Source organism: Salminus brasiliensis, chromosome 17 (genome assembly GCF_030463535.1).
Source record: "Salminus brasiliensis chromosome 17, fSalBra1.hap2, whole genome shotgun sequence".
In the NCBI taxonomy this organism is placed as follows: domain Eukaryota; kingdom Metazoa; phylum Chordata; class Actinopteri; order Characiformes; family Bryconidae; genus Salminus; species Salminus brasiliensis.
This window is the reverse complement of record NC_132894.1, coordinates 13,767,751-14,056,108: the sequence shown is the minus strand read 5'-3', so window position 1 is coordinate 14,056,108 and position 288,358 is coordinate 13,767,751. Positions and strand designations below refer to the sequence as shown.

The following is a 288,358-nucleotide window of genomic DNA, read 5'->3' as shown; positions in this document are numbered from 1 at the left end:
CTCCCAGATATGTTCTAAATTCTAATGGAAACCTATTGGAGAGTGTTATAGTAGCAAACTTCATATTAGTAATACAATGTAGTGTACTAAATAAAGTCAATTGAATAGGCACAAGGATTGATGTTTTCAGTGCCAAAAAAGTGAAATGTCAGCTGAATGCCTACATACATTTCCCTTATCGAAAGGGGGAAACGAATGCAAAAAGTCTGGCAGAGAACTGAAGATGTCTAAAGTTTTGGGAAAACATGCCCAAGCAAGATGCAGATCTGGTGATGTTCATAAGTTACAAACAGCTGCCTTCCAATGTCAAGGACTGTAATCAAGTACTAAACAATACAATCCAATTGAATTATGGTCTTCAGAAGTGGACACTATGAGGTCTCTTTGGTTTACCCAATACAGACATAAATGTTATCTAATTAAAGTGGGATGACATTTTAAAGTTAACAACAGCACTATGTGCTTACAAGAACATCTCTTCATCGGTATCACCTATAATCTGTTTTAAATGGCTTTTTCAAGCAATGCCATAAAGAGCCAGGTTTGTAAAAGAGACGTGTGAGTGTGAAGAACCTGTAACGGACGTAAAGGATCTTTACCAAGACTCTATTACAAACATCTCTTTTACAAACATGATCTTTCATGGAACCAAAAGAAGCTATTTTATGGCATCACTTAAATAACTATATATAACTAAATAATAATTTGAAGCACCTATATTTTTAAGGGTGTAAAGGACAAAGTGAGAAAAGTGGTTTGTGGCAGAAATTTGGTAACAGCTTGTTGATCCTTTGAAAGGGTCGTTTGTACATGGTATTAAGAAAAATAAATATGACAAGCTGAAATAACGTGAACATTAGATATTTACAAGTACAAGTAATGAAGATAACATTCCTGCAGTAATAGTTGGAATTTACATAGTAGAAAAAGAGTAAACAGTAAATGTCTAATTTTTGTGTTTTGCATGTAGTTGTCATGCATGTTACTAAAGTAGCTATGTTGCTCTACTAATAAGGTAGTTAGCACTCTCATAGAACCTGTTAAGAACTGTTTTGCAACATGAAAGAATGTTTAAACATTACATTTTGATTGATTTATTGATTTTTTTAGTTGTTTTATTGAAAAGATATATTAAAGCCTAACACTGGAAATTTGAAAGTTATAAACCTGAAGAAAAACATCCACAATTGCAATTTCATAATTTGCTGAAGGAACAATTTTTCTTACTTACTGTATTACAGAAGGTCAGGTGTATGTTTTGTTTCATTAGGTGGTTTGGACAAAAGAGGGCAGCATTGCTCACGCTTGTCTTTTATTCTCCACTGTGCAAACTTGGAGAGTACATTTTGACTTGTGTTGCAATAGTTTTATGTCAACAGCAGGGGGCAACATCACCTCGAGATTTAAATTGATACTGTGTTTTGTGTGTGTGTGTGTGTGTTTTTTTCTATTACTGACTGACTTCTCTTTGATGTTGAGCCTAAACCTACAGTATAGCCTGAAGATGAGTACATTAGAATTGAAAACAATATAGCAAAATTGTCATAGTCCCCACAGAGCAAGTGTTCTCATTATATAAAAAAATAGCTTCAGTGCAAAAGAAAGATAAAAATGAGAAAGCAGGGTAAATGGAAAAGAAATGATGTGGGGAAAAAGGGCTCTTTGTGAAATTATATGAGGAAGAAAAAAAAGATCTTTAGGAGTGTCTCATTTTGGGCTGTAATTTTTGAAAGTGATGAGACCATATTGAGACACTGCTTCAATATTGAGTCTTAAAACCCTAATTTTGGGGACATTCAATGGCAATTATTAAAGAAGGCTATATATGACAGCAATCTGAATGTCAGACATGATGGATGGGCTAATTTCAGCGTGACTTGGAGTGTGATAAACTGATGATTAAAATTTCACGAGCGTAAAAGAGGCATTCCGATACATCTATAAAAGGCCAACGTTAGCCACTTTACTCTCAGTTCAGGTCATTTGGGATGACTTTGCCTGGAGAGTGGCAATATATGGAAATGTTGAGCAGTCCAAGCTGAATTGGCAGATTTCTTTTGCTTTTCTAACTTTTTTGGAAGTTTTTTTTTTTTTGTTTGTTTCCTAATTAGTTTTTTTATTCCGCTTTCTTTAGGATGCCCTAATAGGAGCATTATTCAAACACATGATAGGGATATAAAGGCACAACACTATCAGTATACGGGCCATTGCATTAATCTACCTTTTATCTGACACAGCAGAAATTGGGGAGAATAGATTGTCCCTCTAATTCTAATTAATCCAACAGGGAACATTTGGGTGCACCAATTATCACGCCTAATTTATCCCTGCTAGAAGAAATCTATTTATTGAAATGTGAAAATGTTTTCTCTCTGTCTTGTTCCTCATTTCTCTTCCTCACTGATGAAAAAAAAAAGTTCTGTTCAAAGAATCCCAGTCCTACCAGCTGTGCAGAAAAGGCCCGAAGTTTGCTGCCAACTCGTTGTAGTGAAAACGATCAGAAAGAATGAGCACAAATCCAGTTCTTTTTCTCATTTCAGTTAACCTGGAATGATCAGGAATATCTGACACGCAGGACGTGTTATTTTGATTCGGAGAATACTTCAGATCTCACCAGTTCAGAAGATCAGCTTTAGATGAGGTTCTGAGAGAAGGGAGAGAGAGAGAGAGGCGTCAGAAGGACAAGCTATGTGTTCTGCGCCGTTCTACTTGATCAAAAACCTAGATTGCTGACAAAGAACACAACACAGCAGTTCTTTTCTCAGATGAGAGAGCTGAGATGCTCAGGATGGACTGACGACAAAAGAACAAACCCTTCATTCCGGTATTTTGTCAGTGTTTGTAGTTTGAGTGGCCATCAACCTTGCTTCATTTAGCAGATCCACCCATTCTTAAACTATGGGAACTGCAGGAGGGCATGAGATGAGATGAGAAAGAAAAACAAAATAAATATTTAAATGATTATATTAGACTTTTTCTGTGACTGAGTATTTTTTTCTCAACACATACATTATCAGTTTATGCATTTGTCTAATTTATCAGTATATATTTCATTTAAACTATTTCACCCAACCTTCTTACAATAGCTCAGCCCTGATTAATTGAATTAAACAAATGCACTGCTTTATGTTATTGAGGTCCTTGTTAATGGCAGAGGCACAAAAACAGCATTCATTTACAGCATTTGGCTGCTGCACTCATCCAGAGCGACCTACATTTGAGGCATGTTGCACAGATAGTCGAATTTAGCAGTAGCCACTTGGTCCTGTATCCTGTTAAAACCTGATTTTTCAGTGCTGTGCAAATTATTTTGATATACAATGGACAAAGGTGAAAACAATTTTTATAGTTGGTGCCCCAAGAAAACAGTAGTAAGCATTTACTGATCAGACCAGCAAACTGGTCGTGAGCAAAATGAATGTGAGCAAACACTCTCTCAAACAGAATCCACACATAACCATGTGAGTCATCATGCTTTGTTTGTTATGTAGCCGTAGAAAACATAGAACTGCTCAGTCCTGCATATTTTTCACCATGGCTAACCAACAAGATTTCATAAAATTCACACATGCAATGTAAAGTGAAATCCAAGAAATTTGTAACATTTGAAAAAAAGATATTTCATACATATTTTATAAAATAGAAAACAGTGTCACTACAGCTAACTTCATTACATTTACATTTACTGCATTTAGCAGACACTCTTACCCAGAGCAACTTCGCTATTTACTCAAGAATAACCTTAGCTAGTCTGAGTACAATAAAAATTCAAAGCTACCTCTAAGCTTAGACACTACTAAACACAAGTGAATAAGGAGTCAATAAGGAGACATTTCTGCTACTTTTCTCCATTATGGAGCTTCTAAGTGGAACTAATGGATGGTAACTCCGGCTAAAATTTCACATTCTACTATTTTTACGTTTATGGTTAGGGTAATAGTAAGGATAAGGTTAAACTTAGGTTTAGATGTAGTAGGTTTAGGTAGAGGTGTAGGTTAAGGTAATAAAATTACACTGGTTAGGTTAGGTTTAGGTGTAGTAGGTTACGTTTAGGTAGAGATGAAGGTTCAGGTAATAAAATTACACTGGTTAGGTTAGGTTTAGGTGTAGTAGGTTACGTTTAGGTAGAGGTGAAGGTTCAGGTAATGAAATTACACTGGTTGGGGTAAAGGTTAGGTTAGGTTGAGGTGTAATAGGTTACGTTTAGGTAGGGGTGTAGGGTCAGGTAATATAATTACACTGGTTAGGCTAAGGGTTAGGTTAGGTTTAGGTGTAGTAGGTGCTGTTCAAATAATTTGATTTTTGTTTGTCTGGGTTGCATATGCATGGGGGTTGAACATTGTATACTGTATACATACTGACACGGTCTTTTAACTGCCTATGTACAATTTTCTCTTGAGCCCAGGCTGGCCTAACAGAGCTATGTTTGTGGCAGATTCCTCAGTGACGGAAAGTAAAATAACAGTGTGTGATAGAGGGAGTTCTTACCTACAGATTGGAATAAACAGTTAACATTGTGAGGGGAGGGACACAGATATTTCAGTTGCAGCACATTTACTAATGGTTTTGAATTAGATCAACCCAAAACTGCATTGAGTTTAATCAAACACTCTGTAATCTTTGAGCTCTGTGTCTTTAAGATCAGGCCTGAAAACTACTTCCCTAATAATCTGGTGGTTTTCTTTCTGTCACACATGCAGTGTACTTATACTTAATTCCTTACTATAATAATATTTTTTACACTTTTCCCTGTACACAGAACATAAAAAACACATATTTAATTCAAACATGTTAATAATAGAAGTGACAGTGTATATTCGTTTGACAGATTTCCTGGTCTTTTCTAGGTACAGGAAAATGCATCTAAATTCTTTGTCAACAATTCCTTTACTTCATTTAAAAGCATCCATTTAAAAACTCGTTTCATTGAAATTCATATGAACATATAAAGAATAAATCTGAGATGTTATGGGTCACTGCTTTGACCAAGATTGACAGCAGAGTTTACTCCCAAGAGCTGTCCATCACCCTCCATTATACTGGACTCCAAATCCAATTTTCAGTTCACCTTCACATTTTATGTACTTCATGCATTTACCTCTCCCCTTGAGATATACAGGCTGTAACAGAACGATCAACTATGTGTGTGTGTGTGGTGGGTTTGTGGATGCTTTAAAACTTTCCAATATGTAACCAATGCCGACGACTAATACAGAGAAATTCCCAGACTTGGAGAAGTGAGATTCTTCATAGAAAACCAGAATTGACAGAAGCCAATATGCCTTACCCACAGCTCTTACTGAACCACCCTGAACCCTGTACATGAGTCAATAAATCTCTTTGTTCTATTACTCATAGGTACACTCCTTTATTTCCTACTAACAACTAAACTACAATTCATCATCTCGTGAACAGCTTTACTTAACTTTGTCTTTTAGGCATTGGATGTGTACAAACCGATTACAGCAATGTTTGCGCTTGTTCTGCGCCCACAGTTAAGTTTTACGACAGGCCCGAAGTCCAACTTGCCATTGTCATTCCACTCCTACACTCTGGCCAGTTCTCGCTTTCATTTCGCTCTCTCGCCACATAAATGCTTTGTCTCTTTTCTTTATGGAATATTGAGGAAGATGGAGGTTGGAGGCTAGACTTACAAGCAATTTTGTTGTAAACTGAGGGATTGCTTACTGAGTCTGCTTGTGAAAGGTGAGGTATTTCTTTCTTCATTACCATATTTTTCATTGAATGGATTTGGAAGGAGATTTGGTCAACAGATTCAATGTCAATGCTCTGAACAACGAGTTAAATGCATACGTTTTGTATGCGTTCTCATCTAATACATTTTCAGTTTATGTATTTGTCTTATTTAGCAGTGTATTTCTCATTTTAAACAATCACACACAAAATTGGCACAATAGCTGGGCTCGAAATGGATAAAATAAAGGCACTGCTCCGTAATATTGTGGCCCTACCTCTGGCTAATGGTAGAGGCACAAAACAGGCATTCATGCATAACCTAATTTATAACAAACCATATCCATGGACATCAAAACAAAAGCACAGCAAGCATTTTCTCCCTAACAAATATAACCATTATATTTTCTCCTTTTCAGGCTAACTAGAGGAGGGATTTTGTTTTGGTTTTGCTATAGACAGGAAGGACTACGTGCAGACAATCATGGCAAAAGGTACCAAACATTAAATAATAATAATAATGTGTGAAAAAAAGTGAAAAAAGGTGGAAGGAAGCAGCAGAAATGAACATGGGTAAAATGGACAAAAGACATGTTTTGAAGAAAAGCATTCTAATTATTAATCTCAAACAACCATTACAGCAAAATAACAACCAAATGCTTTTGCTCTTTAACTCCCTCACTCAGTATGCACCTTACGGCACACTTGGATTGACCTCAGCCAATTACAGCCATTATGCTCATTACATATCTCCATTGTATTTGTATTAGATGAGGACTTTGCTCTGCAGGAGATTTTGAGGAAGAACAGAATATTGCACCACTGCTTGTATGTAGTTCTAGGTACACAGGAAAAGCTCAATCTAGCTTCTACCAATAAATAGATGTCATTAACTACACAGGGTCTTATGAAGGGCGACATTATGTCTTGACTCTTGAGCTAGAGTGTCTCCTTACACAGTAGGCACAATAGTCTAATCAGCTGTTATGTTTACACTGCTGCAGGTTCTCCAACTCCCTGTCAAAGTTCCCATTCTCTTCTGTTAACAGATCTGTACTCTGAAAATATTTATGCCTATGCCTTATCCAAAACTCTTACCAAAGTCCACCCTCCTCTGACTGTGGGTCTCTACTCATCATGCCACAGCAAGATCAAAATGATCCTCAAGAACATTAAAGGTATGTGCACTTATGTTGGGATGCAATTATTCATTATTATATAGGTCAAGCTGTTCCAGCTCAAGAACACACTCTTGAAAATGGGGTTCTTTTTTAAAGATAGTGGTTATATAGAGAGCCATAACAACTCAAAAAGCCATTTGAGGGACCTATCCTGGAAAACTGACCTTTTAAAAATTGGTTCTATGTTGCAGAAAAAAAGGATTTGTAATAATACAAGTCAAATGACCCAATTTCTCATGTTATTCATCCTGTGTAGATGCCTCTTAGTGTACAACACAGTTTTTTATGTTAATTCTATCATCAAAGTCACCATGTTCTGGTTGTCTTATGACACTTTACGACCAGAGCACATTGACCAGACCAACACGAACAAATACAAATGTTGGGTTGGTGTGCCACAGCTGTTTGTGTTTGGTTGAATTTGACATGTTGACTTTTCCACATGCACCTGTGCAACCACTAAAACTCAGCTCACACTTTCCTGGCTGATTCCACTGTTTAGCTCGTTTCTTGCTAAGCTATCGATAAGAACATCATTTTGGACAAAGAGGACTTACTTATTGCCAAAAAACTTAAAGTACACTTCACACGCTTCCTTGGGAAGAGGCTGTCCTATTATTGGTGTTTTGCCATCTTATTTGAGGTGTAGCTAACCTTTTTAAAAAGCTGATGGTGTTGCTCTGGTTGAAACTGTGTGAGGAAGATAAAACCAGTTCTGTCTTCACTTTCGAGTTTTTCTTTAGTGATTGGGAACATTTTTAATAGCTGGGGGAGCTCTTATAACTGCGCTCTGAGACTAAATAGGATGCAAACATCAGCCAAACCTGAGGTGACTATCAGGAAAAGTACAGAGATGTGAATCTGGATGGGTCTAAAATTATCAGATGATCGCTGCGTTCAATGAAAAACTGTAGGTAATTTAGTAATTTAGTAATTTCAAGGCAGGAGTTAACTCACAGAAGAGCTCTCAAGAAAAAGAAAATAACCACAGGACCCCATGTAAATTTAATCCTGTCTGAATAGGGCTTAAAAAATCTTCACAATCCCCCATTTTTCTTATAAAGAAGATGTGCTGTTTTGACTGGTGGTCTTTGACCGGCATACCACGGACAGTTATTTTTCAGAACAGCCTAAAACAACTGCCAACATTGTCTCAGAATGTTGGGTCAGTTTGCTCTGGCCTTTAGAATAGAGCATCATAACAATTCGCTTGGAAAGCCCTAATTAAGACTTATCAAATCCGTAGTTGGTTTAACTGGTGACTAATTCTTTAATTAGTTAATTAAGCCCTATATCTAAGCACTATACATGTAAATCTTTAGCACAACTTTATATAGCATAGCTTTGCATAATTGTATGTCCATTATTATGTACTTACATGTCATCTTTCTTTTCCAGATCACATGAACGATGAGGCAAAAAGAAGAGAGAAGCATGAACAAAAATCAAAGCCTCGACCACTGAAGGTATCTATTGGAAACCTGCTGTCACTAATCACTCGTCTACTGTTCTATCGACCTGTATGGACGAAAAAGAACCAAAACAGAGAATGCGTCCGCTACATCTTTGTGAAGTTCAGCGCTTGGCATTTTGCAGGTAGTGACATGCTCTGGGCAGGCCTGGCGATGCACTTGTGGCAGACTCTTCAAGACAACTTTGGCAAGCTTCAGTTTGGCCTCTACAGAGTAGCTCAATATGATGAGGAAAAAGACAGTAAGAAAAAGAAGATAGAAGACGGTACCCAAAACTGGAGGTCTAAGAAGATATTGTGCATCCCGTTATGGGCCCTTGTCTTGATGATACTGATTGTGTCACTTTTCATTCTGATCCCAATTGTTATTCTTGGCTTCACTAAACAAAAACAAGCAGGCGAAGGACAGAAGGACTCAGGGTATGGAGTGCTTGAAGGTTTTGCTATTGCAGCCCTTGGAGTCCCAGCAGCTGGAGCTGTGAGATTCACTTTCATGTTGGGCAAGAACCTCATCTTTAACCAGGACCTCAACATCAGGAGACGTTTGGACAACAAGAAGATCAGTGAACAGTTAGGCTTAATGCATGAGGTTCGAAAGGAGATAAGGCTGCTCTCCTGCTTTATTCACTTCATGGAGATCTTTGAGAGACGGAAGATAAAAGTGGTGCTGGAGATCACTGCTTTGGACCGCTGCACACCAGAAAAAATTGTCGGAGTCTTGAATGCCATTAACATACTTCTATCTGATGAAGAAAGTCCTTTCATATCTCTAATTGCAGTTGACCCAGAGGTACTTGCTCAACAAGTAGACCAGGCGAAGGGCTGCTTCACTAAAAAGGACAGAGCTTATGGCTTCTTGGACCGAATTATTACACTGCCCTTCACCATTCCACCTTTGTGTGTTGTGTCAAAGTGCAAAGTCTTCCGAAAAATTGTTTGCGGTCAGTCTGAAATCGCAGTTGACTCACAGGATCATGAGGTTGAGCGATTTTGTGAATCCGAGACCTCGCTTTCTATAGAAGACAATTCTTCAGTGAACACCAGTCTCATTAAAGGTCAAGCCACTGCGTTGATTACAAAGCACAATAAGATAGAAACACATCAAAATGACATACGTCATGAGACTGAAGTAGAAAAGCTAATCCAGTCTGCTTTTGAGAGCATCTTCTTGTGTAACCAAAGTAGGCTTTTCTATTACATCTCAGAAAACACTGTGTCCATGAGAAGAGTGATCAACTCCATCAGGGTGACCATTGTGGTCATGGAAGCTTTTAAGATTGAGGTTCCTTCTCCTGAAAAAGTCGCTGCATGGGTTGTGCTGGTGGACCGCTGGCCTTGTAGACTGAGCTGGATATTTCAGTGTGTGGAAGATGAAGAGCAGATCCTGCAGACTGAAGAAAACAAGACTGAAACGTCAGCTGTCCTTGATAAAAACAAGTCCCTTTGGAATGTGTTCAGTGAGCATAGGGTGGAGCTCCATGTGATTGGGGATGAGGTGGAGAAATACCTGGAAAGAGACAATGATCCTGAGCTCTTTGAGATGTTTCTCAAAAAGGACTTCAAATTCACAGTTGGGGAGATGGCTAAATTTAAGCCATATACCTTTAACCTGGATTATTCCATAAAGAATGAGATGGCCAGGATCAGAGGAAGCAAGAGAGTGAAAGGAACAGGGAGTTTTTTCAACACCTTGTCCCCCAAGACTGTGATTAACATGACTGTAGAAGATGTTTGCAGTGAGGTGAGTAAAATGTCTGACATTTCTGATGCACAACATCCAATCTATCACTCAATCTATCAAAAATGGTGATATAATTGTAAATCTGAGGTAACTTGTATTTATCTCCACAGTTATCCAGAATGAAGCTTCCTGAGAAGTACACAGAGCTAGTAATGGAAAACCATATTAATGGCCAAACCTTGCTCCTTAGTGACCCAGCTGATCTAAGACAGGTCATGCAGATGACCATTGGTGAATGGACAGCTTTTAGAATTCGCTTCCTTGGGGACATGTCATCTGGTCGTATGAACCAAACTAAATTGCTACCAGTACTCTCAAAACCTAATTTAATCATTTGCCCCTCTGGTCTGTAAAATATAACCCTAACCCCCTCCATTATATTGTTTGTTTGTGTGTATTTGTGTGTTAAACCTTAAAGGCCCTGGGTGCCTGAATCTAAGTTTTGTTCCTAATTACATTATTCTCCCAAAGTCCAAGTTCTCTCCTTCCAATGTGTAATGGGCAGTTCCAAAAGTTGGTCAGGTTTACGTCAGCATACTCCTGACCAATCACGAGGTTAACATGGCTCTGCCCATTCTTAACTTGGAGAGCTAAAGCTAAGGCTAAACATGGTGAGCTTAAGCTTGAGGTGTGACTAGGGGAGCAGATGCCCCATGCCCCTTTGTCCCTCATGTCTGGTACCTCTGAAGCCTCTCTGCTTCACCACAGAATGTATATACTATACATCTTTAGTACACTTCTTTCAGTGATAGGCAGCAGCACTCCTCTCAGAGCCATACATGCAAGAAAATTATCTTATAATTTAAGGCCGACTAGTTAGACTATTCCCAGAATGAGAGATCTTTGATTTGTAATTTCTTTCCAGACTATAAATATGCGACTTTTCCAGACTATAAATTGCTCAAGTTTGAGAGTTGACTACATTGGCAGAATGATGGCTTTGATCTCTGGACTTTGCTTTGAATACTTTGAATAGCAGTTCTGAAGTTGAAATAGGCGATGAGTGCCTTTACTGCACAGGGTGTACAAGGAATTAACACTGGAGAAAATAAAATGATGTAAAAACGCTGAATGATGTGCCTTAGGAGTTGTACTTGTAGCTTTAGTGGCATTTGTTTAACAATTAGCATTTTCAAAACCAGTAAACCTTTGTGTTCATCTTGTGTTCACAGTCCAGACGGCTTTACTGAACATGCTGCCCTCATGCAAGGAAGATAGAGACAAATTAAATATTGATTATTCATGACACTTCTTATTCCCATGCCTCCATTTAGCATTATTTGCACGAAATGCGAACTTTTCACCCCTTATTTTTCAGTATAATTAGAAATCACATTAAATGTAACTTCGATTTATGTTTCTGAAGATAGAACATTAGTGAGGGGATAGAAATGAATTGGAAAGAAGCTCAATGCTGGAGTGGATCACGCTAAAAGTAATTATACTTTGGTACCATGCTTGGACTTGTGGTGTCCATCAGTGAAGTTTTTTTGTTCTTACCCAGGCAAGGGAAATAAATCTATGGCACATCTATGGGAATTTGACTAACTTGGACAAATGCCATGAATTATACACCACAATATACACCAGTTTACATTATACAGCATGTTAAATATTACATTTGTTAACATGTGTGAAAATGTAGTATGATCTGATGGTGACTTGGTGCACCAGTAATGCATATTTTGGAGATACTAATAGCCTACAGGTTGAGGGGTCAGAAGCTTCAGGTTCAGTCATACTGTATATATCCTGTTGCAACTGCCTAGAACATAAAAGTCCTAAAGATTGACCCTCTATTTAAATAATACATATTGTTGCCCCTCCCTGAAGCTGTAAACCAACTGTAAAGCTGTGTACTGAGACACAATACTTAGGAAAGACCTTAGGGAAGAACTTGAGGAGTCACTTGGAGTTGAGCTGCCTGCAGAATAGACTGTGAATTAAGAGCTTCTGCACAGACAAATTAAACCTTTGTTAAAAAATGTTTAAATGGCAATACTACTAGAACTAGTTTTGGCTCCAGATGTCCAGATGTTTTAATTGAGAAAGAACCCATATTTTCTTGCCCTCATGTTTTCCTTTCCTGGTCTGTGTCTCCGCTTTGCCCTGCCATGTGCACATTAGCACATGGCTCTGCTTATGTTTGTTCCTCGGCCGGTTCTCAATCTGCGTTCTTGTCTGTACTTGTGTTCCTGTGGACTTATGAAATGCCATCAGTTGCTGCCCAAGTACTGTTCCATTCAAAAGTTCACATCCAGCCAAGTACAGTCCAAATGCCCGGATGTGTTCTTGTTCCGCTCGTGTTATCGAGGATGTATCAGGACGTGACTTATGTGCACTTGGCACAGCCAAATTTCCCAGAATGCATTGCACACCACGCTGCTGTTCCAATTGCAAAATTACCATACAGCGTCCTCCCATCCTCCGGAGTTTGTACTCACGAGTCGAACTTGCCCAGTCAGTTGTATTGAGAATCCCCCCCTTATCTCCGCCTGAGCCCCGCTATGTCGTTAGTGTTCCCACCTGTGCTTCCTTTGTAGCCCGGCCCTCTTGTTAGTCTCAGGTGTTCCTTGTTGGTCTGTATATATGTAGTGCCTTTGTTTCAGTGTTCCGTGTCTGGTCTTGGGCATGTATGTTTCATGGCAGTTCACTGCTGTTAGCTTGGTCTGTGTTATCCTGCCTTATCCTGTCTCTACTTTAGAGACAGGATACTCTACTCTACTCTGCCTCTGCCTCCAAGCTCCTCAACCGTGACATTAAGTAGTTGACCTGTACTATTTTATTTATTTATTTGTGTATTTTTACACATGTGGCTCAGTAAAAATAATAATGCAACTCTAAGCATTATAAAATAAACTTGAACAATTTTTTCTTACTTATTTTCTATGTTGTAATTCCACAGTTCCAAACCCTGCCTTAGCTGCAGCTTTAACCCATAGTGCCAGTGTATAATTTACCACCCCCACTAGGATCATTACTGAAGTGTGGCTGAGGGGCAAATAGGACAGTAAGTAATTTACCAAACATGGAAAACAAATCGGTGGTGTTTCAGGCTGCAGTCATTACTTACCTCTACCAAAGAGAACCTGGCCTGGAGATGGCATCGTTCATCAGGACCATCATGTTGGACCATCAATCAGATGTGTTCTTGCAGAGGAAAAAGAAATGTGCGCTGACATGGGGCGTATAGGTTGTGGCACATGCCAAAGTTTTAGATTAATAATCCATAAAGTTTAAAAGGACAAAGTTACTTGCTGCATCCATATTCTATATGATAAACCAGGAGGAGGACAGAGTACTGTATCATTCAGTATACAGATTGAGCTATTTAAAGCATCACTTTTAGCAGGTGAACTGAGTTGACTTGCAACATTTATAGATTGTCTTGATTTTATAAGGTTTGTTTTGAGTTCATACTGAGGTTCTCAAAGCAAATATTCAATTTAACAAAACTTGGAATTAGAGGCTCTGTATACGATTTCAATCCAATATCCAATACACTTTTTTCTCAAAACCAGCAAATGTTTCTTCTTAGTTTGCTAGCTCTCCAGCCTGTTTGCGCACTGGGAAAAAGTCCATTATTCAGACTTAACCCTGGTTCTGTTAGACAGATTCTCAATATGAATATAGATCCCATCTGAACACAGATGGAATTTGGTCTCCACCTTTAACCCATCAGCGCAGTAAACACACAGTGATCAAACACACATGGCGACAGGGAGCACACATGCCCGGAGCGGTGGGCAGCCATTGCTGCAGCGCCCAGGGAGCAGTAAGGGTGAAGGGAATGCTCAGGGGCCCAACAGCGACAGCTTGCCAAGCCTGGGTATTGAACCCACAGACCTGTAATCAATAGTCCAGTACTCTACCCACTGAACCACCACTGCCCTTACTTAGTACTTAGGAGTACAGACTTAGCAAGTTCGACTAGCGAGTACAAACTCTCAAGGACAGGAGAGCACTGTACAGACATGGTGAGAAATGCATTCTGGGATACCAAGTCCACGCAAGTAACCTGCTGATGCATCCTTGATAAGATCCAGGCATTTGGACAAGTACTTGACTAGTACTTACAATGCTTGACCTGTGGCTGATGAAGTTTCACAGGTGTACAAAAACAGTACTGGCAAGAACGTAGATTGAGGATCAGCCCTAAATGGAAAGCAAACAAAGTGGCTCAGGCCGAGATTCATTTAGCACTTTGCTAGCTATGTGTTGAACTACACACATTGTCATAGAGAGATGGCTGAGAAACAGCGAAAAGGAAAAGCTCTGACGAACAAATGCTGGGTGCAATGGTGAAGACGTGTAAACACTGGTGAAGTGTTTAGACGGTGGGGAGAAAGGCATAATAAGGGTTGAGGTTCTTGCTCTACTCCTGCTGGATAGGTGGGTAACATTGACTTATTTTTGCTGTTTGTCCCTTTTGCATATGTTTGGGACAGATAATCACAACTAGTTAGCTTAGCAACAGCTATTGTAGCAACAGTTTGCTAACCCACAACCAAGCTAATGCAAACTTAGTTAAGGCTAATTGCTTGCCATGACATTGTTCTCTCTAGTGTAAAATCATGATTTTTGGTCATATGGCATTTGCAAAGGGTTTTATGGCCACAAAGATCTGGGGGGCGGAGCTTCTGAAGGGGCCCTGTAGGGAAAGGTGAGTTCAAATATCAACAGTCGTTCTCCAGAAACGTTTGCAGTGTCTTCAAGGCTAGAATGAGGCCAGAATTTATAATAATTTATATTATTTACAGCTGAACAGCTGCTTGTATGCATTCCTCAACCGTGCACCACACTTTCAGTTTCTATTATTATTAGAGACTTTTTTTCAAACTTGTCTGCTTTCTATTATTAATATACATGTTTTTAAAACCCGGGAAATGTTCACAATCTGTACTTCGACACCTGTCTCAGCACTTTTATGCTGGGCTGGATGACAGTCCAGGTGCAGGTGTTTTTTTTTTTTTTTTTTTTTCACTGAGGCTTGCTACCTGTGTGCTGATAGAGTAGAGCTTCTGAGACAGAAGGCAAAATATATGCTGTGCTGAGCCTGAAACCTTTCCAGGATTGATATACAATGTTTAAAATTCTTTAAGAAATGTTTTTATCCATGCTTCATTCTCTTAAAAAACGTGTTTTTCCATGGATACTGTTGCTAGGTTGGACAAGTTTTACAGGAATACTTTAGGGGGGTGTTATAATGTCTTATCTGCTAATGTGCCATTATTTGATCATTAAATGCTTTTGCTAGATTATTAAGCAACAACTAGGGTGAATTAAACACCCACCATTCACCCTACTATAGTGAAGACCAAGACCAGTAGCCAAGAATAATACAAAAAAAGACATTGTAGCTCAGGTAATGAGCGGATATGGATTACCCATAATATACAGCAGAAATGAATAAAATAATAAATATATAAATTTAGCCCAAAAACTGTCAATTGACCCTCCCTTCTACTCAATATTAAAGCTACTGAAAAGAAAATGGGTTCATTGATTGACGTGTTTTTCTCTAATATGCGTGAGGAGGGGTTAGGGTCACACACATTCATATATTTGTTCTATATTTGTTTAATGCTTCAATATTGAAATCTTAGAACATAAATTAGGTTTAACCTTGTTTTAAAAGAAGTCATTTCTTTCTGATGCTCCGAAGAAAATATTGAGTGAGTTTACAGAGGAACCTTTTACTTTGAGCAGCTTATTGTTGCTGTTTTGATGACTGTATTTTACATTGTGTATGAGACAGAATGCAATGGCTGACAGAGAAGCTCAGGAATGTCCATTCATCAGCTGCAGCCGCTTCTGCCTGTTCACTATCCTTAAATGTTTTTTCTAAGATAAGATAAAGGTACGTTGTACTTTGTTCGTCCATTCACTGGTACCTGCTGACAAAACAGAAACACTTTGACCAGTCATATTACATTTTTTAATGAATATGTCCAGCATTTATTCTGCAAATATGTTTCATAAGAAAAAAAATATCCACTTTAAGCTATTACACAAACATTTATGCAAGGCTTGGCAAGTCTTGCTGCTTCATTCAATGTTTTATGTTTAAAATGCCAAACTACATGTAAAAATATTACAGCGATTAAAGCGAAACTTGGAACGATGACTGCATTGCATGCAGTGCTTCATCATGTACTCAAGATCACATTAACGCCTTACACCACCGGTGGGCCAAAAGTGTTATTACAAGCTTTTATTACTAAATTTGCACATAAATCCCTTTAATTACTGAGTAATATGCCCTAGTGTGTAATAAGTGTTAAGGGCTTAATATGGTGGGAAATTCATGGTTGTTTTCAGCCTGCCTCGTTTTAAAAAACTGCAGCAACACAGCCCAGTGTAGCAGTACAGATGTAAAGAATGGGAAACTATTTTTACTTTGGCATATTTAAATAACAAGAGTTCAGTATATCCATGGTTCTCTCATAACTGAAAAGAAAATATAAATAAAAATCATGGGAAAAGTAAACAAAAAACAGGGCTGTAAAAAATCCGATTCCAAAGCCCCAAAACTGTGATGTAACATTCTACACCCCCAAAAATTATCTACACCCAGCCCACTAGTAAAAGGCTTTGAGCAAATAAAGCTTAGACGTGGTCAAACACAACAACCAATCGGGAGAACATGGTGTTGTTGGTGCTGTTGGGACTGGAGAGAATGCATATCATCACTGTCATGCAAAAACCTTGTATCTTCTAAACAGCAACTTTACAACTCAATTCAGATGAGAGCATTTCTATTGGTCCATTAATCATGTTTTTTAGTTTTTTGCCAAACTGCCAGATTCACATCATGACAAAACGTAAAAATGGAGACAGTGATAATATCACCTTTCAGACTCGGCTGGTAACCAGAAAACAGGTCGCTATGTGAACCAGACCTCATGCCAGTGTCCACACCTTTTCCAGTTTCACAAGAGTTGCTATGAAAGAAAGCATTACATGAACCATTGATAGGTCAATTGTCAAGTCAAGTGAGTAAAGTCATTTACCCAAACAATGCGTGTGAATGAGAACACAATTTTCAGGAATCATGAAATGGAAAAGGTGAAATGATGAACAGGGCTGTATGCAAAGATCAGCTCGATCGCGGCTTCTCTTGTCCTCAAGCACAATCAAGGCAGGCTAATCGACATGAGGGTGGGAACACACATGCCGGACTGAAACTTGACTCCTTTGAAACTGTGAACATCAAAGTGGGGGTTGTATGAAATCAATATCATGCAGACATATTAGGAGAACAAAATGGGGTAGAGGAAGAGAGATATTCTTCCCTTTCTCATGCACGATCAATGCAGGAAAAGGCCTGGATTTGAGAAGTAAAACTTCCTAGGCTTTTTTTTTCTATATAATTTTTTTGCAGTGAAATTAGAGAAAGTAGATAATAGAGAAAATGCAGCAAATTCTACTGATATTGCGTGAATTAATAATTAAAACATTTGCAATTCAATAAAAGAACATAAACACTGGCAGTGTCACAAAATCTACAAGAAATATATGCAAAGTTAAAATTGCTCTTCCGGACAGATAGTCTATATATGGGCACTGAGCTGAAAAAACAGACTGTTCAGAACTTTTTGTGAAATCGTTTTTGAGAAATCCACCTATTTTTTCAACAGCAGTTCAGTGCCACCTATTTACTTTTCATTGTTTATTTTATGTCTATTATGTCTAGTTTATTATGTGTTTTAGCCCAGACTTCTTTTTGAATAAGGCAAGTACAAGGCAGCCAATCAGAACAGAAAACATTTACATATATCAGCCTTAAAGACACAGTAACAAAAACAAATGTCATTCTGAATAATGACTGTTTTAGTATATAAAAGTAATCATAAACTGAATAATAAATAAAGAGAGGGCGATCAGATTATTTTGCCAATCCGAGTCTCTTTTTGTTTAGTATCGGCTGATATCGATCTTTATGTTTGTATAAATACTACAGCCCACAGTTTAGATAAGATGTGCTGCTGATAAACACTGAAGTAAAATCACTTTATTTTTAGGATCAGTTTCTATAAAGAGACATTCTGGACTGATTTCTTTAGTTTAGTACAGACTTTTCTTAAAATGACTGTGTGTTTAATCCAGTCTCCTCCCCAACCATTGAGCTCCCAGTTCCTTTAAAACACAGCAGTCAAGTGACTTTGTCAGTGTTTGTGTGTGTCTGTTGAGAAAATGGAGAAAATGTTTGTTAATAGCGCCTTGAGGACACCAGATGGTGCTCTGAACACTGTGGTTAAAACAAGGACTTACTGATAACTGATTTGCAAATAACATAGCCAGTACCCGATCCAAATTAAATATGCCTGGCTCAGCCCCAATCGTAATCATATCCGGTCATCCCTATTGAAATACATATTATAAATTAAACAATACATATTTTCTGTTGTTGGTATTTTGGAGGGATAGCACAATTTCTGTTTTGGAATCAAGCAGAATCTTGGGTGGGTGTAAAGAACTGTTATATTTAAAGAATGTTCAAAAAATCTCTGAAAAGGGTTCTATGTAGTGCTACGAGGGCTTCTATGACTATGAATGATAGTGTAACCAATTTCTGTGCTTTATAAAACAATTTTGTATATAGAAGCATGTACACAAATCTACCAGTCAAAATAATCCTCAGAAGGATCGTTTAAGCATTGATTCTTTGAGCTTTCATGGTCCAGAATAGAACCACTGGCTTTACTGGCTTTTTAGATACAGGTTTAGAATTCAATCAATTTGGACAATAGGTTTTCAAGTAAAGGTTGAATTTGAATACTATACATCCACACTATTAAGAACGCCTATCTTTCACCAGTGTTTTCTCAATAATTAGTTATTTTCAATTCCGAAGAAGTTAGAAGTTAGAACTCCCCTTGCCACACAATACTACCAGTGCTGGGAGGGAGATGGCCAGCATGTGCTTCCTTCAAGGCACATGAAGCGAGTCACCACCATCTTTTCTAACAGCCACTAAAACTGCTTTACTGGACAGCTGAACACACTTGGAGGAGAACACTAACTACCACGTTATGACAGCTAAGGGATGGGGAAGGGAGCGTCATTCTACCTACCCAGAGAAAGAGAGAGAGAGAGAGAGAGAGAGAGAGAGAGGCCAGTTGTGCTCTCTGGGCCTCCTGGCCACGGTTGGCTATGGCAGCACCTAGGATCAGACTTGCAGTCTCTCAATGACATGACCAATGCTTACAAGGTTGCGTTTTTTTTATGATTTATTTTTATGATAGAACATAAAGTAGATAATGTGTCCCCAAAATGACAACTTTACAGGGGTACTTAATTTTTTTATTATAAGCTAATGTGATGAGTTATGTGTTATCACTTGTTTTAAAAGTGAGCTAACATTAAATTATATTATAAAATAAACATCAAAAATGGAAATATGGGGAGATTGTGTTTTAAACAGCTACAGCATCTGTCATTTTTGAGGAGCAATGGACAATTGTGAATAAGAGAATGCCCATAAGAAGCTTCTCAATCCACTATGCGGTGTGAAGCAAGATTTATATTCTGCAAAGGTGTAAATCAGGGACATAAAACAACTGTGTTGAAAAAATAACCCTCACAGCCGCGTGTTGATTGCATTATTCAGCGCTTTATGGTTCTCTGCGTAGTAAGGGCCCCATTTTCACCAGGTTGTATATTTTAGAGTTGGACACAGATAGAAGGCCGCACTTAAAGAGAATGGGTTTCCCCCCGCACCGTCTGATTTGATGGCACGCTTCCTCCCATCCTTTCCTGCTCATAAAGTGGATCCTGATTCCGTGTAAACCGCAGCGTGAAACCCCCACCCATAAATAAGTGGAACTGCTTTTGATAGCGGATGTCGAAATGCGGTTCATGAATTATATGGTCAGAGGAGAAGGAGCTCAATTTTGTACGGGCTCTGATTACATCACGTCTCCGAGGACCCCTATCTTCCTCCTGCTGTGAGGGCGGAGAGCTGTGGGTGAAAATAATGAGGAAGGCTTTCCTTGGCATTTGCAATTCCTCTTTTTTTTGTGGCAAGGTCGCCCAGTCCCTTTAGCTGAGCTAACAGAAACATAGCTCTAAACGCAAACAGAGCTAAACTAAAGGATGGATATTAATTTCCACAAGGAGGCCTGGAGAAGATGCAAGGACTGCACGGTGGTGATGCAGCAGTGGCGACGATCCAAACGAGCTGGGTAACACTAAAACGAATGTGTTTCCGAGGCTGGAAATCCCTGAATGAAATTCATAGCTCGCACGCCGACTATGGATTTACAGCCTAATTTGCACTCACGTAAAGGAGGGAGATCAATTTACTTCTTGACTCAGAGTTGCAATTAAACATTCACAGCAGTATTGACTCGAGCATGGATGTTCACAGTTAGTAGGTCTCTCATGGCTGACATAAATTCAATGCGAGTAATGATATCTATTTTCTGTTCTAGCTTTGTTTGTTTGCAATTACAAAAAGTGATAAGACTTACAACATGCGGTTACTCCGAGCTGGCGATCTAAGGCCACTGCTGTGTGCTCATGAGCTTAAAGTTTGCTTTTATTCATTTCAGGTTTGAGCACCGAATATGCATTCCGCTAATAGCACAATACAAGTGCTAAGATCTCTAATTGTAGCTTCCCCCAGTACCACAGTATGATTTCCACAATCATAAACACCCTCTTGGAATGCCTCCACAGCTAAGTCTGCAGTGGAGAATGAACGCCTACAGCACTGGATTAATGCAGTGTGGTATTCCAGCTGGACCCAAATGAAGAATGATGAAATTAAATCAACAGTGGAGACTTTGCTGATGGCTTGAAAGTATTACAGATGTATTTTATTGAGATGCTTAAATGATTGAGTTTTTGCTTTATCTTGTTGTTGCTTCTTCTTCTGACCCTCCTTTTTCTTCTTCATTCTCCTCCTCCTCTTCCTTTATATTTTTCTGCTTCCTCGTCTTCTTCTTCTCCTTCTTCTCTTTCTTGTTTCTCGTTTCTCTTCTACTTCATCCTCTCTTCCTCCTTATTACTTTCTTCTTCTTCCTCCTCCTTATTCCTATTTAATCTTTTCATCCCCCTTCTTTATCTTCTTCCTGTCCCATTGTTCTTCCCCCCACCTGTCTCATTATTTTTCTTCGGTTTCTTCTTCCCTTTCTCCATTTCTTTCTACTTCTCTTTCTCCTCTTTTGTTTTACTTCTCCTCCTACTCCTTTTTCATTTTCTCCTCTTCATCATGTTTCTTCTTCTTCTTCTTCTTCTTTTTCTTTTTCTTTGTCTCCTTACTTTTGTTCTTCTTCTTCTTCTTCTTCTTCTTCTTTGTCTCCTTTATTATCTTCTTCTTCTTCTTCTTCTTCTTTTCCTTTGTCTCCTTACTTTTCTTCTTCATCTTCTGCTTCTTCTTCTTCTTCTTCTTCTTCTTCTTTAATTACTCATCCTCCTTATTCATATCATCTTCCTTCTCCTCCTCCTTTATCTACTTCCCCTCCCATTCTTCATTTTTTCCTCTTCCTTTGTCTCCTTATACTCTACTTTTTCATCCTTTTCTCCAATTCTTTCTCCTCCTCTTCCTCCCTTGCCTCCTCATTCTTCATCATTACCTTCTTCTTCTCCACTTCTTTCTTCCCTTCATTCTTGCATCCCCCTCCCCCTCATCCTTCTTTTTCTTCATGTTCTTCTTCTACTTCTTCTGTATCCTGTATCAGCCCATGGCTGTCAGATTACATACATGCTTTACTTCACTCCATCCCATATTAACAGCAGATTGCTGTAGACTTTCATAGGACTTAAGTTATGCAAGTTACCCCCTGCTGTCACTTTAGATCTAATGGTGGATCACAAATGATGTCTTCTTTTGCTACTGTTATAATTGATTAAGTATGGTTGAGGCTCCATTGTTGAACACATGGATTACTAACGTATTAATTACAGCTTGACAGATCAGGGTTACTTTGAGCAAGTAAAAAAAAAGACATCAGAGCATGAAAAACAATGCCATTTCAGATGTTTCAGACACTGCTGAAACAAATGTTCAAATGTGCACTCACAACACAGCTTGTCTAATCACCATATAAAAGCGCTGCCAACAGAGTGGGATGCTCTGGAGAAGCTATCCACGAGCTTCCCAGATGCCATGCATCAGCTACAGGGGTTAAACCCCAACCTGCACTGAGCTGTGGAGTGGTGGAACTGTGTTCTCTGGAGAAATGGAGAAGCATCCAATACCTTCACAGCAAATCTGTCAGTATTACAAAAAAATAAATAAATAAATAAAAATAATCACAATTACAGCATTAATTTAACACTAACAGTGTTGATTGAACACTGGCAAATTTGTTGCAATAGGGTCAGAGTCAGGGTGCTGTTCATAAGCCAAAACTGTTAATTCAACACCAGTACCTGACCTTACTAAATGATCCAGTGATTGAATGCAGTCAGGTCCTTACAGCAAGGTTACTGCAATAAATGTATAAACCTTGTAATAAAACCCCATAAATAAATAAATACATACATACATACATACATACCCTTAAAGTAAATAAATAAAGTAGCACCGACAGTGACACTCAGCAAACGCTAAGTCAGAAAGCTGTTGATTCTTGTTCTACAACAGAAAATGGTGAAAAGAAAGGCCTTCCCACTTTATTTGCCTAAAAATTAAATTAAGAAATGCAAATTTAACACAGTTGTAGCACATTCTCAAAGAGCCACTGAAGCGTCCCTAATGGAGTTTTTCCAGAAAGTAATGGGAGCACACTATTGTTGAGATCAAAAGACCTATTATAAAAGGTGCAAACTATGAAACTGGAACAGATCAATTCACATAGATGGGTTTTCAAGTACCACACATTAGAAATTGATGCCAGTAACATACTAAGTGGGGTGGTGGTTACTGCTCTCCTAATGCCACCGTAGGGCTCATGATACATTTTCACAAGCATGCGAGCAAGTTTATTTCTCATTATGTCTGACAAACAATATTTCTCATCTTAGTGCAGAATTTCTGCACTTTTCCTGCACTCTGGTCCATTTTCACCCTTGGTGCAATTCGTTTGGGCAGGTGTAAACACAGTAACCATTCTAATACGTGAACCAAAACAAATGCACCGAGACCCTTAAGAGGAAGTGGTCTCTGGAGCGGTTTGTTTGTGGTGAGAATGTGATCTGACCTCTATCTGACCCAACAATCAGGTATCCTCTGCAACATTGAGCTAAACATTCTGCAGGTGTAGTTTAACCTTATGTTGTGCCCAGATAATTATCACAGCTGCAATTAAATGCCATCTTCAACACTGATCCATGTTAAATTGCACAGCAATATGCACTAGTCCATAACACAGGACCTTCTTCCTGTATTTTCTTTCTTGCTCCCATCCCAGACAGGTCTGATGTGATGCATTTTGGTGCACTTAGATTGTTCCCTGTGTTCACAAAATCATTAACTGATTCAGATCAGAGCAAATGGACTGCAGGGGTAAAAACACCCTAAAAATAAACTGTATTTACTGCAATATACTTTCAGAGAAAGTCTTTAAACTTCACAGTGGTGTGCTTGTGACATGAGTGTGTAGCATTTGTTAAAGTAACACATAAAATGTGTCAAAAAGCTGTTTAAGCTGTGGCGTTGGTGTTAGATTTTGGTGTTTGATGCTAAGAGTAACAATAAAGCTTCTGTGTTTAGTTTAGTTCAGTGTGTAACCCCTTAAAAAGTGTTATTACATACTTCTATTACCAAAGAATAGCCCCTCCAGTTTGTACTGAAGTCCCTGTTGTTACTGAGTAATACACCTTAGTGTGTAATAAGCCCTGGAGTGTTAAGGGGCTAAATCTAAATATCAAGATAAGTCTATGTCTAAGTGTACGTCTATGATTCTTGAAACTAAAGCTTTATAGTCATTAGTGTCCTGTATATTCAGTAGAAATCTGTGCACATGAACTGATGGTGGGGGCAGTGGTGGCTCAGCGGTTAGAGCGCCGGGATATTGATAACAGGGTTGTGGGTTCGATTCCCGGGCTCGGCAAGCTGCCACTGTTGGGCCCTTGAGCAAGGCCCTTTACCCTCTCTGCTCCCCGGGCGCTGGAGTTGGCTGCCCACCGCTCTGGGTGTGTGTGTGTACTCACTGCCCCTAACACATGTGTGTGTGTGTGAGTGTGTGTTCACTACCAGATGGGTTAAATGCGGAGAACACATTTCGCTGTACAGTGTACACTGTACAGTGACAAATACGTGCACCTTTACCTGAATTCCAACTGGCTCTTTATTTGGCATATAATGCACTATTTGGGTTTGAACAGCACGTAGCATAGCATAACTTAGTTTTTAGCACTGTAATAAGAACATAGTAAGTATGTTTTGTAATTATTCCTAAATGTAACAGAATAGTGTTTCTGTTCATTCAGTGTTCAGCTAGCTAAAGAGATAGTAACCGGTTGCCTGTAGCCTAAAATTTGTTGTTTCACTGGCTTCCATGCATCCCATTTTTTTTTTTTTTTTGCGTAGATTCCCACAGTTGTGCTCACACTCTATGTACCAAACTCTCATTATTTAACTAGGTTTGAGAAAAGTAAAAAAAAAAATCACTCTGTGTAAGGAGGTTTCAATGCCTTAGTAACTCATATGACTATAGAACTGAGGATCGGGGCCAATTAAATGTGTTTTATTGGATCAGGCATCAGTCATTTTAACCCCAATCTGGTTCTGATCTTGTGTTTTTACCACTGTTCCCTCTGGCATCCCCTTAGGTGTCATTAACTGACATTATTCACACCCTGCAGCTATGAGGTGAGTTTCTAGAAAACAATAAAGCAGTTCAGGTGTCTGTAGCGTGGAATTGTTTTACAGTAGAACATGAAAACCTAAAAAAAAAATTTTAATGTCTGAGGTTTTTAGTGCTTTGATTGTGTTTGCATTTGACAAGTGTGTAAAATTTGAGCGTGAGGCTGCTGTTTGACTGTTTTCTCCTTTTTTTGGGGGGGGGAATGCACAAATACCACTTTCACTCTTCAGTTATGGCTGGTTACAAACAAACCTAGAAAGAAAATGCTCCATTTTACCAGTGAAAGCACCACATGCCTTTTCTTTCAGCATGCTTTAAACCAGCACTGAAGAGTGCATTCAAATCAGGGGTAAAGCAGGCTAATGCACACTTTATAGAATCAGAATCCCTATAGCACATTTTAAGCAAGAGTGTGTAAACATAGTAAATATAAAATTATGTCACTACAGCATTTTAAAGTACATTTTAAAGTACACATATAAGCAGTATTCATAAACTGTGCATAGTTGCTCACAGTAGTAAATACACAATATCTATATATATTAAAAAATACATAATACAGAATATATCGCTGCTGTCCAGTGAAAAACATGCATCTCCATTTTTGTCTGTTTTAGTTTTTTCTTGGTTTGTACCCTGTAGCTGCCTTTGTACACTGTGCAAATAATTCTGGATGAACAACCAATAGAAACGCTCAAAATGACTTAGAATACACTCTAATTTTACACTGACCTCCATTTTTGCCTTTCCTGTAAAGTCACCATTTTGGAGATACATGTTTTTCACTGGACAGTGATGGTATACACATTAACTTACACTAGACAAAGACTAAACATACATTACTGCACTGCTTAAAATGTACATATATATGTATTGTAATTGTAATATGTATGTATTATATGTTTAATATATAATTTGTGAAATATAGACATGTTGACATTAATATTTACATATAGGCACTGAATAATATGTGAATTAAAGGTAGTGTTCAGTTTGTGCTGGTATTGTTCTTCCTCTTTTTCAGCTTCAGCCTTTTCACAGGTGGTTTGAGATTTGCACCCAGGATTTGCTAGTATTTTGTAGATTCCATTCTTTCCTGCACCCATGACAATTTACTGGCAGCAACGCAACACAACCACAAAACATTGTGAATTGACCCCCATGCTTTACTAAATGTTATTTGTACCCTTGCTAATTTTGGCCCAAGGTATGATATATTTTGACTTTATCATCCACATCACTTATTTCCTAAACTCATCTGGCTTCTCAAGTTGTTCTGTAGCATTCTTCCAATGTTCAATTTTGTGAAAAAGTCATAGGTAAGCCCAGATAGCAATCCATCATTGAATAGATGTTAAAACAATATTAATCTGCCAGCATTAACTTTGCACCCTGAATGAATACTAAAACAACACTGAAATTTTAACAAAACATCAACAGAAAACCCACACTACTCCAAAAAGCAGAATATGGAAAATAATAGTGAACAGAGACTTTGTCAAATGTAGCAGTTTTATTTTTTAGAAGTTTGTAAAATATGTAAAATTCAGCACAGTAAAATAGAAATACATTTGCTTAAATATATTGTTACTGTCTAGTGAAAAACGTGAAAATTGTGACTTTACAGGATAAGGTTAACATGTTCTTAAATTTGAATGGAAATTAAAGTAAAACATTCAACGTTTATTCAAGTCATTTAAACCATTTGTACAGGTCCAGGAGCTAAGGAGATAATATGATCAGAATTACAATCACATGCTAAACTTCATAAAATATCCATGTTATATTTTACCCTGCATGAGGTTGTTCCCCACTCTTCCCTATATTAATGGTAATGTTCCAAATCCAAATCTGACGACCTGCTCCACCTAAGCAATTTACCTAGCTAGTTAAATTCTTCTCATGATAATTAAAATTGCACTATCCACACTAACATTAACTAGCTCCCCATGCTAATGACTGAGAAGAAACTAGGTTATATACTGCTTTTGTCTGACATTATGAAACCAGTTAAAGTAATGCATTTCCATCAACAGCTAAAAACACAGCTAATGTTAGCTAGTTAGCTAGCTAAAATCTTTAGTCACAACCAGCCATTTTGCCACAACATAATTTTCAGGTTATTTAGTGCTTTTAAATTATCATCATTACAGTTTGAATAATATTAGCATTACTCATTAAAATATTTTGATATTAATATTTTCTCCTTACCTCAGGATCTGTTGGAATCACAAAAGTGAGCTCACATCCTCTGTCACATGATCACCTGGTCAACTATAACTCAAAGTATATTTAATGTCATTTCTGCCAACGCTAAGAACCGTCAACTTTCAGCGATACTTTACTATTAATCAGTGTAGCACAGTTATCAAAAATTTAACCTCAACTAAAACTTTTTCAAAAATCAGTGATGAATCAACATCACTTTTTAACCCTTTGGTTTCCTTCTTATGGCTCTTTCATGAATGTGCAAGCAATGCTGCACAGTGAAATAGTGCACCACTCTTTTGACTGAGCTAAACTTTCTTGCAGATTCTTGGCAGCCATAAGGATATTTTGATTTGCCAGCCTTTCCAGCATATGAGAAGGTTTCTTCAAAAAGTTCTCCAGTTCTCATGTTGATCTCCATAGTTCCCCTGAATTTCCATTTACCACAGAAGTCCCACCATTTACCATAACAGTCCACACTCCACATAACAGTCCACAAAAAATCACAACGTGAAAATGCTTGGTCATCTTCTTATAGCCTTCCACTGCCCTGTGTTCATGAATTACTTTTCATTTCAAATCTTCAGACAACACCTAAATTATATTGCTGTCTTAGCCATAAAAAAACAAATTATAATCAGCCAATAAAACCAGAAAATGACTTCAGTGGATATTGAGAAACTATGTGCAGGGAAACTACAGCACAGACAATGCAATCAGTCTATTCAGATGCACTGTATATTACGCTTTGAAGAGGGGAGAACAGATGAAATCCTACTTAGGCTTCTTGTGATGAGAAGTGTTGACTGATGTGTGCAAGAGGGAGAGAGCTATGCTAAAGATACACAGCTCATCACCTTGCCAAAGCCAGCAGCCACTCTTGATTTGCACTGGCACTTTACAGAGACAGTTGCTCACTTGCATTGTAAAAGTTACAATCTTTAAAAGCTTTTGCATTTTTCGAATGCCCATAAAACGTTTTTGTTTGTAGGACTGTTCATTTAAATGGTCTGGACTACTGAAATCACATTGTCAGCATAAAACAAGCCAAGTGAGGAAAGTGAACAAGCTCTCCATTCAGGTAAAAGCAAAACCCAATGCACAGGAGAATGTTTATCATCACAAAAATCCAATCCTATTTTCTGTCCTGGCTGACTAAAGTTCAGGGGTGTCAAATGAGTGCACTTTATAAAATAGCAGTCAAAGTAAGGTCAAATCAGTGGGCAAAGTAATGGACAAAAGGCATTACCAGTGAAATAGGATCATTCATTTAGAATTTAAAAGTTCACTTATTCTGACTTATTACATTTACACTGCCAGACAAAAGGTTCTGTGCAGGTCAATTTTTGTTCAATAAGGTACAATCAAAGTCAATCAATATAAAAAGAAACCTTAGGGTCCTATTCTGTACCTTAACAGTCCACCTCATTCACTGTCCAAAAAGTTCTTAAAACAACAGGATCTTATACAATTCATACATATATGACTAAAGTGGCTTAAGGCTTAAACTGGGCATCATATTAAAATAATAAAGATGTCTCTTCTTGAATGGTAAAATGCATGGAGACATATACAAGCAGTCAATAATCAGACCCTTCTGCTTTACAGTTGCCAGCCAGAGCGGCACAGTATGTGGTACATGTGGTAAAGCGAAAATTAAAGCACCTTAGCAGGCTGAACCTCCAAAAGTTTCTCAAGGATCATATACTTTTAACAGTGTATGTGGGTTTTTTAATCAGTGTCCTTGAGTGTCTTAGAAGTACAGTTAGAAAAATAAGTATTTGAACACCCTGTGACTTTGCAAGTTCTAAAATTAGAAGCACCTGTTTGAGGTCGTTAGCTGCATACAGACACCTGCCCCCCCCACACAATCAGTAAGACTCCAACTACTAACATGGCAAAGAGCTGTCCAAAGACACCAGAGACAAAATTGTAGACCTCCACAAGGCTGGAAAGGGCTACAGGGCAATTGCCAAGCAGCTTGGTGAAAAAAGATCAACTGTTGGCGCAATTATTAGAAAATGGAAGAAGCTAAACATGACTGTCAATCTCCCTCGGACTGGGGCTCCATGCAAGATCTCACCTCGTGGCGTATCAATGATCCTAAGAAAGGTGAGGAATCAGCCAAGAACTACACGGGAGGAGCTGGTCAATGACCTGAAGAGAGCTGGCACCACTGTTTCCAAGGTTACTGTGGGTAATACACTAAGACTTCATAGTTTAAAGTCATGCATGGCACGGAAGGTTCCCCTGCTTAAATCAGCACACATCCAGGCCCATCTTAAGTTTGCCCATGACCATTTGGATGATCCAGAGGAGTCATGGGAGAAAGTTCTGTGGTCAGATGAGACCAAAATATAACTTTTTGGTCTTAATTCCACTCGCCGTGTTTGGAGTACAAAGAATGATGAGTACCATCTCAAAAACACCATCCCTACTGTGAAGCATGGGGAAGCATCATGCTTTGGGGGTGTTTTTCTGCACATTGGACAGGACAACTGCACTGTATTAAGGAGAGGATGACCGGGGCCATGTATTGTGAGATTTTGGGGAACAACCTCCTTCCCTCAGTTAGAGCACTGAAGATGGGTCGTGGCTGGGTCTTTCAACATGACAATGACCCAAAGCACACAGCCAGGATAACCATGGAGTGGCTCCATAAGAAGCATATCAAGGTTCTGGAGTGGCCTAGCCAGTCATCAGACCTAAACCCTATAGAAAATCTTTGGAGGCAGCTCAAACTCTGTGTTTCTCAGCAACAGCCCAGAAACCTGGCTGATCTGGAGAAGATCTGATTAAATGATTTAATAAATGATTAAATGGCTTTGATATTAAGCCAGTATGCATGGTATGTACCTATTGTCACATGTTATAGTATGTGTGGGCTCTGTATGCTTATTAATTTCAACAGGTTAACACAGTATTCATGGATAAACATCATAAATTCAGCTAAAAACTATGTCACAAAAACAGCCGAAATGCATCTCCTAAGTCAATTAAACAGAAATAAAAAAATAAGATTGATTATATAGATGATCCAACTCCTACAACTGTATTCAAATATGCAATACTCACAATAACCTGCATAGACTGTCACAAGGTCATTCAGTGTCAGGAATTGCAAACATTCAACATTATATCATTTACAGTGTGGTAATAGGGAATATTCAGACAAGCAGATGAATTAGAATACCATGACACTCACCCCTACCCAGTGTTGAGCCCTCTACCTCTAGTCTAGTCTAGTCCTGTGCAGTCCAAATCAGGTAGCATCGTAGAACGTATCTTTACACATATGTGAAACCACCTATAGTTTTTTTTTATTGTTATTGTTTTTTTCTGAGAGTGTACAACAATATTTGGGGGTCATATTTGCAATTTGTCCCCAGTTATTTCAGATGCTAATGGCAATAAGAACCTAAAAGTTCTTTAATGAGACTCAATTAAACCGTGTAAACAGAATGGCTCATCTCAGACGATGACCTGCATTAGCATGTGCCATTAGCCTCATATCATCATCATATCGTCATTAGCACTGTTAGCTTCAGGTTATGGCTGAATCATCATTTTCTCGTTAATCGACAGTGCCCTCAAATTCAGCACTTAAAGTACAAATTAAAAGTAGAACGTAAACAGGTAAGTTAAGGACAAACATGCTTGGCAGGTGTAGATCTCATTTTAATGGAACACACAAATTGGGCAAATTTAAAGCAGCATTATGCAAGAATGGGTTCTTTTTGCTCCTGGGCTCCCCCTACAGGTAGAAAGTGTAATTTACTTCAACAATGCTGTTGTTAAATACAAACCACATATGTTTAAAGTTGTCCCCCTGACTGAGAATTCCAGAACCGGCATTGAAGCATGTCGAGTAACGCAGATAAGTGTAATTACAGGATTTTACATACATTTTATTGTCAACCGCCATAGGTCTTGTGCAGCTCCACTGGGTTTTAAACCCAGAACAGCAATGACAGAAATGCCATAAGTCAATCAAGCATGAAAATGATTTATTTTAAAGAGCTTTATTTTTTAACGTACAATTTTAGCAATGTTGCTTTAAAACTGAGAATGATAAGGTGAAGTCTTATGATTTAGAGAAAACTGCTTTGTGAGGAACTATATGGTTCCGTATTTTCCAGAGCAACACAGCAGATTCTGAATATGCATTTAGTTTTAGGAATTGCAGTATATTGTTTATATTGTATTCTCTTTTCTTTTGCTTAGGTGGGACGTGGACACACTTTCCTGTGTGTTGTTGGTGTTTTGCTCAAGGAGAGAGCAAACTGCTACCTTATGAAGTCAGCAACCTGCTTACTGTAGTTTGGTTGCATTTCTAAGGCAGGATTCAGCTGATGTACAGTCCTCCTGCACATTCCTTTTGTGTTTTGTCTTTATTTTTGCATTTTGGCCCTGAAGATTCAAAAGAAAACAATAATTCTACTACTACACAATGCCTCAGCATGGATTTTTGGGATAGATCTAGGTGGATTTGTTTTTTCAGATGACCCAAGCACCTCTGTACCTCACTGTCTGTCTATGTTCCAACATGTGATCTGAACTCTGCAGATTCTGGGCTTTTGCAAATCTGAATTACACACAAAGTGGAGAGGCCTCTCTCTACTTCTAACCTGTGGAGCCATGTTTAAGTCTATTCTGTTCCATTAGGCAGACAAGTTGGGCCAATCTTAAGAAACACATATTTAGCAAAAATATTATGAACTTGACAAACTTCTATTTAAGAAATTGTCTATTTTGTCCAGAGTTCATTTGCTCAGAAAAGACTATAATCAGGAAGTAGTAATTATATGTGTTTGACTATGTCTTTAATTGTTGCCAAAGAAATGTGCAGTTATCATCCAATACCTGCACTAATAAGTGCTTTGATAATTAAATTGAATGACAGACAATTGATTTAGGTTATCACAAGAGAAGGAATCACCTGTTAATATGTTAAATAAATACATTGTAATTGCAATTATTATTGCAATTATTATTCAACTATAATTAACATGTTTATATAGTAAAATTGAGATATATATTTTGTTTGGTGTTATTTTGCCTTTTGTAACATTATAATCACTTCACTTCGAATTATACTAATACAGGCATGTACAGTACAGTCCGGTGCAGAATAGGTGGGACATGATACAATAGAAAAGGACAATAGACAAAACATGAGACAGAGTGCACAGACAATAAGTACAAAGACAATAAATACAATAAATACAAATATGTGCATGTGCAAATGTGTGTATGAGGCTGGGTGATTAAGATCCAAACTAAATTACTACACTGACAGTAAAAGTTTATAAATATGTATGTGCATGTAAATGAAGCGTAAATTAGGAAGTACAGGAGTGTATGCTGAAGTAAACCATATGCAGCATGTGTTCATACTGTGATGATGGCTCCTTTTGAACTTGGACTGTGTTATTTGAGGTTGAGCTGGGACAGGTCACCTGTTTTTGTCATGAAAGGTTATAAAAATCGCAAGAGGCATCAAGAGGTGAAAAGAGCAAGATTATCTCCTCTTGTGGTGTAATGAGAAGGTAATAAAGATGTAAAATACAGAGATATATAAAGAAAAATAAAGAATTAATTAATTCAAGTATTAATAACACAATTAGCATCTGGTACTCACTTTATAGTATTCTGTGCTCACCACGTAGTATCTGGTATTTATCACTTTTTTACCTAAAAGATAATACACTACGTCCCTTCAGGGGCTTCGTACAATTCAGTTGACTCAGTTTTTTTTATATAAACAGCATTATAAAAACACTAAGACTAATATCTGAGACTATGACTAAGTTGGCAGTGCTGAATATTAAACATGTGTTCAAATGTGAGCATTTAAAAGGTCGCTGTCCAGTGAAAAATATGCATGTCCAAAATGTTGACTTTACAGGAGAAGGAAATAACGCCCTTAACTTTGAATGGATGTTAATGTAAAATACTAGTTTACTCCAAGTAATTAAGAGCATTTCTATTGGCCCATTCATCCAGAATGATTTACACAGCGTACAGAGCTGCTACAAGACAGCAGTGGCGGTGGTGGCTCAGCAGTTAGAGTGCTGGGATATCAATAACAGGGTTGTGGGTTCGATTCCTGGGCTCGGCAAGCTGCCACTGTAGGGGCCTTGAGCAAGGCTCTTTACTGTGTGTGTGATTTATATTAATTTATGAATACATTTTTAGAACATTTAGGATGTTTTATTCTGCCCCTTCTGTCACAGTATGCACCATTCTGGCCTTAGGTTGCCAGCTATTCAAACCAGGATCAACATATTGTAAGGTATCAAATATTTTGGTACTGTGGTTCATTTGGAAAGTACTTCAGAAACAAGCCACCTCCCGAATTCATAATTTCCATCCATGACTGCATTTTCAAGCTACCTTAATTTGGCAGGAAAATCAAATCTGACAACCCCACAGGGAAAAGAACCAGCAAGTGAAACATATGATGAAGAAACCCTTTCTGTTTTACAACTGTATAACAGTTTAATCGCCACAGTATTCAAAATGCCAGTGTTGCCTCCCCTATGCCCCCGTAGTTGGAGCCTGTGGCTATTAGTGGGCGTATGGCTATTTTATCACTTGTTTGTAAGTCATTTTGAGCTTCTAACTGTAAGAAAAGTGTTAAGTTATTATTATTATTATTCATATTAAGTACAAATAAGTATAAACAGTGGTACTTACTGTACATAAAACAGTGAAGTGTTTGTGTGTCACCACTCTCTCTGCAAGAGGTTTTCTTTTGTCAGGGTTATGTAAAATGCTACAGTAACTACTTTATCCTGAAATGTCATAATTAGCATTTTAATGCTCTCCATACCTCATTTTTCACAGAGGACGCCTTCCTTGCTGCACAAACTTCACCTCATAAAACGTGACCATTACACTGCAGGTCCAGGCCGCTTCCGTAAATCATTAACCGTGTGAGCTTCTTTCTTAAAGATGTGTGAGCCTTTCACAAGCACTCCTGTGTTGCTTAATTATTCATATCTCCCTGGTAAATTATGGATTTTTATTTAAAGCGACTCAATTAAACCGTGTAAACAGAATGGCCCATCTCAGACGATGACCTGCATTAGCATGTGCAGTGAACGGCCGTCAAATCGCCAGACATTAGCGCCGTTAGCTTCAGGTTATGGCTATCACCATTCTCTCGTTAATCGTCAGTGCCCTCGGATTCAGCTACACAATAGACTGAGTCGGAGCAGTTTTGTTTGGACATTTTGTAGAAAACAAAAGTGATCAGGCCCTGACTCAGTTCCAGGATGAGCAGCCTGTACTGTGCAGACATTTGTGCACATTGCAAGAAAATTAAGCCTTGAGCCAGCAGGAATTATGCCATTAAGATTTAAGTAGTACAGTGCTGGAGCCTCACAAATTGAATATTTGACTTGTATTAAGGTCAATCAGTTTTATGACATTATTTAATTAAATTGTCTACACTGCCTTAGCCGGTATTTGAAGTTGTTGTGACAGAAAAAGGATTTTTTTCTGATTGTATTAGTCCATCCTTTTTTATTTAGAAATGAATTCAGTGTAAATTAGGGCTGTGGCAAACAACTGTTTTAATTGTTAAATATTCCATTGATTATTGAAATAAATAATAGATTTTTTGGATAACTAACAATAAGAGAGTAAACTGAACCTTCCTGCTAATATAAACAATCAAAAAAGTAATCAGTTACAAAAGTAATCAAGTTTCCATTTTTCGCTTTCCACAATTCGCTTGTGTCATAACCAGCAAGCTAATTGGCTCTTTTAGTTTTCTTTTAGTTGGGACTTTATCTGTAAACAGACATCACAATGAATGTTATAAGAACTCCCATTCGTATTTCAGCCAGTGACCATCCCCTCATTTATAATGCTTCTGGGTAGACTTACTTGAAGATGTCTCCTTTTACACTCAGCCTGTGTCCATATGAGACTCCTACACCTCACACTAATATAACTCTGCTCTCCACTCACTAGGGTGATGGTGCTGCAGATGCATGGCTGTGTTGCCTTCATAAAGTAATAGCGCTAGTAAAACTGTATACCACACGGTTATGTTTTAAGTTTGGTTCACATGTGTCCTGAACTGGTTCTAGTTAGCATGAGAATCACGCATGATGATGTCACCAACTAATCGACTAATCAAGTTGCCAACTAATTTGGGCTCTGAATTTTGAGTCAATTAGTTGTTGCATATCTTCTAAAGCACATCTATACATCTATAGCAACATTTAGGTTGTACTAAGAATCTCAGTGACTGACAAAATAAAAATGTAAATTACAAATTTAATCTCTGAACTAATCTCTGAAAATATATATAAAAAAAATGCATGATGTTATTAGCTATGATTGAAGCCTTTGGTAATATACCGTCATATGGTACCTTCTAAGGATGGATAATGCATCTACTATTTCATGCCCATTTCCAACTAAATCTGATTATTTTTACATTTACTGTCAACTTTTCAGCAGTACAAATACACTGTTCTTGTTGCAACATTTCTGAAACTAAAACCAGCCATGACTTGCATGTCTCAGTCATGCATGATCATGTGTATAATGAGAGGATACTCTACTCATTTACATTTGTTCTCCCATTTTTCAAGCTCTATCAGGTGTTTTAAAATATGAATTTGTTTTTGAATTTGATGACATTTTTTTTTCTCCAGCCTCACTTGCTAATTAGGATCTTGTTATAGACACAGTTATTTTAACCTCTGTATTTCACATCTTGTCTCTTAATGTAGCTTATCTTTCTTCTACACCTCCACATTAATAACATTGGCCTTTACCTGCCAAAAAAGAGTGGGTATATGTGGCTACAGTGATTAAGCTGCCTCAATATGGAGTCTTATCCCAAAAAACTTGGCAACAGAATACAAAAGGGAAGCTATTAACATAATTATTTGCAAGATTTTCTTCCTATAATAGATCAGTAAAGAAATAGCAAAGCTACACACATCATTCAAATTACATACAGTATATTAAAAATACTAATCATGAATGGGATGAATATGCACTGAATTGTATATGGCATCTTGAATCATTTCCTAAGGAATCACAACCGAATAGAATCATTGCAAGGTGCGAGAGAGAGGTTAACACCCCACAGCACAGTCTGTCCATTCGGGGAGAGAAATGGTCTCTCAGAGATAGAGAGACAGACATTAGCATTTCAAAACCGAATGCAAGGTCCAATGGACAGCTCCTAATTGGCAGTCCTAGGTGACACAGGTGTCTTAACGACTGCTGATTAGAGTGTGCTAGGCAGTAATGGAGCTCAGTGGCCAGGCTCCTAATTGATCATTTCAATCCTGCAAGCACTGGCCCCTGTAGTGGTCCCATGATGCTAGCCAGAGAGTGTAAGGCGATCTCGAGCAGCGCAGTCATTAAGAGCACTGATGATCCTGCTCTGGCTGAAGAGCAGGCTGGTTTCTAATGGTGCCCATTATTGCCATAGAGATGGCGAGTGGGCGCCTGGGCAAAAAGGTTGTTGTGACATCAGTAGTGATGCTCCTTTTACTTAATGAATGCTCTCATGGGGAAACAAAACTAGCTATTAAGTGGAGGTGATAATACAAGCAACAGGAAATTACACATGCCCCCCCCCCCCCACACACACATGCTCTGTCTAAACTGTTTAGAAGTAAGCATTTAAATATACCAGTTATTTAGCTGTGTATGTGCATCAAGACTTGCCTATGTGACCAAATATGATTGAAAACATAGAAAATATTATCAAATCAACAAATCAAATCAGCTTCTAACTCGAACATTTACCATCTGAGTAATTCTGGTGGTACCATGTGGTTTGTGAATCGCTAATGGTGCATGCAAATGAGAGAATAGTGCAATGTGCCTTAGCCTAAAGATTAAAGAAGTGGGCTTTAGGGCCAGAAGGTTGCTTGTTTGATCCCCATTGACTGGCAAGAAGTGAGGGTGAGGCAGTGATTGAATAGTGCTGTCTCTTCCAGTAACATCCATGGCTGAGGTGCTTTTGAGATGGCCGCCACTCTGTCCCAAACATAACTAGTGTGTGGGTTCATGACGGTTATGGTTGCTACAGATGAGTTAAACGTTGAGGTTAAAATCTGTTATAGTGCTGTGCTAATTGTTCAAAATTGTACATGGCCAGGCCATGTACATTTATGGCATTTAGCAGACACTCTTATCCAGAGCGACATACAAGGTTATTCATATCACAGAGGTGGGCCAATGTAGTGTTAGGAGTCTGGCCCAAGGACTCTTATTGGTGTAGCGCAGCATAGTTACCCAGACCGGGAATCAAACCCCAGTCTCCCACACGGTGTGGTAGTGGTGTTATCTGTTGCACCACACCAATCCATGTGTTTCTGTGGGGGGTTGTTTGGTAATTTGGTAATAACTCTCTACATTATTGGTTTGCCTTACATGTTTGTGAAGTATTTGAGTTCTGAGTTGTGGTCCTGTTTGTTTGGATGTACTATGTATTGACCCCTACCTGCCTTGGAAAATGATGTTGCCTTAAAAAAAACTCTAGTAAGTGATTTCAGTATGTGCTGACAAGTTTCTCTCTCATGCAATCTGCACCCATTTTTCTCGTACAAAAGCTACCAGCTCATGATTTGATGGTTTCCGCGCTTGAACTGCTTTTCTTAAATCCCACAAAAGATTTTTTTAAGGGTTTTAATTCTGGAGACTGGGTGGAGTGGAGACAGCCGCTCCAGAACATTCCAGGTCTGATTTCTTATTTAAGCTTTGGGTGGCTTGGAAGTAAAGCTTGTTTTGCTGAAGAGTTCAATTATCCCCAAAGTTCAAGTTCCCCAGAGAAGGCCTAACATTGTTCCACAAAATAGTTCGTTTTTTCTGTGAGTGTGTGTTGCCACACATATGGTCAAGACTGCCAGCTCAAAGACATCCCCACATCATCACTGACTCATCTCCATGCTTGACTGTGGGGACAGTTGTTTTCGTCACTCCTTCAAACTGTATCCCAGAATGCTGTAGGCCGATCCAAATTCCTTCTGGCACTCTTCTTGTGCTTCTTGGCCAGGAGTGGTTACTGAGGTTATTGAATTAAACCCAATTATTTCACTCTGCACATGTAGCCTGCCTCACAGTGCCCTTTGTTATACCACTACCAATTAAGTGGTTTGCCTCATGATTACTGGTACAATCAAAAATACTCCAAACATTAGCTTACAAACAGTATTTTGAACCAGTAACTGAATGATCGTCTGTCTTTTGCAAAACATTCATCAGCTCGTGCCGCTCTTCTGGTTCCCTCTTGTCCCTTGGAGGCTATGTCTTTCCAGGAGCTGAAGGAAAATAGCAAGATAATGGCTTTCATGGTGTGAAATCAGGAGGGGGTGGACTGCAGGAAAAGCAACAAACACATCAAGCAAACATACAAGGGAAAAACAGCACCTTGAGGGTGAGTGTGCTTCAAACTCAGTAGCCTGACTGATGCTTCAGAACAGTCCCTCTGGTCCCAAAGCTCATCAGAAGACGGGTTAGGTCGGAGTTTTTCTTAGCCGCCTCAAAGCTGCTTCACTTGTGAGAGACTTCCCTCTTTTAGAGGACCGCTACCATTTAAACTGGTCTCAAAAAAAGCAGCCGCTCATTAAGAGCCACAAGCCTACATTAAGAGCCCACAATCTAATGTCAGCTAGTAGAACAGTTTTTGCCTACTTTACTTATATTTTTAGAATTGCTCAAAGTCATCCTTGTGAGGCTTTTCATTTATATTATCCTTAATAACCTTTAAGTTATTTATTTGATAATACATTTGATATTTCTGTATTTAAAAGAGAATTTCTGACATCAAAGAGCACAGCATTTTCTTCCTAGCCCATTACATACTGTTGTTGTTCTGACACCAAGAGCAATATATTCTACACTGCGAAATGGGCTCAGTGGCTGCAAAGTGGCGGCTCAGTGGCTAGAGAGCTGGGTTACTGATCACAGGGTTGTGGGTTTGATACCTGTGTCTACTATGCTGCCAGTGTTTGACCCTTGAGCAAGTCTCTTAACCCTCTCTGCTCCAGGGGAGCAGTAGCATGGCTGACCATGTACTCTGGCCTCAGTGTTCTAAGGTGAAATATGAAAAAAGAAGAACTCCTTTCCACTGTAAAAGTACGCATGACAGTGAAATGATGCTACATTTAATTAGAAGTGTCAACTCTGTTAAGAAGAAATTCCACCAGTTTAAAAAAAATTCAATATCTGAGATGTAAAGTCATTCAGAGACAGTTGATGAGAAGTGGTGTGTACAGATATAAGGTACCTCAGGCAGTGTATTCATACATATTTCAATGAATAACTTACTAGGCCTATGAGGTAGCTTTTAGATGACTGGTTCCTATCACCACAGCATCTCACATGTATATAAGAGTGTGTTATCTTGTCTTAGCAAAGAACTGTGTTTCATTATTTTGTCTATTCCATTGTATTATTAATAGAAATGTAATTAAAAAGGAACGGAAATGATAAACACATCATTGACAAGATTAAGAAGGCATAATAAACATGTTATGGGCATTACAATCTGAGTGCATTGTACACTCTCACAAAAAGGGCTATATATAGTACTATAAGATAAGGGTTCTTTGGATTGTAATAGTAGTTGGAGCTACACAGATATATACAGAACCATTATACAATATCTGACAAGTTTTCCCCAATCTGAAAAATGATTTAGCCCTTTAACACTCCAAGGCTTATTACATACTGAGGTGTAGTATTCAGTAGCTACAGGTACTTCTCTACAAACTGGTGGGGATATTGACTGGCTTTTTAGAGGTTTAACAAAGCAAAGTACAATTAATAATAAGAAATAAGCATCAAAATAATAATAATAATTTAATTGTCCAGATTATGCATTATACATAGAAACATTGCTTTTAGTAAGAAATCTTTGATGAGCCCTCTCTTTAATAATTGACTGTCAGGTAGCATTCACTGTAAAAGTGGTTCGTCCATTCAACTTAAAACTACTTAGATAGCAAGCAACTGAACAGGGTTTATTCTACTCAAATAAATACTTATAATACATAAAGACCATTTTTAAGAAGAATTTTAAGAACTAGACCACAGACCCTGCCCCGACTCTGTTTTTTATTTTTATTTTTTTAAGTTATGCAATTGTACCTGATGATATTGATATTGTTGCACTATTTACATTGCTTTATATGCACAGTATTATTTTTTTCTGACTGTGTAGTAGACTAGGTGGGCAGGGTTGGGCTGATCAGGTGTGCCTGGTTAGCTCTATTGCCCAAATTGCCCAAATCCTGTTTCGTCCGCAAAACCAGATACCCTGTAGACTATTATTTAAAAAAAAAATACAAGACAATTTAATAAAAAAATGTTCAGACATCAGACATGACAATGTTCAGTATTTTGTTCCTCATGTTGAGTAGAGGATTTTTGTTAATGGGGCCATTAGTCAATAGGCCATGGAACTGGATAGGATAAGTCTTTCTATCTTTATGTAGTAAGGGTGGTGAAGCTGGACGGTGTTGGAAGAGCAGGTGGAAAATAAGACAAGCATACACACTGTGAGTGAAAGTGCTGTATTTTCTGCTGCATTTCTTCTCGCTCTAGAAGACCTCACAGGTTCCTGGCACACTGTGGTTGCACATCACATGGGGCAACGTGACTGAGGGAGTGAGGCAAGGATGAAGCTGACCTTACAAGTTAGATAAGTGAGAGAGAGAGAGGGAGCGAGGGAAAGAAAGAAAAGAGGAGAAGAGAGAAATAAATGAGTGAAGGCCCTGGAGGTTCGGCTGCCAGTGTGATGGGAGACATTCTGCCTGCAGTGAGGATGATCTGTGGGCAGGTTGGCTGCGGGCGAGACAGCTCTGCCAGGTTACTTAGCAGCATTCCTTCTCACGCACACACACACACACACACACACACACACACACACACACAAACACTCACACAGAATTTTTTTCCCCTCTCTCTCCCATTTTTTTCCCTTAAACTCCCTTGAGCAAGTCAGTCATCCATATCAGTGCACAGAGAGAGTGAACGAGGTAGAGAGAGAGAGAGAGAGAGAGAGAGAGAGAGAGAGAGAGAGAGAGAGAGATTGGCTGCTACAGGCTTTGCATGTTTTGGGCCACACAAACACAACCTCCCACTGGGCACAAGATGTCACTAGAAAAGTCATTGACATCTGGTCACAACGTGAATCAGAGGAGACGCTGATCAATATTCAACCGTCCACAAAGACGATGACAACTGTGAAGTGAAAGAACAGTAGGCCGAGCATCCCTCATATTTCATCATTTTTAAAGTGTGAGTTGTTAATATAAAAAATCAGTTCTTAGAATGCATAGGATATACTTCTGTTTGTTGTGTGGAAAAAAAAATATTCTCAGAATGAATCTACCTTTACTATTACCCATTATCTAGACAGTCATTTCCTCTATTACACACATGTTTTATTACCATCTCATAGTAAATGTTAATAATTTAATCTGTCTCCTCCCCTGAGAAAATTACAAGCTGAACTACCTAGCATTTCAGCCCTTATCAGATTCACATCTCCATACATTTATCAAGCATTGAGGGATATTTGACCTATAGGGTTGTGGATCTGATAGCAAAACTTGGCAAGCTGCTACTGTAGGGCCCTTGAGCAAGACCCTTAACCCTCTCTGTTCCCTGGGTGCCGCAGTGATGGCTGCACACCGCTCCGGGCTTGTGTACTCACTGTCACTCACTGTACTCACTATTGTGTGTGTTTGCTCACTAGTGTGTATGTGTGTGTTCAGTGCATAGAGGTAGAGGCCAAATTCCATCTGTGTCCAACACTAACGGTGAATAAGGTTGACGTTGTCTTTCCTACTTACCTTCATGCACCCTTAAGCCAGGCATACACTTTGAATATTTCGTTCTTTGGTAATAACTCACACTGCACGTCTGAAACGTTCACCATGTACAGAAAAAGCCTCAGATTTAAATGCTTACACTGTACAAAAGTAGTCGGCCAGACCGACATCCTGTGATGTGGGTGCTTATACTCCAGCTCATAGGCTCTGTCATAGAGTTCTGTCTACATAGAAGCGCTCAATTCAGCAGAATAGAGTGCCCTGTAGATCAGGAACGGACATAGCTGTGCTACTTTGTGCCATGTAGTGCACTGAAATTCTAGTAAAAGGAGAAAAAGTACATGGACCCGCAGGTGACTGAGAGGGCATGGACAATACGGTTTGTCCATTTTGCTGAAAGAATTGCCTTGACTGCACATGGCGTAGGGGTGTTCAAAACACTTTCAGCTGTCTCTGTGTATTCTGTGACTTACAGACAGATTTTGTCAGTTGGCTAATAAAATTTCAGTATCTATATGTATGTAACTGTCCATAACCAATGTAATCTACAAAGTACAGCTTAGAAATTGGCTTGTAAGACTCATACTCAAACTGGGAAGTAAGTGACCAAAGTTTTTGGATTTTAGTTTGTCTGACTGCTCACTCAGGGTTCGTTTGGGCAGTCATTTGGGCATTGCTTCCCCTCTCATACTGCGTGCCAAACGCCAGCCGATTGAGCTGAATTCCAGTGACTTATGAAGCTATGACCAAATTAGGCTTAAAAATGGGCCAAACTTGCACATGTATACCTGCTTTTAAAGGGTTCCAAAGGTTTATGATTTCAGCTAGCATTGTACTAAGAAAAATACTGTAAGTATAATTGGATGCTCATAGCAACTGTACATGAGCCTAAGGTCACTATGCTCCATGCAAAGTCTTTGCTAGAGGGATATAAAAACCCTGAGCACTGGGCTGTTTTCTCTGGACTGAAGCTGAAGCTGCATCCAATAATATTAAGATGAACCTGAGTCTAGTTTATGATATAGAGCTAATCATCCAACAGCAGTAACTGACTTCAGCAACACTCTTGTGGCTGAATGCAACTGAATACTTACAGCAATAATTCAGCATCTAGTGTTATGACTGTTTCCAGATTTTCTCCAGTGTTCAGTTAGCTGACCATGTGTTAACTATATTTGCATTAATATTTTGTTTGAAACAATACTTTACTGTTGATCTTCAGCACATGTCTTGAATCTGAAATGGAAGGCAAATCAAATAATACAGCTATGAGGTGTAAGGTATAGGTATTTAGGGGCTCGTCCGGGATCTGTGCCCTGTTTTGGTTTGGCATTTTTTAGGAGGTAAAGATGAAGCTAGGAAACTGTTTCTGAGCAAGCTTTATAGTGTCAAAGCTGTTTGATTTAGATAGGAGGATGAGCTGCTAAATAGCTGCTCACTTCAGTGTTGCTTGTTTCAGGCAGTTACAGAACTAAAAGTGGCTCTTCTATGACCATTTTCAAAAAACTCTTTGAAGCAGCATTAGCAGCAGATTGTATGTAAAATGGAGTTGGAGATCAAAAGAGTGATTTGACTATGCAAGTTGGAATTAAGGGTGAAGACGTTCACCCTGCCTCCAGCGACCATCAGTCACTATTCTTGTTGTCTTTTCTATGGCCCTCTGTTCCACCTGTTTCTTTGTCTGACCCTCTTTCTGTTTTTAAACCACTTTTGATATTAAATATGTAATACTGAAGTGTCTGCTCTGGAAACTGAAATGAACATCACACTGGCATGTGTCAAGCCAGTTTGTGAAACTCAGTAGAGATTCTTTAGACTGTTTTTGTATACACTTGCACTTTAGTGTTGGTGTAGCTGGATTTTTTTATAGGGTCAGTTTTGAGGAAGAAGTGATTTGGTCAGTTGAGGTGAGATTTTTAGTATAGTCTTTTATATGGAAAGACCTGATTTGGCCAGTTCTGATATTTTCTGTAGCATCTCCCATATAAAGAGATTTGATCTGATCATTTCTGAAACTGAATATTTTGTGTGGAACAGACCTGATATGGTCAGTCCTGACATTGTCTGTAGGGTATTTGGGGTAAAACAGACCCGATTTGGTCAGTCCTGACATTGTCTGTAGGGTATTTTGGGTGAAACAGACCCGATTTGGTCAGTCCTGACATTGTCTGGTGGGTCTATCATGTGGAAAATCATTTTTTGTGAAATATAATTTGTTTACCCAAAAATGTGCCTCCAGAAGATTTTTTCAATTGAGCTGAAATAGTCAACAATTTTGTTAGAGAGAAATGATCATTAATGATGTCAGTTGGAGCTCAGTAGTGCAGTACTGGCTTCCTGGAGATGCTGTAAATAGGCATGTGGGCCATCAATAAGCCCTATTTCATATGTAAAAGGAATTAAATTGGGTGCAGTTTGCTCTATTGTCTAAAGAGATTCTTCTGGATTTTCTTCAAAATTTCTTGTTGGACTAATAAATATACCTCCCCTCCAATGACACTTGTGAAACACTGCGTTTCCAGAATTCCGTTGCTGAGTAGGTCATAAATTATCTCACCTCCAGCAGAGAGATCACCTCCCTCCAACATGGCATCCATGCTGATCCATTAATCAAAGCTGTGAAACGCCTTTGAATAATTTAAGCACGAAGAGCCCATCTTTTCTCCGTTTTATTAATTAAATTGGGGGAGTAATGGTGGGGTTCATTTGCTTCCTCTTTGACCTAACACTGTTAAAGCAGAAGATTGATGGCTCAATTTGCAGTGAGATAGCGAGACGAGGTCATTGCATTTCATTTGGGTTTTAAATCACAATCCTTTTTTTTTTTTGTGGCGCATATTTGAAATCTATTCTAATCGGCCTTGGCTCTCTTGCTAAAATAATTAGAAATAAATAAATAAATAAACAGTGCAGAGCACACCTACCGTGTGGTGCTTATTAATATTAGGCCTAAACAGTCCTTTCTAGATAAGTATAAAGCCCCCCAACACCGGACTGGGGAGCAGCAGAACTGCATTATCTGGAGTCATGGAGCATCATTTAATTTCTCTGAGATGAGAACTAATGCAGATCCAGAGTTAATTAACCAACATCAGTACCGGACCTTACCTATTCTTCTTTAGCTGAATGCAGTCTAATCCTCCAATATCTAATGTAAAGATGTAAGTGCTAAAAGAGTGGGTGCCTACACACTTTTGGACAGATTGTTAAAACAAAAGGAAATAGGGAAGTAGATGGATAAATAACTGTTACAAAAGTAAGAAAGAAAATAAATTTAGTCAGTGGTAATTGTGGGTGAAGGTCGTTGCTTTCTTAAAGAAACCCCATGCATTCACAGGTCGACAAATGTCAGCGATATGAAACTGTATTATAATCAATGCAATTGATGGTGTAAACTCCCTAAAGCTATGGCTATACTGCTCATTCCAGAATACTGTGGAGAGATACAAAAGCAAGGAATATAAAAGGCTGTCAACCTTATTTTGTACATGAATCTACTGGAGATGTACTTGCTGCATATGTCCCTACCCTATAGGCATAAACGGAGGCATTCAGTTGTTCTTCAGTAATCTAGTAGCCTAATCAGTCAAAAACTGCAGGGGCAGTGCAGGCACTCAGCAGCATGAAAATGATGGAAAGTTTTGCAATTACGCAAATTGGGGAAAATCTGCAATTACCCGCATCTGTATGATGTGTTTTTGCTGCTGCACAGTGACAGGTATGCTTGTCAGAACAGCCGGTGAGAAATCAGTATTATTTTAAAAGTCAATGTGGAAACCTGGTTCTCTGGTCTGCACTCCAGTAAAAGCCTCCAGTAACACTCAAAGCACATGTAATGTGGCAAGTATGTGAACAGGTAGCTGGTTGTCAGCAACAGCAAGTATATCTCCAGCAAGTATATTTTGTCTTCATATTTTTAACCCCCAAGCCTAAACATGGTACAAGGAACAGCCTCTATTTAAAAAAATGGTTCCACATTTAATGGTTAAGGTACTAATTAACCAATTAAGGGTGAACAGAACCTTTAAATATGATGATGGAAAATTAGACGCCTCAGCCTGGTGAGGAAAGAAAACGTAAACAAGGTAACAAAAGGAGAAAGGTAACATCCAGCTGCTCCAGAATAAAAGCTTTACTTTAAATATGTTTGACTGGTTGATTATGGTTCATTGGTTCACTCCAGCTGCTGGTGTTGAGAGTGGTGCATCACTACGCAGCAGCTGAAGCAGTGCCAAAGATCCTTATCCATTAGCAGCCTGCTATCTCTGAACATTTTGAAAATGTAATGGCACTGCTGAGTAATCTAAAATGTAATTCAAATAATAATGTACATTAATTTAGGGAGGTCGAAGAACATTTACTAGGTACTAAAACCACCTTAAAACTGGTCTAGTGAGGCCTGATTGTAATCAAGCTACTGCCTTTATTATAAGCTCAGATGTGGATCCAGTTCTATCTGTCTCCTTCCCTATTAAACACCGTCGATCCTGGTCTAGTCTTTCACAGTAAGCCATTGCTTAGCCACATTTTTGCTGCAGCAGTGCTGATGAGTTGGAGAGTTCATAGAGGACTTGCTAAGAAAGAGACAGGAAGAGATACTGAATATATTTGCACGTATGCGTGTGTTCGGTTTGTTTATATGTATGAGGAAGCAAAGGAGGCTTTGTGTAACAAGGCATGGAATAAGCAGAGGCAACAGGCGGACACAAAAACAAATGTGAACGGTTCTGACCCAAACAATGTGGCTCATGCATAGCATTGGTGGAATGACTTACAGTAAGACAATAGCACTGCTGTTGGCATTACACAAGAGACACACTGCCTATACCATCATTTCTGCTTACAGAAAAATGACAATTAAAGCAGCATTATGCGAGAATTGGCATTGTTTTGCTCCTGGGCAGCCCCTACTGTCAAGACACAGAATTTACACTTTGAGGAATTTACACTTTCCGTATGCATTTTATAAGCTGCTACTGAAAAAAAGCATGAGGACTGACGTGGTAGAGTAATACAATATTACAGGCTCTGCCCTGTCTGCCCAGAGTAGCAGTGATACACGTGCTATTATCCTTATAACACATCACAAACAATAAAATTAACATCACAAACAATAAAACCACTCTGCATCACCATTGAACAGCTGATGAGTCAATGGTAGGCTTGCAGTGTGCTTGCATGGTTACAGTTCAGTGGAACATAAACATGATTCTGAAGCTGCATTTGAGTTAAAAATATTACATAATGCTGCTTTAAACGAAATAGTTGGGTGCACGTACAACTTTCCACTTACCCTAGATGTCCTTCATCTGTTTGATGTTCCAATTTTGCTTCTTTAATTTAGTGCTGGAGTAACAAGGTTAACACTACTAACTGACACTGAACACCAGAAGACAGTAGTCACCCAAATCATTATTTTTTTTTTTTTAAATGAACCACTGGAACTACTCGCTTGAATACATAGCATTTAGCTCAATATTAGGAATGGTCACCCCAACATGTCATGCAAAATTCTGCTGTATTATCAAGATTTGTTCATTTGTATAGTTCACAATAAGACATACTGTGCCCTAAACCACTCAAGTGGCAAGTCTGTTTGCAGTTTGAACGGATTGAGAGAAGTTTTAGGCATTTAGGCATTTACACAAACAGGTGGGTTATTATCGACTTCCATTATAAGTTATAAGTCATCCATGGGACTTCACCATCTGTAAATCTTGTTACTTTTTGCCTTTAGTGTCCACCCAGCTGTACACATCATTCAGCCAGAGCCCTTCAGGGTCCAGGCCAGAATACTGAAATGTGGAAATGAACTCTGACTCATTGCAACCGTCCAAAGCATTATTCTTGATCAATGCCTGTAGCAGTTACCATTTCACTCACATACACACATTTACTCATGAGGTAGCCATGAGGGCATGGGCATCAGAGGAAGAAGCTGATCTCTTTCTCTTTAACATACACCGAAAAGGACAAAGGCTAGCATCAAAGCAGTGTCTCCGGACAGAGATAAAAACTGTGACTGGGAGCAAGAAAAGAGGTCTTGCTCTGTGACGGCCTTGAGCTAGACCTAGAAGATACAGAAAAGATAATTTTATTCCATTCTAGTCACAGAAAATAAAACCTCAGATACACTGACACATCTTTACATGTATCATAAGCAACATGAACGATCCACCTTTTCTCTGTGGTTGGCATAGCAACAACCAAGCTGATGGTTGGGTTCCAGCAACCGTAACTTTTAACAAACATCAAAGGGGCTTGTTTATCCTCTGCTTTGAGCTGCATCTCCAAAAACTGGTCTACAGATATTTGAGCAGTTTTAGCACTCAAACAATGGAGTGAAGCTCTCAGGTCCATTGGCGCATCCAAAATGGAAAGTGACCTGCCTAGTGTTATCCTCTTCTTTATCACCTTGCTTGACTACATTGTCATTTGTGAAATGAATGGTGTAAATAAAATACATTTTATGTCACCCTTTGTTGTGTTAAGATTGTATTGATGACACTGTTTTTCTTATTTTATTATTTCACTTTAACCTCTTAAACAGCTTAGGGTCCGCCAGCAGGCCGAAAGCGCTATTACAAGCTTCCATTACCAAAGAATAGCCCCACCAGTTTGTGCAGAAGTCCTTGTAGTTGAATTATATGCCTTAGTGCCTTAGTGTATAATATGCCTTAGTGTGTAATACGCCTTTCTACATTAAGGTTAAAAAGACACACAATGTATTATATGTTTTGCACTGGTTTACATAGTACATTTAACAGGTCATATGTGCAGAAATGCATTTTAAAGTAACCCTCCCAACACGGGAACTTACCTAATTTACACAATGCTGCAAACTCTTACAAATAAAGCTATAAACAAGAGCTCTTTGGACCAGTCCTGTAAAAGAACTGACCACCCAAAGTCCTAACCCTAACCTAAAACCCTAAACCCTAACCCTAACAATAGTGGCATCAAACAAAGCCCCTCTTCCTTATGCTTGTCATCAACTACGTAATAAGCATTTTTCAAAGGTGCTGAGAAGGTGGGAGATCAGCAGATATTGAGGCCCTAACCCAAACCCTAAACCCTAAACTCTAACCCTACTGGCATCAAACAAAGCTGCATCATGAGATCTGCTTTGCATAGCAACCCAAGGTCATGTATTTTCCCGGTGTGTAGACATGTATGCTGACCTGTGTTAGTAATGCACATCCTGGTAATGAATGTCTCTGACTGCAAAAGCAACAAAAGTAACAGCCCTCTATTGCTCATAAAGCATTTGCATTTGAATGAGGAGACAATAGTGTTTGACGTTCACGGTATAACACTTCAATGTACAGAACTCTCCTCATTCATCTAGGCCAAATAAATACAGTTTTCCATTCAATGGCACCTTTAAGAGTGTATACCATCGAAAAAGTAGAAACAACACAATATAACCTCACTAGCATGTTCTTGCTTTGCGCATATTTTTGCATTCATTATGCTTTGTGTCAAATTCGCTGCGTAGGATGTCTTACTTTAAGTCATCGAAGCCGCTCACCTTCAGAAGGACCCAATTAAGGTGCACTGAAGCACTTTCCCATGGCCAGATGAAGGGAAGCGTGTTGGATTGAAACATGCCTAACGCTCGCTTAATCTTCTCTCCTTTTGAAGTCGGACTTGCTTCACAGGCCCAGGCTGATGCTGTGGACTGTGCACCAAGGTTAAATGCAGCACAGGGATGATAAATACCAGGAAATGGGCCGTGACTGCCTTTAGTCATTGCCGAAGCAATGCATGCTGCCTTGGTAACAACAGCTCAGAGGGAGTAGTATAGCGAAGCAGCGAACGTGACTGTGATAATGTGTGTTCAGGTGTGTAGTCCACTCCAGACTGAAGATACCCTTCATACCCTACATTCAATCTAAAGCTAATCACAAGATAAACATTTCAGAGTACTGTGGGAAGATGCCCTCCTAATCCTTAAGTGCCCATACAAGACCCTGACAAATGACCTTGTATCTCAATTTTTTTGCATTTTCACTTTTTCACATCATTTGTATCTGGTAGTTGTTCTTTACATTGTGTCAATATTTTGTGATGAATGAACCAATAGAAATGATCCAAAACTATGTGAAATTAAATATTTTTAAATTGACTTCTACTGAAAGTTTGGACGTATTTCTCTTTCTCCTGTAAAGTTGTCATTTGTAAATTTTGGACATGTTTTTGCATGACAATGCCAATATTTTCACATATTTGACAAAGATATTTGAAGGTCTAGAAGGCTTAGATGCTTACAATTCTTAAAAAAAAAACACTTCTGTAAAGGAGATGTGCAAGTGTACAGATGTTTTTTACACCTTTAAAGAACCCAACATAACAGGAAGAGTCTACAGCAGATATTCTACCCTTAGAACTGTACATCCAAGCCAAGCACCATTTACATTCTTGTACAACAACCATTGGGTCTTTGCTTTTTCATGGGTTCAGAAGTTCACCTTCCATAAAGCCAATATTTGTGGAAATGTGCTGATTAAAGCAGGGAAGACCTACAAGAGAGGGCATGATTAAAAGCAGGATGGGAAAAAACATGAGGGTGGGATGATAAAGTTGTCAGACACACTTGCCCCAATCTCGCAATGCCCATGGCTGATGGGCTGTCCATCATACCTCTTCGTGCATTGCTGCTCAGTTAGATAAGTGGTAATGGTTGACAGGCATGTCGTTGCTTCGGGGCAGTCTTGCAGACTCTATTAAACATGCACAGGTTTTTGCTATCAGACATACCTTATTCTCAACTTCAAGAGCTGACTGGAGGTATGTGAATAGCAGATACCTGCTCTGGTTGTTTTGTTTTGGGGGAGCTGGTCCTAATCCCCCTCTGCACCTTTGACATCCCCTTGATAAAGCTCAGAAATTATGAAGGAGCGGTCAGAACTACAATTCAGCTTTATATTTCAATAAAACAAAGATTTTTTTATGTGGATATACAGAGGGGAAAAAAGCAGTGTCACAGCTGAGGTCAAATAGCGTAAAGCCTTATGATTTTTAAAGAAAATAAACTATGTCATGATCTGTAAGAATGCACTGCAAGACCACTCTTAACATACCCTTGTTTCAGAACAGTTAGTGTAATATTGGATATGCATCTCCAGAGGAAGATGCCCCAATTACAAGATTACAAGGTTGTTATGTAATTAAAAACAAAATTGGCTGCATTTGAATGTTTTAGCTTATATAACTTATTCCAATTAATATTAATAAGATAATTAATTTTTAGATATTTCAGTCACTGCCAATGTGTGTTCAGATGTGTACTGCACTCCAGACTAAAGATACCCTTCATTCCCTACATGCAACCTAAAGCCAATCACAAGAGAAACGGTAGTAGTGCGGGACAATGCCCTCCTAATATTTAAGTGCCCATTCAAGACCCAGGCATATGGCCTTGTATCTCAAATTTTAACATTTGTAATATTGGACATGCAAAATTGGCTACATTTTTCCAGTCACTGCCAGAGATTACAACATTTTCTAATTTAAACAATGACTGTAGTGCATAGTGATTTGTCATTTTATACAGATACATTACACTTTCACCTTGCCAAACCTAGCTTGTGCACCCCCAAGATATTGAAAATTCAATTCAGCTGCACTAATTCTAGATTAGTTTCCAAATGTTGAGGCCCCCAGACCCTGCCTTCTGCTCACTAGGTCCATCCTCAAGTCCGTAACATCCATTTTCAAATCAAAGGTGCTGAGAGGGTAAGAGGCCAGCAGATGTAGAGGGTGGATATTCTCCTTAATATTATATTTTTCTTTCATAGCTCATTAAAAAATCTGGTGAAATACTATGTTTCAGAAGTGCAGATTCTAAACTTTAAGATGATGTCAGATTTGCAACTATGCATAGGAGGATATATATTATGATAAAAAAGTATATAGTATAATGCAATGTAGTATATAATAGTACATAATATAGTATAATGTAAATTAAACACAAAAACAAACAGTCAATTCCAAAGCTTCTAAATGACAAATTATTATTATTAATGACATTATTATTATGTAAACCTGACTAACTACACCAATGGACACTGGAAAGAGGGTTAATTTTGCAACTGTCAGACAGTCTTATGGATTTCATCACTCAAAATGGTCAAGAAACAATGACCATCACAAACTTGTTGTTGTGGGTGTTATGCTAATCCAAGTTAATCCTAACTACAGTTCAGTTCTTATTAAACTGATAGAACTTGATGCATGGAAGTGTATACGCACAGGAACAGGGATATATATATATATATATATATATATATATATATATATATATATATATATATATATGGTTAAAACCTAAAGCATGTGTAATAGAGTGAGGAAAGTGCTACAATCTGCAGAACTGTAGTACTCCTGGGCCGCAGTTGGGAAACACTGACACACTGGATAAGCATCCGATCATAGCAACACCTCAGCTAGAGATAGAAAGGCTTTGTGGAGAAGTGTGAATTTGGCATAAAAGATAACTGCCTTGTAAACATCCACAGATTAAACATCTCTGTAAGAAGCATTGCTGCAGCAGAGACACCACTACCGTAAACGATGATCCAAACTCCTGGTCACAAACTGTTTACTCCTTCACAGTCAGGAAGGACTTATAATAGCATATTTATTTTAACAACCCAATTTTACGTTTTTAACAAACATCTTGTACACATTACTAACAGTCTGGATGCTCAAGCCATCCTGACGCTTATGGGCTGATAAATCAAAAGACTTCTGATCGCAGTCCAGATTCTTCAGAGAACATTTGCTTGTTCCATTACAAAATTAAGTCCAATCTTGTGCATCGTTGTTTATAGTAAACCACAAGAGTAATCTAAAAAGTTTGTCCACTGCCTCTGCCCATTTGTATCTCCACCACTTTTCTGTCCCCATATTGCCTTATCCCTTTCTCTCTTTCCATTAGCTCTTCTCTGTTCTTTATTTTCTGGTGTCAGTCCTCTTCTTCTTCTCTCTCTCCTCACCTCCTTCCCTTCCCTTCCTTTCCCTCTCTTCCTCTGAGCCGCTCTCCTTGTCTCTTATGACTTATCGATTACCCTTTGTGGTTTTGTCTGAAGTCTTTTAAGGTCCTCGCTCTGTCTGTCAGTCATGGCTGCTGAGGGATTGTTGTGGAGGCCGCTGGACTGCAGGCCTAATTGAAAGTGAGCCGGGCAAGACAGATGGCCCCGTTGGTGACTTCACTTCGCAGGAGGGGCCGAGGCAGGTCGTCCACAACTCAGCCGCACTGGCCAGCTACACTGACTGGCTGGGCTTTAGCTATTAGGCGTGTTCCCAAATACAACTACATCATTCAGAGAGATACAAAAAAGAACTTTGATCCAAATACTAGTTCGCTTTAAGACAATGAATGGTCAGTGGCTCGCCGGCAGGCCGACACTTTAATTACACACTTCCATTACCAACAAATAGCCCCATCGGTTTGCACTGAGTAACATTCCTTAGTGGAGTATTAAGTGGTTACATATGTAGGGTAGTTTACACTAACACTATTCATTGTAAGGCTTTTTAGGGAACTGAAAGGTGCAGCTCATTGAAAGAAGTGAAATGTTATTAAATGTTGCTAAACTTTTCATTGGAATCACATTTGTGTATGTCTCTAGAAAAAGAGAAACATATTTATTATGGTTTATACAACAGTTAGTTCTGGCCATGCAAGCTGAGTGGTTGAGAAGTGTCCTAACCGTGCTATTGTTTTACCATAGCGGCACGTTTTCACTCCACTGAACGCCACTACAAAAATGACCAACAAGAATGAGCCAAAATAAAAGTTTAATTTGTTGGTCTACTTGAAAAGCTAGAGAAGGAACTGCAGGTTGTGCAGTAAGTTTGTTGCTGTGATGTAGCAACTAGCAGGTGGAAGGAAATCCTAAAATTAAAACATATGAAATGATTAATTAATTTATTTGATACTTTATTTATATTCCGAACTGTTGTATAAAAACAACAGAGCACTCAAGGTTAAAATAACAGCACACCTGTGCTTCATTAGCGCCATGCTGCTATTTCATGATAACACACTACCTCTCGTTTGCGTTAATGAATTTAATAAAAGGTCGTTGTTTTGCTTTGCCAAAGGTTTTTCATCATCAAATTCACATTTTACATCAAATGAATCAAATAAACCTGTTGATACACAATGCCTTATACAGCTGACTGAGTAAAATGTAATTATTTAACTATGCTATCACTATGTATTGAGAAAAAACAATGAATCTGGTAAGTTCTGGTAGCCCCCCTTGGGGCCACAATGCAACAGATCTGAGCATTCAAGGCATGGACACCACCATCTCTGAAGGTGTTCTATAGCACCAAGACGTTAGCAGCAGATCCTTTATCTTCATGAATGGCATCAATGAGCTTTAGAATGTTTATGGAACCAAAAGTGGTTCTTCTATGGCATCATTGAAAGATCCATTTGTAGCACCTTTATTTTTAAGAGTGTACAAAACTGGTGTAAACACAATTTATGGGTCAAATGCATGGGGAATGTGCCTAATGGAAGAACACACAATACATATGCTAAATCATAAAAAAAACAAAAAAACATGTCTATATGGGCTTTGAGTGGTTCAGCTATACTATAGCCCATAGGTTGCAAGTTCAAATCCCAGGCCATGCTGCTTTGCCATCAGCAGCCTGAGTCAGAGAGAGCACAATTGGCTATACTCTCTATGGTGGGTAGATGGCCCTTTCCTCTCATAACTCTTAAGTGGCAGGCATAGACATCTGTTAGCTGGTGCGATGGAGCTGAGAGGCTAGCTAGGGTGCGTGTCAGCTTCTTTGCAAAAAGAAGCAGTGGCTGGCTTTGCATGTATTGAAGGAGGTCCTTACCTTCCTAGTGTCAGGAGCATTGCTAGTGCCAGGGGGAGTTATAAGTCGGTGGGTTATTCAGCAGTGCCAAATTAGGGGAAAAAAGACTCATGATTTTTGATTAATATTTGAAGCAAATACATTAACCTGTAAGCATGTGGCCACTGAGATGATATTGGTGAAAGTCTATGCGTCAGTGTTTGTTAGCAACATTAGCCTAGCATCTTCCATTATAAGCTAAAGTAGTCTTAGCTGATCGACTGTAGTCCTTTATGTGCAATGTGTTGGATTTTAAGCCTTATTATAGAAGAAGGCCCAGATGAAATATGGAATATTCTACTATAGAAATTATCTTATCTCATTCAGTTCACCTAGACACGATTAAGTCCTGTTTGAAATCAGAGTGAGACTTAAGCAATTTCCTCCTGTTTCTGAAATTCAGCTCCTGAGAAATGACACTCAGGTTTTCTCGCTTTGATCAAAAGAACTTAACTCTTTTTGTTCAGGCTGATCTTACCTCAGTCTTCGCTGACTAATATTCACATCAAAAAAGTGTTAGTTCTTTTAGAGCACTCTTCAACAACTCAAAAGTCTTTCTGCTGCCTATCAGTGCAGCAGGAGAGCTCATGCTTTGCTCATTTGTCTCCAGAACTCCCGTCAGTTAAGTGCTTGCCCTGATCTGCTCTTTTCTTCCAAGCGGATTTAAGAGAACAAATTCAGAATTAAGTAATACAATGCTTTCATTAATACAGTGTTGAAAATGGCTTTATTTTTCTTTGACAAAGACAAGAAAAGAAATTTTGGGGATTCTGAAATGTAAAAGAACCAATTCTGGTTCAAGTCACACTCACTTTCCAGATGATATCCAACTAGAAACACAAATCAGTCTGTCTGCTGAAGAAATTTGAACAGTCTATTAGCCGTCGTTAACACTAGCACGTGTCAACAGCTGCATTAGGATACCATGGAGCCACCTGACAGAAATCCAGTCAAAGCCGTTAAGCACAAGAGCCGAACACGGCTTGCTTCTAATTCTCCTAATGGAGCTTGATGGAAAACCATTTCTTGCTCACAACCCCAAAAAGACAGTCGAAGATTGTTGAGAAGCGACCGCATTAGCAGTGGAAAAGCTAGTGGCCAATTAGCTTAGCAATTAACACTTGGCAGGCTGGTGATGAAGCCTCGTTTTAGATAGCGGTAAACAAGAGCTTCCCTCAGCTAGCAATTAGACACGTCTTTTGTCTTGGCTCTTTACTTCCTCTGCCGTTTTGCACATCTTATGGTTGCAACCGGTGTCGTCTACGAGCGTTAACTGAAGACATCATTATGGCAGTGCAATCTAGGATGCACAAGAGTGTATTAAAAGAGGATGTTGTACAGCCTTCATGTGCCTTCAGAGTACTGTTGGCCGTGCTCCTCTGAGGTGCATGCTGTCTTGTTCGTAAACACGAGCAGAGGCCAGACCGCTTCCCCACTCGAGTGGAATTAATTTCTGAGAGCAGAACGTTGTCGCACTCTTTCCCCTCATCTGCTTCTCGCATTCGCATCTGAACCCTCTGACAGCCCCGATTCAAGAGTATGTAGACTTCTTTAGTTTATCTATGCATTTGAGCATGAAGATGTTTCTCAAAAATTTGATCGGCATTCGATAAATGAGTGTTTTTACATGCTCATCATAGGCGCCAGAGAATTTATTGAGTATTTTTAAGTAATTCTTTGATGTTTTTAAGTATATGACTTTGGTTGGGGGCGAAAATGCTCAGATGTTGTTTAACAAGCTTCGTAACAACCCTGTTATTTTGCCTCAGAATGAAACATGCTGACTGTACTGCATTTAATAGCATAGTCTTACCACTGTAACAAAAACACTGTAATTATTCCAGAGTCTTACCAGATACTGTTGCCGCCCTGTCGTCCTCTAAATGTTGATTTGCTAAAGTGATTAGCCGGCCAGCGTTTAGCCATGTTCCTACTTTCTTACCTTCTCAAGACGTACCGGTAAAAATAAGCCACTAGTTTTCCTTCTGATGTCTGTTTAGATCCAGTTTGGTGGTCAGTTAAGGTAGTCCAGTAGGTAAAATGATGACCGTAAAGCGGCTCGGCTAACCCGTTTGTCCCTTCTGGCCTTTGCATTTGAGCCCCCCGACTGCAGACATTGGCACAGGAAATGCCACAGTAGTGAGGCCTTGTTCGTATTGCAACCTGTAGTTCCATAATTAGCAAAGTCTGGTGGGGATGTGCTACTCTCCAGCATCACCAACACCTTATTTTTCTGTTGTGTTTTACCATTTCACAAGATTTGACTAGGGCTTTCGATAGTGGGCTGGGTGTATGTTAATTTGGGGGTCTTCGGAATTGGCCTGTTTTTCAGCCCTGGTGTGGTTATGCCAGATTTCTGTAGGAGAAGGGCAAAACAGTACTTGAGGTCCACGGTGTGTCAGTTCCTTGGAAAAATTATTATTATTTAACTATTCTAAGGACAATAGTTTGACATTCAAGGCACCCTTTAAATATGTAGTCCATACAAGGTGTTAAGGAATAATCGGCATGCAATGGTTACTATGATCTCCTTCATGTTGCAACAGATACTGGTAACTCTCACAGTGGTAGAAGGTTTTGTCTGTGTGAGTGTAGGCCATTTAGGTTTACACTTATTGATGTTGCCCAAACAGACCAAACAGATACTTACAGCCTTCACTTTTGAAATGCGAACAATTAAAAAAACAAATCAACAGTGCTACTATAACAAACCTAAGAATTATTCTAAACCATTAATTCTCAAACCACACACACACACAGCAATTGTTGAGCAGCTGAAAATGCATTCTGAAACACTGGACAACTCCCATTCCCTAAATTTAAATCGAAGTTACACTGAAGATGCTTATGTGTTAAGTGGTTCCACATTAACAAAATGTGTTAGATCAATAGTTTACTTCTGTTGGTGAGAAGTGTGTTGCTGTTACACCCTTTATTCACAAGTAGTGTTTTGGCATGTTTAAATGCAGTGTAATGCATCTTTTTTAGTGTACATTATGTCAAGGTACTATTTTGAAATGCTGTGCTATGCTAATTAGGCAGGTTGGATGGATACAAGACAGGTTGGATGGATCAGATTTGCCTCTTTACTAACATTAGTTTGACTCAGTGCAGTAGAATGTGAAAATGTCTCAACACCAAAGATTGTAGATCTGTCATGACACATATTGGTCTACATTTAGGCCTTAATATTTAGACATTATACAAGAATTGCCATTTCTTACTCCTGGTCTCCTTCTACGGTTGGGAAGTGCAACTTACGCTTTGAAATGCATCTAAAGAACATGTACTTTGGACAAGCTAAAAGAAACTGAACCAGCACTGAAACCAAAGGAAGCATGAGGGCTGAGGCGCTAGGATAATATTTCACAAGATTTTACATAAATAGTCAAGTCAGGTTGCAAGTTCTTCAAGGGGTGGAACTTTACATCTGATGTAATGTGTGTGTTGTCTGCCTATGTGTGGACAATTAGTTTGATGTGCTGCTGCCTCACTTGGCCAGAACACTCTTGTAAATCTCAGTGAGATTTTCCCGGTTAAATAGAAGGTAATAAAACTAAGAAACAGTAAAGTGTTAAAATGCCACTGATATATTGATGGACATAATTTCTCCTGACAATGTGTGAAATGGCACATGACATCTGTCATGACATGTTTATGGCATAGGTACTGTATGTTTCTGTTATGTAGCAGGGTTTATATATATATATATATATATATATATATATATATATATATATATATATATAGCTGGGACACATGGGAATCTAGTCTCATCCAGTTGTCTCATAAACATTGCTCAATCAATGGCAATGGTTCTGCCCTGTTCAGTTTTATTTTTCATTTTCTCCCATATTTACCTAATCTGAAGCCTGAGCTTATCCCCTTAAACAGCCTATGGCCTGCCAGGCTGAAAGTTATTTTTACAAGCTTCTATTACAAAAGAATAGTCCCACCCATTTGTACAAAAGCCCCTGTGGTTAGTGAATAATATGCCTTAGAGTGCAATAAGCCTTGCTGCATTAAATGGTTCACTGCCAAAAGCCATACAACTACATTGGTAATTCCATATGAAGTAACGTCTATTATCACCATATGAATATATCACTGTACATAGTTGATTAACACGCTGTAGGTGCTATGCATTTATACAATTTATAAAGTTTTACTATGTCATGTGACTCCCAATTCTGAACTCCCACTCTGATCCTTGTTTATTTACATAGAAAACAATTATGTACATATAGAAATACACAATATTATACATGCATATAAAATAACCATTTGAATTGAATAACACACTCTGACAGATTCATTAGATTGAATGGGATTTATTGCCGTTGTAGCAACCTAGCAATAGTTGCGACAAGAGAAAGCATCTGAGGGCGGAGCATGGACAGGTCAAGCCCACAGGAGAAACAGAAAGAGAGAGAGAGACAAACAGATCAACATACAGTCCAGTATACCCTTCACAGGCCATCACTGCAGATATTGAAATGGAGCTGACGCAGTCCTGGGCCTGAGACCGTATGCAGTGTTTCTCTGAGAGGGAAGGGGGGTCATTTTACCCGAGCCCCTGAGGTGTCTCCCATCCATATTCATCCGTCTCCATTCTGTCATGTTCTGGCTGTGCGGTGACAACTGATGCAGAGCCCTCTAAACACTAAACATGTCCTAGGGTGTGCTGATACAACACAAATGTGCTTTGCCCTCAGGTCCGCCACTTTGTCAAAAGTGACACGCGCCAACATTAAGTAGCCGAGGCGACAGCAGAAAGGCTTATGTTGCCTGCTATTACCATAGATCTCTTTACAGGCATGACATGCAGCTGCAGTGCGCAAAGATGCTTTAGCCCGCGGGTGTACAGATTGAAGATCGCAAGACAGTATTTCTCCATTATATCTGTCCTGTAATTAGGCCCTGTTGTTTGCTTTAACACTGTTGATTAGGAAATGTTGGGGCTGTTGTGAACTCATAGTGAACACAGTAGCACCAGTTCCTTTAGTTGACTCATAGATAGAAAGATACCATTCCCACAGAACTACAGACTTGTTTTTTTGGTACAATTATTGATACCTTTTTAAGAAATTATTTTAATAATGCAATGCTTTTTTTTGGCAAGTAACAGATAAATCTCAAGTTCAACCAGTTTAAATAGAGAAAAGTAGACTCTGTGTAACGGGTGTCAAAACAGCAAAGAATTGTCTGGGAATTGTGGAAAAGCATGAAGTATCTCAAGGCTACAACTCCATCTTCAGAGATCTTACTGTTCCAGTGTCCACTGTGTGCAATTTCGTTAAGAAGTTTACAGCCCATGATATTGTAACTAACTTCCCCGGATGTGGATGGAAGGGAACAATTTATGGAAGATTGTAAAGAAGGATTGTTCACATGGTGGCTAAAGAACCTCTATCAACTTCCAAACAAATTCAAATTGGCCTGCAGACACAAGGAACATCAGTGTCAGATCACACTATTCAATGCCATCTGAGTAAAATGAGCCACTGTAGTAAAAGACCCAGGAGGACCCCACTGTTGACACATAGACATAAAAAGCCAGAACTTAACCAAGGAAGCCTTTGGGCAGTTGAAACCCAAAAAGACAAAGCACTTGGAGAATTCTGAAATGGGCAGCAGTAAGTCCAGATCTGAATCCTATAGAACACCATGGAGAGATCTCAAGACAGCAGTTGGCAGAAGTCACCCTTCAAATATGACTTTACCTACCTTGTACCTACACCCTTAGATCTTTTATCAGAGACACCTACAATGTAGGTGCACTCTGTTGCCACTGATTAAAGCCAGAAGCCCATCATCCACCCTGTCTATAAATGAAAACGGCTCACCCTAGGACAACCTCTGACCAGATGTTATTTGGCTGTCAGACCATTATCAGGAGAGCAATGAGTCCAAAATGGTAGTGGCTTAGTGTGTGTGGCACTGGTGTGTTTCAGACACAGTGTTAGTGTTAGGCACAGTAGTGGGAATTTTCTCACTGCTGGGCTAAGAATAGTCTGCCAACTAAAATTCTCCAGCCAACAGTGGTCATGTGGTCAGAATATGATCACCAACATGTTGCTAGATAATGACTAAAGCAAACTGTGTGTAGAAGAAGATGAGCTACAGCCTCTTACTGTACATTAACCCGGTTTCTGTCGGGCAGATTTCTACTCCTGGTGAATTATCTGTGCTCTGCTTCCACCAGAAAAATATGTACTGATATCTAACTCAAAACTACTTTAGTAAGTTACCAGAAACTACTTTAGTAAGTTTAGGAAGATTTGAGTAGTTCATTTGTTCACAACAGGTCAATTAAACACACAAAAAATTTGCAATTATTTGATTATTTAATACTTTAAAGGGTTGAGAATGTGTATCAATAACCTACAGTAGATGCTACTTATACATTAACTAGTGAGTGTCCACTGTGTATAACATTTCAAAACATCTATGGCCTTCCGGCAGGCCAAAAGAGTTATTACAACTCCAATTACCAAGGAATAGCCCCACCAGTTTGTACAGAAGTACCTGTAGTTTCTGAGTAATATACTTTGTGTGTAATGAGCCTTTCTGCATTAAGGGGTTAAACTCCTACAGTAATGCTTCTGAGCCTGATGCATTCATACCAGTCTATGATCCTGTTTACACCTGGTCACTTCATGTGACTAGTATCTGTATTGTATCCTGAATAGATTTTAGCCACATGCAATTTACTTGGTAGTCAAAAGCGTCTGAAATCCGATTGCTGTGTTGGACGGAATATGCAAATTCTCTTTATTGTGAGCAAGTATTTCTGGTCAGATCTGGTAAGATCTGATACTCAAGATGCACAAAGTGGCCAGGTGTTAATGGGGTCATTGTTGACTCTTCGGCCTCATCCACATGTAACTGGATAAAAGAAAATGTAGGTTTTCATTAGCATTTAGGTCTTCTAGCAACACAAACATGTTCTTTTAGGTCACAGAAAACACAGTAAAAAGAGTTTTTGAATATGCTGTCCAGGGTGGAGAGTTCTGAGAATTTTGAGGACATGTTTGGTTCGTATTGAGGGAGGGGTTGTGACAGACAGGAGCTCGAAAAAAATATTAATTGAATATTTTAGCAGAATCTTTTCATGTGGCCCCAAATTCTTGGCAGTGCCTCAGTGCTGATTAACAACTGGGTTTACTCTTTCATTACACTGTAACAGAACATCCTGCTCTTATATTTTAATAAATACTCCACTTCGCAGCCTGATCAGAAGTGTGTGGGTGATTCAGAGACAGCATCGTAGATTTCATTTTACTGGTACACATCAGGTTAGAATGGACAGAAAAGGCTTTGTTTATAAAAATATCCGGATACATGTGGAATGGGTCTTAATCAACAACTATGAAAATCGAAATACTTGATGAATACTTGGTGGCTCTTCATCTCTGTGAACTCCTCTGGCAGTGTTTTTCATAACAGTTGGCTTGAGGGACATTCTGACAGAGCTGTGTCTTATGCAGATAAGACTTCGAGTTTTAGTGGCATCGGTTTGTTTAATCACCAGGCTTTAGGTCATGTTGATGCCGCTTACCAGGTGATCTATACAAGAGCTCTGCTCAGTTGTTTTCGATATGTGTCCTGATCTCCCCCTACAGTCTGGAAGTGTAATTTACACTCTGAGCCACCATTCAAAAAGACAACTTGCATTAAACTTTTATTTCTGGACAAGCGGAGCAATACAGAACCATCATCGGAAGTGAAAGAAGCATGTGGACTGAAGTGGTAGTGTGCCGTGCCTGCTTCTTCAAACTTATTTAGTTTACAGTTTCTATGCCGGGATGGCAACAATACAGATACTAAGTCAGGGGAGCATTAAATATTTTAAATGAATTCATTAATTCATTAAAAAAATGAAAATAATGTTGCTTTAAAGATTAGGATAGCAATAAGTGGAATTGTGACACAACTGAATTATAGGAGAAGGACCATGCCCTAAACTCCTCCTCCAGTCCCTCAAGCCCCTTATATAACCCCAATTCTCAGTTCAGTCTTGAACAAACGTCACATGCACCTCCACTCCATCTTCTCCCTTTCTTCCATCACTCACCACACCAATGGGCTCCTTTCACAGACCACAGGAAAGTCCACCCTCTTGTTCCATCATAGAGTGGGGTCCGCACTAGCAAAAAAGGGATTAGAAATGTTTCAAGGAACAAAAGACTAAAATAAGCAACACTGTTCACATAACTTATGGTAACAAACCAGTCAATTTCTTTAGTTCTGTTAGTTTTGACAAGAGTGAACAACTTGCTATCCTAAAAATGTGGGTCTCAGTTTGCCATCAGGTGAAATTGTGGGTCTTGGTCCGTCTCCAACTATTTCAGATGCACTGATTTTTTGTGATTTATTATAAGAATTCCACATTAAAGCATGCTTCTCTCATCTGATAGCCTTTTTATTTACCTAATAAACTCAGTATACCCACTTCCAATTCATAAATCCAACACACAGACACAAGACACATACACACACACGCACACACACTGAGAGTTATAGAAAGAGAGAGAAATGGCCTTCCAGTCGCTGCATGTGTAAGCTAAAGAGAAAGGTCTGAATGTGTGTGAGCAGAGGTGGGAGAGTGTAATTGAATTCTGTGTGCAGGCCCTGCCATCTTATTACCTGTGGTTGCTCTGCGTCCCCAGACACTAAAACCACAGTCTGGCTGCTACCACCAGGCAAAACCAAGCCACCAAGCATGTCTCCTCAGACTGAATTATCGAACATTGGATGCTTCTGTTACATATTTTCAAGCCCTGGAGTCTGTCTGGCAATATTTTGCTAATACACCTTTGTTCTGTGATTTGTCTTTGCATAGAAGGATTCGTTTTAATTTGCCTTGGTTTGATGTTATGTATAATGACATTTGAGGCCTGGGACTGGTGCACTGCGAGCCCAGTAAGTGTGCTTTGCATTGTACAAATGAAAGGTTAGTTAGTAGAAATGCATTAGGGGAATTGACTAAGTGCTTAAAACGATTATGGAATATGCATAAAACATTTGTTTTGCAACCTCATTTGATTGGATTTGAAAATTCAATGTGCCGTTTTGTCAACAAAAAAAAATCAATGAGGACTTGTTTTGAAAATGTAATGGAAAATGCTGCAAGTGTTCAACACTGCTATCTCTGTTGTCCTATTTAGTCGACACACTATGGCACTTTTAACATAGTTGAATGTTAGCAGGGGAGAAATCAATGTCCATTACAATTTGCATGGATTGCATATTCAATCAACAGGAAATAACAGCCATTTCATTTTTATGGTCTCTAATCCAATATAGCCTCAAGCGTTGGTCAACATGTGAAGGTCACGTGTGCTAAAACCCAATAGGAATTTCGCACATGCACATTCACCACATTCAGTTTTTTTTTTTTTTTTTCTTCCTAATTGTCGATAGCCAATTTCCTAAACTCTCTCCCCCTATCACATGGAATGCTCCCAATTTGGATGGGACTAAAATCACTGAGAAACTCTGGTAATAATTACATTACCCCACCTGCCTATGTAATAATGTCCCAATAGGGGTTAAGTCTGCTTTAACTGTCATATTTTGTTTGCTGGCTTTTGAGGACTGTGTTTGTGCTTCAAGACTTATGGATTTTCTGCATTTGCACCCAGCCTCTGATTCGTGACAAAGCTCACTGGGCGTTTCATGGCATGTATGAAAACGCGCATCCTGGAAAAATACAGTTTAAGGCTGCAGGTACGAATTACTAAAGGGGCTAAAGTGAAGTAGCAAAAGTGTTACCAAGCTACAAAAAAAAAAGACAGATGGCCCGTCTGTTTACTGCTCTGTCGCTGTCAAACAATAAAGCATTTAATGATTCTTATATGTCTTTAAAATGGTCCCAGTGCGTGGTGAAGTATCCACTGCTTGTGTTACTAAGCACCATTTTTACCATGCATCCGCAGCTCTTCTGAATAAGTCATAGCTGGGATATGAATAAATGAACGGCCCTGTCAGCTCCGGATCAGTCATCTGGGACAGAATCCATTCCTCCTAAAAGCTTCAGTCAAATGATTGCGGATTATTTTATTTGATTAAGGTTTCCTCCTGCCACTGTGGAGCACCTAACAGTGGGAGACCCCAGCAAGCAGTCCCCTACTGCTCTGTGTCCTGCTGGTACAGATGTATTGTGGGTCGGGCTCGGGCCCTTGCTCTGGAGACATGAAATATGCATCTGGAAAAGGGAACAGAAATGCAAGGGTGGGAGAGCGATAAGGAAAGATAGGAGGTTTGCTTCTCAAACACATGGGAACTTGGTCTAATTGGCCTGACGTTGATGAGAAAAGGTCTATACACTTCACAGACATACTGTAACTGTCTCAAAAGAAATGTGAGCCAACTGTACTGTCATACATTTTTGGCTCTTTAACCTCAAACACAGCCCGAGCTTAATAATTCAGCACAGTACAATAAAGTGTTTTTTTTTTTTGTTTGTTTGTTTGAATTACTGAATGATTCAAAGTTCCATGAACCATCCTTTGCAAGCAGATTTTTCACTCAATCTCACTGGGTTATGTAGGGTTTCTCACCTGAGCCTGACTGCGACCTCTCAGGATCAAGTATGCATCGCCGGAGAGCTGCTGTTTAACACTGTAATTAAAGATATTGCCAGCACTTTCCATGCTGCTTGACTGGCAGTCTAAATAAATGATGGTTGCATTTGATGAGCATATTCTGCTTTATCCTTCTCTAACGACTCTTGGTCTAGACCATAATTTCCATTATGCTGCTTTTTACACTCCAGACAGTCTTAATCAGTGTACTTCTTAGACCTGAATAAAAGTGTTTTTGGTACAATAATGATTTAAGGGCCATTTGGTTTAATGCTTTAATGTGCATGAATGTAACAATGGCCATTGTGATGTCATTATTGCATTCAACATGTAATTATAAGCATTGTGATGTCATTGTTGCATATGCAATGTATTCATGAGCAGTATGATGTCATTATTGCATTGGAAATGTAATTATGAGCATTGTGATTACTACATAATTAGTGTAATAATGGGCATTGTCATGGCATTAATACATCATTTATTTGAATTCATCATAATGAACCACAATCATGATGAAGGAAAATGATGAAGTTAATGTTAGGCCATTTCTACTGACTCATTCTTCATGAAATTATGTTACACAGTTTAAAGGACATCTAGCATTTTCAAATGGTGCAAAAAAGAGAATTGCATAAACACCTTTGCAAATGTCTGCTGCACCTAAGCAATTGAGATAGACGAATGCTCTTCTTACAATTTCACTTTTAAAAATGAAGGTGATTTAAATGGTTCTTGGAGCAATGCTATAAAAGAACCACTTTAGTTCTATAAAGAAATGTGAAGAACTATGTAGAGATGTATGAGGGTGAAAAACCTTAACCTTGGTAAGTATTAAGTAGGCTCCTCACATGCCATGCATGGAGTTGTCCAAATTCACCAGCAGCGCGCCTGCTTTAATAAAAACATGGATTTTAAAGGGTTAAATCTGAGCTGAACAAATTCATACAGTGACAAATACCATACAGCAGCCAAACTTCTAACTCTGTTCTTCTGACTAAAATATTTATAACTGTACTGAAAACACCACTACATGAGTACTGAATATTGCATTTGTGCCCATCAAAACCTTGCCATTTCTTTTCTTTCTTTATGAACTGCTCAGTTTCACTTATTTAGATCCAGATTTGGTTTAGTATTTTTTTAATTTTCTTGTGTTTCTACTTCTGTTAAGTATCATGACTGCGTACCTTTAGTCACCAGTGTGCAGACATGCATAGAGACAGCTGTCACGTTTCACACAGTCCTCTCCCTCTCGGGTGGAAGGCGGCTCCTTATTGATCTGATGGCAAACTCTTCACGCTGAAGGGCCATTAGGTCCTCGAGCTGTTTCCTCCCTCACTCTCTCTCCTCCTTACTTACAGCTCAACTCTGGGTAAGCGATCTGTGCTCTGAGTGACACTCTTACACTGTTATGACTGGACCTGTCACTCACCCAGCTGTTCTCTGTCCACAGCTCTGCTGATGGGAGGTCCTGAACTACTCATGTTACCAAGGACACACGCAAACAGAAACACCAGCAGAGCTGAAAATATCACAGTGTGCTGTGAGACTGTATAAGCAGAGAACCATTCGTTCTTAAAAATATAGGTACTGAAAAGATTCTTTGGAGGGATTAAATATAAAAAAACACCTCTGGTTCCTCCAAGCATCTTTCAGTATGTCTGAAAGTTTGGTAGTTTAATCCTTTGGGTTTTTGTAACATTTACACATATTCACCTAGTCTGACTACAGCAGTTTAGCCCCACCCCTTCATAGCTACAGTTACATGAAGCGCTTCTGCCCAATGCATAACATAATTCAGATACCTTCAGGGAATGTTCACACCAACCATCAGAATTGGGGAAAATGTGATCTCAGTGATTTTTTTGAGAGTGGCTTGATTTTTGGTGCCAGACAGGCTGGTGTGAATATTTCTAGAACTGCTGATCTTCTGAGATTATCAGCACAACAGTCTCTATAGTTCCCTCAGAGTGGTGCAATAAAGAAAGCTCACCCATTAAGCGGCAGTTCTGCAGAAATGCCTTGTTGATGAGAGAGGCCATTGGAGAATGACCAGACTGGTTCGAGCTGACAGAAGAACTATAGTAACTTGGAAAGTCACTTTGTGCAATTATGGTGAGCAGAAAAGCATCTCAGAAAGCACAACACGTCTGACCTTGAGGCAGATGGGCAACAACAGCATGAGATCACAATGGGTCCCACTTCTGTCAGCCAAGAACAGAAAGCTGAAGCTGCAGTGGGCAGAATTTGCCACCAATGAAGGATGCAGCCATGAACCCAACCTGCTTTGTATTAACAGTCCAGACTCGTTGAGGTGATATAGTAGTGTGGAGAAAACTTAGGTACACCTTGGGCCTGTTAATAACAATCATCGTTTCATTGCCATAAACTGTTTTTGCTGACCATGTGCATCCCTTCATGACTACAATTTACCTTTTTCTTCTAAAGACAACTTCCAGCATGGAAATGCAAAACTCATAAACACAACAATGAGTTTATTGTTCTTCAAAGGTCTTTCCAGACCAGATCAGACATCTTTAGGAGGAGGTAGCACTGGATAAAATCACACCTGAAACATCTGCAGGTATTGCATTATGTAGCCATGGTCAACACGGACCAGAATTTCAAACGAATGTTCCTACTATCTTGTGGTTTGAGAGAAATAGGAGGCCTTCTCCAGTATTAGTGTAGTCTTCCTGATGTAGAGCTTGGTGAGTGTGTTTCTTACTATTTCACTGGAAATAACTGGAAAGTCTCAATCTTTAGTAATGCTTGTGTGAGCAGTTCCCACACCAATCACAAACTACAGATTGCTGCACCTTCAGAGCTTAAACAAAACTATGCCTTTGTTCATTCATTTCTAACTAAACATGCCACCATGAAATTTAATGAGTCCTAAAATAAGACCCTCTGTAAGGCATCGCAACACAAAAGCTGGATAATATTTTAAGTGAGCAAAAAACACCTGCGTTATGTGGAGCATGTTTTACTCATTTCTTCACACCTTTGTATTGTTGTGCTTATTTTTTCTGCATTTCAGGCTGGATAGTGTCATGGATAGAGAGATGTCAATCAAGTCTGCTCATTAGAATATTAGGATCATGGCAGGTCCTAGATCTGATGAAGTCTTTCAGAGAAATGGAGAACATGGGCCCCTTAAAAACTTTGAAGTATAAGTAGGCAGTTGCTGGCAAAATATAAAGTAAAATCTTCTTTAATGTTTATTTTTAAGCACCTGTAACCTGTGAAACATGCTCAAAGGCATAATTAAAAACTGCAAAATTTCACACAGTGTCACAGAAACACACAGGGAGACACAGGAACAGTGATTCCCTTCCTAAGTATTTTCTTACAAGTAAAATAAATAAATCACCTTTTCAGTACAATAAATGTAGTTTAGCTTTATTCAAGAGAGCCTTAAATAAAAATTGGTGACACTTTAAAAGTGAGGAAACAAAGATCAGCACCTCAGACAGCATCCACATTTCAGTGCCAATCACTGGTACAAATATAGTCCTGGAAGAGGAACTCTTTAAGTCCCAGAACGGAAGTCTGTGGGTGTGAAGAAGCTTAGGCATATTTGTGTGTCTGTGGCTGATATTCTGAAGGTGTGGGCAGTGTTATAGAGATATTTAGATTTTTCATTGCAGATGGCCTCTTAAGGCTGAGTAGAGGACTTTAAATGAGAAATTCGGATAATATAATTTGAAGTTCCTAAGTGTTATTCCTTCTGTGATAAAGATTATAGTAAATTAAGTTATGTCTTCCAATTAATTAAACTATGAATCGGGTAATCAAGTAATTTGTAAACTACTATAGAACCCACATCATCTTTTTTTTTTTTTACTTAAATGTTGTTAAAGTATCAAACATGCCATTTACTCCCCCAGTCCATGTGCTCCATATTGCCGCTCTTGGGCAAAAATCTGATATCTCTATTTTGTTGTTTTTCACTTTTAGACATAATGTAAATCTTGCAGTTGTTCTTTACATTGTATCCGAATTTTAATGATTAATAAAACAAAGGAAATGCTCCATCGAAAACTTGACTTCCATCGAAAAGTAAGGTTTGTTCTTTTTGTTAAGTTGCCAAGGTTTTTATGTGTCAGAGATAATACACAGAAACTAAACAGCAAAAACAGCACATTCATTTAATTCATTGTTTTGTGATGTAGAAAATGTCCAGAAAATGGATGCATTTACATATTCAGCAGTTTAGCACACCTATTCACATTGAATGTTTCACACCAGACTGGTGTTGAACAGTATTTTTTTTTTAACTTAATTGCACTAAAACTGCAATATAGGTAATTTTCAGACATCAAATGATTTGTTTATAAAAAATTACATATGAATTATAATGTTTTATAAAGAACATTATGTAGTGTATCTTAGGTAAATAAATAAATAACATCAAAGTGGTAAAAGTGAGGTTCCATGTTTCAAACAGGTACGTAAATACACAGCCAATCAAACTGAGTTATACTAAATATTAAACAGGTTATATTAAGCTGATAAATGATATAATAAAATATCTCTAATTGAATAAATATTTGAGTAATGAGGTGCTTAATGCAAGCAAATCCATGCTACATTTTACTGTAATGCCACACATTTAAGCAGGAAAGTAAATAGGAAAAATCTCCCACATCATCTACTGCATAAAGGTTAAACGGTGACCCCGTTTAAAGACATTCTAGTTTTATTAGATTTTTTTACCAAGAAATAAAAAAAATAAAAGAAAACAGCAAAGATTCTTTTTTACTGCTTTGTTACCACATATCTGGATATTTGCATAATATAGATGCTTAATCATCTACAGTTACAGTGAAATCTTGTTTGTTGTGAGTTTGTTGTACTATCCACCTTATTACCCCAAATACACTGACAACATGCCACTTGTACAGATCATGTGTGGTAGATGAACAATATCCGTTGAATCCAAAAAGGCCACAAAGTAGGTTGAATCATCGTCTCTTTCATTCTGAGAAAAGCACAACAATGAACGGGTTGCTACAAAGCTTAGAGTATCCAAACTATAAAGACTGTCATCATACAGCATCACCACAATACATCCTGAACAATCCAGAGCTCCACAAGCTCTAGTGGAATGCGCCTTTCCACTTTCTGTGAAGAAAATATAGTCGTATGCTCAGGGTCAGGTTCTGCAGTCATAAAGCACAGATCACTTCTATTCATGAATGGACAGAGAAATATTTCTCTCTAGTGTTATTCTAAGGTCAGTTCAGCCTTTGATATTTGATGACGGTTAGACCAGTTCTCATGAGAGCAGATGTAGAGGAAAAAAAGGAGTGGCACTGTAGAGGTGGATGCACAGAGGGCTTTTAGTAGCTTTAGTGCATGAGATGATTGGCAGGGACAAGCCGAGAGAAAGCGCTCATGCTTCCTACAGAACACTTTAAAATCCATAAGCGTCATTGAAATTACATGGCACAAATGTCCATTCAAGAACAAGGCTTTGTGGAAAACAACATAGAAAATCTCACCTGAAAGGGTTTTACATGCTTCAACAGGAGGCTGAAGTGGTGGTTACCCCCTTTAATAGATGTGCCAGGGAATGAACAAAAACGTCTGTAGATTGAATGTTGTTGCTTCTGTTCGACACAGCCTTGGTACTGACTTTTGATAGAGCAGTAATTCTAACCCTCAAGCGGCTTTCATGGCAAAAAATGATTTTTTACTTTTAAGCCTTTCCCTGATTGTTCTTAAAATTTTGTTGTCAAGAAATGCCAAGCAATGTTTTTTCTCTATAACAGAGCAAAGCCTTAATTAGCCCCAGAGTTAATGATTTATTGGAATGAATAGATGTACTTGTCGATGACTGTTACTGTAAAAAAAACAGCTCTGACAAATAATACGGGAAAGATGCCGCAAAAGTACAGCAGTTTCTTAAAGAAACAGCAAATACTACTGGAAAAGTACATCAAACAATACAGCAAATATACCGCAAAAGAAGAGTAAACACCACATCAAAGATACAACAAAGCCCCAGTTGAAAGTAATCAAAAAGGAGATCTCCATAATATGTCTGTAGTTTCTCTAAGACAACAGTGAGATCAGATGCATATGCTTTATCATGTCTTCTGCTGCTCAAATGTGTCTCCTGACATAAAGAGCTCAATAATCGCACATCTGTCTCATCTTGAGTTATAGTACAAGTCTCACACAGTGCTCAGATTTGCCAAAATAATAATAGTCATTTACTAAAGACAGGGGTCTCAATATGAACTCAACCATTAATCATTTAGGACTAAAAGCCTTTCAGTTTTAATGCTGTGAGTTATTGTTTTGTTTAGGCCTTTTTATTCACCCTAATAGCTGAACATCTAACAAATATTTGAATACACATTTTACTTAAATAAATCAGCAATTTTCCAGTATCCGTCATCCTTGGTCAAATAAATCATCAACTCTCACTGGAAGCCCAGATAACGAAACTGAAGCTCTCTTCCATTTTTTACACATTATGAGAAAAAACTGTTAACTGGGGGAAAAAAAACATCTTCTACTTAGAACAGTTAAAGGCAAAAGAAGAAGAGGATGACTAGCAGCCATGCAGATATATTTGAAAGGTTAAGGAAAAAAAATGAAAGGTTGAAAAATGAGGTGAAGCTGCTTGAACAGTTGTTTGTGTTAATGGAATTGGATGCAGGGTTACACAGCTTTAGTGCTTAACTTCGTAATGATTTAGCAGCGTTTTCATTGCTTTACTAAATCATTTTTCTTCTTTCTAAAAGAACGAATATGGAGTCTTGAAAGAGATTGACCCTGTAAATGGCTGAAAGTGTCCCACCAGTAGTTACCCTGTAGTTATTGAAAAGTAAGTATTAGTGTGTAATAAGCAAACAAGAGCAGATCAAATGTGTTCAAATGAACACTACAGCAAAAATACAGAAAACACTACAGAAAAAAATACAGCAAACACTATTGCAAAAATACAGCAAAAAATACAACAAAAATACAGCGAACATTACAACAACATTTCAGCAAACACTACAGCAAAAATACAACAAAAATACAGCAAACACTGCAGCAAACACTATTGCAAAAATACCACACAAATACAGCCACCACTACAGCAATCAATACAACAGAAATACAGCAAACACTACAGCAAAAATTCAGCACACAATACAGAAAACACTACAGCAAAATGACAGCAAACACTACAGCAAACATTCAGCACACAATACAGCAAACACTACAGCAAAATGACAGCAAACACTACAGCAAACATTCAGCACACAATACAGCAAACACTACAGCAAAATGACAGCAAACACTACAGTAAAAAATCAGCACACAATACAGCAAACACTACAGCAAAATGACAGCAAATACTACAGCAAACATTCAGCACACAATACAGCAAACACTACAGCAAAATGACAGCAAATACTACAGCACAAATTCAGCACACAATACAGCAAAATGACAGCAAAATGACAGCAAACACTACAGCAAAAATTCAGCACACAATACAGCAAACACTACAGCAAAATGACAGCAAACACTACAGCAAAATGACAGCAAACACTACAGCAAACATTCAGCACACAATACAGCAAACACTACAGCAAAATGACAGTAAACACTACAGCAAACCCTACAGCAAACCATACAGCAAAGATGCAGCAAACACTACAGCTAAGAAGCAGCAAAGCAAAACATAAAAAAGCAAACACTACAGCAAAATGACAGTAAACACTACAGCAAACCCTACAGCAAACCATACAGCAAAGATGCAGCAAACACTACAGCAAAGAAGCAGCAAAACAAAACATAAAAAAGCAAACACTACAGCAAATATGTAGGAGACAGCAAATATACAGAAAACAATATGCAAATCCTACAGCAAAGACACAGCAAATAATACATCCAAGATACAGGAAACAGTATATAAATGAAACAGCAAACAATACAGCAAACAATACAGATAAGATACAGCAAACTCTACAGCATATGTACAACAAACAGTATATACAGTATACAGCAAACAATACAGCAAAGATAGAGAGAACAGTATAATAAAAAAAACAACATACACCAATTACAGCAAATACATCCAAGACATACAGCATGCTGTATATATATGAAACAGCAAACACTACAGCAAACATACAGAAACCAATACAATAAGAAGGTGTGGGCCAAAATTCCACCAAGAAAAAAAATCTGGTTCCAGTTATTGCTGCTAAAGTGGTTTGTGAATTGAGCAGGTTTTGTAACTGACAAAACCTTAATGGTCTGCATCTCTGCATGTTATTTGAGGCAGAGACTTCAAAGGACAGCCTTTTTACCACTAATTCACTCTGAATTTCATCTGTTTCACAAAGACAGGACATATTTGCCGGCATGTTCAATCTGTCAACTCGGTCAAATCTGTTTTATCAGTTTTACTGTTAGTCATATTTACTCAAAAAAAAAGATACAAAATTTCATTGCCTGTATGCACCAAATGTTTCCACTAGTTTTGTTTTGAAATGTTATGAGTATTCTAGTGTGATTAAAATCTAATTAATAAGCTGAAAACGTATCTCCTTTGTTCAGTAGCGTGATCTATCAGGACCTATTTGTATGTATGGATACAAATTTGTTTGGGTCAGTATAATCTGTTCTTAAAATCAAACGTTTTGCTTCACTAAAGACCCTTTTTATCAGGTTGATTAGATTAGATTAGTAAGTGTGAAGAACATTTTAAAAGGTTAACGAAGCACCACATAATGTAATTCTGTACTAATCAATGGAATTTCCCAGAAGTGTCCATCCATGACAAGAAGGTCTGTAATCGGTCCTGTCTGATTCTGGTTCTGTATTTGGAGTATTTGGTGTTTAAAAAGTAGGCGTGGCCAGAACATTAAACGAATAGGTCCATTAAGTGGTATTCCATTAAGTCTTCATGACTTTTACATTTTATGGCATTTAGCTGACGCTCTATCCAGAGCGACTTACAAGGTTGCTCGTATTATAGCAGTGGGCCAATTAATGGTTCAAATTAATGTATAGTTTACATTTATTTATGTACCTACTTATTAATTAATTAAGGGTCCCCAGCAGAGATCTGCTGCCCTGCGTTCAGCACATGGCCCGCAGTGGCCCTCCTGGGAATTTGCAGTAGAAATAAAGCCAATTATTTCTGGAAATCATATTTCATTCAGCAAATATGTGAAGCATATTTTTGTGAATTCTTTTTGTATTGTATTATGATGAGTTAGTGTAGAAATATGGTTTCATTTTTGAGGTCAGTAAGGTAGTTTCTCTGTGTGGGTAGGATGCACCACCTTCCCCCAACCCCCTGAAATCACGAGCGAGATGGTAGTCAGTGCAGATGTGTGTTAAAGTGTTAGCTTAAATGAGTGTTTTCCCCCAAATGTGTTCAGCTGTCCAGTGATGTTGACTGATTTTATGTAACATGAAGAAAGCACATGCTAGCTTTCATCCTAAAAAAAACATGTGTTATGCATAGATGCATTGTGTGATCAGGAAAGTCTGTGTTACTGGGAATTGGTGGGAATTGGAAATGACACAAATTGTTGAAAATGAAGATAAAATTAAAAGTATTCATATTCGGTTTCATTGCTAAACCAGGTTCTTATTGCCACACCATATATTCTTCACTCTTGGTCCTGAAGGCTACAGTTTGAAGGACAACAGTTAGCTTCAGTCAGATGTGTCAATGTGGGCCAATCTCTAACTGTGCAGTGCTGTGGACCTCCAGGATTGGACCTGAAGAAAATTGCTCAACACTTATGGTGTCTTGTCAACAGCTCACAGATAGAGACATAACAAGGACTAATGGTTGCAGGAGGCAATGTACAAGTTGATGAGAACGATACCATTGAGTTGCCATTTTTTTGTGTTAGTGTGGAGCATTGGACAAGGTTAAATCTGCTGATCCTGAGGCCAAATAGTCTTGTAGTCTAGTCAATGCTTGTAATTCTTCCCTTTGTGTGTGTGTGTGACTGGTACACATGAAATAGCACACTGCCCTCTCCTCTGCTGGGGCAGAACGATGTAATTGAAACCTTTACGAGAAAGGAGGTGCAGCCATGGAAGGCCAGGGAAGTGGGCAGGGCTGGGACATTGAATCCATAACTCAATTTAATGGAAATATGGAATTGTGGTTGATGAAAGTAAAACCAGAACACACGTCTTTATTTTCATTTTTAATAATGGGCCGATGACGCAGCAAAACTGCAATCGATTCCGCGGTCAGAGCCTTCAGAACACTCGTTCTCGCTCTCTCTCTCTGTCTCTCTGTCTCTCTCTCTCTTTTCTCTTACTGGGTCTCTCTCACTGTCTGCCTCTCTTGAAAGGATCTGGCTGATAAAATAATAAAAAAAAAGTCTCTGGTCCTCAAAATATACATGGTGTTTGACTCTTGGTGTTTCCTTTGTAATGGCTCTTTTGTTATATCATGTCCAATAGTAAGTCAAACCCAGCCATGTCAGTGCCAGAAGCTGACTTGGTTTGAAAGAAAATGAGAGTAGCCAAAAGCAACTCACAAATTCCAAAGGGAAACATGCTTTAGGCCAAATTTATTGGCTTTACATTCATGCCAGATCTTTTAAATTCATCAGAAATACAATTCTTTATGGAATGTCCAAGCTTTCTAAAATCTCTGACTCATGAGCTCATCTAAGCAACGTCTAAAGATCTGGAAACAGAAGTAATTGATGCCCAAGGCAGGGGAAGGCTAGAAGAAAATAGACAAGCTTTTTTCAGCTTGTGTTTTCTACAGTGTGGGCTGTTATTAACCCTTTCTCAAATGAGTTCTGCAGACAGCAAGGTTTTTTGCCACAAGCAGTAGGGAGTCCTAGAATGCGATTGTTACTCAGAGACTCAGCTGTACATCATCTGTAGAATGATGTGGAGAATCAACAGGCAGTAACTGTACAGACAAGACCAGATTCAGGAGGTATCTATTTTTTATTATTAAAGCCATTTTTGCACAGATTTTTTAGAAGTACACCTGGATGCAAATGTAAAATCTTTAGAATGTCAAAAATAATACCAGTACACATTAAATGATATTAATGTGTCCTCCTCGGCATAACCCTTCACAAAATAGCTCTAAGGCTAGCTTTAGATCATCTGTAGAACAGTCTCATGTCTCATGTGTCACTTAACCTCTTAAAAAAGCCTATGATTGTTCAGCTGGTGGGCCAAACGTGTTATTATGAACTTCTATTAACAGAGAATACCCCCACCAGTTTGTACAGAAATCCCTGTAGTTACTGAGTAATATGATTCTACATAGAATCAATTAATTTTACACTATATTTACATGATTTCCACAGATCTTGTTGGTGACTGGCATTCATATATATTTAATGGATTTACAGACATGCATTCCAGCACTACTAAGTTAATAAATCCAGTTTCTTTTAGAAAAATATATGGTTTCAGCCCACTGTTAATGCATGTATTCCAAGACTACATGCCATCTCATCCACTATTCATATTTTCACTGTCAAACGTGACCACCAGCCACCACCAGTGTCTGACATACATGCATTGTGAGATTTTTCTTTTGGACTGAAAGTGTATTACTAGTGCATTACTACTATGGAACTGAGTAGATGGAATTCCCTACATAAATAAGTAAGCAACCACTAACACAAAAACACCCCTTAATGTGTTGCATCACTTATTAAAAAGCAGCCCGTGATTAAAAAGCCTAGACAGAGCAATGATAATACTATTGATTGAAACATTTACCCTTCGCGCTCAACTTGGACGCGCTTTCATCCGATTGATCTCAGCTCTCGGCCCGGACTGCACTCTGCATCATCCCTCTACAGTCAGCAGTGCACCTTTCTCTTACAGAGGCTTGTGAGACAGCACCAGGCGTAGGCCTCATTAAAGTTTCATTCCAGTGCCATTAGCACTGCTTTATGGCTGCCACTGGATGTGAGCTCAGATGCCTCCACCGGTCCGCTCATGTGTGGGAATGTGCAGAGGAACAGGAGCTAATCAGGGAACATGAGGTGACATTGCTTTCAATTAAGCTCTATTGTTGATGCGTCAGACAGTGTCGTATTTAGCTTGCGAAGCCTTGCTCAAAAGGCAGGTGAAATACAATGAGTCATTTAAAAGTAGTAAAGCTTGGAGGAGTGCGTACTTACAACCTCTAGTGGTCTTTAAAGGCCTAAGGAACTAATATAAGGAACACCAACCCTACACAATAATACATATATTGCAATATATTCTGGTTTGATACATTGAAGCTTGTCACAATGGAATAAATACACTTTAAATGCACTAAATTGAAATTATGTTAATTCAATGCAAAATGATTTTACAATATACAGATTATCACAGCTTTTCAGATATTGGAGAATGTATGGATTGTGTAACTTTGATATTGGGCAACATTCCAAAGGAAAGATTCCTTTGTGTTTTAGGTCCATTTTGACATAATTATTTCATGCCATTCCAGATTTTTCCTATGCACCTTCAAGCTCCGAATCTCCTGTTCTACCACATCCCAAAGGTCTTCTATAAGACTAAGGGCTGGTGACTGTGAAAAGTCGCTAAAGAATACTGAACTCATTGTCATTGTCATGTGACCAGTTTAAGAATTTTTGCCTTGGTGCATTATCATGCTGGAAGTAGCCATCAGAAGATGTCGTAAATTGTGGCCATGAAGGGATTAACATGGTCAGCAACAATAGACCAAGAGGCTGTGATATTTAAGTGATGCTTAATTGGTATTAATGGGCCCAAAGTGTGCTTAGAAAACATACCCCACACCATTATACCACCTCCACCAGCCTGGACTGTTGACACAAGACAGGTTAGTGTTCATTGATGTAAGCTGTTGGTGCTGAATTCTGACCCTACCATCGGTGTGCCTCAGCAGAAATCATCAAGGATTCATCAGACCAGCCTCTGTTCTTGGCTGATAGAAGTGGAACCTGACAGTTACTTTCAGCTCCAAAGTAGCTGTTTTATTGAGATTGAGTCTACATTCTACATTTGGTAGGAATACTGTGTGTGTATATATATATACATGGCCTTCCATACATGGCCTGATTAGTCAGTAGGTGTCTAAATATATAGTCGGGCCTACATTTGTAAAATCCATGTATAAAAAGAAGCATATTTAGCCACACAGGATAATGTGTTTGCTGATGTTATAAATAGCCCTGAAGGCATATAGTGCTGCTACAAACAAAGCCTTCCTCGTTGCTCGCCTCTTCCAGCACATTAGAACTCATTTTGACTTCAGCAACATGTAGTCAGTTGTCTAGAAGATAAGCTCTCAAAAGTCTGAGTGTATGTTAATGCAGCAGCCATTCATTTTTTCGGAGGGCAGTCACTGTCTCTGCCCTTTAAAAACTGCCTGATGTCTAAAGTAAAGGAGGAAAGGGGGGGGGAGAGAAAACAGCCTACCGTAAATGTCCTTGGTGCCATTTAAAGATAATGGAAATTGTGTGCTGTGAAGTACACAGGGTTTTTCTGTGGTAATTCCATTCTGCATTATGGGCTGAGGACTCAACACTTAGCTGCCTAGCTGCACTGATCATTATTCATGGCTGTCAAAAACACTGCGCACAGATACACAAAACACACTCACATGCACACACGCTCACACATACAAACAAACATCCTGTCGATGGGGGACCACCACTGACCAGCAGCCCAGCAAGTCAGAGCCCATTTGTTATATACCTATGTCAAAGTCGAGACAAGGTCCTATGTGTACTAATGGAAGTGTGCAGGTAAAGTGCAGGGGTGTGTGTGTGTGTATGTGTTTGTATATAGCTGTATCTCCACATACAGATTGTGCACTTTGCTACAACTGGATGATGTTCCAGGAACAATAAGCAAAAAAAAAAAAAAAAATGTGTGAATGGCCACTTATATGCCTGAAATGCTGTAAATCGCCACAGAGGATTCTGCTGATGCATTCACTTTGCCCTCTGACCTAATGTAAATAAATAATGTGCTGACACAAACAGAACAACATGGACTGGGTAATGCACCTTCATTTTTAGTCATGTTTTACAACATTCACAACACTGCAGCTTCAATCACATGTATTTCCTTAAGCTATATTAGCAGATGTGCACTCATAATCCACTTTATTCAACAAAGCTTGTTTATTTACAGTATTAGGCTGACGCTCTTATCCAGAGTGACTTACTTTGGAATCATGTTACACAGGAAGGCAAATGTAGCATTAAGCCCATTTCACATCAGAAGTGGGTGTAAGGCACTTGTTCAGCCAGAGGATTGAACCCTAGCCTGCCACAGAGAAGACGGTGCTGTTACCTACTATGCTACACCAACCGCAAAGAAACTATTTGCATTTTATGAGGGCCACCTGCCCTACAAATACACTATGTAGGTGTCCAATTACATGCTGTAGGAATAGCAGTCTGTGCCTTTTAGAACTGAGCCCTCGGTCAGAAACTAGGCAAAAACTACATCTACCATAACACCAATTCCTGCTATCATATTTAAAGCATTTGACACATGTTATCTGAATTCAAAACACATATAACCATGTTAAACCTCATAGTTCCAAGGCCCTTTCACATAGAGTTAATTTTTTACAGAGGAAAAAAAAACACATAAAAGTTTTGAAAATGAAATTATGCATATTAATGATGTCTAAAACTGATGGGCAGCGATGCTACATAAAGATTTCCATTAGAGACTGCTATATTTTCTGCATTTTACACATGGTAAAATCAGGCAGACCAATCAAAGAACAGCTCATGTTGTTCGTAGCATATATATATATATATATATGACAAGCAGCAACACAAAATGCGGAGATTATGTAAAATATGTGGCGGAGCAGAGCTGAAAGGCTGTGGAATGACTGTGAGTACTTCATCAAGCTGTTTTTTTTATATCCATTTTGGCTAGGTGCATCCTCGTCTGTTCATGTCCACAAAGAATCTCAAACTATAGCTTCCCCCTGCTAATGAGCACTTGTGTGTAGGAGGGACATTAAATAAAGCAAAAGTGAGCAGGCAACAGAGAAAAACAAACAGTGGAAATTCATGAGAGTTATGAGTTATGCCCCTATGGCAGAAAACGTGTTGAGTTCCACGTTCCGAATTCAAAATTCCGAATTCTATGTTCCGAATTCCAAGTTCCGAATTCCGAGTTCCGAGTTCCAAATTCCAAGTTCAGAATCCAAAGTTCCAAATTCTAAATTCCAAATTCCACATTCTGAATTCCAAATTCTAAATTCCATGTTTCGAGTTCTAAATTCTAAATTCCATGTTTCGAATTTCACGTTCCGAATTCCACGTTCTGAGTTCCAAATTCTAAATTCTAAATTCCACGTTCCAGATTCTAAATTCCGAATTCCACATTCCGATTTCCAAATTTTAAATTCCATGTTCTGAGTTCTGAATTCCACATTCTGAATTCTAAATTCCATGTTCCAAGTTCTAAGTTCCAAATTCAGAGTTTCGAGTTTCTAATTCTGAGTTCCAAATTCAGTGTGAAAGGTGTGAAAAAAAGTTGCATGTTTTACATCATTATGGTTATATTCACAGAAAATGCATTTTTAGTCCCCAGAAATCATAAAGCCTTTTCTGAAAGCCTTGTCTGTAAATAATATGTAGAGTAGCTGTATATTGTTAATACTAGAGAGACACTAACAGCCAAAAACAAATTCCTTGTGTGTGTGAACCAATAAATCTGATTCTGATTCTGATTCCGAAGGCTAGTAAGCCCTGTCACTTCCCCACTGTTCCTAAGTGTGTCCATCTACCGTCAGAAAGAATTGGTCAGCCACCCTCCAGTTCATTCATCATTGGTTCGATTTCTGACCACAACATAAGAGCATATCTGCTAAACAGATATTATTTGGATTATGGGCCATTCTCAGCACAGCAGTGACACTAACATAGGAGTGTGTGTGCGCCTGTGCTGCCTATGTGGTATTATGAGTGTGTCTGGCATCGCTGGAGTTTCTACACACATCAGTGTCACAGTGATGCATTCAAAAATATCCAGCCAACAGTTCTGTGGTTCGAAACTGACCACTGATGAAGTACAAGAGAATAGCTAACATAAACTGTACATGATAACAGATGGGCTATGGTCTCTACACCAGCAAGATGGACCCATAACATAGGTGTTTCTATTAAAAGGGGGCAGGGAGTACGTACTGGTCTGAAGTGGCCGGAGATAAAAATAAGGCAAGGTTCCGATTTGCGTTTCTGTTTTTTAATTGGTTTTGTGCCGTAAGAAAACGGCTATGAAAGCGGGCATCCCAAAAGCGCTGGATAATCCTCAATCTGATCTTTCTTCCTCGTGTTCCTTCGTTCTCTTTCTTCTTTTTCACTGGCATGGCTTTCCCTCCATATGGCTGATGCGTTATCAAAAGCGTGGGAGCAGGAGACAGTCTTTAATTGGTTTCATTCAAGGTGTTAATTAAAAGGAACAACAGAGGAACCAAACTAGCTTTCATCCTCGTGATGAGTGACTGATTTGATTAGGTGCCTGATTTACATTATCACATACACAAGGGGGGCTGAAAAAAATTGGAAACACTTTTTTAATTGATAAAAATATGTGCTAATATTATCTCTTATGATTAGGTTTCGTTTCTTGATTGTAAAAAAAAATGAAATAGCATTAGCACGGTTGTCTTTGTAATGAAGCTTAGACAAGACTCTGTATCATTTGCAATTTCTGCTGGCTAACCTTAGCGGATCAGCCTATTTCAGTTAAGTTACTGGGACAGTGCCTGAAAATGTCAATCGGGGTGCTTAAGCAAGCGATAAAGATACTAATTACCTGGTACGAAGTCAACTGGTAGAATCTAATGAGAGGAAAATGAGGATGAACTGAGAAAATAATCAGTTTACAGCTTTTCATTGTATGCTCACACATTATATGGCATTAGTTACATGTGGCCATACGGAACTGCCAGATTTTTAAGGAGACATAGAACGAAACTGATACTAAAACAGCTGCACTCCTTGACATTTACATCAGCTCATTTAATATAGCTATACATGCCCCCGTTCACTTTATTAGAAACACTTACCTTGTACTTCCACTCACTGGCCATTTTATCAGCTCCAGCTATCTCATAGGCCCACTATATAGGCTTCCAGTTACATACTGACAAACTGCATCCATCAGCAGTCCGTTTCTAAACCCCAGGGCTGCTATTGACCAAATATTATTTTGGTAGTGGACTTAGCAGGCACACAATGATGTGGTGCTGGCATGAGTGTTGTCACACATTACTGTGCTTGATGACCTGAGAGCAGTTCTATGATCAGAAACTGACCACTGATGAGATGACAGCATAAACTGATGGAATATATTCCATTCACTTTCAACTTTAGCAAAAGTGGGCCTAAAGCTGGTGCACATGAGCATGGAAAACCATAATCCAAAGCAAAGCTGTGTTCCAGAGCATGGTTCTGTAGATTGACATTAAAATGCTTTTGCCAGAAAGGTATTTACAGTAGCTTGTTGATAACATGTACGGTAACAAGGGCTTATTAAGTCCAGAGACACTGAAATTCAATTAGTCTTGACTCCAAACAGACAGTTATGTGTATCACAGCAAATCCATATCAATGAAAGCCTAGAGTGCACCTAATGGACATGGTGGTTTAATCCCTTACTCTTCAGGTTTATTTTTCGGTCATTCATTTTAGTCCAGGCTTATGGAGTTATGAGAATGAGGAATTGAAGTGTGGAATTATCCACCATTTATTGGCACTACAGTGGGTTTTGCCCTACTATTCTTATGTTTACTACACAGTCACATAATATATATTATCACTGTCCAAAAACACACATCTCCAAAATGGTGACTTTACAGAAGAAGGCAAAACTATTCTATGTTAAATTGATGTTGACAAATTCAAATGTTGGTATGTATTGGTAAAAATAAAGTGCATAATAATATGTCTGCATCATTTTTCCCAATATGTTAAACTGCATTTTTCTGGACATTATAGAAAAATGAGAGAGGTCCGGAGAATATGGTGTTGTTGATATTAGAGAGCAGAATACTACCACCAGACGCTGCTAGTTGTGCAAACATGGCTTGATACATAATCCAGGACACTTGACTCTAGTCTTTCCTTTGCCCATGTCCAAAGAAGGGTAGTTAAACTCAGCATATGATAAGGGAGCAGAGGGGGGGAGCACCAGGGGATCCATACCATCCCTTCGAAAATGAACTGGACTACCTCAGCTGAACCAAACTGAAGATTAGACCCTTAACGCAGAGGCGTATTACTCAGTAACTACAAGGACTTCTGTACAAACTGGTTTTGCTATTCTTTGGTAATAAAAGCTTGTAATAACACTTTTGGCCTGTCCGCGGGCCATAGGCTACTTAAAGGGTTATCATATGTCAGAAAGGAAAGTATATATATGTTTTTCAGTAACACCTGAGTAAGCCATACATGTGGAAGCAAGGGGGTGCACAGCTAAAAGCTAACCTGGCTACAATCAGAGACATGTGAGGACAAATGAGGAGACCAGCCAATGGTTGAATATAAATGGAAGCTCTCATAACCCTCAACATGGTATCTGTTTATGTCTAAAGTCCCACCATTGTTTTTGTTCTGGGGTTTTCTTTTGGGCATTTTGAGCCAAACTACTTTTATCAGTAATTTAAATCTGAAGGTAATCTGATACCTAAACCCTTAATTTTTTGTGTTTTGGTCTCTCCCCATTCACTGAGATAGAAGCGTATGACTGGAAATAACTGCCTGGTGGTGTTGCAAAAATGGCTGCAGAGTAAACAGACTTGCCCATAAGGACTTTGCTGCAATCTCTTCAGCCTGCCAACGGCACAACATCAGCACAGCAATACTTTCTGGTAAGACTCAGGAACAATTTCAGGGATTTTTTACAGTATGTAAAAACTATCCTATAATATAAGGGTTCAGCCAGCTCTACCGGTACCATAAACTGCTCAGTAAAACAGAGCTTACCTTCTTTTCTTTTTTTCCATGATCAATCAGTGTGTTTAATTCTGAGGCAAAATATTTTTAACTCTAATTTTAGATAAGATAACCCCACAGCTGGTTCTGTACTACTAACACAAAGTTAGGGTAAAGGAGTGACAGAAAGTGAGAAATAACCCAGCAAAACTGCCCAACTGACTCAACCCAGTGCTTGAGTAGAAATAATGACCCAGTACTTTTTACAGTGTATATACACACATAAATGTGGTATTGACTGAACATTTAAAAATCTTTTTCAAGTTTGAGAAAATAACTGACGTCCAATTACAACCTTTTCTTGGCATTGCAGGCAACAACTGCCGCCTATCAGCAGTAATAATGAGAGCATGTAAGCTGACTATTACAATCTTTTCCCTAATCAACAGCTGCTTGTTTCTGCCGTGTTTCTTCGAGAGCAAAACAAATGGCCGCAGCACGACCAGCCTATAAAACATAACCACGTCACCAAGGCCAAAATAAACAGCTCTGAGCCTGCTGTGAAACCTGAGTCTCTCAGTAATGGATGAGTTTTCAGAGGATGGCGAGAATGCAGAGAGTGGAGGTAGAGACACTCACACTGTTTCTCGCTCATACCTTCATCATAGCCGAGCCCACTTTGCTCAGTGCTGCTGGCTTCCACCTACAGTTGCCTTCTGTCAATGTGTTCAAAGAGTTCTGGCTGTGAAGGATGCAAATCGCAGTAGTCTTTCAGTAGTTGCTCCTTCGCATTTTAAAGGGACCGTATCATGGACAACTCAAGATTCCTCACTTTTCTGAATTGATGTGGCGTATAAACACAGTTTCAAAACCTACCTTTTAACCCCCAGTTCATACAGTGCAAATGTATGTAAAATATTCAGAACAAACAGGTGAGAACCAATCACAACAGACATCATTTACATATAGTATAACACATGGTAACAAAAGCAATGTCTATCTGTAAAATAATCATGTGAAATTAAAAACACAGTGTGTCTAAGTGTTTGTGGACACCCCTTCTAATACATGCTTTCCACTACACCTATTCCATTTGCACCTATTTCTGATGCAGATGTTCAGATGCTCTCTGGAATGATGGTTGGTGCTCCATCTAATGCTTTTGGGATGAGATGGGGATGAGGTGAGGTGGTAGTCATCCAACATCCTGACCTCACTAATGCTTTTGTTGCTGAATGCAATCAGATCCCAAGTCTAGTAGAAAGCCATACCTGGACAGTACAGACAGTTACTCCTGAATGAGCAGGTGTCCCAATACTTTTATCCATATGGTGGAAATCTATTTTTGTCAATTAGATGCACATCAAAATTGCAGGTGAATCTTAGGGCTAAGTGAATAAAATATGTCAAAAATAAAGGATAAGGGCCCTTTAAAGGTGAACCTATTGGCTCTAAGTCTAATGCCAGGTGTGGCCTAGAACTGGGAAGTATAAAGCCCCCCAGCATGGAGCTGAGGGGCAGTGGAACTGTGTTCTCTGGAATGATTGTTGGTGCTCCATTCAATACATTTGGGATGAGTTGGGGATGAGGTGGGGTGGTAGTCATCCAACATCCTGACCTCGCTACTGCTCTTGAATCCAAAGTCTAGTAGAAAGCCATCCCTGGAAAGTAGAGACAGTTACTCCTGAATGAGCAGGTGTCCAAATACATCTCTCCATAGCTATTTTTGTCTATTAGATGCACATCAAAATTGTAGGTCGAATGAATAAATGAACAAAATTAAATACAACAAAAATAAAGAACAAGGCCCTTTTAACAGAGTCACCCCCTATATTACCCCCTAGATACTGAAGAGCAACAGAGATGCATTGCACTTGAGGAGCGAAAGAAAACAAACAGTCCAGCGTCTTATTCATGGGCCTCACTGCTTTATGTGTTAAAAGCTTCAGTGATGTATCCGCCTGAGGGGGGGGAGAAAGGAGTTATAATGCAGACAGATGAATTAAAGAGAGCTTTGAGCAGGGAGGCTCCTGACAAATTGGCCGTTAACTTGATACACACTGCAAAAACTTGGTTTCCGAGCAGCAGGGCCCATAGTCTGACAGTCGCCGTGGCGACAGAGGGATCGCGCTAACGACTCTGAGTGTTCCAGTAAATGTTATTGGTCAGACGCTGGAGCCATCGGTCTCTCCCCAGCCCGGCGCACACACACGGACATTAATCTATCGCCTGCTCTCTCTCTCTCTTTCTCTTTCTCACACACACACACACACACACACACACACATACACATAGACACAAATAAGAGTGGATGACAGTCAATAGAGTGCAGAGTTATGAAAGACCTGCACTTTTCACTCCTTCATTCATCACACACACATGCACGGATATGCAGTATATTGTGTCTGGATGGCTCAGCTGTCGGGATTAAGGGTCACATAGACCTATTGATCTATTCATGCTCCGGCCCCTTATTAATACATTATGTCATGGCAACAGTTGCCAGGTTGGACAAGTGTTACAGAACGTAATTATGTGTAATTACAAATTGTAGCCCACAGCACGTTGAAGGCATGTTTTAGTGATTAGGTGGTTGATCTAACTGTATTGGTTTTAGAGTGATGCTGTGATGCAATGCAATACAAAAAAGAACGCTCTGCTGTTTGTGTTTGCTGATGTAGACAACTTAGTTTATTATAATGGATGCATTTAGTTTTTTTTTCATGGTTGCTCGCTGCTGTTGCTAGCAAGCATAGCATAGCAACCATCTGGCAATATCTAAGTATTAACCTAGCACCCCCTTCCTCCCAACAACTCCAGAGGAAATCCCTAGAAATAGAAAATCATTAGAACTGCATAGCAACACAATAACAACCACCATAAATACTAAGTCGGATAGCAATTTCTTAGGCATCTTCTCATTTACTCGGGAACCATCTTGAAACCACCTGAGAAAACAAAAAGAAAAAGTCACCAACTGCAATATCTTTGCAACCACTTAGCGACAACCTACCCTCTGGCAACCATTTGTGATGTGCTCTGTATTCTCTTTAGTAAAGGTTGAGTTCTTCTACAACATAGCCCAGCTCTTTGGCATAGCATTTTAAACTAGACTAGACTTTGACTAATAGTTAAATATAGCTATTAAACATGGGCATTTTGTTTGTTTGTTTGTGTGTGTGTGTGTGTGTGTGTGTGTGTTTGTTTGTTTGTCTGTCTGTTTGTTTGTTTTTCTTGCAGTTTCGACAGTGTGGACTGTGGAGGTCAAGTTGAGACCTGGAAGAGCAAGAAAACTCTCAGAAATAACTGCTCATATGCTGGTAAGACAGGTAAAGCAAAGTCGCCTGTATAAAAATTGAGTTAGGAGGGTGGTGCACCTTTATACTGGTCAGCGTCATTTGCACAACTTTAATGAAAACTTTATTGGAAACAAGTGCTGTGGACTGATGAAGTCAGACATAACACTGAAGTCAAAAGTTCTGACTCTGAATCTTTTCCATGTAGATTGGCCACACTGAACAAATCATTGTGCGTGTTATGACAATAAATAGCAGACAGCCAGTTGGCTGTAAGTTACTGTTACTTAAGTACAGATTATTATTGTTTAGAAGAATCCAATATTATACAGTAATTAATGTAATAGTAGTTTACCATTATTTATTCTAATGCTAAATTACTGATTGGGTTAGTAAGTAAGTAAGTAAGTAAGTAAGTAAGAACTGTCAATGTTACCAGTTTCTCACTATGTTTGAAATTACAGTAACTCACAGGCTGCCAGTGGGTTGTAAGTACATGTGATTTTGTCTTATGTGTTATACTAAGATGCCATTATCATAACTTTAAGAGAATAAAAGTATGCATATTTAATTAAATTATAGCACACATTTCAATGTGGCTTATGTATATGTTCACTCATTTCAGAAAACCTGGGTGTGTGTGGCCTTGACACTTTCACCGCAGCTGCAGATTTTCACATTCACACACAATTCAAACCTCATTGACATAACCACCTTCACCAATCTGCACTGCTTTTATACCTTGAAAAGAAAAGAAAAGAAAAAACAAAAATTGTCCTTGCTGCATAGAATTCCTGCACCCTCAACTTTCTTTGTTATGTAACTGGAAACTGTTGCAGTCTTCAAATGTGAATAATTTACAGCATTTTTTTTCTCTACAGTTCTCTCCTATTTCCACTGATGTTGAATGGGATTTTTGCCAATGTTCTATAAATGTTGTCCAATTTGGCAAGAGTAGCTATGAAAGAAGACATTTCTGGACAGTGCATGGTCGATTTTCTCAGTCTTACAAATACATACATATTAGAAAGGTATTGTTCGAAACGTTTATGTTAATGCTGGGCAAAAAAAAACAAGTTTAACAATTTATTTAACATTTTACCACAATGGCGATTTATGAACATTTATGATCATACAAGGTACTCGAGTTGATCCATTAGCATGGCTTAGAGTTCATATGTTAGTTTGAGATACATGCAACAGTACATTTTTTGTTCATGAACTGTTTTAATGTAACAAAAAAATAAAAGAATTCAAATAAAAATGTTAATGTGATTTTCTTATCAAGAACAAAACAGCAAAGAATATTCAAATAGCTGTTAGTTCGTGATGTAAATAACAAATGACCATTAACAAGAAAAGTGGAGGTCAAGTTGAGGTCTGAAAAGCCAAGAAGTTTAAGTGCAAAAGTATTCAGGAAACTATAACAGACTCTGGAGTATGCAATATTCTTCTGTGCAGCTACACATTGCTGCACTTCTGAAGTTTGCACTGCATATCACCATGAAAATATCATCCCAACCATGGTTTGGGCCTGCTTTACTGCATCAGGGCCTGGCCACCTTACAATCATTGAGGGGGAAATTGAGGTAAAATTCCTCCTGAATGATGTGTATGTCCGATTCACAGCTACAGGAAGCGTCTGGTTGAGGTTATTGCTGCCAAGGAGGGGTCAACCAGCTATTATTTCAAAGATGCACTTACTTTTTCCACTACCACTTTAAATGTTGAGTGTGTTCAAACAAGACCTGCAAGATCATATTTTTTTGGTGTTATTATTTTAGGCACATATTTAGGACATATTTGTCAATACTCTTGACTTGGATGAGGACCAGATCACATTTTATGACAAATTAATGCAGAACACCATAAACTTCCAAAGGGATCACATACCTTTTCTTGCCACTGTATATATATATATATATATATATATATATATATATATATATATATATATTTATATATATATATATATATATATATATATATATATATATATATATATATATATATATATTTATATATATATATATATATATATATATATATATATATATATATATACTTTGGTGTATTTATCATTGTCCTAAAAGACTTTATCTGTAATTCATAGTTGCTGCTAAGTAAGTCTTAAGCATGAATAATAAGTTGTGTCCTTGTTTTTTGTGCATTTGTATAAATGTATTTTTTCACTAAACATACAAGTTTAGTTCATGCATAAAATTTTCTGAGTTAGTTCTGCTCTTATCTAGGCTGTCACTCACGCCGAGAGCTGAATTTTACACATGCTGTTCAAGCACAGCAGTGCAGAAACTGAGGAGAATCAAAACTATCATCCTACTGTGAAGACAGACTGTTATTATTACACCAGCACATTGTACATGGGACATTTTGTATCAGTGATTTGATTACAATCACTTTTTCAAATCTCACAGTTTGATAATATTAACTGGTAATGGAAATTGATTGTTCCAGTTTTAGAAGGGATGTTGGGGTCACGGCTGTAATGCAAAAGTCCAAAAATGCCTTCGGTCACAGTGGCACTCTCAGCAGGACAGGTCTGGGTGGACACATTTCTTTACTGCTACTCAGTGCATCTTGCTAACACTTTATTCATTTCTCTACATGTGATCAGCTGATGACACACTGTGCCTTTGCTCTAGGGTGTTGAGGTGATAAGACCTGCAGAGAAGATGGCATGTTTAATACATGCAGAACACAGTGGGATATCAGACCCATCCTGATTAGTACTTCAAACTACACAACATTTATCCCAACACACTAAGACAAATTCTGCTGTTTTTTTCTCATCATTCTGATCACACTTTCTATCCAAACCATAGTCATTTTCATATTATTACCATTATTTCTTTTCTTTGCGTTCTTTTTTTAACGCAAATTAATTATCTCACCAAGTTTGGCCCTCAGTTCCTCCCGTAAGTCACTCTCTTTACAAAGCCTTGTGAAGTTAACATAGTGATGCTACTGCTGAGCTCAGAATGTAGATTACACGTCCTTTATGCTGAAATATGGATTAAATCTCATAACAAACTTTTGTTCTCTTACCCCTCCCTCACATCTCTCTCTCTCTCTCTCTCTCTCTCTCTCTCTCTCTCTCTCTCTCTCTCTCACACACACACACACACACACTTACACAGCTGTTCCTCTCTTAGCTAGCCCGATGACTGAGATTGAGAAAGTTTTCAAAACTGCACTGAGATGTTACAAGAAAAAAAAAATCCCCTAGACAGTTTATTAGAATATTTATTTGTTCTCCCACTCAAAAATTCCAAGACGTGCTAGCGAACATTTTGTGATTAACCATAAATAATCACATAATATTATTGAATTTTGAATCAATTCAAACCACTTGTTATTACACATATTCTTGTTGTCATGCAAAATTTCAAATGCCAAATCTCAGCAGTAAACAACTTGCAACTTATTTTAAACCCAACATGCTGTGTACTGCTGTATATACAATAAACAGTGCAATGGAAATTTGTTATTGTGAATAGTTAAGATGAACTGATCTCCAACAGGCAAAACATTAAACGTGACATTCTTATCAATAACAAAACCATAAAGATTTTTTCACATGACTGTTTATAATAGTTCATAATGTAAATAAGAAATGGCAGTTATCCAGAAAACCTAGAAAATGCTCATTTGCTAGAAGGGCAAATCAAAACCTCTAGAAATTTCAGGAAAATTGAACAAACTCTGGAGTGGTGGTGCACTATTCTACTATGCAGTGACACCTGCTCAAATAAGAATCATCAGAAAAAAAAACATTTCTATCACTGGCAAACAGAATTTGTTACCATGGCAATGCAATGCCTTGAGTCAGTTGCATTTGTTGGCTTTTTACTTTTGTAATTTTTTTTTTACAAGTGTGTTTGTAGTTTCATAGATCTTTAGGGTTTACAGAGATTTTGGACCTCCCTGACTAAGGTGCTGAATTGGACCTCCCAACCCTCCCAGTAACCAGGTGCTACATTTTGAGGTGAAGCAGAGGGTCTCTGGGATGTACGTGAGGGATTATGGTGATGTGAGGCAACCACTCCCCCAGTCATGGTTCAGTGGGTTTAGCATTAGCTTTTCAGGTTGCTCAGACTGGAAGAGAGGGCAGAGCGGAGAGGAGAGCAACTCTGGTGAAATTCAGCATTTATTAGACTTTGTGAAGATATTCATAAGACACACTTTGTACATTTACTCTGAGGGCCCTGAGCAGCCAGATTAACTTAATTAGAGAGAGAACTCAGATTTAGGTTCCCATGGGTTTAAAAATATAACTTTTTGGCTGCAATGAGTAAAAGCTGAAAATGTAAAAAGGAAAAAAATTCAGAATTTCATAAAAAGAACATCTGTGACTAGATCTCCAAAGAGAAGTGCATGCAAGACGACCCAAGAATCTTACAGTATTAAAATTTTTTGCAGGCTGCCAAAGACGGTGTTACTAACAACGGTGTTACTAACAACTAACGGTGTTACTAACAACTACTAACAACTAACAACAGAGCGGATAGGAGCGCGGCTCTGTCCGGGAAGACCCGCGGAGGAGGCATGTGTGTCAACACGGAATGGTGTAACAACGCTGTGACTGTCGCCAAGCACTGCTCTCCGCTGGTGGAGTTCATCATAGTCAAGTGCAGACCTTTTTATTTAGTACGGGAGTTCTCCGCCGTGCTGATAGCCGCCATGTACATACCGCCTAGCGCTAGCGCTAATGCTAATGCTAAGGAGGCACTGTGGGAACTGCACGGGGGCATCAGCGATCTGCAGACCAAACATCCAGACGGACTGTTCATTGTCGCCGGAGATTTCAACCATGCAAATCTCCAGTCAGTCCTCCCTAAATTCCATCAACATGTGGACTTTGACACGAGAGGAGCGAACGCGCTGGACCTTGTTTACACAAACATCCCCAGCGCGTACCAGGCCGAGCCCCGCCCCCACCTCGCGTTCTCGGACCACATGTCTGTGTATCTGACTCCAGCTTACACACCCCTCATCAGACGCTCCAGACCAGTTCAGAAGCAGGTGAGAACCTGGCCGGCAGGAGCCATCTCTGCCCTTCAGGACTGTTTTGAGTGCACTGCATGGGACATGTTTAGGGAGGCTGCGACAGAAGGCGACTCTGTTAACTTGGAGGAGTACACAGCATCAGTCACTGGCTACATCAGTAAGTGTATTGATGATGTCACTGTCTCCAAGACCATCACCACACGCCCAAATCAGAAGCCGTGGATGACTCCTGAGGTGCGTGCGCTACTGAGGACCCGCGACTCGGCCTTCAGAGTGGGTAACAAGGCGGCCCTAAGGAAAGCAAGAGCCAAATTGTCACGAGCCATCCGAGAGGCAAAGCGCGCACACGCCCAGAGAATCCACAACCACTTTAAGGACACCGGTGACACACGGCGCATGTGGCAGGGCATCCAGGAAATCACAAACTACAGGACAATGCCACCGTCCTGTGACAGTGATGCCTTCCTCCCCGATGCCCTGAACGACTTTTATGCACGGTTTGAGGCACAGAACAACACGTTGGTGAGAAAGACCACACCCAAGCCGGACGAGCAGGTGTTGTGCCTGACTGCAGTGGACGTGAGGAAAACTCTGCGCAGAGTCAACCCACGGAAAGCTGCAGGACCAGACAACATCCCCGGCAGAGTGCTCAGAGAGTGTGCAGACCAGTTGACAGATGTTCTCACGGACATCTTCAACGTTTCCCTGCGCAGCTCCACTGTCCCAACGTGCCTCAAGACCACCACCATCGTCCCCGTGCCGAAGAAGTCCACGGTGTCCTGCCTCAATGACTACCGTCCCGTAGCTCTCATGCCCATCATCATGAAGTGCTTCGAGAGGTTAGTCATGAGGAACATCAAGAACCAACTGCCCTCTTCATTGGACCCCCTGCAATTTGCATATCGTCCCAACCGCTCCACGGACGATGCCATCACCACCACCCTTCATCTCTCCCTTACCCACCTGGAGAAGAAGGACACCTACGTCAGAATGCTGTTCATAGACTTCAGTTCAGCATTCAACACCATCATCCCACAGAACCTCACCAGGAAGTTAAGCCTGCTGGGCCTCAACACCCCCCTCTGCAACTGGATCCTGGACTTCCTGACAGGAAGGCCCCAGTTAGTCCGGTTCGGGGACAGCAGCTCCAGCACCATCACCATGAACACTGGGGCACCTCAGGGCAGTGTACTGAGTCCTCTGCTGTTCACCCTGCTGACTCATGACTGTGTTGCGAAACACAGTTCTAACAGCATCATAAAGTTCGCCGATGATACAACTGTGCTGGGTCTCATCAGCAAAGGCGACGAGTCAGCATACAGAGAGGAGGTGCAGCAGCTGACAGACTGGTGTACAGTCAACAACCTTCACTGGAATGTAGAGAAGACCAAGGAAATGGTTGTTGACTTCAGGAAATCAAGACCGGACCACTCTCCGCTTAACATCAACGGCTCCTCTGTGGAGATCGTTAAGAGCACCAAGTTCCTTGGTGTCCACCTAGCGGAGAACCTCACCTGGTCCCTGAACACCAGCTCTACAGCCAAGAAAGCCCAACAGCGTCTCTACTTCCTCCAGAAGCTGAGAAAGGCCCGTCTCCCTCCACCCATCCTCACCCTCTTCTATAGGGGAACCATAGAGAGCATCCTAAGCAGCTGCATCACTGCCTGGTTTGGGACCTGCACAGCCTCTGACCGCAAGTCCCTCCAACGCATTGTGAGGACAGCTGAGAAGATCATCGGAGTCTCTCTCCCCTCCGTCATGGACATTTACACCACCCGCTGCATCCGCAAAGCAACCAGCATTGTGGATGACTCCACCCACCCTTCACACAGACTGTTCTCCCTCCTGCCATCAGGAAGAAGGTACCGCAGCATCCGGTCCAACACGACCAGACTCTGCAACAGCTTCTTCCCCCAAGCCATCAGACTCCTCAACACAACTCAACTTCTGAACTGATATCTTTCTGGTACATGTACACTCTCCCTCTCTCTCTCTTTTCAACCATTTACCCCAGATAACATGGGAAGCATTTTTTGCACAAGCATTTGCACTAATAACTTTACTACCTCACTGGACTCTATTTATTGCACATTGCACAACTTGCACACTACCGTCATTATTTATTATCCTCTGTCTGTACTGTGTTGTGTTGTCTGTCCGCACTTGTTTGTTTGTGTTGCACTTGTGTCTTGTATGCACTGTCTATGTTGCACCATGGTCCTGGAGGAACGTTGTTTCGTTTCACTGTGTACTCTGTATGTAGTTGAAATGACAATAAACCCACTTGACTTGACTTGACTTAACTACGCAGGAGTTTCCCCATGTTTTTCTTCAGATCGTTTTCTTTTTTGTTACTTTGAAACTGTAAAAGATGGAGTCATCTTGATTAAAATATTAAAGAAATGTGTAATCTTTAACTTAACCCCTCTTGGAAAACAGGAAATTATCTTTTACTCACGTAACTAGTCACAGTAACAGAAATTTTAACAAATACAACTATGTGTAAAGCATGGCTAACAGATCAGGCTAAATCTAGAAAAGGATCTTTTAGTAGTATCTAAATACAGCCGACTGTCAGGGGTTTAATCCTGTAGTCCGACTAAAACATGTCCTTACTGAGCTCCGACCATGTTTTTAGACTTCAGTTTAGGTATTTAGGTCAGTTTAGCGAGTGTTTTAATAAAGCTACTGGGTTTAAATACTGAAATGCCTTTTTCTACATCTGGTAGTCATGTGGATCCATAAGTTAGTCAGCTCTGCAAGTATATTTACTGAGACCACATAAAACAGATGAACCAGAATCGAGGAAAGAAAACTATTTGCACACAGCTACAGATTCACACGAGCAAGTGGAGTTCAATGAGCAAGTGGAGTGATCCTGGAGGTCATGTCTGGTTTTGAATGAAAAAACAAGCTGCAATTGGTTTCCTATCAATCAGAAACTAAAACCTATACCGAAAAAAAAAATAATAATAATAGTATGCTATTTCGAACCTACTATCTGTTCAGTCTGAATAATGTGTTTGTATTAGATTTCTATCCCTAACAGATTTTAACATTAAACAGATATAGATGCATATACCGATACAGATAATAGTATTGCATTACAACCCCACTGTGTGCTGCCAATACAACTCCTTTTTACAAAGCCTCTGAAGGTGCTTCAGGTTCTCTGGCACATCAATGTTTTGTAAGGTGGAACAGTAACATAGACTGATGGCCAAAAATATATTCTTTCAGAAAATGCACCACTTCTTGCAAAATGCAATTTCAATTGCAAGTGCTTTGGTATTACCATGTTTAAAAATCCAAGGACTCCTAAAATCGACTGGACAAAACTACTGGCACCCTCACCTTCAAATTTGGAAACCCTGATGGTGATGGATAGTGTGTGCTACTGTGGTACCTTGTGTCTGCAGGCCAGCTTAAATTTGTTTGGAAGTTGGGTGGGTTCTTTAGCCATCATTTGAACAATCCTCTTCCATCCACATCCAGGGATGTTAGCTACAGTGCTGCAGTATAGGCTGTAAACTTCGTAATGATGTTGCGTTACATTAAGTTTTTCTTTGAGATTATGCATACTTTTCCACAATTTTGGTTCTCACATCCTCAGACAATTCTTTTTTTCCCATTTCTTTTCCCCAATTTGGTACTGCCAATGATCTACCTATTCGTACCTCCCCCTAGCAATGACACTAGTAGGGTAAGGACTCAACACAGGTCTCCACTGATATATACTAAGCCATGAGTGCTCATAAGGTTTTGGCCGATTAGTGTATATACTGTATGTCGAACCTTTGCATTATGTGTTGGTTGAGTATCCCCATCAACTATCACGTGCCAATCCAATTAGTTCAATTTATTTAGCCCTGAGAATAAAGGAAGTGGAGGTGACAAAAAAACAAAAACATCCATATCCATTAGCATTCAGTCCAACATGCTTCTTCTCCATCTTCAGCTAGGAAGAAGAATCGAAGGCTGGGAAAATTTCTCCATCTAAATTCTTCGAGCAGGAGTCATTCAGAATGTTTCAAGTGCAAGACAACAGCACAACAAGAAGGTGCTTGAATGAGAGAGGAGCTGATGGGGAAGCTTTTCTAGAAAAGAAGGTGACAGAAGAAAGCTAAGAATATAGATAAGGGGTGGAGGGATGCAGAGGGAAATAATAGACATAGTATGAACTGTGAAGAGTTTTGTAAGTGCAAAATACTATTGGAAAAAGGGGCAGAGAATGTGTGTATGAAAGCATTGTCTTTTACTTCAACACATGAAAATAACTAGGATTTCTTTCAAGCTTGTGTGAAGTAGTGCAGTGAAAGTGAAATCCCCAGCATTTTAATTGCATGTGTAACTACGTGATTACTAGCCATGTTATTTAGTTCAAATGTGTTTTTAAATGTAGAATCTGTACATATATTATACATATGTGTAATACTATGAATTGGTCAATACATATTATGAAACTAATTATTTCTATCTTGTTAAAACCTTCTGTCTCAATTTTTATAATTTTGACATTTTTGAAATATTGTAAATCAACAATTGTTTTGTAAATTGCAAATATATATTTTTTTATATTACTGGACAAACAGAAATGTTTTGATTTTTTTTTTTTTTTTGAGACTGAAAACTAAATATGAGCAGCTGAAATATGAATTGGGTATTACATAATATGTGCTGTGCTTCCACCTCCTTGTTTCTCATTATGCATTATATCAGCTCCACTTACCATACAGGAGTACTTTGTACTTCTATAACTACAGACTGTAGTCCATCTGTTTCTCCACATATTTTGTAAGCCTACTTTCACCCTTTTAATCAATGGTCAGGACTCCACAGGACCACCACAGTGGCCCACTTGTACTACAGTACAAGTGGATCAAACACAACATTGTTGCTGTACTTGATCCACTCGAACCAGCGCAATACACACTAACATGCCACCACCACATCAGTGTCACTGCAGTGCTGAGAATGGCCCACCACCCAAATAACAGTTGCTCTGTGGTGGTCCCGTGGAGTCTTGGCCATTGACAAACAGAGTGAAAGGAGGCTAAGAAAGTATGCAGAGAAACAGAACTCCTATATGGTAAGTGGAGCTGATATAATGGGCAATTAGTGTAGAAACAAGGAGGTGGTGTTAATGATATTTCTGATCTGTGTATATTCAAATCATAAATATCAATATTCCTGAACATGAAATGTAAACCCTAGTCCTGCCTTGCATCTGTCTTTGCCTGTGTTCCTTTGTTTACTTTCCCTCATGCTCTGTCCATGTGCTCTTTGTTTGTGCTCTTTGTCATTTGTCCCGCCTGTTCATTAATGTTTCCACAGTGTGTCTTATGTGTAACCCTACCCTGACTATTTGCCCCAGGTGTTACTTGCATACAGGTGTACTGTATGTAGCCCTTTGTTTGTGCGGCCTAGGTTTCTACGTTTTTGGTTTCCAGTGTTTTGTTTTGTTTGAATTTCTTATCTTGTTTTACAATGTATAAAACCTTTAAGCCAGCGTCCTGACCCACCAGCTCCAGTGCCAGTCCACAGGCCTTTGGCTCCAGGGCTCTGTCCTCAAATTGTTCTCTACATTCCATCTAGACCTCCCTTATAGTCCCCTGGCCAGACATTCACTCAGTTTTCTCCTGAGTTGCCAGTTCCATCATTATTTCCGAGTTCATTGCCGATTTCAGCATATGCTCCCACCTCTGTTGCAAAAGCCCTAATTTCGTATACAGTCATGAGAAAAAAAATAGGACACTCATTGGAAACTTTCTGTTTTATTTTTTAATAATAATCCTCAAAAGAAACCTCAATGCAAGATGAAAGGTTTGCCAGAGAACATCTGACAAACACCAGGACTTATGGGACGGTGTGCTTTGGACAGATGAATCCAAAACTGCATTATTTGCACACAGTAATGGAGGACATGTTTGGTGCAAAGCATTTGAGCACATGAACCTATGACAACTGTGTAGCTCGGAGGTGGTCATGATTTGCTACAACAGTGCTCCAGCATAGAATCCATTATAAAATCTTACTATATCAGAGGGTGCTTAAGAAATATATGAGGCCATATGTGTTAACACTGAAGCTGAAAGAACTCTGCATGGAGAAGTGGGAAGAACTTTCTCCCAGTTGATGTCAAATATATCTCTTTAGTTGGATGTGTTTAGGTATATTACCTCTGTCTCTCAGAATTGTTCAAATGCAGATTAAATGTCCATATGTTTAAATATGAAATTCATTTCTGATTCTGTTTTGTCGCCCTCTGTCATGTATCCCATCCAGCCCTTTGTCCCATCTTTTGTCTGGTCTATCTCCCGTCCCTTTCCTTGTCTGGTCCTATGTCTGGTAGTTTTCTCACTAGGTGTTCCTGGTTAAGATACACGAAATGTCCAAATGTTTGTGTTGACATCCCTTCTAATGAATGCATTCAGCTACCTTAAGTTGCACCCGTTGCAAATGTACACACAAAAAGCTCCAGAATCTAGTAGAAAGCCCTCCCTGGACAGTAGAGACAGTTACTCCAACAAAAGTAGTAAAAACTCATTTTTAATACCCTTGATTTTGTTAAATAACAACAAATAAGCATGTGTCCCTATATTTTGTCCATATAATGTATAATATGTTTAGACCCTTTGTTTGTTTTGTCTCTGCTGCACATTGAATGTATGATCTTTGGTTATTTGTTTCTTGTCTTGGCTTGTTTTAGATGTCCCTGCCTTGCTTATATCTGAAGCCAAAGACAGCTCACACTTGCATCTTGCCTCCAAGCCCATGTAGTAATGATTTCTGGAGGTTTCATAATAAGTGTGAATTCATTTTTATAGATATTGGCAGAACAAGTATTGAATGATATCAAAACAGAGAAAAAACATTTATCAACTCACAAACACAAATAAAACAACAATGCCTGAGCTAAATGGTTATTCAACTGCGTATGTCTGTGTGTGTTTGTGTGTGTGTGCGTTGTCTGAGTAGAGCAATCAGGGAACTGTGCTGAACTCTATCTCTCAGTTCTCCACCCCTACACCCCCTTTAATGAATTAAACTAGGACTTTCTATAGTTGGTTTCTTTGTTCTTGTTGGTACAGTGGGGGAGGTCTCTCTTAACCTCTTAACCCTCCAAGGTGCATTACACATTAAGGTGTATTATTTAGTAACAACAAGTACTTCTGTACAAACTTGTGGGGCTATTCTTTGGTAATAAAAGCTTGCAATAACACTTTAGGCCCAAGGCTGTTTAAGGGGTTAAGGTGTATCCACTCAGATAGCTAAACAAGGGGCAAGGAGGTGTTTCAGGTTCAGGTAATCTACCACATTTCTCAATACAAAGTATGGCAAGTTTGGACTAACATACTTGGTAGTATAGAATTGGCACTGTACAGTCATTCTTGTAGTGCCGGAACCTCCAATATCATACCATCCACTCTCCAGTCCATATAGCCTATGGTAATTACACTGTGAAATAACTCTGTTTTAAATTTAGTGTGGTTTGGATGTCATTACTATGAGTTACATTTACATATATGTGACAGTTTAGTCTGTAGCAAAGCTACTGGAGCTGAAGAGGTAGGTGACAATGACTGAAACCTGCACTGTACATGGCTAATGATAAGCAAATGTATCATTTGCTGTTGTGCTTCATTTTAATTGTGAAGGAATCAGCGAATCATGGCAAAAAGAGCCTGTTGATTTTTTCCATTTTTCTGTCATTCATTGAAGCACAAAAATGTATAAGTGGAATTGAAAATAAACATATATAACAAGAAGGATGTAGAATAAGTACCTTTAAGCAGTACAATTTCACTTCAGCACCTCACAGCACCTCCTTATCCTAACCGCTGAATCATTCTAAGATGCACACAGACCTTTAAATCTGCAGGGCATTGATAAGCAAGGATATAAAATGCCCATCCGACTGCTGCTCATTCCTTATATGACCATGTGAGTCCCTCCATCCAGCGCCACTTCGTCCCCTCTCAGTAAATCTGACTGGCCCCTGTAGCCTATGTCCTCTAGAGGCCTGCGCGTATGGCTGTGCCTCTGCTTATAGCTCATCTTTTAGCTGAGTGCCTTGGAGGTGAGGAAGGGAGTGCTTGATGACGACCAACAGTGCAACCATACAGCCTGACATGTCAGGTCAGTGCCTTTTACAGCAGTTTTGTTTTGGTTTTCTCTCCAGAGGCTCTACATGGCTTAGCTCACCCCAGCTTGATTGGCAGCTCAGTCCCAGAGGTGCTCGCATCCAGTCTGCAACAGCAATGACAGAGTATTTGTAGACTATAAAACTTTTCATTGACCATAATAAAAAATATAATAAAAAATATATATTATATAATATATAATAAATTGAATTTACTTCATATGTGATCTGAAAATCCAATATTTGCTTCTTCTGGGTCAGGGTCACAGTGGGTCTGGAATTACATTTTAGCATTACTCTTATTACAAAAAAACAATATTAAGCTCTTACTGGTTACACTGTGGTCAGAATTACCTGCATTAATTAATGCTCACTCTGCAAAATACAGTGCATCCAACAAGAATGAAAGTCTAAAGAAAACAAGCTGATCTATTTTACTCTGTGCAGTGAGACTCTGGAGAACGATTCAAACCAGTAACTAAAAAGTCAACCAGTCGATTCCCATTCCATCAATGGAATATCAACTGGTGGGGCCTGCAGACAGAGGTTTGTGTAATATTTTAGTGTTAGGAAGATTTCAGAGGCACTACACCATTTGCTATCAAGCTATCACCACCACTCAACAATTCTGATTAGCTGAATGGCACTTTTCCCATCCAACCCAAATATGAAGAGTTTCTGAATTACCTTGTTTACATCTTAACAACTGAGTTCATTTAGTGGAAATGCCATTTTAAGGGTTCCTACAGTACCTTGAATCTTAACCGGATTCACAAATAAACTTGACCTACACTTGGCCTGACCTACACTAAACCAAATATTTGTAGTAATGCCTTCATTTACCGGTTCTCAAATTCTCAAGAATTCAAGAAGGCTATGGAGATTTTCTCAGTTGAAGATGAAAAAGAGGAGAAAAGGCTTGTACATCCCATTTCATCATTAAATATATGAATTCAAATAAGATTAGGTATAAGCCATTATCCCCCTGAACGGTTTCAAGACAGAAGGAGTCCAATGAGAGGGATTATTACTCCAGGGCTTATGAGCATATGGTCCTCTGTGTAACAAGAAGTCTTTTCAAACTAAGTTTTGCAGCAGACCTTAAAATCTTGCCTGACTTGTGGAATGTGTTGTTGCTGTGAAAGTTTTATATTTGACATTGTAATGCTACTAGTTATTAATATAAGTTACTCATCAAAGGCAATGACTCTGTACAGAACCATAACAAATCAAAGAACTGTTTGGGTGTTTGGGTGTTAAATTTCCCGGCTTTAAAAGGTTCTGCACATTTTCTTGTGGTAAGGCTTGCCTTGGAAATTAGCTAGCTAACAAACTACTGTTTGTCAGCTATCCACTACTCCATTTATAACTGGTAATTTTTCTCACCACAGGATGGCTGTTGACTATATGTCATTAAGGTGGTGGACCATTTTCAGCATAGTTATAGAGTGTCTGAGACTGAGTATATTAGACAGAGTGGTGTCTGGTGTGAGGTTTTTATACAGTATACAGTCTTGTTTGGAGCTGTAGCTTTACAATCACAATACACAAGATTTTAGCAAATGCTAATGTTACTCTGCCTTTCACAACATACAAATAAAACAAAAATCATAAAATAAAAAAAAAAATAATAATAATAAAAATCACCACCATGGCCTGTGCGATTAATGGACCCCTAAGTTTTTTTTGTTTGTTTTTTTTAACATCAGGGCTAAGGCGTGTCACCCAGTGTAATTAAGAACTGTCTTACTGTCTGAGCTGTATCAAATTCCCAAGTTTCATACATTCTCAGACTCTTCAAACCTCACACTCAGCAACCATGGTGGCCTCTAAGCATCTGTCTAAGATTAGAAAGTAATTGATGCCCACAAGTCAGGGAAATTCTATACGCATTTTCAGCTTGCGGTTTCTCCGCAGCATAAGGTTATGGAAAAGTGGCAGTTCAGGGGAACTGAGGAGGTCAAGATAAGATTTGGAAAATCAGGAAAACTCTTGAAGATGAAGATGACTGTCAGGAACCCTACATAACACAAAGATAGAAGCCAGAGTTTTGGAAACAGGTGCTGTGGACTGGTAAAGTAGTGGTTGGTGTAGCATAGGGCTTCCTTGTAGCAAACTGAGGTTCAATTTTCGTCTATTGGCAAGCACGCCACACTACACCAATAAAAGTCCTTGGACAAGACTCCTAACGCTATATTCGTCTACCTGTGTAACATGATTCAAATGCAGGTCGCTCTGGATAAAAGCATCAGACAACTGATGTAAATATAATTGTAAGTCAATAGAACTCTGAAAAAAACGAATAAAAAAAAAAAACACCATACCAACAACTGCAGCATCACGCAGCTTCACAGATCCATTATAGAAAATTATGGATATACTTTGTTATGATGTTATATTCACTCATGAATGACCCATAAATATCTTAGAACTAGAGGTGTTCTGCCAAGATGAGCTACAACTACAAAAATGGAAGGACCTGTAGCTGGCTTACTGGGGGTTATACCAAAAAGAGGTTTTTATTAAGTTCTGACTGTAATGTGCCCACATTTTTTGCACATACCATAGTTATGATTTAATGTTTTGTTTTTTGTTTTTTGTCAAAAAAGGGTGTCCAAACTTTTGGAAAGCTGTTTCACTACCTAATAGTATCCAGCCATGAGAGAGTAGTTAATTTGAACTGGAAGACTGAAGACTGTAACCAACTGTTAACTGTGCTGTACAAACTAAAGACTCAAGCCACCAGCCACTAAAGAAACACCAGCCACCGGCTATAATGGAGCAGTTTCTGATAAAGCAGCCAATGACTGCATTTCACTGGAAATCAGAGAGTTATTTAAAGCTGTGAACTGCGGTAAACAGGATAGATAAAACGTTTTTGGCTTTGCGGTCGTCCTTTGTGTTCTTATGCAGATCTTGATGAGCAAACATTTTGACTCTACTTGCGCTTGCTTGGCTGCAAGCAGGTCTGAAATAACCCTCACTATTGGTTTTCAGTCCCTCCTTTTCAGCTAAAAGCCGATATAAAGTATCAAATGTTTTTTGAAATGACGAACATAATGAGTTCTTCCCAGAAGGTGGTTCTATTTTCATGTGCATGCAAATTAATGTAAGCTATACAAAGTTCTCGCAACTGAAGCAAATCATTTGTGAGTAAATAAAACAAGATGAATATTGAATTCAGGCAGAAAAAGAGCACTTCTCCTGCTCAGACTAGCCAGAAAAACAGACTCTACTTGGACTTATGAGCAAGACCTGGATATTGATGGTTTTATTGATCAAGGTATTGACAAATCAGTTGTCAGCTGTCTTAGTCAAGGATGAGGAGTTTCATAAGATATTGTTAAACGAGCGCAGACTATTGATTAAGTGTTATTAAGAGAAAGCGCGCTCTGGTATTGATTGGCTATAAAATGCATATCAGCAAGCAGTGAGTATGACAAATGATTAGAGTATTTACAGACTTTATTATTCATAAGCCATTCCAGTAAGATACTGTAAGGTAACAAAAAACAAATCCAAACCTGGAGCAAAGGTCTGCAGATGGAAAACTCAACAGATATAGAAGTAGGCCTTCCAACAAAGTGTATAATACACAATCCAATCTCTATTGTAATCTTTCTGTGTATAGATAAATACAGTGAGTATGGGTCCATATATACAGCACTGTGCAGAGATTATAGGCACCTAAGCACATTTTTTAACCCCTTAAAAAGTCTTTGGGCCATAAGTGTTATTAGCATGTAATAAGGGCATTAAGGGGTTAAAAGCATTTTCTCTGCAATATAAGTGGCTTGTAAAAAAAAGTCCAGATTATATTAGAACAGATACAAGTAAACATAAATACAGCAAAAGGTAACATCATAGAGACTTGGTTTCCAGATTTCAGCCAGTGTGTGGATTTGGACTAGACTTTCATTAGGAGAGCTTTTGGGAATGTTTTATTGAACACAGTGGCATATGTAAGATTGTTACTTTGTTGTAAATGTTATTTGTATTGATATAAAAATAATATTAAAATAACATGAGTGTTTTACTGAGCAAATTAACACTTACTGACCAGATGAGGAGCTTTTTCATTCTAATTTCCATAGGTGGCTAAAACCTCTGTAGTACTGTACTTTACTGTACTTTTTGTATATTTAAATATAGTACAAATGTATAGTACATATGGATGTATTCTATTCTTTATAAATACATAATAATTGCCCTGTTGCCCTGTTGCCCAGTATAATAGCCCTGTTGGTTTGATATAGATTGGTGTAGTCTGTTTGTTCTGAATTCTATTAATATGGATCTGTGTGAAATTCTTGAATCCGTGGGCCAAAACTGGCGTGATAATGTTCCTAATGCTGAAGAATAGAATTTAGAATCCTCATGGCTGCTGGACAATTGGGACAAGCAGGGATTTCACCCATAATAAGCAAAAAGGCTTCTATGTGGTACTGGAAAATAAAAGTAAAAAGAATGGAACCATTTAAATGCGTTCTTTAAATAACCAACTACAAGAGGTTTTCTTATATATGAAGAACTATTTAACCAGGTAACTTACTATTCAGATTCTTTTTGTGAGTTGTCAAGTTCCGACTTTGGACCCTTGCCTGTTCTAAAGAACACTTTTGTAGGGATGCACTGAGCACACTGAGTGGGTGATACCCACTTTTTTTATTGAGACCACTGACAGACAGTCATGAACACACAGAGCCCAAACAACCTTTAAAATCTCCATTAAAACCCCTGGGGGACATTTCCCAAATTAATAAGGACTGCCTCACCTAATCCAATAATTTAAAAAATATTATGTCACAATACACTGTTTATATTTGTATACTGTGATGTTAAATTGTAAAATTTAATGAGGGTTATTTTCAGTTCTCACTATGATACTGTGTGATCACCTTTAAAGACATGAGCTAGCAAAGTTAACAATCTGAGTAGAGAGCAGTGAACCCTTTAGGGTCACAACAAACACTGGCTATGCTGATGAATACTTTTATTTGTACATATGTTTATATTAGAGCTATGACGAGGGCTGTATGTAGTATTGAAAGTTGGCTTCAGTCAGTCAGTGGCCTGGTTGTTTATTTTATCAGTTGGAGAAGGTAGATGTTTGTCAGTTAGTCAGCGGTTGTTCCACTAGCATGCTTTAGCAAAAATGTGCTACTGCTGATATTAATGTGTAATGTGATTTGTCATTAGGAAGCTAATAAATCTATTTTGTAAGGATGTCTATTTCAAAGGAAGTTGACACAATGTCTGGTTTCCCAATAAACATTAGCCCAGCCTAGTCAATATTAGGCATTGCATTCTGCCACTGAGTGTCATTGAGCTGGAGCTGTGGACGTAGGCTTGAAGGCTACATTTGGAGCATAATTTAGCAAACCATTAGAGCTGAATGGTAAAACACAGCAGTTTCTGTTAAATTTTTTATTATGTGGCTTTTCTAAACCAGAGAAATAACATTATACACATAGTGTTAATCATTTAAATGGACCTTTCTCTTTGCACTCTGCATGAGGTTTTCATTTGTGCTACACCTGCTCTGATTAGATAAGATCCGATCATTGTAGTGAACATACAGTGAACACACACTAGTAACTAGTGGCAGAGAACACACATCCAGGGTGGTGGGTAGCTTGAAGTTAGATACTTTGCTTCAGGGCATCTCAGCCGTGAGTGGTGAGGTGGGGAGAAAGTGCTGTTCCTTTGCTCCCCTTGCCCCCATTTCCTGCAGGGGATCAAACCAGCAACCTTCCAGTCCCAAGTCATCTTCTTTTCAAGGGAAGGTGTTAATATTAACAGCTATGAAGCTCTTAATAAAAACTAGGTTGTGATCCGCAAGCTGGTTTGGCTTAATAATGTGTAAACCTGTACTTCTGTACAGCTGGTGCATCAGGCTGTAGGTTTGTGCCATCTTTTCTCTATAAGTACATTAGTCAACCAAGCTATGTGTAAGCAAAATGATGCAAAATGCAATTTTTGCTACTTGACACTGCGGCCTTAGTTCCATATGCTCCACAACATCACATGCTCAAGTTAAGCATATGGTCTACATTATGAATGTATTCATATCTACATCAAGTCAGAATTATGGAACATATGGAAGAAAACACACAGAGCAACCCATCATTTGCAGAACATCCCATTAGTTACACATAACAGTAGATACACTATGCACATAATATTGATTAATAAAGGCCTCCATGATGGCAAACAGAATTTTCCTCGTTTGACTGAAATAATGAAAGTTGAAGGTGATTATGTGAACTGTTAAAGTACAGTGGGGAGAACAAGTATTTGATACACTGCTGATTTTTCAGGTTTTCCCACTTGCAAAGCATGTAGAAGACTGTAATTTTTATCATAGGTACTCTTCAACTGTGAGTGATGGAATCTAAAACAAAAATCCAGAAAAATACATTGTATGATTTTTAAATAATTAATTTCCATTTTATTGTGGGAAATAAGTATTTGATACACCAGAAAAAGAAACTTCATATTTGGTACAGAAACCTTTGTTTGCAATTACAGAGATGAGACGTTTCCTGTAGTTCTTGACAAGGTTTGCACACACTGCAGCAGGGATTTTGGCCCACTCCTCCATACAGATCTCCTCCAGAGCCTTCAGGTTTCGTGGCTGTCGCTGGGCCACACGGACTTTAAGCTCCCTCCAAAGATTTTCTATTGGATTCAGGTCTGGAGACTGGCTAGGCCACTCCAGGACCTTAAGATGTTTCCTATGGAGCCACTCTTTAGTTGCCCTGGCTGTGTGTTTTGGGTCGATATCATGCTGGAAGACCCAGCCACGACCCATCTTCAGTGCTCTTACTGAGGGAAGGAGGTTGTTGGCCAAAATCTCACGATACATGGCCCCATCCATCCTTCCCACAATACGGTGCAGTCGTCCTGTCCCCTTTGCAGAAAAGCATCCCCAAAGAATGATGTTTCCACCGCCATGCTTCACGGTTGGGATGGTGTTCTTGGGGTTGTACTCATCATTCTTCTTCTTCCAAACATGACGAGTGGAGTTTAAACCAAAAAGTTCTATTTTTGTCTCATCAGACCACATGACCTTCTCCCATTCCTCCTCTGGATCATTCAGATGGTCATTTGCAAACTTCAGACGGGCTTTGACATGCGTTGGCTTGAGGAAGGGCACCTTGCGTGCACTGCAGGATTTTAATCCTTGACGGCGTAGAGTGTTACTGATTGTTTTCTTTGAGACTGTGGTCCCAGCTCTATTCAGGTCATTGACCAGGTCCTGCCGTGTAATTCTGGGCTCATTCCTCACCTTCCTCAAGATCATTGATGCTCCACGAGGTGAGATCTTGCATGGCACCCCAGACCGAGGGAGATTATCCGTTATTTTGCATTTCTTCCATTTTCTAATAATTGCACCAACAGTTGTTGCCTTCTCACCAAGCTGCTTGCCTATTGTCCTGTAGCCCATCCCAGCCTTGTGCAGGTCTACAATTTTATCCCTGATGTCCTTACAAAGCTCTCTGGTCTTGGGCATTGTGGAGATGCTGGAGTCTGACTGATTGAGTGTGTGGACAGGTGTCTTTTATACAGGTAACGAGTTCAAACAGGTGCAGTTAATACAGGTAATGAGTGGAGAACAGGAGGGCTTCTTAAAGAAGAAGTAACATGTCTGTGAGAGCCAAAATTCTTACTGGTTGATAGATGATCAAATACTTATTTCCCACAATAAAATGGAAATTAATTATTTAAAAATCATACAATGTATTTTTCTGGATTTTTGTTTTAGATTCCATCACTCACAGTTGAAGAGTACCTATGATAAAAATTACAGTCTTCTACATGCTTTGCAAGTGGGAAAACCTGAAAAATCAGCAGTGTATCAAATACTTGTTCTCCCCACTGTACATAGGTGAAGACTGCTAGATCTAAAAATTGTTAAAAGTAATATTCACTCCCTAGTTTAGACAGTCCATATATAATAACTTTGAAATCACTGTTTCTCTGATATCAGGAGAACCAACTAATGTATACTATATTTCCACAGATTTAGCCTGCAGCAGTTTCGGCCCACCCATTTATGTCCAGTTAGATCCTATACAATTCATACATATACAACTAAAGTGCACCCCAAGAAATTCATAACATTTGCAAGTAGATAGAAGAACTGAAAAACCAGCAGCACCACAACCTTCTGCTTTTCTTCGTTATGGAGCTTGTACATAAGGAATTAATTGATGGAAACTCATGTGGTAATACTTTCATATTCTACTATGGTTATGGTTATGGTTAGGGGGAAAGGTTAGGTTAAGATCAGGTTAGGGTTAGGTTATGTTTCCATATTGGTTGAGGTTTAGATTTAGGAAAAATAGAAAATAAAAGAAAAACATAGGACATTATTTATTAATTAATAAATTATGTACACAATAATCACTGTGCTTATTGTAAATGGGGATACATGCATGTAGGTTAAGCATACCACCATAGGAGATAGGAGTGTTGTTATTTTTATAGGCTGTAAGCAGAAACATCAGTGACTGTGGAGACTCAATAAGTCACAGGTGGTTGAATAGGAAGACCAGAAGAGTGTAGAAAGGGGAAGATTGACCTGGATTACTTGTCCCCATGAGGGTAAAGAGGCTGTTCAGGTGCCTGCTGCTCCTGGTATTGATCAACTTAAAATGTTTTCCTGTGGTAAAGGTCTGGAACAGGTGGTATTGAGAGCAGGAGGGGTCAAACTTCTATATGCTTTCTTTTGCCTGGCCATTTCTGTAGACATTCATTGTAGCAGGTGACTTTGGCTGGTTTGACAGTGAACAAAAAATGCCACGCCACTCAACTGAAATCAATAATATGCATTTGTGATGGAGGGTTATGAGGCATTTCAAATCTAATTTGGACAGATATCGATTATCAAAGAAAAAAGAAATGCCAGACAGTGGTAATTCCAAAAAAATTCATCTTTTCAGATACAAGGATGCCCTGTCAAATATAACAGACAACAAAAAACATCTAACATTTAATCCCTGCAATAAATCTTTCACATACAGTAAATACTCCCTGCTTGGGGTTGCTCAGTGTTGACAAAAATCTTATTTAACCTATGAGAGAATGTACCACTTACAGCAATTTACAGATTTACATTTACAGCATTCAGCAGACACTCTTATCCAGAGCAACTTTTGAGTTTGTATTGGTTGGAATCCAAAAAACACCTCTAAGCTTAGATAGTACTAAATACAGAAGTCAGTATGGAGACCACATTACTCAACACTACACTTTGCCCAAGTACTCTTGGAAGAGGTGGGTCTTTACTCTGCGTTTGAAGACAGTGAGCGACTCTGCCGTTCAGACACCAGGGGATGTTCGTTCCACCATTTTGGTGCCAGTACAGAAAAAGCCTGGGTGCTTGTCTTCCGTGGATCTTCAGGGATGGCGGGTAAATAAAATATATTGGAGCCAAACTTGAATCTCGAAGGCCTCTTGGTACAGATCGGCTTTTGACCATTGCCATAAAGTACGGAGGGACTGGTCCGTTCTTGGCTTTGTTGGCCAGTGTCGGGGACAGGACAGCAACAGGAAGCCAGTGAAAAGAACACAGAAGAGGAGTTACATGGCTGAATGTTAAAAGACAACCCGTGCAGCTGTGTTTTGGATCAATTGCAGGCTAGGGATGACCAGCCAGAAGTGAGAGATGTGTGTGATCTACAGTATGTGAATAGTATGACCTTGATTAGTACATAACAGCTAGTGCACTACCATCAGGTGTGCAACAATTCATGTATTATTTAAGGTATTTTTAAGTATCATCAGTCAGCAAAACAACCTTCGGCAAACCTTGTATCTTATTTTTGCTATTTTTCACTTTTTGATATAATATATGAATCTGAAAGTTTTGTTAATCTTTAAATTGCAAAAGAATGAACCAATGAAAATGCTCCAAAATTTGAATTGAATTAAAGCTAAATTTAAGAAGAACCTTAATTCCTGTTTCAACTGTTTTGTTCCAGTACTGCCCGACCTGTCCCTCCACCACCCTGCTGCCCACGGCTATGCTGTCCTGCTCTGGATCGTCACACTGATTAATCCTGTTTATTGGCATAACCTTTCACATTGCACTCACATTCCCATCATTTATTTGCTACAGCTCATAATTCACTAATGTTTTTGTTCCTTTTTTATTCTTGATGGTTTGTCATTTATTGTGATATCCAGTGTCGGTCAGAGGAGGATGGGTTTCCATTTTGAGTCAAGGTTTCTTCTTCTTGATCTGAGGGAGTTTTTCCTTACCACTGTCACCCCTGGCTTACTTAAAAGAGGCTTGAATTGAATTGAAATAATAAAATGTATTTATTAGTAGAAATAGATAACATTGCACATATAAGATCAATAATAACAAATAGACAGAAAATAAGAATAAAATAACTACTGATGATCAAATTTTATAAAATAAAATAAAATAAAATTAAATTAAATAATGAAGAATATAAACAGTAACAAACATAACATATTACAATACAATCTAACTAAGATCACATCAAACAATGGCCAGCTGGCTGGAGATTATGTGACAAAAGTGACACTAGCAGGCTAACTTTACTTTAGAGTGAACTCCAGCTCGTTGGTGCACTGTAGCTAAAAGCGGATTGTCTCAGTTTAGTAAAAACTTTAAGTAGCAGAAGGATAATCTGATCACTGGAGTGAGTGTGGATGGTAATTTGCATTATTCTCAGTAAGCCTTGTTGTTGTGAACGATTGGGTATTGCCTGTGACTGTATGTGTGTGTTGTTTAGGATGCAGCCTCAGCCTTTTGGCCCCTTTCCAGTTATAAATAATGGTAAAAACATTTTATCACATTTAACATGGTGTGAATAATATGTGACCGCATATGTGAAATAATGCGTGATCAGGTTATATTGTGTGCATAATATTAGATCACGTGTGACATAATGAGCAAGATACATTATGTGTCTAAATGTTTGTGGACACCGCTTGTTAATGAATGCATTCAGCTAGTTTAGGTTGCACCCACTGCTGACACAGATGTGCAAATGCACACACACACACAGCATCTAGCCCTGTAGAGAAGTATCGCCAATAGAATAAGACTCTCTGGAGCAGATAAACATGAGCCAAGAAGGGTATAAAGCCCCCCCAGCAGTGTAATCATGTTCTTTGGAATGATGGCGCTCCATCCATCCTTTTGGAATGAGGTGGGTTGGTTATCATCCAACAACATGACCTCACTAAGACTCTTGCCATTAAATGCAATCAAATGCTCACAGCAATGCTCCAAAATCTAGTAGAAAGCCTTCTTCCTTGTACAGCACTCCAACAAGAGCAGGATAAACTCCTGACTTCGTAAGAAGCAGTAAATGAGCAGGTGTCCCAATACTTCTGCCTATATAGTGTATATGATCACGTTTGACAGGATGTGCGTAATATACGATGTGATCATGTATGAAAGTGTGTGTATGATTACATGTGATCTACTATGTGATCGCGCGTGATGATGTAAATATGTATTCCCATCTGAATAAAATGTGGAGTAATGCAAAGAACATGTAATATCATGTAAATGTTATACAATATCATGTGAATAATGTGATCACATGGCGCCATGTAAACAATCCCACACAAAGACAAATAGACCCCAAACACTTGTGGTAATACAGCAGGAGAGATTGTGAGACTTGTTAGAATGACAAGGGGGCCTGGGGGGGCTTTCTGAGCCCAACACAACACAACACCCACAACACTGTGTGCCAAACTGCATACTACCACATAATTAGTATGCAAAAATGAATGTACCACCATCTGATCCATTAATGTAGGATGTAAAATATAGAAGTGTATGGTTTCAGATGCAGTCTCAGCCTCTTGAGCCCCTCCAGCGACAGGGCCCCTAAAAGCTTTGCCCTTTTCTCCCCTTATGGGTGGCTCTGTAAATAATGCAGCCACATGTGCCATAACGTGAATATGCGATCACATGAAACATAATGTGAATAATAATAACAATAATCATGTGAAATTTTGTTTATGGCTGTGGAAATGGGTAGAAAACAACATCCTTCAGTCTGCCAGGCTCTCGGTTGTCCTCCAGGACTATGACTGGAGCTGAACAGACGTTATAGTGGAGGACAACGGTTGCTAAGTATTTATCGGAGGGCTGAGAGCAAGAGGAGGCTAGAGCTTGGTTTATTAAAGAAAATGAATGTGGTTAAACATGCGAAAGTTATTAATGATGAGTTTGCAGACCTTTTAATAGACATTGTTTATGTGCAATTATTTATTCATTTCAACGCCTGCTCTAGGCAAGCAGAAAGGCCACTATGAACATGAATGGGCAAAGGGACAGGTGCATTGGCAACCAAATGATTGACTGAAGAAGCAGAGCTTAAGTGCGCATTACTCTTATTATTTTGTGATCTACTTTTCTGCTCTACCTTGACATTTCAATGCCCCCCTCTCCTCCTCTTAGCCTTACTTTTACCTTGTACATATGTAATGCCACAGGATTTTAAAAATCCTTACCGATGTTAAAAATGTGAGAGAATTGCTGTAAGATACTACACAATCTGCCTTGAATGAAACAACACACACTTTAAGAGCATGTACACCCAACCGACGGCTCCTCAAAAACGTGTGGGGGGTTCTCACGAACTGTTACTGTTGTTGCAAAATCAGGTGGGAGTTTCTTGCAACTTGGATGTAAACAAACCTGGCGGATGACAGCAAAACCATTGCTATGCTAGTGGTGAGTACTTTCTGCACAGAAAAAGCCAAGAAAGGATGTGTGTGTGTGTGTGTGTGTGTGTGTGTGTACAGTGTGTATAATGTGTGTAAATGTATAGTATAAGGTAAATTTCAGTATTTCTATTTTCTAAATATGTGTTCTTTTTGTGTACTACTGTGAAGGACGATACACCTAAGTTTTTTTTTTTTTTAGTATTATTATTATTTCATTTGATTTGAATGAAATCATTCGTTTAATCAATCTGCCAATCTTGGTCTTTCATTGATTGACTGTCTGTCAGGCATGAGGTGAAAATCATGAGAGATTTGGCATCCACCTCACGCTACAAAATAAATAAATATTAAATGTTTCATATTTATGCTTCATGACCGGGATGGCCCTGAATGCTGTGGGAAAAGATCAGAGGACTCAAGATTGGACTTTAGACACCACACACTACAGGCTAATCTGGGAAGATCATTGTTTACCAGCACCCTGAAACTAGGAGATTGTCGGAAATAGCAATTCTGCCTCAAAATCGGCCCAATTATCCTGTTTTGTGGACCAGGCACAAGCCGCATTCAAAAGCCTAGGCTGCAGACAAGGTAGGACGAGTCCTTGGTAGGATTGTCCTGTGAAACCTACTTCTTAGTAGCCTATTGGTCACACAAATGGGAAAGTCTATCCAGGCTGTGTGGTGGCCTCACCAGAAGGGTCACGTCTCCAGCAGTTGCAGTGTGTGAAACTTGTGGAGCTCTGGAGGCTTTGTTTTCTGCCATTTCTGCCATGGGGATGTTATTTTTCCCTTATTTTGCAGTTTATGTACACAGAGAACAGTGGGTACCTGAAGGTCTGGAAGGATACATCAGTTGTGTGGACTTCTATGATGTAGCGGTCGAGAAATGCAGCCTACCTCGGTTGCAACTTAGAATTTGGAAACGCAGCTATAGTGTGATTTACAGTCCTTGCTTTTCCTTAGCTCTTTATTTATTATTTCTTCTTCTTATGTCTATTCTGTAGCTCCTCCCCCTCATTTTGTCTTGTCTTATTGAGGTAAATTATCCCCTTTTATTTTGGTTCTTAGTATGAGGTTAGTTTGTTTTTATGGTTTCCTACAGTTTCTAGTTTCTGGCTGTTTTCACATGTCTCTTGTTTCTATTGATGTGATATTAATCGATTCCATAACCATCACTTTATCAACCTAATGTTTTTCGCACTCATCTCTTACTTACTTACCTTCTGTGTCCATGGTCTTCTGTGAAACCTCATTTGTTACACAAACAGGGGCAGTGGTGGCTCAGCGGTTAGAGCACCAGGCTATCAATAACAGGGTTGTGGGTTTGATTCCCGGGCTTGGCAAGCTGCCATTGTTGGGCCCTTGAGCAAGGCCTTTTACCCTCTTTGCTCCCCGGACGCTGGAGTTGGCTGCCCACTGCTCTGGGTGTGTGTACTTAATGCCCCTAGTGCACTTGCGTGTGTGTTCACTACCACAGATGGGTTAAATGCAGAGGACACATTTCACAGTATAGTGTACACTCTACAGTGACAAATACATGCACCTTTACCTTTGATCTGTCCAACATGAAGAGTCAAAGTATATGTTTTGTCAAGATATTTTTTTGTTTAAAAAAAATGCTGATGTTTTATTGACCCTAATGGATGCATTGTACCTTGACATTGTCCAGATTCCTGACCAGATCATGAATATATATGTATATGTGTGTGTAATTGGGTGCACTTTATTTGTTACTTATTTGGTCTAGAAGTCATTAACTAAATCAGGTATGAAGCCTATTCATGTTACAAATCTCTGATGGAGTGAACATACCCACATGCACTCCTCTGATATGAGACTTAACTAGGCCACAGCGCTTGTTATTACACTGAATGAAATCTTAACTGGGGTTTGAAATTAGATCCCTTTTGTAAGGAAATCTTTTTCAAGTCCCCGAAAAAAGTTGAACTCTGTAATGTATAGGGAAAACTTTCAGTTGGAAGAAGAGTTTGTCTGTGTTTGAGCTGGCTTTCTTTAATGGGTAATAAAGGCTTGAAAGCCTTTCCAGAGAGAGGAGTCGCCCTTGTCAGCAGAATGTTGCTCCAGTTCCTTCCAACGCTTACTCTTGGTGAGCAAGTTACCAGTACATTTGAAACAATCCTTCATGATTATTTAGACTGTAGGCTATGTACTGTGCCTACAATTCACTCTGGGTAGTATTCACCCTGGGATGTTTTCCTCTTTTATTGCTTTTATAAATGGAATCGTGGTCAATGTAATTTGGCTTTTTTGACAGAAATTTATTTCAAACACTCTTTAATGTCAGTAATGTAAGTAACTCTAAAGGAGTTCAATTGAGGCTGCCACCACCATGCTTCATAGTGGGGATGGTGTGTTTGTGGTGAGGTGCAGTGTTTGGCATCCACCAAACATACTGTGTGGGCAACAGTTGTCCTTTGCAGAGTCTCTTCCATCTCAGAAGTCTTTAACTTTTTCAGAGTAGTCATAGGTATCTTAGAAGCTTCCCTCACTAGTTTCCTTCTTGCACGGTAACTCAGTTTGTAAGGACTGCCTGCTCTAGGCAGCTTTACACATGTACCATATTCCTTTAATTTCTTAAAGCATGTAGAAACATATTTTGATATATTGATTTTTTTTTTGTATGATACTAAACTTGGGTGTTAAGTGAAGCATTCAGTCATGATTTGAGGTTCAGCTTGCCAGTTTTTTTTTTATTTTTAATATTATATTTTGCCCATTTTCTCCCCAATTTGGACCACCAATTACCCAACCTGTTTGTACTTTCCCCACCATCAAATGCGATGCCCCTGACACTAGTAAAGAAGGACCACCAAACGCCCCCTGTGTGTGCAGTACCAAGCCACTCATTTTTCTAACTGAGAGAGCACCATCTACCATCTATCTAGGCCAGTTGTGCTCTCTCTGGGCCTTGGCTGCCAATGGCTAGCAGCATGACCGGGATTCAAACCAGTGACCCTCTGATAGTGACAATGCCTTAGTCTGCTGGACCACTCGGGGGGTCCTAGCTTGCCAGGTTTAGCTTTAGCTTTATATGGGAAACCAGGCCTCTTCAAAGCGATGAATACAACATGTGATGAATACACATAAGACAACCAAATTGTGTTTTATTACAATCCTGTTAATAGTCATGTTTATAATATATCAGTAATCTGATTACTGTAACTGTAAGAGAACACAGTTACCTTCCTTTTTTAAATCCTGCAGTCCATGCCCTGGATGTAACAAAGCTCTCATCACTGTGAGCTCCTTCTACAAAAATGGTTCTGCTGTTCTATGACCTGGCCGTATGCTGCGAATGCAGTAAGTTAGGTCAGAATGGGACAAGAAGGCTGGGAGAGCCCCTGGGGCTCTTTTATGGCTAAGTGCCCTGCTCAAGGCCAAAACAGGACAGTTTCAGACGGGACCTACCCTATCTACCAGCGTTTTTCTGCACATAAGCTTGTTCTCTTTTTAATTCCTTTTACAAATTAGTGCCTACATTTGATCTGAAACTGCATTTTATGAAAGAAAAAAAAAAGCATTTTCAAACATTAGCTTCCCAGTCAAGACACGGAGAGAAGCTTTTCCCCAGCTCACTGCCTGCTATGCATCATCACTTCTCATTATATTACCTTCCACACCCACTACCATGAGAGATACACTTAGTGTTGTTTTTCTGTTCCATTGTTAACCCTTAGAAGTCGAGAGCAGCTACTGCAGTGATCCAGCATAATTATGCAAATACATAAGGAAAAAAATACAAAAGGAAAGAAACAAAGAATGATTGCTCAGCTTAAGTGGCCGCCCCTTTCAGGCGGTTGCTAGGCTGCTGCTATGTAGTCACAATAGTGACACTGTTTTTGCTAGGTGGTTGCTGCGATGAACTAAGTGGTTGCTAGAGGTGGTTACTATGGTGGTATTAGACTGTTTGTTAAATGGTTTCTTTGGTGTTTGCTATTGTATTGCAAGATGGTTGCAATGGAATCTTAGGTGATTGCTATGGGTTTGCTCAATGGTTGCTTTGGATTGGTTCTAGAATCTTGTCTAGTGGTTGCAAAGGTGTTGCTAGGTGGTTGCCAGACTGTTGCTATGGTGTTGATAAGTGGTTGCTAGATCATTTTTATGTGTCAGGTAGTTACTAAAGTTTTCCCAAGTGGTTGCTGTGGTACTCCATGTGTTTGGTTTTAGTCAGTTGTTAGAAATGGAAAACAGTGGCAGCAGCTCTGTGCCAGGACTCAAAGTGAAACAGTACAACTGCAACATACAACAAGTAAAATACATGATGATATCGGTTACAAGCTTAAAGAAAACCTGGAATGTCTTTTATAAATTGCAAACACTGGTGTTTAATCTAGAACCTTTGCTTAATTGTATCAAACCATGAGACTCCCACAAGACAGGGTTGGCCAGTATTACTGAAAGTTAAACTTAGTAGATATGCCTGGACACTTCAACCATAGATGGATAGAAATTGGTATTTTTCACATCATTCTGACCATGTCTTGTAATTTCCAAAAGGTAAGTCAAATTCAACTGACTCACTACTACACCTGACTTCCACACTTCTCACAGTTCAGGACTGCTGGGATTCTTTGACATCTCCATGGCAATATGATATTATTACATATCACAATCTTTGTTTTTATATTCTCTCTTTACATTTGCTGCGGGAGGCGACGGCAGAGTTCCAGAGAGGCAGGAGTCAAGTCATGGTTGCAACTTTCTATGCATGAGCAGCTGTACAGAGTGTGAGAGGCCCACACCCTCAGTTCAGCTTCTATAACCTGCATGACAGCATCACACAGGTTTACCTCCCTGCTTTGTACTGATGAGTGTTCCTCTACAGTGTGCCTTCAGCATCTGCGTCCTCTCTGTCCTCTTCACATCATCTATCTACCTCTATCTTCTTCCACATTCTATATTTTCTTGTAGTCAAACTTTCTGTTTTCTACCTTTCCATTCCTTCATATTCTCAGTTTTTATATGTTTACTGTTTCTTTATGCTGATCTATTCTTCTCTCTTCTTAACTTATTCACTTTTCTCTTTTATACTTTCTTTCTTATTCTTTTCTTCCTTCCATTTTTGCTTTGTTTTTTGATCTTTCTCTTTTTCTATCTTTTTTTTATTTCTTCCTATTTTTCTAGTTCCTTCCATTCTTTCTTTATATATTTCCCCCTTTCCCTCCTTTTTTTCTTCTGTTCCTTGCCTCCCCATTAATTCTTTCTTTTGTTCTTATTTTCTTTCTTTCTTTCTTTCTTTCTTTTTTCTTTTCTTCTTTCTTTTTCTTTAGTTTTTTTTCTTTTGTACTTAATTTTTCTGTATTTCTGTTTTTTCTGTCTTTAATTCATTTGTTTCTTACTTTACTTACTTACCATTTCTTTCTTTTTTCTTTTTTCTTCCTTTTTTCATTTCATTCTTTCTTTTTGTCCTCAGTTTTTGTTTTTCAAACCTTCCTTTTTTTCTTTTGTTCTTTCTTTCTTTACTTACTTTATCTTTCTTTTTTCTTTATTTCTTTTTCTGTCTTTATTTCTTTGCTTACCTTTTCTTATTTTGTCTGTTGTTCTGTCTTTTATTTATTTTTTAAAGATTCCTTTCTTAATTCTTTCTTTACGTACCTTTTTTTTTGTTTTTTCTCTTATTTCTTACCTTTTCTTTCATTTTTTCTTTGTTCTTTCTTTCTTTACTTACTTTTATCTTACTGTTTTCTTTATTTCTTTTTCTTCCTTTTCTCTTTATTTACTTAGTTTTTCTTTTCTATTTTTATTAATTTTTTCTTTTGTTTTTTCTTTCTTTACTTTTTTTCTTTACTTTCTTTCTTTCCTTACGTTTTTCTTTTTCTTTCTTTATTTACTTCTTTTTGTTTTCTTTCTTTATTTACTTCTGTTTATTTCATCCTTTCCTTCCTGCCACTTCTCTCTCTCTCTTTAATGTGTGCAGTGCAGAGAGAGCTGTAATGAGCTCAGCTCTGTGTGTGCATGTGCACAGCACTGAGATGTGGTTCAGTCTGAGAGGTTCTTTCAGAAGGAGGCGTCATTTACCATGATTCCAATCATCTCATCCGTCTCTCAAAACCACACCGCTCTCTTCCTCCCTTAATCACTCCTCTCATATCTTTTCTCTCTCATTATCTCTGTCTCACTTTTACACACATTCTTATTATCTCTCTCTGTCTTTCTCTCTAACACTCCTTCCTGTAATCACACACTCTCTAATCTGTAAATTTAAGCAGTTGATGCAGAATTTATCTTAAAACTCATTCCTTTAGCCATAGCTTTGCTACATTTCTTGTGTAGCCCAGCCACTGGGTTGCTGACTATGCCATATTAAAGCAACGTTATGTAGCATATTTGCCTCTAAATAACAGCCTCAAAATATCGCTCCACTGATTTAAATAGGGAAATCTCTGCCATTGCTACTCTGGGCTTGGCACACTGCTAACTGCACTATGTAACTGGTGGACCTGCACAATACTGTTTGCAAGAATTACATTGCCTGTGTTTTGTGTGTTTTGCAAAAATGCTGTAATATTGCTCTGCCCCATGCTTCTTTCACTTTAGATACCAGTTCTGTAGCTCGTAGCTTTAGCTCGTCCAGAAATGCATGTGTAAATTTAGCCTTTAGGGGTGGCTCAACGGGTGAAGTACTCTTTCCTGCTGTAGGGGGAGCCCATAAGCAAGAAATAACAATTCTCACATACTGTTGCTTTAATAATCCAGCCAGTGGGTTAATTATTAGAATGAACTAACAGCACCTGAAAAGGTCAGTTAGGACATAATCAATTAAAGATCTTTTCTTCAGGCAGCAGCACAGCAAGGTCTGTAATCTTAAAAAAACGTAGATGTTTTAACACATAGGACTACTATTAAGTAAAGCTAACCAATATTTGTGCTTATAAAATCAATATAATAAACTGTGTATCTCAGAGAATTGTGCTTTCTGACTGTAGCGTGAGCTCAGGAGAGAAAATACCAGTTCCCACATAATGACACTTTAAGACTACTAATGCAAATTGTTGAACACACACAATTTTATGCATGATGTCTTAGATACATACATGACATGCTAGTTAAAATGAATTCATTCTGATGAGTCCCCAAGACTGAAGTCTTTTGGCCAAAAAGCATCCCAGCATTCTTAGTGGTTCTACTTGATTCCGTTAACAGGCCCGTTGCCATTCCTGTTAGTTTGTACTTGTGCACTATATGTCCAAATGTATGTGGACACCCCTTCTAATGAGTGCATTTAGCTACTTTACACACAGCTTGTCTTGACTCTGTAGAAAAGTAGTGCCAATAGAAGAGGCCTTATTGGATCTGAAAAACATGAACCTACTGGCACCATGTTCCAAGCCCCAGCATTGAGCTCTGGAGCAGTGGAACTGTGTTTTCTGGAACGATGGTGCTCCATCCAATACTTTTGGGATGAGTTGGGGAGTTGGCCCCATCCTGACCTCACTAACTCTGCAATCAAAGCAAATCCTCACAGCAATGGTCCAAAATCTAGTAGAAAGCCTTTCTTTCAGAGCAAATACTGTTACTCCAATAAAAGCAGGATAAACTAGTGTATGTTTGTAGTTTAGTCAGAACACATGGTGTAGTTAGTCATGAAGGCTTTCTATTGTGTTCCTACGAGCCACAACTCAAAAGCAACACAAAAACCGCCCCACATGGGGCTTTGTCAGTTCTCAATTGACTACACCCCAATTCATTTTTAAATATAATGTGTGCTTGGTCGGGAATCAATAAAATGCCAGGCATGGCTGATGTTTGGAGTGGCAGCACTGAGGGCAGTTAGCAACATGCCTCAAAGCTTACAGCTTAGCTGACAGCACACAGAGGAGTGTGGCTTGAAAATAATTTATTATTCAAACAATATTCAGCCTTGGTTAGGAAAATGCCAACTGACTGTTTTAGATGCTGCAGTTTAAACTGGTAGGAGAAAGACTGTTTATTTATTTATTTTAGATGAGCTAAAGCTACAGCTAACAGTCAAAACACTACATGTTACAAGCAACCCTTTTGCCACACAAGATCTTTCCCCTTTGTTATTTAAGTAAAATATAATTGGGAATCATTAATGTTTGTGTTTGGTTTTTTTTTTTGGTTTTTTTAACACGTATGCAATGCAAATCTGACACACTCTACTGCACTGTTTACTGTAGTGTTTGCTGTGTTTTGTCTGGAAATGCAATTACCTGCTTCAGAGACTGACAGCAGTGGCAAGCCGGAAATATGAAAAGGGCCTATTAGCTTTTATTTTATCTTTAATAATTTTGTAAGCTACTGGAGTCCTCAGAAATTAATGTCTTATTTCTGCCATCCCTAGATTACAAACAAGCCATTAAAAATGATTAGGTCTGTATCAGCTGCTACCGGTTAAATTATATTCAAAATTCTCATGTATGAAAATGAGCCCGAGTTGTTAGGGTGTGAAAATAGTATGGTCTGTGTATTAAGGAGAAAGTTATACAGGAATTGCATGTTCATCAAAGCCCAGAAATGAATGTAGCTTAATCATTTTCAGCATGCATTACTAGACATTTTTGCATATTGCTTTTACTATAGCAAATTCATTAGAATAAAAAAGCCTCCCTCCAAGTATATGTGACTCCATATTAATATAGAATAGAATTATGGGATATCTTCCTTTGGTCAACAATACATCATTTGTAGTCTGTATCCACTTCCTCTAATTTTTCCTCCTTTTTTATTACCATCTGCAGGATACGGCTCTCCCTTTCACATGGAAGGAGGTCTTCCTATTCTCACATTCCTGACCATGGAGGGCTGTGGTGTTGAAAGGATTCACGATCTCCTGTCTCTTGACAAGCAGGCAGTTAGACAGTTACTCCACCCTAGAACTGTAAAGCCATGCGCATGCCTGCATATGTCTGCATAAGACTGTGCAGAAAGGAAAATTTGCTCAGAACTGTGTTTTTATACAGTGACATTTTACAGCTCTAGAGTCACATAATGGTCAAACTGCCTGTTTATCAACTGTGAGGTGATCATAAGTTCAGATCCCAACAATGGCTCAATGCTCCATTGTCCAAAGCCTCCCAGGCTGGGACATCATGTAATAGAGGACGTTTTAACCTACAGAAGGGAATAAACATTAAAGACATTAGGGGTGAGGAACAGAGACTAAACATCTTCTAAAATATTTTGGCAATTTCCAACATTGCTCATACATTGTTATCTCCTGTTCCATCTCATACCTCGCTATGACTTATTTTGACTGGAAACATCAGAAATCATGCGGCCAATCATCTCAGATTTAACTGGCAATGTTTCAGCTTCAGAGCAGAAAAAGGCTTTTTCCATTTCTCCACATGTGCTAGATTGCGCTTGACGGGGCCAGATGTTGTGTTAAAAGTCAGCTCAAAAGTCCCCCATCAATTAGTCTGGAAGAAACAGTGTTTTTCTATCCTGTTTAGTTTTTCCTCTGTGTGTGTGTGTGTGTGTGTGTGTTTTGAAGAAACGCATGAATAGGCCTGGAGAGGAAAGAAGTGCAAGGTGCTTCTCAGAAGGCATTTTTTCTAAGATAACAAGCTGCATGTGCACAAATCTGGCTTTGCTCTGGACTATAAACATCTCCTGTATTTTCTCATTTAGTTTATTCCTTCACTTGCGTAAAAGGCAAACCGAGGAAGGGCAAGGAAGGGAAGCTGCAAGCTGTTCAATTCTCCTCCACAGGAGCAGGTGTTTTTTGGGTCATTGGGTTGCGTCCTTGAAGACTCAATTGTCTGACTCAGAGGCATGTGGAGGAGTACAACTTGCTCTTTATTTTATACTTTTTCTAACCAATGAAGGTGTTTGAGGCCTTATCTGCTTCGTGGATCAGAATCAGAATATTATGACCACCTACTTAATAGTGGAAACTACCCTTGGCTTGACTGACACTAGTGAGACAAAGTGGCATGGGATGTATTAGGTGACGGAAGGTGTTCATCATTGAGGTTGACTGGTTCGCAGTGATAATTGCTCTGTGCCACTCACTAGCATTGTATGGGGCTCAACTGTTATGCCATTGGGAAGTAATCAATGTGTGAGAAGTCCATTATTGGTACACATTCACCACAGCAGCTCTAGAAAATCCCACAAAGTTGCTGGTTTGCTGCAGGTATAAATAAGCGAGCACACCAGTCAGTTGTAGCATAGTGCATAACGATCACCATGGGCAATGTACTTGGTGGGAGCCACTGTAGTAAAGGGGAACAACAGCTCCAGCAAGTGGTACAGAGCAATCACACATGCCACAGTGGACCAGTCTACCTCTATAATGAACACCTTCCATCACCTAATACAGGCCATACCACGGCATCTTGCTAGTGTCATCTCAGCCAGGCGTGGTTATTCCCACTATTAGGAAGCTGGTCATAAAACTCTACTATGACTGTATGTATATATACAACTGATAGAAAATGTTCATAACACTTTCATAACACTATCTGATTTCATAGGTTTTAATAACACCATCATATATACAATATGTCCAAGTGTGTGTGGACCAATACTTTCCATGTAGTGTATATCTTCATGTGTGAGATAATATATGAGCACATGTGGCATATGTGTGTAATATGAAACTATATGTGACATAATATGCATAATATGCATATTGTGATCACTGTGATGCCGAATGCCAGACATGGACTAGAAGGGTATAAAGCCCCACAGCGTTGAGCTGTGGAACTGTGTTCTCTGGAATGATGGTGCTCCATCAAATACTTCTGGGATGAATGGGGAGGTGGGATGGTCATCATCCAGCATCCTGACCTCACTAATGCTCTTCCAATCCTGACAGCAATGCTCCAAATTCTAGTAGAAAGCTTTCCCTGGACAGCAGAGCCACTCCAACAGAAGCAGGATGAACTCTTCTATTATACATATTACTATTACTTTTTGGAAGTATAAATGAATGAGCAGGTGTCCCAATATTTATAGTCCATGTAGTGTAGCTGGTATGTCAGTTTGTAGCTCAGTTTATGACAACTGAGGCTGACCGCAAAAATATGATTTGGCAGTGTAATGCCATTAAACTAAAAATCAGATCCTACCTGGAATCAGTGGGTGCAAAGTTGGCATTAGTCAGAGTGCCAGTCCATCGCAGGGTGCTACACACTTCCATACCTCGGGGCAATTTAGCATGACTAATTCCCCTACCCTTTGTTTTTAGGAGGTTGGAGGAAAACAGGGTACCAGGGAAGATCTGTCATTAGGTGTTTTGTTGAAGGTCTACATATTTATGCATATTATCCTCTCCTAAGCATCCTAAGCATTTCTATGCATTACAATATGTGAGCAAACACACAAACAGAAATTCAACAGACATCCACATACACCCAAAACATGTGATACTGCCAGCATTGAGCAAGAAGGTTTTCTCACCCTCGCCCGATTAACACAACCGCTCACTGTCTGCTCCACTGAATTGAAGGTGAAGCCGGATTTGTGAGTCTTTGTGTGTGTGTGTCAATGTGTGTGTAAGCTGACCCTCAGCCAGTTGTGGTCGGCCACCACAGTATCAGCTTTTCCTCTGACATTTGTTCTGTGATCAGATTAGCGAGGAACAGAGTCCTCCCCCCGGGACCGCCGACTCCCTCTATCTGACCAATGAGTCATATGATGCCTCTTCTACAATCAAAGGCACCCCTCACTCCTTACACACACTGTTTCCATCGTCATACACACCTGACCCACACAGACACCCCCACAGACACACGTCTACATGGACAGCTTCCTTTCGGCTTACTCGTTTTTTCCATGTTTTCTCTATCTCGCTCTATCTCTCTCTCTCTCTCACTCCTTCGCTGACTCCTTTTTTGCTCTTGCTTTCCCCATTCTCCCATCTCTCTCTCTCTTTCACATTTCACTCCCCGTCCCTCCTCTCTCTCCCTGCTTTCTCCCTCTCTCCCATTCTCTTGCTTCTCTCTTTAACCCCCATTTATCTTTGTCCCACTCTCATCTCCTCCCACGGTCTCTTTCACTCTCTCACTCTCTCTCTCATTCTTATTGTCTCTCCTGTTTTCTCTCTCTCACTATCTAAATCTCTTTTCCTCTCACTCTCTTGCAGTCTCACCATCTCTCTCTCTCTCTCTCTCTCTCTCTCTTTCTTGTATTTTCAAAACAAAAATCTATAAAAACAGTTTTTATGATTTATATGAAATATTATCAAGTAAAGTTCCAACCGCTACCCAATCATTATCTTTTTTTTGTATTTGACATGTTCTATTTTTTTTTTCTATTTTCATTTCTGGAGCATTTTTTGTATTCAGTGGCTTCCTCAATCAGTTTTTTTTTTCTCAAGACCACTACTCTGTATTTTTATTTGTTACGCTTGTCATTTTGTCCTGTTTTCCTTTCCTAAGGCATTTCCCAATGCATGTCTGTTCCTCTCAGACTGTAGTTATACACTGTAAAATCACTATACTCTAAACCCAAACACTATGTTTTGTACTATTCAGAAGAATGGGAGATGATAACACAGGTGGGCTTAATTCAGTGAAATACTGACGAAGGGGGGTGCATACCTGGTTGAGCTTACCATGTAGTGGGCGATTAGAGTATGGGGATAGGGAATGGGCTGGGCCCTATGTGTAACCCTAGTTTTAGGTGCAGGATGTTGTTATCTTTCTGTATTATTTCACTTGCCTAAACAGGTGTTTTCTTCCTCCATGCTGTGTCCAGGTGTGTTCCCAAGTTTGGTCTCAAGTAGGTGAGGAGAAATCCTTCTGAAATGGGAAGACATGACAAGACAGATTCACTGTTCTGGGTATTGTAGAATTTGGTCAGCTTCAGATTATGTCCAGCATCAAAATTACTAAAATTGCTTCTGCAATGAAAAATAATAGCAAATTTAAATGTTGTTAGATGATGCATCCTGGTACACTTGACTTGCAGCAAGGCTGGAGTATTGCATAGTATGTTTCTCCTTCAAACACTGTATAGTACGGTATAGTACTATAAAATGCTGCAAAATGACAGCAAGCAAATGCTGAGACTCAAGGTAATCTCAGTTTCTGCCTCAGGACAGAATAGCCTCTCAAAGGTTCTGTTCCTCTGCTTCTCCAGTAAATAAAGTTTTATCTCATACCTGTGCCGCTCTCAAACTCACCAAACTGCCTGCCACGAATCCACAGAGGCCCTCCTAGAGCGAGGGAGGCTGCAGGGGCTGACCTAATCACTGTGGAAACGGCACCTAACAGATGGCATTATGGGTTGCAGGGTTGGTGGGATTTTTGTCAGCGCTCGAGCTGGTTTGGCTCGCAGCTGCGATAGTGAAGGTGTCACTTGCATGGGTCTGATCCCTGTGTCATACCCTGAGGAGGTGCAGTCAACGGTGAAGCGCCGCGGAGAGAGCACATGGGTGCTGGAAAGGTGAATCCATATGCATTACACATCAGCAGTCTGTCAGCCTCCATGGCTCCGGGACAGATATGAGAATTCCTCTGTGGTGTGGTGGTGAGAGACACACAGGGGCTAGCTGAAAGGGGCAAAAAAACTGCAGAACACATTCTCAGGGCCTAGGACTGTGGTTTACAGGATTGTAAGATATTTCTCCAATGAATAATGGAGGCCAATTTTTAGGACAGTGTGTAGTTAAGAATGAGCAACTTCACTGCTTTTGCTTTCAGTAAAATACTATGTAGTATCACAGCTAGCATTGTGCTACCTATGCTAGTACTGATACTTTTGTGTGAATAATAGTGTGAATGTAAATAAAAGATAAAAAGGTTTGCATATCCTACTTCGTACTATTTTAGTAGTTGTGAGGAAGTGTAGGCTCCATCATATTGTGCAGGCATTTCCAAGACAAGGCCTTCCCACAAAACTCAGCAAGAAGGAAAATTGTACATGAGGAAGCCATTCGCGTCAGCTAATTCGTCAGCAATCACTTTGAAGGAGCTACAGAGTTCAGTGGATGAAGTTGAAGTGAAGTTCAAGAACTCTGCATACAACTGGTCTGTTTGGGAGCGTGGCTACAAAGAGGCCATTACTAAACAGAAATCACCAAGCTGCTCATTACCTAATGAACACCATCCCAAAAGTGAAGTATGGGGGTGGCAGGATGATGGATTGCTTTTCTTTATCAGGGACTGAGAATCTTGTTAAAAGTAAGCAGTAAGTGGACAGATGCAAAAACATGGGGATACAAACTGCTTCAGTCTGCTAAAAAACACAAAAGCTTTTCCACAGGACGATGATGCCAAGAACAACCACAAACAACACAGGAGTGGTATAACAGTGCTTATCGTTCAAACTAATAAATCCCCTAGTGTGGGCCGCAGTTGACAAGTTGAACACAGTGCCAGCAGTAGAAAAAAAACTGTAGTGTATAAGCAGGATTGGAGAACACAAATCAAAAAGAGTTCCGCAAAAAAAACAAAAACAACAAAAACGAAGGCTGAAGTACCTTATTAGGGTGGAAATATTACACAAGATGGAACCAATTCCACTGTAAGCTCTGTATGGTTACAATCCCATTACAAGACTCATTAATTTTAAACAGATTTTTTGCTCACGTTTGGCTACCTTGACAGTTTACATTTATAAATGTAAGTCACCTGGATCTAAAATGTGAACAAATCCGTCCCTGAAGCAGCAAGCATGCCTCTGTTGTTTTGCTGTGTGGCTGATGATAACAGGCAAAACGACACATGGAATCCGATCTCACAGTTCACATTCATGTTGCATGCCCACGACGGGATAAAAATTCCGATCTCGGATCCCCTAAGAATGGCCCTATTTACATCTGGTATTAATAAGCCTCTTGGGTGATTTGATCAAAAATGATTGGAAAAACGCATAGCTGTTCACACCTGGCATTTTAAAGAGGTCCTGTGACATCTTGTGATCGGATTTCTCACATCATTTCTGCTGGAGGCACATTAATAATGAATTAATCAAGGCAAAAAAAAATGAGACACCTACTTTCCCTTGCACACCAGCCACGAGTATCGCCTTTATCCATTAGTTAGCTTGCCATTGGAGCATGCTCAGCTAACTGGTGTGGGCGGTGTGGTCTCGCTTTGCTGTCAGGGACTTATTGAGAGGGTTTGGCGTTCAGTCTATAAGAATAATGTGGTCATATGCATCTCTGACCACCTCCGAATGTGGTTTGAGTGATCAGATTACAATGCCTCCTCAAGGCGCATTATACCCTATTCAAACCTGTACTTTGTGCTGGCCACTTATGATTGAATCACACAGGATGCATGTTTATACCAGTTGTAAACAGGGCCAAAGGGACTAAAATCTGGTTTGAAAAAGATTTGACATATCCACAAAGCCCTGAAAGAAACAGATTTGTGTCACATTAAGGCAATTTGAGTCACTTTAGCCTTGTAATGTAAACATAGCCTAAGTCTGGATAGGGCAGAAGATCCGTTGACTTTGACAACTTTGAGGCAATAGACTGAAGTGTGAAATGACAGACCGTTTACAGACATAAACACATGTTAAAGAGGTTCACTAGTTGATAACCTTGAAAATCTCATTTACTCGATGTAACAGCTTCAAACAAACATCAGGAATAGCTTCTAATAGAAGGACAGCATGATTGTTTTCCAGTCTAGCTAATATATCTTGATCTGAAAGCATCTGAGGCAACAGATGTTGTTGTTGTTACTAACATTTACCTTCATAAACAATCATTTGTTTTGATTGACATGCAAAAAATGCAGCATTTTTGCAGTTTCCTGTTCATTTTTTTTTTACACACAGAGGAGCGGATAGCCAATGAGAATGCAAAAGAGAAAATCCTGGCAGTTGTAGCCAGCTTAACACACCATAGATATCCAATAAGCCATTTACATATCGGCAGAGCATTCAAGACTGAGCCGAATGTCACTGTAGCTAATCATTTTTGGCATTTAATTCAGTAAACAATTATTTGTATCCATTGGACTGGTGAAACCTGTGCACTGAGGCATGCCAGCAAAGTGTGTGATCCAATAAAACAGTTCAACAAAGCATCACTTCAATAGAACTTCAATCTCTGGCAATATGAAGCACATTAGAAGGTCTAAAAAGCAACACGTTTCTAAAGAGATTCAAATACAAATGTGAAACAGAACCATTGCTGAGGATCTGGAAACCAAAGGAGCGAATCAAAGTGAGAGCCACTGAGGTAAACCTTGGTAAACCCAGGAGTGGCTGACATACCAAACATTTACCAGGAGTAAATCATGACTCATCAAGGAGATCACAAAACAACCCAGACAAACATCTAAAGAACTGTATGCCTCACCTGCCTCAGTAAGGGTCAATGTTCATGATTCACAATATAAATGGCACTGGACGAAAATGGCATACGTAAGAGAGTTGCAAGGTACAACCAACTGCTGACCTTGAAAAGCAGAATGGCTCGTCTCACAGTTGCCAGAAAGAATGTAAATGATTCCCACAATTTTTGGGTTAATATTCTGTGAACTGATGATTTTAAGGGTGGAAAACATGGTGGTGGTAGTGTGATGTTCTGGGGCTGCTTCGCTTCCGCAAGACCTGGACGACTTCTTGTAATTGATGGAACCATGAATGCTGCTATATAGCAGGTGATCCTAAAAAAAGAATGTCCGCACCTCTATTTGGGCCAATACTTGTTCGCTGATCTGTGCCTAGAGCTCATCGGTGACAGTGGTTTCCAGGGGAGATACCGAATGAGAGCCCCTCAAAAGATCCTAGTGGGTGTATCGTTGATACCCGTTTTAAATTATCTTCAGCTATTTTGAAAAATGTTGATTTTTCGATACTGGTTTGAAATCGATACACCTCTCCTAAATACATCCGTGTGTAATGACTCTAGGCAATGACAGAAGGTTATGATGTAAGGTTACAATGTAACTCCATTAGCAACAGCAATGGATTGCAGGCTCCATATTGACTTTCATTCATCTCCGCTCGGAAACTCTGTAAGCAGACTGCCTGACTGTGCAAATCTAAACACATACACACATATCCTACTCCGCAGTGTATGATCTACACCATTTAAGTGCCTGCTCTCTGCTCCCTGGAGAATATACTAGCAGTCCAGTCCAGGAGAGAGTCTCTCTCTCTCTTGCTCTACCTAGCTCTCTTTTTCTCTCCACACAATGGAAGTTATTGATGAAGTAGCTCAGTGATCCCTCTCTCTCAGAGCAAAACACCATGACAGAAAGCGAGAGAGACAAAAGAGAGAGAGAGAGGAAGGATGTGCGAGAGAAAGCTTCACATAAGGCATGAGCTTTTACAACAAGGGTGGACACCAGATACCAGGCATGGGTCCACCAGGCAGGTAGGCAGAGTGAGTCGATACACTTGTTAAAGATTGCAGATAATGAAAATATGGAAATATATATTCCTCTTATCAATATTTAATGGAATGCAAGTCTGAGGATGCAAAAAGCTACAGACCCAAAATACACAAATGCAGAAATAGTATCCAGGATTAATAATTGAGCGAGTATCATTATTGATTCATAATTTTTAAAGCCCAACTTTTTATTATTATTATTTTTTGCGTTTCTCCCACATTTCTAATCTCAAAGTGACTACCAAGAAGGAAAGCCTCGGACTGGAATAGCCAGACACAGAGGTCAATGCAATGTCAATTGTCTGAATGTATGACGGATTATTACTTTTATTAATCCTCTGCTTCCTTACATCAGCACAGCATTTGCTTCCATGCCCCGTCCTCGGAAAGCCAGCTGTCAGAGTGTTAATCCAGATCTAAGACACCATTTCTGATAGATTGAGACTTTCAACATGGCGTTGCGTACAGAAAAGCCCTTGCGATTCCTTTTTCCATTTTCTTTGGCTTTCTTCAAGATTTACATGATTATCTCGGTTTGCAATACTTCATAGGAAGGCAAATTGATCTACAGATACTTCCCCCACAACGGCTTTCAGACAAGAGAATAAAGGAAAAAAATCATTTAAGATACAGAATTTAGGCTGTTGTACAGTCACTACTTATAGTTGAGTGTTGTTGTTAGGGATGAGATCAAATACAAAGATATTATTCGGCTCTATTTATTTATTAATATTTGGTTTATTTCCCTTGGTAGTCCCTGACTAAGTATAGTTTTGCACTGAGACTCAATCATGTCTTGATAAAAAAAAAGTTAATAAAAATATTGTTCACAAAAAGATATTATTCGTAGTGAACCGATCATTTTTTCTTTCTTCTTCATGTCCATAAGTTTGTAGACAGCTGCTTATTTACCGTTCCTTCCTAAATCAAGGATATTAACTGAGTTGGTGCCTTCTTTACTTTAGTAGCCAGCCTCTACTCATCCAGGAAGGCTTTACACTAGATGTTGGAACATTCACATGCTGGAACGCCACTAGATCATTAGTAATGTTGGGTGATTCATTTTGGATAACAAATGTTACTCTAGCCCATCTGAAAGGTGTTGGATGGAGTTCCATCACTCCAGAGAAGTTATATTGTTCTGGATAGATACAGATATGAAAAGGTATAATGTGCTCACTATTCATTTTCTTTATTTTTTAGTTTGTGATTGGTAGGACACAACTTGCGTCTTACTTGTTGTTGGAACCATTTAACATTTACTTAAAACTCCATTCACATCACATTGGATACCAGTGTGATGGGTTATTTAGGGTTATGTATGTCACTGTAACCTCTTAATTATAGAGTTTAGAGTTACTTGATGTTAACTGAGTAACAGGACGTGGGGTGATCTTCTCCACTGTCATCTTCCTGCAAAAGTACTGCAGCAGCACCAACTGCACTCACATCAACTTTCAGCTTAAATGGCTTAGACAAATCAGGTGGAGTGAATATAGGCACAATGCTTAAAAGCACTTTAGCACTATTAAATAGGTGCTTACAGGCAGAGGATCTCTTAAGAGGTACAGCAGGGCTAAGCACTTCGGAAAGAGGTTCAACTGCAGTCAAAATAAAAATCCACAAAATCCTCAGTAATAACCAGCCATGCCCAAAAAGCTGCAAGCAGCTCGAGGCATTAATAGAGGGAAAGTCAGTTATAGTAGCCACTTTTGCATTTGATGTATGTAGACAACCCCCTTCTAATTGTTTACCTCTATATGTCACTACATGGTCACTTGAGTAAAGGTTACCAATATTTACAGACCATGTTTCACAAAACTCATACTGTGTTTGAGAATTTAATCAGATTTTCCTTAAAAACATACCTCAAAACATGCTTATCTGAAGTGCAATGATGGTATTGATGGTATTGACCTTTTTCTTTAACTGTCAAATCTTCTTTATATACAGTCTCAGTGTCTGCTTGTTTGACAATAAGCAATGTTAGAAAAACTCATAGCATTCATTATCAATTTTGCTGCTTCTATATTCATTCTACTTCTAAAATGTTAAATGATTGACTTTCTGAACATGCTTTTTATGAGACATACTGTACACATTATTTTCTTAGCATTAAGATGTAGACAAGATTTGCTCCACCAGTCTGAAATAGGTATCACTGCATCTGAAAGCTTCTCAGCAGCCTGCTGCTTATCATTTGCATGCACATAAATAACTGTCATCTGCATACATTTGACAAGTAACATCCAAAGAACAGATGTTTAGAAGATCATTTACATATAAACTAAATAACAATGGACCCAGAATTCACCCTTGTGGAAAGTATCTAGATGTTGAATTGCTTATGTATACACCTTGTTTGCTATTGTCTAAATAAGACTTAATGATAAAATGATAAAAATACAAAATTTTACTGTAAAACAGGTTTAGCCACACCCTAAAATGGATTTAGCAGCCCATTTTGCTGAATTTTAGACGACAGAGAGGATGTTTATGGACCTATAGTGTTTTTTTAGTATGTTTCCTAACTATAAGCATTAGATTGTGGTTACACAATTCTGTAATCATATTAAAAGACTTTAATATATGATCTGGTTTATTAGAGAAATCTGGTTATTCATATAGGACATTTAATGAACTTTGACTTTAATGATGTAAAAGAGCCTGTTACACTTTACAGTTACTTTTTATTTGATCCAATGTGATCAAATAAAATGTTATCTTAGTTGGGGATTTTAACAGTAACTGGCATGATCAATCAAATAAGAAGAAACTCACAAGTGTAACTGGCAGCGTTGATTTGTTTATCATACAAATTGCTATTTGAAAAAAGTGGAGCCTAAACAGCAATTGTTCTAGAATACATTTTTCGTACAAGAGAAACTTTGAAACCAGCACATTTATAACACACCCACTGCAACTGAGAACATTTGACATTATCTTTAATATAAAACATTACTCAGTGTCATCTACCCTCAAATCTTGCTCTTCTAAAAATGTTAAAATCTCCCAAAGGAACATATATTTTACTTTCTTTTTCTAAAGAGAAATAAAGCACTCAGCACTGTATTAATGAAAGCTTTGTATCACTGCTTTCTGAATTTGTTCTCTTAAACCGCCCTTAGGAGAAAAGAGAAGACCAGCTTGAGCACTTAACTGTCGGAGGTTCCGGAGATGAATGAGAAAAGCATGAGGTCTCTTTTCTGCTAGACAGCAGGAATATTTCTGAGTTGGAGGAGAGAGCTATATATACACGAAATGATGAGTTAAAGTTTTTGACTTCAACTTTTCTGATGTGAATATTATTCAGCTTAGAGTGAGGTGAGATCAGTCTGACCAAAAAGAGATTAAGCCACCTGTGAGACATTATTTTGATTCAAAGTGAGAAAACCCAAGGGCTGCTTCCCAGGAGCTGAATTTCAGAAACAGGAGGAAATTGCTTAAATCTCACCCTGTTTTTAAACAGGACTTTGCTGGGTCTAAGAGAATTGAATGAGCTTAAGAGAAGATCTTATTTTTCTTATATTTCTTTCCTCTAGGCTTGCCTATCCTCCACTGCTGCTGATTTTTTTAGTTTTTATTTAACCATATTTCTGATCATATATTTGCATCATGTTCAATTAAATGCTCTGTATAATTAAATATCCACTTAGTAGTCCAACTGGCTTAGCCTTTACAGAACCCTTGTATGAGATCCTGTCCAAAGTTTCAAACAACTTTGTTTAGCAATCACTAGGTTCAGATGACCTAATTTATTAGAAACACACAAAACCAGGGAACTGAGGACACCTCGTCTAAACAGTCCACGCTAGCAACTGCCAACATCAGATTGTCCAGCTCTGAACTGCAGTTTGGCCAAAGCAAAAGCCACCTGCCTTGTCTCACTAACAGTGTACTCACTCATCCAATTCGGTGAAGCAATCTCAGAAAGCAAGCTACCATGGAAGTTGGAGCGTTCAAATTCCCAAGAGATTGAGTTGTATATCCTCAAATAGCAATATCAATGTCATGAGCGGGTAACTGGATCATTTCCAGTCAGTAGTAATGTGGTATGCATGCTGTTTAAGTGGGACATCAGCAGTAACTCTAATGTCATGTTGCAGAACAGACATGAACATTTGAGTGGGGATGTCACCAAAAACATAAACAAATACAAGACAAACAACATCATTGCCTTTGACAAATGACCCAATTTAGAGGCTAAATCTAACAAAGCTTCTGGGTTAGGAAGTCTAGCAACAATATGAGATAAGGTGAATTGTGATAGACATCTTATATCAACAGTTATGTCCAACTGTCTGAGTAAAACACAAAACTATACCATCATGTTTTGCAAGCTGGCTTAATGTATGTTATGAAAGAAAAATAACTGAATAAAAAGAAAAGTACAATGACGGTCTCAGCAACAGCTCACCATAAATTATATGTGACAAATGGAAGCAAATAACATACAAGACATAAGATAAATAAATTAGTGATATCTGAGCCAGGAGTAAAAAAAAACTCAACCAATCACAATTGTGCACTACAGACAGTGCCAAGGTAAAAACAACGGAAAAAAGAACTAAGGAACTAAACCTGCCTAACCAGGGCAAATCTGCCAAAAAATGCAGTGGGTGACACTCTTACCTGAAGAGATGAATGTAAAGTTCTGCCCAAATTGCCTGTCCATGCTTTACATTGGAAAGAACAGAAGGTAAGGCTAAACATGACCTACACATCTCAGGTCTGCTACATTTGACTTTTGCCCAGTAGCAAATAGACATTGCTCTAAAATCAAGCTAGCAGCAGACCAAAAAACCCACAAACTCTTCATCAGGATGTATGAGCATAAAGCTTCTCAGAACAGTGAATCTAATTAGGGATCCAGCGCAGAAGCCCAACACCAGCAACACAGCTATTAGTCAAGTCTTGAAGAAAGCTGATTCTTATTCTGTTTGATCTGCAGCTCATAGCCTTAGTGAAATACAGACAGAGCAGAATAGTTAAGGTATCCACATTGCTACTAGATCAGACAAAACCTAGGAAAAGATTTTTTAATGAACTATTCAGTCACAGCCAGTTATCAGTGCTTTGATGGAGTGGTCTGACCTCAACAAATTCTTTCTGAGCTGTAAAATAAAACCATATCAATATATCAAACATATCAAAGTGATCCCGACACACAAACACAAATCTGCTTTTATTCATGCCCACATGTTCTTAAATTTTTCTTGTCTCTGCCCTAGCCTCACCTTCTCAATAGTGTTCCCACCTGGGCCTTCTTTGTAGCCCTGCCCTCTCATCAACTTCTTCTTCATGTGTATATTTAGTCACTTTGTTTCAGTGCACCTTGTTTTTATTCTTGTGCATTCATGTCATGTCTTGTGTGTTTCATGTCAGTTCATGGTGTATCCGTTTGTTTCTTTTATTAATTTTGTTATTTTCCCAGTGTTTGTTTTGGTATCCGGATTCTGTTTCTTTTGTATCCTACTTGCTTTGCTTTGTTTTGTTTGGTCATAAAATATATATATATATAACCGTGGACAAATAGGCTCATATACTCTTTGTCCTATTTACATTTTTACATACATTACATTAAAAGTAATGAGGTTATTTTGGACAGTTTTTGTTGGACAATTTCACATTATGTAAACGTTTATCTATTTTAGAGGCATTATTTTTTTTAGCTATCATGGTTCGATACTTCACTATAATCCTTGAAGAACTACTTTTAGATGTGTACTTGTAGTAATAAAAGTAGTAGGAAAAGTAGTAGTAGTAAGCTTACTTTCAAGCAAGTCACTGCACATATACAGTGGCCTTCTTGTCATATGTATATAACAACATTTGCATTTAGACTAATTAGTACTTGAATACTTAGTACAACTACTAAGTAGTTGAATATCAGTGACATTCAACTTAAACCCTATTCAGATTGAATTATTATTGGGGCCGATTGGGGTTTGCAGGGGTTGTGAAGTGATTTAAAACGTGTTTAATATCTAATAAGAATTACTCCTAAACTTTGCACACATTTCACCCCATCCAAAAATGTCTTTAGACCCTCCACTGCAAAATGACATTTTGCATAATTTTGTAGGTTTATTGCGATCATCTTGTAACTCGATTAAACAAAGCTGCAGTGTACAATGAAGTTGGAGGCAAACCTTGACCTGCTACTTAAGAAGTAATTTATTCAAGAGGAATGCACTAATGCTTTCAGCACATTACTTCTACATTCCTTTTAAAATAAAGTAAAGAAATACATTCAGAACTGAAGTTTCACTTCTGTACCCTTTATATCGTCTATAGTCATTAGACCAGGCATATTTTCGATGATATGTCCACAGCTGCCAAGGAAAGATCTGTTTTGCACCTGTTTTCATGGTTTTTCAATTGCTGGAGCTAAGACGCTGATGATAAGCTAAACCTGATAATAATAATATGCAGAACAGACGGTACTCAAACAAGCCTCTGAGAGACGAAGGCGACACAGCGCTTGCGTAGGGGTGCTGGAACTGTCTGCTCTGTCAAGATAACCTTTACATCAAACACCGCGACGGAAAGACTCATATAAGAGAGAGGGAAAGAGAGAGATGCAAAGAAAAAAAGAGAGAGACATAGAGATAAGTCTGAAGACCGAAGGCTTCTTAACTCGGAGTGACAGCTTAATGAGATTGACAGTAAATTATTCTTATACTTGCTATCTGTTTATTTGTCTGTCTGTCCTGTTTATCTATCTCTCTGCCTATCTATCTCTATCTATCTTTCTGTCTATCATTATATCTATCTATCATTCTGTCTATCTATCTTGATATGATATACCTTTGATATGGAACCTAAAATGAACTGTTTTGCATTTGTTTGAGTTTCCACTGGTACTGCTTGAGATGTTTCTACAACTTAATTGTGGTAATTTTAGTGGATTGGACATGATTAGGGATTGCCAACACCTGCCTATATAAAGTTGACAGTGCATGTTCGAGCACACTCCAAGCCATGGGGTTAAAGGAATTATCTGCAATTCTCAGAAACAGGATTGTGTTAATGCATAGAAGACGACAGAAACATTGGAACCGCCAATAATCTTTTGAGACCATGGCCACATAGCCAAACTAAGTGATCAGGGAAAATGGGACTTGACCAAGGTCAGCAGGAACTTGAGACTTCCAGTGTATCCTTGTGGAGATGGGAGAACCTTAGTAAAGGGCACATGAGAGCACCTAGAGGACTCTCAAACCATAGGAAACAAGATTCTCTGGTCTGATGAAACCAAAATGGAACTTTTTGGTTGGAATACCAAGCATTACATCTGCTGGAAACCAGGCACCGCTCATCATCTGGCTAATGCCTTCCCTGCAGTGAAGCATGATGGTGAAAGCATCATGATGTGGGATGTTTTTCAGCAGTGGGACCAGGGGATAGAGGAAAAGATGAATGCAGCTAAGTACACTGAGATCCTTAAAGAGTGCTCTGGACCACAGACTATGTGAAAGTTTACCTTCCAACGTGACGATGACAAAGCACACAGCCAAGAGAACAAAAAAGTTGTTTCAGAAAGTCTGTGAATGTCCTTGAGTGACCCAGCCAGAGCCCAGACCTGAATCCAATTGAACATCTGTGGAAGGAGCTGAAAATGACTGTATACCGATGCTCCCTATTTAACCTGATGGAGTCTGCAAGGATATGCCAGATGAATGGGCAAAGAAAGGAGTGGGCCAAGCTCATAGCTTCTTTCCCAGACATGAAGCTGTAATTGCTGCCAAAGATGCATCAACCAAGTATTAGGCTAAGGGTATGTGCAGATATGTAACCCTTAAATAGCCTGTTTTTGTCAGTAAAATTAGTACATTTTCTTCATTTATTTCTTTATTGATTATTCAAACTACTACTACTGCAAAGTTTATTAGCAAACTTTAAGCTGTTTGCAGTTCAACCAACTAAACAAGAACAATTTAAATACTCAAAACTCAAAAACTTCTGTGGAACAATGAAACAACTGGAACTTTTTGGGTACATTTGGATCAGCGTCATTTCTGGAGGAGAGAAAAAAAAGGAAAGCGTACACTGATAAGAACACCCTGCCTACAGTGAAGTATGGCTGTGGCTCGGTTATGCTCTATAAATGGTTTGCTTCCTCTGGCACTGGAAGCCTGCGGCATGTGGAGGGCAAGATGGTATCAATGAAGTATCAGGAAATCCTAAACCTTTTGTGAGGAAGCTAGAGCTTGGGCATCACTGGACTTTCCAAGAGGACAATGATCTGATGGTTTTAGAAGAAGTCCTGGAAGATACTGTCAGAAGAAAGCAGTTGCATCTATCTATCTATCTATCTATCTATCTATCTATCTATCCATCCATCTATCAGGATGAAAGCATTTTAAAGCAGACATGATATAACATGTCCTGTTCTGAGGGTGTATCAGAGCAGTTGCGGTTGCAAAATTCCTTGCGTTTTTTCATCAGGCAAAACTGTTTTGTTGTCTGCAATGAAATGAAGGACAGCTGTGATGAGGAAGAAGATTATGTTATGGAAAAAGGGAGAGTAAAAATTGGTTGCAGTTTGAAGGGCATGCCTCATTTCTCATTTCCTCAGAATTGCTCATTGGTCGGCTGGGAGTTTGGTCAACCTCTGTGCCCTTCACTGTGCCCAACAGTGCCTGGAAACGTTTATCCTCAGCTCATCCTCTCCAGAAGAGTGAGTCCATCTTAGGACCAGGGGTTAGGTTAGACACTCCACACTGGAGTTGTGGTACATTTTTAAAAACAAAGGCCAATAAAGGCTATAGAAAAAAACATTTTTGCTTTCATAAACAACCTTTTTTTTTTTCAAAGAATCATCAGAAAAATTGTATATTAATGTATATTATTGTATAATATTGTAATTACTTCATTAAATATTTGTTTGTTGTTGCTTTTTACTTGTGAGATTAATTGAAAATTTAGACTAATACTGTATTCTTTACAGCATATCCTGATTTTCATATTTTATGTCTTAGAAAGCACCAGTTCTCTTCTATTTCCTTATTTTCTTTCATTCATTTAATCCTTTTCCCCCATTCATTTATTAATTTATTCATTCATATTCATACATTCATATATTAAGTGCATTTATCCCCTTGCCCTGTATCAATTAAAACTAGTATCACTCTTGGCATATTTATTCAGTGTGTTTATATAATATCTTTTTCTTAGTGAAGAGGGTGGTCTTCAACTCTTTGACATTTTTTGGAAGAGCTCTTTGAAGTGGCATGCCTTTGATCTCCCTTCAGCTTTGCCTTTGATTTATGGCATGTTCATTTTTGATCACATCCAGCACATGAAATATTACCCTTATGCACATGCGTGCTAAAAGGTTGAGTATTCGCTTGTTTACAGAAAGTCTTTCAAAACAAGAAGCTGTCATCTGAGTCCAATGTCTTCATTTAATGAGCTGTACTGTATGTAGTTATGTACCATGTACCACCACAGGCCTAGACGGAAACACGTTCACAGAATCGGTTCACTGCCTAAACCCCTGCCTAAAAGAATTGATTTGGTTACACATCTCACATTTTCTCTTTAATAGTCTGTTATCCAAACTTTCTGGTTTAGGAGACCATATAAGAATCACAGTCAACAGTTAATTAATCAGCTAGAGCCCTACTGGAGAAGGGAATATGATATTAAATAAACTGTTACATTTAGTAGACCCTTAAAGGTGCCAAATCGAATTCTCTGGAGCGATGATATAGAAGCACTATTTTTGGAAGCAAGATTGTTTCAGGGGCTTTTTCGCCTTGAGAAAGTGAAGTGCAGGCTCAGCGGGGTTCAGGTCCAGTGATTGACTTACCCCATCAAGAACAGTATTTGCCATCAATGACTCCACAGTTGCTTTTGCACAATGTTTTGGGACACTATGCTGCTCCAAGATGAAGTTCTGCCCATTGTGTTCTGAGGACTTTGATTGGATCTGGGAAAGATAAGCACTCACCTCAGTACTCATACTCAGCTGTTGCTTATGAAGGTCATCTCATCAATAAATGCAAGTGACTCATGATCACACATGGCCTAGCTACCACATTCTACACATTAGGTAGGCTTTTGATATTTGTTTTCATACTGTCCTCATTTCATTGCTCCTCACTGTAATTGCCATTTCTGTAGTTTGTAGTTTTCACAGTATTACTACTGTATAATGAACAAATTCTTACTGTAGAACCCAAATACAGCATGTTGCTGTTGATCTGTAAAGCATCATGGTCATAATTCAATGTGGTCAATTTGAGCAGGGTTTGAACAATAATCCATCTTTGCTAATGATACATTTTCCTTTATTTCCAACTCACATACTAGCTTTTATTGTCACACATCTTTATATAATCCATAGCTGTTTCTAAACACAGACATCTACAGACAGTTAGATGATATGTAGCTGAAAGGTCACAGAGAAAGGCACCCAGTCTTTTAGAGGGCTGTTACCTTGCTAACATTACTAGATGACCCTTTTTCAGCTAGCTGGTAAATAGTCAGTCTGTAAAGATGTAGTAAACTGATACCAAGTGAAAAGTGAAAAACTATTTCCCTTAATTTACTTGCACTCTCTCTGCCACCATTCTATTTAATACTCATGTATTTCAATGTTTTAAAATGTTGTAAATTATAGATTTGAATGTGCTTTGTGATTTGTGGGCTGTATTTAACCCATGCCTTGAAGATGATCTTTGATACACTTATGGCTCTATCCTGGTAAAAGTGGTCTTCCACTGTTTAGCAACTACCAGAAAAAGTTCACTGACTAGCAGAGGGGAGTAAAATTATACAATTTTGTGATAAAATAATAGCTCCCCAGCATAGCCCCCAAAGACAACCTTATAACCATTGTTATTTACCATGATTTAACCACTACCAACTTCAAATATGAAACGCGGACGACTGGATTGACCTTTTGTGTAACTGATTTAAGTAACTCAAACCTGAATACTAATTAACCTTGTGAGGTTAATTTCTCATGATCTTTATTTCTGCTGACGTACAGAAATAAAACCTTTATTTAAGTTTTAAAGTGATCTTCCACTGTTTAGCAACTACCAAAAAGGGTCACTGCCTATAATTTAATAAAGGGATAAAACCATCATGACTCAAGCAGGTGTAAAAGCTGTCTAGCTAAAAATCAACAATGGTACTTTTGAGCTCCTTGTAGAGGTGCAGTGAAATGTCCTAGAACATCCAGCATCTATCATCATAAGAACTCAAGTCTGTTATACTGTATTCCTGCATTTAGATTTTTATTTATTTATTTTATTTTTTTGGTGCACAAGTCAGTCAGAGCAGTTTGATTTCAATTGTGCTTTTCTATAGAAACCAGATTAGAACACTATTTTATTATAGTTTTAAGAAAGTTTTGCCCAAAAAAATCTTCCTTTATATATATCCACGAGGAAAACGCACACGCAGGGTGTTGTGAAGCAAAATAGTCCCCAAAGAACACCTTATAACCACTGTTATTTACCACTATTTGACCATTAGCAACTTTAAATATGAAACTTAGAAGACTGGGTTGACCTCTGGAATAGCTGATTCCAGTAACTTAAACCTAAATACAAATCCAAACAACTGAATTATGCATAAATCTCAAAACTACCATGAAATTCCACAAACCAGTTTAAAGCAATTGCTAGCAATGGTTTCAAATGACATCTAGCCTGCTGACATGCATAAATAAAGCCATTTAAAGTCCAATTACTTATGGACAGGACTGCTTATTTGCATAATTAATAAAAACGTTTCTTATAGCACTGAAAGATGACCGTGGTATTTGCGCATGGCGTTTATGTGATTGCATGAAACTGCGCTTGAGGAGCTGTCCAGTGCTGAAAGGGTCCACAGCGCTCTTCACTTGTACTATGAAGTCAGATGCAGCTCTGTGAGGGAGAGAGAGACACAGAGAGAGAGAGAGAGAGAGAGAGAGAGAGAGAGAGAGAGAGAGAGAATATATAAGAGGCTCGGTGGAGGCGCTGAGCGTTCATTGGTGGTCGCCCCTCTCTGTGGCTCGAGACAAAAACGCAAACGGCTTGGAGCTATTCCTTTACAGGCTGAAGCTTCCGAGGTGCGCTGGAAAGCGGCGTTGGCTCTAAAGCGGTAAAGCGGAATACTCTTAACAGCATGGGCTCGCAAAACCACATCGGGATGCTCCTCGTCGCGATGCTGAGTGTCCTCACTTCAGCGCTGGGGGCCAGCAACTGTGAGTGCGTTTACTTTCAGATTTCCCATTTCTCGTCGACAGAACGAGCCCTGGTTTGGCAGCAACTTTTATCCTTCTAAACACGTTGATAAAAGCTTGACATCAGCTGGAAGGTGTGTAAGGTGGTCACAGTCTATGGCAAGCAGCGTAGACTACTGTAAACCCAGCAGCAGCAGCCACGAACCAAACGGGCAATAACTGGTGTTTGTAACACTTCGTTGAAGTTGCTTGGGCTTTCCGTTACGCATTAACGTCGCGTCTTGCGTGCTGTCAAAGTTATACAGGCTTTACCAGACTAGCTTTATGTTGATGCAATCACATGTGTCTGTTTCTTAACTGTTAGAGAAGGAGTTCATCATGACGCAGCTCTGCTTTAAGAAGATCAGCCCAGAACTTCTAGCAGCATCCCGTGCGAGGCGTCACATGCAATGCAATACGCACTACAATAGCTAGGAGCCTGGCTGGAAACTGCTGCTTCTCTAAAGCTTATGCGGTAGACCAAGACCCCCCCAAACCACCCTGGATTAGAGATATCCTTCCACAAGGGTCTTCAGGACTGTCCCATAGGTCTGATTAAAGGCGGCATCAGAAGTGGAAGAGGGAGGAAGTGTGAGAAAGCGTCCATGGCACATGGACAAAAAACGGGAAACGGGCAGGGTGTGCTGACCTGGAGCTTTGCTGGAGTCTTACTGGAAATGACGCGAGAAACAGGAGAAACAGTGTGGCAGAGGAAGAGCTTTTTTAGAGTGTGTCCTGAAATTGATTAGCTGCACGTGCTGCTCTGCTTTTATTTCACACCTCTCTCTCTCACACACACACACACACACACACACACACAGACACACACACCTAACTCTGTAAAAACGCTCTAATTTCTTTCCTTCTGAAAGAAGGTACTGACGTCACTGAATCCCGTCCGACGAAGAACGCGCGTGCGAGCATTTAGGCATTTAGGAACAGGTAAAGAAGCGCTGGGCGCTTTGTGCTAGTTCCAGGCGCAAGGGGGACCCACTCTGCCCGCGCGTGATGAGCGGACTAAGCGCACAGTTTAAGGCCCACTCCCTCATGCATATAGATGGAATTATTATTGCGTGCCTCTGTTGATCTTACAATAAGCTGTAGTTCAGGAAACGTGCAGAAACTTTTTTTTTTTGACAATTGCATGGTTCTCTAGCCTACCTCTCTAAATCAGTGTACTGTATATTTACAGTAGCATATTAAAGGCATGTTATGAAGGTAGACTGTGTTAGGTAGACTTTTATGCGAGCATACCTCTGTAGGGCTTAGAGACACGGGCCTCCAGGACGTTTACAGAGTATAGACGAATAAACACCCCTGATCATTTTGATGATTTTCCTTTATAATAATTGGTTGTTCGGATCAGCAATTTCAGTTAAATATATCATATAGCAGACCAACACAGGGATATTTGAGAAGTGAAATGAAGTTTATAGGATTTACAGAAAGTGTGCAATAATTATTTACATAAAATTAGGCAGGTGCATAAGTTCGGGCACCCCAACAGAAAAATTACATCAATATTTAGTAGATCCTCCTTTTGCAGAAATAACAACCTCTAAATGCTTCCTATAGCTTCCAATGAGATTCTGGGTTCTGGCTGAAGGTACTTTGGACCATTCTTCTTTACAAAACATCTCCAGTTCAGTCAGGTTTGATGGTTTCTGAGCATGGACAGCCCGTTTTAAATCACACCACAGATTTTCAATAATATTCAGGTCTGGGGACTGAGATGGCCATTCCAGAACGTTGTACTTGTTCCTCTGCATGAATGCCTTAGTAGATTTTGAGCAGTGTTTAGGGTCGTAGTCTTGTTAAAGTATCCAGCCGCAACTTCAACTTTGTCACTGATTCTCGAACATTGTTCTCAAGAATCTGCTGATATTGACTGGAATCCATGTGACCCTCAACTTTAACAAGATTCCCAGTACCTGCACTGGCCACACAGCCCCACGGCATGATGGAACCGCCACCAAATTTTAATGTGGGTGACAAGTGTTTGTCTTGGAATGCTGTGTTCTTTTTCCGCCATGCACACCACCCCTTGTTATGTCCAAATAACTCAATTTTAATTTCATCGGCCCACAGCACCTTATTCCAAAATGAAGCTGGCTTGTCCAAATGTGCTTTAGCATACCTCAAGCTACTCTGTTAGGGGCGTGTGTGCAGAAAAGGCTTCTTCTGCATTACTCTCCCATACAGCCTCTCCTTGTGCAAAGTGTGCTGAATAGTTGAACAATGCACAGTGACACCATCTGCAGCAAGATGATGTTGTAGGTCTTGATGATGGAGCTGGTCTGTGGGTTGATTATGACTGTTCTCACCATCCTTCGCCTCTGCCTATCTGAGATTTTTCTTGGCCTGGCACTTCGGGCCTTAACTAGAACTGTGCCTGTGGTCTTCCATTTCCTCACTATGCTCCTCACAGTGGAGACTGACAGCTGAAATCTCTGAGATTTCTGTATGCTTCCCCTAAACCATTAAGTGTGGAACAAGCTTTGATTTCAGGTCATTGGTGAGTTGTTTTGAGGCTCCCATGTTGCCACTCTTCAGAGAAGATGCAAAGAGGAGAAAAGCGTGCAATTGGCCACATTAACCTCCTTCTCATAATTGCACCTGTGTATGTAGGTCAAGGGTCAACAAGCTTACAAAACAAATGTTGTGTTCCAATAATTAGTGCTAAAGATCAATAAAATGACAAGGGTGCCCAAATTTATGCACCTGCTAATTTAATTAAAATAATTATTGCACACTTTATGTAAATCCTATACTAATCCTAACTTCATTTCACTTCTCAAATATCACTGTGTTGGTCTGCCATATGATATATTTAACTGAAATTGCTGATCTGATCAACCAATGATTATAAAGAAAAATTTTCAAAATTATCAGGGGTGCCCAAACTTTTTCACATTAGTGGCGTTTTTAGCTTGCAGGGCACCCAGGGTGAAGCACTTCTCCAGCGCCTACAAAGAGCTACAGAGTCAGAGACAGAACAATGAACATCTGGTAACAATAACAAGGGGACGGGGCTAGATACTGATAACACCTGGATACAATAAGGAGAAGCAAGATACCATCCTGGGCGGCAGCCCATGTCACCCACACTAAAACGTTGCACCTGCAAAGTTAATTCGCACTGCATATTAATGTTTCACAAAATATTTATTTCTTTCTTTATTTATTAATGAGCAGTTTCTCTGTTGTCTCGAGGGTGCTGACGTCTGAACCCTGCTCCTCACAAGCACTTGCTGCTAATGGAAAGTCCCTGCACGCAGTTTGGGTGATTAGCTGCATAAGGCTTACGTTTGCGCTTGCATATATGCTACATCTGGCTCTTAGTGTGAATGCGTGGGGTATAGTCGGGGGTGGGGTGGTGGTGTTGGTGGTGGGGTTAGTTAATGGCAGCTGCTGTGGCAGTTTAAATAAGATAGGATCAAGCTTTGTTTGCTCAGTTAATGGCATCACAGAAGGGTGGAGTATCCTAAACAATAGTAAAACTATTCATCCACTCATCCATCTTACCCTTTGCCTTATCCTTCTTCCTGGCCAGGGTCACAGTGGATGGATGTAATCCTTCAGCAGTTTTTTACCTGAGACTTTTAAACAGCGGCACTCTTCAAAATAAAGGTCCTACAAAGGGTTCTTCAAAGGTGCTACAAAGAGTTCTTACCTAAAAAAACTTTAGGAACTGAGATTTGTGAGCATGAAAATCATTTACTTGATGCAAAGGTTATTTACCAGGTTTTTCCCAGGTTTTTCACTCTCACACATTTCCTTTACCATCCTTTAGGTAATTCTTCTCCAGCATCGCTCAAAGAACCCTTTAAGAGTGTATATGTTCAAACATGTAAGGACAAAAACTGTTAAGTACATAGAGTAACTCATTAAACATATTAAAAAACATCCAGCATCAGCGTTTGTTAGGCAGCTTCACTTTTGTTAGGCTGTGTTCTTCTCTTTTGGATGCACTTCATAGTCTAAAATAAAATGGAAACTCAAAAACCAGGTGTGACCAACAGTAATGACAGCATGCTGAATGTAAATTCTGCACCAGCATATTTAACTGCCTGTTAAAAGCTTTTGGGAGAGACAGGAAACCTGATCCACTCTGGGCTTGGAACATCTATCTCCTCAGTAAAGATAGTCAGTGTGAGCAGCAGCTTATTCTGTTTAGTATGGTCCTAGGAGCAAGCAAGGTAATCCTTCATATATGGAAACAAGAGTCAGTACCAACATATATGTGGATAAAGGAACTAATTCTCTGCTCGTCTTTAGAGAAATTGAATTGTTTGTAGAATCATTTGTTAAAATGTGGAATCCCCTGTTTACCTACTGCAAAAAGTTCTGAGATAAACCTGGCTGTACATGGGATATGCCTATTACTGTGTGTACCTGTAGGCCTAAAATGTGTTTCTGGATTTCATTCACATGGATTTGTTGTAGGATGATCAGAAATAACACTTGAGAGCACTGTTACAAAGGCTGCAGGACATGTACATAAGCGCTTCATGACAACTGACATAATATTTTTTAACGCAGCATAGCTCATTACACATTGAGGTGTATTACTCAGCAACTAAAGGAACTTCTGTATAAACTGGTGGGCTATTCTCTGGTAATAGAAGCTTGTAATAACACTTTCTGCCCGCCGGCAGTCCATAGACTGTTTAAGAGGGTTAATGCCTATTCCAACAGGCGTCAACTGTCATAAGGTTGCATCTGTCAACTTTGATAAAACTGAAACTGTCACACAGCTTACCAAATGCAGCCTGAACAAAAATATTCACGTACTTTGACATAACACTGGCATGAAAAACTGCTGTGTAATAAATACAGTGAATAAAGTCCTTACACTCCATTTTTGTAACATGGCTGCAAGAATTCACATCAGGTTGGGCACTGATGTTGTAAAAAAAAAGACTACACAGAAGGTGAAGTAAAATTCTTGTGTCTAGAAAATTGTTTGTACAGTTGCATTGTACTATATGTGTGATCATGCCTTATAGTCATGTAATAATATTACATGTGACCCTTTACTCAAGAGAAGGGTGAAGGATACCGATTTCAGCAGTTTTCTCAGCATTTCTGAGATTCCTCTGCTGGAGTCACAGAAATCATTCTAACGGCTTCCTGTTCCAGTTCCTGAAGAAGCAGATGCAACTCCTTTCCCTGCATACCAGCTTAGGTCTTCCACTTTTGGGCTTTTGACACGTCCTTCTATAAAATCTATGCATGTCAGTAAGGTTACGTCTTACCGCTTCAGTGTCTTGCCCCCTCGGTGGTGGGACAAACCTCTCCCTAAAGTTTCTAGACTTATTTATTAAACTACATTAACCCCTTATTGCTAAAAGGCCTATTACACACTAAGGTGTATTCTGTAACTACTTTACAGGGACTACTGTACAAACTGGTGGAGCAATTCTTTGATAATAGACATTTGCAATAACACTTTTGGCCCACCAGCAGGACATTTGGATCAGGATGTTTAAGGGGTTAAGTTGAATGGCATGACTTGTCTTCTAGAACATATATTCCTGCAACTTTAATTTGTAGTATTTTGTTTTTGCTTTGCATTAGTTAAGAGTATCTCTTTTGTCTAATGTGGGCTAATTATTATTATTATTTTTTTGTAGTGACACCTTTATGTATGTTTTCACTTGAAGTGAGTTCCATTTTACCGTTCATAACATTTTTATGAGTTTTTATTCAAATACCATTACACTGTAAATACATCTCTACATTTTTATAAGTTAACATTAGCATTACCTTGAGTGAAGTGGGTTTCATTTTGCAGTTTTCCAGAGTGCTGTTTGATTTGTAATTAAGCAGGTTTGGGATTCGGCAGGTTTCAGTGTAACATTAGCCAAACTAACCAGGTGCTTGTGGATGTAAAGCGGTGAGTGATATTTATTAGGAAAGAGCATTTTATGAAAGCAACATCAAGGCCAAACCAGACCATAGGCATGACGAGCAGATGTGGAGACACTGGCAAAAGACAAAAAGCGAAAGATTAAGAGAAAATGAGAATTTCTTACAAACTAGTCACCAAAAACGTAAAGCTCAAATAGAGAAGAGATGGATGGCAATATTTTGCAAGGGTGCAAAAAACAGACAGGTTTCTAAAGTCATTTAGATAAGAGCAACAGGCCAAAACAGTCATGTGAATATGGAAGGTTGTCCATGATCGGTAAGAGTATGGCACATGGCCATGGCGTTTAAGATTCTGGGGAGTGTAGTTAGTGGAGCTGATGAAGGCAGAGGGAGAACCATTTCAGTCACCTAATAAATGAACTTAATATAATAAATAGCTAGCTGGACTATAAACTAACTGCAACCATGTGACACTATAGTACAAAAATGTAGTGCAAGGAGTGTAACGTTCTTCACTGTTTTTATTACTCAGCAGTTTTATATGTTAGTGTTATATCAAAGTTCTTGACTCTTCTCACATTTATTCAGTTTAACCCTACCTCACTACCTCATTTGGTAAACTGCATCACAGCATCCATTTCATTAAAGTTGACAATTGTAGCCTTTAGGACAGTTGACGCATTTTGGAATAGGCATTTATGAATGATTAAGTCCGTTGTTATTAAGCGCTTATGTACAGTGCCCTACAGTACAGTGTTAGCAAATGTGGTTGGTGTGGCACAACAGATAACACCACAGATAATACCACTATCTGCCACTGAGCTTCCACACCATGTGGGAGACTGGGGCTCGATTTCCATTCTGGGTGACTATGCTGTCCTACACCAATAGGAGCGCTTGGGCAAGACTCCTAACACTACATTGACCCACCTCTGTAATACGAATAACCTTGTAAGTTGCTCTGGATGAGAGCGTCAGCTAAATGCCATAAATGTAATGCAATGTAATGCAAATCAAAGAAGTTCAATGCCTCAAAAGAACCACTTCTGTGTTAAGGAATAAAACAGTGACATAGAAGAGACCACTTTTGGTTCCTTAAAGAACTACGTGTCTAATAGAGATGTGTATGAAGAACCTTTTAAAGGCTTAAAAAATATTTTGCTTGGTATAAAGATTCTTTAACATTTTAAAAGTTCTTCAAATCTCTATTAAAAATGTGGTTCTTCTATGGCATTGTAATAGTAATGGAAGGCTTATTACACATTATGTCTATTGCTCAGTAACTAGGGACTTTTTAGGGACTGTACGAACTGGACACTTTTGGCCTGCCGGTGGGCCATCAGCTTTTTAAGGGGTTAAAGGGCTTTTTTTAAGAGTAGCATGCACTATTTGTGTGAAAGTGCATTTCGTTTAATGAGTTTGGTTTGAAACTCCTTTTTATTCTGTAATTTGAAAATTACACATTTCAACCCAATTAGTTCTGAGTGGGCGGGTGCTACAACACCCCCGATTTACTGTGAGTGCAGCAGGTTAGCAGGCAACACAACAGCCTGAGTGGGAAGAGTTTAATGCTATGAACTGCAAAAGGAACAAAAAAGACTGAACACTAAAATGTGGATAAATGAGAATGCTTGAACACCAAATACACCTACTAAAAGTGTATCTTTCTGGTTCACTCTGATCTGAGTCAGGAGCACTTGTGATTGTCGCAAAGTGATTTATGCTATTTGTGTGAGTCTAATGGAAAAAGAAGTGGGGAGAAAGAAATGATGACATCTTGCGTCAGTGTGTCTCAGTTCCAGCCCTTAGCGATGCCTTGTGAACGAATCTTTCTTTGAGCTGGCTCTTTTTAATAAACCAGTCGAGTTGGTTCAAGTCCAGCTGAATCAGTCTTCCCTTTGTAACATCTACACAACCTTTATATTTACACCACTACTGGAGGCTAAATGTTGTTTTTTTTTCCTGACTCAGCACCACCCTGTAACATATTAAATGCAACCTGTTCAAATTTGCTTACATTTTATGTCTGGAGGGTGTTGTGTTAGTTCTGTATGAATGGCAGCACTGTGTTTAACCTTTTAAACCCTGGGTGTAGACCAGATGCTTTAGTTATTCACTTTCATGACGTTATTACTGTCATAATTACCCATCAATTTCACTGACCCTATAATATATATGTATATATTAACTGAACGATAATTATGGCCTTCAAGGGGTTAAAGAGACAAGTTGGGATCTGTCAGAGGGAGTAGGTATAATTCTCAAATAATAGATTATTTAGGACCCCTGTCACTAACAGGCCCTAACTCCACCCCCCTATACAGTTCCCTCTGGATGTCATGGACATGAAACTCCACCCACTGACTTCTTTTGAAAATGAACGTTGGACATTCTGACCACAGAAACAGTTTGAAAAAGTCTGACCACCACCTTACACCACCTTACATTCAACATAATGTTATCATAAAGATGTTTCAGATAGTTCAGGCCATGTTTGCATAAATAACCTTTAGAATGGTAAGGGATTTTTTTTACACTCATACATCTCTATTACAAACATGGTTCTTTATGTAACCAAAAGTGGTTCTTCTGTGGAATCGTTCAAATAACCACCCAAAGCATTATTTTTCAAGCTTGTACTTCCATTGTACCTTTGGTGCTGCATTCTCTAGAGCAAGATTTTGTAGTTTAAAGACCCTAGTACTCCTTCTGATGATATCTTGAAGGTGTGAGAAGTGCTTAGGGCAAATACTTGAGAGAGGGCTGTAAAAAAGTTTTGGGTTTTTTCCCCCTCTGTAAATGTAAAAAGAAAATAGAAAGCAAATGTTCCCACTAGAAAGCTAAACATCATGTATGCATTTATTTATTAATTATGCTGTCAGTCAGGATTTCTTTATCATTTCCAATGATTGTATGGTGTACTTACATGTTAGAATACTGATCGTTGGTGTAGCCAGAGGGCTAGCCCAGGGTGAAATTTGCTATCCCAACTTTTTTCCTTGCTAATATGAATGCTTAGAAGTCAAGCATATCATCACTCTCTGACCAAAACCATGTCCCCATTTTTTTGCCCTTTTTCACATAATTTGAATATATCTTTTGTGTACACTGATTTCCATTGAAAGTTAAAGTTTTTTCCTTCTTCTGTAAAGTTGCCATTTTGCATGACAGCGATGATATACAGTATACATACTCTAAAAAAGAATGTTTTTGTGAAAGAGTGCTGTGGACCGTAGAAAGCAATTAAGCAGAAGTTGGCTTCTTATTAGAATTTTTCTTGGAATAATAATAAGCTGTAAATGACACAGCATCTATAAACATACCTCTAATTAATTACCTTTTCATGCAATATGACTTCTGTTCACATAAAACAGAAATGCATTTTATAGACCTTTATCTGGTTTTCTGGGTAATTTTGAATAACTACATTTCGCTTGGACTTCCTCAAATTGCCTTGGGCATCCAATTGGCCATCCCATTTACACAATACAACAATTGCCACTGACATTAAAAAATATGTTCTAGTTTGGTTTAGATTGATTAATTATTGAAAATGCAATGAAAATGTTAACTGGTCTCTATTATAACTTATCCTTAACAGCTTTATTGGGCTCAAGTAAGTAAGACTCCTATGGAATTTTGCAGAGATACTAATGAGACAACTCTGGAACATACAATTGCATTGAAACTTTTTTTCTAGTTAACAGTAGCTGAAGTTTTCTCTGTCCTAACTCTAACTTAATATCAGCCACGGTTCTGATTACTTCTACTTCAGGCAGAGAAACTCAGGCCTGGGAAGCGCTGATATAAAATATGGCAGACTCACTCTGTACTTCACGCCTGGGGAGCAGATATAGAGCAAACTTTATTGGAAGGGTGGTGGAAGAATTGTGGCAAAATGAAATAAGGATGAGTTTTGTAAAGGATTGGTGGAGCTTTACAGACAGAGCCAAGCAGTAACTAGTTACGGTTTATATATTACCATTTACTTACTAATTATTTTTAGGGGGGCTTCATTGCATTCCATTTCATTGCTGACAGCATCAAAGAAACTTATTTTCATGCTTCAAACAGTTTATGGATGTAGGACACCTCTGCCTTCTAAGTTCTGTTACTTGAAAATGATGCTTTAATGTTCAGACTATGTGAATACTATGTAATTTCTTTTCTTTAACTTTTATGTTATCATGTGCATACGGACACAAAGTGCTGTGAAAAAGTCTTTGCCATTGCTAATTCATTCTATTTTTGCATGTTTGTCACATTTAAAGACTTCAGGTCAAAGATCAAATATTTTGATACAAAGCCTACATCACTCATAAAGTAATAACCCCCTTATACCTAATAACTGATTGTGCCACCTTTTATTAAATGTTTGTGATAACTTTTGACATTGTTGTGGAAGGATTTTGAGCAACGTTTCTTGATTTAATTTAGCTACATTTGGACAGTTTTCAAGTATGAATTGCCCATTTATAGGTCTTGCCACAGCATATCTGTGGGATTCAAGTTGGGACTTTGGCTTGGTCACTCCAAAACCTCCACTCCAATAATTTTTCACAGCAATGTAAGCCGTCCAAGACTTCTGATTGTATTCACATACAGTTGACTATGTTTAGATGGTGCTGTTGTTGTCATTCACCATTTTAAACATGTTAATCAGTTATAAGGGATATGACCAAAATATAAATTGAGACATAAATTGAAGCAAATAAGTGTTGATATCAGCCTTTCCATTTCTAATATTTTTTCCTTTTGTCACTGTTATATACATCAACACCTGTGTGAGACACTTTTAGAATTTGAAAAATGTGGCGATTAGCCCACAGTTGTTTCTGTACATCAGTTTTCTAAGTGCAGTCCAAATGAACTGAACTTACCTTTATTCCTCATGTGGTTGTGTCTTGTTTATGCGTTTGCTGGCATGTGTGGGCGGGTTTGTGTAGAACACATCATGGGTTATTATATACTTGTTTGCTGTGAATTGGCATGGTGATCAGGTGGTATGGCTTAAAGCAAGCAGAATCTCGGTGGTGGTGGGGGGAGGAGGGGGTTGAGTGGGGGGTTGCAGACTGACATTTGGATTCAGACAGGCTTTTCAGAAGTGAAATTAACACATAAAAAACAAAACATCCTGGCATGTAAACTGAAATGAACACTTAAAGCAAAGCGTTTAGACATTACTTCCACTCCATCTTAGCGCACATACACAACAGGGCAGTTCTGATGGTTTCCAATTCCCCAGGAAGGTGTCTAATTATCTAAGCTGTGCGACCATGGTGTGTTGTTCTTTTTTTTTTTGTTTTCCTTGTGACAGCAGATCTATCTATCCCTGGCTCTCTCCTGAGAATGCCGGAGCCGTCTTCATCTGTAATTACAGCTTTGTCTCAGACAAGCTCCGGCAAAGACCCTGAGCCCAAGATAACGTACCACCATGGAATGAGACGAGAACAATTTCACAGGCGGGATCATGCCAGGCTACGTACCAAATACACTCCGGCTGTTAAATCAACCTCGCAAATCCAACGTACTATCGGCTCATGATGTGAGCGACAGAATGGACCCCCACAAAATAAATAAATTAAGAAATTGAAAGAATAACACTTAACACTTTATTGTTTTTTTTTTTTTGGGGGGGGGGTAATTTAATAGGTGCGCATTACTACTTTATTAAGCAATAACTAGGGTGATTTAAGCATTTTCCTGAGAACTGGCACATCATGATCCTGATCAATCATGCCCTAGCTTTTATATTAATACATGATGTGCAAAACAGAATGATGCATTGTAAACCAGTACAGGTGTTCTTGGAAGTGCTTGGAAATTCTATAAAATATCTGTTGCTGCATGCAGGGGTGCTGCTACCCATGTAAAGACATTACACTGGGTAATGTGTAACCACACGCCTAACCCTGCTGCCAAAATATTCAATTAATACATCTTTTAGAGCCCCTGTCAGTCCCAGCCAAACCAGCAAAGCAATATGTGACTATATTGATATATATTATCTGATTTATAGTCTTCTTTTTCTTCCATGGTTATTCTTATTTTTCTGCCAAATGATCACTCCCTAACCCATCCTGCAAGTTGTTAAGCTATCACTACTGTTTCAACTCCAGTTGCTAGGTGATTGTGCAATTCGAGCTTATACACAGCTTTTCTTTTCTCCCATGTGTTGGATTCTGCATAGCAAATGACATTTTTCCCATAGGAATGAATGGGGTGCAAAAGTTTATGCCACTTTCTTATGTCACTGGCAGCACTGTACCAAAGACATGTGGTACCACTGTAGCCACTTAGCACTTGAGACACCATAGCAACCACCTGGGGCACTACATCAACCACCTAGCTACATCCTATCAACTACTCTGCAGCACCATAGCAACCACCTGTCTACTCTATAGCACCCAAATAGCAACCACTAAGCAACATCATAGCAACCACCTAACAACCACTTAGCAACACCATAGCATCCACTCGGGGTACTATATTAACCATCTAGCAATGTAATAGCAACAATATAGCAACCCCCAGGTAAAAACACTAGTGACCATATAGCAGCAGCCTAGCAACTGCCTGGAAGGAAGAACCACTTAAGCTTTGCAACAATTGTTTCCTTCAGGAAATGCGCTTTTCAAGTTCAGTCTAATCATTGCTTAATAAGGTGGAACGTGGCAAGTAATTAGCAACTACTGATGTCTGAATAATGGCATTACAGGTGCATTAGAACACCTAAAAACCCCTTTTTAAGCTTTTTAGGTGTTTTTTTTTATTATTTCCTGAGGTTTTGCAAAAGGCACACAATTAATAGTGTTGGAAAACACTGTTGTCAGTGCAGCTAAAATATTCAGACTCTCCAGTAACAGAATGTTTTATTGTCTGTCTGGCTGCACTTCACTGATCATTATCCCTGGAATTGTGTCAGTCGTGTATCAGTCAAACAACAGATGATGTGGATTCTGCGCATCTTTTATTTGTTCATATATTTCATTTTTTGTGTGTGTTTTACCAGTGATTCACATTGGAGAATTTATGATGAGGATTTTGTTCTTTTTTTCTAAATGGCGTTGCGAACATTGACTGGCAACCTACGTACTAGATAACATATCCTTTAAGTGTTAGACTAAAGAAATCATGTTGTGTATTAAACATTATATCAAATAAATGTTTGGAGGCATAATGCAGTACAGATAATCAGAACAGAGGTAAGATAATCAATTCATTAGCCTTAAAGGCACAGCAACAAAAGCAGCCTGTTTCGTTCTAAGAAGTAAAGAAGGGTTGCAAAATGGGCATATTAAAATGCATTATAACTTATTGGTACATAAAACCTCACAAATGTCAAAAGTGCAGTAATGATGTAAGGGCTGCAATGTTTAAAGATTCAAAAGCATCTCATAATGTGGCCCTATACTGTGCTCTTCAGCAGAGGTATCTCCAAATAATTACCACAAATGCAGAACTGGAGCATATATTCTAATGACCATGAAAACAGCTAGCTGAAGGTGAAAGCTTTCTTGCATCTCCTGGCTCACATTAATGGAGAATAGAAAATTGTGGATAATAGTCAACTTTACTTACCTTGCTTTTCTTTGGTTTTCCCCCACTGAACAGAACAAATAATCTGAACAATTCCACACATCATTTATATCTGACCACCTTCTTTACTGCACTATTTCTGTTTATTATAAATACCAATCAATATATTTATTATAAAATCATTTACTGCTGGGAAATATAGTTCTTGAATGTGTAAGACCTAATGTGCACATTATTATAGGCCTGCATCTGCCTACTCAGCCTGCACCAGCTTAGCCCCATTCACATTAAATTAGGAATGTTTTTAAGGCACAAAGCAAGGCATCCAATCAAAACAGAAAAAAATACATATCTCAACCTCTTAAACTCTGCGGAACCACCAGTGGTTTCTAGTTTTTTCCCCCACTTGTACAACCGGAACAAATTGTACAACTGGAGCCTGTTTGCATTGGTTTGAATGAAGTTAATGATAGAGAAACCTTCGGGTGTAAAAAAAAACATTGTGGTACATTATGGGGTTAAAGGCACAATATGAAAAACAGCCTCTTTAAAGGTGCCCCTAACACTGGAAATTGATTAGTAAAACAGAGCTGCAAAACAGGCCAATCCTAAAGTCCCAAAACTTTTCTGTCTCAACACCGTTCCAACTCCAGCTGCTAAGTTGATTGTGTAATTCATGCTTATACACAGCTTTTTTTATTCCTTTATGCTGGTTTCAGCAAATCAATATGTTTTATGGCATTCTTTTGGGATGCAAAGGTTTATGCCACTGATACATGCCACTATGATACAAATAACCACTTGGTAACAGCCTAGCAACTACCTGAGACACCATATCAACCACCTAAAAAAATCATTCTTATTCACAACCACTCTGCAGCACCATAGCAACCACACATCAAGCCTATAGAACCCACAATGCTATCACTAAGCAACACCTTAGCAACAACTTAGAATACTATAGTGACCTTTTCTCATTTTCCCTAATTGCAGAACTGGAACAAATCAGCCAGTGTGCATTGGTTTGCATGTAGATAATGATGAGCAACCCTTAGGGTGTAATAAAAGTCACAGGGCATAATGGGGTTAAAGGCACAATATAAAAAATAGCCTCTTTAAAGGTGCCTCTAACACTGGTGTAACCTTGCTCATGCTAGGATAAAAGCTAACCCTAGTCGACAGTCTCTTCAGCTAGCTAACCACACACAGCATTGTTAAGACACCAAGAGGACATTTAAAACAAGTAATTTAAATGTTCTTGTTACTATGCTATTGTATGTAATTCTATGAAATAGACTGCTGGCTACGATATGCTAGGTGGCTTATGTATGAGCTGTAGCAGTGACATAAACCAGCCAATCAGAACAGAACTCACCATAAAAGGGAGTTTCATTCTTGCGTCAAATCATAGGGTTGTAAATAGGTGTGTAAAAAAGCATCTCTGCATTTGTTTCGGGCTACAAACAAAGTCACATACTCTGGTTATATATATATATATATATATATATATATATATATATATATATATATATATATATATATATATTTATATATTTACTTTTTATATAAAAAAAGTGTATAAAAAAAACAACTTAAAAAGCTGAATACACTCTCTACATACAGTACAAACAGTGGAAACATCTTGCTATATAGAACTATTTGTTTTAAAGGTTCAAGATGTTCTCCATCCCAGAGAAGAGCTATTTTATTAGGCAAAGTAACATTTAAGTGTTACTATTACTTTCCCAATCTTGTTCAACAGCAGGCTGTATCCAGCAGCCATCGCAGCAGGCTACAGCCACATATCCTCTCAAAAGTAGATGTCTTGCTGTGATGGACACATGTTTGTTTTGTGCTTGTGTTTTTCATCCTAAACTACACCTGTGTCGCCTTTATGAAGTTTTATATTTGGGATGACAACTTTTACAAGGCATATATAGCTGAGCTGATTTAAAATATTACCAGTGAGCAGATGATGCATACTAATAGTGTCAAATTCACCTCAAAGGCATTTTTTTCCTACATTTATGGCTTCCACAAGTTTTTGCCATTTTAGATTGTGGTCAGTGTATTGTTTGATCTCCTTTAAAGCATGGTGACATGACCTCTGGCAACGTATTTAGCTTAGTTTGTAGCATTGCTGAGGGGTTGACAGGTTCATCTTTTGTACAGTAGAAACTCTGAGATTCTGCATTATTCTTCCATTTTCTAAAAGCATTCTTAGTCAGCATGACTGTACTGAGCCCTGACTCTGCGGCCTTGAGATTCTTCAGCAGATGCATTTGTATGCCTTTCTTCAAGATATCTAGTAAGTGCTTTCATGGCTAGTTGAGGCTCATAAGCTCTGACTAGCAGACATTGAAGAACATTTAAGCAAATGCTGAGTTGTGGAATTTATGAATGCTCTCTGCGGTCATGGCATCAGCATAATGCGCTCGCAATTGTGGCGTGAGCCGTTTTAAATGAACATGTCAGTGGCTATGGAAAGGGGCGCACTGATTTGCTCTCAAGCATGGATATCCCAAGGACTGATTAGCAGCTTAGAAGCTGGTCTTACTTGGAAGTACAATTTTGTTTCTTTATTATTGCCATCCAGTGGGTGAAAGCGGTAACTTTGTTGCTGGTCCCCAATTAGTGGGCTGGAAATTACTGAAGAAAAATTGCAATAGAATTTCTTTATTTGTGTTTTTCCTTTGGAAGTGATGTTCTCCTTGTCTCGTTTTAGAAAATGGGCTAAAAGTAGCAAGAACACCATATTCTAAATGACCGTTGCGCTTTACCATGTCCCAGTAAGAGCTTTGTCTAGTGAGCTGAGTGTATGTACATTTTTGAAACTGACAAACTTCTATTACCAAAGAATAGCCCCAGCAGTTTGTACAGAAGGCCCTGTAGTTACTGAATAACACATTGTAGTGTGTAATAAGCCTTAAGGGGTTGAAGATGTGTTTTGTTTATGTGGGTTTTTCTTTTAAATAAGGAGACCACAGTGTCCGAGGTTCACAGTATGTCACTTGCATAATTATCATTTGTGTTAGACACAGATGGAATTTGGCCTCTGCCTTTAACCCATCCATTCAGTGAGCAAACACACAGTAGACAGAGAGGCATATGTGCCCAGAGTAGTGGGCCGCCATAGCTGAGGCACCCAAGGAGGATACAGGGCCTTGCTCAGCAGAAGCTTGCTGAGCCCAGGTATCAAACCCACAACCCTGTCATCAATAGCTCGGTGATTTAACTGCTGAGCCACTACTGCAAATTATTTAACTATGTGAAGGTAAATACTTTTTTTTTTTTTATTACAGTCGGGGTGATATATATATATATATATATATATATATATATATATATATATATATATATATATATATATATACTGTATGTATATATATATATATATATAGTCTTAGATATATACATAGTCTTTCCGAGACAAGTATAAGTCAACCGCAAAGTAGATGGGTGGAAAAGGTTTAATATTCCAAGGGGATCTCATTCTTTTGGCAAAAACTGTAGAAGATTAAAAAAGAAACAGATCTTTACCAACTCTATAACTGTAAACGGGAAACCCATCTACACAAACGAACTCGCCTTGCCTCAGAAATATGGCTTCTTGTGGGTTCTGACTGCTGCAATCAGCTAAGCATCGGCATCTGTGATGCCTCAACCATTCAAGGCTGGGAGTTTAAGACAGCATAATTGGCCTTGCTTTCTCTGGGTGAACGGGATGTGCCTCCCTCTCCCCCTGTCACTCTGTGCATTGTTAGGCATCTGTTAGCTGACAGAGGAGTTACTTCTCCTCCAAGAGCACTGAACTGTCCAACAATGATGTGGCAGCGTTATGCGAGAGAGGAGTTAGCTGGTGGAAATTGGAAGTGATTAAAATTGGGGAGGAATTGAGTTCCTAAGCGCTGCTACAGACATACTTATTGGAAAAGTATTTAAAAAAATTTTTGCCACTGAATGCAGTTAATAGAGTATTTTAAGGTGTACTTTGCTGTATAAATAGTAAGCATGTGATGTTGGTTGTGGCGCAAAATGCCTAGATGTGCTTTTACAAGCCTATTTACTGTGCAGTTATTTTGCCTCAGAATGAAACATGCTGATTAACCTGTTTTCATTGGTGGTTTACGTCACCACAACAGCTCACAGGAGCCATGCAGCATAGTATAGCATAGCATAGCTTTGTTTTTAGCACTGTATCAGAACATTGTATTTTATTATTATTTTTTATTATAAATTCATTATTTTTTTGATTGTAACAAACAATTTATCCATAATTAGAATGATTTAACTTTAAACTCCTTGGAACCACCAGAGGCTCCTTGCCTTTTTCTCCACTGTTTTAACTTAGGAACTCAGGAACTAAAACTCAGTTTGCATCACTTTGCATGTAGTATTACTCAGGGTGTAATAAAAGCCACAGAACATAAAGGGCCCTATTTTAGCAATCTTTAGATGAGCCATCAACTGTGCAACGCACCGTCACTGTGTCTTTGTTATCACAACAAAGGGAAAAATACTCCTTACCTATGGCTCAAAACCTGCAAAAAAGCATAGGTGTGTTTTGGGGGGTTACATGCAATAAACAAATTAACGTGTCACTTGCCATTCCCTTTAAGAGCCAGGTGTGGTCTGACTCTGGAGGATTGCTATCTCAATGGTGCAACACACGGCCTGGGAAGGCTTGTTGAGGCAGTGGAGCGTCTTGCCTCGAGAATAACGTTATTTTCTTTTGTATTCTGTTTATAGCAATAATACATAGCATGAGATAGAAATGAGAAGATAGCAATGACTGATGATGTCTGATGATGTCTACCTAGCTTGTTTTCAGTCCGTGGTGCACCTGTGTTTTCCATTGCCAAGACAACAATGCACCAGAAACACTGGAACACACCTAATTTTAAGACCACACCGCCCTTCGGCGTAGATATATTCGCAAACACCGTTGCTATTTAAATGACGCAGTAGGAGGGCGTGAAAATAGACTGTTGGCGGGGTGTTAGATAGCAATAAGCATTGTGACGCTCCTTGCTCAGGGTGTAAGAGAGGGCCCAAAGGGTTAAAATGAAGCAGAAATTCCGTCTACGTGTTTATTTGTAGACTGTAGGTGTTCTTTACAAATGGGCCACCATTGTTTATAGTGCTTACTGGTCTATGCTTTCTTTTTTTTTAGCAGTAACAGAGCTGGGTGTGTATGAGTGGTGTAAGACTGGGAAGAAAAGCTGGAGATAAATACAAAATGCTATGTCTATGAGTGTCACTCCCATTAGTTGGTTGATGCTCATTTGGATGTACACTAGAGCAGAAAACCCACATCACCTGTGTTCCTTTATGTTTGTGTTTCCTCACCTGTTCTAATTTTGGCTTGTACACGTAGAGGCAGTGTTTAGTGCAGGCTTCGAAAGGCTTTGTTGGAGTTAAAGCTTCATTGAGTGTTTGAGTTTCTTTATTAAAAAAAATATACAAGTAGCCTATCTTGCTCATTTCAAATGCGTTGCTTTGTTCTAAGGATGCTTTGTATTACTGTGCTAGAGGGACTGCTGCTACTAAGACTAAGACCTTGAGTTTTGTAGATAAATACTATAACAAGTTCCTCAACCCACCACCTCCAAGTCAATTTAAATGTGTGCCAATTTTACTCCACCCGTGCCATAGTGACCTTCAGCGGAATGAATATGTCTGCATGGCAACGAGCTTCATACGCGGTGATCTTTTCATTATGTTTGAATCACTGACAGCTACTTCACGCCTAAGCTGACAGTAAACAAGCAAAATCAGGCAGCATTATCTTTCTTAGCTTTGCATCATGCTCGCACAGTACGTTCTCATTAGTTTAGACGCCTTTTAGACAGGTTTCCTGCACCTGTGAGATCTGTTCATATACAAAAGTCCCTGATTCACATGCAGTCCTAATCCCTGTGCTGCTCCTATAGTAACATGTTCAGTGTCCGATTAGATCTCAAAATGAATTGCCTTTACCTCAGATATTCTAGACTTATGTTTTAAAGGCTGTTTGGGGTTCTTGCTTTTTGCATTGGTTCACTAAGAGCCATCTGACATACATGTAAAGGTGTGTGTGCTAGGGGTGTATGTAGAATACTTGCTGTACTGGGGCACACACAGAATTTAGAGGGACACATCTGCACCTTCTGCTTGCCTAATAATAATAATAATAATAATAATAATAATAATAATAATATTCTGTTGGCTAGCTAAATTATCTCTTCTAGAATGCTGTTAGACTAGAATAAGCTTGTAGCCTAGCGTGGATATTCACTTTCTTAAATATCACTTTTGCTTCCTCGTGCACTGCTATTGACCTTCCCCTGCAAGCGGCATCAAGCGAAGTTGCGTTTACAAAGCCTGGTTTGTGATACAGTCTGAGGTCACATATTTTCAGATATCTGATGATGAACAGATATCTGATGGTGATATGCACAACACTGTTTCCAGTGCTCATCTCTGGTGCACAGCCTGAGAACGAATATCTGAGAAAACACAACAGTAACATATTACACAACAGTAATGAAAGCACCATGTTCTTAGGATGTTAACATGTCGCCATCTTGGTCTGGGACAAGAATGCTGGTAGGAGTTGGAATTTTGTAGGAGTTGGATTTTGGAATGGGCCTGTTTTGGCCTTGTTTTGCCTCTGTAGAATTTGCATCTGAATGAAGAGACAAGAGTGTTTAAGGTTTATGATATAACATGTTCATGTACCAAACTCTCCTTTGTGAACTATGCCAAGGTTTTCACAAGTGCTCATAAAACAACAAGAACTAAAAAATAGAAAAATATGAAGAACTTTTGTTTCTAATGACACTTTTGCAACTGTTCAGCAAAAGAGATGAATGCAACTTAACTCTGTCACCCACAATTTTAATGATTTGTAAGCCTAATAGCTTTTCGAAACACGTGTTCCCCAAACACGTCTCGGTTGATTTGGGAGGAAATCAAATGATTTTTTTTTTGTTGTTTTGTATAATTTTTTTTATTTTTTTTCCCTCATTCATTGAGCAAACCAAAAGCAACAGTGGCAAGACAAACTTAAGCTGATGAAAAAAAGCTTGAAGAGAACCAGGACCCCATCCTTCTGAGGAACCCATCCTAATGTGGCTAATACTGGATTACAGAACAACAAAACAAGAGAAATAAGAGCAAAAAATGAAAACACATCTTATTAATATGCGGGAATAAATACTGTACAGTAAAGATCAATATCCTTATATCCTTATATCCTTACATCCAATATAATATAGAGTTCTGATAGTACTAATACTGTTGTTCTGATAGTACTGATATTTATTAGATTCTTAGATAACAAAGACACCTGAACTAATTAACAAGAAAGACTGCTTATATCCACAAAGAAAAATAGCTACGATCTGTAATCTAGTTACAGACTCTTTAGCTGTGGTTACTACCAATGGCTTGTTACCATTGGCTATTACTTTTTAATGGCCATCGCCAGGTTACAGACAACCCTTGACCAAGCTTGACCATGCTGGTCAACCAACATGACCAAGCATGACCAGAATCAAATGCAAAATACTGTACATTATGTTGGTCAAGAGCTATTTTAGACCATTGAAATACTGTGAAATACAATGGTCTAAAATACTGAAAACCAGCAAAAACTGATATACTGATAGACTGAGATGCGTTCTGAGATACTGACCCTCATAAAATGCCTCTTAACCAATCGCATTGTAAGGTCAGAATTAACTGTGGTGTAAAATGTGGTGTGAAGTTGACTGTGGTGTGAAGTTGGCTATGGAGCCATATGCCATATTACTGTATGAAAAGTGTTCATATATCAAGACCTATCTTGGTTCATAAACATTGATATAAACTAAATTACATCTCACACCCTCTTAAATTCACTTGTCAGTGCTGTTTGCCACATTGTATGCTATTGAAAACTTGACAGTTTTGCAGATGCTCTTCAGCTCCATAACAATACTGTAAAAGACAGTAGTGCAGTGCATGGACCTTAGCTCCGGAAAGTTTATAATGAGTTTGTTTCCCCTGGAGATTATGTACTTTTATAGCAGCACAGTCTCTGACAGGTATAAGAAGCAAGCACCAGCAATGTATGGATGCAGCACAAATGTGCATGCACAATACATTTACATTCACACATTAGCATAACCAGGATTGGATGAGTTCAGTGCAAGAAAACAAACAGGCCCACACTCCTAAAAATAAAGGTGTCACATGTATGGTCTAATGTAGGATAATGGGTTAGGTAAATGAATAATTCTATTATTAACTTGTTATTATTAAATAGCTACCCATGAGTCATGGGTGTAATAAGTAGTCCAATAAAAGCATTAGGCCTCCCCTTGCAATAGAGTCCAGTAATTCCCCAGTTGCCCTGTCTGCACTGCTGGCACAAATAGAATGCATTTTGATGACATTGACATAAGGGGGTATTCTCCCACATGCACAAATGTGCACTTCATGTTATGATGAAAATTTAGTCGAATTCCAATCTGGCTGTTCAGAGGTCAAGTTGGACACGTACTGAATTTCAGGACCATAGATGAAAGTGGCCAAACGTTCTACATTCAGTGTGTTCAAATCAGTGTTCTTCATATGTGAAGAACAATGAAATAGGTTTAAGCACAAACACATTAAACTGATTAACCAACTAAAACCAATTAAAATTCACTATTAAGTGGATAAATATATGTAATATTCAAAATGTCCATAAAAAATGTTCTTAAAAGGTTCAGAGGTTCTTCATAGTATAGGCAATAATTGTATACTGAGCCATGACAATTCAAAGAACCATTTGGATAACTAAATGGTTCTTTGCCTGGTTAAATGGTTCCATTAAATGGTAGAAAACCTTTTGTAGATGGTTCTATAGAGCACCAAAATGGTTAAACTACTGTTTTGAGTCATTATACATTTAACAGTTAGTTCTAACCTCACAATCTGATCTAACCATGCTGATATCTGTGATAACAGCTCAGCCTTTTCACACCAAAACTGTGTCGCTTCGCTAACGCGTCAAAAACAATTGACAGGCAAGTCTGTTTACTCTGCGGCCATCCTCACAAGTGCAGCAATTTCCAGTCACAAAGTCCAGTCCAGGATCCCCTCTGTAGTAATGAGGAGAGACCAAAATACTCTATCCGCTAAAAACCTCATGAATAGTTTGTAGCGTTTGGCTATAATGCACAAAAAAAACATGATTATTTGATATTTTCTGGCTTGCGCAGATATCCATATTGAGGGGCAGGGGCTTTCCCTACCAGCACATTGACCCTCCTCAGCTCACACCATAACTAGCAAGCTGATTAGCTCTTTTTGTTGAAGGACGGGACTTTACGTATCTGTAAACAGACAAATGTTGAGCGTTGTGAGAACTCCCATACATTTATTTTAAGTCTCTTAGTCTCTGGCTAATACTTCGACAGTGCTATGACTATATCCGTTCCACAGAAGGTGAGCCTTACAGTATTTACAGTTATCTTTGACTACATCCAGAGTTCAACAGGTTCCTTAATGAACCTTCACATTACCATTGCATAGCAATAACTCACTTGTTGTGGAACTACTTTTTGTGGAACTGACTTAAAGGATATTCAGTACGAAATTTATACTGAAGCTTCTTTTATTTTATTTCTTTATTTTATAAAAAATGTTGTATAAAAGCAATAGAACATTCAAGGGCATGTGTTATCAGGAATTATATCACAGCTGTGATGATCTATAGCACTCACCTTGAGCTCATGCCTGCAACCAAACCCAATAACACCCTTTTCATGTTCTACTACTTAAAAGAACTCTTTTCCAGTACTGTATAGAACCCCTTTTAAGTAGAGTGCACATAACATGAACCCAGCACCAATAGAAATGTTTGAATTTTCATATTTTGTACCGAATGACAGAATTTCTTTGCTTATTTCAGTGACTGAGAGGGAGAAATAATTCATACCGAGTTCCATTGTGCTTTCTTATCACCACTAATTCATGTGACCTCTAAAAGTTGAAAAGGAACAGGAGAAAACATACAGAAATTCATTTTCACTCATCCTAATTTGTCACATTTGTACAAGTTTCATTCCATGAAACAACATGGGTTACCTCCCTCTCCCATGGAGGGATTAGCAGGAGGGAAGGGATAAAGGGAAAAAAGTAGGGAAGGATGGGAGTATGAGGAGGGCGGACGGGGGCGCAAGAGCTTTGGACTGATGAGGCCCTAGTCTAGTCTCACCAGATGAAGATCAAAGGAGGCAGGCGGGGATTTCAGACAGATTAAAGCGTGGCGAAGGACAAACAAAATCCTCCCGTGTTTTAATGAGGGGAAATTAAGGCCATGGCTGAGCGTCAGATGAATACAAACAAACAAAGCGACTGCCAAATGCCACATCCTTAAAAAAAACAAAAGTGTGTTTTCTCCCTCTCACCGCCGTGTTTACCACCCTTGTGTTAATGCAATGTGCTTCTGGGAGTCTCTCTCTCTCTCTCTCTTGGAGCGCTAGTAAAGTAAAGCATGGCAAGGAAGCTTGAGGTTGGGCGGATCAAAGCAACCTTTTTTTTTCCTCTTTGGCAGATATGCTGCAGTTTCCTGGGATCTCAACCTCGGTGCCCCGTTAGCCTTCGAACACCTACACTTTTCTCACAGACCTTCAGAAAGTAAACTTCAATAAGCCGTCACATCTCCACATTTTCTAGGTTTTTCAGGAGCACATGTATGCTCATTTGTTGTAATTCCATTTAAAGCAGCATTATGCAGCATTTTTACCTGAAAATCTTCAAAATCACATTGATGCACATTGATAACATTGATTTAAAGGGAATGGCTTCTCGATCGTTCCCACTCCGGGCTTGGTGGAGAGGACAGGACAATGCTAAAAAACTATTTGTGTAAAATCATGTAGTATTATTACTCTACTGTGATAAATCTGCATAATGCTCCTTTAAAAGTTTCCAACCTTAAAATTAAACAAGTTGTTTTCATCATTGTGCCAACAATGATATACAGTGGGGAAAAAAGTATTTAGTCAGTCACCAATTGTGCAAGTTCTCCCACTTAAAAAAATGAGAGAGGCCTGTAATTGACATCATAGGTAGACCTCAACTATGAGAGACAAAATGAGAAAAGAAATTCAGAAAATCACATTGTCTGATTTTTAAAGAATTTATTTGCAAATAATGGTGGAAAATAAGTATTTGGTCACCTACAAACAAGCAAGATTTCCGGTTGTCACAGACCTGTAACTTCTCTGTCCTCCACTCATTACATGTATTAATGGCACCTGTTTGAACTCGTTAACAGTATAAAAGACACCTGCCCACAACCTCAAACAGTCTGTTTGACCACTGCTAATCTCCCTCAACCAGGGGCTCCACGCAAGATCCCAGCCCGTGGGGTCAAAATGATCACAAGAACGGTGAGCAAAAAGTCCCAGAACCACACGGGGGGACCTAGTGAATGACCTGCAGAAAGCTGGGACCAACGTTACAAAGGCTACCGTCAGTAACACACTACGCCGCCAGGGACTCAGATCTTGCAGTGCCAGACGTGTTCCCCTGCTTAAGCCAGTACATATCCAGGCAAGAGAGCATTTGGATGTTCCAGAAGAGTATTGGGAGAATGTCTTATGGTCAGATGAAACCAAAGTAGAAATGTTTGGTGCAAACACAACTCGTTGTGTTTGGAGGAGAGTGAATGCTTAGTTGCATCCAAAGAACACCATACCAACTGTTGCTTTGGGGCTGTTTCTCTGCAACTAGGACGACTGGTCCGTGTACATGAAAGAATGAATGGGGCCATGTATTGTGAGATTTTGAGTGCAAACCTCCTTCCATCAGCAAGGGCATTGAAGATGAAATGTGGCTGGGTCTTTCAGCATGACAATGATCCCAAGCACACTGCCAGGGCAACAAAGGAGTGGCTTCGTAAGAAGCATTTCAAGGTCCTGGAGTGGCCTAGCCAGTCTCCAGATCTCAACCCCATAGAAAACCTTTGGAGGGAGTTGAAAGTCTGTGTTGCCCGCCGACAGCCCCAAAACATCACTGCTCTAGAGGAGATGCATGGAGGAATGGGCCAACATACCAGCAACGGTGTGTGCCAACCTTGTGAAGACTTAGAGAAAACGTTTGACCTCTGTCATTGCCAACAAAGGATATATAACAAAGTATTGAGATGAACTTTTGTTATTGACCAAATACTTATTTTCCACCATTATTTGCAAATAAATTCTTAAAAAATCAGACAATGTGATTTTCTGAATTTCCTTTCTCATTTTGTCTCTCATAGTTGAGATCTACCTATGATGTCAATTACAGGCCTCTCTCATCTTTTTAAGTGGGAGAACTTGCACAATTGGTGACTGACTAAATACTTTCTTTCCCCACTGTATATCAATAACCTCTGTTCTGCCCTGCTCATTTCTCAAACAGCCTGACCTGAAACATTGCTGTAACCTAAAATGGTGGATATACTACATACTGTCAATAAAGCTGGAAAACATAGAGAGCAACACCCTCCATGTGGGAGACTGGGGTTTGATTCTCTGACCAGAGAAGCACACCATGCTGAAGTCTGTGGGAACATGTATTTGTATGCTTCAGTAACATTCTAAACTTTCCACCAAATGCCATAAATGTCTTGTAAACATGACTGCATGAATACTTTATTATTATTATTATTATTATTATTATTATGTTGCAAAAAGAATTCAATTAAACATTTTATAGTTTAGCCTCCATGTATGGAGTGTATAGATATAAGAGTGAATAGGAGTTTTAAAACTTCAGCATGGTTTACTTACATCAAGCTCATTTATTTCAGATTTCTGTGTAATAGGTTCTTTACAGACAGTATTTCCTTCATAATTTAAAAATTGCGACCAGTCCAATAGAGCCATTCTTGGACCTCATGAGTTCATGTTCCTCTGGGATAAACAAATGCAAAACACATTTTGTCCTGAATCTCACTGGATCCTCTGAACTGGATCCTTGTCTTTGTCGCTTTCTGTGTTTTCTGTCCAATGTACAGCATTTACAGTATATTGCCCTGTATGTGCTCAACACAGCCCCTGTGCAAACCAGCAGACTTTGTCAGGTGTGGTTGTAACATGGCTGTTGATCTAACAGGCTATATTTTGAGGAACTGGTGTTGTTAATTGGGTAGAAATTAAAATTCAAATGATCCAGTGATATTTATTTAAGAAGGCCTTGAGGGTTCTAAGGATTCTCCACTATGTTCCCTGCTACTTCAGTGGCCAAACACTGCTTCTGTATTTCCTCACAGATGAAACATCCTGTCATGGTTTCCAACAGTCATTTGGTAAACCAGCCACCACTAAACCACAGTATGATCAATGTGCATGGATGAAAATATGCATATGACAGACTTATATCAAGATACCATAATAAACCTTTAAACACAACCGCTAAAACTGAATGGACCAACTTGTCTCTAACTGGCTTTGCTGGTTTGATTATCCTGTTACAGAAAAGCTCCAGTTTGCACAATGGCAGTGTTGATCAATGACATGATGGCTGGAAACACTGTCAAACCCCAGTAATCGGCCATTAATCTCTGTCACTAATCAGAGCAGTCATGGTGGCCCATCAGATGAGCGAACGATCCCAGGAGCTATTAATGGCTCTGAAAAGTCTGGCTAAAACAACAGCTGTGATGTACATTAATTAGACAGGATTGTGTGAAGTATGCAGCTCAGGGATTGCACACGTCTTGTCATCTTCCCTTTGCCTCTTAATTCTCAGAAGTCTAGTTTTCACTGTCATTGTTCTATGTGTGTGTGGTTATTAATACATTATATTTGCATTTGATTTATATTCGGGATCAACAAAATCATGAGAAATTAGGTCAAAATATTCATAACAGATTTGAGAATCATTGTACTGTATCTTTAAGTCATTATTCTGGCAAAATAAGTCACAACCATGTAAAAATAATCTAAAAAGATCATGAAGTCAAATATTTTATGAAATAATAAGTCAGAATATCTTTTTTTAACCCCTAAATGCAGAAAAGCTTATTACACATTAAGGCGTATTAGCCGGTAACTAAAGGGACTTCTGTACAAACTGGTCATGCTATTCGTTGGTAATAAGTTCCTAATCATTTTTGACCTGCTGGTGGGCCATAGGCTGTTTAATAGGGGTTAACTGAGTACCTTTTAACATTCTGCTGCACAAACCAAAGGAAAACTAGCAGTTTTCTCCTCTACCTGTCAGGAATGGGCTACTATAACTGACCAGGGGCACCAAATGTGGGGTGCTGGGGTGCATTTCAGACCATTCTAAGGGTTTGTGACTGACATGGTTCCTGTAAATGATTAGAACACTATGTGAAACAGTATTTATATGCATTTATTTAAAATACATATAAAAAGAGTCTGTATGACCCCCCATTCCCCTGAAAAGAATGAAGAATGAAAAAAAAAATCAGGAGAGTGCAACAGTATGAGTGTTGGAAAAAAGTCTAAGTGGTTCCTTAAAAAGGCTTTTCTCCCTTAAAGCAACATTTAACAATTTTATCCTTAAAATAACAGCTTCAAAATCATGATAATGACTTAATGACTGGACTCGGCACAGTGCTAACTGCACTATATAACACTCACAAGAACTGTGTAATGCAGCTTATCTTTGTCACATTTGTGCAAAACCCTGTTATATGACTCTATTGTGTCAGTCCACCTGTCCAGTGATGTTTTTTCCAGAAATACATGTGTAAACATGTCCTTTGGATGTGGCTCAAAGTGCAAATTCCATTTCTTCCATTTCTCAGGAAGAAGCCCAGGAGCAATAAAAATAATTTATCTCATAATGCTGCTTTAACATAATTACTAAATATCATCACAGAAAATTCTGAGTGCTCAAATTTGTCTCCTCTTTCAGCTAACATTTAATCAATGGAGGCAAACTTTTTTTCATAACAAATCAGGCGTCTGCCCGTGCCCGGTGCAAGGCCCAACAAATGTAGCTTTAGGCTTAGCAGTCCTATCTCCTCTTCCCTATGCCCCAACCAATGAACCGGCTTTGCTCCCAACTGAATAAGGAGGTGAGCAGCATGGCACTGAAAGACATGTCAGCTAATCAGTAATGGTGAGAATTTTCTATTTAAGATTCAAAATTTTACCATTAAAATTCATGCAACTGTTAACGATGGCCTTTAGCATATTTCTTATAGGCTGTATCAGACCTGCATCAAATGGTGAATTCCACTGTATGTGGAGTCTTTCCTTGGGGTGAAAAATCTCTTGGGGTGCCCCTGAAAGGAAAAGGCTTTGATCTCTATCAACAAAGTTGTATGGCAAGCTGTTTTAGTGTAAAATGAATTTGTACCAGTCAGAAGTACATTGTAGATTTTTGAAACTGCAATTTCTACTAGTAAAAAAGTGGAATTTTTACTAGTAAAACATGATTATAGATAAGTCATGTTGCAAACGTAACTCAGTCATGCAGATTTCTCCTGTACAACATCCGGAGAATTCGACCCTTCCTCTCTAGAGAGTCGCCCAGGTGCTTGTTCAGTCTCTCGTCACTTTCAGACTTGACTACTGCAACTCTCTTCTGGCTGTTCTCCCTTTGCACACCATCAGGCCCCTGCAACTTATCCAGAATGCAGCGGCACGGGTCGTCTTCGTTCCTGAATTCAGCCATGTCACTCCACTGCTGTCTTCTCTTCACTGGCTTCCTGTAGCTGCCCACATCAGATTCAAAACCCTGATGCTGGCCTACAAAGCCAAGAACAGACCAGCCCCTCCGTACTTGATGGCAATGGTCAAAAGCCGATCCGCACCAAGAGCCCTTCGAGCTTCAAGTACGGCTCAGCTCGACCTGCCATCCATCAAAATCTGCGGAAGACAAGCGTCCAGGCTTTTTTTCTGTCCTGGCACCAAAGTGGTGGAACAAGCTTCTCCTAGCTGTCCGAACGGCCGAGTCGCTCACTGTCTTCAAACCCAGACTGAAGACCCACCTCTTCAGAGAGTACTTGGGCGAATAGTAGAGTGATCTCCTTACTGCCTTGTGTTTAGTAGTGTCTAAACTTTAGCCTATCTGAATTTTAGCCTATTCAAACTAGCTGAGGTTATTCTTGGGTAAATACAAAGCACTTTTGTAAGTCGCTCTGGATAAGAGCTTCTGCTAAATGCCTTAAATGTAAATGTAAATTTGTAAATTAATGAAAACATAATATTTGTCAAAATTACATTAGGGCTATGTTGTCCTGTGAGAATAGCTTTACAGATCTGTAGACCTGATATTACTACTAGTAAAAACTGCATAACAGAGGTCCTGAATTTGTTACAGCTTGTATCACTGGTGTCATTTTAGGCTAAAAACAGCTTGCCATAAAGTGGGAGGGCATGTATACAGACTTGCTCCATTGCTCAGATGTCTATACTTATCTCTGGGCACAAGTGCAGTGAAAAAGCCTGGTATAAAAGAGCATAGGTAGAAGGCTTCTCTCTCAGATTGTATGGAGTATCACATTACCGCATGCTTTTGTTTTCTCTATTAGCAAAAATGGCTTCCAATCTTATAACTATTTAAAACTCTCCATTCCATCAGCAAAATCCCCTAAATACATCCTCCTCTCCTCCCTCCATTTCTGTCTCCTTCTCTTCCGTTTTTTCCTCCCACTCTTTCTTCCCCTCGTGTCTTCATGATTGCAGCCCTTGTGCTCCAGGTTCTGTTTGATAGGCCAGAGCCGGCATGAAGGAGCAGGGCAATAACGGCTGACCTTTTGAATAATGACTGCGCAGGCGGGTCAGGACGGAGGGCCCTTTCCTAGCACCTCTCCTGAGGGGCAAGTCCGGACGCACCGCAGACTCGTGCTCGCGTTCACCTTTACAACAAGCCTAACTCCACTTAATATCCATCATCCAAGCACTTCAAATGCTGCAGGCACTCTGCTCTGCCTGGATTGCTTGACGTTAGAAAAATATAATTATGCCCTCGTCACTCTGCGTTCTCTTGACTGGATGACCACCATGTCATTCTCAGTCGAGGTTTTCGCAGTCATTTAATGTGAGAAAGTGTGTGGTGTGTGCGCTGGTGGGAGGATGGTTTGTTGAAATGTAAATTTGAGGTTTGGAATGAAATGTGAAAAGGTCCATTAGAGCCTCATGTTTTAAACGAAGTGCTGAGGAGGAGTTGTATATGCCGTGAAATGACCATATGGGCCGGAAATGTCTTGCTGAACACTTTCAGAGAGGACACTTTAATTATAGATACAGTGAAATGACTCTCAACTCCTGTGGAGTTAGAGAGCGATTGGGAAGTGGATGGTCATATTTGAAAAGTTGTAGAGGTCTACTTGTCAAGTGTAATTAACACTCAAGTCAAGAGTCATTACCATTGTTTTTTAAGGCTATTTTTTTTGTAAAGTAATTACACAGTTATATTATTAATGACAGTTATTTGCAATGAATCCCGTCTACATTTGGAATCCCATCTACAAATACAGTTTGGATTCTGGAAATATATCTTCTACTTACTAGCAGATAATGGATTTTGACAGAAATGTATACTGCATCTCTTTATATACATTGTATTATCAGCATACACATTTGCGTGAAAAATTTGCGTATGCACTCAAGCTGCAAGTACTACCACAGGTTTACAAGGCAAAAGTTTCTGATGAATAGGTCGGACCTACCTGCGACTTCTTAACGTGAGCTTCAGTGGCAGAGACTGAGCTACGACTGGCCTGTTTGTACAAAAGCCTAAACATGGCCAATGTCACAAGATCTATTTAGAAATATTGCCACATCTTAAATATTTCTTCTAATATCATCTTGAATATCATCTCTTATCTTGTCTCTGACACTTTATCATCAGCTGTCACTGTCATCTTGTGTTCTTTTCAATACATTGGATTTACATTTGATTTACATCGCCAGCCATATCATTAAAGCTTTCTGCCTAATATAGTGCAGGTCAAAAAAGCTCTGACACCATAAAGGCATGGAGCCCACAAGACCTCCATGGATTGCATCAGTGAGACCCTATTGGCCTCACCAGTTGTCCTTCTTTTGACCACTTTTTGTAGGTACTGAACCCGGCATACCAAAAAAAAAAGAATGTGCCTGATGTTTTGGAGATGCCCTGGCCCAATCAATCTGGCCCAGCCCAACTGTTTTCAAAGTGTATCAGATTATTTCCTGCTTCAAACACATCACCTTCAAGAACTGAATGTTACTTACTGCCTACTGTATACCTCCCTACCTTTGACACTTGATTATAAATGCTATTCACTATACCTGTGGTTTTAATGTTATGGCTGACTGGTGTACATTCACTACTGACTTTTTTTCTAGGGTTGCATCAATATGCGAACTGTGGGCCGATGCCAGTAGTACTAGTTTTTCATGTTCATGTCTGCAGATGACCATACTGATGCATAAACATTTATAAAATTAAAAAATTAAGACTAAATATTCCTGTATTAGCAATACAGAGAAATATGATAATTATTTGTATATTTGTAAAGCCTATTGACATATAAGATTCATCTGAACACAACCTTTTACACTAACATATGAATATTGATCTAGAAATACTGTTGAATCTGTTAATTAAATTTTGTATTTATTCTTACTTGTTTAATTGTTCAATAAAATTGTAAAAATTGTTTATTTTCAGGTTTAGATAAAAGAAAAATTCCTGATTTTTAGGCTTAGGCAACAGATAACACCACTAACTGTCAGTGAGCTACCACACCATGTGGGAGACTGGGGTTCAATTCCCAGTGTGGGTGACTGTGCTGCGCTATACCAATAAGAGTCCTTGGGCAAGACTCCTAACACTACATTGGCTCACCTCTGTAATACAAGTAACCTTGTAAGTTGCTCTGGATAAAAGCGTCAGCTAAATGCCATAAATGTAAATGTAGAAATATGTCATTTGAATTAGTGGGAACACTTTTGTGGATACGTCTTTTAAAATATGTTATATTTAGCACCAATATAGGGTGCCACTTTTGATATCAAAGAATTCAGTCAAAGAATCTACCCAGAAACCCTTTTACTTAGAGTGTGTGTATTGGTAGGAGCAGCTGTTCTGCTTTGTGATTGGTCAGCCTTCCGATTTTTCCAAAATTGCATTGAAAAGAGAAGAACAGAACCTTTGGAAGCTATTCCAAGACTTTGCACAAAGTCAGCATTTCAAAAGCATTAAGAGGCTGAGCAGAGCTGTAATGGAGCCACTTTTTCCTAGAAGTTGAAATGGTTTCTATTTCATGTCGGACCGAGAAAAAGTGTAAATGGAATTTGAGACTCACTCCCCGTCTGATAAACACTCAAGGACAACTCCTATTCATTGAATATCACAATATTGTACATTCCATACTGTGCTATCTGTGTGGGCTTCAGTACTTTGAGTAAATTCATCTCTAATCTGTTCCTCTGATAATTAAATCCAGCCCAGGCCTTATATGTTCTACAGCAACACTCAAGGCCAGACGCTCCACTGGGAAATTAGCTCTGTTTACTCAAATATCCTGCAAGAAAAATCTTAGAGCTGACAACACTTATCATCAGCGATTACACTGATATGGTTTCTTGTTTATTCATATTCCGCATGCAAACGACGCTCAGCTGGACAAACTGAACAACAGTAACAGAACACTTGTGACATTAAGATCTTCATAAAGGATGAACGTTTATACTAGATGAAAGGCTTTGATGAAGTCCTTTCATCTACAATTACCCTCAGCTTATCTACTAATATCTGAGTACAGTCAGATGACACTGTTGCTATGCTTGCTGTGCACTCTTCAGTTGGCAGTTTAGGGTCCATTCTTGTCCAGCTTTTTTTCTTTTCTTCTTTCTTTCTTTTTTTTTACAAAGAGACAGATGGAGTGTGTGTTTCAGTGAGTTTCAAAGCAAAGTACAGTAGATAAAACCCAAAGGAGACCAGGCCTCTTCAGAGACAGGCTGGGTGGACCCACAGCTGCTTAGACCAACAGAACGGAAAACACTGCTGACTACTATTATAGCTCCCTCTTGGTCACAGTAATGGAAGGGAGCCTCAGGCTTTTTTCATTAAGGGCCAGTGTGTGTGTGTGTGTGTGTGTGTGTGTGTGTGTGTGTGTGTGTTTTTTTCACTTTCAGAACAAAAATGCCTAATCCGATATGTGCACCTTGTGTATGTGGGTGTGAGGAGGTAGAGAGAGCAGAAAGGGAAGTAAGAGAGAGAGAGAGAGAAAGAGAGAAAAGAAAGAAAGGGGCAGAGAGAACAGAGAGTGAGTGAATGAGTGAGAGAATTAGAAAAAGAAAGAAGGGGAGAGAGAGAGAGAGAGCAAGGGAAAGGGGAGGAGGGAGGGAGCAGGCCGTTCAGTGGAGCTCTGTCAGGCATATGTTTGAAAGGTTAAGGCAGTCTAAACAGGGATAGATTTTTGTCTGCACCTTAGAAAGTGCTGTAAAGTGCTTACTCCACTGAAACGAGAGAGAACATCAGATTGCTCCCTGGGCATGGCTAATGGCTCCCTAACCTGCTGCTCATTCTGTTGTTTTTCCTGCATTATGAGCATATTTTGGAGTCCCAGGCCTGATGTGTATGGTCTGCACAAACCAGCTTCATTAGAGCAGTTCATCTCTGAATGCTAAGGCCGAACGCTGCAGATAGATAATGCCACACCTTCAAGGCATCAATTACACTGTGCCAACACGTGGAGTATTATGCATTGCACACACTGCATTGAGAACGTCCCATAGTGGTATGCCTTCTCCATGTCCACCTCAATATATCAGAGTAATTAGGTGGGTGGGTGAATTCTTGAATTACATTATTGGTCACTTAAAGAAGTCTGGGTGAATGATGGACCCCCTGGAGAAAACTGAAGCAGCATTAATTCACCTGCCACAGCTGTAGGATCTCCTTTCTGACCCATATATCTGAACATTCCCTTAAATCTGGCATCACACTTTCATCATTCTGTTTAAATATAGAGTAAAAATGCAATCAATTCTGCCAGAAATGTGCAGTGTACTTGGCAGCAGCTGCTTGGTATCAAAAGTAACAACATTCGGTTCAGTGTTGATACAGTGTTGATTCAGTGTTTGATTTAGTTAGATTGAATATGATTCATAAATCCTTTTTTAAAAACATTTCTTTGTATTCTCCAGTTCTCCCACCAAATTAGCTGTGGCCAGTTAAACACACTAATTAGGGATCCCACGATTGGAGGGTAGAATGTGGTTCCTTCGAGACAGCCGACTAATCTTTTCCAACTTCCCACCGGAGGACCCCTTGGACCCCTAAGCCACAGATGACTTTAGCATTACCAGGGATCGAACTTATGAGCTCCTTATGACAGGGCCAATTCTTAGATAGTTGCTCTGCTCAGATGCCATATTGTTTCTCTATTTCTGTAACAATAATTTAGTGAAAAGAGAGCAAAAGTATTTCTGAAAAGAAACGTACAGCCCCAACTATAATTCATTTCAGGTGGACTGTGTGTGTGTGATGCAGGTAAGGCTGTCAGTTCAGTATTTTTATATTGTTATTTAATGGATCTTTTACTCTTTGGCTTTAAATGAAGAGTGGAGATCAGTCTGGATGTAATGTAGGTGTATTGCTTGAGTGTGCTGGTCCAGTCATTGGGGATTCTAACACACAGGACTGTCAGAAAGCTAAACAAGCCAGTTGTATAAACCAAAAGTATGTGACGTTGGCAAAAAAAATGATGAAGCAGTCCAGTTCGTTTTCAAGGGAGCAGACGTTGGAGAGAAGCAATGTTAAAGACAGTGGACTAGGGTTTCTTTTAGTCTAGCATGGATACCTGCTCACTTCTTAGCTCTTGCTAAGGTTGATTCCCCCTTTTGTGGGCACTAGCACAGACAAAGCCATGGTTCAGCCTGTAGCAGCCTGTTTTTCTAAATCTATCAGAAATACCATAATCTCCCTGTGCAAAGAATCTGTTGCGTTTTACAGCATGGCAGTTTTTGCAGCCCTGGTTTGGTTTGGATTTTATTTTGAATGAAGAGATAGCCGTGTCTGAGTTTCATGGTTTGTCACTTTCATGTACTGAACTCATTATTCAACTATACCAAGGTAAATTTTCTATTCCATGCCGTCTTTATTACACATACTCAAGGCCTCACTGAAAATGCTACAATACACAATTGACAAAACTGTCACTGTATCTTAAGTTGTTTTCTTCAACTGACTAGAAGTGTGGGTGAGGTGGTGAGCTCTGGAAATAACTGCTAATTATAGCATGATCTGTGTGTTTTAAGTTGCCTGCCTCTTTCACGCAAAGCTGCCTCTTTTTTTCTTTCTTTCTTTCTTTCTCTTACCTCAAGTGTGCACCAGAGTAGTACACTGATTGTCGAGCATGATGAATTGTCAATGTTATGTCCTAGATGGCATTCCTCAGGACAATACCGTTCATCTGGTGGCCTCCATTGGCTTCCATAGTTTTTAGAGTTAGTCACTCTAAAAACAACCAAAAATCCAAATACAGAATATAAAAAAGAAACACTGATGTAAAATCATTACAAACCCCTGGATTTGATGCATATTTAGATTCCAAAAAGAGGACATATGGTCACTCTGCTATAAAGGACTATCTAAATAAAGGGTAACCAAATATTGATTACAATGAAGCATCTGTTCACTTATTGATATAAAACAAATGCTCAGTAATTAGTGGGAGCCATATTAGTGGGATAATAATGCACATTATTAGCTGTACAGACTTTAATCCTACCTTAAACTCCAGTTCTTGTGAACATCATGCCTATAACATGCCTATAACTTGTTGAGTATATGATGGGGCGTATTGCACCTGTTACATATATTCAGCATACACAGTTAAACAAAAGCCTGTTAAAAAATACAACAGAATATATATGAATGTATCAGATGCTTTGCTACTAAAATGTTGATCTATTACTGATAGTCTGTTGAGTTTATTTTAACCACAAATGAGCACTCAATATAAAGTGATGGAAAAATCACGTTATCATCATTTTATCGACTATCTTTTTTGGTTCTTTAATTTTTTGAGACTGTATCTGATAAACTTGCTGTTCTTATTTTTGCAAGTGTCAGAAGTCAGATCCTATATTTTGTCCCAGCAGAAATCCAGCGCACTAATTTATTCATAGAGTCTGTGCAGTCCTGTTAAAATAATTGAAACCATCTGCGGATCTTTATCGCTGAGTGATCTTGGAGCCCTGTCATATACTGTACATGACATCAGCTCAGTGCTAAATCGTCCGCACAGCTGTTTGCCCATGTCAGATGTTCTTTGCGTTGAACAACGAACCTCCTGATATAAGTAGCTTCTCATCAAATGCTATTGCTTTAACATGTGCTGCCATGGCGATCATGTTTCTTTGATGTCTGAAGCAATTAGTGTTAATGACCCCCTCCCTCCATCCCATCATTTTCCTTTTGAATATTCCTCACTCTTTACTGCAGCTCAATGGTTCACACCACTCGACCCAGCTTACTGCGTTCCTGGATGTTCATGCATCTTCTGCAGCAAGAGTTTCAAGAGACGCAAAGTTTCATGAGAGTCAATACGTAACCAGATAGATAAATGTTTAAATAAAGAGATTTTAAATAGAATCTTTCATTTTTGTAAAGTTTCATTGATTTATTTCTTTATTTATTCATTTATTTACTGCTATTCATCTCTGTTTTCTGCTCTCCCTCTTACGCTAAAGGCCTATTTTCTGTAAAAGCATTGATTGCCCTCATAAAGGTCAGCAGCGCTGTTGTCCTCATGCTATCACAGCACAGAACATTTGTTGAAGGGTAATAAGATGCGCATTTGTCCAATAAAAATCTACAAATGCTTTCTCTGTCTTTGGTGTATGCATTTAGGCCTTGAACTTGTGCTGAACTGAGTATGATCATCAAAAGCTTGATTTGTAAAATTAAAAATGTATTTTTAAAAGGTATTTTAAGCTGGTATTTTAGCCATTTTGGCTCCTTGGCCAAATGCTAGGTTTTCAAACGATTTGTAGTCACATACCCCCTCAGACATTAAACATCCTTCTACATAGCCCCAGTCAACACTGTACAGCATACTGCAATGCTGTCAAATCCTGTCAAATCTTGTAAAATCCCCCTTAAGGTCTTTACTATAGGTTTAAACTCACAGCAAACTCACAGCAAACAGAGACAGATGCACAGGCTATGCCACATAAAAGGGCACACGAGAAACAGCCTATGGTTGTAAAATTAATAGTACGTAACACAGTGTTCTTGAACGTGTGCCACTAATCACATACAGTAACACACCTGCTTGTCATTTAGAGCCCTACAACAGCTCTACAAACACAATTACAATGTTTAAAGCTAATCACGACAGCCTATACCAGTTAGTAACGGATACTTACTTCATTCTTGAACACAACAGACAGGAACCTAATGAAAAATTTCATGCTGTGCTTCACTGTGCTACACAAAGAGTGAAACACGTTTATTTCTTATGTATGGGAATGTATGTAAATACAGAATATTACCTGTTAAAGCACAGCTTTGCACTGTATAATCATAATACTTGCTCGTCAGACACCGACAGACGTCCTGAAAGACCATAAGAACAAATGTTGTTTTCTCAAAATAGCATTGCTTTGTCAAAATCACAACTTACATTTGTTTTCTTAGCTAAATTTAAGTAAACGTTGTTGTCATGATAATCACACAAGGTTGTACAGTACCACAAAACACTGTTAGCCTCTAGTGCAGAATGGGTAGGACATCACGAGAAGATGAGATGAAAAAGAGATTAAAAGGAAATAAGTTATGAACACACGAAAACAGCTTTTATGTTGAGATTAAAAGAAAAATAAATTGTAATAACAAGAAAACAGCTTTTGGTGTCTTAAGATCAAAAGAAAAAAAGTTGTCATCATGAAAAAACTGCTTTAGTTATCTTGAAAATATTTTGGGATCATGAAAAAGAACAAAAACAACAGAAAATTAGAATCAACAGAAAAATAAAATCAACTCATGGCCTTTTCTAAACAAAAATGTGATTGCTTTTCTTAGAGGTTATTTTTATAACTCCCCCTAACATTATTATTTATGTAAGTTCCTCTTATTGTATATATTCATGATCAAGATAGACATATGTTTTTTTGCCTTGATGTGGCCACAATACAGTCTTGGCAATGCAGAGCTGAAATTAATGTTTAATTTATTAGAGCTAAAATTAATCATGCAAACTGCTTTTAAGACTACCTTCAAATTAGGTAGGGATTAAAAGCCTTTAAAGATGCAGTGAAATAGTGGAGCTGTCAACAACCTCAGCACATAGAAACAGCATACAGTGATGAAGAGAGCAGTATTAATACAATTTCTTCATAGTAAACTGTTGCCATCTAATTAAATAAAGAAACAATAAATAGCAATAAGAAGGAAAGTCAATGCTGTAGGAGTCACTAGGTCAGCTTTGGGAGTGGGAATAGATGTTATGCTGTAGGTAATTATTTTTTCAGGCAGTACCTCTAGCCATGTAAGCGCTGACTACAGTCACTAGCTATCAGCAATGGCAAAAATAATGTTTTCTGTATGCCTACTTATGTATGAAACATATGAGGATTCAGTATATTGATTCCACTGGTTGTGGAAAGTAGCTGTAAAATATTGCAATATATTGTTATTTATCCTGAACCTCACACTAATGACACCTAACGATTTCTGTTTGCTAATTTAACCTGCTAAACTGAGCTAGAACAGGACTTCAAATATTTGAACAAATGGAATGCCCTCAGCTGGACACTGGACAACAAAGCATAGAACTTGACTATCTAGTCTAAGGCCAGACACATAACAACTACTGATTTTATCAAATACAGCGCTATGAAAAAGTGGTAGCTTTCCTCCACGTGGGGTGTTGTCTAAAAGGTTATGCTTTGGACAGGTCTGTTCATAGAACAATGCTTAGGAATTGTCCAGGTGCTTTTTTTGCAATTAGCAGTACTTTCTGCTTTTGGCCAGACACTTAAAAAAAAAAATCTGACCTTAGCTGAGGCTAGAGAGGCCTGTAGTTCCTAGCACGTTCTCTTGAAAGCTTTGGTGGCTTCCTGAATAAATTGCTGTTGCACTCTTAGAGACATATTGGCAGATCAGTCCCTCCTGGGAAGATTTACCAATGATTCCATGGTTTTCACTTTGCAGATAATGGTTCTTCCTGTAGTAAGGTGTAGTAATTTTCTAGAACCATAACTCTGATGGTAAATGTCGATGTGATTCACAGTATTCAATTGGCTGTATTCAATCTGATGAATCCCATGTGAAAATCAACAACAAAAAAAATCAAGAGAATTTACACGTCTAGCCGCAGCATTAGCAAAGCCATAAATTTGTAACTTATGTCGTAAGACTACTAAACAAATGTGTCTGTTATACTATCCTGACAGTCCGGTGTATAGTTAGCTGATCTGGAATTCTGCCAAGCTAGGATTAGCATTTAAACTAGCATAAATATTTGTTAACTTCCCACTCTTTTGCTTCCTCGTGCATAACTTTTGATATCCTTTCACCGGGTAGTGCCATTAAGCAAAGTCATCATCGCAAAGCCTGATTCACACAGTAACCCAAGTTTGCATATTCCTCGATATCTAGCAGAATCTGGTGGTATGAAGCATGCTTACCAGTGTTACTGATGTACATCATAAGAATGAACACTGTATTCTCATATTCTACCATATGTTACCATGCTGCCATCTTGGACTAGGGCAAGAAAGCTGGAGTATATACATTTTGAGGGTCTGACTATAATAAGTCAAGACTACAAAACAGCTTCAGGTTTAAAATTGGCCCATTTTTTGCTTATGTGGGATTTGCAGTTGAACGAGGGGACAACAATACATGTAGCGAACTCTTATTATTCAACTATGCCAAGATAAAGATACGGTTTTCCTTTCTGTGGCACCTTTAAAGATCTAAGATCAGTCGCTGTAACCAGCAACAATAGAGGAAATCATGAAGCACATCACAGTATCTCCTCCCCTGAGGGCATGCTTCTTTTTTTTTTGTTTGACGGAATGTGTTGTATCTACGCCTGAAGCCTGGCGCACAACCCTCAGTTCACAGTTAAAAGTCTCCACGCAAAGGGATGACACTAAGCAGTAGCTGAGAATGTCATTATGTCTACAACATGTAGTAATGTTTGTCCTTTTCCTCTCTCTCTTTCTCTCTCTTTCTCTCTCTAGATTACTGTGAAGATCCGCTGGTGGCATCACTCCCCTCAGGCTCCTTTCAGAGTTCATCTAGATCCTCCGACAGCCACTCTGCACACTTTGCGAAACTCAACAGAAAAGATGGTACATGTTTAACTCCGCTTCTATTATTTCATCAGTTAGCGTGGGTGACAGTGCACTTATTGTCAGTAGTTACACAAGGCCCATTTGCTTCGTCTTGCTGAATACCACTGCAGTGGGACGTGCTTATAAACAGAGAAAACAAAGAGCTGGGAGAAATGCATCCTTGTTCAGATCCTCTTTAAAGTAAAGGCTTTTCCCCTCCTAATACTAAGGGTAGTACATTTTAGCCTGCACAAATACTGCCGGTCTGCAAAAGGTATCACTTTAATGTCAGGTAATCTGAGAACAAATGTCTCTGTCTGGTGACCTCCAGCCAGGCTGGCTGAGTAAACGATTGCGTGTTTTAATGGCCAAGTAAGCAGCATTGGTGATATTGCCTGTACTGTGCAGGAGTCATTTAACTCTGTGTAAGCCCACACATCATTACTGTTGTTGGCATCAGGTTTGTAGGCCCTAATGTAGAACCCTGTGGGACTCTACTAAATCTGATCTTCTTACTGCCTATACAGTATTTTTGCCTTAGGATTAATAACGAAATCATTAACCTAGGGGTTAAGGGGTTAAGTGAACATAACCTTCTGAAACTACTGAGAGAAAGCAGAATACAATCATAAACAACCTAACAAACTATTCAAGCCCACACTTCATTACTGTTATTTGCATTAGTTTCGTAGGCCAAATGTAGAACCCTGTGGGACTCCACTAAATCTGATCTTCTTACTGTCTATACAGTATTTTTGCTTTGGGATTAATAACTAAATCATTAACCTAGAGGTTAAGGGGTTAAGTGAACGCAACCCCTGAGAAAATCCCTGAGAATAAAGCAAGAATAGAATCATGAACAACTGAACAAACAAAAGCATGGGAATATGCTTCACACTTCAGTCCCTTCTTACTCTCATAACCTCTTATCTATCATAACCTGATAATGATAATTATGTTAATTTTGATCTGAAAATGCTCTGGAGGAGAAACTGCTGTACTGCATGTAACACCAACACACAAGGACCAAAGTGGCACATTCACTACTTTCTTTGGACACATTTGATGTGTTACTTTAACCACCACAAGGCCCTGTGCGTCACAGCTACTAGAGTGTGAGGTTTGATAGGTTAAAGAGTGTCATATAGATGCCGGATAGACCACAAAGGGGACCAAAAAGGGTAAAAAATACTCAAGTAGGAATGTGTAGAGACTCCTCAAATGCAGTTGCTATTCCGGTAATGCTATGCTGCAGACATTACAAATTAAATTTATAAAGAAGGGAAACCTTTGTTAAGAAAAAAATGACATTGTTCAAAACGAAGTTAGACTTGCTATGATCAGTATTTAGGGCTAGAGATTTAAATTTTTAGGGCTGGAATCCTTAAATTTACTTTAGCTTACTGAATAATGAAACATGCTGCAGAAAGTATAAGAATAAAAAGTGAAAATTCTTTAATAAAGTAAACATAATTGGAAAAAGTATTCAAGTACAGTGGCAACGTAGTTAGGAAGTCTTGTATTTTAGGGCTTATATTGGATTTTCCCCCAATTTTCCTGAATTCTTCCTCTATTACACAGTGCTAACCAAGCAGACTGGGTAAAGGCTAGCACATGCTTCCTCTGAATCATGTAAATGGCAACATCTTTTAATACTGCTGCTAACGCAGTGCAATTGGGCGGCTCAGCACACTCATAGGAGAACACTAACTGCCTATGCCTGTTGAATTAGCTAACAGTCACCCGTGATGGCTAGCATTGTACTGAGTAATGGAAGAAGAGGAAGCTTAATCCTATACATTCAAAAAGAACCAGACTCTCATGCTCTCATATCGCTGCTGTCTAATGAAAAAAACATTTCTCCTGTAGCTGTTCTGTACACTGTAAATAATTCTGGATGAATCGACCAATAGAAATGCACTGAATTACTTGGAATAAACTCTTCGGTAAAGTCACCATTTTGGAGATACATGTTTATTTTATTGAATAGCGACGGTAGACTCCCAGTCAATAATAGGTTGGGAATTGATGTTCTGATCTCCTTAAGATACTACGGGTCTTTTGTTTGAAAAGCTATGTCTATATCATAATCTATGTCTATATATATATATATCTTCTGTTCTTTGTTGAGCGTTTTTGTATGTGTCCTTATGGATTTGAATACATGAGCATCTGCGAACCTCTTTGGCTTTGTTTGAATGTGTTGAATGTTAGCAGATGTTCGAGAGGCAGGCTCCATTAACGGAAACATTTAACGAACAAGTGGAACAATGAGGAAATATTCTTTGGCCTTCTATCTATAATACAACAGGAAATGTAGGCTGATCCATGTGTTGGACAAACAACAATTACACCCAGCTGGAGCAAAGTGGTTCTACACAATTAACCTAATGGCCTTATACTTTTCAGACTTTGTGTGGTAGCATTGTGAGACACTGTGCTTAAAGAGAGGGGTGCTTCATGAATTCTGTTGACATTCTTGTTTTTTCTCACACATTTCATTCCAGGGAGGCAGCGAACGGTTTGATTAATGTAGTCTCACAAAAGGCGAACTTCATCATTTGTACAAACACTTGAGGAAGGTCTCCAGCCAATTAGGCCCTTAAGTACAGAAACAGCATAAATGCTAGCTTACACTGCGACTTTTTTTCACGAGCAGAGCGACTGTTTATTCTCCTCATGCGCTGAAAGAGTTGACCTCATGCACACATACAAAGTCATTGCCATCATCAATATTCTCAAAGCATTACCTTGCTTTAATTATGATGGACTGGTAACTTTCTGGAATGAGTCCTCCATCCGCCCCCCACCCCTCCCACTCCCCCTCAATTGTGCTCAGTTATCAGCTTGGCTACGCTACGTTAGGCCGACCCTTCCATATCCCCCAGGCATTTCCCGCTCTCTCCGTGGCACAGAGTCAGGAGCAGCAGGGGTCTGCTCTGATGTGAGACAGGCCCCGGCTGCTCGTTCACAGTTGCTGTCTTCCTCTGCTGGACGTGCACAGACACCAAATGCTAGCACATTGCAGTTTCTTCTAGTGTACCTTCAGAGATCAGCTGTAGGAAGACAGCAGCATCCAGGTGCTTTACAGTTATTGGATAAATGCACAGTTGACAGATACACCTATGTTGTGCCTGGCTCTTTGGCCAGTTTATCAGATAAACCCACCATATAAGGGCACACTATATGCTTACACTTATTGACTGACCATTATCTACCCTGACCCACCATCTACCCTGTAGGCCACCGTAGAACCACTCATTACATAGATGAATGACCATTTTCAGCACAGCAGTGGCATCAGCCTGGTAGTGGCATTTCTGTGGGTAGGCCTTGCTTGCTCTGAATTAAAAGGATGGCCATCCCTCTCCCCATCACTCAGAGAGATGCCAGTTATTGTAAACTTCTGTTGATGTTTTCCTCCAAGAATGCTGAGACGTCCAATGATATTGCATTAGCCTTAGTAAGAAAAATTATTGCTTCCCATGACCTGGAGAAAGCACATGCTACCCTCCCTCCTGTGTAGCGTTATGGTGAATGTTTGGAGTTGAGTTGGCAAATAGCAGCATTGCTTACATACTTTACTTGCATACATGATTTACACTGTCACTGACCAAAAACCCCCAAAACCCCCTGTCCATCATAAATGTACAACAGCGAAGTTGACAGGTGTTTCCAATAAAGTGGCCAGTTAGTGCACACGCTGTGTAAAAACCCAACAATGCTTGTACCAGGTGATCATTACACTACTTTCAGTGGTCCTTAATGGTACATAACTTATATAATTTCCAGTAGTGGTCCAATGTGATGGATAGGGTAGAGACCAACAGACAATAAATAGGCTGCAGCCAGTAATCGTTAAACTACATACAGCCTAATTAATTGGCAACTAGCAAGTGGTATTTCCTCACGCAGACCTTCCACCATTTGTTCTGCTTGTACAGCGCTGTGTATTGAACATGGCTTGGCTAATGGCCTTGGTCACACAATCCAATTACACTCAGTATGTAAGGCCAGGTCTGTGCACCTGTCTTCAGGCGAAAAAGCATCAGAGCTGACAGTGACTGAGCAACAGAGTGTTGTTAATGAAAGATGCATTGCCAGATCCTCCACTACAACCTGCCTTAGGGCAGTACTAGCGAATCCCTGACCCAAAACTGACCTCTGTCCTTCACCGTGTCCACCTTGAAAGACTTTTCATCAGCCAGAAATTGTCTCATTCTGCTCAATTCGACCTCTCTGAACCCCAGCTTGGATAGCAGCTTAGACTAATGTGGCACTTACATGGTAAGGAGTTATTCTCCAAGGCAATGGATAGTTTCCCAGCGGAGCCGCTTAACGGATGTGGCTATTTATATTTTTTCCTAGGCTTTATTCCAAGCCAAAACAAACTGAGAGAAGAAGAAGGAGAGAGGGTCTGTGCTGATTTATTTATTTATTTATTTATTTATTCTTTGGTGGATGATAGGGATATCACTATTGATTATATGGGTTATCAAGTATGTTGACAATCAATTGAATAATCAGACCTGTGAAATTAGGTCAAAAAATAAAAAAGTGAACAGCATAAAAACAAATACTATGAAGACTTTGTTTGAAGGTATTTTAGGTAGTTCACTGAAGTATAAATAGTAAGTATGTGTATGTGACTCAGATGTTGTTTACAACCCTGTTATTGTAACTCACTGCTATTTACGGAGGGCTTGTATTGGCAGGTTTACAAAACTGGTGAGAAGTTACTGAACCCATATGTGATAGTACAGGTTTAACACTATACCAAAAACACTGTAATTGTGCTTGAATCATCAGATACACCTTCCTGCAAAAAACGTATTTCAAGGAATCTTACTGGATAGTGTTGCTGTCCCATCATCCCTGAAGAGATTGAAGCAGTTAGCTTTTAGCATTTCCCCCACTCACTTATCTGGTCTTATTTGGCTTTCTCAGGTCTCACACCTAAAAAAAATAGGCCAGTATAGGCAAGTTTAGCGCCAGTTCAGTCAGTTGAGATAGTCCAGTTTGTTTTCGAGGGAGTGGACGATGGAGAGAAGAGATGGTAATAGGTACTCAGCTAGTGTTAGCTTTAAGCATAGTGCAAATCCTTGTTGGCTCCCCTGGCTTTGGCATTTGACCTCCCCTTCTCTGGACACTGGCCTAGGTAAAACTGGTGTCAAGATTGAGGCCTTTTGAGGATCATTTGCAGCGTCTGGTGGTGATGTGCTCGCTAGTGGGCTAGGCTGATGTAAACTTTACGAAACAGTCTAGGGATTTTAGAGTTCCGTTCTCCAGTCCTGTTTTAAAAACTGTCAGATTTTCTTTTGAATGAGGAGGTGTCACGTCCATATACCCAACCCAAAGAAAATAAGGTTTGACGTTCGACTAGGGCCACTTTAAAAAGTATTTGAAAATATACCATGCAGCAACAAATCATCTTACTGGGTGTCTGTCAGGGTGGGTGTGTGTGTGTGTCCTTGTCAGAAAAAGAAGGACCTGCAAAGAGTCGTTTGCATGCAAATGATCAACTAATTATTCAGTTAGAAGGTCATTTTAGTTGCTTGTTTGATTGCGGTTAATTGAATTTAATCGATTAATCATGACCACCTTAGTGGATGAGAAGAGGAAAGGAGTGCTTGTTTTTTGTAATCCCATAAGATTTAATATTTAAGGTCATATTTAATCACTTAAATATGCATTATATATATATATATATATATATATATATATATATATATATATATATATATATATATATATATATATATATGGGAGGATAACTGTATATTCTTAAAGAATTTGTCAGATATTCCTTCTGTATTTTAGATTCTAAGAAGGGGTAGTGGGAAAAGATGCACACTGTGAATGCAGAAGAACTGTCCAGAACTGCTTGGTTGAAACAAAAGAAGGGCAGCTTATTCAGTGAAACTCAAACCATTTTTAATCTTGGCTCACAAGACGAGAGTCATTTTGAACATGGACACAAATGTGAAAAAAATAAAGAATTTCACTGCTGAGATTACTGCTTACTTAACTGACATCATAAGAGTGGTAACATCATCTAAATGCTCCAAACGAACGACAAGCCTTGTCATATGAGGCCGTGTATATATGTGTCATATGTATGTATGTATAAATAATCCAATAAATCATCCAATAAAAACTATTCATACCTACAGTAATTTCTCTTTGAGCTGGTATTATTATTGTTGATTAGTCACTAAATCACGCCACTGCTCTACACTCCACCAAACAAACAAAAACACATTTGCTTAAATAAAAAAAAGAAAAACAAAATTTACTTCCTGTATACTAGACTAGTTGTTGAATACATTGTTTAGAACAATGTTCAGACCCAGAAACAAATAGGAGACAAACTTTAATTTATAAATCCCAGATTTTGATCACAAGAAAACAACTTTTAGCTGATGTTTTTTTTTTGTTTGTTTTGTTTTTTTTTAACTCCACTCCAGACATGACCTCCAGATTACCCGTAAACCTTATGTCTGCTGTTCTGATTTGTCACTCATGCCCTTAGTGAATCTATTGGCAGAGCTGACTAACCTATGGATCCACATGGCTATCATATCAGATGAAATCTAGAGAAGGGTGTTTCAGTAATTGGCAGCATTCGGATGCAGCCGGCAATTTAGTGGTTTGAGTAGCCCCATATATAACTCCCATATATATTTTTTTAAACATTGATTCCAATACATCAAATATTAGACCAAATGATTTATTTGTATATTTACTGACTGAAATTTGATTTAGTTTTACGCTCACTTTCCAGCAGAACTGCAGAAGTACAAAAATGTGTTTTCTTTGAAGAGGTTATAGATATTTGATATTTTATCTGATATTTGACAGTGTACGATACACAGGTGGTAATAGATAAGACCCAATTTCTCTTTTTCTAAAGAGAAATGAAGTACCTCCAGCAGAAAAAAGCAGATCAGCCTGAGCACTTAACTGTATAAAGTTCTGAAGACAAGTGAGAAAAGCTTAAGCTCTTTTTCTTCTCTGACAGACAGCAGGTTTCTGGGTTGTAGAAGAGAGCTATAAAAGAAATAATGAGGTCTTACACTTTTCTGATATGAATATTATTCAGTGGAGACTGACTTTGGATCAAAAAGAGTTAAGCCACCTGTAAAACGTTTTTTTGATCAAAGTGGAAAAAACAAGGATTGTTTCTCAGGAGCTGAATTTCAAAAACCAGAGGAAATGATTGAAGTCTCACTCTGATTTCAAGCATAACTTAACCGTGTCTAGGACAACTGAATGGAATAATTCTTTCTTCTGGGCTGCTACATGTAGCCCATGCAGACCACACGCTATGCTCAGGGCAGCAGATCTGCTAAATTTAAAATATTTATTAACTTGAATGTTCTTCATTGTTCTTAAATCATTCAAGAATAATGAAATGCCACTTAAAGACTCATTAAACATTGAACTTCAGGTTTAAACTACGCCCACATCTGGGTGAAATATGACTACAGGTATAGATATAGAGAATATGGCATTCAACAGACACACATACATATACAGATAATGGCAGTGAGTTGAACCCCTAAGCCATACTTTTACTGAAATGCAGTTTTTCAGTGATTTTTCTACTCGCCCTGAAACTCTCGGACACTGGAGCCATGGAGAATAACAAAACTCAATGTGGAAGCACTAAGCAGATATTGGGTCAGCCACAGAGGTCATTATGTTTTTGTAACCACTGAATTGTAATGTTACACTGCTCTGAGGTCTGTCCACTGTCCTCTGGAGATGGGTTAGAGATAGGATCAGAAGAAGGAAGCCAGCAGGCCGCAAAACTGCCCAAATAGATCGTTTTCCCTTTTTTTTACCACTGATCTTGGCATTTCTCTCTGTCTCTCTGTCTCCATCTCCCTTTAGGCGCTGGTGGGTGGTCTCCAGACAGTGAGGATCATCGACCCTGGCTGCAGCTGGACCTAAGGGACCGGCTGGAGATAACGGCTGTGGCCACCCAGGGCCGATGGGGTAGCTCAGACTGGGTGAGCAGCTACCACCTGCAGTACAGCGACTCTGGAAGAACCTGGAGATCCTACAGACAAGACGATGTGCCATGGGTGAGTCCAGAGCTGGGACTGAATGTGTTACCTACTGCTATAATGAGCAAGATTGGGTATGTCTGGCTCCTGTACTCCCCCAACAGTTGGGAAGTGAAATTTGGGATTTGTGGCATGCCTTAAGAAGGACATGTTTACATTCATTTTTGAACTTTTGAGAGATACAGAACTGGTATTGAAATGAGAAGATGCATGTGGACGGTCAGTGTAGCGTAATCGTAGATGTTTTTACACAAATATGACTCAGTCTGCGCAGCGTGACACTGTTCTCACATACTGCAAAGCCCTGGCAAAGCACATTTGAATACAATTCTCCTCCAGGTGATAATAAAGGCACCAATGACTCGGATGTAAAGTCATATAGTAATTGACCATATGTGTGATTCATTTCACTAACAGTAATGTAACAGTAGCTACTACAGTAGTAAATACTGATGTTATTAGCATGTATGCTATTAGCTGCAGAACAAGAGCATTTTTACATCCTCTAAAGAATTGCTTGGCCATATATACTACAAGAAAGTAAATGGGCCAATTTAGCCACAGAATTTTGAATCTGAATAGGTGGGGCTATTCTGTGGTAGGCTGGGAATGTAGATTTATGTTACTCTATATGAGATTATATACAAGATATATAAGCAAGATTATGTATTGTTATTTTTGTTTTTAAAGTTAAAAAAGAAAGATAGTTTTGGACAAAGGTTTGGACTCCCCAACGTCTCAGACATTAATTAGCTTGTTTGGACTATGGCATGTTCAAAGTAGCTGATGCAAATTTCAGAGCTTTATAAATATTCTGACTCCTTAAACCTCGTCCCGACAAATGTCAGCCATGGGCTCATCTAAGCAGCTACCTAGCACTCTAAATGAAAACTAATATAACTGATGTCCACAAAGCAGAAGAAAGCTATAAGAGAGAAAAGTGATTTCCTCAGAGAGATCAAAATGAGGCAAACTGAGACTAGAGTTGCTAGAAAGATACATCAAAACTCCAGTTTGACTGCAAAAGACCTTCAGGAAGATTTAGCACGCTTTATAACTATGGTTACATAAAATATGAAAGTAATCTTGCTTAAAATATTAAAGAAACAGGGCTCTGAGTGGCTAAGATGCTGACACAGAGGATCACAAGTTCAAATCCAGGATTGTGCTTCTTTGTCATTAGCAGTCAGAGAGGAGGGAATGCCACCTACCCACCCCGAGAGAGCCAGGCCAGTTGTGCTCTCTCGGGGTGGGTAGGTGGCACTCCCTCCTCTCATCACTTCCATTGTGATGCTGGCCAGAACATAAGTCTGATGGTTGATGAATCAGGCTTGGGGATCTTGTGCTTTTCTCTTAGCGCATCGGCTGCCTTGTGATGCTACATTGGTGGCAGGTCAAAAAGAAGGCAGTGGAATACTTCACATGCTTCTGACACATGTCTGAGTGTGCAAGTGAAAGTGAGTGGATGGTTTAATAGACTTGGGGCTAAATTGGGGAGAAAATTGGATAAAAAAAAGTAGTTTGCCCAAGCTTTTGTATTTTGTGGATTGACTCTCTTCAGGGCCCCCTTGCTTTATTGAAATAAAGGAGTTTGAAGTAATATGCAAATATGTCAAATACAGGTATGGAAACATATATGGAAACTATGCTGCAAAAGGAGTCGATTTTGAAATCAATATTTCCCTGATGTCACCAGAACTAACTCATTTACATAAATATGCATTTTCCAACTTCACTTATTTAAATTCTTAATGGCAAATTCTTTAGAGTGTTTCATCTCTGCTAGCTTTTCTGAATGAGGCACAATACAGGACAGCCAATCAGAACATAGCATAATATGTTATAAATGTCTTAAAGGTTTCATTCTATTCTAATAATAAAATGTCTAATATTTTAATCATACATAATATGTTTTTAATTGTTAGGAAAAATGAAAAATATTCAATACAAAAAGAAACAGAAGCCCTAATGGAATGTATAGATACAGTGGAACAAGGCAGGGCTGAAAGCAGTTAGCTGCATAACATGACAAGCGAAGCAGGAGAGTCTGAATGGGGACAACAACAAGCTGTTAAACATATGTTATTAATATTATATGAGGTTTTAGAAAATATGTATGATTAAAATTGTTGAAAGCACTGCAAGATTTTTAATATCATATCCTACAGAGACATGCATGACAGAGGCCTTGGGGCTGCTGGAATTCTGGCAAAACTAGACTTGCTTAGTTTTCTCTACGTTTCACATTCCCTAGAATTTCCCATTGTGGGTTGTCACAATGTCTTATAAGCTATTTTAAAAGTACATGTTAATTAAATTCTACTCCCGCCCTTTATTTCTTAATATTTACAGTTTTTAACCAGTTTTAGCAGCATGTACTGTAAAATATACTTTTCAATGTTTAGAATTTTGAGAATTATTCTGGAAAGAACAAGTGTGTTCTTTTTCGCCTGTGGGTTTGTTCTTGGCAGGGTCAGGGTAAGAGTATGTGGGTTGTTCCAGGGAGGGCACCTTCTGCATCTGTGTGGCACTTGCCGTGCCCTGCAATTCATTGAAGTACTTTCGGAGGCGTAGAGCGGTTCTGACTACGACCAGAACCACATAAGTCTTATTGTTCCATCTCAGTCTTAAGGTCAAGGTCTTAAGACTCCGTTTGCTTAGATTTTCCACTTATTTAGAGTTTTTCACAGCATCAGTAATGGTCAATAACCAGTGACCAGGCTTTGGGAGGCCATGTTTGTGAAACACTGACCAGTGTACATGCTGAAGTGTACATTTTTGTGCTGCCAACACAGTGCATCCAACAGTAATAATGATGATGCTTCAATACACAAGATATCACTTTATCTGCTCCCACATTCAGTTTAGGTTAGGGGTCTAAACACTAAGTAGAAGTGTTTGCCTTAATGGCTGTGCATATGCCTGCTGATGCTTCCAGAAACATCACTGATGATGTGTTTAGAAGCTTTAGCAAATGTCCTACCAGATACTACTGGAGATTACTACTACTGCTGCTGATGCTACTACTAATAACAATAAGGATAGCATCATTCTGAAGCAGTGATTGCATCTGCCTTGACCCTTATGGAAACTGGATGCATGCACATATATCACAAAAGATTGGGCATATCTTAAAAAAATGTACACATCATTTATTGGTACCTATATGATATATTAATCAAACATTAATATCAATACATTAGTATCAAACAAAATGCATATATGTACAAATAGGTAGAACACAACATAAGGCTTCATAGCTGTACTGCAAAAACCTTGTATGTCTATTTTTTTTTACTTTTTGACATAGTAGAAATGGTCCATAATGTCTTGGCTTAAATTGTATTTAATTGATTTAAGTTTATATTCTCCTAATAAGTTACCATTTTGGTAATATGTGGATTTTGAGTGCAACACTTTTATATCATATGTTGTTAAATATACGTTAGACTTACTGTATATGTCGATATATTTTGATATATGTCCTCTATTTGAAAATAGCCAATTTCAATTAAGTTGGCTTATATATGTCAATGTAAAATAAGTTTATATGTAAAATATGTGAGTTTATTATAATGAATTAAGAGCCTTTCTATTGGTCTGATCATCTAGAATTACTTTAACGGTGTACAGAAGCAGCTGCAGGGTTCATATGATGGAGAAAACTAAAAAAGGACAAAAATGGAGATATGTTTTTCATTGTGTTGCATATAAGGGATTTCCATATATTCTGACCTACAGTATGTCATATATTTCTTCACTGTACTGTAGACTAGCAGAACCAAAGCAGGGTTTTTTTCATCTGTGGCCCTCATTTTCTAAAAAGGCTGCTACCATGGAAACTCAGTTAACCACCACTAGCATAAATGCCTAAATATGACTGATGTGCTCTTCCTGTTGTTAGTATAACCTGCACACTTGCTATCATCAAGCATCTATCCCGAGGCAGTTGTGCTAATGATGGCATGGACAGAGTTCTTCACCTTGAGCTTCTGTCAGCTGGTTAGTCAGATGTAATTTGTCTGTCCCTTGAACCCAGAGTTTGACAGCCATGTATTGTTAAAGGTGTGCAAAAAAGGAATGGCTTCAATAAGAGATTGTTCCTTTGCGATTAATATCTCCAGAGTAATTGTACTTGTCTGGGAGCAGGCATCAGACTTCATGTATTGACGTTAGTTGTTTAGTCTGCACAATTTCCTTCAGGATCAATAAATGATCAATAAATCAATCTGTCTATCTATCTAGGCCGATATTGAGTTCTTCCATTTAAGTAATTGTTATTATCATTATTATATCGCACATATATCATATAAGGTTGGGCGTATATTTCAACATATATACATACAGTATCATATATTGGACACATAACATAACATATATATTGGACACATATAAATTTATGTTTAATATATATAAATATAAATATAAATAAACCGTGTTTTGGCGAGCCGTCTACCATGCAGCTTGATTTAGGGCGTGTCTTTGCTATCATAACGAAGGGAAAAGTATGCCTTACGCTGCATGAAACGTGCAACAGACATGTACTAAGTCTCTTAATTAATCATGGGTGTGTTTCGGGCGTAACGTGCAATAAACCAATCAGCGTGTCACTCACCTTCCCTTTAAGAGCCAGGTGTGGTCTGACTTGGTGAATTGTTCTTTCAATGGCGCAAAGCAAGGGTGTACGTGCATGTGTTGACAATTCACTGCCAAGATAGCAATGAACATCTGACTGCTGACGCCTGCCTAGGTTGTTTTCTGTCAGTGGAGCACCTGTGTTTTCCATTGCCAAGATAACAGAGTGCCAGAATTGTGCCTGAACACACCTCATTTCGAGAGCACTGCGCCCATCAGGGTTGATATATTCGCAAGCACTGTTGCTATTTAAACGATGCAGGCGGAAGGCCTAAAATCGACTGTTGGCGGGGTGTAAGATAGCAAAGCCTTGTGCAGGATGTAAGATAGGGCCTATAGTAAATCTGGCAGTTTTGATATATGGACCAATAGAAATGCTTCAAATGAGAGAACAGATTTTTACCGGTTATTCCTTCTCTAGTAAAGTTAACATTTAGACACAGGTTCAGTCGTGCTTTGGAAACATAGCCGGTCAGTGGAGTATAATTTTAGTCAACTGCTATATGCAGATTTTTCGTATTGACTCAATAGTAAATAGTAAAATTCAGTTTCAGAGTAGGATCTGTTTGTTTTGTTCCTTATCTCCTATGATTTTATTAAAAAAACTAACCTATGAAAAGGGCAGTTCACAAATGCCAGGGCAGCGCGGTAAGCGAGGTGAGCGAGCTAGGGGCCTTGCAGCTAATGTGATGAAACATTAGCCTCGGAGAGCAGGGAAGCAGAAACACGACACTATTCTAATAAATGTTATATACTTAAAATCTGTATATTGCCATATTTCATATTTCTGTATGGGATAATTTAGTACAATTATTTATTTATTCTTTTATTTTTTTAAGATGGCAGTCCCATCGTTGGTTGAAGCTTTCGTCCTTTTGAAGCTTGCTGGTTTCTGTGGTTTGTGAGCTGCTCTTCTCTTCAGGAGCACCATAGGCCCTTTCCCTCTAATGAGTCATGCTGAATAAGTCTACAGGAGAGAAATCAGCTTCAGAGGCTTAATTACGGCTGAATTCTTGAGTGTCCGTTATCAGCTCTGAAAGCTTTTGTCTGAGTGGTGTTAAAACTGTGACTTGCCTTTTAATTAGCGTGATGAATTGGTAGTTAATTTGCTTAATGATTTCCGATTATTAATTAATTAGCTTGTTAGTTGTTCTTCAGGGTGACTTAAGGTAATTAGTGTGGGAACGCGTGTGGGTGTCTGCGTGAGTCGAGAAAGTCTGTGGGAGAAGTAGGGAGCGACTCAGTTCCAAACAGGTGAGTCTAAAACACTGCATTCATCTGCACAGCGACTGTCAAACTCCTCTCCTGCAGAGGCGCTTACCGCTCAGTGGCATGGGTTGCTGCTGATGTACTCAAGGACTGGCGTCGTTGCGTGTCCTTGGCAAACTGTGCCAAAGCACATTCAGAAGGGGAAACTTTCTCACAGAGGTGTCAGTCTACGCCAGAGCGATGCCTGCGTGCCAGCTGGCATCAGAGGCAGACAGTCATGCATGGTCTGATGCCATCTGTTTCATGCCAGTGTTGAGCCACCCACTCTGACTAACAACGTGCACTGCCCATTACCCAAGAGCCAACTTATGAGCTCGCAGCTATTAATCATATTAAACAAGTGAATCACTGAATCATTTAAGAGCAAGCGTATTCAAATCCACCCAAGTCAAGAAAGTTTTACTATTCTTAGAATTACAGTCAAGTGATTACTTATGTACACTCTTAACCCTTTAAAGACAAATGCATCATATTTGATATATATTTTGTATTTTTTATATGTTTTATATATTTTGAGTTTTCAGATTTTCAATTATTACATCAGGGTAGTAATTAAATAATTAAACATCTTAACAATTATATATATATATATATATATATATATATATATATATATATATATATATATATATATAAAATATAATATCATAAATTGAGTAATAAAATTAGTCAAGTATAATATATATAAAAATATAATTGCACACATAATTTCTGCATATATATATCTACATAAATTCATCCCCTAGTGGATGAATCATGCATTGCATGCTCCAGAAAAATACATGTAGATTTATACACTTTAAATGACTTAAGTAAAGTTTTAATGGCAACTCAAAGTTTAAGGTGTTAAACAATTTTGTTTTCAATGTTTTATTTCATTAAAAAAAGTTCCTATACAACAATACATGCCAGCAAATGTGATACAAAATAAAATTCATATTTGCAAAATATTATTTCATTTTTTTGTAAAATAATCAAGTGAAATAAACACTCCAATTTCTAGCATTTATGTCATGGTTCAGGCTAAACTTAACCTACTACACCTAAACCTAACCTAACCGTTACCCTAACCAGTGTCATTTTATTACCTAAACCTACACCTCAACCTAAACCTAACCTACTACACCTAAACCTAACCTGACCCTTACTCTAACCCATGTAATTATGTCACTTGAACCTACACCTCAACCTAAATTGAACCAAGCCTTTACTCCAACCCTAACCTCAACCATAACAAAAACTTAACCTAACTGTTAACTACCCTAACTCTAATCCTAACCTTAACCTTTACCCTAACCCTAAACTTAACCATAGTAGAATGTGAAAATACTTATTATTCCTTGATGGAAGTTTCCATCCATGAATTACGTTTTCTGTCCATTAAAGTCACATTTATTTGTATAGTGCTTTTTACAACTGTTGTTGTCACAAAGCAGCTTTACATAATTAGTAGAAGACATGAAAATCCAAGACCCCCAGTGAGCAAGCCAACAGCGACAGTGGCAAGGAAAAAGTCCCTCAGAGCTGGAGGAAGAAACCTTGGGAGGAACCCAGACTCACAAGGAGGACCCGACCCATCCTCCTCTGGTCAGAACTATTTATAAATTATTGATAAAAATTACCAAACAATCTATACTGTTGAACTGCTCTGATCATTATCATAATATAATAATCATCAATCAACTTAATATAGTCATGGCAGTGATCGCCAGAGTAATAATAGTTAATAGTGGTAATAATAATTAGTAGCAGATAGTTAAGAGTCCATTTAGGTTTTAACATGGTCATTAGACAGGTAGCAGTGGTAGGAGGGTGTGCCACTGGTCTGAAAGATTCCTCCATAACGAAGAAAAGCAGTATCCAGGCGCTGCTGTTTTCTTAATTCTTCTTTGAGCATGGCAGGCTGAGTTGTGTGTATTTGGCAAAACAGTGCCATCAGTAAAAGGGAGCTCCTTGTGAACTGTAAAATATGTACAGGGAGCTCCTCATTCTTATGCATATATTATTGGGCTACACTTCAAATTATGTGAGATCTTGTTGAACCTTTACACTCAAACATGCTTCTTTTTGGAACCAAACATATTAATAATCTACTGTTTACATTTAAGGCACATCCTTTTTCAACATGTTTGAGGCTGCCTTTTGTCTTGACTGTTTTTTTATGTTAACATATGACAAACATGGCAAAAATATAGATTTTTCTTTTCTCTGTTCACAAAACAAGACCTTCCTGATGCTAATAAACTTTTCCTCTTCAGTATTAATGCAACTACAGTTAATGCAGTATTAATTAAAATTTTACAATCTGCACATTCAACAGTAATTCTATGAGCAAGAAATAACAGGGGATCTCATTTCTTTAAATGGGTGTCATCCTTACCTTCTTGCACCCTTTCTTCTTTGAGCTCCTTCCATGGGGGAATGAGGGAATTAAACGTGAAGACGGAAGAACTGACAACCGAGCCTGTTTACCAAATGAGATGTCTTTCACTCAGCCATTGTGAAAGAGAAAGACATCTCTTTCACAAGAAAAACAACAGCTTGTGTCTGCTCAATCTTGATAGAAACACATTAACACATTACTTCCAGTACTGTACCTCCCAGAGGAAAGAAATATTCTAATTGGGATCTTCTCTAAATCTCATGCAGTCCTCACACACGTCCTGTCTGGAATCTGATTCAGAGTGAGGCAGGACATTTTCACACCTGCACTTTTTAGTCTAGTTAAAAAGTTTGTTTTCCCCCTGGTTTGTTTTCCCCCTTGCTGCAATTTATTTGGGCAGGTGTGAATGCAGTAATCGCACTGGGATGCAGACCAAAACACCACATCAAGACCCTTGAGAGTAGGTTTTTTCGGTGCGCTATCAAACACTTTCCAAACCATCAAGTGTACTCCACAAATTTGAGCTAAATGGCTCCTGTAGTCAGGTGTTAACCTGGTATACAGCCTGAATAAGTACTACAGCTGTGAGCAAGTTCCATCTCTGTTGTTTCTCCATATTAAACTGCACAGAAATATGCACTAGTCCGGAATACCGGACCTTACTTTCCTGTATTTACTTTCTTGCTCTTGCCCCAGACAGGTCTGTACAGTAAGCAGAGCGCATTTTGGTGCATTAGATATTTTCCATGGCGGAACCTCTCCAACTTGAAATGAATAGTGTGTGTGAAAACGCCCTTAGCGTGCTTTTACCCCTATCTTGTTTGGTCCAGACATTCTGACTTTTCAGTTAGGCCCCAATCGAAATTGCAGGTGTGAAAGGTGCCTTACCTTTACATCTCTGCTTTTTCTCCATGTTAAACTGCACAGAAATATGCACTGGTCCTAGTTCTAATTTTGGACCACAGCAAATGAAAAGTATGTGTGAAAACAGCTTGGCCCCAACCGAAATTGCAGGTGTAAAAGGTGTCTTTGACCATGATCCAGCCCAAAGGTCTACAATTTTGTCAGACAAAAGGAGGCGATCTCAGTAAATATCGAACTAAACCATGATTTGGGTTGTTTGCCATGTGAAAACACTTTTTTGGGACGGTTCGGATTTTGATGCTCATCACAGGAAGTTGAGGCAGGCTATCATCACCCATTAAACAACAGAATTAAAAATAAGAAAAGAAATAAAAGCAATTCATGATATCACATGAAAATTATATCCTTATTGAACGGCGAGTGCGTTCATTTGGTGTGTTTGAACTAGTCTCGAGTATTGCGCTTGAAGTAGGTGCTAAGCAGTAGGATAACATTAGTAGTATAGTAGAAGCAAATTAATCTGTTCAATCATTTTCCGGGAAAGGCTTCCCACCGAATTCACTACACGTCGACATCAGATACACGCCCTTCAACTACAAGCTAATCAGTTCCAAGTGTAGGGAATATAGGGCTCAGTCCGTGTAGGTGATGATGACAGCACATAAGTATAGCATGTAAAGTTCCAAAACTAATGTGAAACCAAAACTAACCAGATTAAATGTGTGAAAACCCTGTAAGCAATTTGCTCCTGTTTCTGAAACTCACCTCAATTTCCGCTAAATAAGATTCACATCAGAAAAGTGTAAGACCTCATTACTTCTTTTATAGCTCTCTTCTAAAACCAGACGTCTAACTGCTGCTTATCAGGGTAGATAGAGGCCTCATGCCTTTCTCATTTGTCTTTAGAACATCGGACAGGTTAGTGCTCATGCTGATCTGCTCTTTTCTCCGAAGTGGGATTAAGAGTGTTCAGAAATCAGTGATCTTTCATTAATACAGTGCTGAGAGCTGCTTTATTTCTCTTCAGACACAGAGAAACTGGGTCTCATATATTGCTACCAGCATATCATTTGCTGTTAAACATCAGAAACAAAACTTTTAAAACAGGCAATAAATCATCTGCATTGGTGAAGGAGAAGGCTGTCTGGGCTGATGGATTTTCTGCAGCACCACAACACGATAGACAAGGAAGCAAGAAAGTGCCTGGTTTCACTCTCATGTCATTTTGTCAATCTTCTGCAAACAACGGCAGATATTCATCTTAATTTGTGAAAAAAAGTCTGTATGCAGACATAGAAAACACATACCCTTCTGTGTTGCATGTGGTCATGCTCCATTTCATACCCCCTATGACTGTTTACTGAGCTATCCGATCATGATACACTCCCGGCGTGTCCCAGGTGTGTTAACACTGACTTTTTTCATTTTGCTGGACGAAATCTGAACAGAATCCGATCAGTGAAAATGCATGATGCAAGGTGTGAAAGCCTTCCTTTTCTTCTCTTCTAGATTCCTCCTACAGCATGTGGCCTCTTTCCGCAGGCCCCCTTGTAGCCATTCTCCACCAGTGGAATGGAAATCCACTTGTTGAATATTTTTTCTCACGGGTTGAAAAATGAACTAATGCCATGTGCACATCCTCACTGAGTGCAATGGATATTCTATTAATGTTTAAACAATGCACGAGGCAGTTTTTGCCAGCTGCACAGTGATTTTGTGAGGTTTTTTTCCAGCTAGCTTATGCAGCACTAGGTTTGGATCTGTTACACAACTGTACGTTTTAAGTATGTTTTTTTGTTAGTTTTTTTTAAACAGGAAACCAACAAAACCAGAGAGGCATGTGACTTATTTATTCCTATTAATGTATGTATCTAATATGTATATAATGTATCTGTTCAAAATAGGAGTTTCTGAGTTTCATAAAATTCATCTACATTTAAATTAATCAACATCAGTCAACAGCAGAAATGCTGGCCACTACAAGAATGGAAACATCCTTAAAGCCTACCCAGTTCTGAGAAAACATTCTCTAAACAAATGGACCCAAGACTTACTTAAGTTAAGGAAAGGAAAGGAATTATGACACTAGATCAGAATGACACTACATCATCTGTCAAACATGATGGAGGTACTGTCATTGAGCATGTATGGCTGCCAGTGGAACTGAGTCACTGGTGTTTATTGATGATGTGACTGCTGATAGAAGCAGCAGGCTGAACTCCGCTCAGATTCAGTCAAACGCTGCAAAACGAATAGAATGGTGCTTCACAGATGGATAATGATCCAAAACATACTGCGAAAGAAACCCAAGAGGATCTTTAAGGCAAAGAAATGGAATGTTAAATGGCCTAGTCAGTCACCTGACCTCAACCCAATTGAGCAGAAAGACATACAGCGACTGAAGGTGGTTGCAGTAAAAGCCTGGCAAAGCATCTTAAGGGAGAAAATTCAGCATTTGGTGGTGTCCTTTGGTTTAAGGCTTCAGGCAGTCCCTTTGTGCAAAAGATTTGCATCTAAATATTCCAAATATTCCTTATGTCTATAATTACATTAGTTTGTCTAATTACTTTTGAGCCTGAGAAAATGTGATACATTATCACATACATGTGAATAAAATAGCTATTATTCATATTTTGTTAAACCTTGATGCTTAAAGTCTTCACTTTCAAATCCACTTAGGAAGGGTACATAGGCAGATTAAAAAAAAAAAAAGTGCCATTATCAAAATACTTACCATTATTTTCCCTCTTGTTTTTTATGCGAGAGACAGGTTGGGTCTTTTCCTGGGTGACTGTACCAACAAAGTGATAGGCCTACTCAGAATGCCAGCATTCGGATAACATTGAAATACATTCAGTAAAAGAATACTAAGAAATACAAAAAACAGCTAAAATTTCTTTAAAAAGGCCATGTTGGATGAGTGACTAGGAAAGGTGCCTGCAAACAATGCATGCTGTTACACCCCATAGGCCCAGGTGCTAATAACTGGTGCTAATGACTGGAAAAGTAGTATTTTTTACTTAGTGGAATAGATAGACATACATTAGTGAGCTACCTACCACCAAAGGCACCCACACACAGCTTGTCTAGTCCATGTAGAGAAGTACAGTCTTACCAATAGAATAGGACTCTCTGGAGCAGATGAACATGAACCTAATGACACCATGTCTAATGCCAGGTATGTGCTAGAGGAGTATAAAGCCTGGGGGGCATTGAGCTGTAGAATGATGATGCTCCATCAAGTACTTTTAGGATATATTTGGACTTGTAAAAAGCCTTGCCAGTACAGCAAAGACAGCTACTTCAACAAAAGCAGGCTAAACTCTTTTTTTTTTTTTTATAAATTGATTTAGGAAAAAATAATGAACAAGCAGGCGTCCCAATATTCTGGTCCATATAGTGTGTCATTTTGTTACCTACAAAGTCAGAGAGCTAACTTGCTCCTGCTTTAAGCTAACCTGAGGTGAACTTGTCTGGGTTCACTTACCCTGCATGTGCATCATTCCACATGAATAAAACATCTTCAGTTGATTTATTGATGTACTGTATTGATTTATGAATATATTTGATATGTATTTTTAAATAATGCAGATCATGTTTGACTCACGTAAATACAATGCAGTACTACAAGGCAGTTTTTTTTATTATTAAGAAAGCTTGGGTAGGCATTAAGTAGCTAGCTGTCAAGCAGCACTAAAACCCAGGCCTGTTACAACTCTTAAAGGTGGTCTCGAAGAAAACAGCCCAGGCTCTTTGGCAAGGCTTTTAAACATGAATACCTTCTGAATAAGCAGTTCTTCAGGCCAATGACACGCGTCCTTGGACCTGTGCATTGCTGTCGGTCATTCTGAATGGATCAGATTCAACGGGTGGCAAAAGCTGAAGCAAGAAAGAGAGGGAATTAGTCATGAATCAGTCAGATTCCTGGAAGGTTGTTCTACCCTGTCCATTCCTCTGCCAGCTTGCTATTATTGAAGTCGTACACGGCTTGTGATGGAGACTTCACCCCCATCGTCCTTCTGAAATCTGATTAGTTTCTTTTTGTTTTTTTAGTGGACTGGGGAGTGCTTAGATTTTCTTCAGGCCTGCTCACTTAAAAGCCCTTCAATCATACACCAGCAAAAAAGCGTGATGCTCAATTGAATAGTACATTCTCTCTCTCTCTCTCTCTCTCTCTCTCTCTCTCTCTCTCTCTCTCTCTTTCTCTCTCTCTCTCTCTCTCTCTCTCTCTCTCTCTCTCTCTCTCTCTCTCTGTGTGTTTTGTTTCTCCTGTCTCCTTCCATCTGCATCTTCACCTGCACACAGATATTGTGCCAGCTGCGCCGTGTGAGAGTCTGTGTCTGTTTGTGTGTGTGTCGGTGTGGTGTGTGAAACATGCAGCAAATGAGGGAAATCCATAATCTGAACAAAGGCCTGGTCTGAGTGCATTAGTGCGTGAGTGACTAAAAAAGACAAGGCTGTGTGTGTGTGTGTGTGTGTGAGCGTGTGTGTGTGTTCATTCCACTCAAAAGCTGATTAAAAACGCACTGATCTGTACTTTGCCACCACTGTTGTCTCAGTGTAATGAGACATGGCTTAGAAGGAACAACACAGACAACTGCAAACTGCCTTTACATACACACACACACACACACACACACACTCTCTCAGAGCAGATGTGTGGCGATGGGTGGATGTTTGGACTTTTTAGTGGCCTTAACCGTAGACGCAGGTCCTCTTCTTTGGTAGACAGTGGATAGTTATACAGGGCTCCACAACACTAAGATTTGTTTGTGTTGTGTTTGTAGCACTGTCGTTCAAGTGAAATTCTCCTCTCCTTCAATCACTGCTACATCCCCTAACTGAGCATAACATTACTTACTGTATTTTTTGTACTACTAACTGTATGTTTATTTTTACTGTGGTTGTACTCAAAGGATCCGCTGTCCCACCGTAGGTTCTGGACAAAGTAATCAAAGATGGCTGGCAATCAAATAATATGTATAATAAGAATATATTATATAAGAACATATGAAGTTTTGAAATTTGCATCAGCTGGTCTTTCCTAAGGATTGTGAACAATGTCAATATGTTCATATGCACCAGAGAGTTCGATTCTATTGCCAATATTCTCTACAGGGGCTAGGCAAGCTGTGTGGGTGTGCATTTGCACATCTGTGCCAGCAATGGGTGCCACTTAAAGCAGCTGAATGCATTCATTAGAAGGGGTGTCCACAAACAGTCACACTGCACATTTTACTGAACCCTGTCTCTAAACAAAGCTTTTCCAATCGTAACAGAAGTAACAGGAGAGCTGAAATGTCCGTAAATAATCTAACAGTGCTTGTACTATAGTATAACTCAGCAAATGCTTGCTTTGGCAGCTTGCTGGCATATCCGTCATTTGTTGCGTGTTTCTTCTTTAAGTGAATAACAGCTGCTAAACTTGACATAATGTACGTGCATAGGGGCGATTCATCTTTCCTGACAGTTTTTTTTTTATTATTATTGAAAAATGTTGATGACGTTAGTTGGAGTTCCTCCATCTTTACTTGGCAGAAGGGTTTGTTTTAGGCAGGCTGCTTGCTGGAGAAGGAAGGGCATTGGTGTATTTCCAGTGCTAGAACCAATGCTATTAGTTTGTGTTGGAAGAAGAGCTCTTGTATGTCAAGTTGTAGGACATCCCAAGAGATTATGAGAACTGTACGGTTTAAGTTACAAATCACACACACTGTTGGGATCTTACAAAAGAGTTGTTTATTCTCATCACTTGAAGTGATGTTTCAAGCATTCACCATTTTTTATTTTCTCATTTACATTGGAAGACACCAATTGGAAGACATCAATTTCTGGCAGAAGAGTTATCCTTCTCCAGGGCAACTTAGTTTAATCGTGTTAAAGAAGTAGGCAAATGAAATGTTAGAAGTCTTTATTAATGATTGTTTTTGGTAACATGGTGTGCTAGGGGTTCAAACCCCTATATTGTCAATGTTAGAAGTCTTTCCAAAAGACTCTTATCAGTATAACTAATGGTGTGCTAAAGATTGAACCCCTGTTTGCAATGTTAGGAGTTTTTCCTAAGGACTCCTACTTATATAACATGGTGTTTCAAAGACTGAGCCCCTATATTGCCAACATTAGGAGTATCTCCTAAAGACTCTTATCAGTATAACATGGTGTGCTTAAGATTGAACCCCTATTGGCAATGTTAGGAGTTTTTCCTAAGGACTTTTATTGGTATAACATGGTGTGCTAAGGGATTGAACCCCCATTGGCAATGTTAGGAGTCTTTCCTAAGAACTCTTATTAGTATAACATCCTGTGCTAAGGAACTGAACCCCTTATTGCCAATGGTAGGAGTATTTTCTAAGGACTTGTATTGGTATAACATGGTGTTCTAAGGATTAAACCTCTATATTGCCAAAAGTAGGTGTCTTTCATTCGGACTCTTATTAATATAACATGCTGTGCTAAGGCATTGAACCCCTGTATTACTATATGGGTATTTTTCTTTTATTTTAGAAGCTGTCAACACTGTTCAGAGCTTATTGTGCTCCCCTTAGTATCCCATCTCAGCCAAGCAGCTGTGTTTAATATTTTGGAGGGGTAGGCATTTTTCATATTTCATACAGGTCAGGCATACCCATAAGTCAGCCCCATGTGGCTGTCTTTGTGAGAAACAAGGAAAATACAAAGCCATTCTTGTATGAAAAGCTGTGCGTTACAAAAGGAAAAGACAATACACAAGACTTTCTGGAAAAAAATATAATAAAATCATGATAATAATAAAAGATAATAATAAACCATGTATTCACTTCATGCACTGTGCCATCTATGAATTCCCAGACAAGTAGGCATTTAATCATCACAACACATCTGTTATAGCAGGGCACCAAACAGACTGGATTCAGCCAATGAAGTCTGAGGATTAGTACGTGTTTCTGCGCAAATAAAACATCAATGCCTGTTCTGTACCTTTCTTGTTCTACTTATCTTGTCATATCTGCTTCTTAATTACATGCCCTGTTCAGGTCTAAGCTCAGGCCAAAGCAGCTTTATCTGGAGAGAGTCTGCTAAATCTTCCGAAATGTCCTTGGCTGTCAAGTAGGAGTACGATCAGATCTTTCTGACCTTCACCATTCCTGTTAATGGCCATTCCTTAATTACATTACAAAATAACAAAAATTCTACCTGAAAATGCTGTCCTGCCTTCTCTCCTGGTTTGTGGGCATCAGTAAGCACTGGGAAGCTGATAAGAGGAGCCCATGGCAGATTGGTAGTGAGAGTATTCAGGCTTTGAAATTTACTATCTGCCCTTTCATAACAATAACTGTGAACAAACCATGGTTTGGATACAATGTTTTTTTCTTTCTCTCAATTGATTGCGAAATATCATTTTTTGAGTAATTTTTGAGTAAAATTATTTTTATTATTTTGTATTATGTACTATTTGTTTTCTTACATTTTGATCTTAATTTGTCATCATTATTTCATGCACACTATATAGCCAAATTTGTGTTGGCACCATAAAGTAATGAATGCATTCAGCTACTTTAATTAGCAGCCATTGCTGACACAGTGTGCAAATGCACACACACAGATTGCCTCATCCCCATAGAGAAGTACTGCAACAGATAACACCACCACGTTACAACAACACCATGTGGGAGACCAGGGTTTGATTCCCAGTCTGGGTAAATATGCTGCGCTACACCAATAAGAGTCCCTGGGCAAGACTCCTAACACTACATTGGCCCACCTCTGTAATACGTAAGATGTAAGAGTAACCTTGTAAGTCGCTCTGGATAAGAGCGTCTGCTAAATGCCATGAATGTAAATGTAAATGTAAATGTACTGCCATGAACCTTTTGACACCATGCCTAATGCCAGGCATGGTCTAGACGGGTGTAATGCGTGGGTGGAGCAGTAGAGCAGTGGAACTGTGTTCTCTAGAAGGATGATGTTCCATCCAATATTTTTGGGATGAGTTGTGGAATTGAGGATGAGGTGACCTCACTTATGCAATTAAATCCTCACAACACTGCTCCAAAATCTAGTAGAAAGCCTTCCCTGGACAGTAGTGATAGTTACTCCAGCAGAAACAGTATATACTCTTTTTAATACCATTGATTTTAGAAAAGAGCAGTGAATGAGCAGGTGTCCAATTACTTTTGTTCATTTAGTGTATGTGGAAAATATCAAATATTGGCATTGGCCCACAATTCTTATGTTGGTGCATCTCTAAAAGAAATCTTCATTAGAAGCATATGCGAATAAATGTCTAGGTTCGATCTGTCCATGTCACACATCATCACCTTTAGTAGTTCAATGCTTTATACTCTGGTGTCTATAGTGAAATGCAGTACATTCCCAACATAGTTATTATTTGGTTTAAAGTGAGTCCTCATATTGACTTGAGTGGTCTGCTATTAAGGCATGGACTTATTGTGACAGCCTTGAGGTTGACCACTTTAGCCTGTCTGCGCCACACTGCTAGCTTCTTGTCTTTAGATTCTGCCTAACCTCAGATACACACACACAAAATCAGTGCATTTACTTTCAGAGCTTTATTTCCTGGCATCTCCTTTTGCTGTTCTGCCTCTGTGTGAGGACACTGGTAATAACAGATTATGCTACAGCAGAGGAGAAACCAAACAGTGCTTCAACTACAAATTTAAAAGCTCCACACCCCTCTGTCGCAAGCTAGTCTGCATACATTGTTCACAAATTAGGCTGTAAATATAACATGAAAGTAGTGTAACTTTTATGGATGACCTATCAGGCCTTCATTAATAACAACTTATTTACCTCAGTGTTACTGTGCTATGCTAAAACATGAGTAGACTGATAAATCACTGTGCTGATCAGTTATTTTTCTCAGTGTTACTGAGCTCTACCAAAGCATGAGTAGACTGATAAATCACTGTGCTAATAAGTTATTTATCTTAGTGTTTCTGAGCTCTACTAAAGCCTGAGTAGACTGATAAATCACTGTGCTGATCAGTTATTTATCTCAGGGTTACTGAACTCTACTAAAGCATGAGTAGACTGATAAATCACTGTGCTGATCAGTTATTTATCTCAGTGTTACTGAGCTCTACTAAAGCATGAGTAGACTGATAAATCACTGTGCTGATCAGTTATTTATCTCAGTGTTACTGAGCTCTACTAAAGCCTGAGTAGACTGATAAATCACTGTGCTGATCAGTTATTTATCTTAGTGTTACTGAGCTCTACTAAAGCATGAGTAGACTGATAAATCACTGTGCTGCTCAGTTATTTATCTCAGTGTTACTGAGCTCTGCTAAAGCCCGAGTAGACTGATAAATCACTGTGCTGATCAGTTATTTATCTCAGTGTTACTGAGCTCTACTAAAGCCTGAGTAGACTGATAAATCACTGTGTTGCTCAGTTATTTTCCTCATTGGCACTGAGCTAACAAAAACTCAGTGGTTTGATTGATCTATAGAAGATTCTCTTGGGTGAGACGAAGAGGTGTTTCTGTGATTGATTCAGTTTCAAATTTCAATACATTTGTTTTTAATGTTTATTTTTTAGATTTCTTTTATACTGTATAAAAACCGCTATGCTCTTAGTTTTGGATGGTTCCAGTATCTTGTAGCTGCCACTCAAAAGTTAGTACTGTTAGTGCTTTTCAATACTTTCAGATTGAAGGTATGGTTTATGGAGTGTCCAGCTCAATACACAGCTCTACTGTCAGAATCTGTTCTTCTCTGAGAAAGCTGTTATCATGTCCTTTGTCATTGCGTTGTTCCATTGAAAAAGCTGTTGACTGGTCAAGAGTCTTATTGAAAACTGTAGAAGAGTTGAAGGTATGATAGGATTTTTAAAGCTTCAAGGTACGCATTAAGATCAATTTCTGTGAGTGCAGTTTGCTGTGGATTTTCTTCTGAGCTTCTGATGTAGCAGAGCCATCTGTTTTCCTTCCGTGTGCTGGTCTAAAATCCGAAACTCTGATCAGTCAACATGTTACTTTTCACCTCTCTTTGGCTTTAACAAATAACCTTTATAACATTTAAGCCTCTAAAACATCTTAGGCCTTATAAAAACTACTATACATGGAAACTAAGCTCAGAGTTTTGCCAGTCAAATGTCAATAGCTGTGCTGTCCAGAAGTTATGACATTGCTGTCAGCGGTTTGCTCTAGTAGTCTGACTTAAACACAGAGTGCCATATTTCTATACAAATAGACCACAGCAGAATTCACATATTTATTGGCTGATATATGATTTAAACTTTATTTTAAGAGGTCCTTTAAAAATTGCATGTTTAATAGACTTTTAACAGAATATTGGTCACTCATCAGGAACATATCAGCAAAGTAGCAGTAGTGTGGCAGCTGAATACTCTAAGGCAAATATTTTGAAAATGATCTGTTGATGCATTACTCACATGAAATAGGTTCACTGTTATGATATGTTACAAGGAGTTGTTAGCTGGAAGTAACTCAGGAATAGCTGTTCTGTTGGTTTCCGCTACAATTTAGATAACTAACAACAGAAAAAATCATATTTTCCGGCCTTCATCATGAATTCCCTCTTGATCAGCAAAAGATGGGTGGCATCTCAACAGCACTGGTGGTGCAGCTATTATGCGGCCTGTTTTTTGTTAGGTACTCTGGCACATCTTCTGCACAGACCACCCCCTGTTTATCCCACATAATAAGATTTTGGTGTCAGAGTCAGCACCCACTCTGAATCGATTGCATTGACCGGCGGGGGCTTTAGCTCGTGCCGCTAACAGTGGCTAACGTGGTCAGGCGCATTCATCACACAGTGACAGATCTCATTACCACACTCTAAAAAGGTCAATCAAATCAAAAACATGTTTATGGATATTTTCTCCTGGCCTTTCAGAGAAACGCCATTCTATCTGGCTCGCTCTAAAGCTGTTTCCCTATTCATTAAGTACGATAAGCAGGATGTCTTTGTTTTCTATGGAGTGGGAGGGAGCTCCTCTGAGCGCCCAGTGAGTATTGATTATAACAAACTAATGCTATTCTTGATGGCCTAATCAGATCTGAGCGTCGTAAAAGTTTTTGTAGGAGGGCTTATCTTCTAAAGGGCTCAGCTGGTGGAAGGGAAAGAATGGGGGGTATTGTTCCTAAAGAGCAGTGTTTTAATTGGGGATGTTTTAAACATGATATGGGAATAATTGCAGGAAAATTGAACAATATGAGTTCAGATGTCTGTTTTTGTTCATCTTACCGTTTGTTTAGTTTACCCAGAGCTGGCACTATAAGATACATTAATAATTACTTAGTAATTTCATTACTAATTAATCTGCTTTTTATTTTGATGATTAAATGAACAATAACAGTCAAGGTCGGAGGTTTACATAAACTCATCATAGCCTTGAATGTCAATGTAGGGATTGCAGTCCATCTTTTTCTCTGTGTACTTTGTTAGCCTCCTTTCACCTTTTTCTTCAATGGTCAGGACCCCACAGGCCCACCACAGAGCAGGTAGTATTTAGGTGGTCGGTCATTCTCAGCACTGCAGTGACCCTGACGTGGTGGTGGTGTGTTGGTGTGCTACTTGAGTTTTTAAACACCTCTGTGTTACTGCTGGATTAAGAATAGGCCACCAACCAATATAAATCCTGCGTCCTGTGGGCAGGGCCTTGTGACCACTGGAAAAAGGACTAGAGGATGACTTTAAAAGGTGGACCAACAAGGCAGGCGTGTCAAACAAAGTGCTTAAACACCACATCAGTGTCACTACTGTGCTAAGAATGACCCACCACTCGAATAATAGCTGCTCTGTGGTGGTCTTGTGGGGTCCTGACCATTGAAGAACAGGATAAAAAGAGGCTAAGAAAATATGCAGAGAAATATATAGACTACAGTCTGTAATTATAGAACTACACAATGCTCTTATATGGCAGGTGGAGCTGATACAATGGACAGTGGATGTACAAACAAAGAGGCTGATCAGTGGACATCTTTAATTGAACAAAAACAAGAATTTGATGCACAAGTTTCAATGCTTCTAAAATCAACTCTGGGTCAAAATTATACATTCAGGGTCAGACAGGTCCGCCCACCCACTTAGATTATTAATTCAGTGGTGATCTGTGCTGAACTTTCCAAAAATACAATGGGAAGAGCTCAGAGCAGAGCTGAGAAGGATGGTCGTAGATTTACACAAGTCACGAATGTCTTCTGGGTCCATTTTTAAACAACTACAGATTCCAAAATCATCCGTTATCCATTACTGGGAAGTGTAGGCACTTTGCAAAGGTCTGGAAGAGGACCCAAGCAGTCAGCCTTAGCTAATAGGAAATGATCAGGAACAATCCAGAACCCACCATGAAGGCACAGGCCAACCATGACCTCGAAAATGCTGGAACAAACCTGCAAACCTAGTCAAACGTGGTAGTGATAGTTTGTAGTGAGTATTTTCTTATATTATCTTATATTTCTAAATGTGGTTGGTGCTAAGGTGAACACTTAGAAACTATCTTTCACTACACGGGAGATTTTCTGACTGAACACAAATGCACCTTTCTTTCCCAGCAATTACAAAATTCTCACTTTCTCTTCAGATGTCTGCACCCGTCCTCGTTAATAGTACTGCACTCACACCCTTTTCTCACATTGTGACTAAACTCATTATTCATACAATCCACATACAGAATGAGGAGCAGGAAAAGATGTACAGGGGAATGGGAATGATAATACTGTATAAATAAGGCTAATAGCTGTGCCGCCTCCACCCCACCGCTTGTGCTAAGTGAGTGCATAAGTAGCTCGTATTTGGTTTAGTGGGAGGATTAGACACAAAAGCTTTCATCCTTAAATAAGATGGTGAATTACTTGTAAATTAAGTTGGCTTTTCTTTATCCATGAGGATGTGAGGGAGTATTAGGATTTTTTTTTTATCTGCTCCACCCTGCATAGAGCACAAGTTTGCATTTTTAATATTCAGCCACACCATTAAAAACACATGACAAGTGTTGTGTAGGTCCCATTCGTGTCACCAAAACAGCTTTGACATGTTAAGACATTGATTACACTTGATCTCTGAAGGTGTTCTGTGGTCTCCGAAACCAAGAGAGGTAGCAGCAGATCCTTTAAAGCAGCATTATGCAAGAACTGGTATCTCTTGCTCCTGGGCTCCTCCTAGAGTTGGGGTGTAATTCACAATTCTAGCCACATACAAAGGACACGATTTACACATGCTTTTTAAGAGCAAGCTACAGAACCATCATGGAAAGTGAAAGAAGCGTGTAAACTGAGGTGGGAGAGTAATATTACAGGATCAGAAATATGACTTGGGTTACACTTGAGTTCTCATAAGCTTTTTTCTGCTTGGTTCTCCTAAGTTATAGTGTGCACTTCATAATGTACAGCATTCTAAGCCTAGAATAGCTATGATAGAGCTACTGTCCTCCCAATTACTAGTCAATGAAGCATTACAATGTTTTCTTTAGTGCTCCATAGTGCTGCTTTTAGTCTGGTCATTTGTGAGGTGGGGGCCTCCATGGAACACATCAATGATCCTATCGCCATATCACTGGTTATTTCTTCTTGGACCATTTTTGGTAAGTACTAACCACTGCACACCAAGAACATCCCACAAGACCTGCTTATTGGCGGTGTTTTGACCCAGTCGTCTAGAGAACACAATTTGGCCTGTTCAGATTCTTCTCTATTTGCTGGTCTTTCTCCCTCTCTATGTAATCTGTTGGCCTTTTTTTTAGGAACTCCTTGTGCTGTAAAAATGAATTAGTATGACGTACAATGGGCTGTAAAGACAGATAAACCACAGTGATCAAAATTAGGCCTCTTGTACTAACTGCTAATTAAGCAAAGAAAATTAGTCATGCTGTCTCATTAAGCTTTCATTATAAATACATATTTCTCATTCTCTTCCTAAACCAGCCGTTTCCCTCCCTGCTTCTCTATTTATTACTCTAATGGTCTCTTTTTCTCTCTCTCAGTGAATACATCCTCACACTTTCATCTCCTGTCCACTCTTCCCCATAAATCCCTCTTTCTCTGTTCATTTTACATTACAGCACATGTCTTGTAGAGCATAACAAAGTACCAGTTTGCAGGTTTGCAGTATATTCTTAATTATTGTTTTTTGGATGCAAAATTATGCAGAATTGTGATTATGACAGTGATCTTAATACACAACTCATGCCCTCAGTTGTAGTTTCCTGAAGACTTTAGCAGTCATGTGCAGCCAGGGGCGCCTTATGGGGGAAAAGTTGTAGACAATTGTAACGGCCTGTGAACGACAGGGGCTCTGAAAAATAGATTAATTGAATATTTTGTGATTAATGTATAAATTGTTAGACTTGTGGGGCCCAGTGTAGTATTTTCCATGGTGCCCCTGTGTACAGCCCTGCCCTTAGGAGAGCAGGGTTCTTTTCCCTGTTCAAATGCGACTCGAATGTTTCAAACTGGACAAGAGTGTTTGTTAAAAATGTAGATTTATAAAGAAGGATGGGGAGGGTAAGGATTTAGTCATCACCTCGAGCAGCATCCACTGCAGTACAATAGATATGACTGGATACCATTCATCATTGTATTCATTTAGTGCAAAACAAACCTTTGTGTTATGCAAATAAGAAGACAGGATGTATCATAGTTAGTGCCCATGTTGAAACTTTTTATTTAGAACACCAGCAACCGGAAGGCATGAGGGGAAAAAACAACAGCTCTTTTAGAACAAGAAAAAGTGCTCTGCCTCTTTTAGACCCTTGTGTCGAGAGTCTGCACAAAACCTAGAGGCTATATAGATAATCCTTCAAAACCACCTAAAAAATCTAAAACTTATGAAATGTCTCCTCCCTAGGGCTGTGGTGATAACTATATTACCACAATACCATGGTTATGTAAGACCTACCTCAATGTTGAGCTCATTAATGTCATTAATACAGTTATTATTTATTTGGAAAATGGATAGTTCTGGCTCCAAGCCCTGATTGATGGAGCCACTTGTAGGGTTGGGCTGTATAAATGTAAAAATGTATATTCCACTGTATATAACAATTAAGACAATATCCCCAATTGAGGACAGTATTTCAATAATATGTCAAATTACTTTTCTGTGTCTATGTACTACATTTCCAAAATAGCTCATTTGTACTATTTCGGACACAGATAGAATTTGGCCTCCACCTTTGGAAGCCCGGATATCGAACCTACAACCCAGTCATTAATAGTTCAATAGCACTTTTTTATAGTAGGGGCAAATGGGACACAGACTTGTCAACTTGGGTAAAATGTAACCCCGATTATTTATGCTGTTAAACTGGTGCAAGTAGATGGTGCTTTTGTTTATTGTATTCCCTCAGCGATATCATTTGTGAAGTTTCACAAATATTTCTCCAGATAATCTTTCCACAAGAACATGTTTTTTCTTTTTTATCAGAATTCATTCCTACATTATTTTAGTCTCCCTCTCAGTGGTTGCAATTTATAGTCAGGTCGATAAGTACTGTAACACAATTATTGTCATTTTTCTCCATTCTATAGTCCCACCATTTTCACAGAGTCAAAAGTAATAAGACAATTAATTGATTCACTGTTTCATGGCCAGGTGTGACCTGTTCTTTTGTTATTTCATGAGAAATTAATTGATTCCAAATGCGGAATGGAATTTCCATTCGGTAGCCCTCAAAATGTGCATGGCCAAATCAACAATTTGGTTCATTTCTAAAGAAGCTAAATAGATGACCCTAATATTCTTTCCCTGTAAAGAAATAAAAGTTATTCATATTATCTAGTTAAACTGCGAGCACTCTCAATGAGGTATGCATAACATTGTCCACAATCAAGAGATTCTTTCATGACTGTGTGAAAAGAGTTTTTTTTTTCCAAAATGCAAACCACTGGCAGCACTCAGTAGAAAAGTCAGATTAGACTAGATTTATAGAAAATATCTTAAGAATAGCTTTACCAATTTTCCCAGTTTTTTTTTTCTGTAGACAGATTAAGTCAAGTCAAGTCAAGTCAAATGTATTTGTATAGCGCTTTTTTACAACTGTTGTTGTCACAAAGCAGCTTTATATAATTAGTAAAAGACAAAAAAAAAAGAAATTACATAAGAAGACATGAAAGATCCAAGACCCCCAGAGAGCAAGCCAACGGTGACAGTGGCAAGGAAAAACTCCCTCAGAGCTGGAGGAAGAAACCTTGGGAAGAACTAAGACTCACAAGGGGGTCAGAACTATTCCATTTAGGTTTTAACATGGTCATTAGACAAGTAGCAGTGGTAGGAGGGTGTGCCGCTGGTCTGGCATGGGTGGTGGTTGGGGGGACCTGCTGGTCGGACTGGAAGGTGGCAGGTAGAGGGGACCTCAGTGGGCAATCTTTCAGCAGATCGGGCTGGGTGACCATTTACTCAGAGAAGGTAAAGAGACAGAGTTAGTTCTGAGAGGATTTTATAGAGAGCAGAGAATGTTGAGCAATGTTAATGTATGTATAGGGAGGGCAAGAAAGGGCTCATGATCCAAATCATACCACATCACCTGTCAAACATGGTGGGTGCACTGTTGTGGCATGGGCATGTACACCCACCAGTGGAACTCGGTCACTGATGTTTTTAATGATGTAATTGAGGATAGAAGTAGCAGGATGAATTCTAACATGCATAGGCCTGTAGTTCCTACTCAGATCCAGTCAAATGCTGCAAACCACTTTACTTACTAAAGACAAAACAAAAGACAAAAACACCTGCACAAACAAGCCACAGCAATTGAAGGCGGCTGCAGTCTAAAGGCCTGGTAAAGCATCTCAAGGGAGCAATTTATTAAATTCAGCAATTTATGATGTCTATAGATTGTAGATTTGCATACAAGTGTTAAAATACTAGTTATAGTTCATGAAATAAGGAAACAGGCCTTTTTTCTGAAGTCATCGTGCTGTAAAAATGAAATCGTATGAAGTACAGTGGGCTGTAAAGGCAGCTTAAAGGCAAATTGAAGCTGAAAGTCTACAGTTCAGTCACATTTTGATTGCGAGGTGTATTGAAGAAAAACAAACAAACAAACAAAAAATGTTGTTACTGTCGATACTTGTTGATACTTTTGACTTAATGGACTTGATCTAGTACAGCCTCCACATGGTAGGAATAGCTTCGACACAGTGTTCTAACACGGTTTCTTCTGAAAAACAATAAATGAAGTTCACCCCCTCCCATATAAATTCAGAAAAAATTTATTGTTTCGATTTTTTTTTTATCCACAAATTAATTACATGTGGCATCTGGATACTTTTGGACTTACAGTGCACACTTTGTGTTGTGTGTCTGTCAGGATATACCCGTATTCATTGTATTGACATTTGTAGTATTAATAGAAGGTATTCGGTGCTTTGAGAGTGCCGTTTATTGTATGAGTTGTTCCACTTGATATTTGCGTCTTGATCCCACAGCGGCGATGCAATTAGAGCGAATGATTTCTGATGAGTGTCGGCTCGCTCTCCACTCTCACCGCTAATGTCTGCGGGGCCGCTTTTGTTTTGTCAGTTTTATTAAAGTGTCCCGAGTTATAAATCGCCTCGCTCGGAACGAGACAGCGTGTAGGGTTACAAACATGGCTGCCATTTCAGCAGCATCTCAGAGGTGAAGAGAAGAGACAGCAGTCAGACGAGTGTCAGCAGACACTGGGCGTCTTACGCGCATCATTAAACGTAATGAGACATAAGACGAGCGATGGGCAAAACGGAGGAACAAAAGTGATGAAAGAAAGCAGGGAATGAGAGCAGATCAGAAATGCAGCATGTGATGTTGAAGAGATCTGGCACGACACGGAGAGATGAGATGGAGGGGCAGGAAGATGAAAGAAGAAGACAGGGACGAGCAATGAAAGTGTGTGTGTGTGTGGGAAGGAAGCAAACAGTGTCTGGTTGCAATAGCTTTAGTATGGGGGGATGATTGCCGTAATGTTTGCTCACTGCAAAGCAATTTCCCAAAGGCGTGCACCAGCTAAACTAAACATGGGAGAAAAGCCGGGGGTTTCCATAACACTGGGGAATGGTGTAAAAGAGCTGGGCTTGGTGGGGTGCGTTCAATTATAGAGGTATGTTGACGTCACTGAAGTGACTACACCTCAAATCATCATTCACACATAAGAAACCATAAGAAGAAAATGTTTTGGCACATATATTTCTTTGTAAAATTAAATCATAAATATAATAAAAATTATAGTATAAACTGAATTTGCAGGCTGATCCAATTCGTGTGAATTTCAACACGGCTACTCATAATGTGACTCAGTAGTGTGTATGCCCCCCGCATGCCTGTGTGCACACAACAACTTCTGGGCATGCTCATGATGAGATGATGGCTAGTGTTTTGAGATGACAAATAGTGTCCGGATAGTGGAATCTCCTTCCAGACCTGGATCAGGGCATCAGTGAGCTCCAGGACAGTCTGTAATGCACTGATACATAACATACCAGGTTCTCGACTGGATTCAGGTCTGGGGGACGTTCCAGTCAAGGGCATCAGTGTCTAAATCATCCAGGAAACAGGACATGGCTCTGGGGATTTCACCTTGGGACCTAATAGCAGTCAGCTTATAGCTGACTATCACATTTATATATAAAACTGTGTGCACAAAATGTGGGATTTTACAAGGGTCAGTACTTGGACCCTCATTATTCATAATATATGTACATTATTTTTTAAATATATGTGTATGTATTTTTCTTTCTGGTAAAGATAGTCATAAATTAATATCATTAATAAAGTCGGAATTATTGCATTATTTGGCACTGGCTCAGAGCTAACATATTATTACTAAATACTAGGATTCACACACACTGTTTAGTCCTAAAAACAAGAAGGGGATATACACAATTCCATCAGTTCATTGTATCAATTTGTGACAAATTGTGCTGCAAAGAACACTTTACTGCAATTGCAAATAAAATAACAAAACTATTGATGTAATCAGAAGAGTTTCAAAAGATTTATCAAGGTCTCTTTTACTGTAATATTATCTGAGCCACTACATTCAAGAGAAATATCACCTTTTACATAAACTTTGTTAGAAATGTCACGGCATCAAATTATTATTCAAGCTCTCATCCATTGTTTCAGAGCCTTCAGGTTCTCAAAGTCTATGAAATCAGTCACCTTCAAATATGCCAGTTTATATTTCTTTTATATACATCCGTCTTCCTGACTGCTTTAAAAACAGCTTCTTTAGTTTCTTTGGGACATCTCTCATCAAGGACCTTCGATCTGGAACAGCCCACCACCTCATCTTAAAAATTGTAATAATATGAATAATTAAAAACAGCTCATCTGGGCTTTTTTACTTTACGATTTTGGAAGTTTTTGTTTGACAGTTAGTTAATAATCCATCATTTCTACATTGGGCTTGGTTCTTAAGAACTTTCATTGATGCAGAACATTTACATTGTATGGAGGTGCTTTAAAATGTAGTCACTTTCAAAAATGGCTCCTTAAAGAACTGTCCATTGAAAAGTTCTTCAGTTGGCCAAATGTGGTTCTTTCGTGCCATTGGTGGTAACATGGTAAAGGCCCCTCTTTGGCACCTGCATTATTTTTACAGCGTTATATAATCTTCTAAGGAGGGAACTGTGGACACAATGGGATGCTCAGGAGCAGTCGTACGCAAACCTTAATAACCATGTTATAATAACTAGGTAACCATGCACAAAGTCAAAAGCCAGCTAGAACGCCAAAAAGCTAGCCAGTATTGGGCAGTGAAATAGTGAAATGCTGCTCTTTGGATGATGCAACCCATCAAACACCTTTGTAAAGAACTGGGCTGCCATTTGTGATCAAGACCTAATCAGCCAAAATCAGTGACTGCCCTTAATAATGTTCCTGTGGCTGAAATCCCAGCAGTAGCGATCCAACTTCAAAAGCCAACAGTCAAAAGCTTTCCCAGAAAAGATGAGAGAGGAGTCAACCCTTTATTAATACTGTTGTCAACTTTCAGCATATCTTTATGCACTGATTGGTCATTTTATCAGGTACACCTACCTGTAAAATACTGAGCACCCTTCATCTATTGAATGCTACAATTAAGAGAAAATAATTGATGGCAATGGTCAAAAGCCAAGAGCCCTTCGAGCTTCAAGTACGGCTCGGCTTGATCCGGCATCCCTTTAGAACCACAGAAGACAAGCGTCCAGGCTTTTTTCTGTCGTGGCACCAAAGTGGTTTAACAAACTTCCCCTGGGTGTCCGAACAGCAGAGTCGCTCGCTGTCTTCAAATGCAGACTGAAGACCCACCTCTTCGAGAGTACTTGGGCGAAGTGTAGAGTATTATATCTCCATATTGACTTGTGTTTAGTAGTGTCTAAACTTAGAGGTATATTTGAATTCTAGTCTATTCAAACTAGCTAGAGCTTATTCTTGAGTTAACAGTGAAGCACTTTTGTAAGTCGCTCTGGATAAGAGCATTTGCTAAATGTCGTTAATGTAAATATAAAATAGGGTTCATTAGAGCTAGCAGACAGCCAAAACTGCCCCTATGAAATCAACAACGCTTGTAGCTTCACATTTGAGAGACAGGAGACAATAAAGCTCTTACTGACAAAAGGGAAGAACATCTGAAAATCTGCTCAACTTTCCAAGTTCCTGATGTTCTAAGGACAATGGACTGACCACTACAGTCCAGACCTCAAGATCTCGTTGAACATGTTAAGGATTGTGGATTTAAGGATTACTTAGATGTTGAGAAGCAGAAAATGCTGTAGCTTTTAAGACCTAAGGACTTGATGTGGACAAATGTCCTGTAAACAACAGAAGCTATGAAGAAGGTTAGCTAGTATGGACCATGCCCTGAGATGGAATGGGATAGGGCGGGATCAGGGAATATTTTTGGGTTGGAGTGAGGGTCGGCATTCCTGTGGTCTTTGCTAGAAGTCGGACACTTCTGTTGGTGTGGTGACTGATGGAAAAAATGGAGGAGATGGCGTGGAGGTGGGTGCAATGATTGTTTGACACAGAGTTTAACTGAGAACCATGGTTATATAAGAGGCTTGAGGAGGACGTGGTCCTGCTCCTTTCTCCTCTTCTTTGTAATTTTCCAGTCCGTTGTGCTCCATTTTTTTAATAAATGTATTTATTGTTCTGACTGGTCATGTAAAAAAATGAGTTGAAAAGAGTTGTCTTTGACTAGATTAGCTGCTGCTGACTCTCACTACACAATTTGTCAGCTACCTTTATGACCGTATTCGTCATTGGAAACGGGCCACCATAGAACCACCACTGACAAGATATGATTGATATGGTCACCAATACACACCTCTAAGCTACTGCTGTGTTGTTATTACTGCTGTGCTGAAAATTGCCCACCTCCCAAATAACATCTGGTCAGCGATAGTCCTGCGTTAGGCCATTTCAACTTCATGATTGGTGTGGGACTGAAGCTGGGGGAAGGGGGGTCTGTTAAATTGCACATATCAACAGATGGGCTATGGTGAGGAAGTTGTACACATACACCATGCAGATGTATCATAGGTTTGTATGATAACACGGCATGATCACATGATAACTGGTATCCCGATGTGTTTTGTGTGTGTTTTGTGTGTGTTTGTGTGGGTATATGTATGTAGACATTTCCAGGCAACACAGACACAGACTCAGTCATCCAGCACAAGCTCCAGCACTCCATCAGGACCAGGTACCTGCGGCTTCTGCCTCTAGATGGAAGCCCCAGTGGAGGCGTTGGGCTTCGGCTGGAGATCTATGGCTGCACTTACAGTAAGAATTGACACACACGCTCATACACACCCTCTATATATATATATATACTTTTCAGAGATAAATTACTGAGGTAGTGCCTTGTTCCTTCATGCATTCTGAGCATTCTCCCCTTTGCAAGACTTCTTCTTTTTCAATATGGATCTCATGAGGTCTGTCACTGTTGCAGCTGATAGGGATTTGGTGTGACCTTCTCTTCCCTCTCCAGTTCTGAAGAGTCTCTTGACTCCCCTAAGCTCACATTCTTGATTCTTTCTTTCTATCTTTCAAGTCATCCGTGACAGTCACCAAAGAAATTACGGACAAGGCGGCTGAAGTGTGTGTGTATGTACATATATACACACTATATCATATACTTTCATCTTAGAGTGTGAACTCCTTCTGACTATGGGACTTATTTCCCATTGTGCTGTTCTGTCACTGTTGGAACATGACCTTGTGCTATGTGTTAAGTATCAGCTGTAGTTTCCACCTGATTGTGACATTTTAGAAGCTTCGGCTGCTTGACGTGACTGCCTTACAAGAGCGGTAGATGTACGGAGATGGTAACTAACTCGTCCCAGCTGCTTCTGCACCCCTTAGCACCTCTCAGACAAGTTAACCCTCTGACTCCCTGTGGTGTACGTGCCTTGAAATGTCTTTCTTTAGACTTTGGTTCATGATCTCTCTGTTGCAGCTAAATGATAAGTGAAAAAGTGCAGATTCTAACCTTTCGATTGACGTCACGTTTGTGTGAGCAGATGGAAGATATTTTATTCGGATATGTTATTGTTTTGCAGAAAGAAACAAAAGGCTTGTTAATTTTCCCCTTAATATATTCATGGCTAATCTCCACCCACAAGCTACCCAGCTAACATGTCCATATTGGGCCTGTACAGGTAGCCCAACAAGAAACCAGAAAGTATTATCCTTGGGTTCTATGTTGGCCCCACATATGGATGCTTACCAGGGACCAGGAAGGGTAAACCTGGGCCCTATCAGCATACAGGGCCTAGTTGGGGCACATGTAAGATTAAGGTGGGCCGTACCAACCGATCCTAGTAAAAACACCCATATAAACCCACTCAGAGCCCATACCCACCTGAAACACACCTAGCCCAAGTTCTACCAATGTGAGTCCCACATGAGCATGGGTAGGTTTCACCACATTACAACATTAAAGGAAATGGTAGACAACAGCAAGGTTTTTAGTTACACTATATGGACAAAGGTATTGGGTCACCTACACATTACACCTACAGGAGCTTTTATTACATCTTATCTCTGCAGGCATTAATGTAGAGTTGCCCCCTCCCCTTGCAGCTATAACAGTTCCACTCTTCTGAGAAGACTTTCTACAAGATTTTGAAGTGTGCCTGTGGTAAGAAGAGCTGGTCCAGCATCAGAGTTTTATATCTGATATGAAAAAGAATACAGCCCCAATTATTTTGTAGTGTGGCCCAGGCATTAGTGGTGCCATGTTGGCTAGTACTAAGGAAGCATACCATCCTAGCCACCCAATTATGCTTTTTGCTTCCATTCCTGAGCATGGATGGCATCTTTAGGAATTGAACTCGCCTCTTCTTGACTATAGGTCCAGTGCTTTGACAGTTGTTATCTTTTGTAATGTTTTCACATCATTACTAACAATTGGAAGTGTACAATACTGTACTACATTTACTTGGCCACCCAAGACATGTTTGCTTCTTTAGTTTTGCACTGGAGTTTAGCTAAAGCTCCCCATTAGTACTGTGCTACCTGTACAGCTAAAACTATGTGTGACTATTATTACAGATTACAGTATGATGTACAGGGCCAGCAACAACATAAGCAAGTTTTATTTAATACTCTGACAGAGTCTGGGCCAAGTGTCTGATGATTTGGGGATGTAGTTACCACAGTGCTGTATTATGGTTACAAGCTTCCATTATTAGCTCCACTGAAACACTAAAGAAGCAAATGTTGGATTCCATTCACTTCAGATACCAGTCATATCCAGGATATTTGACTTCTGCTCCTCAGAATCGGATGTAGCAGACTTTGATGGCCGCAGTGCTTTGCTCTACCGGTTCAACCAGAAGTCCACCAGCACGGTGAAGAACGTGATCTCTCTGCGCTTCCGAAGCAGGCAGGCAGAGGGTGTACTGGTTCACGGTGAAGGCCAGAGAGGAGACTACATCACCCTGGAGCTCCAGAGAGGGCGACTTGCACTGCATCTCAACCTAGGTATGAACAGAGAGAGAGGAAAGGGGAATAAGCATTGTGGGCATTTGATTTGCTGTTTTACTTTACACCTTTTTTAACACATCAAAAAAAGGAGTGCATGGATTGCACATAAGTTTTATTTCTGTCATAAAAAAGCCTAGCAATTTCTTTTGATTTGAGATTTACTTGCATAGGATGCCCTAGCAATTGACAGACTTTACTAATATTCTAATACGAATCTGGTGGGAATTCCTGTTTGATTACTGTGGAGCTTTTTCGCCATGCCATGCTAATAATAATGTGTTAATGTTTCCATTTACAGTATAATAGAGCATTCAACACCATAAAAGTACAATATTAGAGACTTCATACTGGCACATTAGAGTTTTGTCTGACCAACAAAAAATAATTAATTTGAATAACAGTTTTCATGTAATTCTACTGACTAAGAAAGGCTAATCTGCATATAACTACAGTATTAAAAATACGTTAACCCCTTAAATGGGACATGACCCGCCAGACCAGGCCAGAAGTGTCATCACAAACTTACCAAAGAATATCCCCATCAGTTTGTACAGACGTTTCTGAACTTACTGAATAATACACCTTAGTGTGTAATAAGCCATTCTATGTAAGGGGGTTAACATGCTAACTGCAGCGGAGCTAACATTAAATGTAAACAAACATGCTAACCATAAATGAACAGACTAGCCAAGGACTAACGTTGTTAATGTGAGCTAATGAAGTAAATATTAACCCTGCTGAAAAACCCAGCTTCTGCTGGTAGCTGTTCTTAAATGGTCAAGGCGGTTGAAAAGCCTTTTACTGTTAAACTAGCTGGGTAACCAGTTCTTGACCAGTATAGAACACGTTGCATTTAATTCTTGCTGGTCATGTTGGTTGATTAGCTTGGTCTTGACGATCATCCTGGTCGACCAGCTTGGTCATGATGGTCCACCAGTATGATCAAGCTCAATCAAACTGGTCATCTAGCTTGGTCAGGTTGATCATATTTGTAGACTTGCTTAACCATCAAACTGTCGTTTTCAGCAGGGAACAAACCCACTGCTCTTTAGCTAAGCCCACAGTAAGGGGTGAGGTGGGGTGACAGCTAGCCTTGAGCTAACACGTTAACCACAAGCAATGTAATTTGCACTGGTCTTTTGAACTCATTGTCAGGGCCTGTGTGTATCAAATGTAAAGCTTCGCCTCCAACAATACCGTACAATACGATGCGCCATATTGTTCCGTCGCTAATTAGAAAAAACACACGCAAACACTCATCTGGAACAGAGGTTTGTCAAGATGCCTACAGCACACTGATTAGTTAGCAGGCTCATTTGCATATAACAGCCTTCTACAGTATCAGCATAACGAATAACAAGCAAGATTGTGTGCAGCCTTAGTGGATAAGGAAGGAGAGCTAGAGAGAAATGATGAGACGGAGGGAGAGAGAGGAGGGGGAGAGAGACAGACAGACAGACAGACAGACAGACAGGTAGTGATAAGGAGAGAGAGGACGAAGTAGAGAGAAAGAGAGAGAGAGAGAGAGAGATGGGACAGCAGATAAGTATGAATAAGAGGGGATTGGATTTTTGCAGAGGAACTGAAATTGGAGAAGAGAGTGAAGGAGAGGGATTAAGGGGGAGCGGAGTGAAGGAGTGAAGAGGACAGAGTGTTGGAGATGAGGAGAGTGGAGCGGGGGGGGGGTGTTTACAGCGACATCGGGTTCAAGTGTTCACATACAGGCTCTCACACTCACCTCCAATGCTGCCTGAAAAGGTGTTGCTATAGCGACTCATTTTAACCCACACACACACACACACACACATATTTAGAGACTGAAAAAGGGAGTAGCACAAGGTCTCAGTACAAAACCTCTTCTTCTTCTTCTTCTTCAAAACATGTTCTTCTTCAAACTTTCCCCTCTGTTCCCTCTTTGAGCTTAAACCATTAGTTTGGCAAAGTGTAATTAAGTCCTTAATAACTGTGTAGTTACATGCAATAACAATGTAATTACTCATGATCTATTCACTGTAACAGATGGATACAGCAGCACCGCTCATGTAAATACACAGGTGGATCGGCTTCAGTTTTGACTGTGGTAATTACACAAGTGTACCTCAGTGGTTGTAACACCACATTGTCTCTTCTGTGATTATACATGTGTAATAACAGGGTGAGGGTGATTCCATTTATACAAACCGCTGCTACAGCTATCGAGAATACACTAAAGCAGATATGCCTGTGTATTTACACAAGCTTTACTACTGTAATACAAACAGAAATGAACTTACAGTAGTAACATTATAGTTACTACATGATTATTATTGTGTAATTACACAGTTATTAGGAGAGACTCTTAATATAAAGTGGGACCACAAATACAATCAAACAAACATACCTAGATGGAATGTGACAAAATGGGAATTCTGGACCGATATCCATTATTTTTTATTTCATACATCTGATGATATCAATAATATGGGGGAAGAGTGGGTATGGGACGATGCTTTTTGCTTGGTCATTTTAAAAGTATTTGAGTAGAATATTCATAATATGTTTACACAACTAACCTACAGACAGAAATATAGTACAGCTTTGCCTTCAGCACCAACAGTTTATGAACAAGTCAAGAGTAAGCAAATATCTGTGCAGATATTACTACCTTTACAACTCAATAGTTGGAACAGATGGTTGGGGTGAGTAATTGTAACTGGTCAATTTATATATGAAAAATTAATTCCGTACAAATCCACACCACAAAGCAGATCAGCAGATATCAGCACTATATTATTTAAAACCAAGCAATTTGGCAAAAAGAAGACCTCTACACCTACTCATTCTTGTAATTATCTGATCGGACAGTCAAGTGTTAGCAGTGCGAATCACACAGATATGTGTTAGCATCTTCAGTTAATATTCACATGAAGCATCAGAATGAGGAAAAATGTAAATGCCGCCATCAGGAGATCAGCCAGTCACTTTGTGAGGTTGGAACAATGTTGTAGTATATCCTAGTTAGATTTTTCGAATGTTTTTTTATAGCAGTAAACACTGCTTGATCTCAAAGCTAGTACTTAAATAATTGAATTTGTCAAAGACTAATATGCATAGTGAAGTTGATGTATACACATTTGTCTACAACAAAAACGTTTATGTGTGAAGTATTTGAAAAGCCTTCCCAAGCAGTAGTTTTCAGCAGCCAACAAGTGCTAAGCATATGTTGGACCTTCTTCAGGGCTATTGGAAAAGCATCCCAGGTGGCTCCTCTTGAGAGAATGCCAAGAATGAGTAAACCTGCTTCAAGGCAAAGGGAGGAAAGGGGAGGATACATTTTTGGTCACTGTATAACTCCATATGTGTTAATTATTCACAATTCTAAAATGGGGAAAAATATGATTAGTGTTCACCAGCACAACTGGCAACTATACTGTTACAGCAAAGGGTCCCTCAAGGGTTCTTTAATGAAGGTAATGGCTTTATAAGAATGGCTCTATGATAACTTAAAATATCCTTTACCTAGATAAAGCTTTCTGTATATTACTAGTTTACATAGGTTACTAGATTACCAGTCAAAGAACCTTATTGTTACTACTTAAGGAACCATTTTGTACTCTCTCTCTCTCTCTCTCTCTCTCTCTCTCTCTCTCTCTCTTTCTCTCTCTTTCGATCTCCCTCACTGCACAGATGATGCTAAGCCTCAGTCCAGTGGCAGACACACCTCAGTCATGTCCGGCAGTCTTCTGGATGACCATCTCTGGCACTCCGTCCTCATAGAGCGTTTCAACAAGCAGGTGAACTTCACAGTGGATAGAGACACCCAGCACTTTCGCACACAGGGCCAGGAGGACTCTCTAGAGGTGGACTATGAGGTGAGGATCCTATGTACTTTGCAGTCTGTGATCATGATTGCCAAATGAAGTCAAATGAAATCAGTATTGAAACATCCGCAGAATTAGATGTGATCAGCTTTGGAACTTTTTTTAAGATTAAGGCCTAAACAGTGAGCAATGTGTCACAATTCTTTAAACTTAAGCATGATGGCTGTTTGAACCTCTTTAGAATTAGGCTTGATTAACATTTAGAGTATGAGAATAAAGCCAGGTCAATTCTAAAACTTTCTCAGGTCTAATCTGTAGTGAAGTTCTTCGATTCAGGCTTGAACCTGAGAAGGCTTAAACAGGCTTAATCCTAAAGCAGTTTGGTTGCATCAGTTGTCTCCTGTCCTTGGTTTCACTTGGACTGATCTGTAGCTCATAGGCTCACTATTTATTGGTAGCTCTCACTAGGCTGTAAAAAATAAGGAAAGCAGACAGACAAAACAAAAGGTTTTTTAACCTACCTGATGTTACTGTTTGCTTGTTTTGTGAGGAGTAAAGAACCTCCTTGTGCGCTTGAATACAGCCTGACCATGATTTTACCCAAAGATTGTGCAATGTGTATACCTGCGATTCAAAAGACTTGCGATGTTCCTGCATGTTCATGCAAATGCTTTCATGAACCAGCCTGTAGTTGAACAAAAGTCAATACAGGCCATTTAAAAGAGATTTTCTCCACATTATTGCATTGACTCAAATCTTCTCTCCGACCTTCAGCCCTCTTGTACTTCTGCGAATTAGTTTCAAAGCTCACTTAACATACTTTCTCAGCCTCCCCACGTTTTCTCTTTTTTCTGTGTTTCTCCTCAGCTCTTGTAGCCTTAGCTGATAATTATTTCTGACAACAAAGCCCACTCTTTCTGTTTTCTTAAGCCACCTTGACCTAAATGATTTATGGCTTCAATTTTAAATGGAAGCTGACCATTTATTATAGATAAAAGTCTTTACACAGAGTTCAAATATTTAGCAGCTTCACTTGTCTTGTGAGTTTTCAGCCTTGACGAAGAATGGGTCGAGTTATGAGTCACTCGTGAGAACAGACCTAGATAAGACGGATGCTGTTAAGACTAGACGTTGCTAAATGATGGCACTTATGGAACTGTGGAGCACAACAAAGCACTCGTCTCTAAAATCAATGCTCAGCAAATGTATATGCACTCCCAGCTCCCAAAAGTAGGCCAAAAACAATTTATAACATATTGATTCCATTAAAACTACAGCCAAATGCATAGCAAACAAGTTTAAAAGCTTATGTATAAAGTCAAGAGCTTTCTTTTGCTAAACTATTAGCAAAATATGTGGTGGAAAAAAACTTCAGCCACTATTTCAGCTTCACTTTTCATCTAGGAGCACTTAGTAGTGCTATAATCACAGACCGTAGTCCATCTGTTTCTCTGCATCATTTGTTAGCCTCCTGTCACCCTGTCCAACCCCAGAGAGCAGCTATTATTATTTTGGGTGGTGGGTCATTCTCAGCACTGCAGTGACACTGACATGGTGGTGGTGTGTTAGTAGTGTATGTTGCATTGGTATGAGTGGGTGAGACACAGCAGAGCTGCTGAAGTTTTTAAACACTGTGTTCACTCACTGTCCACTCAATTAGACACTCCTACCTAGTTGGTCCACCTTATCGATGTAAAATCAGAGACAGAAGCTCATCTGTTGCTGCACAGTTTGTGTTGGTCATCCTCTAGTCCTTCACCAGTGGTCATAGGACACTGTTGTCTGGATATTTCTGGTTGGTGGACTATTATCAGTCCAGCAGCAATGCTATACCTGATCCAAGTTGTCCCCAAAACCTTATAACTTTCAATGAGTTTAAAAATATCTTATTCTGAGGCATTTTGGAGCATTTCTATTGGTCCATTCATCATGAAATTCTGAAATGATGTAAAGAACAACTACCAGATTCACATTATTTCAGCAAGTGTAAAATGGAGATAAGGTGGCAAATGGAGAAAGTGCTTTTATAAGACATATATAGCCAAGCAAATACAAAACTATTGGATCAAAAAAACTACAGCAGATTCCTATTGAACGACTGTAGGCTCCGATTAGGCTCCAATCTTGCCTTCTTGGCTTTCATTTTGCACTAAAATCAAAAGCTAAAGCTCAAAGTGAGAGGTGTGGGAGAACATTAAAGCAGTCCAACAAATCAGAATGAAGTTAAACACAAAAAGAGAATTAGAGATTCTAATTCTCTAATTAGAAGTGTGAAGTGCTTCTAAAATAGAAGTAGATTATTGTCATCACAAATATGCTTGAGTGTTCACAGTGCTCTGAAAATATGGCCATTCATTTCCCCTGTATGTATATATTTCTCACTCTAAATGGTTCCAGATCTCTCTTCATGATAGATGTAATATAAGGCGAGGAGAAAATGAGGAAAACACGAGGAGACACTAACAATAATAATTTTTTTTTTAGATTTTGAATGAAAAAACATTTGGCAACACCTGTGTTACCCATGTAAAAATATTCCTAAAATTCCTAAAACTTGGGATCAGTCTTTCATGTTGTTGTGGAGGGGTTTTGGCTCTCTTCACTGTAGAATTGCTGTCACATTGGAGGGCTGTCAAGCATGAAGTGTGGTCAACCTGTGGACTTTGACTGGGTTACTTGCTCTTACGCTTTAGATAATTGTATGCCTGCATAACTCAATTGTGCTTGAGCCTCAGGTCATGGATTCTCAGATAGACTAAAGCAGGATTAATGGTTATGTCAATTATGGCTTGTCGTGCAGTCCTTGTCCTGAAGCAGCAAAAACACACCATAACGCCACCGCCAGAAACCAGCATTTCTATTTCAGGTTCCTTTATACCTCAGTGTGTGATGACACTGGCATGCAGTTTACATTAAGGGTTGGGGGACAATTGTGTGAATGAATGTTGTTTTTTTTTTTTTTTACCAATTCAGCACTAAATGATGACCCTACCCACTAAAATAGCACTGCTTATGCCCAATTTCCTAGTTAGAAATCCCTGCTTCTGGTTTTCACCACATTTTACTGATATGTGCCCTATTTCTCAAGCATTATGAGATGATTTTACTAGTAAAGTGAATATGTGATGTTTGCCTAATCATTTAATAATCATCTTTTATTTCTGTATTAAGCACGTTGGTGATCTGTTATATGTATGTGTGTGTGTGTATGTGTTAACTCAAGCTCAGTTTTGGAGGAATTCCTCTTCCTGGCAAACCTGGGACCTTTCTGCGTGAGAATTTTCATGGGTGTTTGGAGAACCTCTACTACAATGGAGTCAATGTCATCGATATGGCCAAGAGACGCAAACCTCAGATCTACACTGTGGTGGGTGTCTGTATTTACCTGTATTTACCCTTTGAATCCAAATGTTCAAATGTTATAGCACATTTCTATAACACTTGTTTTACAGTGAAAAACCACTACTAAAACTAAGTCTTCAGCTGGGGCCATGAATGTCAAAAGTTGTGGAAAAAAAAAAGATTTGTTATAATTGATAATTTATTTTAATAGGGCTCCATGCTAGGGCCCCAACACATAGTAGTCAGTGTTATAAGCTAACACTGATGCTCACAATTGCACTTTTTTTGCAATTCTAAATTATACACAAACATGTAAAGCTTGTAGCTTACCTTTATTTAAAGGTTCTAACATACATAATACTATATTTACCTTCCCATGTTGCATTTCAGTGATTTTCATAAAAAGTTGACTATTTTTCATTTCTAACAACTCACTGAAACCTGACTGAACCTCTGTTTGTATTCAAAGTCAGTTCCATATCTAGAACTGGTTCTGGATATACCTTCCTACACACTTTCTTACCCCACTTTCTAACTCCACCTGATCTATTTAATTAGTGTCTTTACAGTTCCTGGATTAGCTGAATGAAGTGTCCCAGATTTGAGTTTGAGGTGAAACCTGCAGTGTAAGGGTGAATGACCATTAGTCTAGATAGGTGCTATTTCCCCTCCCTAAATTGGTCTTCCTATGTTTGTAGTTAATCTAACAAGAAAGCCCTTCAGCTTAATTCCTGAAGGCCTAACTAATGAAACGTGCTTGACTACAGAAAAATATTGTAAACGTTAAACCATTAAATTTTTTTGTTCTGAAGACCTACACAGCAAATTTGTCAGTGTTAAATTAACACAGGGTGGCTCAGTGGTCTGGTGTGCTACGACTATGCCCTGGGTGTCACGAATTTGAATCCTGAGCCATGCCACTTTGCCATCAGCAGACAGAGTCTGAGAGAGCACAATTAGCATTGCTCTCTCTGGGTGGGTAGTTGGTGCTCTCTCCCCTCATCATTCCTAAGCGATGTTGGCCTGGCACAGATGCCTGTTAGCTGGTTTGGTGGACATTGGGACCTGCTGCTTTTTTCTGAGTGTGTTGGCTGCCCATCAATACCACTTCTGTAGTAGTTTTGAATGTGTCAGAGCTTACATGTGTTAAGTTTTTACCCTCCTAGTATTGGGAGAATTGCTGGTGCTAGGAGGAACTATGAATGGGTCAATCTGCAGTACCAAAATTGGGAGAAAAAGGGAAAAAGTTGACAAACAAAATTATATTCTGAAGAAATCTACATTGTTGGTGTTACATGAACACTGTGGATGTTAAAATATGTTCAAATCCTGGAAAGTTTTCTTTTTAAACATATTGCATTTAGTTTAGGTGTTTATACCACAATGTGTGCTATAGAAACACCATGGTAAAAATCTTAATGCTTTTAAAACAAATGCATTTCTTCTCTGTTTTGTGTTTAATTACTAGTACAGTCAACCTTTCTGCAGTCTGTTCTCAAATTGGAGAAGAAGTCAGCTTAACAAAGTGGTACAGAAAGCTGTTATAATACTAAACATCAGATTTTACAGTGTACCTCTTTTAGCGTATCACTGGCATCTTCATAAAGACAGTTGCCGCTACAGATCTCGGAGCAGAATCCTGTGTTAATATGACCTCTGTCAAGTTAGCTTGCAAACATAATGTTTTTGTAACTGTAAAAACACTTGTGTTGGTTTGTATGTGTGACCCCACGTGCAGTCAGCTGGTTTCTGTGGAGTCATTTTTTAATTGGAGTGATAGCTCTTCATATAACCACAGTGTGAAGATCAAGATGGTGTGTGTTTCATTTGGTGTGCGTGTGGGTTGCCATGTTCATGTAACTGTAAAAGAGGCTTTTTTCGGGTCTAATTAACAGTACTAGTCGCTCTCTCTCTCTCTCGCTTGCTAGCTCTCTCTCTCTCTCCCTCTCTCTCTCTATCTTTCACACACATTCTCACTTTCTCTCTCCCTGGGGGGCCTTATAATCTGCACACTTTAACAGCTCCTTCACTTATCTCCATTAGAGGCCAAGTGGAAAGTATTCTAGGCCTGTTTTTCAGCTCAAAGCTGACTTTTAAAGCTAAAACTATATTATATCAGAGAAATAAAGCCACATAATTCAAATACTTAAGTGCTTTAAAAAGCGCTCCTGTCTACTAACACTCCGCTCGGTTTCCTCATGGCATATATTTTGCCTTGAAGTACCTAATGCTACATTTCGGAATCCTAGCTTGTGGAAGCAAAGGGAGAAATGCTGTCTAAAGTACAGACTGTAAACTTTCAAGTGATGTTTGTAAGTAGAATAGGCTGCGTGAATGCTGAATTTGTTGAAAGGTTATTGTACCATTCGGTTCTCTGGAAAGAAATTCTGTCCTTTGCATTTTTGCAGTGCCTTTCATTTGTTGACACCAGAACAAAGAGAAGAACGTCAGATGTGCCAACTTGAAGCTGTCAATTCAGAGTGTGGATTGAATGTTAATGTAATTCATTACATAAATCTGCTGTTAATTAGGTAGTTATGTAATTACATATGAATGATTATGTAATGTATTCATTGAATGCAAACACCAAGAAACAACTGGGAAAATACATTTCCGAAGCATCAAAACACCACATTGTTTTGACAGTAGCAATCTGTAAAACTATGCAAATTCAAAAATAAAAGTGGACTCTCCAGATCACAACCACAAATTACCAGAGATATACACATTTTGTTTAGTTAATTAATTTTGGCCATTAATTAAACAATATAGATGTACAGTACTGTTTTTTTTATTGCACATATATATAATGTAAAAGTGTTTCAGTCTAGGCTTGTGTTTAAGCACAATACAGGTCAGTATATATCAGTCCTAAAGGCATAAACATTTGAAAAATGGCTGAATATGGAGTATTGAACCATGTTGAAATTAGTATATTAAATATGCCTATGTGCATCTCATATGTATCAATATATGTATTTGTTGCTTTATTTATTTATTTATTTATTTATATTTGCATTTTTTCTGTTATTTTTGTTTGGCATGTTTTTTCATCCAGAACTCCAAAGCCATTGAACTTTAAATGGCATACTGGCTTCCAGTACCTTTTAGAAGTCTGTACACACGAGCAATCTCAAATACTGTCTGTATTGCACTATCCAGTAAATTGCAGGCAGGTGTGTGTACTCAGTTAGCAGTGCTGAGACTAGTTTGTAACTAGCTGATGCGGACCGCTTGAGCATTAATGGCTTGAGCTGAATCATTTCCTACATGAAGAATTAATGCTGCAACATTGAGCAACTTTTTTGCTGCTTTTCCCCACCATTCTCTTTTTCACACCCACTCTGCCATCCCCGTCCTCTACATGCATCTATCTTCTTATTGCTCTCCACCTGCTTCTACCCATCCCACTCTTTAATTGGATGCCTCTTTTCCCTCTCCCACTCTTCCTCTCATGTCTACGCATCTATCTTTTCTCTTCTACTCCTCCTCCACCATCCCTGCTCGCGTTTTCATCACCCTTGTGTTTTTTTCCCTTACGACCTTATGCCTTCTCTTTCATCTGTTACTCCGCCTCGTCCCTCTCTCCAACCTATACATCTCTCACACTGAGATGTACCTTATTTGTGCTGTTAATTATATTATATTAAAAACAGTCACCTGCAGAATTATTGGTATCCAGCTGGGAAGCTGCATGTTTATATTTGTACACTGCATTTTGACCAAAAAAGTTATTGGCATTCCTGTTATTACTTCTCTGTTGAGAGAAACAGCACTGAGCTGCTTTCTGCAATGCTTAACAAGCTTGGAGAACATGTGTTGAGAGATCTTGGACCATTACTTCATACAGAGCAATTCCACTTTCTAAGTATTTTTGGGTGTTCATTTGTGGCCTGCTCTCCTCAATGCACTCCACAGTTTTTCAGTTGGGTCCAAATTTAAAAGGCTGAGAGGGAGCCTGAAAGTGTCCTTGCGAAACCTTGTTTTTCTGATCCCACAACCATTTCTGGGTAGATTTTGATGCATGTTTGTGATCATTATCTTTCTAAAGGTCCACCCACAGCCAAGTCCCAGCCTTCTGGCAGAGGCAGACAGTTTTGGACTAAAAACTACCAGGATTTAGTGAAATTCATTATGCCATTGATTTTCACAAGAGCTGCTGGACCACTAGCAGCAAAATAGGCCCAAAGCATCAATGAAGCACCACTAGCAAGTGCTTCTATTTTTATGCCTTCCCCCTTTTTTTTTTTTTTGCCAAACATGACTCTCTGATCAGACCACGTCACATAAGTCCATTTGTAGTCCCAATGACATTTTGTAAAGTTCAGGCGTGGCTTTTGTGGCTTTGTCTTAGAAAAGCTTTCTTTCATGGAACTTCATAGATGTGGTATCAGATGCGTGGTACCAGGTGCATTTGTATAAACACAGATTGTCCATAATGTTTACTCAACCTCCTTGTTTTTACACTCATTGTCCATTATTTCAGCTCCACTCACCATATAGGAGCAGGTTGTAGTTCTATAATCACAGACTGTAGTCCATCTGTATCTCCGCCTACTTTTATCTTGTTCTTCAACGAACAGAACCACACAGAACCAAATGCTGTCCTGTATCTGTAAGATATATCTAGACCATTCTGATTTTGGTTCCCTCAGGGTAACGTGACATTCTCGTGCTCTGAGTCGCAGCCGGTTGCCGTGACGTTTCTGAATTCCACCGCCAGTTTTCTTGCCCTGCCCGCTGACCCTGGAGTGGAGGGGCTGTCCGTACGGCTCCAGTTCCGCACATGGACCCGGAACGGACGATTGTTGTCTGTGCCGCTGACTCGTGGCCCAGAGCCTGTCTCTCTCGTTCTGCAGCTCAGCGAGGGGTCGCTCCTGCTCTCCCTCAGAGGACCCCTACAGCACTCAGCTCAAGTCTCTACTGGTAAGAGAATCGATAGTTCGTCCACAGCAATCCCACAAAACTTGCATTCAGTGTTTTCGTTGCAAGTTAAACTACCCCTGGTCAAATTTGAGGTAATTCTTGAATTTTTTAGCTAAAACAAATATACATCTTCTACACAGAATCTAGATATATCTGCATACTTTAATACAGTAAGTACTGTTTATTTGCACAGTTTAACATAGTTGAAGAAAAAAAAAGAGGTAAGATTCCTCAGGTGCCCTGCCAGAAGCTGGTGTCTGGCTGTGCCCCAGCCACATTTATAAAAACAGTCTGTCAATTAATGCAAATAATTCAGTATTTGTAATGAATAAGTCATAAAAAAGTTATGAAGTAGGCATTTTATGCATACATTATTAAATAAAGATGAAGATGCATAAATCCACATACTTTTTATGTTTAATAGCATCTTACTATTGAGCTGTGTGGCAATTGCCTACAGTTAAAAATGACATTGTAATTTGTTAATTAAAAAAAAAAAAAAAAACTTTTTGGACTGTATAATGTACACTACACCAGGTGGTTAGTTTTAGAGACCGTAATAGTGAAGAAGGAATCTCTGCTTTAGGAATTTTCAAAATATCTAGCAAAACCTCTTTAGATCATATTAGGAAAAGTAAGGAATGCCAGGTGAAGAAAAAAAAATCAAAGAGGCAAAATACAGTAGATCAAAAGTGTGAAAGGCGTTCAAGGGCAGCTCAGAGTAAAATGATAGAAGCCTAAAATAGATGGGTAAACAGCATACAAAATTTAAGGACTCTCTCTCTCTGTCTTTCTCTATCAAAAAAAAAAAAAAAAAAAAAAAAAATATGTGGACGTGACGTGATTTTTTGTTTTTTGCCTCTGTACACCTCCTTAATGGATTTGTGATTGAAGTGATTTTACATAATCCTTCTCTTTCACAGACTCCACAGTACTTGGACAAATTTGGATCATAATTATTATTGTTTTCTAATATTTCAAAGCAATGACTTTGCTGTCAATGATTGCCTAAAGTCTGGAACACATGGACATCACCAAATGCTCAGTTTCCTTTGAGATGCTTTGTCAGCCCTTTACTGCATGCATATGCCATTGCTGCTTGTTTGTGGCCATACTTTCCCATACCATAATAGCGCATCCACCATGTTTGACAAATGATGAACCTGTCCTTTTCTTCCAAAGAATCTTGCTTCAGTTTTGACAGGCCTTTAAAGCATCTCTTGATTGTAGACTTTGATAATGCTACGCCAACCTCTTTGAGAATGTTCTTGACTTCCTTCTTGAATTCCTGTGAACATCCACTTTATGGGTGTTCTGTAACTCAAGACCTTTCTCTTGCTCTGTACTTGATGCTTAGTTCTGCTTACATTTACTGATAAGCACTAAATCAAATTAAAGTCACATTCAAAAATATAGACAATAGATGTGGCTGTAACACAACTGCATTGCTTTTAATGAGGGACCCTCCAGCTTGTATCCATTTGAAAATTGGGCAGCTGAAATTGAGCAAGACACTTAGATTCAGCAAAATTAGCAGTGTTAAATCAGCAACTCAGGAGTTAATACTGTTGTGGAGCATCTATGCTCGGCATATGGTCAGCATTAAAATTAGTTTGCAGTGTATAATGTTTCACACACCAGTGTTGTTCATAATTAACACATCTAGGGCCATTTAAAACACCTGATGTCTATTAGCATTTATTAGCATCACTAATAAAATATTCTTTTTAGCATTAATCCATATGTATTGGAGTGGATGCTAATTAAGACTATGCTTGTTTTCTGCTATGTGTGCATGTGTGAATCTTTACATTATACTTTTGAAACTGTGCTGAGATAGACAGAGACACATGAAGTAGGGGGTGCTGAGGGGTCTGCTGCACCCCTGCATTTTAGGATTGTTTAAATTGAAATGCTAAAAACGTAAAAAAAGAATAATCTGAGTACAGTAAATAAAGTGTGGGTTTGAAATGTGACAGCAAAGCAAGAGCTTAAGAAACCAGAGCTGCTTTGCACATCAAGAAAAATCAATTCTGATACTGCAAACTGTTCAACTAAAATGCAAGAACGGTAGTTCAGAGTGTTGTGTGTGTTGAATCTTGTGGGATGCCTTAACCCCTTGAACCCTAGGTTTGTTATTAAGCTATTATTCCTAAAGCAGACACTATTGTGGATTACTTGGTGACAGTTTAGAATAGCTTGTAGCTTGTAAAGTCCCACAGGGTTCTATTTTGGGGCCTATGACACTAATGTTAATTATCTCAGCAATATGGTTATGAGAGTGACAATGTGTGGGCTTACATACACAGGGGTTAATATTGGCACATACTGTTTTTACATGACAGTTATATGTGTGGATGGGTTTACTGCTTCTACTTGGACACGTTAAATAAGCGAACTATTTTCACACTCTGCGTACACTTCAGCTAATCAAAGTTTATAGATATATTTAATCCATCTTTCTCCCTCCAGCGAGAGATGTGCTATATGTCTTTTCAGCACTCTAGGTTCTACTGTAGCCCACTCAGGATTAGGGCCTGTGTAGCTAATCCCATGTGAATCTGAGCCATCGTTGTCCGATCCCGACTTCCGTCGAACACCTTAAATCAATGAGAACTACAGTCCAGCCTAAGCAAATCTAAACCATCATTATCCATTTCTAATGTCACGTAAGTATACGTGGTACATGTCCCTGTGCATCATCTGATTGTTTATCTTCTCTTTACACCAGGTCAGAATTTATGTGATGGACAGTGGCACTCGCTAGTGGTGGAGATGAAAGGTCAGCAGGTCTACTTGACTGTGGACAATCGGAAGCCAGCGGTCATGGAGATCTTTCGTCTTACCGAAGGCCTGCAAAGAACGACTGTCTTCTTGGGAGGTAAAATTGAAGAAAAACATGCAAATGTATGCTATGGACAGAGTTGGGAGGGATATTTTCAACATGTACACAGTCTCTATACAGATTACATGCTCAAAAGTATAGTAAATTACCCAAAGGATTACACAATTGTACTATTGTATTATTGCTGTTATATTAAAAAAAATGGTTCTTTTTTTTAGCTTTTTACACAATTAAAAAATGTCCTTGTAAATTGAAAAAGTTAATTGTAAATTTCTTCCATTGAGACTTCTTTTCTCTATTCATAATGTGATGGCTCACAGATATCATTTACTGTCACTGTATAGAAACAATTCAAGAAAGCATGTGAATGGAAACATACTGATCAACTATAAAATTAAAACCATCAGTACCATCAGTTTACTGTGATATCTGTTAGCCACTGATTCCTGTAAGTTGTGAGATGGCGCCTCTATGTATTGTATCAATAAGCTTTGAGCACCCTTGACCCTGTCACTTATTCACCGGTTATCCTTTCTTGGACCAGAGTTGGTAGATAACAACCACAATGCATACCAGAATCACCCCACAAATTTTCTTTCCCAAGTCATGTAGGAGATTCTGCGACCAGTTGTCTAGCCACTTAGATTCTTATGTTTGTCCATTTTCCTGTTATGGAAATTAACTTCAAAAACTGGCTCTTAAATTGCTGGTTAATAACCGATATGGACAAAAGTATTGGCACACTTACACATTATACCTACAGGAGCTTTTATAGCATCCTTTTTTTAAACCAAAGACATTAATATGGAAGTTGCCCCCATTCCCGTTGCAGTGTTGGTACCCTCAGCATTCTGCAACTCTGCTCTGCAACTTTACAGGGTCTGACGCTTCATGGCTGAGTTGCTGTGGTTCCACGATTCCACATTTAAATAATACCACTCGCAGTTGATCCACAGAGCAAAATTCACAAACTGACCTTCACTTATCATAGACACGAATGTGATGGCAATATTGGGCTTTCAATGATTTCTTAAACAGTTCTTATTCTGGGGCAGGATGAGTATACAACATGTATATTTGCTGTGCTTGTGGAATAGATAAAGCAGGCTAACAGCAAGTGTTAACTTCCAAAACTCCTGACCTTGAATATGTGGACTGTGCTTAAAAGCAAGTTCTGTGCCCATAAAATCAGCACATTTTTTAAACTTTGCCAATTCTGCCATGAGGAGTGGTCAAATATTCAGCTAGAATTGTACCAGGAGCTTGTTGACAGCTTCCAAAAGCTTGTGGTCAAGGTGCAACTAAAAGGGTAAAGGGGGTTTATAAAATAGTAACTTTATAGAAATGTGTCTGGTAACCTCTTTCCCTGAACCCACTAATGGCATTCTGCCTAGTGGAAGAAATCAAATCGTTTAATATTTTTCCAATTCAATGCTTTTCACAAGAATTGTTGACAAGGCAGCTTTACAAAAGATCCAGGTTTAAGACTCTTTTGAGCAAGCCCAATGCAACAGAAGCAAAGTGAAACTCCCTCACAGTGAGAGGCAGAATCCTTGAGAGCAACCAAGCCAAATTCTTCTCTGATCGACACCAGACAGCTCAACAAATAGCAGAACATAACTGGACAGAAAGAGTGAGATAATAAAGAGCTATGGCTAATGTGATGGCAAGCCATGAGTTATGAGAATATGAGGACACATGTTTAGTGTTAATAGCATAATGCAAGTTAAACAGTAATATGCACAGCTTTGCAGTATCTAGAATCCAGAGCAGGACAGCATAAATATACACATACTTTTTTATGCATATGCTCTCATCCATAGGGGGGGGGGGGGGGTTATTTATTTATTTGTAAATACCTCTTCATTAGCTTCCAGTGGATGCTGACCTCTTATTAATTTCTATATTCATATTGAACTCTTACTATTTCTTTCTCCACCTAGCACCAATAAACACTCTATGCTATTTAATTGTAAAAGTAATCATTTAAAGTAGTAATTTTTAAGGCCCACAACCATAAGACATTCTCTACTACCCTCACTGCAAAATGTGACTGCATTAAGCGTAGTATAATTCACCTCAGAACTGTCTCAGAAGTCTTACGGTGTGTATGCAAGTAGTGAAAGTTGGGTTGAACAGGCCAAAGAGGCAAAACGCTAATTATCAATCAGTGCGCATGTTTTATTTGTCAGTAATTAATGATCTTCCTCCTAGCTTGCCCTAACTGGAAGTTCTGGTTCTATTAAATTTGACCTTAATCTTGGTGGATTGCACATGGAACGCAATCCACTCATGGTCTAAAACCTAAAATCTGGGCCCTGTTAAGGAATACGGTTATTACTGTTGTGAATACCTTAAAGCTATTTACTGTAATCTTTCTCCAGCCTCCAGCGTCTAAACCAAAAGCTATCTAAATCCCTCAGCATGCCAACTTGAAGACAAAGCATTTCTGCTAATAATTGAATAAGCTGCTTTGAGTGTGAATGCTATTTTCTCTGGACAGGATTCATCCATTACTTTTTTTTCTCATTCAAAGCTTTAAATGGTGACGTTCTCTTGTTCTAGGCTGCCCTGCATCACCAAACGACCTTGCCTTTGAAGGCTTGTGTACAAAGCCGCAAACAGTATATCAGGGATGCCTACGTCTGATCTTCGTCAACAACCAGCCTGTCAACCTCGGCAGGATTCAGCAAGAGAAGCCGGAGAACTTCAGCCAGCTCAGCTTTGACATTTGCAGCATTCGAGACAGGTCTCCAATTCCCCTTTTATTCACCAGCCGGCCTCAAGTTTAGGCTCTTACATTACACTATGTTTTGGGTTATTCATTTTGCACTGACTCTATTCCATTGCACATAGCAGTAGGAGCCAAAGAATCTGTAAGATGATCTAAAAGAGCTCCTTCATATTTTATTTACACAATTAGTTTGATATTGTCAACAAAATGCCTTGCACCCTTAAAAATTAAGGTGCAAAGAGTTTGAGCAATGCCATAGGAGAAGATTTAAATAAGTTGATTTAAAGGTTCTTTACCAATTGAATTTTTTACAAAAATGGTTCTTTATGGAACCAGAAATAGTTCTTATGTGGCAGTTTGTAAAGAACCCTTTGTAGCACTTTTATTTTTAAGAGCGTAGTTATCCATTAGCAGTCGCGAGCACAGTTGGCCTTGCTTTCTCAGGGGTGGGTTGATGGTCAGCACAGACGTCTGTTAGCTGATGTATCAGAGCTGGGCATCCGCATTTTCCTCCGAGCACGCTGGCTACCTAGGGATGCTGCATCAGTGGCAGTTTGAAATGAGGCAGTTGACTTGCATGTGTCAGAGGAGACATGTTAGTTTTTACCCTTTTAGTGTTGGGGGCATTGCTAATGATAGGAAGATTGGCCTTTCAAATTGGGTAGAACATGGGGTCAAATTACAAATAAAAAAGGGATAGTTATCATGTATGTCTATAGATACATTTTAATGCTGTCCAGATTATATCTCAAAAATGGTGGCACATTTTGATGTATTGAATTATTTGGATAATACTAAACATGGGTGTTTACAACAGGGAAAGTGTTCAACAAAGTTTAATTAGGAAACATAAAGCAGAAATATAAAAAAAAACTCCAAAATACACCAAAATACACTCATCAGACCTATCTGAGAACGGCCTGGGCGTGGACTGACAGCCGTCTATCACTGGTGAACAAAATCTGCTAATGTTACCATGGCAACGCACAAAGACTTGAAACGAGAAGTTGTATTTTTTTAAACTTTTTACTTTGAATTGCGGTAATCAAGTTACCAGCCCATATATGGATACAAGCTTGTGTTGTGACTGGGAGAGCTGCTGCCCTGTGGTCCCTTCCGTCTGGCGCCCGGCTACACACTGTGCTGGTGGGGCGGTGTACAAATGGGTGCTGGGCAGGGGATCTTCCCGGTGACAGGCACTGGATGTGAACGTGCCAGGTTTAGCTTAGCTTGAAGAGAGGGCGGAGCCATGTTAGCCTTTTGATTGGTCAGGAGTATGTTGATGTAAACCTGACCCACTTTTAGGACCGCCCATAAGACTGATTTAGGTTCTGAGGGGCTTTAACTTTTAATGCAAGTTAAGGTAAAAGAACCTTATTCCAAGTCTCTCTTTTTTTGGCCAATTCCTATTGATCCATTCATCATGAAATGTAAAAGGAATCTGATGCAATGTAGAAAAACACTAAATGAAAAGAAAAATACATGTCCAAAAGTTGTAGACACCTGCTCACCCAATACTTCTTCTGAAATCAGTGGAATTTTGTCCCCCATTTGCAGTTGTTGCCGCCTCTACTTTTCTGGTTTTACACTAGATCTTGGAAGATTGTTGTGATGATATGATATTAAATGTAGTAACAAGAGCATTAGAGAGGTCTCAGATGTTAGATTATTAGTTCTGGACCACAACTCTATTGAAACTCATCCCAACTCATCCAACTTTCTAAAGTCCCATGCTGGAGTGCTTCTTTAGCCTCTAGCTCAAGGATGGCAAAAAAGGCCGGGGGCCAGCACAGTTCACTGATTTCGCTGCTCTAAAAAAACCTACTAAACCTGCCAATTAACCAGAAAAAGAATAAAACCGTGCATGAATCCAGCCTTCCAGAACCCAAATTGTCTACTCTGTTCTAGCTCATGCTTGGTGTTGGGCATAGTGACCATTGGCAAACTGTGTGTGTGCACCTGTGCCAGCAATGAGTGCACCTTAAAGTAGCTGATAACAAATAGTGCCTGTATACTTTTGGAAATGTAGTTTATGTGTAAATTCTTCACATGGGAAATAAGGCACTATGTTGTTTGGTCTACAGAAAGTTCTGGTTCTTATGGATTTAATGAGATGTTAAGCTGGCAATTTCAGCACATACATATCTCCAATTCAGTTTGCTTACCTGGGCAGGTGTGTTCCCAATTTCTGTGAACACGGCGGAGTGTGCTACCAGTCCTGGGACCATTTCCACTGTAACTGCTCAGGAACAGGCTACACAGGAGCTACTTGCCATAACCGTGAGTTCTGCACAAGCTTGAAACACTGTAATCTACATGAGAGAACCTTAATGCTGAACATCATGTTATACACTGATCAGCCATTGCATTAATACCACTACTTTGTTTCTTCACTCATTGCTTACACTCAGCTACACTAACCATATAGAAGCACTTTGTAGTTCTATAATCATAGACTGTGGTCCATCCATTTATCTGCATAGTTAGCCTGCTTTCACCCTGTTCTTCAATGGTCAGAACCCCAGAGGACCACCACAGAGCAGGTATTATTTGAGTGGTGGGTCATTCTCAGTGACACTGCAGTGCAGTGGTACGAGTGGCTGCTGGAGGTTTTAAACACTGTGTTCACTTACTGTCCACTCTATTAGACACTCCTAGTATGTCCACCTTGTAAAGTCAGTGACAGAAGCTCATTGGATGCTGCCTGCAGGATGCTGTTGGCTGGATATGTCTGGTTGGTGGACTATTCTCTGTCCAGGAGTGATGCTAAGGTGTTTAAGAACTCCAGCAGCACAGCTTTGTCTCATCCACTCATACCAAAATTTTGACCAGATCTCAGTAACAACCAATTCAATCCACATGTGCAAAGAAATCAAATGTGTATATATTAAGTTATGTGTAATAATGAGAAATGACAGGGGGAAAAAATTGAACACATGAAGAAAGAGCGGCGCAAAAAGCCATGACACCACCTGAAATCTATTGGTAATTAGAAAGCAATCCTGACACTTTGTGCAAATTAATATCAGCTGCTTTAACTGATGGCCTATAAAAAGGTGTCTCATTTCCAAGGTGCCACACAAGAAACATCTCATTATGGACATTTTGCAACTTATTGTTGCAAAACATAGAGTTTCTAAATTACTGAAGGTTCCAATGAGCACTGTTGGGAGCATAATCCAGAAGTGGAAAGAACACGACCAGGTGCTCTCTGCTAGATTTCTAAAGCGTTTAAGAACTCCAGCAGCACTGTTCCACTCATGCCAGCACAAAACACACACCACAAACATGTCAGTTTAACTGCAGTGATGAGAGTTACACCATAAACCAGACACGACCAGGCGCTCCCTGCAAAATTTCAGACAGAGGAGTGAAAAGAATTATCAGAAGAGTTGTCCAAGAGCCAAGGACCACCTGTGGAGAGCTACAGAAAGACTCAAGAAGCAGGAATCAGCATGTACAATTGTTTCAAAGAAAACAATAAGTAATACGCAAGACTCCACTACTGAGGAAAAGCAAGTTGAAGCATGTTTAAAGTTCAGTTCAGCAACATTTACACAAGCCTGTGAAATACTGGGAGAGTATAGTCTGGTCAGATGAGACCAAAATAGACAAACCTTTTTGACTGCCATAATATACACCATGTTTGGAGGTCAAATGACACTGCATATCACCCCAAAAACACCAAACCAACAGTGAAGTTTGGAGGTGGGAACATCATGGTGTGGGGCTATTTTTCAGCATATGGCACTGGCACGCTTTATATAATTGAAGGAAGGATGAATGGACAAATAAACTTAGATGTTGTTGATAAAACTCTGCTGGGGATGCTGAAGATATAATGAGGGTGGACATTTCAGCAAGACAATGATCCCAAACTCTCAGTTGGTTTCAGAGAAAGAAAATAAAGCTGCTACAATGGCCCGGACAATCACCTGACCTGAATCCAATAGAAAATCTATGAGTTCTCAGAGTTCATAGAAGGAGCCCACAGAACCTTCAGGATTTGGGTGGAAGAATGGGCCAAAATCACATTTAAGCAATGCATGTGACTAGTTTCCCCATTCAGGAGGTGTCTTGAAGCTGTCTTCACCAACAAAGGCTTTTGTACCTATTAAAAGTATTTAAAAAAATCAGTAAGTGTATTCAATACTTTTTCCCTGTGCCATTTCTCCTTATTACACACCATTTATGGACATTTATGGTTTGATTTCCTTGCATTTGTGGAATGAATGGGTTGTTCCCGACATCTGGTGAGAATTTCATGTCAATAGCGCTTTTAGAAATATATTTACTTAGAAAATTGCTGACGTGTTCAATACTTATTTCACCTGCTGTATATATCCCACCCCTTGACAGGTGCCATTGTAACAAGATAATCAATCCTGTTCACTTCACTTGTTCAGTGGTTTCAATGGGATGTGGCTCCTTAAATCTTTAAATCTCCTGAAAAAAGGAACGACTTTTACTTAGTGGCCAATTTGACTAAACTGGTTTTTGCACAGTACTGCAGGTGGACCTAATAAACTGGCACAGCAGTGTATATTACACCAACATGGCTTTATCTTTCAGTTTCCCTTCTTTTTTCACAGCAGTTATGCTAATGTGGGATGTTTCATTCATGTGAGAATGATGCACGTGGTTAAAAGCAATGCATTGCCTCTCAGTTTGCAGTCCACACTTACTCTCCAAGTCTATAGTAAAAGAACAACCATGGGCTATTGTGCTGTCACACTCCACAAACACAGTGCAGTTTCTCCCACTGGAGGGCTTGCAGGGGTATTTATTCATCTGACCTTGACCCTGTCATGCTGCACACCCAGCACAGCAAAGGAATCTTGTTTGCTAGCCCCAGATTCATCCAATGGTGTGAGATTTTCTTCTGCTGTGCCAGTAACTTATGAAAGGAGCTAGATTTGAGTGACCAAAGGTTATCACACATATTATATGTTGTGTGACCGTTTTTGAGTCAGGGAACCTGGCAGACGTGAGAGGAGAGGAATGTGTGAGAGTGAGAGGAATGTGTGTCATTAATTTGTAAATTTCTATTCAAATTTGCCGGTATTACTCTGGGCAATCATTGTAGCTATATATTTTCCATCAAAAACTCCTAAAATAAAAAAATCATGTATTATAATCAGTGGAATATTCTGATCTGTCTGTGCATTTAGTTTCGCTGCTACATGCTTATTTTCATCATATGTCCATGACCGCATGACCCCTGGAGGCAGAAGGAGTGGCGCAGTCCATCGGTTAGACGGCGTGGGGGGTATATATAAGGGGGTGAGGGGGTGTGGTAAAAAAAAAAATGCCACGCAATATCAGCTCAGGCAGCTGATGTGTGCAGTAAATTAGCCATCTCGCTACACAGTGGGCTGCTCTCGTGACAAGCAGATCTATACAAACAGTAATTACCGCTGTTCGCTAAATGGATTGTTTCAAATGTGTCATTTTGCCTTATTAGGACAGGCGGGATTCGTTTCATCTTAACTAAGATAGATGCGTTTGTTGCCCATTCACATGAGAATATGGCCCTACGTAAATTACATTTATATGCTTTATTGAAGCTATTCGTCAGACTTATGTGAAAAGGACAAGAACTGTTCAGAATCTCGTTTTGCTTCATTAGACGCTCAACTCTGATGTGAAAAAAAAGAAAAAAAAAAGAAAAAAGAAATGCTCTTTTGGAAGCCTTATTTGTGCAGTTATCACTGATAGGGCAAGCCCTCAGTGAGCCAGGCAACAGCACAGGCCGAAATGATTCCATTTTCCGACCCATCATAGTGCTTCCACGGAATAGTTGTTATTTACCTCTCTCATTCTCCATTCTTGCCCTTTCGTAGCAATATACGAGCGATCGTGCGAAGCCTACAGGAAAACAGGAAGTCCTTCAGGGGTTTTCACAGTTGACCCTGATGGTAGTGGTCCCTTGGAGCACACACAAGTGAACTGTACCCTGGCAGGTAAGCTATAAGCTATATGCTTTTTTGTTTGTTTTTTTGTTTATTTGTTAGTTTTTGCTTTTCTCACAGTCTTTTAATGAACATTTGCTTATTTTTAGTCATATCATATGTTTCCCCCCTTAGTGTAGCTCACTAATGTCAAACTAGACAGCTCTGGATATGCTACTTAGTACAATAGCTAAAAGTTTCATTAAAGCAGCAGCACAACATGTACTGTACAGCCTGTCTGGCTCTTGTCTTGTCTAGACTAGTTGCACTAATGCCGCACTGACAAGTGAACATCAATGGATGTTTATTTTCATGAGAAACACAGACGGTGAGCGCCCACGGTGGAACAGCATAGGATAAATAATATTTTCAAGTTTAAGAGACAGGCTTCAGTGTTTTACAAAATGTCAGGAAGCTAATTTCAGTCTGTGAAAAAGAACTGCTTGTGAGGACTGTGTGGGGGACGTCATTTACATTGTATAATTTTCATTTTTATCAGATTTTGTATTATTTTTTTTGTACCCCTGATATATATAGTACCCCATTTACACCCTCCTTTGGTTCAGACTGTTTCATTTACATTTACCTCTACCTAAAATAAGATGCTATGTCACTGACAAAATGCACGATATGCACTCCATACAACCAACTTGTATGTTTACAAGCATTCTGATTTGGTCTATATATATTGACATCTAGTCATTCTATGAAACGGGTCCCATTTCCATGTTGCAATTCTCCACATTGTCATCAAGAGCAAAGAACATTTTTTTTTATTCCACAAAATGAAAGATATAGTATTTATTCAGGGAGCCATATATTTACAGTAAATGTAACAGGATAGTATGTAACAGGGTGGTAAATTACATCCTAAAATGCCTGCAGTCTTTCAGAGCCTGCAAAGGTCAAGTTCCAGGTATAGCACACATGACAATCCATTTGAAATGTCATTTTCTTCGTATTAATTATATTTAGAAGCAAATGTCATGTTGGTCAATACAGACAGTGTGGAAATGGCCCTATAGTAATTAAAAATGATTTAAAATAGTAGTTACTTTTTATATTAATCCTAACAAGAACACTTGAACACTTGCTCAATGCATCTCATCAATGTGTTTGATATTGTTTACAAGGTTGATATTGCATGCACATGTAGTGTTGTTATGATTGTCATATTTTTAGTCCTTTGACAAAAATGGCCTTTTTCTTTCCCTTGGCCAATTTTAGTCTGTTAAAAATAAATAAATAAATAAAAAATCTACTGTAAGACTTATGTATATACACTACACACTATATCGACAAAACTATTGGGACTCTTTAATTATTAAAGAGTTTTTGTTGCAGGGCTTTCTACTAGATGCCTGGCATTTGGTATACTGCCAATTGGTGTATCTGCCACAGAGAGTCTATTTCCAGTACTTCTCTACAGGAACTAGACAAGTTGTGTGTTTTCATTTGCACATCTGTATCAGCCTGGGTGCAACTTAAAGTAGCTAAATGCATTCTGGTGTGTCCACAAACATTTGGGCATTTAGTATACATCATATAACACCACAAGGCTGGTGCAAACAAATTGTAGAAAAGTGCTACTTTCGCATTATTGTCGTATAGGTTTCACACTGAACTTTGTGGCAGTGATGTACTGCTTTGGATAACACTCATGCTTGTGATTAGATTATTTAAATAAAGCTATATTATGGGGTGAGGTGGAGAGAATAAAATCTTTCCAATATTACTGTGGAGCTGATTTTTTTGTCTTGTTGCTTTAGCATCTCTATCAATCAATTTAGTGACAAGATTAACACTTAAATCATGCAGTGCATTGTCCCAGGAGGACTAACAATGCTTATCAAGAACTCAGATAAGTATGTTTGTCTGTAATGCCTGTATTTCGTATTTCCCTTTCCCAATTAGTACATTTTAGTCATTGGGTGATGTTATTTTTGGTTTGGTTGGCCTTCCTAAACTCAGTTTGCTTTTACAAGCCTGGGGGTGGAGTGCATGGACAGCTGTGTCCCCAGCAGGTCTGGAAAAATGCAGTGCGAAATCACACATCTCATTAACTCAGTTCAGCATGTCTTCGCATCTCTCTCTTGTTCAGTGAGCTCCACTTGAACATTCCTGAATCAGCAAATCAGTGACTGAAGAGCAGCAGATGAGTATAAATGGGGCTGCAATAAACTGGATTGTGTATGCTTGCATTGAGAGGACTTGCCCTTTCCAATGTCCTGAGAGTAGATGAGAGTCCTTGGCTTGGATGTACAGTTCTGGGAATAAAGCATTTTGTTGGTATAGAACGTTTACAATGTTTACAAGTCGTATTGGTCATACTAGGCGTAGGTCATCATTTGATATACACTCTATTTTATGAATATCACTAATAACACTGGGTTGGATCTCTCAAAACAGCATCAGGTCTTTGTGGCATGGATTCCAAAAGATGTTGGAAACATTCCTTTGATTAGATTTTAGTCCATATTGACATACTGCATGATTTACAGGACCAAGAACATGTTGTGAGTCTCCCAACATGTCAACCCTTGAGGTGGATGGGCTACAACAGCAGAAAAACACATAGCATTCCATTTTTTTTCCGTCAAGAACAGAAAGCTGAGGCTGCAGTGGGCCCAGGCTCACCTACACTGGACACTTGAAGCCTGGGAAAGCATAGCACTGGTCTGATGAATCAGTCCAGGCTAGTAGAGGTAGTGTAATGGTGTGGCGAATGTTACCTGAGTACACCATTGGCCCGTTAGTGTTAATCAATCCCTGCTTGAATGCCACAGCCTATTTGCCTATAGAGCATTGTTGATGGGCATGTGCATCCTTTCATGAACACAGTTTACCCTTCCTCTAACGTCTACTTTTTCAGAATGGTTTCAGAAACATGACAATTCTGAGCTCAGTCAGTGTGCTTCAGTAGCCTTCCCAGTCACTAAATCTGGATCCATTAGAACACCTTTGGGATGAGATCACGTCATACATGTCAAGAGCAAAGACCAGCCCTACTCAGCCTTAGTAAAGTGTTCCTAATAAAGTGTTCAGTGAGTGTATGAAGTAAATATAACCATGTGTCCTTACTAATCTAAATTTGAATCTGAAATTAATGCTATGCCTTATAGTGCCCTAATCCAACACCCTAGCAATAATAGCATACATCTTTTCCCATTGCTAACAAACTAGCCACAAGGCTAGCAACATACTAGCACCAACAGATAACAGCCCAAGTATACACAGATTGTGAGTTGGCTAGAGATAGTGAATCAAGATCAAGGAAAAAAACAACAACTGCAATTCAAATAAAACTGTAGTTGACCTCCCCCTTAAAAAGTGGTCTGTGTTGGCATGCGAGTGCATCCTGTGGTACAGGGAACGGGCATGCTTTTCTGCCTTTTCTGTCAAGACTCATTACAGATTTCACCAGTCTTGCTTTTTACCTTTTGACATCCTTCTCAGCCTCTCCCATCACTTACAGGGCTGATTTGTCTCCGGGATGAGCCTGTAATACACTGTGTCGTCTCACAGGAGAAGAGAGGTCCATTATGTCAGCAGCAGGGAGGAACGTAGGTGGAAGAAGGGGAAAATCAGAGAGCGTGTCAGCCTGCAGAGACTGGCAGCTTGGCCTGACTAGACTGCTCCATTATTCTTAGTTTCACTGGAGGCCAGCCATGACTGCTAGAGTACCGGGGTTGCAAACTGAGAATTGGGTGAAATCAGCAGGGCGAGGCTCCTGCTTGGCCCTACAACACACTCCTCAAGTTATCGTGGGTGGGATGAGTGGGAAGTTGCTTAGTTTTGCTAAGGTTTTGCTTTGATAAGGTCTACTCCATGCCACCTACAATTCTGGCTTCGGATAAGCTGCCCACCTTCTTTTTTTTTTCTTTGCTTTGGTTTGTTCAGCTGCTAGCTGTGCTAAGCCATGGACGCTACCTAACCCTAATACAAATAGACATTTTCTCTTAGCATTTGCCAACAAGCGCCAGCAAGAAGATTGTTTCAGACTGACCCCAATTACAGGAGCTGTTAGCCATGCTAATTCTTCAAAGCTCAGCAAACAGGCACTTTCGTCCATCACACATGGGGGGATTTTAATTTGCATAGAGAGAGGGAGTTAAGTGCGGACTCCCTAGCTCTCTTGATTTCACAGGCCCTGAATGAATGACCCTCTGTTCCCCACTTAATATTCATCAGGTATTTGCATCTCACTCCATCACATTGCTAATCTCCTTTTCTCATTCATGCACACATCTGGGCAATCGAAGCCTGCTTTGAGAGGCTCGAGGGGAGCGAACAGGAGGGTGCCGCGAAGGATGGGGCTTGCTGGGGATTGTGTATGTGTATGTGTGTGAATGTGTGTGTGCTTTGAGCATTAAATATTCTGTTTGTTAATGTTGGTTTTTTCACAGAGGACAAAATGTGGACTGTCATAGGCCATGATCACCTCCAGCCGGTTAGTGTTAAAGGCTCCACTCCCAGAAGCCCCTATGTTCTCATCTTCAACTACTCCATTTCACCTTATCACCTCCGCTCCTTGGTGGCCTCTTCAGAGCAGTGCCATCAGGAAGTGACTTATCAATGCAGGAAATCCCGCCTCTTTGACACCTGGGGTGAGTCTTGCTCATTGTTTTGTTGCCAACTTTTGTTCACAAGCGCACCATAGACTGACTATGCTCTTAGTCTAGTAAAGAGAATGGAGAAGGATCAATTCAACCCCTCCAATGCTCAAAGCTTTCCACAAAATGCAACTTGCAAATCTTACCACTCCACATGTTTTGGTCACACTATTGAAGAAGCAGCACAAAGGTCCAAAAATGTGTGCAAGTCACTGGAGTGATTTAAGGCTTTACCTTAAAGAGTTCATCCTGCTTTTGTTAGAGTAGCTGTCTTTACTGTCCAAGGCTTTCTACTAGATCATGGAACATTGTTGTGAGGATTTGATTGCATTCAGCAACAAGAACATCATTGAGGCCAGAATGTTGAAGGATCACCTCATCCCCAACTCCCCAACTCATCCCGAACATACTGGATGGAGCAACATCATTCCAGAGAACACAATGAGTCAATGAGTCCTACTCTAATGGCAATACTCTACAGGTGCTAGACAAGCGGTGTGTGTGTGTGTGTGTGTGTGTGTGCATTTGCACCTCGGGTTTTAGCAATGGGTAGCTGAAAACATTTGTATTAGGGAGTGTCCAAATACATTTCTGTGGCTGTTTGGACCAGAAAGTAAACAGTATATACATTAAACTGTTTTGTTTCACTGGATAGAGGAAAATTCAGTTTTCCAAGATACAGTATAGTTGTTTTACAGTAGTAAAGTGTCAGAAGGTTCATTGTTTATAGTACACTCTATTGCACAGTAGATTCTGTGCTATGCTGTTTTTGATGTTCTTAGCCTTTTAGCTGCAGAGGACTCTGTAACTAATCATTAAGTGCACAGCTCACTTCCTGGCCTCAGCTTAGTGTCAGTCTGCCAAATTGAAAGCCCCTAAGAAGCCATCGAGCAAGAGATCAACCTTTTGATCATTCTGTACACAAACACTTCTGGAAACCGACTCAAACAGATAGTGAACCCCTAGCACCAGACATCTTGCATTTCAGATTTCATTTAGTAAGGGACATAGCTCTTGGCTGCAGCCCTGCGCTGTAGAGATAGCAGATGCCCACTCACCCGGAGCAGTTGCACTCTAATGGCCATTAGGCAAAATAGAACCTCAAGACCTCCATTACAGATCCTTAGGGGGGAGGGGAGACCAGCTGTCTCTGTCCATGAACAAACTGCATTAGTTCTCAGTCCATGGTGTTATGATATCATAACTCAGAATATATTAAGATAGATATGTTTAATTCCTGAGATTTGAGCTAACTGAAGCAGTGCTGAATCTAGATGTTAGTTACTAGTTTATTACAAAGAGCATTTATATAGTATTTTATAGGCCTTCCTTGATGTCCTTGATGAGGTCAGTAATGAATGACTGGCCAAACTTATAACAAATATGAAGTATGAGATTGAAAGACTTTATCCAGTTGTCAAAATTGTCTTCATTTGTCTCAGAAGTCAAGCATTTTGAATAAGCAAAAATAAAAAACAGTTTAATTGACACCTACAGAAGCCTTTCATGTTACATGCTGACATAAACCTACACCAACATCAACAACAAGTTTGCTTGTCATCACTTTCTTGGGTGAATTACCTTTAATATTAGGGTTGGGCGGTACCCACTTTTTCAAACCAATATACAGCCTCAAAACATCAGTATATGGTATTAACGCAGGTGGGGTGTAGCATCAGCTTTGCAAGCAGATATGGTCCAGCTTTGACGTGGCTTTCCAACTATCTTTTCCTTTATCAAATACTAAGTTCAGTTTGCTCAAAGACTCACAAGTGACTAAGTGAACATCATGCACACTTTTTAAATCAAATAAATCATGCAATAAATGTTAAAAATCAGTCTAACAACAACTGCAAATGTAACACTGCTACTGAGTCAGGTGAAAGAAGGTGGTTAGCCTTTAGCTTAGTTAGCATGATTAAATTCTGTTCACCACAGAACACACTCAAGTCTGGCTGACACAAAAACCCCACATAAAAACGTTTAGAAAAGAATGACTCAGATTGAGCGACCGGTGTTGAATGAATAAAAAGCTAGAATTCAAGATGTTGTGTTCGTTCTGAAGCCCACTCATTGTAGCTGCTGCTGACTAACAGACACAAGTATTGATAAAATTGACAAAAGATAGTGTTTGGGAGAGTAAATTTGGTGTTGAAGTTGGTGTTGAGCGATGGACGGGCCAAATGAGACAGGTCCTGTCATGTTTAAACTCATAGCAGGTCAGATATACACCAAAACATAGACCATGTTCCAGCTAGCTAAGACTCAAATCATGCAAGTTTAGAGAATAAAGCCCCATACCTGGGAGCATAAAGTCAAATGAATGGTCTTAGTAGTGTTTTAGCAGAATGGTTTATCCAGGTTTGCTTGCTTTCCCTTTTATTCGAACTCAGCACATGGCTAAACTTGCAACTACGATGGGACTGTTTTTTTCCCCTATTTTAGAGCATGATGTCACCAACCGTTGAGCACCCACAGCATTCCACCTTTGCTTTTTTAAAAACACATGAATTAATGAGCTGTTTTGCCTATGTATTAGACATGTACAGAACATAAATTTGATACATTACACACATCAGATACTTTTAAACATCATCCTGATATTTGGAGATATCATTATCATCATTATGAATGATGCCCTTTCACTATTTAAAAAATGTTCATGACAGTTTAGCTCCTCTTTCAGACAGTGAAATAAACTCGAATTCGGGCCAAATTTCAGTACCAGCACTTTTCTCTAATCCAACACAATACCCACTGATTGCATTACATTTATTACAAACTGCTATTATAACTTGCATAAGTAATAATGAGCAGAGCACATGTTTATAACACATATGTAGGCAGTAGGCGAAGCCACACAATAATTTGACTAAACATTTTCTAAGAACGTCTTCTAAATTTGAATGTTGTGTACTGGAGATTTTTGCCACGCACTTGAACAACCTGCTTCATTAATGCCATTCATTACACAAATGAAGGCCCTCTGTAGTGCCTGTAGTGTCTACTTGACTGTCTACCCTTTTCAATAGGATATGATGGAATATGTAACAAAAGTGGGTAAAACTCGTTAGCTAAACTCTCAGATACTCAAGTAATGATTAAAGTTCCCCATGTATAATGAATCCCATCCAAATAGTCTGAAGGCTGAATTCATAAGGAAATTTTGGCATCAGACAAAAATGCATTGCTGATTTTCTGCACCAACTGACTGACTCAAGCCCCACTCCAGACTGTCCGCTACTAGGACATTTGAGCAGATGCTCAGCTAATGTTGCTAACAAACAGTGGCCTGGATTAGATTTTGGGTTAGAAATTGGTATGACTAACTGTAGTCCATGAAAACAACAGTAAAATTTTACCTCAGCACAATATGCAGTATTACTCTGCACCTTGTGGTCCAGTTTGAAAGCAGATGACATTGTAGTTTCAGTTTTAGGGCCTATTCCATGTCAGTGGCATGTTTATATTATGACAGTGGCACTTAAACCTATGTCAGGTTTGTAAATTTTGTTAGCAATTAACAATCAACAAAGGATTTGGGCCGCTAAGAAACGCTCTTTTCATTCTACAAATATATATATATATATATATATATATATATATATATATATATATATATATATATATATATATATATATATATATATATACAGTCATATTCTAATATTATGACCACCCCTGGTTTGGGATGAACTCGGCCTGGGGTGTCACAGATTCCATGTGAAAGTAAGCCCTCCAGTCAGTGCAAAACAATCTTCATGGGCAAAGGTTCTGATTTCACTGATGTCCAAAACGGCATTATAATAGGGTACCAAGCGAAGGATGGTAGCACCTCAGAAACCTAATGGGATGTTCTGGAGCCTCATATTGAGGATGTACATTGAGGGCCTCCAAACCACATAACAGTGAAGCTTCATGGGCCATTAATGCCAGAGGGGAACAATGACTCTGGTGGGTGTTACCGAGCAATTGATGTGCCACTGTGGACCAGTTATCTTCCAAGGGTGGTCCTTCCCACTATTAGATAGGTGGTCATAATATTGTGATGTAATGTACATATAATCATAACCAGCATAACATGTAAATGTGCTATTTTTCTAGACGGGACTCCTCTATCTTGGTGGCTAGACCGGGATGGTGTGAAGCGGACATACTGGGGAGGGTTCCTGCCTGGAGTTCAGCAGTGCTCCTGCAGTCTGGAAGGCAACTGCAGGGACATGAACTACTTCTGCAACTGCGATGCCGACCAGGATGCATGGTAATTCTGTCAGAGCACTCGTGTCCCAGAGCAGTGTACTTCTCCACATGCATATTAATAGGTTTTCCATTGAAAGCAGATAATACTTGAGTCTGCCATTGAAAGACAAAGTATTTTATTATGTAAATGGGATTTGGGCTTCTTGACTGCCATATTAGCGCAACAGTATTAAAACCTTTTGTCATCTTTCGGTCACAAATGAAAAACCCACCTCGGTAAAGTGAACCTCCATGGGTGAGCGAACTTAACAAGGCGGTGTGTCATCACTGTTAGCACCTTTTCAGCAGCTGGTGAATCATGCAGTTCAGCTTTCACCAGAGGATTCCTTCCCCCTCAGAGAGAATGAAACGACAGATTGAATTTCAGAATTTTTTTTTTCACTCATTGCTTTTTGCACTCTCTCTCTCTCTCTCTCTCGCGCCCCCATCTCTCTCTTTCTCTCTATCCTACTCTCTCTGCAGGGTGAACGATACTGGCCTGTTGTCTTACAAAGACCATTTACCCCTCAGCGAGATCGCCATCGGAGACACAAACAGAACGGGCTCGCAGGCTCTCTTCCAGATTGGACCGCTGCGTTGCTATGGAGACCGTGGGTGTTTTGTTTACTAATTTGGGGGAACTGTTCACTACTGAATTCATTTTCGTGTTTGGAAAGGGGATCATTATTATTACTTTTATTGTTGTTATTATTGTTGTTTTTCATTTCATTTTGGCTCCTTTCTCATCTCACATGCTCCTGCCTCAGGATTCTTCTGGAACTCGGCCTCCTTTTTCGTGGAATCCTCGTACCTGCACTTCCCCACACTGCAAGCGGAGCTTAGCATGGACGTCTCCTTTTTCTTCAAGACCAGCGCTTCTTCTGGACTTTTCCTGGAGAATGTGGGAGTGCGAGACTTTGTCAGGCTGGAACTGAGCAGTAAGTGCTGTGCAGCCTCAGTCCTTACTGAGTATTAGTATCATCGAGTATAATGATTTCCACAGGTGGCTAGAGTAGCTTTAATAGTTAAAAAGATAAATAGAAAGTAAAAGTACAAAATAACCATGTAGGATCTGGTTGGTGTAGGAGTATCTGGTTAAAAAGGTCAGGTCAGAAGACTGAGTACACACAGAGCACCACAGAGATAATTTACATTTCAAGGTAAACAATACTGTAAAGACTAGAATGTGATTAATATAACATCCTGTTGGTGGTTAACTGCTCATAACTCATTACTAAATATACAACAATATATATATATATATAGACATATATCCAGCAAGACCTGAGGTTTGACAGACGTATGTCAACTCACTGTTACAGATAACTATTGTCTTTTATTTATGTGTTATAACTACTTATTACTGATTTGTAAGGTGTTAAGATGTTAGGACTATAATTACTGACCATATTACTTAATTACTGACAAATTCATTTAATAGACCAAATCACTGTCATGCAAAAATCTAAAAAAAATGTTTTTAACATTTTGAAAAACTATAATTTGAATATTTACAATGTGTCACTGGAAGTGCTTTAAAATGACTTGTAATAAAGCCTTTTTTACATTGACTTCCATTGAAAGTTTAGATGTTCTTTTTTCTATCTCCTGAAGATGCTGTTTTGGAGAAACAAGGTTTTTTTATGTAACAGTGACAAAATGTAGCTAATTTCTAAGCACCTACTGAAATTTGTAAAGGAATGTCCCAAAAAGCTAACATTATTATTATTATTATTATTATTATTAATACTACTAATAATAATAAAATGATGACAAAAATGTTAATAGTCTACACTTGTTATTTAATAAAGGCAATAGAAATATATATACTTTTGAATGAGTGGTTAGATGGTTTTATACAGCACTCAGTGTCACTTAAAAAGTTTCACTGTTATTAAAAGTCATTGAACCTTTTTAAAATTTGAGCCAAATAAGTGATGGCAGAAGATGAGACTGACCTCCTTTACCCTCCTCAGCTCCTTCAGTGGTCACCTTCACCTATGATGTTGGAGACGGCCCAGTGGTTCTAACCATCAGGTCACCTGTGCCTCTGAATGACCGGCAGTGGCATCACGTACGAGCAGAGAGGAATGTGAAGGAGGCCTCACTCCAAGTTGACCTGCTGCCCATCGAGTTGGTAGAGGCAGCTCCAGAAGGACAGTACAGACTCCAACTCAACAGCCAGCTATTTGTGGGTGAGAGATCAAGCTCTTCTTCATGTACATGTGTCTTGTTTTACCAATAGCAAAAACACCTTTTCATTTTTGTCATGCATTTCTGATTTCCGGACATATCCAAAAAGTTGAACTTGCAGATGTTACACTAAATGTAACATAAATAATCAACTCAACTATTTTATTTTTTTTCTGGACTGCAAACAAAATGAATAAGCAATCAGACTCTCTCATTTGTGGAAAAAAAACATCACAAAACTGACACAGGATAGGCTATGTTCATTTTGGAAATGATAAAGGGCTACATCTGAATATTTGAATTTGAATACAATAAACTAATAAGCTTTAGGTCCGATCTGCCTGTCTTGATTTGTTGATTTTTCCTCTTGTGAGCCATGTGGATCCACAAGCTAGTCAGCACTGCTAATATTCAGTGAAGATTTGAGGTACAGATTAGGCTAAGGCAAGGAAAGCACACCAGAAGTATATGTTGGTAATATGTTTCACAAACTAATGATATTTCATGAAAAGTTTATATTTGTCACCATGCCAACACCATGTATCATATCACACATCTATCTGTAGCATTTAGCTGACGTTTCTTATCCAGAGCAATTTACATGTGAATCACATTATTTTATGCTCCTAAAAATAAAGGTGCTACAAAAGGTTCTTTGAGTGATGCCATAGAAGAAGCTTTTAAAGCTTGAAGTGGAATAGTGGAGGTAAAGGTTCAAATCTACCTATGAAAAAGGTAAGTCAATTAGAATAAATTACATAATTATGTCATTAAATGTAAGTAGTATTGCAAAGATATAATAACTATGGACCTCTGAGGGTTATTAGATGATCATGGAAGCATAGCAGAGGCAAACTAGCATTTATTTTGCTCAAAACATGCAGAATAGGCATCTCACTGTTTTTTTTTTTCTTTTACGAAGGTAATCTGCCTAAAGGCAGCCACACACTGCAGGATCTGGGCCTATTTTTGCTATTGATCTTTGAGTTTTGGGTTCATCAGTCGTTGTCTGATGTTATTAAGGGAGCAATGCCCTATTGACCCCTCGAGCAAGCTCAAATTGACATGTCAGGAAATTGGATGAAGATTTGTCTGCTTTCTGACATTTTGAACTATTCTATAGGTATAAATAATGTACACCCATGTATTTGAAGAATCATATAGTTTGGCTCTTCAACCGAAGTTTTAGTGCTGGTTCCTCTCTCTGTATGCAAACTGCTCAGGTTGCAGAAGACCCTTCCTCTGCAAATGATGGTACCAAGGCAAGAATGATACTGTATATTTGACAGTTATATATTACACTCCTAAAAATAAAGATTCTTTAAGTGATATTATTGAAGAACTACTTTTTGGTTTCATATAGAAAAATTTTTGTAATAGAGATATGTGTGAAGATCCTCTTAAAGATTTGAAATGGAAAGGTTCTACACAATCATATTTCTTTTAGAAAAATGGTTCTTACATGGCATCACTCAAATAACAATAATAATAAGTGTATTGGAGCCTTGACCAAGGACTAGCTGGGCGTGCCTGGTAAAGAACCTTTTAAAGGCTTGAACAAGAATCTCTTGCTGTAAAAGTTCTTTACCAGTTTAAAGGTTCTTCACCCTCACATTCGTAAATACAAAAATGGTTCTTAATTAGACCAAAACTAGTCTTCTATGCCATTGCTATGCCCTTTGTAGCCCACCATCCATCCATCTAAAGATTGTAGGGTATCTGGACAGACCTCAGTATTTTTCTGATGTTTTCAAATAAATGTACATCAAGTTTAACAACAACGGGCTAATTCCCAATGGGTTATTTAGTCGCCTACTAAGCATACAGAGATGTGGCAGGAGGGCTTTGAGAAGTCATTACCCATCAGGGGGGATAAAAAAAGCTGCTGACAGTGAGATGAGGCAACAAGATGCTAGAGTTCACAGGAGTACAATGCTAGCTAACTTGCTAATATCGGTGAAATCTGAAATGGCTCCATACTCTACATGCGACATGAAATTAAGACTTCTACAGCCCAAATAATGCACTGTATTGCAAACTGCCATGCAAAAACCTTGTATGCCCAAAATAGCAACTTTTAATAGATAGCAATGTAAAAAAAATATTCAAGACATTTTGGAGCATTTCTATTGGCCTATTCAACGTGATATTTTTACATAATGTAAAGGATAGCTGCCATATCGAAATTATGTCAATTTTTTTTTTTAAATGCCAAAAAATAGAGATACAAGTTTTTTGTCCAACAATATGCAGAACCATTTTTGTTTCAGGCATAGGGTACACAATGTCCTATAGATGTAAAATGCATTATTTGTTTGTAGACATGATAGTGCATTATGTAGGGAGCTGGTGCCAAGTATGAGACTACTGTTGAATGGTTTATAGTTGATTGGTTGCTATAGAGGGTATGCACTGATGTCATGCACCTGCTGGAACACCCCTCCTTTAGTTGAACTGAGTGGCAATCCATCAAAATAAAAAAAACAATGGTCTATGGACACTGAAGTGTAGCTGATCATCAATTCTTACACTTTTAGAGGATAAAGCCTCATATCTGAGATCACAAAGTTTCCAGGTGAATTTTTACTAGACTGGTCCATCCAGGTTTGCTTGCTCTTCTTTTTAACGAACATGTTGTTAAATTAGCAACTACAGGAAGCTTGTTTTTTCCCACACCTGTTTTCAGAGCATGATTCACCAAACAGTGAGCTTTCACACGTTTTGGTGCCTGGATTCAAGTTGTTTCTGCAAATTGCAGCAATCCATCAGTTTCAGTTTTCTTGAGCTCTTGCTGACTCTATTTGTACAGTCAATCGCACCAAAGCTCATTCTCCGTTTTTGTGGTTTATTGCCATAATGCTGTCAGTCAGTCAGTCTTTTTGCCACTCCTGCCACCTGTGACATCACATGCATACCATCTGTAGTACGTTGGTTTGTTGAGGACCATTCACACCATCAGGAGCATGAACCAGGCTAGCTGTGAGCTTTCTTATGATGACCTTATAGATGACTTTGTCTCAATAAATCGTCACAAAGCTAAATTCTAAAAGTAAACAAAGTAAAGTAAAGTAAAGGAGTGTATACGATATCTGAAAGAGAAGTGGATCGTGATGGTAGAGGGTAGAAGGTATAGATTGTTGTAGGTCTCAGGGTATTGTACAATTTGTGTCTGGCTTTATGTATGCCTGGTAAGCTTGCTTTAGACAAATTGACAGAGTGGGGGACTCTAAAGCCTGTCAAAACATCAGTGACTGCTTCAAAGCCAGAGTGTGTGGGAGACACTGCAGGTCAGCAGAAAGAGAGAGGTGTAATTATGAGTTTATTGTGAGCATTGTTCAAAACTTAATCTCTGCCAGACAACCTGAGCTCTTCAAGAACAGCTGGTTACCAAAATAATGTTGTAATGTGGAACTGAATGCATTGGTATCTAATTAATTGTGTTGGATGCCACTGTTGGTGTGTCAGCAGTAGGTCTTAACCGAAACCATGCCTGCCAAGATGGCCAGGATACTGCATCACTGCATCTCTGAATCATTATTAGGTAGCAAGCATATCATTTAGTTTTCACATTGAAACTAAAATGAATACATTTCTTAATGACAGTGGATATTAAAGGGCCTGTGTCAGGGAAAATGTTTTTTTGAATGAGAATTGAAAGCAGTATATTATATTGATATAGCTGTAAAGCGTACCAGTCTGTACAATCCATATATATATAAATGAAGCTGCAAAACAGCAAACAAATAAATACTACTTCCCCAGCAGTCTAGCTCTGCTCATTCACACACATTGGAGCCAGTTAGCTAAACTTTCTAACTTCGAGGGAACCGGAATGGCGCTATACTTCCCATGTAGATTATGAAGTTCAAACTTCTACACCCTAAATCACCTAAATCACCCTCATGAACTATTCAGCCTACTGCATTTTAGCTCTTCCGGTCATTTGCAAAGACGTTGTATGCAGTGTTGTATCAGTCCAGAGTGGTTTTTGAATAAGGCACAATGCAGGGTAGCCAATCAGAACAGAGGTTGTCTAGCCAATCAAGAAACTGTCAAATGTTTGTAAACCATGTTAGTTTTTTAACTGCATTGATCCTGACTTGAGTAGTTGGAAATCTGGGGACAGAAGGACAGTAGGTAAAGCAGACTATAGCTGAGAGAGAGTGAGATATGTGAACTCAAGGTGGAGTAAATGTCATCTAGTTAGGGAAAGACCATGATCAGATGTCTAAGAAATGTAGGCTCTTCTGAGTCTGTGTTTTCTGAAGTGTTTGGTCCCCCCTTGGCGTCAGTACTCAGCGACCCCGCTCTGTAACTTTATGTCCTAGCTGAGATGCTGTGGTTCCTAGATGTTTCCACTTTTCAGTAATACCACTTCCAGTTGATGGCAGAATGTCTAGGAGGGAAGACATTTTACCAACTGCAGTGGTGGCTTCAATTACAGTGGCATGCTAAAATTTAGTGAGCTCTTTAGAACCACCTTAGAAACACCTGAATTCAATGATCAAAAGGTGTGTCCCAAAACTTTTTTGGCCAAATACTGTAGATTTATATGTTTCTTTCCAAAAGCAGCACACTTAGCATGTTCACCAGTATGTTGTAGTAAAAGCTTCATCTTTCGTCTCATTTGTGCTGTGGTTGTTACAACAAACTAACTGTGTAATGAGAAGCCTTTTATCAAGCACACACACATTCACATCAATCCCTATTTGAAACCCTGCTGAGTTTTTCAATTACACCCTATGTGGCTGTGATTTGCTAAAGAAAAAGAAAGACGATTAATCCACACCGGTTCCGTGGATCTAAGCATTATTGTATCGCCTGGAATTTGAGGCTATTCAAAACGTTGTCAATTCATGCTTGAAGTTGTTTCTTCTCCAGGTGAACAGGAAACTCGAATAACAAACTTTTCAGGTACCTATGATGGAAATAATGAGCTCAGCTTTCCTAGAGTTCACTTGACTGGTCTCTTACGTAAACAAGGTCAAGTTGCTAAAGATCTTTACTTATTAACTGTTCAGAGGTTTGGTTAATAGCAAAGCTTGCGCTTCTAAATTGCTGCTCCATTAAGCTGTAATTAGTCCAGACTCAAATTTAGTTTCATCTCTTTGAAGAATGACTTGATTACTGCCCTCCCTCGAGTTGCAATGGACTTCATTTTATCAAGCGTGTGTTGAAAAATGCCTTTGTTCTGTGATATGTGATTGAGCCAAATGCTATTTCTCGACAGCATGGGCAGGGCCTTTCTGAGTAATTATGTAATCACAATGAATTATTCATTGCTGGCTACAATGCCTGAGATTTCCATAGAATCTGAATGACAGCTGGGAGTTCCTGATTACATGGCCATTCTGTGTCTGCAGGCTTTGTGTGATTGACATACATTGTAATTGTATTTTGTTGGTCTGTGCATTGGAAAAAAAACAATCAGATTTAAAAATGCTGCCGTCTGACCACAATCTGCATATTTCATTCCACAGAAGTTTGCATCCAGATCATCTTTCCTCATTATTTATTCAGCATTTTCTCTGCAAACACTAAAGAACTGAAACCAAGACCTGCTTTGCACTGGCCTTATGCACAATATGTAAGGAACTATAGATATATGACATATGATACAAATAGCTATAAAACAAAGGCATAAGCGACAGACATACAAGATATACAATATAAAATACATATGATAAAGTGCCATTTGAGTAGGGTTATAACTGGATAATTCATTAATTAGTAATTAAATTCTTTGCATATTAGAAATAAAGGCATTTTGTATGACATTTAGTGCCGACCTCACAATCTGATCAGTGCAGAAGCATTCTCTCTATGCTGTTATTTCCAGCTGTGGCCTTGCAGTGCAAGCCCAAGCTTGGGTAAAGCCTCGGTGTGTGCCAATATAAGACAACCAGAAGCCCACCCATTCTATTTAATGAATTCATCTAGTTTAAGGTGCACCCATTGCTGACACAGGTGTTCAATTTGGCATACACACATGCCTTGTATAATCTCAATTGAAAGGCATTGCCAATAGAATGGCACTGCACATGGGCCTGAAGTCACCATGACCGGTGCTAAAAGGATATAAAGCTCCCAGCATTGAGTTGCGGAGCAGTGGAACTGCATGCTCTGGACTGATGGAGCGCCATCCAATATCTTTGGGACTAGTTGGCGTGGTCTTTGTGATTCAGAACTAATCATTTAACATCAGTACTTGTCCACAGTAGGGCTCTTGAGGTTGATATTGCAGCAAAGGGGGAACAAACCCCTAATTAATATATTTTCAGATGAAACACTGGGTGAGCAAATAATGCTGTTTGGGAAATAAAATATATTATGGGTAAAGTTAAGGTGAGAATTTCTTATTGTTAAATGCTCCTACAAATCAAACATACTTAAAGTCATGCATGTCCTTAAGCTATAAATCCCTAGGTAAATGATTCAATTATTAATACTGAAGCGAAAACTATAGTCAACTTGCTTAGAGTCCCACAGGGTTCTATTTTAGGGCCTAAAAAATATAAATATGATGTAAAAACTTTTACATACAGAGTTAAAAGGGTTTTAGGGGTGAAGCACTTTAACAAGTATTATGTGTGTTAACCTTAATGTGAGCTACATACCTTGTGACCTCAGTATGCAAGACAGAATCTAAATCTATCTAAATCTATTGATATATAAAATGAGTTGGTTAAGTTGGTGTTATGTCCATATTAGGAAATCTAGAGCATCTAATTGAGCAAGAATTGCTGTCATCACTTCCTGTGGTAAACAAAAGTGCTTCAAACTTGATAGATTTAATCCTGTGTACATTTTTTCTTCTCCTGAATACCAAAGAATACTGATGTTCAGTAAAATCGCTGGATAATATCAATGGATTGCAATTACAAGGCTGTTTACGAGCGAGTCATCACTGCTGCGGACTGAACTGACATCATACGACCCCAAACAAACAAACTAGCTGTATCAAAAATGTCTTTGGCAGTAGTTTTTATATATCAGTGTTAAAGTGGCATTCAGTAGGAAATACCAAACGTATTGGTGCTTTTTCATACAGGGCATAAACGCAGCGACTTTCAAAAATCCCTTTCATTCCTGTAATTCAGAAATCCAGCTTAAGAGTTCCTAATATGAGCACGATGCTGACTTCAGAGGACTGTTCTGCTTACCAGTGATTGCTAAGTAACAATGGTCGTACCACTGCGAGTTGCTGGAACTGATTTTTGACAGATGGACTTGACAAAATTAAAATGTTTTTTGCACATTTTCTTTACTTTGCAAAACTGTTGTACAAAAGCAAGGGAACACTTAAGGCATTGTGTTATCATGAAAAGCACACTTCCTCTCGAGTTCTGTTGCTTTATTGACGTTTGAATTGCCATTAAAGAAAGTAATTTGACTGCCATCCCTCAGGAGGAGCACCCACTACTCAGAGGGGTTTCCTAGGGTGCCTGCGTGCTCTCAGCATAAACGGGATGACCTTTGATCTTAACGAACGGGCTAAGATGACCCCCGGCATGAATTCGGGCTGCCCAGGTCACTGCAGCAGTGACAGCCTCTGCCATAACGGAGGGAGATGTGTGGAGAACAGGAACAGCTACGTGTGCGACTGCTCACAGACAGCCTTTGATGGAGAACGGTGCAGAACAGGTGAGGACTCTCTTAAGAAGCATTTTAAAAGAGAGCTTGGAATTACTTGTACCAGATGTGGCCTTTAGGCAAGCCTGAGTGGGTTTAGTTCATGTTCTTTGGAAAATAAATAAATTGCACATGTACAATATCACCAGCATGGTAAGATAAACATGCAGCAACATCCATCTATTATATCTATCTATATTATCTATTCCCATATAGTACTTGCACTATTGCACATGTTCTATGGATATAGCAAGGTTCATGTAAAAGTGTATGTAAAATGTAATTGGGGTCTAATGCGCTGCCACTATGGGCCGGGGGTTGCAAGGTCGAAATCCTGAGCCATGCCACTTTGCCAGCAGTGGCCGGAGTCAAATAGAACACACATGCTCTTTCCGGTTGGGTAGATGGCGCTCACTCCCCTCATCACACTCATCGCATTGTTGGCCAGCACCGGCACTTTCCTCTGAGCATGTTGGCTACTCAACAATGCTGCATCGGTGGCTGTTCAAAAAAAGGTGGTGGTTGGAGGAGCTACAAATAGATGGGTTAATTGCCTGTACCAAATTGAGAAAAAAGTAATAATGTTTGGGGTAATAATAATATTTGGAGTAATAAAAAGAAATATTGGGACACCCAGCTGTAAAGTGTCAGTTTTAACTGATAAGGCCTTAATTTACTAGCTGAAGAATTGTTGTTGTTTTTTTTGGAAACTGTCAGCTGAAGACAATTCCAGAGTGTAATACATTCTTCAAACCGAACACTCATCAACCATGGGTTCCTCTAAGCAGCTGGCAGAGGAGCTGAACACGAAGCTAACAGATAACTACAAATGAAGGGCAAAACTGAAAATCCACTGTAATTTCTTTACAAAATCATAGAAAGAAAGATCTGTGGATGTTGAGGAAGGACCTGTATGGATGTCTTGGATAGAACTGCTTATATGCTGACCAGAAAGGCAAAGCAAACCCCCATATAACATGTGTGATGGTGCACTATTCTACTGTGCAGTGTTATTTGCACAAACTGGATCTGCTTGGAAGAATCATCAGAAAAGAACCTTACCTGCAACATCATCACATAAGTCACTGTCTGAAGACAACATGTAGATTAGGCATAGGCATTTTGGAAATGTATATTTGAAGAAAAAGGAAGCAGGATTTGGTGCTTTGGGTTGTGTGGCAGCCAGTGGCTCAGAAAACATTGCACAGGTAGATGGAAAAATATATTCCATTAAATATTACACAAAAAAAACTTTTTGTTGTTGTTGTTGTTTAAGTTAATCACATACAGAGTCTTTTGTGCATTACCATTTGTCAGCACAAATGTCTTCTAAAGTGGGGAACTGATCATTTTTAAATATTTTAATTCTATATATTTTTATTTTAAAATCATCACAAATAATAATTGTAATATGTAATTTCTCCCAAAAGAAATACTACAACAAACGTATTAAATACAGCGCTCACACTTTTGCACATACCACAGTTATTATTAAATGTTGTTATTTTTTACGTTTGTGAGGTTTGATATCTGCCACGGTGATATATACAAAGCATTTATTAATTTTTTACACATGCCACAATTATAAAGCTGTTGTTTAACATAAAGAATAATTTAGCATTAATGTTTGCCAGCTGTGATATCTGGGTGTTGGAGAGAATTGATTAAATAGGGATCTACAGTTTTGCACATGCCACTATTATTTTTATATTTTCACCCTTTTTCTTTTTAGATTCATCACAAGTAGTATGACTTTGCATTATCATTTAGACTTTGCAAAATATTTAGAATTTATATATACAACATTTATGTATTTCTTACCTATGTAATTTGGCCTTAATTTGAACTTAATTGCTTATGTCATAAATATGTGTATCATTTACCAAAAAGATCTGCTATAATCACATTTCTTTATTCCTTTAAGATAATTTATTTTGATGGATTTCTTTTCTAAACATTGTTCTTGAACTTGTCTAAAATATTACATCATATTACATCAGCAAAAACTGATCAGTAAGTAAGCCAGAGGTTAGTAAAATAAAAGATAAAACTATTATACTAATATAATATAATATAATATAATATAATATAATGTATAATTGATCATGTATTCATGTGAAAACTATGTACATATTTAAATCAAGTAAATAAAAAACTAGGAAACTTAATGCCTAAAAGATGATTATTCACATGTAAAATTCAGGACTGGCGCTGTCCCTTTGGTCTCAGACTAGTCTAAGTATTGAGTCTGTGCTGTATTAGGGCCAGAGTGGAGGAATGGGTTGCGTCCTTGCTTCTCTCAGCTCTCCTCAATTCCTTTGATGCAGGCTTGGCAGGCCATGGAGGAGAAGCGTCACCTGCCAAGGAGAATCTAATTACACTTACCACGCTTCTCCTTCAGATCCGCCCAACAGCTGTCAATCAAATTAGTGACGTAATAGCTCTGTCTCTCAACAGCGGGATTGCAGAAAAAGGGGCTGCTGTCCCTGTTTACCGCTGACTGGGATGGACAGCTAGCGAACGAGAAGCAGACCAAAAAAAGAAGTCACTAATTCACATCACAGCAACAAGCTACCAACTGCTGATTCCCTAATTAGATGGAAAGTCTGTAATGAGGAAGAAAAGATGCTAATGCTGTTTTTTTGCCATGCATCTGATTGAAATTATTGAGGCTGAGTTGTTGATTCACTGAGGCCTGCACTCACAATCTGCATTCGTTTAGAGATGATAACAATCTCTCTAATGTAAAAGCTCTTTTTAGTGTTATGGAGATTCGGTGTGTTTCAAGGGATCGCCTGGTCTTTTTTATGTCTCGGCCTGTCTATCTGTCTTAGCGATCTCGGCGTCCTTTGAGAGAGGAACGTCTGTGACGTACGCCCTTCAGGAGCCGTTCTCCGTCATGCAGAACCAGGATGCCAAACAACTGCAGAGCGGCGCTCGCTCTGAGGCTGTCAAATCTCGGGAAAGCGTGGCTTTTGGGTTCCTAACCAGACATGCCCCGGCCCTGCTGTTGACTGCTCAGTCCAGTGATCAGCGTTACATGGCCATCATGCTGACCCAAAACGGTAAGATATCACTGAATATTTACTGATCATAAGTTCTTCAAGGTCACTGTCTCAGCATTAACATTATAATGACCTTTATAATCAGGAGGTGTCAGTCAGTTCACTGGCTGGAATGTGAATATTGTGGGACCTTCTCCTTGCCATTAAAATAAGCCAGTTGTCTTGTTGGTAAATACACCACTGAGGATAAAAGCAGACCTATCCATACAGGTATTATGGGATGGTAATTTTACCATAGCTTTAATAAAGGCAGGCCAAATTAAAATGACAAATTCATTGATTACAGAGTTTGAACCCATCTTAGTTTAGTCCAAAGTCTCCTAAGTTTGGTCAAAAATAAATTTTTAGTACAGCCTCAAAAACATTAATAAATGAGCTATTACTGACTATTGGGTAAAATGTTTAGTCTGTGTTCCGCCCTTTAATTTGTTTACTGTTCATTACAATCTGCAGCTTAGACCTAGGAAAAACCATATTTCTCCTATTCCTATACTGGGAAACCCCTAAACATTCGCACAACATTCGACTCCTGACCATGGAAAGCTGTCATCTTGTCTTTCTTGACAAGCAGGCAGTTAGACAGTTGCACCACCCTAGAGCTGTGAATCCATGTACATGAAACTGGACAAACTATATTAAAAAGGATGGAAAGGTACATTTACTCAAAACTGTGTTTTAACCCTTTATCACTCCAATGCTTATTAGACACTAAGATGTATTACTCAGTAACTACTTTGTACAAACTAATAGGGCTATTCTCAGGTAATAGACGTTTGTAATAACACTAGGCTTTGTAAGGGGTTACTGTAGTATAATTGAACAGCTCTAGAGTGGCACACTGGTCTTATGAAGTATGGGCAGATCATAAGTTCAAATCCCAGCAAGGGCTCAGCGCTCCATTTGATAGGGGAAGTTGTAATGCACAGATAGGAATAAACAGTAAACAGTTTCAGTTGCCTCTCATTTATGAGTGTTGTTGAGGCTTAACTCAGTATGTATTGTTGACCAAACTCAGATGCAGAACTAATAAATGTGAGTTAGGAGAATTTTGGACTAAAATAAAAACTTAAAACATGCACTGTGATCAGTTTCCATGGCATTTTGAGGCAGTCTGAATGTATTTTTTACAGTGTGATCTTTAAAAAGTCAATGTGTGAAATACAATGTGTGAAAATGTCTTGTTTTACTACTAGAGGTGTTAAATATCAAGATGATACCTAGAGACCTGGTTAAACAAAGGGTACTGTGTATTAAACTTTTTCAGAAGAGTCTCCCAACCAAAAATATCCATCAAATATAAACCCTGTGGTTAGAAGCTGATGACAGATGAAGGGCTAGATGAATGCAGCCCTGATAACAGACTCAAACACACTGAAAAGAATCTATCAGTGTTTACATTTACGCCATTTAGCTGACGCTCTTATCCAGAGCGACTTACAAGATTACTCGTATTACAGAGGAGGGCCAATGTAATGATAGGGGACTTGCCCAAGGACACAGACCGGGAATTAAACCCCAGTCTCCCACATGGTGTGGTGGCGCATTGGTAGGTACTGGTGTTATCCGTTGCATTACGCCAACCACCCTGTTTGATTTACAACTAATCAGTGCTTCATTTTTTCAAAAGCATTTAAGAGTTACGATCATTTTAAATGTTTTTGGCCGCCAGACAGGATTAACTTAACCAGAAAACCCCGGAACTTGTATTGCACTGCCTATGAGGTTACAATTACCACGCACCGCGGTTTGCTGAGGTCCAGCATATCCTCCTCAAAGCGCTGTGAACCAAAAAACAGGTCAGGGCCGCTGAATAGAGATGTGCTAATTAAGCCACCTGAGCAGTGTCAGCACGGCACATTCCCATTTAGTCCAGCGTAATGGGCCTTGACTCCCAAACGCTGCAAAGAAAAACACCACCCTCTCTCTCACTCTCGGAACCCACCTCAGTTGCCCATGCTTTAATTTAATTGAATTCAACCTTGATTTAGACTCGGAAATACACAATACGTCCAAATGTTTGTGGATACCCCTTCTAATGAATGCTAAATGTTACTTTAAGTTACACTAATTGCTGACAAAGATGTGAAAATGCACACACACACACACACTGCTTGTCTAGCCCCGTAGAGAAGTACTGCCAATAGAATAGGACTCTCTGGAGCATATGAACATGAACTTTTAATACTATTCCTAATGCCAGGCATGAGGAGTATAAAGCCCCCCAGCATTGAGTGAAACTGTGCTCTCTAGAATGATGGTGCTCCAATCAATACCTTTGGGATCAGCATATCTTATTCTACCTCTTATTGATATCCTTGATTTTTGAAGAAACAATGAATGAGCTGGTGTCCCGATAGTTTTGTCCACATAGTGTGCTGAGGAAGGATTCTCATTTTCAGCATAGTCCAGTAACAACAAGTACTGTTATTAAAAGACAACATAGATGTGACGTACAAAGGCAAGTGTCCAATAAGGGCTTTGTAAATAAATAAAACCACATGGATGAAGATAGTCTTGCAGCCTGGCATCTCCATATGTTCATATGTTCTGAATTCATCAGTATCACCACCTTCAAACACATCCACTAACATACGCACCCACACCTGAATGAGAAATGTGTCATTTCTCAGCAAGAGGCGAGCGTGGTAGCACTTGGCATGTACTGCTCACTTCCTCTTCCACTCTGCTCGTTTTTTTTTTTTTTTATCGGCCAGCCGAGTAGACTGAAACGCCACCCCCTCAAGTGGCCGTGACTGGCTTTCATAAATCCTTTACAGCAGACAAGGATCTGTGGATCATCCTGGGCATGGAGGGAGAGGGAGAGAGAGAGATGAAGGAAGAGGAAAGGGCAGATTAGCACCAGACAAGTGCTCCCTACCTGAGAATTGATATGTAATGAATATTAAATGATATATAATGCAGTTAATGTGATTAAAAAACATTATTAAAATGGGACTCCTGACAGTGGCCCTCTGGCCCAGCTTTAAAGATGGCTCGCTTGATACAACCAAAGTTATTTCCAGCTATTACCATGCAATCATTCAAAGGCAAAACACACCACAGTCCTGAAAATATGAGCAGTTTCAGTAACATTAGCACTGGAAGACGCCTTCAGCACACTAAACTGGACAGTTCCCATGGGAGTCTATGGGTAACGAGCAACAAACTAATAAAAGCAACAACCGCAAAGTAAAGCTCCAATTCCCTTCAAGATCCTCGACTTTAGCATGAATCTACAAGCTGCATGAATGAGTGTGAGAGGCTGTATGCATAGACCATATGGACAAAAATATTGGGACACCTGCTCATTCAATGTTTCTTACAAAATCAAGGGCGTTAAAAAAAAGAGTATCTGCTGCTTTTTGTTGGGGTAACTATCTCTACAGTCCAGGGAAGGCTTTCTACTAGATTTTAGAGCATTGCTTCATTCCGTGAGTCAGAATGTTGGATGATCACCAGCCCAACTCCCAAACTCATCCCAAACGTATTGGATAGAGCACTCACCATCATTCCTGAGAACACAGTTCCACTGCTCCATCGCTCAATGTTGGGGGCTTTATACTCCTCTAGCCTACACCTGGTCATGTTTATCTGCTCCAGAGAGTCTGATTCTATTAGCAATACTTCGCTACAAGGACTAGACAAGCTGTGTGTGTGTGTGTTTGTACATCGGCGTGAGCAGCGGGTGCAACCTATAGTTTCTGAAGGCATTCATTAGAGGAGGTGTCCACAAACATGTGGGTACAGTGTATGTCGTCACTGTTAAGCAAAGAAAGTCAAAAAAGAAAGTAAAAAGATTGTATGAAGATGATATCGGTCATTTCGAAATTTTAACACAATGTTAAGAACACCTGCCAGATCCAAATGATCTTAAAAAGGGAGATAACATTTTTTTGACATATACAGTCATTTGGAAAATAATGTGTATACTGAAATGTTAAAAATAACACCTACATTCTGGTTGTATTATCCACTTGTCTAAACCTTTTTATTAGGTAGAATTGAAAGAAAAAAACAACAGAAAATATGCTTAAATGCCCAATTTAGAGTTATTGCTGATTAAATATTTAAAATAGTTTGACAGCCCAAGTATAAGCAAAAATGAAGACAGATTCAGGTTAATCTGATATTCAAAGCCTCTGTAATATTAATGCAGTACACACATACATGTGTGTATGTCTAATTTATCCCCTTAACCATACCTCAGTCATGATCTCTCATATGTCATTCCTTTAAACAACAGTATTACATAGGCCAAGATTCTTTACTGGGGAAAACACTATATACCATTCAAATAGGTGCAACTACACATAAATACACAATAAATACAAACACAAGTTTTTTTTTGTCATTAATTTATTAATACATTTTAAATGTAAATATTTATATGTAGATTAGAAGAATACAGTTTGAAGAACTCAGATTTGGTTGCTGTCTTCTCTGTTACTCCAGCCACTGTATGGATTTGTACAGTTCTACCAGCTGCTCACACGATGAACTTAAATAAAGGATATATTAGTTAAACAAAAAAAGCAGTGTATGGTAGCTGTAAATACTGGCCTTCTTCAAAAAAAGGTCACTCAACTGAGTGGTGCAGAGCCGTAAAACTTTCGTTTAACACCTCCGAACATTTTCACAGTTCTGATAATTAATCTAGGAGCTCCTAAAAGATAACGCTGTGAGTTTCATATTGAAGGGAAGCCAGCAGCATAAAGTGCATACAGGTTACCTCATGACTGCTGGCAAGTTTAGTAAGCCCTTGGAAGTGCTAAACGTTAATAACAGGATAAAGATCGGAGTTGAAAGTTAAGAAACCTCAGCAAACAACGATCCACAGCACTATAGCAAGAGTTAGATGGAATGGAAAAAAAGGTTACTGCACTGTAGTCAGGGTAGAAACATGTGAATGTATGACTTTGTCTGAATTATTAGTTGTGGTAACAGTCTGTTGTACCAGTCTCCATCTCGCTATGGGTTTTGTTCTCACACTGTGGTTTAATATACTCCCTAAATCCAATGAGCTACAATAACAGTGACGTATTTTGTTAGCTATGTCCTTAGTTAGCTATCGTGGCCACATAATGTGGATGTGTTTACTAGGTGATGCTGCCTTACAGTTACAATTAGGAAGCTGGCTGGTGTTTAACTTGGTGTTTAACTAGTTCGCTACAGTGCCACCCTGTGGCATGTTGTTGCTGCAGCCTTAGTTACACTTCAGATGGGAATGTGCCATTTGATGAGTTTTGCAGAGTAGACTGATAAATCACTGTGCTGATCAGTTATTTATCTCAGTGTTACTAAGTTCTACTAAAGCTTGAGTAGACTGATAAATCACTGTGCTGATCAGTTATTTATCTCAGTGTTACTGAGCTCTACTAAAGCATGAGTAGACTGATAAATCACTGTGCTGATCAGTTATTTATCTTAGTGTTTCTGAGCTCTACTAAAGCATGAATAGACTGATAAATCACAGTGCTATATAATACTGTACTGTATACTCTAAAATATTGTACTATTTTCATTTTTTAGGCTTTCAGGTAGTCCCAGGGGTTTACTAGATGGTCCTGGACCCTGCATGTCCCCCAATATTAAGCACCTTGCTGCTAACAAACTATATAATGTTCAGTTGGTGTTAATTCTATAAGCTTAATTGTGCTCTCCCAGGCAGTTTGCAGATCTGGTACAGGCTGAACCAAGAGCGAGGACCAGACACGTTCAGCCCTCAGTCTGCCAGTCTATCTGATGGCCAGTTTCACTGGATCCGAATGAACCGAGAAGGAAAGGAGCTTTATGTCCAGGTGAGTCCTCTGACCCGCACTCCATTCTCAGCAAGGACAGAATATAGCACAGTTCAGATGTGGTATTTTGGCAGCAGCTTAAATGTGAGTGAGGTTAGAGGTGAGTGATAATGAAGTGATCTGGATTCCTGCTTGAACAGGAAGCCCAAGGTGATGAGTGCAAAGGTGATAACAAATCACAGGTTTGATGGAGATGTTTCCTGCACACTGTGAATGGCAAGCATGGGTGTGCTTTAAAGGATAATTGCTGATAGCACTCAAATGAATATATAATTATCAGATGAGTATTGAGTAGAAATGTATAATATACTGGCAGCCTATATGTTGAACACCAGCCAAAGGAAAAAGGTTAATGTTATCTGTCCGATCTTAATTTCCATGGTAATATTGCTGAAGGATAGTAGTTAGCAGAGTTTGGTAGCATACTGAGTAAGTTTAACATGGTGTATTCAGAATTCAGCCATCACTACTCATTCCATAGTATTTGAAAGTATTGGAAATGTATTCAGCATGCATTTAAGAGTACTTACTCCCCATTTAAATTCAGTCTGTTAAAGCATTAGCACTGTGCTGATCAGTTATTTATCTCAGTGTTATTGAGCTCTACTAAAGCCTGAGTAGACTGATAAATCACTGTGCTGATCAGTTATTTATCTCAGTGTTACTGAGCTCTACTAAAGCCTGAGTAGACTGATAAATCACTGTGCTGATCAGTTATTTACCTCAGTGTTACTGAGCTCTACTAAAGCCTGAGTTGACTGATAAATCACTGTGCTGATCAGTTATTTATCTCAGTGTTACTGAGCTCTACTAAAGCCTGAGTTGACTGATAAATCACTGTGCTGATCAGTTATTTATCTCAGTGTTACTGAGCTCTGCTAAAGCCTAAGTAGACTGATAAATCATTGTGCTGATCAGTTATTTACCTCAGTGTTACTGAGCTCTACTAAAGCCTGAGTTGACTGATAAATCACTGTGCTGATCAGTTATTTATCTTAGTGTTTCTGAGCTCTACTAAAGCCTGAGTAGACTGATAAATCAATGTGCTGATCAGTTATTTATCTCAGGGTTACTGAACTCTGTGAAAGCCTGAGTAGACTGATAAATTACTGTGCTATTATTTATTAGTGGACTGAAGTAAGAAATGTATTTACTTGTTTTTGAGAATTTTAAACATTTAACCAAAATGACTCCCTCCCACATGTCACTTTTCATGCCATTTTTATGCCACATCAAAATCGGGTCAGGTCAGTTCTTCCATTATAATATAATCCTTTATTCATTGTGTTTTGTATGCAAATACAGAAAAACTTCTTAGAAAACCCTACTTAATTAAACCTTGGGACACTCTTTCATTCCAAGGAATGATTTCTAGAATTTCAGAGCAGTCTTGTCTAATAAATCTTCATTTTTCAATAAGTGGGAGAAATGATCTCTGTTTGATCCTTCTGTGCGCCTTCAGATCGATAATGCAGTGACGCAGCAGTACAGCCTGTCTCCTGGCTCCGTGCTCACTCCAATGAGGACATTAACTCTGGGGAGAATCCGAGGTGAGTTCCAGCCGTGGCTGAAGAATGTGTTCTGTTCTGCTTGTTCCCCATTTGCCATTCTTTATACTGCAGCGGTGAGCTGAGTGGAACGTTATTCAGCACCACCCGAAAAGAAGTGCCGGCAATCAGTGGGGCTGTAATTCCCCATGAATTTTAATGATTGGTTTCTCTGATTTCTCCTTCCACCCCCCCTCTCTCTTTCTCTGTCCCTTTACCTATCTATCTCTCTATACCTATCTCCGTCTCTCTCTCTCACTCTCTTTCTCTCTCTCTCACTCTCTTTCTCTCTCTCTGAATCTGTTTATTTCTCTTTGTGTCTCTCTTTCTCTCTCTCTTTCTCTCCCTCTCTCTGAATCAGTTTATTTCTTTCCCTCTCTCTCTCTCTCTCTCTCTCTCTCTCTCTCTCTCTCTCTCTCCCTCTCTGAATCTGTTTATTTCTCTTTGTGTCTCTCTCTCTCTCTACCTCTCTCTCTCTCTCTCTCTCTCTCTGAATCTGTTTATTTCTCTATCTGTCTCTCATCTATCTACCTCTCTCTCTCTCTCTCTCTCTCTCTCTCTCTCTCTCTCTCTCTCCCTCTCTCTCTCTGAATCTGTTTATTTCTCTATCTGTCTCTCATCTATCTACCTCTCTCTCTCTCTCTCTCTCTCTCTCTCTCTCTCTCTCTCCCTCTCTCTCTCTGAATTTGTTTATTTCTCTTCCAGTCTCTTGTCTCTCTTTCTTTCTCATTTTCTCTGTCTCCCCCTCTTCACTCTTTCCTTTATCCATTACCTTACTCATCCTCTATTTCCCTCCCTTCTCTTCTCTATCTGTTTCTCTCTCTCATTTCTCATTTCTCAGTTTTTTTTGGTTTTTTTTAAGACAGAGGTGCTCTTTCTCTCACAAGCTCTCTCGCATTCTTATTCTTTGCTCTTTCTGTCTCTCTCTTTCTCAATTTCTTTCTTTCCCTCTTGTTCTCTGTATCTGTTGCATCTGTCTTTCTTTCTCTCTTGTTGCTTTATCTCTTATACACTCTCTCACCCCTCTCTCTCTCTTACTTGCGTTCTTTCTATCTCACACACGCTCTCTCTCTTCCTCTCTCATACGCTCTCTCTATCTTATACTCACTCACATTCCTTCTCTCGGTCTCAACCACAGAGCATTGAAGTTTATAATGAGGTGGGTGGTTGTCTCCTTTCTCTCACTCTCTCACTCTTTCTCTCTCTCTCTCTCCCGCCCTCTCTCTCTCACTCTCTCTCTCTCTCTGTAACAAGGCATGTGAGGCAGGTTAGAATGAGGTGGGTGGTTGGCGGGGCAGAGAGCAAGAGCAGTTTCTGAGCTGTCAGTGCAGCAACAGATGGGTTGAGTGAAGGCTAAATGCATTTGCTCGACGTTGCCTAGGAGACCTTTCTTTTAATCGAGTAACTAATAAGTGGGGCTGGATGCGGCCCAACTCTTGTACTTTTGGGGAGAAGGAAGACCGCAGAATGCCTGCCCAAATATTACAATCTGCGTCAAATCTATCAATACGACATAATGAAGAAACGAGGCAGAAAGAAAGACGGAAGGCTCAGTGGGAACAGAAATGGACGTATTGATTTCTCCAGTTCTGCTGCAGCCTAAGTAGTAGTCTTGAAAATTTGAGTAATGAACTTGTCTATACTGATGATAAAACCTGTCTAAGGCTGGAAAGATCAGAATGCTTGGTGTCTGCGTGAAATGCTCCTTTTCTCCCACAGACCCTGCAGAATTCTGCAGCGGCGTTGCTGTTGTATAATAAAGTCAGGTCTGATATTGCTCAGAATGATGCAGAGAATTCCTAGAAATAATTTTCACCATTTTGTTGAACTCTGATTAAGCTGTAAATTGTAACTTACTTGTCAGTTTTTATCTCAGATACCTCAGGTGTTTCCAGAGTAAAACCAGATTGCAAAGTGTTGACACAAGTGCTAGAATAGCAGGAAAAATGCATATATATATATACACACCAGCATCAGGCAGACAGCAGAAATAATCTGACATTAGATCTATAAGGGAAGTAGTTTAGGAATCAATCAGAGTAGTTTAGAGCAAAGAGAACCATAGTCTGTAATAGAGGGCTGTGTAATGGGTTGTGATCTCTGTAATGCTGAGAGTGTTTCTGAGTCCCGGACAGTAACAGGACAATTATTCAAAAATTGGGGAGCTTTGTGAGAGAGAGCTCTACCCCCTGCGTTGTTTTGTCAAAACCCAGAAAACCTTGTACATCTTATATACAAGCTGCACCTGTTTTCACAGAGTGAACAGAGTCAACTCTTCCAACAGCGGATTTAAGCCGGTAAAAAAATCCCCTAGGTGTCCGCACAGCAGAGTCCCTTGCTGTTTTCAAATGCAGACTGAAGACCCACCTCCTCCAAGAGTACTTAGAGCACAAGAGGCCAAGTGTAGTGTATGTTGAGTAATGTGGTCTCCATAATGACTTTTGTGTTTCATAGTATTTAAGCTATTTGAGTATTTAAGAGGTATCTTTTGGATCCTAGTGATACAAACTATCTTAGGATATAACAGTGAAGCACTTTTGTAAGGTACTCTGAAAAAGATCGTCTGCTAAATGCCTACAATATTATTTCCCATTGCCTCACCAATATATTTCCATATTCTGCTTTTAGGAAATGACATCGCTGATGAAGAAGTGGTCCGTGCAGGATCGAGAGGGTTCACTGGCTGTTTGTCCTCTGTCCAGTTTAACGAAGTTGCCCCTTTAAAGGTGGCCCTACAAAACAGAGCAAGCGCACTGGTCAGCATACACGGTCGACTGGAGGAGTCAAGCTGTGGGATTGCGTCAAGCACGAACACTCTTACGACCACACACACACTCTCAGGTACATATACCTCAGGGTTACTTACTTAGTAGTCAAGCAGCAGACATACAGAGTGTCTGATCTCTATAGCAGGGCTCTACAGTACAAGCAAAACACTTGTGTTGCTCCTTCTCTCAAGGTTTTTTATTTGAATGTGTTTTACCGCATGGATACTGAAAAGATCAGCTACTTATCTGCGGCGTACGGCCTAGCCTTATTAGCCAGCGCTGCCCCTTCAGGTTAAAGTCAAGTGTGTTGATTCCGCACACTGACTTTTAAAAGGCCTATCAAAACATCTATTAACAAAATTAATATCTAAGCATAACAGGCATGAAGCATTCCATATGGCTGCATTGAGAAATTAAAGCTAAGGGATGGTAGCTTTCAGTTATGTAGTTTTGTAGAGTTTGTAGGCATGCTGTAATAATTATGGCATCAAGGATGTTTTTTACAGTACATGCACTAGACAGTTAGTGTTGTGCAGGTCAGCTGGTTCATCTCATTAATAAGAGCTGACTCTTTTACTCAGTGGCACCGACAGCAATTCTTAAGCTAGTCAAGATAGCGATATGATCTATCTATTATATGTCTGTCCAAACCTATTTCCTAATTAACACACACAGAAAAATACATCTGCTACAAACACACACAAGTCTAAGCCTAAGTCCATATTACTGGAAATCATGTTCCTCATGTGTGACACAGCTGTGTTATTGAACAGTGGGATTGAAATCTGATACATGTCCGATACACGGCAGTGTGACTCAGTCTGAACAGCCAGATCAGAATTCATGGAGTGAGGGAGGTTTTCAGTGACGGGATAGCGAGGTAACAGACCTCATAAATATTTGGGGTGATGTCTCTGTTCAAACAAAATTAGAAGGCCGATATCGCAACAACCCCTCCGTGTTTTCAGGCTGCAGTGCTGAAGGAAAATAAAAGGCTTAAGGCAAAGTTTAAAGAGATCAAACCAAAGAAATGTCCATGGCTGAATAATGTGCCCTTTTTACAATGAGCTCAAACTCATTCTCTGTGGTGAGACTAACTGTCATCCACTAACTGCTCGATAGCTCCAGTGATGCTGGTGAAGATGAACCTGAAACGTCACGTGAAGCACTGCTCTTTTGTGCATTCACGTTAGTTTAGGACTGTAAATAGACGAATTAAGTGTTTAGACGAATGTCAGATATAGATCACATTAAAAAGATTATTATTAAAATTATCGAATTTAGTGGGATTTGAGCCACTTTACCTGTTGTGTAAACATAGCCTAAGAAGAAAGACCCTACAAGAAAAAAAGTGACTAAAAATTATTGTAATCTCTTTAATAACCAAGAAGTTTTAATGGGAGAAATCTGACTATTGTTATATCACAAAACATCACCTCTGACTGATGGGAGAAATAAACAAAGCAAAAAAAAACAACATATTAGAACCAAAAAAAGTTCATATTAGGTTTGAGCTCATAGGTATTGTCTGTTTTGAATTGCAGATTAGCAAGAAGCTTACTGTAGAACCCTGTACACTGAGCTATACTAAACAATTATCATGATTTTGTCAGTTTTTATCTTATTGGCTACCAGAAAGTACCAGTTTTCCTCCCAATTTTGTACGGCCAATTAAGCCACCCTTCATAGCTCCCCCTAGCACTAGCAACACTCCCAACTCTAAGAGGGTAAGTAATTGTCTCCTCTGATAAATGCAAAGCTAGTCACCGCCTCCAGTGCAGCATTGCCGACATGCTTGGAGGAAAACACTGGGTCCCAAACTCCACCAAAACAGCTAACACTGCTTTAAGAGTGATGAGGGGAAAGAGTGCCATCTACTCACCGTGAGAGAGCACATCTAATTGTGCTCTCTTGGACTCGGACTGATGGCAAAGCCAAACTCGCTCCCCTCCGGGCCATAGTGGCAGCTTATTAGTCCACTGAGCCACTGCAGATGTTGCTTTGCCACTTGCAGCCTTGCTTTGTCTTGTTTGCGAGACTGTTAATTTAGTGTGCATCACTTTAAAGCTGCAGCATCTAATGAAGTTAACGTGTCGTACATGTCTATTTTATTAAGTCTGTATGGAATTACTATAAAGATCAGTCCTCAAGGAGAGCTTCTCCACCCTCCCAGTCCTGTTTTCTTCTGTTTTCAAGCAGATGATTCATCAAAATCAGGTCGAGGAAAAGCACCACTGAAGAAAGCAGCACAGAATGACTCAGCACTAATTGGAGGTGAGCAACCACAGGAGGTTACATTGTTAGAAAGCTCTGTGCAGTCTTTTCTAGCAATAACACTCAGTAGCCCCTTCTCTCTGATGACACACGCCACTGCTTAAGCACCGCTCTTTTATCAGTGCACCTCCCTGAAATTCAGCTTCTGCAATTCCACACTGTTCTTCTTGATTAACGAGACAGTTTGGCTGGAACTTCAATTTACACTTTATTCCTCTTACCTTAAATGTAGAGGATCGGACAAGACATGCAATAGAGGCTTATACGTCTCAAATTAGCACTGTATACACCACATTATTGAACCATCAAGCTGTTAATAGACTTGCTCATGAAGCTGTAGAACTGAAGCTGCCCTATCTGACACACTTTTGTCCAAAGTATATAAGTTAAGTACCTTTATTGTCATTATCATCATACACTTCTTTGTTGCCCCCTGGAGAAGAGAGGTTTTAGGCCCTTGCTCCGGAACACAACAGTCGCAGCTTAGCAGATATGGGTATCAAACCCACAACCCTGTGATTAATAACCCAGGTTGTTAATCACCAAGCCACCACTGCAGTGTATAACACAGTATCACAGTATCAAGTTCATGCGTCATATTTAATAGTTTTACTGCCAAAATCCGAAACTGTTCAGAACTCAGTGTGGAAGGAGGCTTGGTTGGATGGTTATGTACTGAAACGACTCATGTTGACTGCAAGTGATAATCAACGACCTCTGCTCCTCAGATCTGAGTCTAAGTTTAGCCTCATCAATGGTATGCATTGACCTGATTACAAGGAAAACTTGAAGGTCTTTTTGCTGGCTAACTACAGCCAGTCATGGAGCATCACAGCATCCCTAGCAGAGCAGCCTACGGGAGTTAGGGATTAAGTGCCTTGGAATACACAACCAGGAATACATAATTAATACTGGGATTTGAACTTGCCACCTTCCAATACCACTAGGCTACTGGCCACCCTTGTGTTAGCTGGTGCCAGATAATAAGCCTGCATTACTTGGTAGCTAAATTGCCTTGTAGCTCCAGTGCAAAACTAGGGAAGGAACTTCTGACACCAAGATCGACTAAACTTAATACATCCCATGATCTGCATTGGAAATTCTAAAAATCTCAAATTTAACCAATTGATTTGATTCCTTCCCTCTCAAGAGGTCAAGACAGTGCTAAAATACCATATGAAAGGACATATATGCCCTATATGACTATATAAATATCTATTATGGGGGATATTTGACGTTGGTAGAAGCCAAATGGAATAACTAATGATCACCTTCTGCCTCCCCTTGTCATTCGCAGGAGTTGTGGCTGCCGTAGTGTTCATCACCCTTTGCGCGCTAGCCGTGATAATCCGATTCCTTTACCGACACCGGCAGACCCCAGCACCTCCGGTGATCACCACAAAGAGCCAACGACCCAGCATGGAGCCCCCAACCTACCGGCTGGATTTGGACCCTCACACTCACAAAGCAAGCCGCATCAGCAAGGAGTACTTTATCTGACAGGACTTTACTACTGCACCTGTGTTGGGCTCACAGACAGCCTCGACATGAGTGTGTGTGCTACCAATGCCGACCCAAGCCTTCCGACCCCTCTGCGACCATCTTTAACACAGACTGTCAGTCAAAGGGCGGCCGCTGAGCCTCGATCCAGGTTGGATGGGATTGTGTGTTCTTCAGCTGGGATTGAAAAACTCCCCCAATGCTGGTTATGCTTTACAAGAATCCGGCTAATGGAAAAAAAAGATGAGATGCAGATTGATGGTCTTAAGAGAACAGAGCGGCTTCATTTACGTATGTGAGGAGAAATGGATTTTTTTAAGCGCTGTATGATATTACTGAAAACGCATTAACATGCAGCAAGTCATGCTCGGCCCACACACATCTCAAGCAAAGCCCAAGACAGGAAACCAAACAGTGTTGAGGGAAACTTTACCTTCAGTGCTGAGCACAAGCAAACTGTGGCTTCTAGCTTACAAACAGAAAGTGTGTTCTCCATCCCTAATAGACTGAAACCACAGCTAAGGAGGACGCTCGAAGAGATGGACTGTGGCTTGGTGGCTTAATTTCTCAGATTATTGTTTTACAGCAGTGGTCATCAAACCAATCCTCCTGGAGATCCACAAACTTCAGGCCCCATTTCACACTCATCTGATGACACACCCCTTCTAACGAATGTTTTCAGCTACTTAAGTTGCACTCATTGCTGACACAGATGTACAAATGCACGCACACAGTTTGTCTAGTCCCTGTAGAGAAGTGCTGCCAATAGAATAGAAACCTCGGGAGCAGATAAGCATAGATAATCCTATTGGCACCATGCCTAATGCCATGCGTGGGCCAGCAGGGTATAAAGTCCCCAGTGTGAACTTGTGTTCTCTTGAATGATGCTTGGTGCGCCATCCAAAACTTTTGGGATGAGTTTGAGAGTTGGGGATGAGGTGGAGTGATGAGCATCCAACATCCTGACCTCACTAATGCTCTTGTTGGAGCAATGCTCCAGAATCTAGTAGGAAACATTCCTTGGACAATAGAGACAGCTACTCCAACAAAAGCAGGGACTATTTTTTAATACCATTAATTGAAGAAACAATGAATGGGCACATCCCAATATTTTGTCTATATATTGTAAGAGAGTTTTATGTTTAAGATTTACACTCTTAAACATAAAGATGCTGCAAAGGCTACTTTAAGAGATACCATGGAACAACCACCTCTTACTTCTGCTACTGCTGCTTGTATCTCAAAAATTGCAATCTGAGAAGGAAAATACTTTCCTTCTTGCCTTGCATTTAATTGGTAGGATCTTATGATTTTTTAACCATAACCCTTTAGCAGTGCTGTCATACAAATAATGGATGCTCGTCAGATAGACAGCGAGTGCTCCTCGCTCTCCTTTAAGCAAAATTCTCCCATTTTCTCAAACATGCTATAGTCGTGATGATTGTTGATTGGTCAAGCAATGGCATTGGAAGTCTGAAAGAGAATGGTTGTTCCAAACCTAGAGCTGACATTGATCAGACTGCCTTTAAAAACATTCTAAAAGCATCTCATCACATCAGATCAGAGTGAAGTGGGCTTTGCAGACCTCACCTACTACTTTAGCACACCTGACAGATCAGGTATGGTCGATTGGAGTTAGAGATAAACTCCGCAGGGCAGCAGATGCCCAGGAGCAGGGTTGTTGACCACTGTTTTAGAGGATCGATCATGCCTTGAAAAAAAAAAAGACAAAAATAAACTGCTGACAACCAGGACTGAAATAATCAGTTTTAACAGTAGGCCCAACACCGAGGAGGATTAGCACTGGAAAAGCTGTCTATATAAATCACCACTAGCTGAGGGGTCTAATATGAAAGCTCTCTTTCTGTCTTCTACCAGCAGGTCCAGCAGGTCAGGGCAGTGTGAGCTTCAAACACTCCTCTGCCTTAATGCAGCCAAACCCATGACTGAATGTGCCCAAGGCAACCATGGTAAGATTTTCCTTATTGAAGTGCATTATGTCCCCTGACGGTAAAAGCAACCCCAGTCATACCCTCTACGAAAACAACACACGTTTCTTATTGAGAGCGATTTCTTTTGGTCGGGGGGTCGTTTTTTCTATCTGGCTATTGTTGTAAATGACTGTTGTATATCGATTTCATAAATATATTTATTAAAAAGAGCTTTTTTATAGCCTCTGAGAGTGCAGAGCCCCTTTTCTCTGGGTATTGATTTTGGAGTTGGAGTATGGATTATAAGTCTCTCCTGGTTATCACCTCATACTGTAATGTGTACTTTTCTGGTAGCTAAGGGGGAGAAATGGAAGTACTGAGAGAAATACTTACTAAATTAAAAGTAGAAAGTGTTTTCAGGCCTGCTCAACCGACTGTTTGCTCATCATCTAATATATCCCAGACATTGGCATGTGGCCTTGCATTAGTTAAAACTCCTACTTTTAATGACTACTGCAGTCTCAGAATTATTCAACCACTTTCGCTTTCCGCAATTATTCAACCGCTTCAAAAATATTTTTAGTACATAGTAGAGCTCCTATCTGCTGTTATGACCTGCTGCAAACATGATGCAGCTTCTGGCAGTGCTTCTGAGAAATATTAGCCCATTCCTCAATTGCAGTGTCCTCCAGATCACTAATATTCATGGGTTTCTGTGCTGCAACCGTCTTCTTCAAATCCCACCAATGATTTTCCATGCGGTTTAAGTCAGGCAACTGTGATGGAATTCCAGAATTTTCCAGGACTTCTTCTGAAACCAAACCTTGGTGGACTTATGTGTGATTGGGATCACTGCCCTGTTTAAAGGTCCAATGATGGTCAATCTTCAGCTTCCTCACAGATTTCCTTATGGTTTCTATTAGGATATCCTGACACTTGATTGAATCTGTCTTGCCCGCCACATGCTTCAGGTTTCCAGCGCCAGAAGAAGCAATCAACTATAAAGATAGATAGATAGATAGATAGATAGATAGATAGATAGAGAGAGAGAGAGAGAGAGAGAGAGAGAGAGAGAGAGAGAGAAATATACCACTGCTAACCAGGGGCACCACATAAACCTTGCTGTTTTGGAAATTGTTTTGGAAACTCTGACTCATCTGGCCGTAATAATTAGGCCCTTGTCAATGTTGCTCAGGTCTTTAGGCCTGCTGACATTGATATGTGGCTTTGCATTAGTTAGAACCTTTAGCCACTGTTGCTCTCACTGGATGTTGGTGACTAAATTTGGATTTGAGGTTTTATTAAAGAAAAAGTAGTAACTGGGAATTAGTTTTTTGAAAGTCAAAAAGAAACATAAGAAATAAAAGTAAAAGTACCTAAAAGTAATTTAATGTATTTAAGTAGTAAACAAAAAGTAAATCATAGTAAAAAAGTAAGTTACATTTTAAGAATGAGTAAAAAGTTCACACAAATCTCACTATCAAACTTGTATCAGGGTACGACTGTCAAGCAGAAGTAAAAACAAATCATTTCAGCACACTATTCTGATATGGTGATGTAAAGTGGACATAATATTTTATAATGAGAGAAAGAATAATAAGAAATGTTTATTAAAAGTGACATAATTATGAATAACATATATAAACACATATTGTGTTTTCGGACACCATAATGATGAGACATCAAGTCAATTGGTGAGATATCACAGTGTACATAGTAAAAATCAGCTAAAATTCTCAATTTAATTAAGTCCTTCATGTTTACAAGTGGAAACACAATAAAGTCAACTTTCGTCCCGCTTGTCCCAGCCTGAGACACTTGATTAATAGAAGCCTCAGGTAAAAGCGTCCCGTGCACTGTGACACCGAGATAGCATGATGTCATCATCCCTGACCCACAGGAGAAATTCACAGAGAGAAAAATGAAACGGGCTGGCTGCAATTACTCTCTCCTGGTGATGAAAGAGAGGAGCGTCACAGAGAGAGAGAAAGAGAGAGAGAGTGTTGATTGAGAGCCCGGAGGATGTGGTGGTAATGAAACAGCCTCTGTTTGGCCATCTGCTGAAACAGACAGGCTGAGGACAATGCCAAATTACTAGGGAGCTGCATCTCGGATCCGGTGCTGGAAAAACCGTCAACCGACACTCGGGTGTACTTTAAAAACACGCCTTCTGTTGAACAAGGAAAGACTCTCGCTACATGGAATACTCCGCTGTCACACCGAATGTTCGGAAGAGCCCACGACCATCACAAGCCTTTCTTATTAAAGCCACTCTGGTTCTTTAAACAAGTCACAGTTCGACAACTTACAGCCATTACAGACTCTTACCAGCACCTGCATGAAGTCATTTCTTTTTAGGAGGGAACATTTGGAAGACCTAAGCCCAGAAAAATGGGTGCGGG

The 288,358-nt window shown here is 39.2% G+C and overlaps 2 protein-coding genes across 3 annotated transcripts; both read left to right on the top strand.

Moving 5' to 3' along the window:
• Positions 1-6,144: 6,144 nt before the first annotated feature.
• On the top strand, positions 6,145-11,006 carry nkpd1 (NTPase, KAP family P-loop domain containing 1). The gene is made up of 4 exons (XM_072660779.1): positions 6,145-6,188; positions 6,744-6,872; positions 8,274-10,087; positions 10,198-11,006. Exons 1-4 carry the CDS (start codon positions 6,179-6,181, stop codon positions 10,438-10,440), a joined length of 2,196 nt encoding a protein of 731 aa, XP_072516880.1. The 5' UTR covers positions 6,145-6,178; the 3' UTR covers positions 10,441-11,006.
• A 131,656-nt stretch (positions 11,007-142,662) lies between these two features.
• cntnap5l (contactin associated protein family member 5 like) lies at positions 142,663-286,181 on the top strand. Of its 2 annotated transcripts, none has more exons than XM_072659907.1 (24): positions 142,663-142,966; positions 183,571-183,681; positions 191,560-191,753; positions 222,443-222,590; positions 224,592-224,795; positions 228,465-228,649; positions 231,822-231,965; positions 236,596-236,866; positions 239,598-239,747; positions 242,277-242,460; positions 244,619-244,725; positions 248,289-248,408; positions 252,803-253,003; positions 257,114-257,270; positions 257,732-257,859; positions 258,016-258,186; positions 259,225-259,443; positions 266,849-267,085; positions 269,908-270,138; positions 275,803-275,936; positions 277,399-277,486; positions 280,112-280,324; positions 282,451-282,525; positions 283,823-286,181. In XM_072659907.1, exons 1-24 carry the CDS (start codon positions 142,888-142,890, stop codon positions 284,023-284,025), a joined length of 3,954 nt encoding a protein of 1,317 aa, XP_072516008.1. In that variant the 5' UTR covers positions 142,663-142,887; the 3' UTR covers positions 284,026-286,181. The 2 variants fall into 2 exon arrangements, with proteins under 2 accessions (XP_072516008.1, XP_072516007.1); XM_072659906.1 differs by having other exon boundaries at positions 282,448-282,525.
• Positions 286,182-288,358: the final 2,177 nt, after the last annotated feature.

Bases quoted from the DNA above. Each gene is read 5' to 3' on its own strand.
- nkpd1 (XM_072660779.1), top strand. The intron at 6,873-8,273 runs GTATGTGCACTT...TTTCTTTTCCAG, and splicing joins GATCCTCAAGAACATTAAAG to ATCACATGAACGATGAGGCA. The intron at 10,088-10,197 runs GTGAGTAAAATG...TTATCTCCACAG, and splicing joins TAGAAGATGTTTGCAGTGAG to TTATCCAGAATGAAGCTTCC.
- cntnap5l (XM_072659906.1), top strand. From the start codon at position 142,888: ATGGGCTCGCAAAACCACATCGGGATGCTCCTCGTCGCGATGCTGAGT. The intron at 242,461-244,618 runs GTCTCCAATTCC...TTACCTGGGCAG, and splicing joins ATTTGCAGCATTCGAGACAG to GTGTGTTCCCAATTTCTGTG. The intron at 258,187-259,224 runs GTAAGTGCTGTG...TACCCTCCTCAG, and splicing joins TGTCAGGCTGGAACTGAGCA to CTCCTTCAGTGGTCACCTTC.